The sequence below is a fragment of the Acomys minous genome (genome assembly GCF_964271855.1).
Source record: "Acomys minous genome assembly, chromosome: 16".
In the NCBI taxonomy this organism is placed as follows: domain Eukaryota; kingdom Metazoa; phylum Chordata; class Mammalia; order Rodentia; family Muridae; genus Acomys; species Acomys minous.
This window is the reverse complement of record NC_140498.1, coordinates 51061938-51350295: the sequence shown is the minus strand read 5'-3', so window position 1 is coordinate 51350295 and position 288358 is coordinate 51061938. Positions and strand designations below refer to the sequence as shown.

Here is a 288358-nt window from a genome sequence, read left to right as displayed (position 1 = left end):
GATCTCTGAGTTCCAGGCCAGCCAGGGCTACACAATGAGACTCTACCTCAAACAAACAAACAAACAAACAAGCAAACAACAAACAACCCTCAACAGCAGACACAAAGCCCAAGCCACAGTCAAATGCCCCAATCATGACACCTACCCTCTGGCTTTCTCCTGGAGAGCAGAGCAGTAGGCAGGAGCCTCGCTGGGATGAGAGAGTTTGGTTTGTGGGGCACCAGCCCTGGGTGTGGTTAAGAATGGACAGCCATGAAGGTCTTTCCCTCAGAGCTCAGTCCACATCTTGTCTTGGGGGTTGGGGTCTGACAACCCTTTCCCTTGCTTAGCCAGAGCCTGTCCCCAAAGGCTGCTGTGGCCAGGCGAGGGACTTAGCCTGCTTCCTGAGCTGTGGAGACATTCGGTTCTGGGTTGACCAGAGGATCTGTGAGGAATGGGGCAGCTACCGCCTGCCAACTGACAAGACTTTTCTGTACTAAGTGACCCTAGACATGGGAAGCCAGGGAGAGAGGCGAGCTAGAGAGAGAGGAGGGAGGTGTGTTTGTTAACCTACACAGACCTTGCAATTTCAAAATGAAATCCAATCCAGAGCACTCCACAGGCTCAGAGCCGAGGTAGAAATGGGGCCCGCTCCCTTTGCCAGCTCCAGGGAAGGGCCTTCCAGCTCTTTCCAGAGGGGCTCACTCATCTTGGCCTTCCTTAGCCTATAGCTGCTTCCCTCCAGTCTTGGCCTCTGAGTGTCTGTGCTCCATCCCACATTTCCCTCCTTCCCTCCTTCTTCCTCTCCCTCTCTTCCTTGTTTTTAGACAGAATCTCATTAACCCTGCCTGGCCTAGAACTTGGCCCTGAACTCACAGAGATCCACCTGCATCTGTCTCCCAAGTACTTGGTTTAAAAGTGTGAGCCACCACTCCTGGCCCCTCCCTCTTATAAGGTCTATACTCACTGGAGTTAGAACCTACCATAGTCCAGGGTGAGCTTGCTTGATTACATCTGCAGAGATGCTATTTCTGGCGACTGGAGGGATGGCCCAGTGGTTACTCACTGACTGCTCTCCCAGAGGATCCAGATTCGATTCCCAGCATCCACATGGTGACTCCTAAGAAGCTGCAGCTATGGTTCCAGTGGATCTGATGCCCTCTTCTGGCCCCCGAGAGTCCCAGGCATGGAGTACATCCAGGCAAAACACCTATGCACAGTAAATACAATATTTTCAAATGTTTTTTAAAAGATGCTATTTCTAATGAAGCCAGAGGCTGAAGTTTTGATTGGACATGACACTTAAAGAACACAATTGAAACCAGCATGGAAGACAAAGCAGAAACAGATGAGGATGGGAGAAAATCATGGCAAAAAAGGCAAAGCTTTGGCACCATCCAGCAGGAATTTCTATTTTTTTCTTTTCTTTTTTCTTTCTTTTTTTGTTGTTTGTTTTGTTTTCAGGACAGGGTTTCTCTGTTTTACCTTGGCCATCCTAGTCTCACTTTGTAGACCAGGCTGGCCTCGAACTCACAGGGATCCGCCTGCCTCTGCCTCCCAAGTGCTGGGATTAAAGGTGTGTGCCACCATGCCCGGTTCGAATTTTTATTTTTCCAAACACCTTCCACAAGTGTTTACAGGCAGTACAGTGCATGAGTTCTGGCGGGAAAGTCTCAGAGAAAATTCCGATTGGTCCACTGGGCCACGTGACTATCTCAGAGCCAGGTCTGGGTCACATGACTTCCTTCTTTCTGACCTAAGGAAGCTAAAGTCCACAGACATACCTCATGGTCTCCAAATGTCTGGAGCAGTTTCTTCTGAGTGGGAAGAGACAAAGTTCCTGGTGAAGCTAGGCCTCCGGCCGTTATACTTGCTGAGGTAAATGCTTTTCCATCCACATGTTTTATAGTCCTCTCTAGCTCTCGGTGGCAATGCAAATAAGGCCCTCATTCCTAGCTCAGTATCACCAAGCTCAGTGTCACTCAGTTTCCTCAACCTCCTCCTGTTATCACTGACCAAGCTGGGAGGTGGACATGGCAGTTTAGTCCTGAGGGTCTCTTGAGATGTCTCTCCTGCCTCAGGGTGGGAGGTCACATTGTCCATCCATGGTCCCTCATCTTCCTGGAGGGAACATTCCAGAACCTGTGTCCCTTCTCAGTCTGTTCAAGAGTATGGCAAATCCTGCAGCTAGATGAAGACCTTTGCATGACATCAATTGCTAGAAAACTCCCAACTCCTAGGGTGAACGCCTTTCTCTGCAGCTTCTTTCTGATTGGAGCAGCCCAACGAGTCTCCACCAATGAGCAGCAAAACTGAAAGACCTGGAACTTTATAGCTTAGCAACGAGGAATCTGGAAGAACTCAGGAATCCATGTGAGGAAAGGGGAAGAAAAACAACGAGAAGGGAATTAGCTGGCAGGCAAGCAATGAGGCTATGAGTTTTATTATTACCTTAGCGGGTGAGGCAAGGAGCAAACACTTTCAGCATTAATTACTGGGAAAGCCAGAGAGCTACCTTGACTTCAACTCCAATGCTCATGGGTCTCCGGCAACATCAAGTGAATGCTGGGGTAGGATATGAACAAGTAAGAGGGGCAGACAAAATAGGTACAATCATTGAAGAAAACTAGGCATCACGTTTTCTCCCAAGTGTTAGACTATGCCTTTTCTCAGGGGTCATCTTCCATCCTGTGACAGCAGGGTGACCTGTCAGGCAGAAATGAGGGCAGGTGACCCTGGTAGGTACGGAGGATGTCTTTGACCTCAGATAGAGCAATGATGGGGGTATTTGATGACTGTAAAATGACCACCCAAAAGCTGGAATGTAGAAGTTGGCATCAGAGACTTGTGTCGGCCCCTCGGATGGAAAGGCTAGCCGTGGTTGGGGGAGACTAGATTTTTCAATTTATGTGCGTGTGCACATGTAGGTAAGAGGCCAGGCACGAGTGTCACGTCCCAGAAGCTACCCACCTTACTTTGGAGACAGGCTCTCTCACTTGGCTTGCTGGTTAGCCTATGTTGGCTGGCCAGGAAGCTCCACTCATCGGTCTCTGCCTCCCTAGTACTGGGATGCAAGTATGCTACCATGCCAGCTAGGGGCTGGTAAGTAGGTGATGAGACCAACAAATCTTTGACTAGATACTAGAAGGAACGGGTAGGCTGCTAGGAATCAAAGACATGAGGAAGGAAGGCTATAGCTACAAGATGATCCCAGCCCTGTTCGGAGTCTCAAGGGACCCTGGTCCTTTGAGCCTTGGACCTGAAAAGTCTCTAGTTTGTCCTAGAGTGGTGGGAAAATGAGAACTCGCTGTGGTTTGTGACTGAGTCAGGGTGCTATTATTTCTAGACTAGAGAGAACACTTTTAACTATTGGGTAGTAGCAGATGGAATGGCCATAAGCAAGGATGCCATGGAGCAACTGGAGAGGCCATGGAGGTGGCACATGGGCGCCATATGCATGGAGTCCCCAGACTTGAGGGGTCTTATAAACTGATCTCAATTGGCTTCACCCCCAGAGTTTGTCTCTTAGGGAACACCCCTTTAGCCATGTCCCACATGTCTGTGGGATTGAATGTGACCAGAGTGGCTGATAGCTAAAACAGGCTTTTTGTTTGTTTGTTTGTTTAGCACCTGAATTTCCCAGGACCAAAGTGCCTTGCTGTCCAAGAGAAGCAAGCACATCCTCCTCTTGCTCTGGGACGGGATGCAACAGAGCTAGCGTGTAGACAGCTGTGGGCTCGTGCTGATAATCCCAGCACTTGGGAGGCAGAGGAAGGATCTGGAGTTCAAGGCCAGCCTTGGCTACAAAGCAGTGTCAAAGCTGGACTGGGCTACACGAACGCCTTGCAACACAAAACAAAAACAAACCGCCTAAAGTAAAACAAACAAAAATAGAAGAGTCCATTTCAGGGGCTATAGTGGTTAGTACGCACTTGACTAACATGTATGAAGCCTCGGTTCCATCTGCAGCACCACATAAATTAGCGCCACATAAATGTGTGGTGGCACACATCTGTAACGCTAGCCCGGCACTCTGAAATAGAATCCGGGGGATCAGAAGTTCAAGGTCATCCTCAACTACAGACCAAGTCTGAGGCTAACCTAGGGTACATGAGACCATGTCTTTAAAAAAAAAAAAAGTCAACTTTCCTTGTTACAAGGAACAATTTCTCCCCAAGGAAACTGGACTGGGTGCTGCTGCTGAGCTGCTTCGACTCTATGGACACCATCACCAAATCTGTGCCAGTCACTGTGTGATAGCAATCGTGGCGATGGTTTGTGATGGTCACTGTGAGCACTGAGTGATGGCCATGTTGTGATAGCCTCTGTATGATGCCTGATCAGAACACAGGCAATCAGGCACAGCAGGGAGGAACCGCAGCTATTGGGGTGGCCCTGGGCAGGCGCGTCTCCCCGGGGAGGAACCACGGCTACCGGGGTGACCCTGGGCAGGCGCATCTCCCCGGGGAGGAACCACGGCTACCGGGGTGGCCCTGGGCAGGCGCATCTCCCCGGGGAGGAACCACAGCTACCGGGGTGACCCTGGGCAGGCGCGTCTCCCCAGGGAGGAACCACGGCTACCGGGGTGACCCTGGGCTGGCGCGTCTCCCCGGGGAGGAACCACGGCTACCGGGGTGGCCCTGGGCAGGCGCGTCTCCCCGGGGAGGAACCACGGCTACCGGGGTGACCCTGGGCAGGCGCGTCTCCCCAGGGAGGAACCACGGCTACCGGGGTGACCCTGGGCAGGCGCGTCTCCCCATGCCTGTGTCTTTCTTCACAGATGGGATCGAGGAAAGATGTTGGGTGAGCTGGTACAGCATGGAGAGCAGCGCTAATGGGATTGAAGTTGGCCGTTCTGCTTGCTCCAAAGGAACCAGGCTTGTTTGTTTACGTGGGTGAGAGGGGGCAACCTGGCCTCACACGGAAGCACGAGGGGTTTGAAGTCCATCATGACCACCTTCGCTCCTGAATCCAGCTCCACCAGGTAGAGATGAGGTCCTTGTGGACATTGTTGTGTGTGTGTGTGTGTGTGTGTGTGTGTGTGTGTGTGTGTGTGTGTGTGTGTGTATACAGATGCCATGTGGTATAAATGGAGAGAAAAGGACAACCCTGGGTGTCAGTCTTTGCCTTTCACCTTGTTTGAGACAGGTGCTCTTTTCTTTTCTTCCCAGCTACACCAGGCTAGCCAGCCCTCCGCCTCCCATTTCCTCTAGAGGAAGGCTGGGATAACAGATACGCGTGCTACTGTATCCAGCTTTATGGAAGCCCCGGGATTCAAACTCAGGCCCTCATGCTTGTAGGGAAAAGTGCGGGAGGGGAGTAGGGGGGAAGAGGGAGGAAGGGAGGAATGGGAGGATACATGGGATGGGCTAACAACTGAGATGTAATATGAATAAATTAATTATTAAAAAAAAAGAAAAGAAAAGTGCTTTACCCACTCAGCCAACCCCCCCAGCAGCTGTGAGCTGGCCCCTTTATAGTCACTTTACCGAAAAGGCTCAGAGAGGTGAAAGCTCTGCCATAAAGTGGTGGGGTCAGAGCTGACGAGAATATCCACGTAGGGGAGGCTCCAGAGGGAACAATATTATGTCCTGACACGATGCTGGCAGCCTGGCATGACCCTAGTGTGGTAGGAAGGAGGCTTCTGAATGCTAGGGTTTACTCGTTGCCATGGAGATGGGGCAGGATACTTGAAGATGTAGCCTCAGCCTGCTCCAGGCTCATCCTGGCCATGCCGTAGTGTGGAGTGGGGGCTGTGATGGCTGGTCTTCTTTGTCAACTTGACTACACCTGGGATGAACTAAAACTCAAAAGGCTGAGTTGAGCACACCTGTGAGGGATTTTCTTCCTTAATTAAATCCTTTGGTGTGGGAAGACCCACTTCTAATCTGGATCTTTCGTGAGGTGGGGAAGACCCACCTTTAATCAGGGCCTCGCCTTCTGCTGGCAGCCTATATAAGGGCATGGTAGACGGACGCCTTTGCTCTCTGCCTACTTGCTCTCACGGGCAAGCCCATTCCTTCACTGGCATAGAGCACGCATCTCCAGGATTCCAGCGTCTACTGAAGTCCAGCTGAGACATCCAGCCTCTGACTGAACAACTATTGGACCTTCTCGGCAGGCAGCCATGGTTGGACTAGCTGGACCACAGCCTGTAAGCCATTTCTTATATATGGAATATATACATCCATTCGCTAAGTTCCGCCCCTCTAAACCCTGACTAGCACAAAAACCAATCTGATGCCCTTGATAGGTCAGGAAAGAACAGTTTCATTTTCATGTGTGTGGCTGTGTGCAGATGTGAGCAGCTGTGGAGAACAGCGGTGTCTTCCTTAATCACCAGCTTAGTTTTGAGGCAGGGCATCCAGGTGAGCCTGAGCTTACTGATTCAGCTGGACTGGATGGCCTGGGAGCCCCAGAGACCCCCTGCCTCCTCAGCCTGTGCATTGATGTCCCGGGCACATGCTACAGTGCCTGGCGCTTTACCAACTGGGCCGTCTCACTGTTGTAAAAGCTTCGAGCAAGCACATGGGAGTGGGGTAATAGGATGGATTATTTGATGGTCTTGTTCCATCCTGACTATCTTGAAGCAGATTACAAACACCAGTATAAACAAACACCAATAGAAAGAGAAATGCTTTGCCAGCATCACCCTTTACAATGAACAGTGATGCGTTAATGATACTGAATGCATTCCTGGGGCCTCGTGGGTGCTTTCCTCACAGTTTGATGGAATCGGGATCGAAGGAGGCTTAAACGTTATAGCAGGGCGCGCTGTTTCTTCCCCCACAACTCCCCATTTGTTTGTTGAATACCTGAGCCATCTTATGGTTAATTGGAGCTTATTTTTGACCCCACAGAGGTGTGGGACATGTTCCATTCCCTCCTGTATTTCTTATACACTCAGATATGGAAATGCCTTTTGATTTGTGTTTTTGTTTTCTTTTGTTTTTTGAGACAGGGTTTCTCTGTGTAGCCTTGGCTGTCCTGGACTCACTTTGTAGAACTCACAGCGATCCACCTGCCTCTGCCTCCCAAGTGCTGGGATTAAAGGCATGTGCCACCACCGCCCGGCCTTGATTTGTAATTTTATTTATTCTAGTTTTTTTTCCCAGGGTTGGTTTCATATTCCACTCGAAGGTAACATCTGGCTTCCCTTCTCGACTCCTAATAGCTGCTGGTCATTTGCTAGAGATCACGAAATAGTGCACACTTAGCTTAGCACACTTTGCCAAGGGGAACATGTCCTTAAATGCTGTCAGTGTAGGGCTGGGGGGCGTGCTTCCGTTAGTGGAGGGCCTCGCATGCCGGAAGCCTGGATCTGATCCCCAGTGCTTCATAGCACAAGCATGAAGGGTGCACGCCTAGGATACCACTTAGGGGATGGAAGCTCAAAAATTCAAGGTTGGGACTGGTGAGAAGGCTTGGTTGTGTAACGTGTTTGCTGCAAAGCACAAAGCTGTAAGTGTTGACTCTCAGAATCTATGGAAAGGCCAGCAGGTCACCTGTATTGGGGGGCAGTCAGGGGTTCCTCAGGGTAAGTTGGCCAGCCAGACCAGAGGAGAGAGAGAGACCCCTCTCTGTATATAAGGCATGCAGCAGACACCACCTTAGGCCTCTGCATGTGCACACCAGTGGTCAGCATACCAGTTTACATACATGCATTCCTATATGAATGAAGACACATGGGAACATGTATGCACACACATGGAAGTTCAAAGTCATCCTTGGCGACAGAGTCAGTTTGAGGCCAGTCTGATCTACGTGAGACCCTGTGCTGTGGCCCCAGAGTAGAGAAGGCAGCTCCACCATCTGTCCCATTTGCTGGCTTCAGCTCTGGCCCTGCTCGCTACCAGCTGTGAAATCTCTGGACCTGCACTAACCTCCAGAACTTTCTCTGCCCATCACAAAGATCAACAGTTGTGAGCCCCATTGGGAGCCAGCCACCAGCTCACTAAAGGGTTCTAAGCATTTGGATTGATGCTAGGAGACCGTAGGGGCCATTATTTTTTTAAAAATATCTGGCCGGGCAGTGGTGGCTCACGCCTTTAATCTCAGCACTTGGGAGGCAGAGGCAGGCGGGTCTCTGAGTTTGAGGCCAGCCTGGTCTACAAAGCAAGTCCAGGACAGTCAAGGCTACATAGAGAAACCCTGTCTCAAAAAACCAAAAAAAAAAAAAAAAAAAATCTGTATCACTCTGTAGCCTAGGCTGGCCTGGACCTCATTATGTAGCCCAGGCTGTCTTTAACTTCTCAGTGGTCTTGCATCAGCTTCCTGAATGTTTGGATGCGGCTAAAACGTATTTAATTGTACCTAGTTTAAACATAAGTCACCATAAGTGGCTAGCCACTACCATTTTTGGGCAGCCCCTTTCTAGAAAATCCCTCCTTTATTATGCTTGCCTTCACATCTGTAGCACAGGGACCGATAAGGAATTACTTTGGTAGGAAATAGGGTAGATTAGATCATGTATATAAAAGGCTGGGGGCACACAAGCCCCCCCAATAAAATGCTTATGTCTATTATCAACATCGGCTTGACACACTTAAAAAAAAAACCAGCTTAAAATTCCAGGCCATTCCAGAGAAACTTGTGGAAAATTGTCTTCATTCCGGAGGCGTGAAGGCAGTGAAAGTAGCGAGCAAGCTACAAGGACTCTGCTCCACTACAGGTCTAATGGTGGCTCAGTCAATTAGGCACTTACTTCAAATGACATGTTGCTTTAACCCTCTGCTTGGAACAGTCTGGGGCTGTTTGACTGTTCTGTGAATGAGGCCCTGAAAGGCAGAAGCTGACTGGAGCCCCCGTTTCCTTCAGCCCCTCTCTGGAAGCATCTTGGCCACCTCCTGACTGCCGGCAGGGAGGGTATCAAGCCGAGAGGAACTCCTTTGAGCAAAACCAAGCCTTTTCCACCCTAGGCTTTGATATATCAGTCTTGTGTACTGAGATTCCGGACAACTTTACCTGCAGCCAAAGCTGAGAGGCAGCGCTGGGCAGCGCAGTGCCGGGTGGGCGCTCCCACACTCAGTGGCTCTCTGCTGCTCTACTGTTTTGCAGTAGAATTTAGTTTCCCCTAGAAACTTGGCATCAGACGTGTCAGCCTGGGAACATATTTGTTTGTGTAAAATTAAAAAGAAGAATATGTTTTGACCATATTTAAGTCCTAACCATGGTAGAGAAATAAATACTGGCTGGCACAGTGCTGCTCACTCACGTCTTCTGGTTCATCTCCTCAAACTCTGGCTTGTTTACATAACCTAGACTCCCGAGATCGCTGAATGGCTGCTCCCAGAAAGCTACACGGATCGGATCGCCTTAGCAGCCATGGCCATGCGGCCACCCGCGCCCACTCTCAAAGTCTACTGACCTCACTGAGAATGCTGAGTCTCTGCTGGAGGGACAAGCTGCCAGAAACGGGGAGACCCTTATATGTGTCCACCGTTGAGGGCACACGAGTCACCTTGCCGAAGGGCACCAGAGAATCAGTGCAGAACTTAAAATGCACGGATCCTCTGATGGAGAAATTCCACTTCTTGGGTTTACACTGCAAGTGCTTGTGCCAAGGAATGTGCCTGCTCTCACAGCCAAGTCCTGGAGCTGACACAAATGTTGGCCAGTAGGAGACTTTAACTATGGTGGGGTGCTAGATGTTACTGAAAGAAAACGGCCTGGCTCTGAGGTGCTGTCTCTTCTGGCCACATGGGGGCCTTCACTTCACGACAACACAAAACAAAGCAAAGGATAACTTGACCTTGCCCATCAGACTGCTGTCGATTGTGTAAGCCACAAATGGTGGATCTTCCTTTGTGTGTGCAAGTGTGGAGGTCAGAGGAGGACTCTGGGGGCCCTCATACTTGGAAGGGTCCCCAGCTTGCTCTTTTGAGACAGGCTCTCTCACTGACTTGGAACTCTCCTATTAGACTACACTGGCTGGCCAGGGAGCCTGTGCTCCAATGCTGGGATTGAGGGCTTACGCCACACCCAGATTGGTTTTTTGTTTTTGTTTTTGAGACAGGGTTTCTCTGTGTAGCCCTGGCTGTCCTGGACTCACTTTGTAGACCAGGTTGGCCTCGAACTCACAGCAATCCACCTGCCTCTGCCTCCTGAGTGCTGAGATTGAAGGCATGCGCCACCACCGCCCGGCTGCACACCCAGATTTTTACAAGGGCTCTAGGAACTGAACTTGGGCCCTCATACTTGGAAGGGTCCCCAGCTTGGTGGTTTCTTCTTAGAAGGTGACATTAAATTTCCTTTACTTTGTATGTGAGTGTGTACATACATGTGCTGTGCCCACATACCACTGCACACATATGGAGGTGAGAAGGCAGCCTGTGGGAGTCGGCCCTCTCCTTCCACCATCTGTCCCAGGGATCGAACTCGGATCATCAGAGCTATCATCAGAGCTAACGGCAAGCACCTTCCACACTGAGCCCTCTTACCAGCCCTTCATTCTCTCTCTCTCGTTTTTTGTTTGTTTGCTTTTTTGTGACAGGGTTTCTCTGTGTAGCCTTGGCTGTCCTGGACTAGCTTTGTGGACCAGGCTGGCCTCGAACTCACAGCGATCCACCTGCCTTTGCCTTCCGAGTGCTGGGGTTAAAGGTGTGCGCCACCACCGCCCGGCCTTCCTTCATTCTCTTTTGCACTATCTTTTTTTTTTTAATCGTCTATCCATAAACATTACATTTTTTTTAACATTTGAGATAATTTTTTAAAACCAGTAAACGGTGTATTAAAAGTCACCTTTGGGGGGCTGGAGAGATGGCTCAGAGGTTAAGAGCGCCGTCTGCTCTTCCAAAGGTCCTGAGTTCAATTCCCAGCAACCACATGGTGGCTCACAGCCATCTATAATGTGATCTGGTGCGGTGCCCTCTTCTGGCCTGCAGGTGTACATGCAGAACACTGTATACGTAATAAATAAATAAATATTTAAAAAATAAATAAGATAAATAAAAAATAAATAAAAGTCACCTTTGGCCCATAATCCCAGTGCTTAGGTGGCAGAGGGCAGCCTGTGGCAACAGCAAGATCCTGCTTCAGAGAGGGAATGGTGAGAAGGCAAGGAGGATTTGAGGGGAGGAAAGGGGGAAGGAATGGGGAAAACTCATTTCTGGTTAAACAGTATGATCTACCAGCTCTCTTTCAACACAGGCCTGCCAGGCTGCAGCGGCATCAGGCAGGGGCTACAGCTGTTGTGTGGATGCCACACAGTGTGCGCCCACTTACATATCACATTTAACAACTGAATGCCCCTGGGCCACCTGCTGTCTCTGAGTCCCTGCCTGACCCCTCCCCTGCCACCCCCAGTCTGAATATCCCTTCAAGACAAGGGGCCTGACATGTCACCCCAGTTTGGAGGCTCTGGATCCCGGACACTGGAGGTGGCAACAAGTCCTGGGGCTGAGCGTCTCGAGGGCTGTGGGCTGGGCCCTGTCCTGAGCTGGGAGGCACTGGTGTCCACCGTGGCCACCTGCTTCTGTTGGGCACGCTGGACTGCCGCAGGCCTGGCTGGCCGCCCCCTTGTGTGCCTCCGTCCCTAAGACTGCAGCCCTGTCACCCACTGGAGTATCTGAACCCACTCGGAAGCTAGAACTAAATACTGTGGCCAAATAAAACAACTGTGGCTCCTCGGAGGAAAAGCCTCAGACAAACGATTGTTTTTAAATGCTTATAGCCCGCAGGTTGCATGGGGTCATCTTATTTTGGGAGATTCAAATGATATGAATTTGGATCTTGACCAGGGACACCCAGCTGTCCTTGGAACTACACCAAATATGGGGTGAGGCTCCCTGGGTACCCAAGGTTTTAAACCCTTGCATTCGCGGCATCTTTTTGTTCTGCGGACACGCTGTGCTGACACATAGAGACCTCACTGGATCTGCTATTGCAATCCATGTGCCACCACTGTCTCTTTCTCCCAAGACAGGGTCTCACTCTGTAGACCCTGCTGGCTTCAAATTCAGAGATTCGCCAGCTTCTGCCTCTCGTGAGTGCTGGGATTACAGGTGTGTGCCACCACCGCCTGGCTGAAAGAGGAATTCCTAAGTACTGGTTCCATCCGGAGTCCTTTGAGTTACACATCTGGTCTAGCCTCACCCAGGGCTTCCCCCTCGCCGTGCTACACTGCCCTACCCCAGATTCCGTCCAGCTCCTCAAAATTCCACCCACTGAAAGTCTGAGACAAAAGAGAATGTTAGAACCTTAGGTCTGCAGAGATGGCTGTCAGAAAAGATTATGCCTTGCAAACATGACATCTTGAGTTCAGATCCTTGGGACCCATGTGAAAACTTGAGCATGGTGGTGTGCACCTGTAATCTCTGGAAGCTCTCAGACCAGTTAGCCTGGCTCAGTGTGATGAAGTTCCAGGCCCATGAGAGTCTCCCAAGGAAGAGGTGAAGGTTGCATCAAGCCCTCACGTGATGCTGTCTTCTGACTGCACACGTTCACTATGCACAGGTATACCCACAGCCACATGTGCGCATGCACACACACACACACACACAGAGAGAGAGAGAGAGAGAGAGAGAGAGAGAGAGAGAGAGAGAGAGGGAGAGAGAGGGAGAGAGAGAGAGAGAGAGAGAGAGAGAGAGAGAGAGAGAGAGAGAGAAAGAGAGAGAACATTGTCCAAGAGGCAACATACTCAGAGGAAGAAAGAAAAAGGGAGTGAGGGAGAACACAGGAAACAAGTTAAGATTGCTGCGGGTGCACCTGAACAGTGAACACCCGCCCACCATCTCCTCTAACTGAATACAGAGTCAGGAAAGGCACCGTAGGACCTACCTCTGGAAGTTCCTCAAGATGTAACCCGTGGCATTATCATAGGACCCAGCAGCTCCACTCTAGCAATGTACCTAAGAGAGAGAAAGACGCACATCCACGCAAACGCATGCACGGACACTTACAGCTGAATTGCTCATGACAGCCACGGATGCAAACGACCCACACGTCTATCAGCCGACAAATGGACAAGCAACATGCAGACATCCCTACAATGCTCAGGCCTGGAGGGGAATGAAGTCGTAAGCTTATAACACTGGCCACCCAGCGGAGGCAGGAGGACCAGGCTCTCAAAGCTAGTCTGGGCTATAGGAGACCCTATCTTGGGAAAAGACATCAACAACAACCAAAAAAAAAAAAAAAATATATATATATATTAAAAAACAGAAGGAAAAGGTTGGAAGAGGCGGAGGAGAAGGAAGACAGGGGAATGCAGGGCGGGAGGAAGTCCATCCTGATACTGTAACATGTCTGCACTTTGAGACTATTGTGCCACATAAAAGGATGATCCCGCGTGCTGGCGTGCCCAGAAAGTAGATTAGTGACGGATAAGGATTGGTGGGGCGCAATAGCAGGTGATGGGAGGCTGCATGACATGACACTGAATATGCCCAAGGCCAACTGCCACGTTTTCAGTGGGGACGTTATCGTGTTAACACTCAACACAACTGTTAAAGTCCCATTCTATCACTCTCTTGGGTGCTGGGGTTACAGGCACACACCACCATGATGGGGTCCTTACGTAGCCAAGGCTAGCCCCGATCTCATGATCTTCCTCTGGGGAGCTGGGTCGCACTACTGACTTAATTCTCCACACTGTTGTTTTTAACAGCCCAGAAACCCTAACCTGTGGCCTCCTGCTGGGTCTCAGAGCCACTGAGAAGGGACACCTGAGCGTCTTTAAGCCATATTTAGCTTACTCCCCAGAACAGGCTTCACAGACCCAGACCTATAGACCTTTAAATCTGTGTTGCCTTTGAACCCCACAGAGCCTGTCAAACAGCAACCCACTGAACAGTGTTGGTGTTGGGGCAGGTTTGGGGTACAGGGGGGAGGGTCTCAGGAGACCTCAGTCTCCACCCTCACAGAGGTTTCCAGGAGCCGAGCAGGATGGCAGAAACTGAGACTGTGTCTAAGGCTGCTTCCCTGGAAGGGTCAGTTGCTTAGGTAGGCCCAGGTCGGGAGAAAGAAAAGCTTACGATTCACTGAGCTCCTAACCCACGCTAGGGTCGGAAGCTTCGTGGAGAAAGGGCCTGTTCGCACAGCCACCATGTATGTGACAGCGAGGCAGGCAGGTGCATGTGTGAGCAATCAATCCTGAAGTGAATGCAATTCTCTCCTGGTGGTTTCGACCTTGTTACAAAACATGACATATAAAAACACTGGGGCTATAGCGAGTTGGTAGCATACGGAGATTCTCTGGTTCAAGGTCCAGCAAGGCATAAAACTGAGTGTGGCCTATAACCTCAGTACCCGGAGAGGGGATCCAGGTAAAAGGACCAGAAGTTCAAGTCCAGCCTTGGCTACATAATGAGTTCTAGGCCAGCCTGGACTAAAGACACTCTTTCAAAAAGCAAACCAGGGGCTGAAGAGATGGCTCAGCAGTTAAGGGCACTGACTGCTCTTCCTGAGGTCCAGAGTTCAATTCCCAGCAACCTCATGGTGGCTCACAGCCATCTATAATGTGATCTGATGCCCTCTTCTGCCCTGTGGGTATATATGCAGGCTGAGCACTGTATATGTAATAATAAATACATTTTTACAAAAAAAAAAAAAAAAGTAAACCAACAAAATCCACCAAATACTGGATTGATGAATTGAAAATTTACCCTGGGCCAAGATGTACAAACAGCCTGGTGGGTAGCTAGAGGTTTACTTGCAATGCTGATTTGTGCACGCTGCTACAACGTCATCGCCTAGGCTCCCACAGCACCTCACCGCCTGGCACTGTTCTCCCTGTTGACATCTGTTTCTCTCATTCCCACTGCTGCCCGGGGTTTGTTTTTCTAGTGCTTCCAGATGGGGAAACTGAGGAACAACGAGCGCTATCGCATGCTAGAGATTGTAAAACCTGCCCCTGGAAGAGTCCAAACTCAAATATAGAACAGTCAGATATTTGTTTGTTGTTACAGGGTTTGTTTGGTTTGAGGCAGGCTCACTCTGTCCCAGCTGGCCTGGAACTTGCTACCTAGACAGGTCTGGCCTTGAACTCAAAGGCAGTCTTCCGCTTCTGTTTTCTAAGTGCTGGGGTTCCAGGAGTGCCAACCACACCTGATGCTGCCTGTGTTTCCACCTTACTGAGATGGGCACACACGTGGCCCTGTCTGTGGCACTGAAACACTGAGCACTCCGTACAACGTTTGCTTTCAACTGGTTATCTATCCCTTCGCTCTTTCCTCCATCTTGTCCCCTTCAAGTGGGAAACCTGGCAATGTAGGGGCTATGTCTCATATAGCATTTGGCACTGTGCCTGGCATACTGGGCCCTCAGCAGACATCTGTCCAAGGAAAGAGAGAGGCTCAGGGGGTGGGGGTGGGGGTGAGGGGTGGGGGGGGGGGAGATATCCAGCTTGATCCAGAACCTATCGTCACAACCTCTAAAGTTCAAAGCCATGTGGCTTAAAGTTGCATCTTAGGGCTGGGGAGATGGCCCAGTTGGCAAAGAGCTTGCCTTGCAGATCTTCAGAACCCACAAGAAGCTGCCTGGTGTGGGGGCACATTTTGGTGACCCCTGTACTGGGAAGGTGAAGACGGGAGAATGCCTGGAGCTGGCTAGCCAGACAGCTTTGCTCCATCAGTAATCTCCGTGTTCAGTGAAAGACTCTGCCTTAAAAAACAACAACAATTGTAGAAGGTAGAAGGTGTCCAAGGAAGGGGGTGGTGGTGCAAAGAGAGACACACAGACACACAGAGAGAGACAGACGCACACAAAGGGACAAAGACAGAGAGACACACACAAAATAGTTTTAGTAGTAAGGCATGGTGCTGTAAGCCACTAACCCAGAGTCTAAAACAGGAGGATTTCTGCAAGTTCAAGGCCTATCTAGGCTACACTGTAAAAGCCTGTGTTAAAAAAAAAAAAAGTCCTAAAAATTCTCTCCCCAGTGTGTGGGTGGAAAGATATGCAAGGGATGCCCCTAGGGCCCAGCCCTATCCTGGCAGGCTTGTAGAGTGGGGGCGGGGTGTGCTTTGGCAGCTGGGCTGGCAGCTGTCTGCTGGCCTCCGTACCTGCCCCAGCTACCCAGCCAGCCCCCTCTGGCACCCCCACCCCATGACACAGCATAAAGTGTAACCAGAGCTGGCCCCTCACTGGAACCTGCTGTTTCCCTCCCCACCACCCTGGGGGGTTGGCTGGGAGCTGGCACTTGAGCCTGGTCCAGCATACTGTGGCCCTTTGAACTGGCACCCTTCAAGGCCAAGAACCATGTGGTGTCCTGCCTACCCTGTCCATGAAACCTTTGTGTGGTGGCTTCTTAACCAGTCGGTCTTTACCGTGGCCTGCCTAGGGTATTTTGTTTTTGTTTTTGTTTGTTTGTTTGCGACAGGGGTTTCTCTGTGTAGCCTTGGCTGTCCTGGACTCGCATTGTAGACCAGGCTGGCCTTGAACTCACAGCGATCCACCTGCCTCTGCCTCCCAAGTGCTGGGATAAAAGGGGTGCACCACCACCGCCTGACCTGTCCCAGGGGTTTTTAATCTCCCCACTTCCAATAGAAAACTGAGGTTCAGGAAGGAGACCCCAGGTTCTATCATCCTGGAGTGAGACAAACCAGAGCCAAAGATGGGGACAGTGAGGAGTGGCCTGTGGGGATGGTGAGCCTGGAAGGTGGCTCTGCCTCACTGTGTGGGTCACGGTTGGAGTCTTGGTGAGTCTGACTGTCAGCTGATCTCTTCCCCACGCCAACCTTCCCAGGCGGAAGGCCTGAGGTGCAGGAATTTTAACAGCTGAACTTGGACACCTTATGAACTATCCTGTCGGTTTCTGCCTCTCTGCCTCGGCACAGGGCTTCACCGTTTTCTTTCAGGAAACCCAGTCTTCGGCCAGGCATGTGGTGGGTTAATGGCAGCGCTGTGGAGCAGAGGTAGGCATGATCTCTTTGAGCCCAATCTAGTCTGTAGAGTGAGCTTCAGACCAGGCAAAGCTACATAGTGAGATCCCATCTCAGGGAAAAAAAAGGGGGGGGGGGTGATGAGAAAAAGAAATTCTCTGATTAAAAATAATAATAATAATCAATTCATGCGAAATATCCCCACCCTAACGGAAACCAACCAGCTGTCATTACTAAAAAATTTACTGTGTAAAGAAATGCCTATTAGCATAATACATAACTGTAGCCATAACCCACTTAAGGTCACCTGGTGGAAGTGTATTCAGAGACTTGAGAAACATCTACTCTTAAGGCATGGGTTGCAGGCATGAGGTCACTTCCCTGTAGTGACACAGTCAGGATGTGGCTAAGCACACAGGGCGCTTCCAGAACCCCATGCTTGCGGCTGAGCTGCGGCTGACACACCCTCTTGTCCCGGCCATTTGCATGATTTGTAGCCATTAGTGTTAATACTAATTAATGCTGAGGCACTGACCTCCCCATTCCCTCAAGTGCCTTCAGAGCTCCTAACACTCTCTTGCCTAAGTCCCTGGAAACTCTGACGCCTGTTCAGGGAGTCCAGGCCCTCCCTTGGCAAGATGAGAAACTGAGGCAGAGAGTGAGGGAAAGCATCCCGTTTCTGGGAGTTGGCAGGCAAGGACTGTCCAGGGCCCCCTGCCAAAGTGATGATCCTAGAGGCCCTGGAAGGACCAGGCCTGTTAAACTGGTAACTCTTGTTCCCTCCCCTCCCGCCCCCACCTCCCCCCACCCCTGCCCACCTCCCTACATCCCCAGGAGCAAAGGTAGGGCGGCAGCCTTTCTCCCAGGCCTGAGTGCCATCATTGTACCTCTGCAGGGCAAAGAGCACGTTTGGCAAGAGGCCTCACTTGGCATCTTTTTGTTTTTCATGGGTTTTCAGTGCACAAGGGAGATCTACCTGGCACCTGAGCAGCAGGGGAGGGGGGTGGGCGGTGGGGGGGGGCCTCAGGGAACACTCTCCTGTGAGTTGCTGGCAGCCCCTGGCCCAGGGACCCCGAGGAATACTGCAAGAGCAATAAGGATTTTTAGGGGCATTATGGTAGCGGAATGGAAACACATCTGCCCCCAAAAGTCCCTCATTTTCCCTGCGGTAACCAACCAGCTGGCAGGACGTGGAGGCTGCTAGAAGCACCAAGAGCCAAAACTAAAAAGAAAAAAAAAGAAATGCATAAAGTTAAAGCAAACTTCAGACAAGTGAACCTTTGGAGGCTGTGGCACGAGGCACCGTCTCCCAGGAACCTCGGCATCTTTGCAGCAACTGGCTACATGTGTCTTCAGGCAGAAGCTCCCCCAACAGACAGGCCTCAGTGTGAGTGAGTGCAGGGAGCCTGGCACCTGAGACCCCAGAGCAGGTTCCAGACAACGCCCTAAGCCAGGCTCTCACAGGGGGGCCTGCCCCCCCTGTTTTCCCCAAACACTAAACATTCATTCCTGGCCCTCACTGATGAGGAAAGAGAAAAAGTGGCCCATCAGGGCCCCTTCCTGCATTATGGGAGAGTGAGCAGCTGGCTTTCCAGACACAGACACCGCCACAGGAATACCTGGGTGAGTGGCTGACTCCGTGGCTGACTCATGGAAGGATCACTGGGTGTTTGCAGCTCGTGGGCAGTCACTGCGAAGGTCCACATACCCACTTGGGGTCTGGCCATTAAGATCTGGGTAAGAAGGAATCCAAGGCGGAGTCATTCCATAGACATAAGACCTTGGAGGTTTCTACTTGGGGTACCCACCAGGCCGGCTCGCACCGGAGGGCTTTATAGGGCTGAGCTATCCACAGAGGTTGCTCCCTCAGGAATCTGACACATCACACTGGGCTGCCTCCGTCCCTGGGTTGAAGGGAAATACCATAAGCACCACGAAGTAGGGGCAGAAGCCTTCCCAACACACTCCCCATAGGCACACAAGTAGCTCCTTGGCACTGACTGGGCGGGGCCCCAAAGCTCTGGCGCAGCCTCCAGGCATCTGGGCCAGGCCTGTGAGGGTGCCATTCCACCTCTACCACCATGTGAGAGCTTGCAACTCTGCCCACAGCTCTCCTTCCAGACAGCACCTAAAATATTCTCCGGGTGAACCTGAGGCTAAATGTGGCTGGCCCCCAAGTCCCTGGCTGGATCATTTGACGCCATGAGGCCTCCAGGAGGCCATGTGGAGGCCTGGAGTTCAATTACTAGGGCCAGTGAAGAGTCCCTAGGGTTAGGCTGACTCAGGGCTGAGCCCCACTTCCCAGAGCAGTGTCTCTGGGAAGGCTCAGGCAGGCCGTAGATCCCGCTTCCCTTTAGGCCAGCATGCCCACCCAGGCCTCACACTCAGCCAGTTGTCTCAGATGTCCCCCTCCCCCTTTTCTCTGCCCACCTGGCCCTCCCTCCAGGTCCTCAAATACCTTCTCCCTACTTCTGCCCGCAGCTCCGCCCCTTCAGGCCTACACAGAGAAGGCTCAGCTCCCAGGAGTCCACCAGGCTGGGGGAAGACACTGACAAAGAATTTCACGGTAGCTGACATGGGTCATAGGGTACCCCAACGCCCCCCTCAGCCACCCCAAAATGAAGTGTTACAGCCCTACCTAGATAGCAGAGAAGGCTTTACAACAGCACACTCTGCAGTGGAGCTTTCTAGAACCCGTGTGTCCACACAGGGTGTTGCTCCAAGCTCGGTGCTTTACATGTTTCCTTCTGAGGGTCTGGATGGAAGCTCTTTCTTCAGAGCCCACGGGGGTCACTAAGCTACTGAGGCTCATGGGATCTCTGTGAAGGCCACCCTGGGGAGCCAAACATCTACTTTCTCACTCAACTGCTTCTACTCAAACCCCAGGCGAAAAGACCTCCAAGCCACTACTATCTGGAGCTTGTTTGGACTTTAGTCATAGCAATAAGGCCACGTCTGGGCCTCAGTTGGCAGCGGTCCAGGCTGTCTTGGGCACTGATGCCAACAGGCCCCGGGCACAACTCTCATGGATGATTCTAGCAAAAGAGCCCCATTTGCTGATGTCTCAAAACCCAGACACCACGTTGAAACTCAGCAGCCCTGCTCAGTCCCGCACCAGTGTGCCTTTCTCTCCCTGCTGGGCTAGATCCTCTGATGGGACCTGCGGTGTGTCTACACCCTCCAAACCACCTTGCAGAAGCTCTCCCTGGACACCACGACCGACCGTGTGTTCTCTGGGGTGTCCCTTTCTTGCCACAGTGCATGAAACACTGGGGGGAAACGTGTACTTTGTGGGTCTGTACAATTTGAGTGTCCTTTGTGAGGAAAATGATGAAAGACCAGAAACTTTGTCACTATCTGCCCGTGTCCCCACAACTATGGATTCTGCAGAGGCCACAGTGGAACACGGGCAACTTTCGAAAGGATTGAGGAGGTGCCAAGACTTGGACTGGATGGAGTGAATAGAGACCCCCCCAGTCTACTGCTCCTGTCCCCCCAACCTCTTGCCCTGAAAAGTCTACAGTTGTTTATAACAAGCTTGAGCAGAGCAGGGCCAACTGTGGTTTATTTTCACGTGGTTCCAAATCTAAGAAGCAAGAGGGACTTTAGGTTGGAATGGCAGGTCAGGACGGACATTCCCACAGCAGCTGGTCTAAGGAACAGTCTTCTCTGGGTGTGTTTCTGCCATGTGGTCTAAAGTGGGGACCCCTGCACCTAGTTTTTTTTCCATGGGGGCAGTTTACCTACCTGAATCTTTGTTTATTTATTTACAGTGCTAGGGTGGAAGCAGGGCCTCACAGTCTTCCACTGAATTACACCCCAGCCCTTCTCTCAGTTAGAAGACAGGGCCCAGGGGCGCAGGGGCTTTTCCAGCTCCCAGGAGTCATGCAAGCACACTTTGAGGGGCACAGCCCTTCTATCTCACCCCTACCCATATGTTTTTTTTTTGTTTGGTTTGGTTTGGTTTTTCTTTTTTAAAAAAAAAATATTTTATTTAATTTTAATTTGTGTATGTTGGTGTGAGGGCGTAAGATCTTGGAGTTGCAGACAGTTGTGAGTGGCCATGTGGTTGCTGGGAATTGAACCCTGGTCCTTTGGAAGAGCAGGTGGTGCTCTTAACCACTAAGCCATCTCTCCAGCCCTAGTTTGGTTTTTCAACACAGGGTTTCTCTGGGTAATAGCCCTGGCTGTCCTGGAACTCACAGAGATCCACCTGCCTCTGTCTCCAGAGTGCTGCGATTAAAGGTGTGCTGACATTTTTATTTTAACTCTCTGTACCACTTGCATATTGCAAAGGACTAACTTCCAAGTTGCTTCCTGCCTCCTTTTAAATCCACACTCCTCGCATAGGCAGGGGATGGAGTGGTGGGGAACAGCAAAGGCTTAATGAAGTTTCACACAGACAGGCCAAGGGAGAAACACCTGAACGGATTTAGGGTACCCATCACTTCCTTGTCAGGTTTTTTTTTTTTGGCAGGGGATTGAAGCTCGGTAGCTGCTGAGAATGTAAGACAATCTATGCTGCTTTGCTGATTTTGGGACGGCCACCTCTCACTGCAAAGTTATGATTTATAATCTCCTTGCCACGACTCTTTACCTGTTTTTGAACTCTGCCTTGAAGATGGTGGTGAGGGGGTGGGGGGAGCAGTTTGCTAAATATATTCATAATTACATGTGTGGACCCAGAGAGCTGAATGTAAACACTGCCCCGTGCTTTGGGCATGCTCACCTTAAAAGCAGGGATTGGTTCACATTTAACGCTGAGTTTCTGCTTGGCTTTCTGCACTGTTTACAATCCCATAATTTTCACCCTCAGCTTCCTCCTCACCTCCGTGATAGCTCATGGTCTGTCTAAGCAACATCATCTGGTACTCCGGGGTCATTAAGTCACAGGAAGCACTCTATTTGTACAAGCATCACTAAAGGCTAATTTGGCGAGATTATTTAGCAGGGTACAAGGATCTGGCAGCCAGTTCAAGGTGTCAAGTCAGCACAGCACAAGCACAGCTCACCATGTGGCTGTCACCCACCCGAGGTGAGCCTCGGAGCCACTGTGTGTGGACTCCTGGAAAGAGCGCGGGCTCACTGTGCCTTGTACAGAGAAAAGGAACTGTGGAAGGAAAGGGCTTTTCTTGTCTGCCGAAGAAGGGACAAGTGACATCTCCATGTCCATGTGCCACCCAGAACAAATCACTCAATCAGCTATCAGGTATTGGGGCGTTGTATTCCCTGCTGTGAACGCTTAATTTAAATTCAGGTTTGCAAACTGCTTAAGTGTGTGGACGCATTTATGGTGTGCTGTGCTTACCCAACAGAGAGCAGAGGGGTGTGTGTGTGTGTGTGTGTGTGTGTGTGTGTGTGTGTGTGTGTACACTAAGGAGAATTCCTAAGAGGGGTATCTGCTCTGCTCTGAACATGCTGCCCAGACTTTCTTACACAATGCTTTGTTCAACATGGAGGTAGCAAAGAATTCTTGAGTCCAGGTGGAAGCCAACAGCCAGCAGCTTGCTCCTTTGACAGAAATAAACTGTAGAGTTCCATACATTGTAGCTTATGATCTCAGTGATGTTTAAGGGCTGGAAAACACAGCCCAGGGAGACCGTTTCCTACTGGTATTGTCCACTACAACGACTTACTAAGCTGCTCCGGGAGTGTACACACACACACACACACACACACACACACCACGGTTTGCTATCTGTTTGCCTGTCAGGGAGAGGGGCCAGGGCAGGCTTGTACTGAGAATTCAGCACGGAGCTAGATAATACCCTCCCGCTCCAAAACAGCCTTTCCCTTTGACCAAAGAAGCCAGCCTTCCTCCTCTGCGGATTTTAGTTTCAGACCGGTAGCCTGAGGGTGTTGGGTCACGGCCCTCCCTCCAGCTGCTGCCAAGGCCTGAATCCTCTGCAGTTAGGATGACCCCAAAAGCGGGACTTTGTGGGCCAGTTGGATAAAACACAAACTCATCTCGCCCTCAAAACCCCGATTCTGGGCCCACAGCCTCAGAAGCCTCTTCTGTGAAGTGAACCCCTTCTGGGTTGGCAGTTCCCAGTTCCAAGCAGCCCTGTCTTAGAGACAGACAGGGTAACTAAAAACTCCTGCCTCTTCTTGCTGGAAGGAAGGTCTATCTCCCCCCAAGCCATGGGGTCGCTGTGGAGGGAGACACTGGGCTAACCTTGGCCACCCGTCCCACATAATCAAGCTTGAAAACATTACAGCAAATACCAGTACTCCCGCAAAGTCTTTTTACCAAGCATAAATCTCAAACACCCATCCCACCTCCAGCATTATAAAGTTCCGTTTATGCCCTTAATTGTCGCTCATTAAAGTCAAATTTGCTGTTCAGCCCAGATTGGGAGAAATTATTTCCATCTTTAATAGCTCAATTAGCTTTCGGGTTCCCGAGAGGACGCCATTCCAAGCACACCTTTCCTCTCACTTTAACCCTCCCTCCTTTTTCACAACTTCTCCTAAAAATAAATTATAAATATGGATGTGTCCTCAGAAGGCGTGAGCGTCACATTCCTCCGCTCCCCTTGGTGGGACTGGAAGCAAGAGAAAACAGAACCGCCACTCCCCGCCTCACACACTGGAATCAAATGTCTTTTTTTCCCTAACCACCCCCAACTTGGTGTTGTCTCAGTCCCAGACATCCCGAGCCTCACACCGAAACCTACTTTTAATCTATTTATTTCATTCCAGCCTGGCTATAGACTACAGCCAAAGCGCCAAGGCCAACTGCTCCTAGGGGGAGGGGCCCCCTAACTTTATCTAGGAGGATATGGTAAGCTGCTGCAGACTCTCGGGGACCGGGCCCCCAGCGCGCCCTGCTAGCACGCCCCAGGACGCACGTGGAGTGTCCGGCGCGGCATTGATATCGGGGTCTCGCAGCGAGTCAGTGTCTCCAATGGGTTTTCCGGGGTGGGGGCGGGGTAGTTGATTTTCCACCACCCAGTTCATCTCCAAGCCCCAGTATTAGGGAAGTAGGAGCTGCCTCGCCCCTGTCCCACCTCCTGGCCTCACACACGCCCCTCTTGGGGAAGGGGTTCGGGCGGGGATCGCGTCTCCAGCCGCCAGGATGGCAGCAGCCCAGACAAGCGTCTAGAGCTGGGTCCCGGGAAGAGTCGAGCGCCGGCCCCTGCAGACACCTCCCCGCTCCGGCCCCCACCCACCCACCCTGGCAAACAGCTGCCCCGCACCCCACTCCCCAGGGCCTAAAGCACCCACCTGCCGCACTCTCCGCCCCACCCCGAGGCAGAGAGCTGTGCAGGAAGAGCTGGGACACTCACCGCGCCTCCTCCTGGGTGCAGGGAGCCCCCCGGGGCTTCGCCTTCTAGCGCCCCAGCGGGCGTGCGCGGGGTGGGGTGCGCCCTGGGGCCCTGCAGCCTTTCTACGCGATCCTCTCAGCGGTACGAAGGGGTTAACGAGGGTGAAGGGGGACTTCCAGAAACAAAAAGCAAACCCAGCCCCCTCCTCAGCAACGCTCAGTGAGACAAGCTTTCCTACGGCAAGAACAGCGCGCCGAGCCCACGGGGCTGCACCCGGCCTCCGCGCCCGCCACAAAGCCGCGCCCCCGCCCGGGCGGCCCCCGCCCCCCACGGCCTGGCCCCTGCCCTCCCCCTCCCCCCCAGCCCTGTGGCCGGCCTGGGGCGGGGGCAGGGCCGGCCGAGGGTTGGCCGGGCTGGGGAGGCGGCTCCTCCTCAGCCGGGCCTGGGAGAGGGCTGGATGGAGCTTTGCAGTCGAGCTCGCCCGCCCCAGTGGCTGGGTGGGTAGGAGGGAGATACCTTCCTAGAAACCCTCTACTGACACAGTCTATCGTCACTCGCATTCCTAGAAATGTGGCCCGGGCCATGTCAGTTGCGACCCTTGCGGGAGATGCGGAAAGGGACAGAACAGATCCTAGGGCTTTCCATACTAGGGGAGGGAGAAGACTCCCCACTTCTAATGTGCTAAGAGAGGAAGCTGCCACTGTGCCTTCCCTCTGGGAGGTTGGGGGTGGTGAAGTGAGGGGGCAGGCAAGATTCCAGGGATCCCTGAACTGGAGGTGGGAGCAGCTGGGGTCCAAATGGGGAAGCATCCACTTAAGATTCAGACCCGCCCTCGAGTCCCTTTTGGGAACTCCCGGTGCCTGCCGCAAGGAGCACCTCCCCCAACTTTCAGCACCACCACCCCCCCCCCCGTTCGAGAGAGAGAGAGAGAGAGAGAGAGAGAGAGAGAGAGAGAGAGAGAGAGAGAGAGAGAGAGAGGCGCAGGCGAGGCAGCAAGACGCGCCCCCACCTCTTGTCTATTTCAAACCTCCTCATGAGTACTGCGGTCCTTTGAAGACCCCCGGTCTAAATTTCAGGGACACGCTCCATTCAGTTCCCAAGAGTTACTCCCAAACCAACCCACCGTCGGACCCAAACATAAAGTTGAGCTGTCTCCTTCCGAATCCACGGGCACTCTTGCAACCCCAGCTCTGGAAATGGGGGTAGGGCACAAAGGGGACGCTTTCCTTCTGGCTAAATACTGGAGCTCTGGAGCTGTCACTCTGACCCCCAAAAGGTTTCGATATTAGGAAGTTTTCCCTAGCTCAGCCGTCCTGAAATCGCCCTCCTACACCCCTACCCAAGGAGCCCCAGAATCATTACAGAAGCCACCACCCATCTTGGCCAAAGAGGATCCGAGTAACTGAGACACGCCTGTCCCTGCCTGTCCCTCTCCGGAGCCCTGCCTCTCTGCGCGAAAACGTGACTGGACTGAGCTTTCCGGGATCATAAAAAATGTATTTGCTGTCCTCTGTTGGCCAATGTTGTCACACTCAGAAAAAAAGCACATCAACCAATGTAGACTCTTGGTTCTGTGGGGAGGGGAGAGTGCACGTGCTTGACTCTGTGTGTGTGTGTGTGTGTGTGTGTGTGTGTGTGTGTGTGTGTGTGTGTGTGTTGCAGAGAACACCTCCTGCCCCCCAGAATGAGCCAGGCAGCGCCCTATCTCCCTTTGCTTTAGTGGTACCACTCTGACAATCCAGTGGCCTTGAGAAAAGCCAGGCCTTCCCTGCCTGTGCTGCCGCCCACTTGGCTCTGGAGAGTCTGTTTTGCCCTCCTGTATTCTGCCACTAACCTCTTTGGATTCAGGCAGGACCTTCTGAATTGGTCCTCCATACACAGGTAGGGAGCACGATCATCCTGAAGGACCCAGAGCTGTCCCAGCCGCTGTCCCAAGAGAGGTCATCTCAAGTGCAGAGCATGGCTCCCCAGGCCTCACACACACACTGCCCTGCTCCTCTTTCCTGTGGGCCTGGTATTTTCTCTCTTCTTGATTTCAGCTCTGTCCTCTCCAAGTAACGAGTAATGGTTTTGCTAAGTACTCCTAACGGAAAGGCTCTTTTAAATCCGCCCCTTCCTCCAAAGAGCTACAAAGTGGCTTCTTTCTTCTATACAAGGGCCATTACCACTAGTTTACCCCTTTTTTTTTCTTTTCAAGACAGGGTTTCTCTGTGTAGCCTTGGCCATCCTGGAACTCACTATGTAGACCAGGCTGGCCAAGAACTCACAGAGATCCACCTGTCTCTGCCTCTGCCTCTGCCTCTGCCTCCTGAGTGCTGGGATTACAGGCATGTGCCACCACTCCTGGCTGGTTTAGACCTTCTTAACTCTCACTTTACAGATGGGGGAACTGAGGCCCAGAGAAGCTCTGTGGTGTCCAACCTGTGGCCCACAGGCTGTGTGTAGCCAAAGATACCTATGCATGCGAGCAGAAGATGTGTGTGGCTTTTGGGGGATGGGCACAAGCTTTAACAGGAGCTCTACTCAGACTCCTCCAGGTTAAGGATGCTCAGTCCACTGGACCACCTCCCCTGGCTTCTGACCTGGTACCTACTCTTTGCTTCCAATGTCAGCCTTCTCCTTTGCTTCAGCCTTGAGCTCCTGTTCCTCTCTCATTACATTGTATCCTGGTCTCAGCATCCTCGCCCCCACCCCATGCCTGCCACTCATCTGTGAGCCTCTAGTGGTTCCCAGGCCTTCTTCTCTGGAGCTCTGGAGCCCTGGCACCATGCCCCACCTGACACACAGTGGAGCTCCAGCAATATTTGTTTAGGAAAATAAGCACAAGGAAGGAAGGCACTGGAAGAGAAGGACTGGATGGGTGAGGTAAAGACTGTCACCTGTTAGGGGGTGATGCCACAGGCATGGCTTTACGACAAAAAGAAACCAGAGATCTAGCCACAGCTGAGTCTGTACTGGCTCTGGCCCTCTTGAGTTTCAGTTCCCATGGTGGCACTGTCTGGGATGAGAAGGGATCAAATTGCATGATCCCCACGGAGCCTTGCAGAGATCAAGCGCAAAGTAAGTGCTCAATAAATTATAGCACTTATCGTGTGCAACCTCATGTGATGTGGAGCAGGTGTGTCTGTGTGTGCTGTAGAGTTACAAGTGTAAAGGCGAGGTGTGGTTAGCTGTCCCTGTCACCAGCATTACTCCACTTCCAAACCCACTGGTGTCAAAGCGGAGGAGGCATCTATCTGTACCTGGATAGGTGAGCAAGCGGACTGGCCTGTCCCTGGATCCCTGGCGAAAGAGTGTTGAATGCTCAGAGTTTCAGTATGCCAACCCACTGGAGGAAGCCAGGCTTGTGAGTGTACGCTGTAATCCCAACCCTTGGGAAGCAGAGGCGGAAGTGTGAAGAGTTGAAGACTAGCCTTGGCTACAGTGAGGGTCCCTCACAAAGGATGTTGTGTCTCGTAAAAACCACGCAAGCACTGAGGAGGTGGTTCAGATGGTAAAGTGTTTGCTCCGCAAGTACGGAGCCCTCAATCTGACTCAGCACCCACATGGAAAGGAGCGTGTGGCAGTGCACACCTGGGGAGCAGGGACAGGAGAGTCCGTGGGGTTTGCTGCTCGGTCAGTCTAACTGAGTGGGCAGGCTCCAGCTACAGTGAGACACTCTAACTCAAAATACAAGGCGACACTGGCAGTGATCTCCAGCCTACACACACACACACACACACACACACACACACACACACACACACACGTGCACACATGACCCACAAAGAACACAGCACACACACCACCAAACACAAACAAGAAAGGGAAGAATGAACTAAAACGCAAGAAAGGAAGAAAGAAGAGTGAGCAAGCTGTGTGTGGTGGTGGCAGCTCCAGCCTTTTATCGCAGCAGCACGGCAGACCTCTATGAGACTGAGGTAGGCCTGTTTTACATGGCCAGCTCCATGCTGGCTAGGGTTATATAGTGAGACCTGTTCTGACAAGGGGAGGAGGGGGAGGAGAAGCAAGCAAGCAATTAAAGAAAGATACAAGAAATTCCGGCCTAAACGGACACAGAAGGCTGTTCTGCTTCCCTACGGGGACAGAGCTCTTCTTTGAAGTCCTCACAAGCATTGCTGTGACCCTGACTCTTACACCAACAGCAACTGAAAAATAAATGCCTGCTGAAGTTGAAAGTGTTCATTTTGTTGTTGTTGTTGTTGTTTATTGCCTAGAGGTTGTCCACAGGCCCAGATAATCTGGATGTGTTTCATTTGGCCCACATAGCATCTAAAATAATAGCAATACATTTTAAAGCCAGGGAATTTCATATTCTTAAAAAAAAATCCAGATTAAAAAAATATATAGCTGGCTAATGGGTTTGGCAACCAAAGGGCCACAGCCCTATTGGGCAACAGCCATTGGGAGCAGAACAGGGCTATAGGCTGGCTTTGTCGGCAGAGTGCTTGCCTAGCATGCGTGAAGCTTGAGTGCTTCCCCAGTACCACACAAACTGAGCATGCCGATGCACGATTATAAACACGTCAACGTGAGAGATGGAGGCAGAAGTTCATGGCTCCTCTTCTACATGGAGAGTACTAGGTCAGCCTGAGCTACTTGAGACTTTGTCTTGAACTAAAAGAAAGAGGAGGAAGAGGGAAAACAAAGGAGAGAGAGAGTGGGGGGAGAGAGGGGGGGCAGGGGAGGAGGGAGAGGAGAAAGAAGGCAGATGTTGCATGAAGGGAGGCTTCCTGGTTTGTTGGTTCAGTTTTGCCCACAGGAAGTCATCCATGTACACTCACCTGAGTGAGGGGGCCCCTTGGCAGGAAACTTGTGGTCTGCGCAGCAGAGCTCCCCCTAGCGTGCCCTGATTGCACCACATCGTGCTTGGCCATACTTCTTTCTAGTGTTGCTGGTTTGACCCGTGGTTCTCAGGGCAGGAATGTACACCGATTGCTCACTCCCCTATGAAAGGGCCCGATTTTTATTCTTTAATGGAGCTTTCTAAGCCCGGGTGGGTGGTGAGGAAGGACCTGCCAGGCCTGCTCCTGTGTCAGAGGCTGGGACACAGTCAGCGTTTTCATTGGTATCTCATTCCTGTGAGTGCAGGCCCAGTGTGGCCCACCTTGCCCTCCAGAGCCCTTGCCTCTGTGAGCTCTTTATGGCTTTTCTTTTATACATTTGTGTGAAGAAACCGTGACTCCGATGGACAGTCTTTCATTGTTGGCACTGTGGTTTCCTCCTCGTCTCTCACCCTCACCTGAAAGTCTCTCCTTATCCACAGCCGGATGTGTAATCATCTTGTGTGGAGAAAGAAACCAGCGCAGGTTGTGGCGATGCATGCACCTTTGTAATCCCAGCACTTAGGGAGTTGAGGAGGATCATGAGTTCGAGACAACTTCAGCTCCATAGTGGTGCTCTCTCTCCGAAACAAAGATAAACACAGCTCTGTCTACAAAAATCAGTGCACATGTGTGCACCAGCATTCACACTGATAGTCATTTTCACAAAAACAGAACATCGAGAAAAGTTCTGTGCAGTTGCAATCCCTCAAGAGCAGCAGATGCCAGAGGTGGGTCCCAACACGATGCCTGGTGGTCAGTTCCAGCTGTTAGAGATTCCAGGGATAAGTACTTGCCAGACCCAAACCAATATGGAGATGTCAGAGACACAAGGGAACTTTTGGAGCCAACATGTCTGCATATTTCTTGGTATCAAGGGTGTACTGATTCCCATGTTATCAAACTGTTGAAGTTAAACTTGCGCAGTCGTTTGTATGAATGTGCTCGGTGCTGGGAATGGAGTCCCGGGCCTTACACTAAATGGCACTCTACCACCCAGCCACACCCCAGCGATTACACATCTGTTTGTGTGAGCGTGTGCAGGTGTTGTATAGGACTATCCCCAAGCCCAGCTGAGCTAGGCGTGCTGACCTCTGGCATTAGCTGCGCCTGAATAACTGTAACTTCACAGACCTTTGGTTGATGCTCTGTTTTAGTGACAATAATAACAGTAGGTATGAGTGCTGGTGTGCAGTCATCTGGGCTTGTGGGCTGTTTACAGCCCCGCATAGAGGACAGGGGAGGGTCACAGGACCTCACCTGAGTGTCCAGCCGCTTCCTAGCACACGCTGGGACAAGAGTGACCTAAATGGGAGGGTTCTTCATCTGTGTGGTTATGGAAAGCCATTATCCCTGCTGGGCAAAGACTTTATAGTGCAGCCTTTTGAGAGAGGAGTACCCTCCCCTCACCTGTGCTCTGTAAGGGAGGACAACCCACACCTCACCTGTGCTCCCTCATCTGTGCTCTGTGAGGGAGGAGCACCCACCCCACACCTGTGCTCTGTGAGGGAGGAGCACCCACCCCACACCTGTGCTCTGTGAGGGAGGAGCACCCACCCCTCACCTGTGCTCTGTGAGGGAGGAGCACCCACCCCACACCTGTGCTCTGTGAGGGAGGAGCACCCACCCCACACCTGTGCTCTGTGAGGGAGGAGCACCCACCCCACACCTGTGCTCTGTGAGGGAGGAGCACCCACCCCACACCTGTGCTCTGTGAGGGAGGAGCACCCACCCCACACCTGTGCTCTGTGAGGGAGGAGCACCCACCCCATACCTGTGCTCTGTGAGGGAGGAACACCCACTCCTCACCTGTGCTCTGTGAGGGAGGAGCACCCACCCCTCACCTGTGCTCTGTAAGGGAGGAGCACCCACCCCTCACCTGTGCTCTGTGAGGGAGGAGCACCCACCCCACACCTGTGCTCTGTGAGGGAGGAGCACCCACCCCACACCTGTGCTCTGTGAGGGAGGAACACCCACCCCTCACCTGTGCTCTGTGAGGGAGGAGCACCCACCCCTCACCTGTGCTCTGTGAGGGAGGAGCACCCACCCCACACCTGTGCTCTGTGAGGGAGGAGCACCCACCCCACACCTGTGCTCTGTGAGGGAGGAGCACCCACCCCACACCTGTGCTCTGTGAGGGAGGAACACTCACCCCTCACCTGTGCTCTGTGAGGGAGGAGCACCCACCCCTCACCTGTGCTCTGTGAGGGAGGAGCACCCACCCCACACCTGTGCTCTGTGAGGGAGGAGCACCCACCCCACACCTGTGCTCTGTGAGGGAGGAGCACCCACCCCTCACCCCTATGCTCTGTGAGGACAACTCACACCTCACCTGTGCTCCCTCACCTATGCTCTGTGAGGACAACTCACACCTCACCTGTGCTCCCTCAATAAACTCGTTGGTTCCCCAGAATAGCCTTTGATAGATTTCTGTCTCCACTGTATCTGAGAAGGACCTGGGAAGGAGTTTTGGCAAAAACAAGTGCACATGCACAGCTCCCAGACCCTATAGTATAGGTATTAGAATATGTCTTAAAACAGTACAGAACACAGACTTCCCGGACTCCACTGCGGTCACTGGTACCCCTTCAGATAATAAACAGTTTCTTCAGTGATGTCATGACGTATCTCTTGTAGAACCATCCTGGCTGGTCCTCAGTCCGTGACGGAGCCAAGTGCGATGGAGTAAACATGTAATCTCTCAGGCAGGAGAATCAAGAATTTGAGGCCAGCCTGGGTAACTTAGTGAGACCCTGTCTCAAAGTTAAATTTAACAGGGGCCTGTAATTTAGTGGTAGTCTGTTTACCTAGCACACTGGAGGCCCTGGGATCACCCCCCACCTCAGTAATGGAGGGAAGTCCACAACAGAAGAAGTAAAGGACCGTGTGTCACTCTGACTTTACAGTGAAGGACACCACACAGGGCATAGTGTGAGTTAAATGGCCAGGCCCAGGCTGTTTCCAATGGGGTAGAGTTGAACGCATGAGTGCGTTTGCTTCAGGCTGCCACCAGGTGGCACTGTTGCAGCTTGCACCTGTGCAGTCTGCGGACAAATAATTCTTCCTTGGAGATTGCTGGTCTCTGCATGGAAACACAAGGCACGTTCTTCGGCTTGAGGAAACCTGTTCCACTCTTTGCTGCCACTGTTTATTCAAAAACAGAGAGGTGTAAAGCCATGGGCTTGCCATGCAAGCGACCCTTTCCCTGGTGGTCTGTTCCCTTGTTGATAAGCTCTAGTTCAGCCCCTTCCTCTCAGCGTTAGCGACCTTCTTCCCTTCCGGGATCCTGGATTGAGTGATTCCTCACAAAGGCAGCGGCCTTCAAGGAGACCTGCAGACACGGAATCCATGCAAAAGCTCTGGAAATCCAAACACGGCTTTATATATTCATGAGCACAAGTGGTTTAAATCAACATCTGGCTCATTCACACACAGGGCCAGCTTCACTGACAAAAGTGTAAACAACTTAAATTCAGCATTTCAGTCACTGGTTTCTGATTCTATAGAACACAGCTCTCTAGTTTCACAGCTCCACCACACTCCGCAAACACACACACACACACACACACACACACACACACACACACACACACACCACACCCTTCAACTTCTCAACTTGAGGTGGTGACACCTTGGGATTCCTGTTTAATCTTCCAAGCTTCAAAACAGAAACAAAGGAAGCAGCAAACAGAGCTGGGAGACGACGTCCTTGGTGACGTACTTGTCCTGCAAGGGCCCGAGTTCAGGTCCCCAGCACCAGGTAAGAAGCTGGGTCGGGAGGCGCACTTATGGCTGCAACCCTAGCATGGGTGGGTGGGGTGGACAGCTGACTCTGTGGAGCCTGCTGACAAGAGTGAGCGCCATGAGAGCTGTGTCTTGAAAAACAAGGCAGAGGATAGCAACAGAGGAACACATGGGACATTGACCCTTCACACACACGAAGACGTATAAACAGAGGCACAATAGATTTTAAAAACAGAAAACATCTCATACTTGAAATTGTCCTCTCTCTCTCTCTCTCTCTCCCCCACCCCCCCCCCTCTCTCTCTCTCTCTCTCTCTCTCTGTGTGTGTGTGTGTGTGTGTGTGTGTGTGTGTGGTCTTGGGGATGAAACCTCAGAGCTTTGTGAATGCAAGTGCTCTGCCCACACCGGCTTTGTTGTTGTCTGTTGTGTTGCTTTTTGCTATAGGGTCTTATACATAGCCCAGGCTGACTTTGAACTTGCCATCCTCCTACCTCAGCCTCTCCAAAGTGCTATTACAGGTGAGAACCAGCACACCTGGCTTGGAAACATTTTTACTGTGGGAAAGGACATAAAATATACAAAGGAGGGGCTGGAGAGATGGCTCAGTGGATAAGAGCATTGTCTATTCTTCCAGAGGTCCTGAGTTCAATTCCCAGCAACCACATGGTAGCTCACAGCCATCTATACTGGGATCTGATGCCCCCTTCTGGCCTGCATGTGCACATGCAGATAGAGCGCTCATAAATAAAACAAATAAAACCTTTAAATTTTTTAAAAAATTCACAAAGGAAGGGCACACTGGAGAAGCGCATGCTCTGAGGATTGACTTGTTGCTTCGACTTGCTTTGTTCTAAGAGGCCATCTTTGTGTGATTCTGTGGCAATAAAACTTCACACGAAGCACCATCGTCCTGTAGAAAGTGTAGTGTCCAGCACCAGAGTGGAAATGGTCCTCTGACAGCTTCTTCCTTCTGTTTCTGTTTCCAAAAGCCACCATGGGCATCCCTGGATCTCCTGCTGTCCCACCTGCATTGTAACATAAAACCCCAGCTTGACATGTCACAAGCATGGATGTTCATGTGTATGTTTGTGTTTGTGTATGTGTGCACGTGAGCATGCAAATGTACATAGAAAGGCTAGAGTCTCCTTTTTTCTCTCTCTCTCTCTCAAGACAGGGTTTCTCTGTGTGGCCCCAGCTGTTCTGGAACTCCCTCTATAGACCAGGCTGGCCTCGAACTCAGAGACCCCTTTGCCTCTGCCTTCCCCATCTTTGAGATTACAGACCTGTACTATCGTGCCTTTTTCTTATGGGTAGGTGCTGGGAGTGCGATCTCAGGGGTTCCTGCGTGCCCAGCAAGAGCTTTCCGGCTGCACTCAGCTCCAGCTGCTACTTTGGCGAGGGTTATGTTCCATGTCTTTCCTGGGTTGGCAGTGTGGCTTTGTGACATGACTCTGCAGGGCGGCAGTTCTCAGAATGTGGCCGGAAGCTTGTTAGAAACACAGTGACAAGACCTTGTCCCAGAGGATCGAGGGGACGGTAGCTGTGTCTTAACCACTGCATAGTCACACTTGTGAGACTCACTGCTGTCCAGTGAGGAGTCTGACACATCACCCTTTCCAGTTAGGAGAGCCTGCTCTGGTTTGATTGGTCCCCGCCTGAGTCTAGCTCTCTCAGGAGCACACTTAGCAGCTTCATAGGTGCCTGGTTCAGCCTCGGACAGGTTTCCACAAACTGGGTCAAGGTGTTAGTCACGTTCTACAAGATGCTGGTCCTAGAGTTGGAGTCAGACAGTCTCTTCAAAGGCACTTCGAGCACCCTCTGGTACATCCTTTGAGAATGCAAACCAAACCTCTTCGACGTATGCCGCTCCATGTACAGAGGCCACTCTGCAGGAAGTGTCTGGTTGCTTCCTAACCAACGCCGCCTCTGGGCCACGCGACCCATTTTAGCTAGGGGGCGAAAGGAGGCTCCGGCCCAGGGGCTTACATTTTCAGATCAGAACCGTTCCAAGTGCAGGCGGGGCTTCCTCTCTAATCGAAGGGGATGTCCTCGTGCGCGGATTTCCTTTCAAACACTGCAAGCGAGATAAACTCCAGCTGGCTCGGTGTGGGCCAACAGCGGTTCTCTCTTTAGGGCGGGTAACGTCGGATTTTAATGAAGTGCCCTGAAGCCAGGCAGGTGCCAATCAGCTAGGAAGCTTTTACCGCAAGGTGTACAGGTGATTTCCAGATTGCGATCTCTGTCCATTAGGTGCACTGGGAGAACTTCGCCAAGAAATTAAAGCACCTCGTGACATATAAGGGGCGCTGTTTTCCAGGAGATCCTGCGGAGATCGCGGTCCATAAGGGCGGAGGCTGGACCACCCACTGTCACCTCGAGCGAGGGAGGAGGGGGAAGGGAGGAGTTAAATTGAAAACAATCCGAAAGAAAACAGCCAAAGCAGCCAGTTGTTCCAGGAAAGAAATGAAATTGAAAGCTCAAGCTTGACAGTTGGGATCTTTAACGGTCTCATCTAAAAAGTCTCCCTTGCCCGAATAGGAAAGGAACCGGAGCAGGCACGGACGGGGTTCGAACCCGTGATCTTCGGTTTACGAGACCGACGCCTTACCACTTGGCCACCGCGCCTGCGTTAAGGAAGCGGCCGCGCGAGCCTCTATGCTGGTGCCACTCGGGTGAGCTCGCCTGACGAGCGCGGGTGAGGGCGCGAGCAGAGCGCGGTCGCCCCGCCCCTCGCGGCCCGGTAGGCGGGGCTCCGCACGGGGGCGCGCGCCCGCGGCTCAGGCCGACTCCAGGTCCGCAGACCCCGAGCGGGGCTCGCCCGGCGTGCCGGCGTCCTCCGTTCGAATCCCAGGTCTTTCAGTGAGCTGGCTCACTTGCGCCGCGGTTCTTCCAGCCCCACTTTCCCCTTTGGAGGAGTGTTTTTCTCCACAGGAAATAGAGGTATAATGGTCACTTGACATTATTAACGCCACCTCGGCTGCCCTGCTCAGGGTTGTGAAGCGGCGCATCGATTTTGCAAAATAAAAAAGAGCTGGCTTTTTCTCAGACTGCTGCTGTCTGGCGTAGGGAATACCTCTGGTATCAGTCTCAATATCTGGATTTTTTGCTAGAAATGGGATTTCCCTTGGGGTTGTGGTCCCTCCGTTTGGGTTTACATAGGGCGTTCATGTGCCAGGTCTGAGCTGCCGATGTCTTGTATACGGGTAGTGTGTATGTTCCTGCTCATGAATTCAAAGGTCTTTATTTTTCGTGCCATTCCCTGCTCTTTGTTGGATGGCTTGCAATAGATAAGAGTATAAGTGCCACAATTATCGCTAACCTATGATTTGGAAAATACAAATGTCTACTGCTCGTTAGCATACTGAGTGGATTATGTATGCTAAAACAAATGCTGTAACATTGTTATGCACGGATGGGCTTTCTCACATGCCTCAGTAAAAGCCACCTCTCCCCACTGCGTGCGACTGGATCTGTGACTGGGAGCTAATCACTGCAGAGCCTGCATCTTTTTTGCTCCCAGTGGGATCTGCCACACGTGTCTCTGCTGCTGGAGACAATGTTGGGCAGTCAGACAGGGCTGCGTACTCAGAGAACCCACAGCCTAGCGCCTGAGGTGCAGAGGTAAGCACCAGAACCTTATTACAAGCCAGGGTGCTTTATGAGAGGTTGAGGCAGGAGGACAGCCTGAGTTGGAAGCCAGCCTGGGCTACAGGGTGAGTTCAGGTCACAGGCAAACAGAAAACAAACGAACACCAGGACCAAGTTGATCAAGTTGTTTAGAGGAAAGCATTTGGGCAAAGGCATGGGAAATAGTCTTACTTTTAAAAATTAAAATCAAATCTTTACAATATCCATGAGCCTGTAATGCCAGCCGCAGAGAAGTGGACTTCTATGGACTTCCCCACACTTTAGAGAGCTGCCTACAGAGCAAGGTCCTACCCACCTGTGGGCTTTCCTTTCAAGAGGCTCTGGAAGTGTCCTTTACCTGCTCTTTTTGAGTTCCGGGCAAGGTTCACTGGAGCCGAGATGCCAGAGCAAGCACCTCCCCAGGGACCAGCGTGTCTGATGCTCACCTCTACTGAAAGAACTCAAAGGCATCCTAAGTTTTCTTGGTCTCTCCAGGCCTCCCGCTTAGGAGAGTCCTGGGGGCACAAGGTAAGAAGCCTCCAAATGCGCTGGGAGGACCTCTGGTGGCTTGTGTTCCCTGTGGTTTTGAGGTTAGGTCTTTCTCTGTAGCCCAGGCTGGCCCGGAACTTATGGCAGCCTGCTTTCCCCTTCCGACAGGCCTGTGCTGCCACTTGGGGGAGAGGGGAGCCAGCCTGTGCTTCCACAGTGAGGAACTTCTGGCTGGGTCTGATGGGGAGCCAGGTGGGGAGCCAGGTGGGGAGGAAGGTGGGGAGGCAGGTGGGGAGGTAGGTGGGGAGCCAGGTGGGGAGGAAGGTGGGGAGGCAGGTAGGGAGGCAGGTGGGGAGGCAGGTAGGGAGGCAGGTGGGGAGGTAGGTGGGGAGCCAGGTGGGGAGCCAGGTGGGGAGCCAGGTGGCACAGCGGGATGTCTGGTTTCATCTGTATGACTCAGTTGCTCAAGTTCGAGCAATTTATAAGTGTCTACATTCCCTTTGTGTTAAAGAGGCATTTTTTCTGTTTTCTTCTAGTACCTCTGTCCTGGTGCCTATCTCCAAAGTAAGGTTTTGTTGTGTTTTTCAACCATGACTGATGGGGCTGGAGAGCTGGCCCAGCGGTTACAGTGCCGCGCAGCCATGGTCCCATGTCGGACACCTCTAACTTCCTGTAACTCCAGCTCTATCTAAGGAGCCCAGAGCTTCTTTTTGCCTCTGTGGTCACCTACATACAGATGTGTGTGTGGGATGGTATGTGTGCAAGAGTGACGCACACACACACACAATTCTTGAAACTTGTTAACTTATTTTGCTGTGCTGGGAGTGGTTAGCCTGGCTGTGGCTATTCTAGACAAAAGCTCTGGCATGGAGCTGCACCCCAGCAAAGCACCCCCTGACGGTGTCGGAAGTTCTCGGGCTCTTCCTCTTCTTCTCTTGGCGGTGTGTGGTTGCTGAACCCGGTGCTGTGTGTGGGTGGTAGCGGCGATAACCTGCTTACCGTGGGAGCTGCTGGCTAGGTTGTTTATGGCCAGTGTGATGATGACTCCTCTGAGGAGGACGCATTCGTCAGTCGCTCTTTCAGCTGGGCTCCCTGGACCATCTGTAGGCCCCACTGAGCTACGAGGGTGCTCGCCTGTGCTCTTTCCACAGTGGCTGGGCTAAGCCTTACTTGATGGAGCTCGGATCCTCGCTCAGACTTTGCTAAACGTCTACAAGGCCCTGGGCTGTGCACTGATAAATCCCCAGACCTTGCTTGCAGAGCTGTCGGCTTCCCCTTTTCCAAATCCACTTTATTTGGGGTTCTTTAATGTGTGTGCCTCCCTTCCAACCCACCTACCCTAGATGGGAGAGAAAAGAGGTTTATGGGAACAGGAGAAGTAGACCTTGTTGAATTCAGTTCCTGGGAGCAATTCCCGTGGTATAGTGGGCAGGATTTCAGCAGACCAGCAATCCCACCAAAGTTGCTGATGGAACCTGGTGAACAGCAGCCGGAACCCAGAGCAGCAGCCAGAGCCTGGGGCCTCGAAGCCTTCACTGGAGCAGTTCTCTTTAGAAGCATCTCGAAGTGGAGTGATGAACAGCCAAACAATGCCAAGACCCAAAAAGTCCCAGCTTCCTGTTTTGGGCTCATATATGTATCTCCTCTCAGAGTCTATCCTAGGATGTGTTTTTAGCTGGCAAAAACCAAGTCCCCACATGAGGTGGTTTGATTTCTAAGTGGATAAACATCACCTGCTCTCTCACAAGTCTGTTCCCCATCCCACACTTGGGATCAAAACAAAAACATGTTTACATCTACCACACAGAGCCCCTCCAAGCGGCTTGCAGCATTCTTGCAGAATTTTATGTTCTATTTTCTTTCATGAAATTTTGACTCAAAACATTTGCCTATGATTATGACTTGTCATCTTATTGAATTATATGTGTTCTTTGTATATTATGGATGCAGTTTTTTGTCAGATATATGTATTATGAATACTTTTCCAGATCTTGTATTTTCATGCGTGTGTGTATGTGTGCATGTGCACGCGCGTGTGTGTGTGTGTGTGTGTGTGTGTGTGTGTGTGTTAGGATCCAAACTCATGTCCTTAGGCTTGCCTAGCAAGCACTTTATCCACAGAGCCATCTCCCTGCCCACTATATTTTCACTAGCTTAGTGGTTACTTTTGAAGACTGGAAGTTTAAATTTTTGAGGAAGTCTAATTGACAATTGCTTCTCCTTTATTCTTCATTCTGCTTGTGTGTCTTTAAGCAGAAGCCCCCAGGCTGGGGTGTGTAGCTCAGTGGGAGGGTGTTACCACAACATGCATGAGCTCTTGAGTTCAGCCAGAACCCTAAGCCCACCAAATAAGAAAAGAGAAAAATAATGTACATCAAGGTTGTAAAGAATTACTCCTGCACTTTCCTGTATATTTGTTACCATGTTAGCCTCACCTTTAGGTCTATGATCTGTATGTGTGTTTGTGTGTTATATGTGTGGGGGGCATTTGTGTGAGCTGCACTTACTCATGAGTGTTGGCTCTGGTTCCTTAACAATTAGACTTTATTATGAGTTTATTAAACAAAGGTATCTTCCTTACAACTCCGACTGTCCTAAACAGGAGGGAAAGGAGGTTAAGAACAAGATTAAACCTTCCGGGTATCAGTTCCGCGGGGCAAATCCCTTAGTGTCTGGGCCTGCACACAGTCCCTGTCTCATGCTCTCACCCTGCAGCTTTGTCCAGTTGGCCTGGAACCCTCCTCCCATAGTTGGTCAATTTGCAATACAGCAGTCTGGCTGGTGTCCCCTGTCCCGTCCTTAATCCCTGGGCCCAAATGGCTCCTTTCCAGCTATCCCAGATGCTGCTCTCAGTCGGTGTCAGAGGTGTCTCATTGGAGCAAAGCCCCCCAAAACTACATTCACCTGGGGTCCAGTCACATGTGTGAAAGTGAGGGATAAATATTAGATGTCTTCTCTAGTCACCTTTCCACCTTATAATTAAAATGTAATTTTACTTATTAGTGTGTATGTATGATGTGTGCACCACATGTGCACCACAGCTCTTGTGTAGAGATCAGAGGACAGCTTTGTGGAGTTGGTTTTCTCCTTCCAGCCTTGTGTGGGTTGGAGGGACTGTACTCATGTCACCAGGCTTATGCGGCAAGCCCCTTCATACAGTGTGACATCTCAGTGGCCCATATACCCTCTTTTTCTTTCTTTTATTATTTCAAATAAGGTTTCCCTGAGTCTGGAACTCAGGACTCTGGCTGGTGGGTGAGTCCCTAAGGTTTGCCTTTCTCTGCTCCCAGTGCTGGAGTGCAGGTGTGCACAGCCATGCCTGACTTCTGAAGATGTATTTTCGTGCATGTGTCCGTGTGTCAGTGTGTGCTGCGTGTGCAGGAGCCTGTGAAGGCCGGAGCTACAGTTCCGGGTGGTTGTGAACCGGGTACCAAACTCCTGCCCTCTGCAAGAGCAACACGCTTTTCTCACTGCTGAGACGTCTCTGCAGCCTCCCCTCCCCCCCACTGCCTGACTTTTACATGGATGCTGGAACCCTGAAGTCAAGTTTTCATGCCTGTACAGCAAGCAACTCAGCTCCTCTGAGATAGTCTGGGTTAATTTTGTTTTGTTTTGTTTCGAGACAGGGTTTCTCTATGTAATAGCCCTGGCTGTCCTGGAACTCTCTTTGTAGACCAGGCTGCCCTCCAACTCACAGAGATCCACCTGCCTCTACCTCCCAAGTGCTGGGATTAAAGGGATGCATCACCACCTGGGTAGTTTGGGTTAATTTTGAGTTGCTTTTAGCCTTTGACTGAACTTAAGTGTTGTTCATTTTTGTGTGGTGTGAGGTCCGGCTTGATCTTATTGGTCCTCACATGCAAATTTAGTTGTTTCACCGGTTGTCAGAATGACCGTGCTCGCCACGTCAAAGAGCCTTGCTATGGGTGTATTAGCGGCTGCAGTGTCTTGTACACCGGCTTTGGTGTTCGCTGTGTCCCGACCCCTGGTGGTGCTTTGGAGACTGGTGGGATCAGGGCTTTGACCTGATTATCGGATTAGTCTATTGACAGATTCAGAATTGGGCAGCCTTCCTGGGAGGCCATAGAAACTTAAGTTGGCCTGAGTGGAAAAGAAGGTCAGCAGAGGCATGCCTTTGAAGGTCCAGCCTTTCTCCCCCATCAGCCCTCAGCTCTGCCTCACACCCCCTCATGGCTAGGGCCATGGACAGAAGCTCCTGACTCTGGGAGTCCTCAGTCAGTTGCCTCAGGTTCCTGTGTTTTGTCACAGGAAAAGGGACCGACTCACCTAACTAAAGTCCCGTTGGCTATATCTGTTTTGGACATTCTGTGTGATGTCTTGAGGCTGCTGCAATAAGAGACCAGGATTTGCTGGGTACCCTCTGACTTTGCTCGGTTTAGCTGCTGTTTGTTCTTGCCTTTCCATATAGCTTTCAGGTTCAGCTCACTCGGGTCTACACAATGGCTGTTGGGGTTCTGCCTGAGCCCAGCCGTGTCGGGTGGGGGAGGGAGCAGTGGCTGAGCGACCCTCTTCCGGGACAGTGTTTCTTGCTGCAGTGGTTTTGGCTTCAGCCTCATCCAGCCTCCAGGGGGTGGACCTGATTGGCGGATTGAGGAAAAGGCAAATATGGACAGATACATGGAAAAGTTGGAGGTGGGTGGGCTGGACCCTGGAATGGAGGGAGCCCCAGCACCCTGGAAGCTCAGCATGTTTATGCTATAGTGTATAATGGAGAGACAGGGTTAATGCAAACAGTGGGAGGGAGGCAAGGCTTGTAGTGGAGCTAGGCCTTATGTGGTTGGATGTGACCATGTGGGGAGCAGTCTCCATGGGTTGAACTCTACCGGTGGATGCTAACTGCACGCACGTGATCCACACCGCACGTGGACCACAGGAAGCCTTTGCCACCCTCTGAGCCTGAGCACCCCGAGGGGAGGGGCTCGGGTGTGAGGCTAGGGACCCTCACATGCTGGCTCATGTTAAGCATCATGGGTTCACTCAGGACTCACACTCAGGCCTTACATAGCGCAGGGTGGTCTCAAGCTTGCTGTACACTCTTAATTCCCCTGCCTCAGTTCCACAGCAAGGGTTATTGTCCTTATCTACAAAGCATGCAAGGCCAGCCTGGCCTCTTGAGACCTTGTCTCAGAAAACAAACAAACCCTTCAAAACAACATGTAAACCAGAAGTGGGCTAGATACGCTGGCTCACACTTTTGATGCTCACACTTTTGATGCTCACACTCAGGAGGCAGAGGCAATTGGATCTCTGCGTTTCAGGCCAACCTAGATCACACAGAGGGTTCCAGGACAGCCAGGGCTACATAGTGAGACACTGTCTACAACAACAACAACAACAACAATAGCATCATCAACAGGAGGGGACTACACCTGGGATATAAAGTGAACAAATAGATAAATTAATAATTAAAAAAAACAAAAACAAAAAACAAAAATGAGAAGCAGGTATCACCTTCAAGACCCACCCTGAGCAATCTACCTTTGCTACCTAGGCTACTGGCACAGAGGGCTCCACATCCTCCCGAAACAGTGTACCAGCTGGAGACAATGTGAGGGCCGTTTTGTATCCCAGCTCTGACAGCAGCCCAGGCATCTTACCTTTGGTCCTAGTTTACTCCTTGCTGTAAGTTTTCAGGAAGCTCCCCCGCCTTGCTGGCCACCTAGCATGCTTCCATGTTCCCCCATTGCAGGGCTGCTGCACACACCCTGCAGCATGTATGCTGGGTTCTCAAGCACCAACCCTGGCTCATGGCTTTCCCGAGGTGCTTTCCCCCTGGATTTTCACTAGCTGTAAGCTGCAGTTCCCATAAGTGATACAAGTGATGAGACCAGCTGCTGCCCCCCCCCCCAGCTGCATCTTCACACCTCAGGAGCAAGACGGACATTGCACTGGCTTGAGTCTCTTAGTTTTGGCTGGTGTGGGGTTCGGGGACAGGCAGACACAACCAGCTCCACACTCTATATGACAGTGTAGCCAAGGCTGACATGTATGCTAAGGGCAAAGCAAACAAATGCCTTGAGATCTTTTTAGAATAACGAGCCTCATAAGCAACTGTATGTGAGTGTTCAGAATTCATTCCTTGACATGTGTTGTCACTTCTTGCAAATTGCCCTGAACAGTGTGCTTCCACATAAAGGAATGACCCATTTACTTTCACTTAGATTCGTCAATATATAAGATTTTTGAAGTCTCAGAATTTTACCCATATTATTGAGGAAGTTTTCTGTGCTTTCTTGTGTGTCTATGTGGTGTGTGTGTGTGTGTGTGTGTGTGTGTGTGTGTGTGTGTGTGTGTGTAGGGGGGCAGAGGTGGGTATGAAGAGCCATGGCTGATGCAATTCTTTCTTATTCACTGAGTCAGGGTGCCTCATCATACCCACTGCTTGCCAGACTGGCCAGCTGGCTTCTCTTCAGATAGCCCTGTGTCTCGTAATGCTGAAGGCTTGGGAGGGCAGACACAGCAAGCATCTCACTGCTGAGCATCGCCCAGCCTGGGGATGTTACTTTGATGATTATACAGACCATTTTCTAGGTTTTGTATTTTGAGATTCCCACAGTATAAACAACTCTCCCTCCATCTTCTGTACCGCAACCTCCAATATACAGAGCTTTTGTGAATTTGCACTTCCTGTTGGGCCATCTTCCATGCAAATACTACCGCTCCGGATTAAAACCTAGAGTTTACAAGCTGGGAATGCTGCACTATTGGTAAAAGCTAGGAGGCCTCATGTCTGGATTCCCCAACACCTCATGGACAGAATGTAGTGATGCTGGCCTGTGATGCCAGCTCTCAGTAGCAGGGGAGGTGCAGGTAGGAGGACCAGACGTTCAAGGTCATGCTTGGCTACACAGTGAATTTGAGGCCAGCCTGGGCTGTATGACACCACCTAAAAAAACATCTAGCGTGGAAGAGATACATACATGACTAAAGATGAAATGGGTGGCGAAGTGTAAGGTGATTGTTTAAATTGTCACCTCCTGTCATCAGACAGCAATTACCACATCCTCCCCAGGGCGTGCTGTGGGATGTGATTATCCCCAGGTTGTTCTTAGCAACTTGGAAAGACAAAAGGATGGAAGGAAATAGAAGCAAAATGGCCTAGTGGGTTTGTTCAGAACCAAATGCTAGCTTTTGCACCCCTCCCCCACCCGCCCCAGCTTTGAACTCAGTGCAGGGAAGCCATGAGTGTGTGGGTAAAACTCAGATGTGCGAATGCCAAATCCTGGCTTCGTGAGATGGCTCAGCAGGTACAGGCATGTGCTTGCTGTCTGTTGGGGATGGGCTACATGGCCAATGTTCAACCATCTTGTCAGAACCTAGGTTCCTATTTCTCCAGAAGTCTGCCATTCACCAGAAACTAGCTGACCTTGTCATAGGTCAGCAGTTAGACACCTGTTGTGCTTTATTGTGGGGGCTGGTCTGTTCGGAGCCGGCCCAGGGTCACTCAAGGCTAAAAGAATCTACTGGCTATGGAAAAATACTGATGCCCCATTCCAAAGCTAACTTCCTCCTTTCAGCCTCTGCATAACTTCCTCCTTTCACCTCTGCAGATGTTGTTCAGCAGGATAGCTCGGGACTTTCCGAGAGATAGTGTTCCGAAGTAAACCACAGGATGTTCCCCTGATGGCATCATCTGGAGGCATTCTCGGGCCCCACCCCTGCTGCTTAGCCCCTGCCTCCACCCCATATAAGCTTTTGTTTTTAATTCAATAAACAGACCTTGATAGGAGCGCTACTTGGTCTCGGCTCTCTCTTTTTCGTCCCATCTTTTCAGGTATGGCTCCCCTCGCAACCCCGTAATTACTGGTCCTGCTGGACGGGACAGCTGCCAAGTCTGATGACCTGAGTTTAGTTTCCAGACCCAGGGTGGAAGGAGAGAATCAGCTCCCAAAGCTGATCTCTGAACTCTATATGTGTGCCGGTGTGTGTGCGCACACACACACACCCACACACACACACGTGCTGGTGTGTGTGCACACACTAAATCTAAAAGGAAGATGCCAAGTACTAAGTGCCCTGTTTCCTTTCTCCTCATGTTATGGATATATTAGACTTTTTTCCTATGGATGTCAAGATAAGATTTTAAGAGAAGCCACATATTTTGTGGCTCTTAAATGGCTGCCCTCATGTCTTCGTAGGGTCCTGGCTTACTGCTCTGAATTTTGAAGGATTTTACTGGTGCTCACCTATGTGGCTTGGCAATCATCACGGCATGCTAGCCAGTGCTGCCTTGCCATTGGCTAGCTTTAAACAGAACCTAAGTAGGGCCAGCAAGATGGTTCAGTGTGTGCTGCACAAGTCTTGGGACCAGGGTTTGATTTTTGGTACCAACAGAGATGGAAGGCCACAGCATTGCTCTCTGATTTCCCCGTGCATACAGTGGATGTGCACATGTGCGTGGGCCTGCACATGCACACACGTGTGCACAAACACACACACACACACACACACACACACACACACACACACACACACACGCATGCACACTTGCGCGCGCGCGCGCGCGCACACACACACAGCACACATTCAGTCTAATAAAAATGTTAACAGCCATGCAGGCAGGGGCTGAGATGACAGCTCAGTGGGTAAAGTGCTTGCCTTGTAAGTATGGAAACCAGAGTTCAATCACCAGACAGACCATGTAAACGTGAGGGGTGCAATGTCCTGTGCTTGTAATCCCAGACATAGTGAGGGGAGAGAACAGGACCCCCGGGGCTTCACAGACAAACATTCAGATAAAACCACAGAACGTAAATCCAAAATCAAGACAAAGTACCTAAAAAAAAAATTATTTCCTTCATTTCTCTGGATGTTGAAAATCATTTCATGTATTTATTAGACATTTACATGCTCTTTGACAACTTCCTATCCAACTTATTTGCCCACTTACTGGATGATCTTTGAAAGTTCTCTCTGTATTCGGGACACTCACCTGCAGTCAGATAAACAGCTGGAAAGACTCTCTGTCTTCACACTGTTTGCTTTGCTATGCAGGGCATTTCATGTGGCAAGCCGTCTCACTTGCCAGTCCTTGCTGTTGTTTCCTGTGCTGCTGGAACACTCCTAAGAAAGCTCTTGCCTATGCCTGTATCTTGAACATTTTCTCCTATGAGTTCTATAGTAGCTGCAGAGTTTTGGGTTTTATTCTGATTTGATTTGATGCTCGGTGAGAGAAAGCCCTCCCTGGGTACCCAGGCTTCTCAGGAAGCTGGCCTCTGCCTCCCAAGCGCTGAGATTACAGGAGTGAGCCACCACGCCCGGCTTAAAGACATTTCTTTACTTGTTGGCTCTGGTTTTTAACAATTAAACTTTATTATACAACCCAACTAGCTTACACAAGAAGGACAAAAGGTTAAAGGGACAAAAGAGTGAACCTTCCGGTATCTGTTCCATGGGACGGGTCCTAAGGTGTCTCTGGCCCGCATTATGGTCCGGCCTGGTCTCTGTTCCACACGTGCTTAAGCCCCGGGCTGAATCTGTTGTTTTCTCCTCCCTACCTGCCTGAGTCACGTGGGAAGGGCGGTCTCCTTCTCCTGTTGAGGGTCAATTAGGAAAACAATAGCCCAGGTGGGGTTCCCAGGTCTGCTTCCTGAATTCCAGGCCCAAGATGGCTCTACTCAGTCTGTCACAAGGTATTCATGGGGTGCCCCAAGGGTAAAGCCCGCCAAGACTGCTTCCACCTGTGACAAAGCTTAATCTTTCCCACACATCCCCCTTCTCTTTTAAAAAAAATTAAGAACTATATACGCACATATACATATACACATAATCATCAGGTATCAAGTACATAACAAAGTCCTTTTATACTTGTTAACCTGAGAGAAAGTATTTCACTATCTTACCAAAGAGAGTCTTTTTTTTTCATGAGAAATTGTAATTATCAATCTATAAATGTGTTTTTAAATTTTAAACTAAAGATTTAGTAACACTGTGGCTATCTAGTCTTCAATCCCATCAGAGACTCAAGAAGGAAAATCTATCTAATAAAGGAAGTGTTGGCAGGCAACTTCCAAGTTGCATAGGACAGAGAGAGCAGACTGCTTGGATAGTCACCGGATTCTCTCTTTCATTGGGGCAATCAGTCTTTAGCCTTATCGGCCCAAAACATCTAACAAACTGCCTTTTGAAGCAGGAAATCCGACGGTCTGGTCCATCTAGTCTCTTTAAAGCTGGACAGTCAATTTTCCAGCATCATTGTTGATCATTGCAGACAGTCAGCCTGTCATCAGCAGTAGAGATAAGAGCAGTTTTTCAGTTCAGTGACCATTTTGTCACCTGCGTCTCTTGAAGCCCCCATCTTCAATGATGCAAAGGGAGATGTGGCCAGGAGCGGATGTCTCTGTCAGGAAAGCCCTCATCGTTAAATGCCATATTTTGTGGACCTCTGAAGAGTTTGAAGACCAACTCTATCTATTCTTACAGTTATCAATCTATTTTTTGAAGACATATACAAGGAATTAAACAAACCTGTTCTATGACAAAGTAAGTTAGTATCTAGTAGGATTTCTACGTAACTAAATACCAACTCTTATCCCTGATCTTCCTGAACAGTTTTTTATAAGACATTAGTGGTACATGAATAATACATTAAATAAACATTGAACAAAATGAACTTAAGTTTTTAACATACAATATATAATATTTTGTCAAAAATGAATAGCAATATACAATTTAAGTTCTTATCAATGTGAAGCAATAGTTGAAGTCTTAAATTTTCATCAATTAAAAGTCTTAAATTTTTATCAATCTATAATACCAATGTAGGATTTTTGAAGTTAGTAGATTTAATAATCTACCTTTTATTTTACAAACCTGTATCCTCCCTTCCCCCCCCTTTTTAATATTAAAAGAGATAGAAATTAAGAGAGAAAGAAAGATAGAAGAAAGAAATCTTTAAATGAATTTTTATTAATTGCAACAACCCCGTTAGGCAAAGATGAACATTGGTAAACCACTAAAAACACATATCTTATCTATTGGGAATGGGGGCGTTGTGTTTTTAAAATTACTTTATGTTGTTTAGGAGAAAAAATTTTTTTGGGTATCTTAGAAAAATAATATATTGGCTAAGTGTTGGAAAAGTTAGTTGTTTTTGTCCAGTCCTTTTGGGATCGATCTTTTCGGCTAGTCGATTTATTGTTAATATGTATGTAATTTTTGGAAGAAGTAGTAGTGTTAGAGGCAGAAGTTTGATTTTTATAATTGTTTTGTTTTTTGTTTTGAAAGTAAGTAGACTTTTGAAATCATTAGTATAGGTATGTTAGTACATATATAATTTTTAAAGGAAGCATCAGTTGAGGCATTTTGTTTGAGGTGTCAGAGGCATGTTTTTGGGGTTAAATTACCCATGTTGTCTGTTGTCTTTAGTATTGTTTTGTTTTTTGTAAATATAGGGCTCTACCTGTATATATACCAACAGGACAGAAGAGGGCATTAGTTTTTTAAGTTGTAAGAAACAATGTCAAGTTGTTAAGAATCAGGTAGCTTTTAAGATTTATTTGTTATATGGTCAGATCTAATCTTTATAAGTTTAGTTGGTAGTCATATTTTTTTTTGTGGAAACATATGTATACTCACGACCCCATTTTAAAACTATTGTAGGTTTTTTATTTTATACTTGACAAGTTCTTGTAGAATATTGGTTGTCTCAACTCTTTAGTTTCTTTTGTCACTCAATGTTTTTTTGTAGTTGACGTCTCTTTATCATTTATATTAAGAAAATTTAGAGTCAACAAAGTATTATTTAATCGGTCCCTGGGTGTCTTTACCCTTCCCTTTTGTTTAATAAGCATTTTTTAAAAGGTACGATTAGTTTTTTTTTTTTTACAACTGTTTGTTTTGTGGGGTTGTGAGGTATATCAGTAACACGTTTTATATTATAATACATAAAGAAATTTTTTATTTTAAGGGACACATATGTAGGAGTATTGTCAGTCTTAATTTGTGTAGGTATTTTTATAAATGTCATAATTTTTAGTAAATGAGTAATCACACAGTCAGTCCTTTGAGAACTTAAGGCAGTTGTCCATTGAAAACCTGAATATGTATCAATGGTATGATGTACATATCTCATTTTTTTAAATTTTGTAAAATGAAACACATCTATCTGTCAAATTTTATTTTATTTTTTGTTACCTCTAGGGTTAATTTTAGCAGGTAATGGTAGTTGACTATATAAAGAACATGTAGGACACTTATTAATTATTTTTTTGGCCTGTCAAGTGATAGAAAATCTTTTTTTAACCCTTTATTATTGACATGATGTTTTTTATGAAATTTTGAGGCTTTGAATATATTATTTATCAATAATTTGTCAATTTTTTTATTTTTCTGTGTCAATGGACCTGGTAAACCTGTATGGGATCGAATGTGAGTAATATACAAGGGATACTTTTTGTTTTTGATGACCTGTTGTAGTTTTATAAATAAGGTAGTCAATTTTGTGTTATCAGGAGTAAATTTAGCAGTTTTTATATGTAAAGCAACTTTTTTAGCATATTGAGAGTCAGTAATTATATTAAGAGATTTAGGAAAATCTAACAATACCATAAGGATTGTATATAACTTTGATTTTTGAACTGATGTAAATGGGCTTTTAATCACCTTAGTCATTTTTTTAGACTTATAACCAGCTGATTTATTTGTATCAGTGAAAAAGGTGGGTGCCCCTGAGATTGGTGACCTCTTTACAATACTTGGAAGGATCTAATTAGTTTTTTAAAATAAACTGTATACGTTTGTTTTTTGGGTATCTATTGTTAATGTTTTTAAAATAGTTATTATAAGCTTTTTGTCAATCTTTATTAATTATCTATAATGACATAATCTCAGAATCAATAAGAGGCACTACAATTTCTGCTGGGTCTATGTTTGACAGTTGGCGCAGCCTTTTTTTTTTTGTAATCAATTTAGAAATTTTTTCTATGTATGTTTTTAATTTTTTGTTTTGTTTATTTGTCAGGAATATCTATTTTATGATTCTGTCTTTTCTTTGTATGAGAAGCCCAGTAGGAGAATGTTTTGAAGGCAAAATAACCAGAATGTAACCAAGTTTAGGATCAATTTTATCCACATATGTCTTTTGAAGTTTTTGTTCTACCAGAATTAACTTTTTTTTTTTTGTCTCAGCAGTTAAACACCTAGGACTGTTTAAATCTGAATTTCTTTGTAATGTTTGAAACAAGTTACTTAACTTATAGGTAGTTAACCCGATTGTAGGCCTTAACCCGTTAATATCTCTCAATAATCTTTGAAAGTCATTAAGAGTTTGTAATTGATCTTTATGGATCTGTACCTTTTGTGGTAGAATTTTTTGTTTAGTTATTTTATAGTCTAAATAAGTAATTGAATTTTTTTTTGCATTTTTTTTTACAGTAATCTGTAATCTCCAGCATGGCAGAATTTTTTGTGTTTTTTAAAACATTTTTTTTTTTTACAACACTAGGATTAGAATCAGCTAGCAGAATATCATCCATGTAATGGTATATGATAGATTGAGGAAATTGTCTATGAATTATTTTTAAAGGTTATTGTACAAAATACTGGCATAAAGTTGGGCTATTCAACATTCCCTGTGGAAGTACCTTTTAATGATATCTCTTCATTGGAGAAATACTGTTCAGAGTAGGTACTGAGAAAACAAACCTTTCTTTGTCTTTTTTATGTAGAGGTATGGTGAAAAAACAATCTTTTAAATCAATTGTAATTATATGTTAAGACCTAGGTAACAAGGAAGGCAAAGGAATTCCAGGTTGAAGTGAACCCATGGGTTGAATCACCTTGTTTATGGCCCTTAAGTCTGTTATCATTTTTTATCCACTTGATTTTTTTTTTTTTAACTACAAACACAGGAGAATTCCAGGGACTGGAAGATTTTTTGATGTGTTGAGCCTCTAGCTGTTTTTTTTACTAAACTGTGAAGCGCCTGTAACTTTTTTTTTGTTAAGGGCCACTGCTCCTGTCATATAGGTCTGTTTGAAATCCATTTTAGGGGCAAGGCGGTTGGTATCTCAGTAGTGGCCCCTCTTATAAATTTTGACACTCTAAACCTGAAGAGTTTTGAGGTTGGACAATGGGCATAGCTTGTGGTCGCCCCTGATCACTTATATTAATCTCTTCCCCAGAAGCACATACCAAGTCACCCATAGTTTTAACCTTGTTTATCTTGGTATTTGTAGGAATAGTAATCTGAGTATCCCATTGTTGTAAGAGGTCTTTTCTCCATAGATTTATGGGAATGTCAGCCATATAAGGTTTCAGTCTATCTGCCCGTCTGGTCCCACACACTCAAGCCACTGTACACTTTGTTTTATTTGAGATAACTTACCAATTTTTACAATTTTTGTATAAACCTTTTTAAGTGGCCAATTTTGGTTCTAAGACTTTTGGTAAATGATGAAGACATCGGCTCCGCTGTCTACCAAGCCTTTTAACACAATTTAATTGTATAATTAACGTAGGTCTCTGATCATTAATTATTGTTTGTCAGAACACACGTGTCTCTGTGTTTTTGAACACACCAGTCTTTTTCACTGGAGCGGCTTTGCCCTTAATGTAAGGAAACAGTAGGAGTTGAGCAATTTTATTCTCGGCATCAATTTTTATCTTTTTTTTTTTTTAACACATGTCATGATTTTTATTTTTTCTTTAGAATCTCTATCTATAATACCAGGATGTACAATAAAACCATGAGAAGGCAGCCCACTTTTTTTTAGAACCATTTCTACTGTGCCTGAAGGCAAAGGTCCGAAAACACCAGTATTTAATTTGTAACATTTAACCTGGGGAGATAGGGTAAGAGACACATTTGAAGCCAGATCTAAGGCTGCACTGTCTTCAGTAGCATGCATTAGATCACTAACACTCAGTTTTCATTTTTTTTTTTTTTTTGTGGGTTTATCACTTTTTGACTGGCCAAAAGAATTTGGCTGGCATTGTTTACGGGGGCCCAAGCTGATGGTCCCCTCTTGCCGTTTTCTGTTGGCAAGATATTGTCTTGTACATCTCTTTTAGACTGACAATCCCAAGACTAATGTTTCCCTTTTTTATAGCGATTACAGTACCCTGGGAGTTTTGGTACCTCATTACCATTATAACTAGAACCTCTTTTTTTTTTTTTTTTACGAGTTATGTTTTTTCTTGGGTTATTGTGCCTTTTATCTCTACAGTTTTTTTGTACATGACCAATTTTACCACAATTGAAGCACCGAATATTATGATATCTGGGCTCTCTGGCTAAAGCTTGTCCCACAATATTATTTTGATACTCCTGAGAGTTGATATTAACTGTCTCCTTTACCCGTCATCTAGTGGAACGCCTCTTTCCTTTAACGGTCTAAGCACCCTCTTACATTCAGTATTTGTATTCTCATAAGCCATGATAAGTTTTAATGTCTGTTTGTTGTCGGAATCTGGCAACACCTTATCCATAGCAGATTCTAATCTCTTCAAAAATTCTGTAAAGGGCTCCAGAGGTCCTTGGAACACCTTAGTAAAGGGAATAGTTGTTTTCCCAGGTTCCTCTACCAGCTCCCAAGCTCTCAAGGCTGTCTTACGACATTGTTCAATCACTCTATCTTTAGCTTGAATTTGTTTTCTATGTTAGTATATTGTTCTTCACCAAGTAATTGATTTCTATTAATATTTATTCCCTGTGCCGTATTTTCTTGTTCTATTTTTATAGCCTCTGTTTGCCACCATGATAACCACTGTAACTGTTGTGCTGCTTCCAATACCGCTGAAACTAAATTTTTTCAATCTTGGGGAACAAGTATATTCTGATAGGCCCAGCTGTTTAACATTTGTTTAACGAAGGTAGAGTGCATACCATATTTGACGACGGATTTCTTAAAATGTTTTAAATCCATCATGTCTACAGGACGCCAGGCCATTTTGTTATAACCCTCAGCACCATTTTGTTCGGGCACATGTCTTACAGTGACTGGAAAAGCTGAAGGTGCCTGGGTGACTGTGGAGGTGTCCTCTACTGGGACATTTACTTCTAAAGACCTTTTGGTTGGTCTGGCTTCTTTTGCCTCTGGTTTTTGACCTTCTCCACCCTTTTTAACCAAAGGTGCCTTTTGCTTTTTTAGCCCTTCCATTTTTTTCTGCATTTTGTCCATTTGTTCAGTCAAGTCAGTAATTTTTTCCAAAAGGATAGAGCTTATTGACTCTTTCGGGTTTTTCTGGTTTTCTGGTCTCTCTATCTTTTGTCCTTCATTGCTACCAATTACCAAAAATTTTATACGCTTTTTCATCCCTTCATTTTCTTTCTTTAGCCTTTTCATCTGTCCAGTCAAATCTGCAATCTTTTCCAAAAGGATAGAACTTATTGACCCTTTCGGCTTTTTTATGTCATTAGCCTGTCTTCTAATCCTGTAAGCATGAAATATTGTAATAAAAGGACAATGAGAAAACACAGAATTCCCTCTAAGTATAACACAGGAAAGAGTTTTGCAACAGCAGTTGCGACTTTGCTGATACCCTGAAACAGCATTTCTATACCTTGGAATACTGAATCTTCCCTCATACCATTAGGGACTGTGGAACTCATCCGGCCCCACGTTGGGCGCCAGATGTTGGCTCTGTTTTTTAACAATTAAACTTTATTATACAACCCAACTATAACTTACACAAGAAGGACAAAAGGTTAAAGGGACAAAGGAATGAACCTTCCGGTATCCGTTCCACGGTACAGGTCCTAAGGTGTCTCTGGCCTGAGTTATGGTCCGGCCTGGTTGCTGCTCCCCAGGCTCTCTCGCCTGGGCTGAACTTGTTGTTCTCTCCTCCCCACCTCCCTCAGTCACATGGAAAGGGCGGTCTCCTTCTCCTGTTGAGGGTCAATTAGGAAAACAATAGCCCAGGTGGGGTTCCCAGGTCTGCTTCCTGAATTCCAGGCCCAGGGTGGCTCCACTCAGTCTGTCACAATGTATTTATGGGGTGCCCCAAGGGTAAAGCCTGCCAAGACTGCTTCCACCTGTGACAAAGCTTAATCTTTCCCACATTTACTCAGTACTTTCTTATTGTAGAGGTCTTGCAGGTCCTTGGCTAGATTTATTCCTAGGTGTTTTATTTTGCTGAGGAGTGCTATTGTGAATGAACTATTTTTTTTTTATTTCCCATATATCGGTTGTTTGCATTTTTTAGTCTTTGAAGTATGGTATAGCATTAGATCATATTTGCAAATAGGGCTAATAGTATCTCTTCTTTTGCTGTCTGTATTGCTCCGGCTAACATTGTAAGCTTGTCACTAAGCATAGTGAGAGTGGACACCGTGTCTCATTCCCAGTGTCGGAGGAAATGCTTTCAGCTTTTCCCACTCAGTCTGGTTTGGCTATGATTTGGTCACATAAACCTTCATTCTTCTTCCTAATTCCTTCAGGGCTTTTATTATGAAACGACATTGCACTTTGTTAAAGGCCTTTTCTGCATCTGTTGAAATGCTTACGTGGCTTCTATAGATGCTATACATGTGCCAGACTCCGCATACTGGCTTGTGTGTGTTAAACCATCCCTGCATCTCTGAAATGAAAACAGCTTGAGGAAGTGCACGGCTTCTTCAAGTGTTGTTGGATCTGGTGTGGCAAGTACTTTACAGAGAACTTTTCTATCTGCGTGCCCCCCCCCCCCCCCCCCGTCTCTTCTTCCAATCCCTTGCTCCATGAGTAGGCTCCTATGATGAGCTCTTCAGTGGCCCTCCTAACGGTTCCGAGGCATCCAGCAAGTGGTGCTCTCCGCTTCTGGGTGGTGTTCTTAAGAGCTGTGTCCATGTGCATTCGCACAGTGCACTAGTGGAGGCCAAAGGACAAGTCTCTCCTTCACCATGTAAGTCCTGGGGATGAACTTCACATCATGGCAGGCACCCTCACTGCTGGGCCTTCCCACTGGCTGGCAGTGAGCTTCCCCTCCGCAGACACAAGCATGGCACTTCTGATGTTTCCTAACTCTCCTTGCTTGGTGTAGTGTCCTTGCCAATGAGACATGGCTCTGGCCGAGAACAAAGTTAAATCTTGTGGTTTTTTTTTTTTTTTTTTTAGTATTTAAAATTGTGTTTGTATGGGTATCTGTGCCATCACACGTTTGGAGGTCAGAGGGCAGCCTGTGGGAGTTGGTTCTGTTCTTCTACTATATGAGTCCTGGAGATCGAACTCAGGTTGCCAGGCCAGTGAGTCATCTTACTGCTTTTTTTTTTGTTGTTGTTGTTTTGTTTCATTTTGTTTTCCAAGACAGGGTTTCTCTGTGTAGCCTTGGCTGACCTAGATTCACTTTGTAGACCAGGTTGGTCTTGAACTCAGAGATCTGCCTGCCTCTGCCTCCTGAGTGTTGAGATTAAAGGTGTGCACCACCTCACCTGGCTAGTGAACCATCTTACTGGTTGCCAGATTTTTAAAATTACACTCGTTTGTTTGTTTGCTCATTCATCATTCAATGTATGTATGTGAAACCAAGGAGGCATAAAAGAGGCGGAAGGCAGATTAAGGTTGAGATGAACCTCATTATTGACATGGATTACTGAGCTAAGTCCTTTGTATTTGCAAAGTATGAACTTTTAAATTTACTTTTACTTTGTGAATGTCTGTGCACATGTACTGCCACAGCACACATGCAGAAGCCAGAGGACAACTTGTGGCAGTTGGTCTCTCTTCCACCAAGAGGGTCCTGGGAAATAGAACTTAAACAGTCAACACTGGCAGCACTGGGCAGTCTTGCCTGCTGCAACCTGTTAAGTCTCAGCCTGTTAATCACCCTAGATTAAAAGCCCCTCCTCTCTGGTCACAGAGATGCGCACATGATGCCAGCACTCCGGTGGCAGAGGCGCATGGATCTCCATGAGTCTGAGACCAGCTTGACAGCAGTAAGAGCTACTGTCCACTGCTTCCTATGGGAGGATGGTGACACACACACCCATCAAAAGGACCTTCAGCAGTTGGTGAACTCAGCAAGATGCTTTTCTCGTTTTTGCACTGCATAATGAGCAGAGAAGCCAGATGTCATGACTAGGTTTCTGAGTCATGAATATTAAGACTGGCATCCAGCGGAACCCCTGGGGCCCGATGGCACTCCAGCTACTCAGGAGGTTGAGACAAGCCTGCAAGTTCAAGGCCAGCCTTGGACACAGAACGAGTTCAAGACCAGTCAGGCCAACTTAATGAGACCCTGTCTCAAAACCACAAGAAAGGCTGGGATGCAGCTCAGCTGATGCTTGCCCAGCATCCCTGGTATTACATCCATCCATACAATGACTCACTGTAGTCCTGGGACTTAGGAGGTAAGCTAGGAGAGCTGGGTTACAGGGGACTGCTTGAGGGAGGAAGTGAGGAGAGGGAGAGGAAAGGAATGGGAGGGAAAGAGAGGGGGGGCGCCAAGGGAAAAGCAGAGGTAAGCAGCAGAGAGACACACTGGAAGACACACACACACACACACACACACACACACACACACACACACACACACACACAGTGGCAGACAGAATCGCAGGAACAGAGAACTGGGGGTAAGGGTGGTCAGGGGAGGAGGCAGCAGCAACTGCTGCTGTAGGAGGGGTGACAGAATGGGACACCTCAGGATTGTGGGACCAGATGATACTGTTAATGACATCTTGTGTCCAACCATCTTGATGAGCCTTCTCTAGCCCATGCTGCTGGGTTACGACGTGGACTAGCCATTCCTGAGTGCAGTGCTTTGGTGCCGAGGACTCCTAACACACTCAGTGGACTTTGCCGACATCTCAGAGATGCTGTAAAGGGCAGAGCAGAGCTGGTCTCCAGGGCCTCTGGCCTCATCTCAGTCTTCTCCTCCCTAGTGTGCCAGCTCTGCCCCACGTGCAGTGTCATCCTGCAGACAGGCAGAGCTGTCTGTAACAAGGGGGACACTGCAGACAGTTTAATTACTGCTCTCATGGCTACTCTCTCGCACCCACAATACACAGACAACTAGCAATTTAAGCAACTGCTTTCTGTACTTGGGGACTAGCCGCCTCTGCCACACACGTGTTATCAGTTATGCCTGTCAGTTAAGCTTACTCACCAGTGTTTGGTTTCTTCTAAGCCAAGAGGGAATAAAACATTAACTCCTGTTTAACCATGGGCTTCTGGCTGGAATGTCTCTCCCTCAGCTTCCTACCTACTCAAGAGCATCTTATACGGGCCATGAAGTACTTTGTATGTAAGTGGTTGCTTTCTGAAGGAACTCAGTTCTGGGTGTTTGGAAGTTCTGTTGGTGGTGCGCTTGTTGCCCTCTCACAGTGGACACTGTGTGTCCCCACGGTAGCAAGGACCACACACTTCAATGCTTTTCACTTAGTGGCCCGTTTCTGTCGAGGACAGAACATGTCTTGATGGTCAGGGTGAGGTCAGCGGGTGCCTGTGAGCTTCTGCTGTGTGCTGTGTGAGGACACGGGGTGGTGGCTACTTCCTGTGGAGTCTGCATGCCATACCCTGCTGACCCGCTTGCTGCATGTTTGGAAGATGCTGCCTGAGGCTGTCCCATCTCACAGGTCTACAGTGATCCCAGTGCCCCACAGTGTGCTACTCTGTACACACAAAGTCATGGTACGTCAAAAGGTTTTTTTATTTGAGACACAAAAATGCAAAATCGCTGAGATATCAAACATTTCCCGATCAGCTACAATACTGCCACTATGTACAAAAGATCTGATGATAAATGTGCACACATATAAAAATACAGTCTGCATCGCATATGTACAGTACATGTGCAAACGTATGGCATTCAGACACAGTACAGAATTGAGTCAGGGTGCAAACAGCAGGTACAAAGGCATCATGGTTTTTCTTTTTAAACAACATAAAGGCAACACACGAATGGACCCCCGATTGCCATGATTTCCTGTTCATTAAACAAGTGTTTCAACAAGCATGGCGCTGCCCACTGGTGCTTTTCTCCTGTCTTTCAGGAGGTGAGATGCTAAGACGTTATGTGAAATGAGAAGAGAAACACCTGCATGTCCATTGCAAGCAACAGAGAAGTAACCGTGACATGGAAGAAAACAACTTTGCATTATTACCAAGTATGTCACTCTTAAACCAACAAAACAGATCCATACTATTTTACAGGAAAACAAGAAAGAAATATCTACATCTCCGTGAAAATTAAAACCTTAAATGGATACCTTTTTGGGACTGACTTGAGATCACATTAGTCTCAAATTTTAAATAAAAAGTGGCTGCTTTTGGCAAATACCTGGTGAAGCCTTTGGTTCCTTTAAGCGTTTTGGATTACTATTGGTTTCTTGAGGTCAAGTATTTTTGATGGACGCTGAACCCTTCTAACCCGTCCTCTCCTGTCGGGGGCTGCGCTCCTCACAGCAGAATGTAGAGGTAATATAACTGGGCTGCTTTCCAGCGCGTCTATCCACTCACTACAGCATTGTCTTGGGGGTTGGCATAAAGCTTCGTTTAGTTGCCGGTGTCTCTCGTGACATGTCATACTGGATTCCAGACAGCACCTAGTAAATCTGAGATTGCCAAGCTGCTGCCACAAGCCTGTGACACCTTCACTCCCCACAGTGGTGGCCGGAGTGGAGGGTAAAGGCCGCTTGTAAACATGTGCAGGCTCCCGGGGACCTCAGGTACTGCAAGAGGGTGAGCGGCAGAAAACACAACGGCTCACTGCCAGCCAGCCAGTCACTGGACAAATAAAAACAGAGTCCACAGACTGCTAAATGAAGAAGAGACTGAAGGTTTGAACCAGGAAACAAAGATGACTATATCTGAGCTGCTACTTTCCAGTTTTGACAGAAATCTCTTTTCAACCAACTGAAGGTTGAGGACGACGCTTTCCAAATGCACCTTCTGTGAGCATAAGCAGTGTACTTAGACGAGCCTAGCCTTCCAGTTAGTGTGCTGGGATAGCCTGGGCTAACTGTCCTCTGGGGCAGTGGGTCTCTGTGTAGTTGACATCCTCAGTGTTGTGTGGTGTGATGGGCAGAGGCGAGTAAAGGGGTTTGTGTTTGCTGGCCCTGACCAGGCTGGGCTGTGGGCAGAATCCAGAAGTCACTCTCAGCTCTTTCTGCAAGTCTTGGTGACATCCAAGTTCTAGCTTCCTAGTATCAAGAGCTCCTGAGACTTGCCACTGTGGCAGCAGCTGAGGGTGTGGATGAGGCGGGGCCTCTTCTTACCCTTCCCTGACACCTACCAAGTAGGCACTACTTTAGCTGGACACTTAACATTGGAGAGAGGACTAAAGCTCCCCAGGACCAAAGCTTAGAGCTGAAATCCCCAAGGGGAAATCACCTTCCCAGGTCCACAGCTGTGTCACAGAACCAACTCGGTTACACCATGTCCTGTGCCGAGTGCTCTCGGGAGACTTGGTCGGGCCTGGTGCCCAGCTGCCAGAGCGCTGATGTCTCCCAACACTGACTCAGCAGTTTCTAAAAGAGGAGCATCTGAGCCTGTGGCCCCTGCCTGGCAGCATGCCAAGCTTCAGGCAAGGGGGTGCTGGTCACAGAGCGCTAACACCAGGAAAAGGGGCCTTTCTGACCCCCCTGCGGGTACAACCTCCTCAGAAATGATTCAGGTTTTCTCTAGATGGGTCAGGCTACTTCCTGGATGTGGTGTGGAACAGGCGTGTGTACTGATGTAGGAAACCCACCTGGCTCAGGTTAAAGGGGTTGGGGAGGGGGATAGAACAAGGCTGCCATTTAATAAAAATTCTATACTCTGGTATTTATAATTTGCCAATAACTAAATGACCAGATCAAGAGTTGAGGAAATCCTGCAGCAGTTGGCATTTTAGAAATATTCTTAAAATTACTTGACAAATGTTAAGTTTCCCATTATACATCAGAAAAATAAAAAGGAACAAAACCTCCAGTTTTTAGCTTAGGCCTGATGACACACTGGGCAGGCAGGCCATCCAGTTACAAGCCTGTGCAATGCAAACCAGGGGTGTAAGGACAGGGGACGGCTAACCTGTGCCCAAGGTGGGCTGTACGAGAGTCCGACAGACACCCCACACCTCCCATTCTTCTAACTCATGAGCTTGAAAGGGATTTCATGCTGAAGCCTTTTTCGGTTCTTTGAGATGGGCATGGTCACCTGAGAGAGTCTGTCGGCAAGTTTTCAAAGATGGAGACACTGTGGCTCAGGTACTCTAGAGATCTCTTAGTTAATACAGCAAGCAGGACCAGCGGATGGCCATGTTTTCACTCTATCAGGGCTGTAGAGGTCACAAGGTCAAAGCACATTCCAACAGTTAACATGGCAGGAGAACCAGCCTCATTCCCCCAAGGCCACCCTCGAAGCTGGGCACCATCAGCAGACCTGGAGCTGTACACTGGGCTCTTGTCGACATCTGCTTATGGTGAGAGGTTGCCTGTTTAGATTCCTAAACTCACAAAACAACCTATGACATCACACAGCCACACTGATTTCAAAGTGGAACTCAAGAGCCTCTGGCTGGAAGCTGTTGCTGCTGGCTGCCCGACATGCACGGGTGCCTCTGACCTATAGACCCAGCTCAGGCCACTCTAAGGAGCACACGTGCGGTGGCTTCTCCCCTCCATGTGGTGGCCTGTTGTTTCAAGTGGAGCTGCTTGCCTCTTATTAGGGCCGTGAGGTGACTAGAGAGGGGAAAGGTAGCTGATGATCCGAGCCCTACTGCCACCTCCTGTGGATGGTACCTGACCTTTGGCTTTATCTAAGGCATTCATTCACAAGGCCTCTTGCATGCGACAGGCCTGCCTCTGTAAATTGTGGAGTCACTGCTAGACGCAGGATGTGCTCTCACATTGGCTTCTAGGCTATGACCTTCCTTTGTATCTGTGACAACATAGTTTAATTCCACCAGTGCAGCTATGGCTCTAGCTCTAAGCACTGACCTTTCAGGGTTGTTTTCATGTTTTGAAACCTCACGAGCTCAGAGACAAATGACCCGTGACCTTAGTCCCATGGGAGTGGCAGGTCCTGAGGGTCCAGAAAATCAGCAGAGAACATGCTGGGTGCAGTGGTGCTCAGAGGCGTGAGCCCAGAAGATGTGGTGGGCATGGTGATGTCCAGCCACTCCATGTTGTCCAGATTGGAGTCTGACAGGTCGAGAGACAGACAGGGCGTCCCTGCCACCAACTGGGCCTCAGACGTTTCCATGGGGGAGTGAGAGTGGTAGAGCATGCTGGAGTGGCTCAGCAGGTCATTCTGCAGATCCTCTATCAGGGAGAAAGGCTCTCTGTCCTCACTGCCGCTCGGCACTGGGGCAATGTCATTGGCCGGGGGTAAAGTCCCATCCAAGAAGGCTTCCAACTGGTTCTCCAGGCTGGCAGACAGACTGTTCACAGGCTCTAAGGATACAGGCGGTGCTACCTGGACCTGGGGCGGTGGCCGAGACACCACTGTGTTGACTGGCATTGTGGTGATGCTGGCTGTCACTGGTTTCATCGTGGAAATTGGGGAAGGTTCTTCTTTGATGGGGAAGGAGATCTCTGTGAGGTAGAACAGTGGGGGGAGGGGTTAGTATGGCTCTGTGGCCATCGAGCTCTATGTCACTGTCACCTTCCTCACATCTTAAGAGTCAGAAACAGCAATGGAGAAATAGTCATCACTACTTGAAACTCTGTATAAGACTTCTTTCATCAGAGGACTTTAACGTGCTATCATCCTGACTTTTTAAGTGTGCGTGTGCGTGTGTGTGTGTGTGTGTGTGTGTGTGTGTGTGAGTGTATGCGTGTACATGGTGCCAGGGATGAAATACGGCGCTCCACACTTGTATTGCAGTGCTCTGCCACTGGGCTGCAACCCACACAGGATGCTTCTGAAAAATGGTCTCCATGCTTACTGTTAAAGCACATGAGCAGAGGCAGCCCCTTTGTGTGGTTAATGTCTGGCTGAAAGACAACATACTGTAAGCTGATGGCTGAATTTCCAACTACAGCTGTCTAGCTATGCATGTGCCTGCTACCGCAGCATGTGTGTGAAGGCCAGGGGACAGCTGTGGGGATCAGTGCTCTTCTTCCAGCACATGGTCCCTGGGGGTCAAACTCAGGTCATGTGCTCGCTTCGGCAGCACATATACTAAAACTGGAACAATGCAGAGAAGATTAGCATGGCCCCTGCACAAGGATGCCCTGCAAATTTGTGAAGCGTTCCATACTTAAAACAACAACAAAGGCCTCAAGTCATGAAGCTCGGCAGCAAGCACCTTCACCTACCGAGTTACCTTGCTATCCCTGACGACTACTTATTATATGTAGACGTACTATGAATTTTATAGAACAACTGGATGGAGACCACGCCAAGTGCCTGGAGTTACTGGTGCCCAGGACGTGCTTTGCAGGTTTCAGCAGGCTAGAGCTGGTCAGCTCTCCTTGTTTCATGGCGACACCTGTGGACCTAGCACATGCCTCTGCTCAGTGCAGAACTAGAGGCTTTTTCCCTTTCTGTGCTTTAGTGGCCTGACTTGAACAGGTTGGTTAGAACTGCCCATTGGTAAAGCTGGATGTTTCTCAGTTTCCAAAACGACTCCAGCTTTAGAGAAAGGCTGTCCTGGGCCCGTGGCGTGAGGCTGCGTCTGTGGGCTTGGGTCCAGCTTGTGACCTACCTCCGCTCTTTATGAGGATGTCGAAGAGGTCATCCATCTGCTGACTGTGCACACTGGAAACCTGCAGCCAAGCAGAGCAGCGTTAGCCACGCTCAGCAGGGGCAGCCTCTGCAGCTGCAGCCCGAGGGTTCCTTGAGCTTTGGCTTTCACCTACCATTTGATAAACTAGAAAATGGCTTAGTCGCCTGAGAAATGAAGACATTTACCCAAGACATCACAGCATGATTGGCCACCTAGGAGGCAACCAAGAAGTCAGCCGTAATTTCCGTATGCCCCTTACTTTCATTGAATGGCACTTTGGGAGATTTCTAATACTTTATTTTAACAACCAAGTGTTCAGCTCCAGAAGGGAGCTTCGGAGAGGCAGAGGGTGGATGAGCTTAGGTCAGGAGAGGCTCGGTGCTTCTGATAACTGAGGCTCTCTTTCTGCTCCTTGGGGCACAGCAGGCTCCGAGCAGACATAAATACCTGGCCCAAGGCCACACTGCCCCTGCAGACTCCAACAGTTACTGTAGGCAAGTGGCTTGGGAGTCTACATGGTAATTAAAAGCAGCCAGCTTGGCAAGGCGTGGTGGTGCACGCCTTTAGTCCTAGCCCTCTGAAGGCAGAGGCAGGCAGCTCTCTGTGAGCTCGAGGCCAGCCTGGTCTATGAAGTGGGTCTAGGACAGCTAGGCCTGTTATAAAGAAAAACTCTGTCTCAAATACACAAACTAAAACCAAAAAACCAAAAAAGCCAGCTAAAAAATATAAAACTTCTAGCTGTAATCTTGGCAAGTTCCCTAGAGGACTGGGCATGCTCTGAGGGTGGCCGACATCACTCACCTCCGGAAGGGCTGCTTGGGTGCTGCGTGTCTGCTTGATGGCTTCCTCATAGCGAGGTGGGTCTTTAGTCTTGGTGACTGGGGTCCCAAACAAAGAGTGTTGGACAACAAACTGCTGGGGCGGGGGTGGTGAGTGAGGCTGCGTCAAACAAGGGAGAAGGACTTGTGAGTGCTAGGAACCATTTCTCCCATAGTGACTCAGCTGTGCTGTTCTACCCACAGTGGCTCAGTGCCCCAGGCACTGGTGGCTGTCTCATACAAAGGCTCCTCCTCACTGAGCAGAAACAAGATACTGTCAGATCGTCTCTTGGTACCAGCACTAAGTCACCACACTCCGGGTGCCAGCATGACTGTACAGCAGCAAGCACTGCGGCTGCTGCCATCACTAGAGCTTACCTTGCTGGCTGGGCTAGGTCCGTTTTGCAGGGGTGCAAGTGGGGTACTTCTAGATTGAAGAACAGGGCTGGAGCTCTTACTGACAAAGGGCTGCTGGGTCGCTGGGCCAGGCTGCCTCTGATACTGAAGAACTGTGCTTGGTGCCGAGTTTGTGAAGACCTGTGATGGACAAGGAGAGAAAACCGTATTTTAGAGCAGAGGCCAACAAATCACCTTCAAGGTTGTGGGTTACGGGGTCTCCCCTGCCAGAAGCACGAGGGCAGTGCTGGACAGGGGGAGACAACAGGCGGCTGCCAACACCGGGGTGTGGGTTCCGTTGCTGAGCACCTTCTTTTTGTGCCCCATAGAAGCATCTTATGGCAAAGGGCTCAGGCAACCTTTCTTGCTCCCTGGGGTGACCTCGTGGGACACAGGGTAAATTAAGAGCAGCCACCTTGCCTCTTCTGTCCTCCCATGCAAGTACATCATGTCTCTAGGCATCTCAGTGTGCTCAACTATTGCTTTCTCCCTCCCTGTCACTGCTCCTGTTCAGAGGGTGGCAGTGAGGTCTTCTGGTCTATTCTTGGGCCCACGGAGTCACCTGCAGACCTCTTCCCTCTGCACTTCCTCCTTCATTAGTCCTAATGCTCGCCCCCCCTTTGCTGCCTGTGTGGCTGCTGCTCAAGCCCTCCCACTGACGTGCCTGTCACATAGGCAGTGCTGCAGCCCTTCTAAAGAACGGCTGTCTGTGTCAGCAGGCCACAGCAAAGCTGGCTCCCACGAAACTCTGAAACGTTTCTGTGGCTCTGTGAGGAGTCACATTGTGGATGGTTTTATAAACTAAAAGCCATATTGCTTGCACAGTACTGTGTCTTACAGGGCCTGGCTTCATCACCAAAATGAGGACTGCACTTTATACCACCAATGTCCCTAAGGAAGGTGGCTTCTCCCTTGTGTCACTATGAACAGATAAACGCCTTCCTGTTTGTTAGTTTATTTATCTTTTATTTCATGTGTATGGGTAATTTGGCTTGCGTGCGTATCTGTGTACTGTGCACATATCTGGTGCCATGAAGATCAGTAGTGGGTGTTAGAGCCCCTTGAACTAGAGTTACACAGTTACACACAACAGTGACTTGCCATGTGCATGCTGGGAACTGAATCTGGAAGTTCAGTGCTCTTAATCACTGAACCATCTCTCCAGCCCCAACATAAATATTTTCTACCATGATAGTCCATGAGTGCACATTTCTCTCTAAGTGCACTTACTGCTTGTAAGTCTCCTTCCATGTGTCAAACATCACTTCAAGGAGGTTCTGAGATGGATGAGAAACCCTAATTTATACTATCACAGTAGTCTCTCTTTCCTAGGCCAAAGGGAGCGGAACATCCTTTAAGCTTACACAACTACATTAAAATGGTACCTTGTGACTTTTTGGCTTGGTTATATATGACTGTCCTTTTTCACTCATGTCACTGTTGCTGTTTATGTCCTGGGCACTGTCTCACCCTCACCACGGTTCAGGGTACCTGAGTTTACACACTGGGATGCCTACTTACTCGCTCAGGATCAAAGCTCTGAGCCCAGGTAAGATCCAGGATAAGGACACACGTTTTTGAGGCCTTAAGGTTAGAGCCTTTTTCCCTTCTTTTTCTGAGAAGGGTTTGGCTATGTAGGCCAGGATGCTCTCACACTTGGAACTTCCTAACTCAGTCTTCCCAGTGATGGGATCACAGGTGTGTGCCACCACATCTGACCTCCCAGCTCTTCCTCCAGGATATGGCAGGAACTTTTAAAGAAAACCCAGAAGCACCTTTCTTATCTTCAACTACCATTCCCCATGATACAGCACATTTAACTAGAAAAGAAATAGATTTAAAACTCTATAAATCTAGTATCCAGCACTGGCAGGACCCTGCTGTTTGGGATGGCCGTCTTCCCATTCTGGATAGCCGTTCTGAGCTCGGTGTTAGACGGAGGATGTCCTCTCCCCAGCACCTCATCTGGAGAGTGTCTTTGGACACAGATGCCCCTAACCATATTTGACCTTTGACACAGGTCCCTGCTAGGTCTCCCCTTCCTGCACCTGTAGGATACTGAGGTACTGTGTCCCTGTAGGAGCGTGCTGCCACATGCAAATCAAGCACATTAAAGTACCTAATTTCAAACAATTATGTACACCTATCCTGGGGGCAATCCCGGCCCCCACCTCCCCAAGGACTATATGGCCTTTGTTCTCCCCAGGTAAAGTTGAACTAGCTCCCTCAATGGTTCCCAGGATGGTCATTCTCTGTCGTCCTCATGGCCATTGAGCTTTGTGCCTTGCCTTCTGCTCCTCCTGCCTTCCTGGGCTGCTGCCCGGCAGTCCCCAAGGGAAGAGGAGAACCACCTACCAGAATCAGAAAAACGTGCGCTGGAAACTTACTTGGAGAAGGGTTGGACTAGTCAACTTTTTATTTTATTTTTATTACTTTATTTTATTTTTTTTGAGACAGGGTTTCTCTGTGTAGCCCTGGCTGTCCTGGAACTCATTTTAGAGGCCAGGCTGGCCTCGAACTCACAGTTATCTACCTGCCTCTGCCTCCCTAGTGATGGGATTAAAGGCATGCACTACCATGCCTGGGGCTAGTCAACCATCTTTTACGCTAAGGGTTTTCCCCAATCCTAGAAGGAGTATCTGTGTCCAAAATCACTTTGGACTTAGGGTTTGTTCTGTAGCTGAGGATCACAGGGGCTTCCCAAAGAACCACCTCTTGGAATGATGCTCCCTGATGGGGGAGAGGTGACAGAAAAGGATAGCAGCAGTCTGTCTTTGAAAGCATCCCACCTTTCCAACTGGTTGAGGCTGGCCCAGCACGTGCTGCGGGAAGGCCTCCTGCTTCTGAGGCAATGCTGGGGCCAAGGCTGAGGGCAAGGCTGCAGCTGGAATCTGTGTAGTGGCCGCTACCTGAGGCTGAACCTGGGCTCCTCCTTGTGCTGGGGTCTAGAAAGCAAACACAAATTAATCTTATTGTCAAGAATTGTATTTGGAATTGAGTTTCTAATGCAGCTCAACTCTTTGCTTGGGAATCTTGGCTAAGAGGAAATGGCACACAATGATTACGGTCACATACTTTGGTTCATTTGTATACATTGATCACTAGCAATTATTTTCACATTTGTTTTTTTTTTTTACTAATAGAAACAAAAGAAACTACCACTAACCGTGTGCCACATGACACAGTGCAGCACATAGACGTGTCCTGAGACATCCTTCCTGTCACTCCCCTCCCTTCTCTGGAAATGGGGACTGAGTGTTCAAAACTGTCTAGGTTCATGAAAACTACAGTGCTTCATTACCTGCAGCTACCTGCCTCAACAGCACGCTGGGAACTCTACCAACCTTCCCTGAGTGAGCTCCACAACCCTAACCCAGTGACAATCCAGACAGCTGCCTTCACGACCTCACTGTTCCTTAATGTGGCTAAGATTTTACTTGAACAGTTTGGAAGAGTTAGGCTCAGTGTTGCATGCCTGTAATCCCAGCCGAGGCAGGAGGATCTCTGAGTTGGAGTCCAGTCTGGTCTACAAATCGAGCACAGGACTGCCAAGGCTACACAGAGAAACCCTGTTGCTAAAAACCAAAAACCAAACCAAACCAAACAAAAAACAAACAAACAAAAACCAAAAAAAAAAAAAAAAAATCCATAACACATGTAACCGTGATACCCAACTACCCACAATCCTGCTCTTAAGCTTGTGGCATACACAGTCTGGGAAAAGCCAGAGATGCTGGGCACACAGCTGTACACAGCCCCGGCAGAAACAGGTTCTGTTCTTGTATCAACTTGAAAGAAAGATTTGGCTCCATTTTCCCCTAAGGTATGTTATAGAATAGAATTCCAACTCATGGGCAGGTACTCTGCAAACAAAGCAGGGGAGTTTGCTTGTTTTCACTTGCTGACGCTGCCTCCTGAAATCAGCTGTGAGCTTAGTTCTGCCGGCTGCCACAGGGACTGTGCAAATTAAAGTGGAAGCACTGTTCAGACACTCCTTGTTTTCCTACAGCCACATATGGGTAAGGTCCGCCAGAAGTGCACTACAGGACAAGAAAGCCAGCCCAGCAATGACAACAGCCCCAGCACATTTTTCCTTAGCTGAAGCATTTTTTAATGTAAATGGGACCAGGTAAGAACAGGTGTATGGCAGGCGCGCGCGACACACACACACACACACACACACACACACACACACACACACACACACACACACACACGTCAGAAGATATGGGTTTACATGTCATCAGGCTCCTAAAAGTGGGCTGTCACTTAGAACCAGGGCAAGGGATGAAACAGGCAAGGCACACAGTCTATGCTTTTTATATAAACAGAGTGCCAGCCACACCCCACACCCATACCACACTGCCTACAACTGTAGCCCATAGGAGCTGCACATCAGCTCAGGGCTGCCTGCAGTGTTTGCTGAAAGGCAACAAAGTGGACATTTCTTACCTGGAGTTGGAGGCTGCCCACTGGAAGTTGCACTGAAGTGACACTTGAGCCCTGGATGGACACTGGCAACAGCAGCTGAGTGGTCTGGGTGGTCAGCAAGGCCTGAGGCTGAGCAACCAGGGCAGGTGGCTGTCCCTGGGAGCTCACGTAGAACTGCGAGACGACACTCTGCTGCTCTGCGTGGCCCATGGGGACTTCCTGCTTGATGACCACAGCCTTTTTGGCAACAAGGGGCTGGCTACCTGTGGAAATGGGCTGGCCTACAGAGTGGCCAGGCACTGGGATGGGCTGCTGGGGGCTGGAGCAGTCGGGGAGTGAGGCCTCATCCTTGACAGAGGACCCAACACTGCCATGTTTCTGATCTGATGCGCTGAAGGGATGTGCGGGGCCACTGGGCTGAGGGTCTGGTGGCCGCTGCTGCCCACGTTTCTCCACCTCAAGCTGCATCTTGAGGACCTCCACAAGCTTCTGTTCTTGCTCCAGTTTCCTCTTCAGCTCTTCAATCTGCTTTTCCTTCTCTTGAAGCTTGCGGTCCTTCTCAGCAGCATCTAGTTCTAGGGTTGATAGGGTGCTACTGGTGGGACTCAGGCTGTCCTCATGGCTTGCCACCCTCAGGGGAGATGAACACAGGAACTGGGAAGGGGACATCATGGTCATGATCTCTGTGAAGGTATCTGTCATGTTTGTGTCATCGGTACTGAGACTGGACTGCTCGGAGGGTGATGGCGAGATGGGCAGAGGGGACTGGGCATTTTCAATATGGGGCACGTTGCTGGGTCCAGAAGGCGGCAAGTCTGCCTTGAAAGTGGACACAGAGCTAGTCACGGCATTATGTAGTGTTGTGACTGGCAATGCTACTGTGACCTCTGGGTTACTGGTGACAATAGCTGCAGATGACACTGCCACAATACTGCCAGTGGCAAGGCCACTACTGGTTACTTCCTGGTAGGGTTTCAGGCGTTCAATGAGGTCCGGCTTAGTGCCTGACACTGGCAGACCCCTCAGTTTGAGTTCTGTCTTCAGCTCGGACACCTGAAGGCAAAAGCAGACCAGGTTTTACAAGCCTCCCTTGCACAAAGAGCAGAACTTTCCCCCTTGCTCACAGAGGGATGGGCTGACATGCCCAGGAGGTGTCTGAACCCGACATATAAACAGCTTTTCTCCATGTGCACACACTATGAGCAACTTAAGTGTACAGAGCAGGCACAGAAGCCTATGAGCGTAACTAAAAAGCAGCTGCTGTTGTAGTAACTACCACAGAGAAGTGGTCTCTTGTCGTGGTGCTCAAGTAAGCCAGCGGCCAGTAAGTAAGAATTGTTATCAGAAACTGAAAGAGAAACTTTACAGAAATAAACAGAAAACACTCACATAAAGGGCACTACTGTGCTGCTACAGCTATAGATATATGGAAAACTGACATGACAGGCAAACCTGACCATCCGCTCATGTGCAAGGAGGGTGCTTAGGGGTGAATAGCTTGAGGTGGAATTGTCACCTTTAAGTCATCCAAACTAGAAGGCAGAGGTCCTGGCTTCCTGGCAGGTGCAGTCGTGCTAGTACTGTTGTTCTTGTCATTTCTTCAAGAAAAAAAAAAAAAAAAAAGAATTAAGAGTTTACAACAAGCTGGTTCCAGGTTTGGCTCTATTAACAACCTATCAGCCTACGAGGAGAATCAATTGTGGACACCCACGGGAGACTCAGCATTGTGGAAATGTCCAATGCATCCTATCCCATCCCATCCCATAGAGGCCCCGGCTGTTTGTGTGGCAGAGATACGCAAGGCCACTCTATGCTTGATGCAGAAAAGGCAAAGGCCTGGGATTGGCGAAGGCGCCCTTGAAAGGAAGGCTGTAAGGCCAGCGCTGGCTGTGCTCGTGCTGCATGTTAGCAGCCTCATTTGGGGGAGGGATGAGTGTGTTAAGTACCATCAGTCTCCTCTCAGAGCTGTAAGGACTGTCAGTGCTTTTGGCTGTATTCTTGGCTATTTGGAATCAACCTCACCATGAAGTTTGAATAACACCTCTACTGTGCTTTCTTACCTGATCTTTCCACCCTGGCCACCTTTTATTTCCTGGTTAGTGTTATCGTCCTCTGGAGAACATACATCTAAACATTACTCATGGGGCTGCGTAGATTGCACAGTTGGTAAGGTGCCATGAAAACTTGAGGACCTGTGTTCAGATCCCCAGAGCTATGTACAAAGCCAGGCACAGGGGTATGTATGGCCCAGCACCGGGGAGGTGGAGACGCAGGCCAGGGCTTACAGGCTGAGCAAATGGGCCAGATCAGTGAGCTCTAGGTTCGAGCATCTCAGATAGGAAGGCGGAGAGTGATGAAGATCCACCTGGCCTTGACCCTGACATCTACACGTGTGCACACACAAACACAAGTGAAATCCTTCAGCTGTCTTTTGGCTGAGATTCTATGTGTATGGCCACCCCGGGCTTTTTTGAAGCCCACACAGAGCTTTAGGCTTTTAAGTCTTGTTGTGATGTGGCCTAAGCTAGACTTGAACTTGGAACCTCCAGCCTTACCTCTTCCCTGTTGGGATTGTAGTGATGTCTGACTAGATCTGGCTGCAGGTCTGTTTTGTTTTGTGATTGATCTTTAGTAAAGATTTACAGTATGTGGAAAACAAAATCCTTGTTTTTCAGATTTGGGAACTGTCTTCCCATGGTTAAATGACTCAAGACACTAGATGGCTCTTTCCTCTTCCTGGGGCAGGGGGTTTAGTTGGGGGAGGGGTGGGATGCTTGTGGAGGAGAGGGAAACCGAAGTCTCAAGGAACTCCAGGGCTTATGAAGTCTGGAGTCCTATGCCTTCTATGTCCTCTTCCCAGGTCAAGAGGTAAGCTGGTTCAACTTGTACTTAGGGCTGAAGAGTGGGCTCAGCAGGTAAGAGCACTGGCTGTTCTTGCAGAGGACATGGATTCCAGTCCCAGCCCAACCTGGCAGGTCATAACTGTCTGTCACTCCAGCCCCAGGGGATCTGATGTCCTGTGTGACATCCTTGGGCACCAGGCCTGCACATGGCACCCAGCCCCACATCCCCACACCCTCACACACATACGCACATGCACACACACATGCAGGCAAACACTCCTACACATAAAATAATAATCTTAGTGCTGTTTAAAGTCTTAGTTCATTTTATGTGCATGGATGTCGGCCTGCATGTGTACCAGTTTTGCTTTTAAAAGGATAATTCACAGGGAGATTATCACAGAAAAACAATCTTTTTGTGGAATTTTCAGTTTCAGTTTCCTCACTGGGAACGGAGTAAAGAGGCCAATCTTACTAGACATGCCAGCGGGGCTGATGGTGATGTGAACTGTGCACAGCCAGGAGCCACGGTCACCACTGTTGTCTGAAGAGATGGTCGTGCGAGGTGCCTGCCCAGGTCTCAGACAAAGCTAAAAAGCAGTGACCGTTGTTTGGGTCCTGTCCCAACTCTGTAGCCTTCCCTAGATCCCTTGCAACAAAACAGCTCACTTGGGCTTGCTTGCTCTTAAATCATATGTTAGAAAATGACCTCTCCACCTCCACACGCTAACGCTCAGGCATGTGCCTTACAATATGGTCGGAATTACCAACAGATCTAATCTTCATCATGAGATTTGTATCTCACGAGAAGCAAATTGATAATCACGCCCCTGTGGGAGGTATTGTTTTGTGACAGAAGAGTGGCCTTGGCTGACAGGGCCAGAGTGTGAACAGTTTACTGAATAGCTCTCTCAGGGTATTTTCCTACTGAGCGTTTCTCTTTTCTCAGTCTCCTCTCCAGAGCTGGATAAGTGGGACGTGAAAGATGGGGTTTTTGCAGGTTGGGGTTTTAGAAAAAGCATATTGAGACGAATATTGAAAACATTCTTTCTTCAGTCAATGAGTTGAGGGCACAGAATCCCCTCTGCCGGGCCTAATGGTAGGGTTCAGGCTGTGGGATGTCCCCCTTCTGTGATGCTGGGTATGCAGACCTCCCCTGTGAGTCAGCAGCCGTCTCTTCCTTTCATGACCTCACCACTGCCCCTTCGCCCTGGCCATCCCAGAGTCTCCTTCACTATCAGCACCGCACTGCCCTTACTAATGGCTGTCTCACCAGGCTCCCACCGTCTAAGTAGCTGCACTGTGTGCCCCGTGGAGTAGTCCCTGCAGGCTCAGAACCTATGTGCCTCCTTTTGCCTTTCTTAGGAGTTGGTCATGTCCCTGTCAGGGAGCTCTGCTCACCACCACTGCATAGCCTTCCTCTCTCCTGTTTGAGAGAGCCTTCCATGTGGAACTTTCCACACAGCTCTCCCTGACCACTCCTGTCTTTATGACCATGCTCCTTCACTGTAGGAGGGTGCGTGTCCTGTGGTTTTTCTCACAGCGTTTGATACTGACAGGTCCAACGGGCACATCTTTCCCTAAATAGTTGTGAAAAGCTCGGATTCTAACGGAGGACAGATGTTGGAGTAGAAGGCAGGCCACATTCACTGTGGGACTGCAGCCCCTCTGTGGTGAGCTTGGACCACAGGCAAGTGAGGGCAGTCCCTGAGCAGAGTACTTGGGATCCTCCCACAGCCACGGCACAAGGCATGCCGGAACAAAGCGCAGAGGGCAGGCTTACTTGACGGGCGCAGGCAGGATGGTCTGGTAGTTGTAGTGCTGCTGCTGCTGCTGCTGCTGCTGCTGGCTCAGAATCTGCAGCTGTAGGAAGAGCTGCTGCTGCTGGAGCAGGCGGGCGTAGTTGGAGTCCATGTGCGGCTCGCTCTTCTCCCCCTTCTGGTTGGGCGGGATGTACTGGTGGTATTTCAGCTTCTTCACTCTCGGTTTCGGATCTTTGCACTTTTTGCTACGGTGTTTGTCGTTGGGATTCTTGGGATGGCTTTGCTATATTTTGAAGAAATAAAAATGAAAGGAGAACACTTTAAGGGACGTCAGCCCATGAAAGTGATTCTACCATGTGTCTTGGTAAGTCAGAATTTTGAAAGCAGTGTGCCTTAGACAGACTTGCGCAGCGCTGGGAGGTGGTGGTGGGAGACTGCATGAACTACATTTCAAGAAGCACTGACCTAGGTCTGTAATCCCAGCCTTCAGTGGGTGGGAACAAGAGCATCAGGAGCTCAAGGTTGGCCTTGGCCACACCAGACCCTGTCTCCTATCAAAGAACCACAAATATATTTGCAGACTTAGTTTGATTTAAAAATTCTCATTCTGCATTGCTCCCTTGGCACAGCCAAGACACTTGGTCTGGCACTGCCTCTGCAAACACATCAGACGTCTACTCTAGGCCTCCCGTATAGAGACACGAAGTGCTTACATACACTATCTCCTAGTGAAAAGCAGGCTGTGCACTTGATTATGTCACTATTACAACGTGACATTTAAAATATGGCTATGAGCTGGGTGGTGGTGGCACACCTCTTTAATCCCAGCACTGAGAGGCAGAGGCAGTTGGATCTTGCTGAGTTCGCGGCCAGACTGGTCTACAGATTGAGTTCTAGGACAACCAGGGCTACACAGAGAAATCCTGTCTTGAAAAAACAAAACAGAACAAAAAAATATGAAAATAAACGAATACCTACTCTAATGAAAATGAGACTATATAAGTTGCTTTAAGAAAAATAAAGTACTCAAACTTGTTGGAGGTTGGCCTGATGTATTTTGATGCTAATTACTGGCTCCCAATGTGTGTTTGCTACCTTGACCTTGAGTGACCAATAAAAAGCCTATACTTGGGCAAGGCCAGGAGTAGGCAAGGCAAAGGTTCAAGGGCTTGAAAAGTGAAGGATCTTGGGAAAAAGAGAAAGAAGAGGAAGAGGAGAAGGAAGGAGGCTGACGTACGGGTAAGATGGAGAAGGAGCACATGGCTAACTAGATGAAGGAGTTGGCCCAGATGGAGAGCATTGTTGAGTATTTGGATTATGGATGGAAGGCAGCTTGATAGAAATGATCAGAAGCAGGTGGCATGGGGCATAGGCATGGGGCATGGGCATGGGTAGGGAGCAGGGGCATGGGCATGGGGCATAGGCATGGGGCATGGGCATGGGTAGGGAGCAGGGGCATGGGCATGGGGCATAGGCATGGGGCATGGGCATGGGTAGGGAGCAGGGGCATGGGCATGGGGCATAGGCATGGGGCATGGGCATGGGTAGGGAGCAGGGGCATGGGCATGGGGCATAGGCATGGGGCAGGGGCATGGGTAGGGGGCAGGGGCATGGGCATGGGGCATAGGCATGGGGCAGGGGCATGGGTAGGGGGCAGGGGCATGGGCATGGGGCATAGGCATGGGGCATGGGTAGGGAGCAGGGGCATGGGCATGGGGCATAGGCATGGGGCATGGGTAGGGAGCAGGGGCACAGGCATAGGCATAAGGCATGGGCATGGGTAGGGAGCAGGGGCATGGGCATAGGCATGGGGCATGGGTAGGGAGCAGGGGCATGGGCATGGGGCATAGGCATGGGGCAGGGGCATGGGTAGGGAGCAGGGGGCAGGGGCAGAGGCAGGCAAATATGGAAAGCAGTTTAGGAGATTATTATCTGCCCTACCCCTAGGTGAAGCAAGGCTATTTTAAAATGTAACAGGTAAAATGATTGATAGCAGGTTAGAAAATATCACTGGAATAATTATAAGGCTAACAACAAACATTTATTAGACCCTACCTTTAAATGAACAGAAACATAAGATATTAATATACATTTAAAAACTGACAATATTTCTTTTTTAAATGGAGTGAGGCCATTCATCTGTCCTGTGTTACAACTGCTAGGCAACTTTTTCCTGAGTTGCTTTTTTTCAGTTTCAAAATCATCTGACTATTTTCTGCTTTTTGGTGTTCATACTACAACTTTACCTAAAAAGAAAAAACAGAGCAAGTTTTTTTTTTCTATTCTGGTTTGTTTGCTTTTGTTTCATCTTATTTTATTACTACTCTATAGATGATGACTGTTTTCTAATGAGACAGAGTGCAGGGAGGTAAGGTGGGGGAAATCTTGGAAGAGTTGAGGGAGAGAAACCGTCAGCAGAATATAGTGTATGAAAAATACCTATTTTCAAAAGAAGAAAGAAAAGATTTAACAAAAGAAAAAGCACAATGAAACAAAACAGCGAGCACTGGCTGCAGAGGCCCTGAGTTTGGGCCACTCACATGGTGTACACACACACACACACACACACACACACACACACACACACACACACACACGGAAAAACTCATATAAAAAAAGTACATTTAAAAAGAAAAAACCCCAGAGAAAACGGCATCATCCTAAGCCGCTTTAGTGGCAGACGCTGACTTCTGCACAAGCTGCACAGACATGCTCAGAAGCAAAGAACGGGCACATTACAAGTCCTCCCACACCACCAAGAACCTAGAGCACACGCTCAGCCGTGAACACTGTTGGGCTCGTTCTTCTATGTGGATGTTGGTGTAAAGTGGAACAGAAGTGGTCATGTTTGCTCACCGGGAATGTGCCTTCCTCTCCCTGCATGGACTCTTGTCACCAAAGAATGGCTCTGCAGCAGCCTGACTTTTATAGTGGATTCACCAACAGCTAATGGAGACAGGCTGCTGACTCAGAGGAGCTCAGTGTGCATCATCTTTTCCAACTCTCACTTGTGATGTCACCCTGATACTTGAAGCTGGTGGCTCTGGTGGGAGCAGGTACCCCATGGCAAGTGGCAAGGCTGTAACTTGCCTTTTAGCCTGCTGAGTTGTTTGTTACATGCCCTCCAGCACACCACTCAGGTGACAGTCAGTTAGTTTCAGCATGTGCTCAGAAGAATCTGCAAACTGTGAATGTTACTGAGCCCTCACCAGGAGCCGTTGATGTACCACCCCCTCTGCCTCTCCCTAAAAGAAGATACTAAGGAAGCAGAGGAGGAGGAGAGCGGTGACAAGGGCAGGCTAGCATCCCGGGACTTTTTGTGCCGTTGTGGGGTATAAGGTGGTGGAGGATAGGGCAAGATGTGTGGATATTTCTGGTTCCAGTTCTAAACTGTGGAAAGGAGTCCCAGAGCTCAAATCCTCCTGTCTCAAGACAGACTTGTGGGAAGATGGCAGAGAAGACTATGGCCATCTGACGAGCACATCTTCATCTTATCACTGAGTGCTGTCATGACCTGCAGGGCAGAAAACGCTGGAGTAGAACCCGGGAGAATGGGCCTTTCTGGCCAGGCACTTTTTAACTTATTTGAGGGCCAGTCTCTTCTGCATGATGACAAGAGGTTAGCTAACACTAATGTCCTATTTAGTTCGAGAGGTTTGAGACTCTGCCAGTCTTAGGAAATGCTACCTATGAAATGATTAGATTATTCCTTGTTATTCTCACAACATTTTATTTAGAAATTGTAAATAGGATTATAAGAACTGTAAAAACGTACTGCATACTTAAGGCTTTTCCTCCTTTCTTGGGATTTACTCTACCTGAATTATTTCAACCATGTGCACTTTGGGGAACAGTGCCAAGAACTGGGCTTATCTGAGACCACAGCAAGCTGCTTCCGGCGTCAATGGCTGGATGGAAAGCCCCTGCAGAGCTTCTGAGCAGCACAGACTCTCATGAGGACACCCCAGAGCATAAAGGATGTCCAAAGCTGGCTTTCACAAAGACCCCTGTTGAGGCCACCCCTCCAGTGCTGCAGTGAGGCAAGTGCACTTGGCTGCGTAGGGACCCCTGATTGGAGAATTCCTGAAGTGTGTCACACAGCTCAGCACTTCATACAGCCAGGCTCTGTCCTTTTTCTGTTACTGTGAGCACAGGACATGTGTGGACCCAGCCCAGCAAGCATTACCATTTAGTTTTCAAGGTTTGGGCTAAAAGGCTGCTGGGAAGTCAGGATACCTGCCTCTGTCTTATGTCTAGAGGACACCTGCCTCTGTCTTGTGTCTAGAGGACACCTGCCTCTGTCTTGTGTCTAGAGGACACCTGCCTCTGTCTCGTGTCTAGAGGACACCTGCCTCTGTCTCGTGTCTAGAGGACACCTGCCTCTGTCTCGTGTCTAGAGGACACCTGCCTCTGTCTTGTGTCTAGAGGACACCTGCCTCTGTCTTGTGTCTAGTGGACACCTGCCTCTGTCTTGTGTCTAGAGGACACCTGCCTCTGTCTTGTGTCTAGAGGACACCTGCCTCTGTCTCGTGTCTAGAGGACACCTGCCTCTGTCTTGTGTCTAGTGGACACCTGTCTCTGTCTCGTGTCTAGAGGAAACCTGCCTCTGTCTCGTGTCTAGAGGACACCTGCCTCTGTCTCGTGTCTAGTGGACACCTGCCTCTGTCTTGTGTCTAGTGGACACCTGCCTCTGTCTTGTGTCTAGTGGACACCTGTCTCTGTCTTGTGTCTAGAGGACACCTGCCTCTGTCTCGTGTCTAGAGGACACCTGCCTCTGTCTCGTGTCTAGTGGACACCTGCCTCTGTCTTGTGTCTAGAGGCTTGGCACAGAGCTACCAAGTGGAGGCCTGCAGTGCAGTGTCCTGGGTACCCACCTTCACCAGCGTTGGGCCAGGCTTCGTTGAGGACACAGTGTTGGAGGGGAGGACAGGAGCTGTAGACCTCGTGGGAGGCTGGTCCGCAGGTAGAGGGGTTTTCAAGAATTCAGGAACTGCTGGGGTCACTGAGGTAAACTGGTGGGAAAGGAAAAGACCAAAAAATGAAAACTTTAAAAAAACCCCAACACAGGCCATGATGTCAGTGACAATAAGAGGACTGAAACTGCAATGAAAGGACCTCATTTGACAAAACAGCCCTGCACTGATTATCCAATACAAAGTGGTCAGCCCCAAACTATATTCACATAAACAACAGAAATAGACTCAGAAGGTTGTATTTGTATATTTGTGCATACATACATATACATATGTAATAACGACGAAGAACAAGAGGCTGACAATTCGAGAGTGAAGGTGCATGGAAGGGTGTGGAGGGAGGAGGCCTGGGAGGGCCTCAAGGGAGGAAAGGGATGGGGTAAGTGATGTAATTCTATTATAATTAAAAATGTATACAACTTACAAATATAAAATGAAGTCTACAAAAATGAAACAAAGAACAATAAACTGCTACGCTGGGGATCCAGACAGAATTACAGACTTAACCCTGAAGAAGCAAGTTATTTACTCTTTACCTCTGTCGAAACAGGCAGCTGAAACTAAGTAAGGTTAGACTGATATATGGTAGTATTTTAATTTTCCTCTCTCAGAAATAAGGTCAGAACCATCCTTATTTTTGGAAAAATATATCAAGACTCATAAAAAACAGTTAAAATAATACACGGCATCCCTAAAGCTTTCTTGGTAGGCCATGCTAACCCTAGCACATTCACATGTAAGGTTTGGCCTCACAGTCCTGCACCTTGACCCCCTCCTGCTGCCGGCAGCACTTCAGTGGAGGCTCATGTCATACCCAGGGCCTTCAAGTATTGCCCCAAAGAACATGATGACCCAAAACAGCAGGAAGTGGACAAAGAGACATACGTCCCTTCTCCCCACTAACCTTTCTCTCCTACCTGGTGTGGGGTGGTGAAAGGGACTAGGGGGAAGGGAGAAAGATATACAAGAAACCAAAATGAAAATAGATTTAAAAAAGTACACCTTTACAGTTCTCTTGTGAAGTATTTAAAATAGCAAATTTAAAACAGCAAACTTGCTGGGTGGTGGTGGCGCACATCTTTAATCCCAGCACAATCCCAGCACACAGGAGGCAGAGACACGCGGCTCACTGTGAGTTCGAGGCCAGCCTGGTCTACAAAGCAAGTCCAGGACAGCCAAGGCTACACAGAGAGACCCTGTCTTGAAGAAAAAAAAAAAAAACCAAAACCAAAACAAACCAACCAACCAACCAACCAACCAACAGTTTGCCCCTTCTTTAAGATGAGCAACCTGAAAACCTGGAGGGCTGTTAGCAACAAGAAATATGAAGCCTGGCATGCATACTCAATAAATACTTGTTAGTTGGTCAATGGCATTCTCGTGGCTTTCCTCAGCAAAGTAACATTCTCGCACCCAGCTGTACTCGTGTGAGTGAGTGTGACTGTAGAAGGCCAGGACTCCGTCCTTAAGCTCCAGTGAGTTTTAACATAAGACAGTGTAGGAGACTTTGTAAAGACAGCTGTCATCAATTTCATCTAGAAATGAAGCTAAGGACTCACTCTGTGTTCCTGACTCTGCTCTCCAACACTGTGGAGATGTCTGGTACCCGGACAAAACTGTGGCCAGCCAAGTTTCATGCATCAGGGAAAAAGCGGTATGTTCTTATGGTGCATGTTCTTATGTTTTTAGGGCTCCTTTCACCTGGCACAGTTTGGGGAGAGACACTTACTTCTGTGTAGTCTCACAGCGACACAATCTTTGGCGCTTGTAATCCAGCATATGAAACAGAACTCAATGCTTACATTCTGAATTATACATTCACCTCCTTACAAAAGCATCCTACCTGACCACCACAGGCAGCCATATGTATCTGAGTGAGTAAAACACCAACAAGGTGAAAGGTCATCAGAAACATGGGAGTGTCTTCTGGCCTGCACTTCTAGGCTGTGCCCTTGTCAGCCTGACCGGATGCTGTTTTCTCGCTATCTCTACTGCAATGTAACTGCTACCCAGGAATACCAAATACTAACTGCACTGAAATACAGTGCTGGTCCACTGTACCTAGAGAGAAAGATAAACATGCAAGGAGCTATCTGGAGCTCTCCAGGCACTCTGACAGGCCGCTCAGTACGCCTTCAGAAGGACCCAAACCAGAATGCCCTCCCCAAACAGCACCTGATCATGTCTGGGTGCTAAGCTTCTACTGGGTAAACTCTCCAAAAGAACCCGGGTACCAGGGCTCTGAAATGACCATGTTCTTCTAAAAGGGTTGAAAATATCCAGGTCACAAAGGACACTTTCCCTGCTCTACAGCTAATTGAGCAATATGTCATCACTTTAGAAGGAATACTACGCGAATGTCAAAACTGACACCAAACATCTGCACTCACTTTGTGATATCTAACTTTAACGATTCAGAACTATTTTCCTAAAGAAGAGCCAGAAGTCACAGGGCTGACTTCTCATCCTGCAGGGTGGCTGCTCCCTCCACAGGATCTGGGTTGTTAGTGGCTTCACCTCCACCCTAAAACCATCAAACACCAGGGCTGGGGACTGGCTCGCTGGGGAGTGGACCAGCTCCCCCAGGGCCCCCATGGTGCAAGCTCTGGCTGCCTCCCCTGTAGACTACTGTCTGCACATGAAGGCCTGGGTGTTGCTCTTTGGAAAGCTCTTACTTTCTTAAATTGTAGCTTTTTACTCTCTAATAAGCACGCTTTTCATTGAGGATACAGAAGTTCTTGCTGAAAACGGTACCATGCAAATAAATTCAAACTTGACTGTCCTTTGGATACTGTTTATTTATTTCAGTTCCCATACAGATAAAATAAACAATGAATGAGCTGAATATAAACCCAAACATGTTCTGTATGTTGACTACAGGCATGTAAAATTCTCATTTGCTGAACATACTACCTGTTTCTATAGTATACAATTATAGGTTTAAACACTTGATTTTTTTTTGAGAGAAGGAAATAATGGTTATTATCCTATTTACATTTATATTTACATGCAATCTTTACATTATTTTGGTTTACCCTCAAGAACCTTATATAACATACATTTCACTTTTAGAACAAGTAGCAGAACATTAGAAATGCACAAAGACACCAGCACAAGCTTTGCCGGGTCCTGGGCCAGGGCTTTTTATATGTGTACCTATGGCAAGTACAGCTCTAAACACAGTGCTGCCTTAAGTGCACGTGAGCCGTGTGTGTGTGTGTGTGTGTGTGTGTGTGTGTGTGTGTGTGTGTGTGTGTGCCCGCGTGCGCACATGGTAAAATATATACAAAAAGTGAGGCTGGAGATACAGTCCTGTGGTTAAGAGCCCACACAGCTCTTGCAGAAGATCTGAATTTGGTCCCCAGCATCACATTGAGTGGCTCACAACTGCCTATAACTTCAGCTCTAGATAGGCCTGTACCCCTAAACAGATACACACACACACACACACACACACAGGCCATTAAAACTGAGCATGTTTTAGAGCCACGCTTGATGTCTCCCTCAAGCCTTCTATGAGCCCCATTCTCTTCCACAGCAACTACTGTTCTATTTGCTGTCTATGAATTTAGGGACGTGACGTAGTTGGCTCGGGTCCCTTTGTGAGGGACTCGCTCACTCAGTTAGTATAGTGTTTATCCCCGTCCTTTCTGAGGGCAGCTTTTGTTTCTACATTCAGACGCTGTGCACACTGGGGCTGTTTTTCTGTTTGTATGAGATGTTGCTCTCAGGGGCAGGCATGAATGCTTGGTATGTATTTTATAGAGAATACATATATTCTAACTCTTTGTTTCAACTTTTTGTTTGTTTGTTTTTAAGACAGGGTCTTACTCTATGGCCAAGGCTGGCCTTGAGCTCAGAGCAATCCCCTGGCTGCTTGCATACCACAAGACACCACTTCCTGCTTTCCACTCGTTTATCAGAAACAGAACTGCTGGCTCACTGGTTAAGTTCTATCTTACACATTATTTACTTAGCTTCTCTACAGAGACTAAACTTAAAGTTATCGAACTTGGTGGCAATATGCCTTTACTCATTTGAGCCATCTCACTGGCCCAGTAAAATTGTGTATTTTTTTATTTTTTGAGACAGGGTTTCCCTGTGTAGTCTTGGCTGTTCTGGATGCACTTTGTAGACCAGGCTGGCCTCAAACTCACATTGATCCACCTGCTTCTGCCTCCTGAGTGCTGGGATTAAAGGGTGTGTGCCACCATGCCCAGCTAAAATTGTATTTTTAAGATACCATTTCCTACAGTAGTAACTACACATTACCACAGTAACAATGCACAAGAATTCTAATTTCTTCACGTACTTGCCAGAACTTGTTTCCTGGTTATGTGATAGCACCCTTGGTTTCAATTTATGTTTCCTTCGTGGTTATTTTACCCTGTGTACGCTGTGATGACCTTCATGTCCATTGTTTATCTAACACAGTAGTCACACACCAGAGGCCACCACATCTTACTGGCCACTTGTGTACTGTCTTACCTAGGGTTCCACTGTTGCAATAAAATACCATGACAAAAGCAACTTAGGGAGGGAAGGGTTTATTTGGCTTGTAATTACATATTGCTGAAAGAAGGTCAGGATAGGAGCTCAAGCAAGGCAGGAAGCTGGAAGCAGGCATACGGTTGCCTTAGTAACACTGTATTGTTGTTATTGTTTCAAGACAGGGTTTCTCTGTGTAGCCTTGGCTGTCCTGGACTTGCTATATAGACCAGACTGGCCTTGAACTCAGCTATCTGCCTGTCTCTGCCTTCCTGAGTGCTGAGATTAAGTGTGCGCCACCACTGTGGGTTAGCACATGTGATGTGTTAACAAAAGCCTTCTGTGAACACAAGGTGTTTTTCTATGTCCACTGACTTTTTTTGTAATGATAACCTGACTCCCTTCTCTTTGTATAATTATTGAATTAATTAGCTTGCTATCATTATGACAAATTGCTGGAGATAATCAACCTAGTTAAGGGAAAAAGTTTACTTAGCTCATGGTTTCACAGGTCCTGTTACTTTGGCACAAGCCCGTCTGTGTATGGAGGGACAGCTTGTTCCCTTGTGGTAGCTTGGAAGCAGGGGAGAGTGGAAGGGGCAAAAGACATGGAAAAACAGCTCCCACAGCTGATGGTCAATAGAGTTCTTTCTTGAAGTTCTTTGAGAACTCACAGAAGTGCTACCAGTCCATGCTTATGGTGCTTAAAATAAGAGATGATTAATTAAAGGGCTCAAGACATTCCCAAGAACAGTGTCTGCAGATGTAAGAGACCAAGTGAACCCCTTGACCCACAAGTGGAAACTGATTTTCTACAGTTTCCCATTGCTCATCAGCTGCCTAAGCATAAAACAAGTGCACTCCATTTGCAATGTGTGAACTTTGGGGATAAAATGAGTTCTCAAGCTGAGAAAAATACCTCACCTGATCTTTGTGTTAATTTTGGCTTCAGCACCCATGCTGCGCTTAGGCCAGTGGCAAGGCAGAGGCAGGCTGATGAAAGGAGGAAATAGAGCCTGGGATGACACACACTCCAATTCCTCTAACAGCCTACTTGGTTATTAACTTTTGAATGCTTGATCCACTGATGGACTCAAGTGTCCTCAACTGGCAGCCTTGACCACACAGGCCTTTGGGGGATCCATACCAATCTCCTAAGGTGTCTCATTCATTAAGTTGGTGAATATGTGCTGTGTGTTTGCTTATCTATTCTGTAGTTCTATAATAAAATGAGTGACTATCTAGCTGTCTGCTTGATGTCTAGTGAGGAGCAATATGTTAAGGTCCTTTCGCTTGAGAGAAATGTAAGAGTAGTTATAGTAAGGTAGGTAAACATTAATGGATTTTTAAAAAAAGATTTATTTATTTATTATTATGTATGCAGTGTTCTGTTTGCATGTACACCTGCCCACCAGATCACATCATAGATGGTTGAGAGCCACCATGTGGTTGCTGGGAATTGAGCTGAGGACATCTGGAAGAACAGTCAGTGCTCTTAACCTCTGAGCCATCTCTCCAGCCTCAGTAATGGATTTTATGTATGTATCAAGTACTGTCACTTGAATGTAAAATGCCCTCTACAGGCTTCCAATGCTTAGTACCAAGTGTGTGTAGGGGTGTTTTGGATGTTAATGTAACTTTTAAGAGGTAGAGACTTACTGCAGGAATTGGGTCACTGGGGTGAGCCCACTTTCTAGTCACTGTTTTGCAGACTGCAGATGCAATGTGAAGAGCCACTCTGCCTGTTGCCACGCCTCTCCTGCCATGATGGGCTGTATCCTCACAAACTATAAGGAAGAACAAGCCCCTTTTCCTTAAGTTGCTTCTGTTCAGGTATTTGGTCACAGCCATGAGAAAGGTAACCAATAAAAGAAATTAAGAAACCTAGACAAATACAGTAAAGTTCAAAAATTGTCAAAATAAAAGTTATCAATTCTAGATGATATAAAAATCCTAGAATTCACTGACATAAGGCTTGCCTCTGTACTCAATTTTAAAAACGAGAACAGGACAGAGCGCTGGCAGTGTTACTCCCAGTGCCATGTAAGGGCTCCTGCTCTCAGGTGTCAGGGGCACAGCCGCCACAGCCATGCAGATACCTGAGCACAAGTGTAAGACTACCAGACCCTTACTTACAAATACATAAACAGCGAACACGGAATTTATGACAGATACACACAGGCTAGAAACCGCCCGAGAGGTAACGTGCAGTGGAGCCATGCTTGCCAGGCCACGGGTTGTTTGCATTCCCCAAAGCAGGTTTTCTGCCACCGGCCCAGCGGCTGGTGCAGGGGACGGGCACTGTCTTGGTGGAGTAGGTACACACAGTGCTGCAGCCACACTGAAGGCATTTGGATGCCAATGCCTGAGGTCAGGAGCAAGCTGAGGCTTGGTGTGCACTGCTCTGCAACATGTAATCTATACCAACTCTCTGCGAAGCATTACCATTTACACTTTCCTTCAAAGGGTTTGTAACGTCAGCCTCTGGTTAAGTTTCTCACATCTGTGGCCAGCACCTCCCTAGGAGCCCATGGGACGATGGGTTATTCTGGCTCACAGCCCTGAGACACCGTCCCTCATGGTGGGGATGGCATGGCAGCAGGAGGCTCCTTGAACATATCTGGTGGCAGAAGAGACAAACGCTGAGCTTGCCTGGCTTCCTCTTGATTTATTTGGGGGACCCATCCCATTGGCAGCATAGCCCTGGGTGTCCCTTCCTCAGCTAAGTCTGTCTGGAATACTCCTGTGTTGTGGATGGGTTGGTGGATATGTAAACAGGTTTTTGTTTATATCCCAGGTGTGGCATATGGGGCTGTTCCAGTTTGTCCACAGCTGATAGTTGCTTCTCGAAAGGGCACATGACCCTTGTCAGCTGTGAAGTGCCTCGTGTGGGGGTGTGGTCTTTGTCAGAGGGGGATAAAAGCCAGATCCAGAGGGAGACTGGGGGGCTCCAAGAAAGAAGAAGGCTGCTAGTGTTTCCCCTGCTGGTGCTGGTGCTGCTGGTGCCGTTGGAGTCCGGAGAAGTTGGAGATCTCCTGAGACGAAGAGTGGACGTGCCCCAAGGAACCCACAGCCTGCACAGCAGGAAGCAGCTGAGGAGAACTAGGCCCCTCTCCCCATTAACCTTCTTTCTCCCTTACCTGGTGTTGGAAGGGATTTGGGTGGAGACGGAAGAAAGAAATTTAAGGAACCCAAAATAAAAACAGTGTTTTACAATTCCACCAGAACTCTTGCTTCAGCGTCCTACCTGGGTCCAGATCTGGGCAGGCTGGTAATGAGGACCAACCGCGCAGCCAAGAAGCTGTTTCCAGAGACAGCTGAGGAGACAATTCTGTTACTAAGGCTACAGCCATGTGAACAGCTGCCTCCTCACAGCTTGACTTACAGAAGCAGAGAAGTAACCCAAATGGCTGAGTAAAACCTTTTCCTAAAGTTTATTTACTAACATACTTGACATTCTTCTTAGGCCTATTTTTAAAGCTCAAGCCAGGGCAAAACATGTACATGAGGACACAGTAGGGGCAGGCTTCTCTCCTCTCCATCTTCTCAGAGCTCAGTGTGTGCTGCTCCTTAACCCGCAGTTGCCCTTCGGGCCACATTCCAGCAGTGTTAGGGGCCACAGGCACTGCTGTTCTGTGGACCTGGACAGCAGATCTGGACTGTCACCACCCATACCATCTTTGATCGGACCATACAGTGTGAACATCTATAGATTTTCCAGTCAGTCATTCAGAGAGCTTCATTAAGTCAGCCTTTTTTGAGAAACGGGTGCATACATGCATGTGCGCATGCACACACACAGACTTAAGCTATCTACCCTCCACACATGCACACATCAGGCTGTCTGTCCTTCATACACACACTAAATTTTCTACTACCTCCACAGAGCTGCCGGCCCCCCACTCTAGGTGGTCTGCCCTTGATAGTCAAAAATTCTTGATTCTCATTAAAGACAACAAACAAGCAGAATATATATCTTGGAATACAGTGATGAGTGTAATGAAGAAATAATGCTTCAAGACATATTCCTAAAAGGAATGTGTTCACAAGACATTGTGATCGAGAACATGCATTTTCATTCTCTGAAGTTCTCACATTCCTGTCAACTCAGACTACCCTTGCACCAAGGCCCACTTCAATAACTAGCCATTAAGCCAAAGAAATAATTAGGTAAATGTCAAAAAATATAATCAGAAGACACGCGTGAAGACAACGGCACCTTATGTAAATACAGAAGTGAAAACGAGGAAATGGCTCAGTAACCAATGGCATGGACTGCTTAGCTGAGATGAGCTCTATCAGGTCAGTTCTACTACACAATGTTTTCTGTTTTCAAGACATGGTTTCTCTGCACGGCCCAGCCACAACATAGCTGCAACCCTGGATGTTGTACTAAGTGCAGTACATCAGCCACAAAAAGACACACATTGTCTGATCCCATTTTTAATGAGCTACCTAAAGAGTAGGAATGGAGGATGCGTCAAAGGGTATGGCACCTCAGTGTCTCTAGGTGAAGAGGCCGTGGATACCTGGTGCAAGACTGTGTGAATATATTTGACCACAGGTATGGTTATGTTATGTTATGTTATGTTATGTTATGTTATGTTATGTTATGTTATGTTATGTTGTTTCTAAGAAGATGTGGTGGCTTGAATAAAAATGGCCCCTATAGGCTCATAGAAAGTGGCAGTATTAGGAGGTGTGGCCTTGTTGGAAGAGGTGTGTCCCTAGGGGGTGGGCTCTGAGGTGTCAGGTGCTCCAGCCATGCCTAGTGTAGCAGACGTTCCCTGTTGCCTGAAAATCAAGATGTAGAACTCTCAGCTCCCTCTCCAGCACCATGTCTGCCTGCATGCCGCCATGCCTCCCACCATGACAGTGGACTAAAGCTCTGACACTGTAAGCCAGCCCCAGTAAAATGTTTTCCTTTATAAGAGTTGCTGTGGTCATGGCGTCTCTTCACAGCAATAACATCCTGACTAAGGTGGAAGACTTTTAAAAAAATACACTACCTTAGGGGAGAGAGAGAGAGAGAGAGAAAGAGAGAGAGAGAGAGAGAGAGAGAGAGAGAGAGAGAGAGAGAGAGAGAGAGAGAGAACACTACTGAGTGAGAACCAGCTGTGAAATTTTACAATGTTTGGCTCGCAGGCAGGAAGTATCAATACTTCGAAATTTTTCTCCTGGTAAAAATATTGTCTAGGCACATCTGTAAGAATGTTAGGAAGGGCTTACCTGGGCCGGAGTGTTTGTAGTCACAGGAGGTGGCGAGGCACTGACTTTTGGCTCACTGGGGGATGCAGCTGAGCCCTGAGACTCCTGGCTCGCTGGCTGGTCTGGAGACAAAGCATCACTGCTATCTTCATCAAATGAGAACTCGCCATGAGTTTGGGGATAGTCCTCTTTCACCACGCCTGCAGAGAGAACCATGGGTAACTTGGCTTTGGAACCCCAAAAGCTAACCAAAAAAGGAGAGTTCAAGGAGCCGGTTTAAAGCTGGGCTCTTCCCAGGGGAGCCACACTGCTGTCTGCCATGTACTCTTTGGGGTTTGATGCTCTTCATCAGATCAAACCTTTGGATTCAGCACCAGCTGTAGGAAGACCAGAAGGCTGGAGTGCTCTGCTGTTGGTTTCGTTCTTTGTGGTGCTGGGAGTGGAGCCCAGGGCTCTGTACATGCTAGCCAAGAGGCCAGAACAGCAGCCCTGCTCTGCAGCCCTGGGTGCATGGAGGGAGGTAGTTCTTAATGACACTGGAGAATATCACAGCAAGGGGGCAATTAAAGGTGCAGGATACACACCCTCCTCTTCAAAATTTAAGCATCTGGGCAAAAACAAAGAGAGAGGCTCCTCTGAACAGAGTAGTATTTAAGAGCTTCATGTGGAACCCAGATGTTAAATGCAGGAAGCAGAGTGGGAGTGTTCCTGGGGATCTGCATGTCGGTCTCCACTTCAGAGAACAGCACACTCAATTGCACTCACACCTCACCTCTGGGGGCCATCTTCCCAGATGTTTGGGATAAGAGTTGACCATTTAAAAATTTTGTGACTACAAACTGCCTATGCTTTAAATTCACACTGATTTGGGGTAGGAAGTCCTCAGGAGTATGAGAGCTATACTAACTGGTTTCTCAGTTTAAAAACTAAAACAGAACAAACAAACAAAAAACTGTACTGAATGAATCTCATCACTCATTTAAACCGAAATCCTGAAACTATGTTACATATAAAAGATGCAACAGTGACATGGCGGTCCTCGGTGCTTCCGAGTGTGCTGCACACGCGCAGGCTTAGGCTCGGGTACCAAGAACAGGATGAGCAGCAGAAGCCACGTTTAAGAGCAGCGTGAGGCAGCCAGATCCGCTTCCCTTCAAGTGCCACGGGCCATTCTCCTTGTCTGTGCAGCTAATTATCTTTTCTAGACAGACATAACAAAGCGTCTAACAATATGAAAGAATAGAAACAAAATGGTCCAATATAGTAACTTATCTTAGAAAATACGATAATGACACGAGAAGTCACTCTGACATAGAACGGAGTCTACGCTGGCCGCCAGCAGAGGCCATCTTCTAATCCGTAACTGAACAATCTCAGCACGAACCACTAGATGACCATCAGCTTCTAACTAGCTCAGAAAACAGCATCTTAAATCAACTGTTTCATCAGAATCTCGTGGAAGACAGAAAGTGGCGCTCTTGCCTATGATCGCTTCCTTGACACTCGAGTCCACAGGAAGGATGTTCTTCTCCACCAGCTCCATGGGACCAGGCCTTTGAGCAATCTTCTCGTTTAGGTCATCGGCCAGCCGAGCTCTCTTCAGCTTCATCTGTGTGGCCTGAAGAGATGGCTCTGCAAATGTTTCTGAAAGAGGAAGCGTAGCCTTAACCATGGTGTCTATCATGCTAAGTAACTCAACTAAACTACATGAAGTGGGCTAACTTCTGGAGGGAATGACTGCTGGGAGTGCTCAGCAGGCTCTGCCTCCCAGAGTGGGGCAGCTCCCTGTCTATGCAACGCAGGGCCCTGGGTGAACTGCCAGACCTGAAGCTGGAACCGGGACCTGCTGCCATGTGCCTACAGCAGGAGGGTAGATTGCTTTAGAATACGTTTAGTATAAGCTGTCAGGGAGACACAGAATAAAGGCCCATGTGGCCCAGGGCTCTGAAAGTGTATGGCTCTCACTTAGCTTCACTGGAAAGACAGTTTCTAGAAAGGGAGGAGGCACTAAGTCTTAGAACAGAAGTTTATTTTCTTCAGTGGGAGGAGCTGATTCATATTCTTGGATTGATTCAGGTATATCTCAGGATCAGTTATTAAAATTAATAACTTGAGCTTATTGGAACAAAACCCCCACTTTACAGAGATAACAGAGCGTAGAGGCAACAGCTCATGAGCTGCTACAACAGACATGAAGCCGCTGCAGCTCTCCCAACTCTCTCGCTCCATCCTGTGAGTTCTGGAGCTGGTGGTCACTCACTAACACGCCCTCCCATTCTCCTGAGCTAAGTTAATGTTGGTTTAAACATAAATGGGCGCTATGGGCTCAAATCCTGAGCTGATTCTGAGCTCTCAAGAGACAAAGCACACAGAACTGCATTGGAACACCACACACAGGAGACCAGGCTCCTCCAGTCACATTCAGTTTTCAGTGCTTCTGTGAAGCTCAAATCAGGACAGCCCTCTTCCTTCTCCCTTAAGAGATGTCACCATCCAAGTGGCAGTAGCAATACATTTGCAAAGAGAACTGTGCCAGGGTAGTAAGCAGAGCCTGGCAGGCCGCTGCACTTCTTCTGTCTGTCTCACTTCCTCCTTGACACCATGAAGCCGGGGCTCAATTTTTGCTATTGAACTTCAGATAATAATTTAGATTCTCACTTGCCAACTACCCAATTCAATCAAATTAGGTTAATGTCAAAATGTGGCTGGGAGTAGTGTTAAGGTAATTCAAAAATTAGAGATGAGATAGTCTTTTTCATTCTTCAGATCTCAATTTGAGAATTCACGTTTCAATATACACTCATATTTAGAAGAAAATATGTGTATGAGTGTTTGCCTGCATGTGTGCATGGTGTCCGGAGGCTAGGAGAGGGCATGGGATCCCTGGATCTGGAATTACAGGAGGCTGTGAGCTGCTTGGCAGGAGGACTGCAACCACACAGTGTCCTCTGCCACATGCTCTTAATTGCTGAGCCATCTCTCCAGCCCCTTGGCCTTTCTTTCTTTTTTATAAAATAAAATTTTCAGTGGATGTATTTCTTTTTACTTTACTTCTGTTAAGGACATTTTCTAGAATCAGAAGGCACATATAGACAGCACTGTGTACACACACACGCGCACACATGCACTGCTGTTCTTTGCTGTGTTCCTTGGTGGAGAGCTTGCTGAAGTCACTGATCCCTGACAGCTGCAGTGCTCCACCTTAACACTGCATCTCTGCTAAGTTTTCAGTTTAGAGGACAGCTGAGGCCACAGGTCCACAAGTCAGGACCAAGGAGGACACACAGAGGAGCACACAGCTTTAGGTTTGTGGAATGCAGTATGTATGGTGCTCAGCAGGTCTTTAGAGCCTGTGTTCTTTCTCAGTCAGAGCTGCCTGGTTGCTCTGTTTGTCTCTGCTCCTGAAGCACCCGCTGCAGGAAGGCAGCCAGTGGATGACAGCTCTAACACAGCCATCTATTGCTGGCCTCCTGAAGAACTGCGCCTCTGGGGATGTCCCCAGCTCAGGCAGCAGCTGGTAGAAGCAGCAGGTTTCAAGTGACTGCCTTCAGGTTAAATGCTCTCCACGTGGCCAACGCAGAGCTTCAGTTCATTGTGCTATCTAAGGTGGAGGATGCTAGCTTGTCGGGTAAGAAGTTGTTGAAAGGGGAATGAACAAAAAGCATGGACATCTCAGTTTTCTTCTTAAGGAAATGTCGCCAAGCCGGCAGGAACAGCCGCTTACCTTCCAATATGTGCATCCTGACCAGCTCAGAGCGGTCTGGGCGGCTCCGGATCTTGTGCTTCAGAAAGTTTTCGGTCTTTAAAAGAAAGTATTGTAGTTTTAGATTTTTGTTTTTGTTTTTGAGACAGGGTTTCTCTGTGTAGTCTTGGCTGTCCTGGACTCACTTTGTAGTCCAGGCTGGCCTCGAACTCCCAGGGATCTGCCTGCCTCTGCCTCCTGAGTGCTGGGATTAAAGGTGTGGGGCACCAAGCCCGGCTTTGTAGTTTTAGATTTTTTAAAGAAATTAATTGTATACTCTTTTTGTTGTGTCTTTGAGAGAATGACTAGAAAATTAGTACTTGGGAGAACTCTCAGCTATACATGATATAGCTTTAAAACCATACAGGGGTTTGAAGCATATTAGTATAAATAACTACTTTACGACTTTTATAGTAAACTGAGAAAAGCTCAAAAATTGAAGATGAATTTAAAGTAAACATAAGATTTAATCTCTTAAGCATGGGAGAATAGCAAAGTAGAAGGATCCAGAGGGTCCTAGAAACCTACAAGTAGAACATTATGATAGGCAGATTTGGGCCCAGGGGTCCCACTCAAACTAAGGCACCAGCCAAGGACAATACAGGCGGTAAACCTTAAACCCCTACCCAGATCTAGCCAATGGACAGAACACTCTCCACAGTAGAGTGGAGAGTGGGATATGACTTTCTCACGTACTCTGGTGCCTCACCTTTGACCACGTCCCCTGGAGGAGGAGACCTGGTGGCACTCAGAGGAAGGACAGCAGGTTACCAAGAAGAGATTTGATACCCTATGAGCATATACAGGGGGAGGTAATCCCTCTCAGGAACAGTCATAGGGGAGGGGAATAAAGGGAAAATGGGAGGGAGGGAAGAATGGGAGGATACAAGGGATGGGGTAGCCATTGAGATGTAACAAGAATAAATTAATAAAAAAAAAAGGAAAAAAAAGATTTAATCTCTTTATATAAAGCCAATACTTTAAAAAAGTAGAAATTATTTAGATATTAGAATTCCTTTTTGTTTTGTTTTGTTTTGTTTTTCAAGACAGGGTTTCTCTGTGTAGCCTTGGCTATCCTGGTCTCACTTTGTAGACCAGGCTGGCCTCAAACTCACAGTGATCCTCCTGCCTTTGCCTCCTGAGTGCTGGAATTAAAGGTGTGCGGCACCACACCCGCTGATATTAGAATTCTTAAGAATATTAATGCTATATTTTATCTGAGTCCATATTCCCAGGTGCATTCTCTAGAAGTAGACTCAGCTCTCGAGCTCAGCTCTAGAAGTAGACTCAGCTCTCGAGCTCAGCTCTAGAAGTAGACTCAGCTCTTGAGCACAGCTCTAGAAGTAGACTCAGCTCTCGAGCACAGCTCTAGAAGTAGACTCAGCTCTCGAGCACAGCTCTCAGCTCTCAAGCTCAGCTCTAGGAGCTCATTATTGCACTCTGAGGACAGTCTTAAGCAACTTTTATAATGTTCTTATTTTCTTACTGCACATGAGAACCCATCACCCCAGGCAAAACAGAAAGAATGACTGTGCATGTGGCACCCATGTGGTGTGTGACCACAAAGGAACCAGATTCAAGAACACAGTTGTATGTACCATCTTCTTTATTTAGCTGTGAATTCAACCCTTAGGCAAGTGAACACTGACACAGACCCACAGGGAAATCAGAAGCATATGACATCCTTGCCCTCTCCAGGGCTCAGTCTGTCTGTTAAAGACTCTGGTCTTGCCCTAGACTACTTTCTTATAAAATCCAGGCCCATCAGCTCAGGAGTGGCCCTGCCCACAATGAGCTGGCCTCTCCTATATCAGTCATCAGCTAAGAAAATGCCTATAGGCTTGCAGTTTGACAGGGGCATTTTCTCAACTGATCTCTTTTCAGGTAGTCCTAGCGTGAGTCAAGGTGATAAAAAGCTAGTCAGCACAGTCCTGAAAACAAAAAAAAACTAGTTACTGTTCTGTTTTTTACGTGTGTGTGTGAGTGTGTGTGTGTGTGTGTGTGTGTGTGTGTGTGTGTGTGTGTGTGTATGTGTGTGTGTGTGTGTATGTGAGAAAGAGAGAGAATGCATGTACATGTGTGAGTGTGTACATGTAGTGGGCAATGCTGGTGCTGTGTGTGTGAGTAATGCATGTACATGTGTGAGCGTGTGCACGTACACACACACACACGGGTTTCTTTCTGATACTGGAGCTCACCAAGTTGGCTAGCCAGCAGGCACCAGATACCTTCTTACCTGCCAGGCCTAGCCTTGCTTTATATGGGTGCTGGGGATTAAACTCAGCCCTGTGTCAAACACTTTACTGACTGCGCCATCTCTTCTGGAGGAGCTTCTGATTTCAAAAGAACAAAACTGAATTGTTGTTCAGGATAGGCATTTTCTGTAAGCCTACAAACCAAGCTATGTCAGAACACATGCTATCTAGATCATGCATTTTGGAGATAGCATGTATATCCTGTGATGATATAGTTAGGAGCACTAGTGCTTAAGATACAGCAGAGAAGTAAAGATTTTTAAAGTGAAATTGCTTACTCTGGCTCGCTCCAGGCTTTTTATCTGCTCATGGAATGCTGCTGGACTCTTCAAAGCTGTCAGGAAGAAAACAAATGGTTTCCACACTTCCACAAGGAGCTCACACTTGACACTCTGCTAACCCTATCAGGTCATATTTGTGCTGGTATTTATTTACCAGTTCCTGTAAGAGACCCCTCCAGACGTGAAGCCTTCAGTGTTACCCAACTGAAATAAATCAAGTAACCATCTCAAAAGAGTTGCTATATGACTGTAAATGCCAGGTCAGACCATGCCATGGCCCAGGGGCTGTCCCAGGTCTCTGTTCTCAGTGCCCATACATGCTGCTAGACAAAGCCCATGGGGCCTTGGAACTTGAGCATGGGGAGATGCAACACTCATGTCTCCTAGATCTGAGGTGCCACTTACTCAGAGCTCCCAACTGGCTGGGCTCTGCGGTGGAGCACAGTTAGGAGCACTGCTGGTCTCCCTAATAAACCAACCTGAAAAGCATGCATGGACTCCAGTATAGCTGCTCAGAGTGTGAGAGCCCCTGAGGTCATACAGCTAAATGGTGGTCAAAGTGGCATTGAAATCTAGTACTCTGAACTTAAAGGGTTCTTTCTACCACACCACAGTACAGCACACAAAAGACGGTCCTTTGATCAGTCATCATATTCCATTTTAGAATGAGGGAAATGGTGTCTCCATCTCAGCCTGTCATCTTTGGAAACTCTTGATTTGTGTATTTCCACCTCTGCCTTGTACCAACAGGCGTGCAAGAACCATGGACCTCGGTCAGGAGATGGGAGGCAGGCAGCTCCCACAGCCACCAGGGCGGACCTAGCTGTGCTGCCTCAGCACCATTATCTGATGCTCTTGACTAATCGTTTGGGGGGAAGACTGTGGCAGTGGAGAAACCTGGCAGATAACCAAAGTGGCTCTGGACGACCACAGCCGGATTTAAGGTATTTAGATGACTGATAGGTAAGAAGTCTATAAAAGTTTCACTAAGGAGGGGAGGAAAATCTGAGAAAGAGTTTTCTGTATCTTCATTAACTGAAAAATGATTTCTGGGCCAACAATGAGTTAGAGAACTGGGAAGCCGTGCTTGTTCTATAACTTCCAGGGTTTTAAGGTAGAATAAATTAACGCTTTGAAAAGCCAGTTTCTAAACAATAGCTAATAGATAAATAATAATAACTAACCCTATGGTCTATAGAAAACAACCATTCTCCCCTCTAAAGCTTCCAAAGCTGGTGGTTAAAGATAAAGAAAAACAGTTTAAATAAATATTCTAAAATCACTGTTATGAATCTCTTGAAGGAAACAACTGTACTCAGGCCAGACATATTGCACTAATTGTAAACAGCATCCTGTCAGTTTCAAACCTTAGACATGTGTAGACCATAGCCTGGTACCAAGGAAAATGACCTTGAGTTAAGTTTAAGTAGAATAAGGTCCTGAGTTAATTGTATCACATTACTCTTACAGGTTTAATCTAAGATGTGCCAGCAGAGTTATCAATTCAACCATTTTAAAGCTCAAACAGACATTAAAGTTCACAATAAATCTTCACAGTATTTTATAGGCATTCTTCATTAGTGTAAAATTGAAACCCATTTTTAAAGCTGCATTTGTTTCTAAAATGAATTCTAAGGGTTCTCCTGAGTAGGCCGTGCTAATAAACCTGCACGGAGACTGCAGTAACTGAACAGAGTAGGTAGGATAAGCCCTCCTCAGAATGCCCACCCTGCCCCAGTCACGAGTGACAACAGGGACGTGGCCTTACGTGGCATGATGCCCTGGTCCACTAGCTGTTCTCTTGTCCTCCTTTGCTGCAGTCTCAGCTGGAGCACTGTAGGGAGGAAAGAATTAGAGTTTATTAGCGGCAGCTCTAGAATCCAGTGCCCACAGTTCAGCAAGGACACTGTTAGCCTTACTAAACACCCACTTCACAATCCAATAAGAAGGAAATCAGAAGTGAAGTTGAGTGTGGTGGCCATGTCTGTAATTCCAAGGGGCTGAGGCAAGAGGGTCAGCAGGCTTGGGGCCAGGCAGGTTGCACAGGAGTTCTAGGACACCCTGAACTACAGGGTGGGACCAGGGTGAGATCTTAAGGAGGGAGGTGAGAAAAGACATTACTTGGCACTAAGCTGTAGTGATTCTGCTTGTCGGTGAATTCTGAATTTATGATTTTTTTCTTGAGACAGGGTTTCTCTGTGTCCTGGACTGGATTTGTAGACCAGGTTGGCTTCAAACTCACAGGCTTCAAAATCCACCTGCTTAAAGGCGTGCACCACGACACCCAGCTAGCAATTATTTTGTTTAGTTAATAAACCTAACTTATGATGAATGCTAGGCCATTTCCTATTTAAAAACCTCACACAGAGAAATGAGAGTACACAGGGGCAGGGTATCACTCGAGCTAACAAAGATATATTATGCCTTGTTCAAAGGAAATCTCACTCAGAGCAATGATAGGAGATTCCTTGACATTTTTTTTTATGTTACTAGTAACAATTTACTTTAAGAAAAGACTGGCGTGTTTGGAAGGACTTGATTTAAGGAACTAATTTAAAAGAAGTAGCTTTAGTGATGCCTGAATACATACAAGTTAAGCCAGAGAGAAACTTCTAAGTTACAAATTGAACAGTCTTTCCATAAACACACACAGAATCTCACCCTACAAGTTCCGAGAAAGCTGTAATGAACTGGTATCACTGTTTAATACACAGTAAATTGTGGGAATTCATAGAAACAAGACATACATTAGGAAGTGTAGAATCTAGCTTGTCAAATAAAAATTTATCTACACCGCTCCCCCCACCCCGGGTTTTTCAAGGCAATTCTTTTTACAGTATCCCTAGCTATTCAATTTAGAAAAAAAGTCTATCTTAAAAGGAACATATCAAATAAAACTGAAAACTTTTTCCTAGTTATTTTAAGCTGTTCTGCTTTTATTTTCAAATTATGGTTAGGATGACTAAGCATCTGTATAAAAGTCACAGCATGCGAAAACAGCGTTACCTAGGCGTGTTTCCTAGTGGAGGGAGAGGAGACGATTTTGCAGAGTGGAGATGGTGGAAGAAGAGGCTTGCAGTGCAGCAGTTGGCTGTCCCCCACTTTCAGGAGGCCTCTGTGTGCCTCAGGGAGCAGTCCTGACAGCTGTAGGCCCGGAGAAGACTGCAGAGCAGAGCCCTGCCTTACGCTGCACAAAGCCCTGCACTGTCTTGCCTCTTCCCTCTTATCAATGCTAGATATGAGTGCTGAACACAGAAATATGACTTGGGATTTTGTTTTTGGGCCACAGAGTTTCACTGATACTGCATTTAGAATCAAAACAGTTGATATAAAACTGTTACAGAGAGCAAAAGCCAAGTAAAAACAGCTTAAACAGCAAGCACGCATACTTCTGACACCAGCAAATTGTGAGGAATGCAGAGGCTAATGCTGGGAGGTACTTAAGGTGGTCACAGCAAGGAGAATCCCAAGGGAAGAAATGAGAGTGTGGAGGGGCAGGGTATCACTCCAATTCCAAGGCCCATGTTGGGGAGAAGCTCCAGCAGGAGTGTCTTTCCCTTCTCCACAGAGATCCTCAGGGAAAGGTCACAGAAACAACAGCCTCCTTAAAAAAAAAAAAAAAACAGACCCCGGGGAGGCAGAGGCAGGCAGATCTCTGAGCTGGAGGCCAGCCTGGTCTACAGAGTGAGTTCCAGGGCATCCAAGGCTACAGAGAAATCCTGTCTCAAAAAGCCAACAAAACAAAACACCCCAAAACAACAAAAAAAACCAAACCACCACCACCACCACCACCACCACCAAACCCCAAACCAAGTCCCACAATATGACATGTAGGTATGAGACATGCTTTGAACACAGCGCACTTTCTGCGTAACGACATCTGTGAGTGATGAGGACATCAGGAGTTACTCCATCTGCAAGCTAACACATGACAGCAGCTTGTACGTCTCAGCATCTCTCCTGATCAGACATTGGTTGCTTCAGGAGCCCACAAGCACAGCAGTGCAATCCCGAGTCATTCAACACTGAAACTCACTGATGTTGACATGCACAACGCACCTGTTGTGAGGTCAGACATAGAATGGATGAGTGCTACTTCTGGGTTTCTCGTGCCAACACCCCGGCCTCAAATGCACATGCTTTCCCTGAATCGTCAAGTCCTCCAATCTGAGGATAGTAACTGGGTGTCCAACATTTCCAATTAAATCTGACCCTATATACTCAGAGCGAAGGTAAATCTCCCTCGACCCCCTTAATTTCAAAAGCTAGTCACTAACCTAGGCTATTCATACTACAATACCCTCCTCATACTTGAGTGTTTGTCTGACTGTTCCACAAACTACAGAAAGGCCCTTTATGTATGATCGTTGCTTTACTCTGAAGGACACAACTCAGAAACAGAGCAATGGAAGAGATGCATGGGGGACGTGTCCCTCACTGGGCTTCCATTCTTTCTCTGACTTTATCTGTGCCTTCCTGGAACTAAAGGTGCTCAGAAGCCATCTGGGGCCCTCAGCTACCTTTTATGTAGCATATCCCAAATCTTATCACTGGCAACACCTGAGCAGCCTGTGCAGGAACTGAGGACAATGATAAAGGCTCCTAGAGGATGCTTGCTCAGCCCTCCCCCTCGGCCCCCATCACCCAGGAAGAAACCACTCAGGAGCTGTGTGCCGGGAACCAGAGGCAGAGAGCGGAGGCAGGAGCACCAACCACCAAGTGTTAGACAGAACCACACACAGATCATGTGGGGTTTTCACCCATTTTCCTATAAGACTAAAGAATAAGCAACCTTCCCTGCAACCTACGCCATTCTGCCCCAAGGGCTAGTACTAGTGTTAAGGTTTAACTGATACTCTCCTGCCCCTGTCTAACTTTCCCCCAGAGCACGGACTTGAGCAGTGCTCCTCTAAGGCGTCTGCAACAGTAGCTGATAATGGGACAACTATTTTGAAGTAGACATTAGAAAAGACATGCTCGGGAGAAAAGGCAGACTTGTGATGGGTTATGCTATGGCTGTTGTCTGCCTAGCTCTTCCATCCTGTCTGCACCGAAAGCTGAACAGGATGGGACACATAGTGTCTAATACACAAACTCAGGCAGCCCTGAGGTATAGGTAAGTGCTTGGTAAACACCGGTGGTGGCAGGTGAACAGATGCCGCAGTACACTGCAAAGCTCAGTAAATCTTAAAATATAACTACGGTACTTGTTCATATTAAACAAAACCAGTGACAAACAACTTGATAAAAGTTATTCTTAGAACTAGTTATAAAGTACCATTAGTACAGACAAGTAATTTTAGAAAATAGCAAATTTCCTTTTTGTACTCCACTCACCAACTTAGTAGGAGGCAAAATAAATGACAGTGGACAGTTGCAGCACACCGGGAGGGAGGCAGAGGTTGGGCAGGATCTATGTACAGGTATGTCTCAGGGATTGTGAAAGGAACCAGGGACCTTGAAAACAGAGGATGTGACCTGCTGATCACAGACGTTACCATGCTGTGGCCAAGATGTTCCATCAGGAAAGGCCCCTTCCTCTCTCTGGAATCTCACATTAACTAAGGCTGGCTACCCACGTAGAGAAGAAAACTCCCAGAGCACCGGCTGCTACTCATGCCCTGGCACAGCTGTACCCCAGCGGCCCACCCTAGACTGTACACAGCCAACCTCCCGCCCTAGGATGGCATGCGTGTCTGAAAAGCCTGTTTTCCTGGGAAGGACTTCATGTTCTAATCGTGTGCCTGAAAGCTGTATACTGTGCCTCTCTGAGATGTCGAACTGCACTAATGGGCTCATGCCATCACAGCCTACATGCTATTAGTAAGCTGCCCAATCTTAGTCTCTTTCATGTCAATCTTGCAAATGACTGAAGGAAAAAAAAAAAAAGAATACACGAGACGTGGAATTCTGGTGGGAAAGTAGTTCACACACACACACACACACACACACACACACACACACACACACACACTAGGTAAGAAAGTAAAATGGAACTCACATTTGAATACTTGCAGAAGTTGTCTTCATTTCTGGAAACTTAAGGAACTAAAGCAATTCATGGCAGTCCCTTGAGAAGTCCTTGAATGCAGAACAGGGCTTAACCCCATTTGTTTCGTAAAGGAAAAGGGAAGTGGACTGCATACAAGCAGCACTGTCTCTATCCTCTGTGAAAGCCTCAATCTCAGAGTGTCAATGCCAAACACTGTGCACTTGCACATGTATAGCACTCACGAGTGTGCAAAGGCCCTGTCCATGGTAGCAGAGGAGGGTGTGGCCCATTTGCTCACGTATGGGCCACGTCTTTCTCTAACTAGTCTGAGCCCTGAGTCACATTAAACAAGAAAATATGGAAAAGAGAGAGAAGTAAAGGTAAAAACAACTGATGCCAGCACCTAGAGGCACAGCTGCTACCCACCGACCCCGCCTTTGGTTCTCCACTTTGCACGTGGTTGTCCTGTTATGGTCTACACAGCAATATGCTCTGCTTTAGCAGCTGCAGGCTGTGTCTGTTAGGGTGCCCCATGGCTCCCAACAGCCACTTAGCACTTTCCTGTTTCCAATAACGGCATTTCTGGTGATTTTTTTTTTTTTGTGCATAGACTTTATTCCTCATTTCTTAAATTTAAATTTCTAGACAGGGGGGTACCTTGCTGGGTTCTGCAGCCAGCACTGACTGCTAGGTAATAGACTAGTCTGTGTACGCACCATCATGTTTTGAAGCTACAGCAGGTAAATGAAACCACAAACGACTTTCTATTCCTTTCATCAAGGTGAACAATTTACTTACTGACTCGAAGGTGACAAGTCTTATATCTCCCAGGGCTAGCATTCATGGTCTCTCCTAATCATTTCTCCAAGGAGGACAATTTTGAAATTTTAATTTAAAACTTCTTGTTAAAAAAACGCAAAAAACCAAATTGTGTTTTGAACTTGCTCTATTTTCATCAAATAAAAAAAGCATTTTATTTGCTACTATGTAAAGGGTAGCTCACCTAATGATTAACCTTGTGTCTTGTAAACATGACAAATGTTTTGGTATTAAAAGTATCTTCTTAGCCGGGTGCAGTAGCACATGCTTATAATACTCAGGGGAGGCCGGTGCAGGTGGATCTCTGTGAGTTCGAGGCCAGCTTAGTCTACAAAGTGAGTCTAAAGACAGCCAAGGCTACATAGAGAAACCCTGTGTCAAAAAACCCCAAAACCAAGAAACAAAACAAAAAACACCCCCCCAAAACAACAACAAAAAACAACCAACCCCCCCAAACAAAACAAAGAAACAAGCAAAGTGTCTTCCTTGGTTACCTTCTCTTGTTTCCTAATAGTTTAAGGTAATACAATTAAGAATGGATAAAGAAACTGGGGTACATTTACACTACTGAGGGACACTTAGGCTGTTTCCATGTTCTGGCTATTATGAATAAGGCTGCTATGAACATGGTTGAGCATATATATGTCCCTGTTGTGTAGTGGAGCATTTTCTGGGTATATTCCAAGGAGTGGAACAGCTAGGTCTTGAGGAAGCCCTATTCCCATTTTTCTGAGAGAGCGCCAGATAGATTCCCAAAGTAGTTGTACCAGTTTGCATTTCCACCAGCAATGAAGGAGTGTTCCTCTTTCTCCACATCCTTGCCAGCATGTGGTGTCACTTGAATTTTTGATCTTAGCCATTCTGATGGGTGTAAGATGGAATCTCAGAGTCGTTTTGATTTGCATTTTTCTGATGACTAACGACATTGAGCATTTCTTTAAGTGTTTCTCAGCCATTTGATATTCCTCTGTTGAGAATTCTCTGTTTAGTTCTGAGCCCCATTTCTTAATTGGGTTATTTGGTTTGGTGGTGTATAATTTCTTGAGTTCTTTATATATTTTGGAAATTAGACCTTTGTCAGATGTAGGGTTGGTGAAGATCTTTTCCCGGTCTGTAGGCTGTCGCTTTGTTCTGTTGACAGTGTCTCCTGCCTTACAGAAGCTTCTCAGACTCATGAGGTCCCATTTGTTAATTGTTGACCTGACTTCACCTACCAGGAAAGTGGGATAGATGTGAGGATATCCTATTGGGACTTTAGGTGAGAGAAGTGTGGGAGAATGGGGAAATAGAAGGATCCAGAGGGTCCTAGAAACCTACAAGAAGAACATTATGATGGGTGGATCTGGGTACAGGGGTCCTGCTCAAACTATGGCACCAGCCAAGGACAATACGTGCAGTAAACTTCGAACCCCTACCCAGATCTAGCCAATGGACAGGACATTCTCCACAGTTGAGTGGAGAGTGGGGATTGACTTTCACATGAACTCTGGTGCCCCATATTTAACCATGTCCCCTGGAAAGGAAGGCCTGGTGGCACTCAGAGGAAGGATAACAGGCTACCAAGAAGAGACTTGATACCCTATGAGCAAATACAGGGGGAGGAGGTCCCCCTTAGTCACAGTCATAGGGGAGGGGAGTAGGGGGAAAGCGAGAGGGAGGGAGGAATGGGAGGATACAAGGGATGGGATAACAACTAAGATGTAATATGAGTAAATTAATAAAATATTTTAAAAAAAGAATTCAAGGCCGGTGTAAATGACAGGTGGAACAGGGGAAGGGTGAGGAGCTATTGGCTGCAAGTTAGAGAGAGGAGCCAATATGTTATTTAACTATGGGACAAGGGTAAGGCAAACTGCAGATCCATGAGAAGTGAAAAAGACCTTGAAAACCAACACTCAGATCTGAGCAGTTTAGTAAAGGCTGGGTAAGCTGGATAAAGGCAGATGGAAATGAAATCAACACCCTGGAACTGATGATACACTGGTGGAAGAAGCTCAGGGCAGTGAACAGATCTTAGGTTCTGCTTTTTTCCAAACAGATGTTGGAGTAATTAAGACAGTGAAGTAGCTGGACTCTGGCAAAAAGTATCGCGTGTTGTTTAAGAAGGATGGAGGGTGGGAGGGCTGATTTTACCAACCAGACGGTCCACAGATGCATGAACTTCTGGAGCTGGGCATGGAGTGTCAGGTTGGCCTAAGTCTAATCTTTTTCTATCAAGCAGTTTAGTGGTCAAATGGGATTTGCTACAGGCAAATCAGAGCATGAAAAATTTATTTTAAAAAGGCAAAGTGATGAATTATTCTTTCCTTCAAAACAGTGATGTTAATAATTTTACTTCCACTATTACTTCAATCGTGAAACTGTAAAACTAGAAAACAAATTCCTTACTGACTTCCACATTTATATTTAATTTTTAATTTTAGATTATGTGTCTCTGTGTGGGTAGGTACAAATGTGTGCAGGTGCCTGGGAGGCCAGAGGGGTCCCATCTCTGGAGCTAGAGTTACAGGCAGCAGTGAGCCGACCAATCTGGGTGCTGGGAACTGAACTCAGGTCCTCTGATGTGCAGTATGGGATGCTAACCCTGAGCATCTTCCCAGATTTCTTTGCTGAGAAGATTTATTGTGCAGTTATAGGAGAAGAAGTTACTTCTGAGCCCAAGCCCCAAGAGAAAGACCCCTGCCTGTGATGCTGGTACCTTGGTGCAAGTATCATATATAAAAGTTTCCTATTTATAGCCGGGTGTGGTGGCGCACACCTTTAGTCCCAGCACTTGGGCAGGCAGATCTCTGTGAGTTTGATGCCAGCCTGGTCTACAAAGTGAGTCCAGGACAGCCAAGGCTACACAGAGAGACCCTGTCTCGAAAAACCAAAAAAAAGAAAAAAAAAGTTTCCTATTTATTTGCTGAAAGAAAAGTGAACATGCACATATGGGGTGGTAAGAGCAGTGTGGGGGCCATTGCAGTGTACCCAGACTTCCTACCGTGCCACCACTGTGAGAGCCCCATGGCTTCACAAAGTGTCCTGTGAACAGCCTATTAATAGCACATATAAAATATGCAAAGGAAACACACAGGGCAGGGCTGTATTAGTCATGTAGTTTGTGAGTTGGCTTAAAAAAATGAAATCTAGCACTTTTTCTTCTTAAAAGCTTAGTACCTGTATAGCAAGACCTCTTGTTACTATAAACAGGTACAGCTAAGAGCCTTACTCAGTTTGGGAGCATCTCTGATGATACAGCTGTAGATTAAATTTCTCACAATGGATGTAACACCCTGACAGAATCACCTGCCACCCAGAGAGGGTACCAATCCATACTATCAGGAAGCATGAGGTCTGCTTCTACCTGTTCCATGTGTATCACTATGTTTTCATATATTCAGAAACAAAAGTTGCCTTCATCTGGTGACCTCATACCAAACAGTATAAACTTTCACTGAGCGATGAGGCGTAAGGGCTGCAGACAGCAGGAATCGTGGGACAGCAAGGCTGGGCTGAGATGTGTTGGAGAAGCTCAGGGATCTTGGGGAGCCATTCCAATGTTCCAGGGCAGAAACTATGACAGGACTAATTTTCCTTAATGCATTAAGAGTTGTTTTCAGATGATTTCACACCTAGGTTTTAGGCCTGAGTATTTGGTAGACAGTTACAAATGTGAGTTGCTCAGGCGGGGCCTTAGGAAGCTCCTAAGTGATATGGAGGCAGAAATGTCAGAGGGCCATTGGCTTTGTGTGTATGTTCAGGTTTCAGAGACGGGGAACAATGTGGTGTGTGAAGACACAGGCATTTGCTGAGGCAGAGACATAAACAGAAGGCAAAGGAGTTCAGGGCTCAGCAGTCAAGAAAACCAACATTAAAGGGAACCTGTGGGTCAAACTCAGACAGAAGAGAGCGCAGCCGTCAGGGGAAGGATGAAGTGGGAGTGTCGGGTGCTGCCGCTTCCTCACACAGGAGCTGCTTGTGGAAGTCAGGCTGGAGGAGGCAAAGCAGTGAGGAGTAGGTAGGGGTGTGTCCTGGAGGCTGTGGGCAGGACCGACGCCGAGGACAGCCTTTGGATGGAACTCTATCATAGGAAGGCCCATCAGCAGGAGGCTCATAGCTTTGGTTTGCGCCAGGGAGTTTTGAAGTGATGGCTTATATTTTCTCAGAGAACTAGGAAGAAAGGTCCACGGCTGAAAGTGAGGATGGTAGGAAGGTTAGCTGGGAGGGCAGTGAAGGAAGCAGGAAGTACTTAGTCATGCACACGTGGAAAACTTGAAAGGGAGACACAGCCACGTATTAGTCCAGATAATAAGGCAGCAGCTACGGTTAGCAAGTCACGCACTGGCTCTGAACTATGCCACTTCTATTAGCAAAAAACCCCACATGACACAAAAGCAGAACATTTAGAGTTACTTGAAAGTTCATACATGGTATCTATGTTAAAAAAACAGTAACAGCTTTGCAATTCTAGTCTTAAGTGAAAGCAAAGAGCTCAGGTATGCAGACACAATGTGTGCACACATGTCACAGCAACTACCCCCACAACAGCTTAAGTGTTACAGGTGACTGGAAAGTCTATCCTGAGAATGGAGTAGTATGCAGCCACAGAAAGGAGTGTGGGTTGGCGAGGGGCTAGAAAGAGAGTTCAGCAGTTAGGCGCAGCTGCTGCTCTTGCAGAAGGCCCCACCAGGTCCTCACATGCACGCTGTGCAGTTCATAGTCACCTGTAACCCCAGCTCCCGGGAATCTGACACTCTCTTCCGGACTCTGTGGGTACCTGCCTGAGCTCCCTCCTACCTCTCTTAAGAATCTCTAAGTGTATAAAACATGTTATGTGAGGAAGCCAGACTCGATGCGACATATCATTTCACTTTTGAGAAACATTCAGAATAGGGGAATCTGGAGACAGTGTGCAGACTGCTGGCTGCCAGGAACTGTGGGGACCGGACATGGGCAGCTGCTGCTGGTGATGATGCTTGTTTTTGAGGTAATGAAATTTGAGACTCCACTGTGCTAACCATTGTATAACATGGTCAATGTACAAAACATTACTGAATTGCTTCATTTAAAATGGTTACTTTAATGTTAAATGAATTTTACCTTAAAACTTTTTTAAAAATAGAGAATAACATAGGATACACTAAAAAACTAATTTCTCAGGATTCAAATCTCTAATTTCCTAGGCCTTCCTGGTTTGTCCCTCCCCACCAACACAATTCACTAACTATTAATGGGGTGATTTGTAACTAAAGTAGTTACATTTTACATTTTCTGCTACACTGGCTTCTGTCCATTTCCTCAGAAGTACAGCTTTTCTTTGTGTTTCTAGCATCTTCTACAATGTTCACTTCACATGGGTTAGTTAGAATAACCAACTAACTTCAGTTTCCACAGAAAAGAATACTATGCCACGTTTCTATGGCTCACTGATTATTCTGGGACAAACTGTTGCATCTGGGAGTACAGGTGCGAATCTGGGAGTTTGTGTTTTTTCAAAAAATTAATCATTTGTTTTTCCATTTTATTAATTAACTGTGTGTCTGGCATAGTGTGAGTGTGGAGGTCAGAAGATTCAGCTGGCCTGCCTTCAGTGTCCTAGCAATTACTTACATCATCACCTGTAGCAGGGGCCGCCAGCTGTGTCAGGTGTGTGCAGGATAGAAGGCCCTCCTCCCCAAACCCAGCACTCTCTTTCTTTCTCTGTTCCTGCTGTTTCTCTTTTTCTCCCTCTCTGGACTCCTTTAGACCAGAGCTGTTGTACAGCATAATTCCTCACGAGGCATGGGCACACCATGGTGCCACCCTGTCATCAGCTGCCTCGTCATTATAGATCATAACACTAGTGGAAATCAAGTCCCTCCTACAATACGGGTCCTTTGCTCAGGGAGCCATCTTGTCAACCCCCCTCGTGCTTATTTTTGAATTGATCCTGGTGGCAGGAATAGAAACAAAATGTAATTACACTGTTGTGAAGGATAAAGGAAACTAAAAAGGGCAGGCTGTGAGCGAAGGCGTGAAGCCCACAGAAGCATGGCGGATCTAGCTAGCTCATTCCTACTCACACTGAATGTGAAATCCACGGTGAACCCACTCAGTCGCTAAAGGGGCCACCAAAGGTCACATAGTTTTAGCTGTGTTTTCAGGGTCTAATTTACTCATAGGAAAATAAAGTTCTTCAAATAATTTTTTAAAAATGTAAGGCAAAGAGATGAGAACAGAACAAAAATAGAGCCAAACAACAACAAAAACAAAACAAAGCCCAGTGATGGGTAGCATGCCCTATTTGTACTGATAGAGCACACTTCCATCTCAACTTCCGGTCTGGAACAAAGGCAATTGCACAGGGTGCCCACTGAGCCAGGGCTTGGCCATGACCAGGAACAAACAGCACCAGCACCAGAATGTTTATGACTCTGTTCTCATTAAAACAGGAACAGCAGCAGCAGCTTAACTAAAACGCTGTGTGGATTAGCTTCCAAAGAAAGCTGCCTGTGGGTGGAGCTGAGGCAGGGCCTCCTCTCCTCACTGCAGTGCAGCCCTCTGCTGCATCCTTACAAGCGCACTGCTGCTGAGGGCGGTAAGCACAGCATTCACTTAAAAAGCCAACGGCAGCCAGCCTTGTTGCCTCCCTGACTTCATCTCCAGCACCAGGGCAGGAAGACAATGTTTTCACTACTCAGCCCTGGAAATTTACAGGAGTTTCGAGAACTCTCCATTTGGCTGCTGCTTCTGTTGCCATGGAAACAGACTGCTAAAAATGGGGCATGTTTCTTTAAACTGAGCATACCTTCACAGAGTCCTCATCCCTTTTTGCAGAAGTTGGAAGGAATATCTGCTGCTCTGGTATGACAAGGTGACTGCTATTCAGCGAGGGGTGGGAGGGCAGAGGTCACACTAGCCAGGACAGAGTGCCAGACACACACTGTCTCACTCCGGGAAGGAGCAGGGGAGTGAAGCCCACAGCGGCACCTAACAGGCACTGAAGGAGCAATATCCACACACTTGCCTGATGCCAGAGAACAGAAAGTTAGAACAAGGTTTGATTTCCCCCCTAATTTTTAACTTGAAGATTCATAAGGCTCTTCATGTGAAGATTTCTTATCTATATGGTCCCAAGGGAGCGAAATGCCTATTTTTCTTGCTATTAGAAGCAGTGGAGGTCCCTTGTGGTGGCTCCAGTTAAGCCTTCAGTCACTTCTAGTTAATACTTCTGCAATGCCAAAGTGTGTAGCTATCCAGAAGATTCTGTACATTTCAGCATAAACACCTAGGGTGGGTGCTCTGAACAACAACCAAGTAGAAATGAAACAGGAAAGGAGGCACATTGTTTCTATTCACTTCCCAGAACAGCCAGTGCAAGCTGCTCCAGGGACCTAACCCGACCCAGGCCCCGACCTGGCCTTTTCTCATTTGGTGGGGTCAGGAATGTGGTGAGGACTTCATCTAGTAGGATTAGTCCTTATAAAAAAGATACCACAGAGCTGGCAGAGCTCGCTGCTTCCTATTATGTAAATATGTAAAAACTTACATATATGTAGACTCATGTACCTATCCATGTTCATGAGTGCAATGTGCACTGCTATGATTTGTATTATCCTAACATCACTGGAACTACTCCTGATGACCCAGGTGACACATGGAGTACTATGTTCAACACATCCAGCTGGATGTGGCCTGAAGGGTCACCTAGCTATCTCTTATATAGCAGTTCATCACATTTCTGGTATTACAATGGCATGTCGTGCACAAGGACAAAGACTGCTGATTGGTGTTTAGATTATGAGATGGGCTATTGACTGGCACACTCTTTCCATTAAAATAAATAAGAAAAAGTGCTATCTGAGCTAATGTACAGGAATGTTGGAGCTTACCATGTCCATAAGTCCCTGGATACAAAATGAATTTATATCAACTAACAGGAGGGTTCACCACTCAAAAATGGTACAAGCTAGGAAACTGCTGCCCCTGGGTTCTCTTGATTCAGCAGCCTAGAAACCAGCCTGGCTCTATCCTAAGCTGAAAGAGAAGCAGAGGAGGGTCCCCAGCTCTTTACTGCTGCTATGGAGGACGTCTTACACGGCAGGCTCCACCGGCCTCTTTTCCCAGCAGTACCATGAGGAGGGTTCCAAAATTTAGTTTTTCAGAGAAATTAAGTACTTACCCATTATCATATATAAACTAGTAGCAAACAGAAGCAAATTAAGGCCAAAATTAAGCCATTTCCACAGGTAATTTTTCTTTAAACATTAGCTCATAAAAGAAATGTTTACCAAAATACTATAGTATTCAGCTTTTGCTACAGCACTAACCTCCCTCAACAATGCTGCTTATGGATGGAAAATCTTGTGTAATTAGAATGTTCTATATGCCGATAAGAATTCGCTGTTCCAGGTAGTGCCTCTCTAGAGACAGGGTCTTCAGACAGGAATGTTAAATGGGGCCAGGAGGGTCAGTGTTGTAAGAAAGGATGCAGAGGGCTGGCCTGCTGCTCCTCTCCCTGTGGATTCAGGGGAGATGCTGCAGGACAGGACAAGAGCCCTCAGCAGAAGCCCAGCCTCAACCTCAGACGTTAGCCTGCAGAGGTGTGGGCAAAGGGTTGCTGCTGAAGCCATTCAGTGTGAATTTGAAAGACACGATCTCTAAGCTGATCATCTGTCGCCACTCAGCTTCTGCTCAAAACCAGTGTCCTTGGAAAACCACCATCAGGAGATAACTGAAAACCCAAAGCTTTGAACATATCTCTCTTTTTCTTAAAGCTTTCAAAGAGACTGGTGTTACACTAACCTGCCATGTTAACACGGTGAGATGACATGTACAATATAGCTCTACCCTCCCATCTCCAGTTCCACACGTGTACTTTCATGTGATCCACACAATCAACCACAAAGGGGTGATTGGGGTGGGCTTTCCTGTTTTCAGGTGAGGGGATCAGGGCAACCCCAGAAGTCCACGCACACGTGCCTGCTCATTCACCTCAGGAGATGGCACCTGCTCTGGAACAGCCTTATCGAGGGAGAAGCTCAGGCCCTGGGGTTTGAAATACAAAGTAAACACAGCTCCTTCCCTCTGAGGCCTTGGAGTCTAGAAGGGGTAGGTTTTTCTAAGAAAATATTTTGTTAATTTATTCATATTACATCTCGAAGGGATAGTTTTTATAGGAACACTGCTGAACACAGGGCAACAGCAATCCAAGTCAGTGTGAGGAGGACGGGGCACAGCCAGGTCCTTGTAGCAGTGTCTGGCATCTGGAATGACCCTGGGGGCTAGGGGAGGGAAGCTGCACGGTGATGGCGTAGACCAGGGGCCACCACAGGCGAGAGCAGTGAAGAGGGAGAGGAACTCCCTGAAGGTAGGGCAGGGCCTCAGTACTAGGGGTTGGGCTTTACCCCCCAATATAGCAGTGTGCACAGCCGAGCAAGGCTGCGGAGGCTGCAGGGAGGTGAGGGAGGTCAGCTTAGCCATCTGCCTGCACCTTTGCAGATTCCTTGGAAGGCTAGGCCGCAGGGCTGCAGTGCTTATGTTTGGACTTTTATATTGTCATCTTAGTTTCCCAATTTTTAGGCTACATAAGCTTTTAGAATGCAGTGGCTTATGGAGGTTTACAACGTCTATCAAAGTCGTACGTGGAATGCGCTCTCCTTTTTGTTAACTAACATGTTTTCAATAAAAATTAAACTGTGTGATTTCATCTTAAAAGTAGCATATACCCATTTAAAAATAGTGAGGCATGTCTGGGAAAGGGATTTTTCTTCATTTATGTACTGTCTCTTGAATATGAAACATATCTTTTCATATGTACCTTATTGAACACTGATTTAGTGGTAACTCACATATATGGTCCTTTCAATTAAAGACTGTGGGCAGGAAAAAGGTTCTTGTCTCCTAGAACCACAATGGCCGGCTGTGATGGCAGCGCAGGGGCTTAACACGGTGGTGGCTGGTGAGACGCCAAGGACTCTATTCAGCTACTGGGACCATGCAGGAGATAATCAATGTCTTCAGCCACTAAAATGAGGCCTCACTAAGTCCAGGCTGTGGATGCCCCTGCGTGAGCTGCCCGAGGGCTGGGACTTAGGTACAGGCAGTGTGCTTGCTGTGAATGACTTTCTCTAGGGAAGGGTATAGGAACTACACGTTAAGAGACTTTGGCAAACAGGAGACCAAGGCATGCTGTCTAGGCAACCGTCACTGTGACCATGGAACTATGCTCAATGACAGTGTTTTTGAAAATTTTTTTATTTAATTAAAATTTTTTTTCTTCTTGAGAAGGGAGTGGTGCCATGTGGTCCAGGTTGGCACTGAAACCCTGGGCTCATCTGATCCTTCTGCTTCAGCCGTCGAACTACAAGTATGAGCCACCGAGTTGGGTGACAGATGAGCACAGGCGTAATTTCATGTGAGTTCATCTCTGCCACTTTAAGCTATGCTTTGTCAAACATAGACAAATGCTCTTTCTTTCCTTAAACAGATCTATGACAGACATGTTCTAGTATGGCGTCTCCTGTTTCCTCAGTAGACTATAACTGACTTACACTTCACCTAGCTGTTCCCTCAGGTCTGAAACTTCTCCTCACCCCAGTATCAAAGTTGAGCCCAGTGAAAGGGCCCAGATGTGTGGTCATTACAGAGGACAGCTCTTGGCTATGTCTCGAGTGTGAGATGCTGAGGTTGTGAGGGCACTTTCAGCTAAAGCACACAAACCAGCCAAACACACAGACAGTATTCTCTATCTTATAATTTATTTCCAACAGCAGAGAGTTCATCTTAAATTTCATTTTTTTTCTTTTTACTATAAGTGCTATTACTTTGCAAAATACAGTCTATAACTAGCTAGTAGCACTGGTGCTATGATTTGTTCATTTCAATGACAGCTCATTAAAAGACTTATCTGAATTAAAAAATCCCAACTTATTCTTTCTAAAAATTCATATGGACATGCTGTAGACCTGAAAATTAAATTTAAGCTCATGGTGTTAAGTGTAGCTAGAAAATCTCGAAAGCCCTTGTAGCCAAGGCAGGAGGAGCTGGCATGAAGTGTGCTGGCCTAAGGCGTGCTCACTCCGACTTTCTTCAGGGACTCGTGCTGCTGCTGCTGCTGCTCACCGAGAGCAGAAAGAAGTCACGTTCCGCAGCCGCACTGACTAGGCATTGCCAAGTGTGTGCACAACCTAAGCATCAGCAGAGTGTGGGGACAGCTCCTGCTGCTCAGTCCATCCCCTGCTATGTACAGCAGCCACTAATGGGGAGCTTTCCCCTCAGGCTGAGGGCCCGACTCACTGGTGGAACAGTTACTAAGACCCTGGACGAGAAGGAGGGACAGCTTTACCTCTTTTACATATTTCTAAATTTTCTTGATATACTGCAAAAATTATATAAACTTTTGTGTGTGCACGTATGCATACAATTGTGTTTTGTCTGTGTGTGGTGGCCTGAGTACAGGGGTCAGAAAACAGCTCCTACCACGTGGGTCCCAGGGATTGAACTCCTGTGGTCAGGCTTGGTGGCTAGCACTTTTACTCACTGGCCATCTTGTTTTCTCCATATAAACAAACAAATCTGAACCCCATCTCCAGTAGCCCAATATTAATTTCAGCCAATCAGTATTGACAATAATTATTGGTATTTGAAAAGACTTCAGTATAAGCAAGCAAAAGAGTTGTCACTCAAGGCAGAGAAACTCCAGCCCTTAAAGCAGACACAGGGCAGTAACAGCAGAGGGAGCAGGCTGGCGTCTATGTGACTAGAATCAGATGAACTGTTCACTGCCTAGAAACATGATTTTGATTCAGATGTTTAAAACTCTATACTGTTGTCTTCAAAGAAACAAACCCAACTTTATTAACAATGAGTAGAAAAAAATCCAACAGAATTGATGTAAAATATGATGGATATCTTTAGAAAGTGCCTCTTAACACACAAGGGTAAACTATTAGGCATTACTAATGATCATTTATATATTTACGTCTTTTGCCAAAACAGCATAGGATTTACTTAGACTTGAAGACATTTTCAGTATGACTCACCTAAGCCATTTAGTAACTGCTGTCTCTCTCATGAAGCAATGCAACCGATGTACAAGAGGGCACTGCTCAGCAGGCGCGGGTCCCCAGTTAGAGTCGCCCAATATACTTCTCTCATCTATTTTTTGGTTTTTGTTTTTTTTTTTAAAGACAGGGTTTCTCTGTGTAGCCTTGGCTACCCTGGACTCACTTTGTAGACCAGGCTGGCCTCGCACTCACAGCGATCCGCCTGCCTCTGCCTCCCGAGTGCTGGGGTTACAGGTGTGAACCACCAGGCCCTGCTCACTTCCTTCATCTTATGCACCTGCAGTTCACACTGCAGCACACTGAATTTCAGGGTTCAGTTCTTCATAGGAACAATTTATTTTTACATGACTCAAGTAAGGGAGTTTTCCTTAAAAAAAAATTTTTTTTTTCTGTTCTGATTAAATCCAGATCTGAGGCACTAGGCACTCCTGACTTGATATCTGGCTATATAATTTTATTCTCATTACTGAAAATGAGTAGACAGACACGATATGGTAAGTATGTTAAATAAACATGTCAAACCCAGTTCCATGCAAATCTGATGAGATGTGAATTTTACTATTGGTCATTTCTGTACAGTGTCTTGAAACATGAGGCACTCTCCCCTACCTCTTTATGACATTTATGAATATACGGGCCACTTTATGAGAAAAATGTATGTTGGCTCTTAATCTTTTTACAAGTGGGTAAGAGGGTGAATGTGAAACTGACACTACACCTAGCCTCCCAGGTAGCTAGGATGTGGACACTGTACAGGTGAGGAAATCAGAGTGCAGAGCAGTGAACAAACGCATGCAGGGTCACAAGCATACTGCTGCACCTGGGCCTGGCGCTCCACAGTTCTTTCAACACTGCACTGCTTACTGCATTGCATAACCCTCAGGGTTGCCAGGGAGTCTAATTATGTATGTAACCACTCAGCTCACGCCCCTTCTACCATGTATACGTGTGTGCAGGGCTACGGGGCTAGGAATGCAACCCAGGACTCTCATGTGCTAGGCACAGGCTCCACTCCCAGTCCTTTTCTTCACATATTTGATCCTTGCCTCCTGGGTTCTTTAAGTCACATTCTGATGTTCTCATACTGTTCCCCCCCCCCCCCCACTTCATGTAACTTGCATGTTTTACAAACACACAAAGCTGTTTAAATATATGGCACCTACAGGAACTGACACTTGAATGTTTTGACTTACGATGCAAAGGGAATTCTTAAACTGTTTATCAATGAGAGATTTAAAAACTTGAAGCTCCTGTAACCCCCTCTGAGTCTCCATGTGTCTTAAAAACTCACTGGGCACTGATTTTTCTAACAATCTACCGTAGCGCACACTGTGCGTCGGCAGAACACACCCACTGTTCAGCTCTCAGCTGCAGTTACTCACACCCCACCGTGTGCTATCTGTTGCCACCTAGGTGCTTTTCCTACCCAGTCCCAAAAGCAGTTCAACTCCGGGAAGTCCGGGAAGTCCGAGACCTGTTTCTTATCATCTTTTGCAATCTATAGCACTCCATCGTCACATTTCCACACTGTAAATATCTGAGAGGAAAGGGGGGAAGAAGCTCACAGCTACCTCGGGCAATGGGGCCCTCAGCGGCCGCCTGTGTGTAGGAGGGCAGGACGGGAGGGGAGCTGAGGGATGGAGAAGGACAAGCCTCCCAGAGAGGGCGGAGTGGGCACTGGGACCCGTGACGCTCAGGTCTCAGATGGAGGAAAATCTCGTTCTCTTCAGACCCTGGCTTCCTCACCCACAGCCCTTGCTCTCAGCTGCAACAGAGAAGCATGCTACACAAGCAGGGGCAGTGATCCCAGCTCTCTGGCCGTTTTCTTAGTCAGTGCAGTGCTCACTGACAATTATAACGGGCAGTATGCATTCTCAAGCTTATGTGCTTGCTTAAAAAACAAACAAACCATGAAACACGCTTCTAAAAACAAAAATGCTTATGATGCACACACAGTTGATGACCATTTCAGGACGCAAGCAAGAAGGAGCCTACTACCTTCCTGCTGCTACACAACGTAAGTTCAACATATTAATTGGAAGAAATTAATTTTCAAGGAAAAGTATGTAACTGTAAATATAAATGAAGCAGTGTTCTGATTAATAGTACAAAGGAAATGACCTCTCTGAAACCCACAGGGCATAGGGAGACCCCACATAAACATATCTGGACAAACTGAACTGAAACCAGGACTGGCTTCCTAAGTGTCCCGATTAGTTAGCAATTATTGCACAGCGCTTGCACCTGGTCAGCCCTGCCTCTCCTCTTCTGTATTGGCTGTACAGACCTCGGACATAGTCGGGGTGACAGAGAGCAAAGAGGCACACAGACAGATGGGAAGCAGATGGGTATGCCGGCCAGCAAAGTGACAGGAGCAGGGGAGCGGCCATCCTGCTCCAGTCCAGAGACAAACTGACCTTCCTTGAGACTTTTCTGGTTGCTCCCCTCGAAGCATTCCTTTTCTTTGAAAGGTTCGACATCCTCAGCAGTTAGGATCTCTGGGAAGCCCTGCTGCTGCTTCTTGGAGCTATCGATCATGGTGAGAGGCTTCTGGAGCCAGGCGGCACCCAGCGGGACAGCAGACAGCACAGACCGCTCTGGTCGCGCTCCCTCCTCACAGCACACTAATCACGGGGCAATTCAGTTTCTAAGTGGCACGAGGCGGCCATTCTCTAGTTCCCAGCTTGACCTGCAGACACACTCCAGCGGGCGGGAGCCCTTAACTCTTCCACGTTGGGAGGGAGGCAGAGCCTGTGAGGCACGACGCTTAAGATCCCACCCCCTTCCCCAGCCATCCCCCTTCCCTTCACCACCCCAACCTCCCCCGCGCTGGCTGCTTCGATCTGTAGCTAGATGGTCCCAATCATCTGACGAGCACTGAGTCAAGCAGTTAAAAATAAAACCTCTAGCTGCTAGAGAGAAGCTCTGCTGATAACAGGAGGAAGGGCTGCTGCCTGCAGTCTCTTCTGTGCTCCCGTGCACAGCCTCAGGCTGGGAATACCTCACACTGGCCACACAGGCACATGTATTACTCATCAACTTCTCCAGCAAGCGAGGACATCCAAAGGAAGCACTTTATCTCCCCAGAGGCACCAAACTGAATAACCCTGCTACCAGCACATCTGGGTGGAAAGCATCCCCCCCGTTCCCACGTTCCTTTGTGGGAGCCTTTTGCTGGACCGGGTTATCCCTGGCAGAGCCCAGGCTTTGTAGCCCGGAATGTGCTGCACTGCTCAGCTGGTTTCCTGGCCATTCAGAATCCACAGAGCTGCAGTTTGCCTTTGTGCCACTAGTCGGCTGAGGGAGCTAATATCACCATGATTTTTTTTTTTTAAAGGAGAATTGTCCTCCCAGGTACAAAGCAAAGCCACCGAGAGCATATGCTTCCTAACAGATTCAATCAGTGATGGCTGGAGTTTCATTTCACAACAGGAACGCCGTTCCTTAAGGCACAAGCTGCTGCTCACATATGCAAGAAGCACTCTGGCAGAAAATGTCTATGGATGGAAATTCCAGGCAATGTGGAAACACGTTTGTTTCCATATTCACTGAAAACATATACAGACACATTACTCTTATTTTGTGAGTTTAAACTATGCACACTTGCATAGAGCTCCTGTAAGCCTATCAAGTGAAGGGCAGTGGCCCAAGAGCTGTGCTCCACGAGGAGCCTGCTGCATGTGTTTTAACTTGTACACAATCAAGGGAAGAGAATAAGCTAGAAGAAATTATGAGAAAATGTATGACAAGGGGCTGGAAAGATGGCTCAGAGGTTAAGAGCACTGGCTGCCCATCCAGCGGTCCCGAGTTCAATTCCCAGCAACCACATGGTGGCTCCCAACCATCTGTAATGAGATCTGGTGCCCTCTTCTGAGGCAGAGCACTGTATACATAATAAATAAATAAATCTAAAACAAAACAAAACAACTGACAACACTGTTCCTAGCCACTGACTAGGCACCGCTGATGGAAGATGAGTAAATAAGCCTCTTTAAGAGAAAATGCAGTTATATTTTAGTCACATACACAGCATGGCCCTTTGTGGATTGAAGCACTAGTTCCCCTCCTTACACAGATGGATCTGGATGAAGCATCCTGTCCTTTGCCTCTGGTTAAGGCTAGTGGGCACTCAATCCACACTGTCCTCCAAATACTGCTATCTATCCTTCTCCCACATCCCTGGACAATGGGATCACACAACATATGACATGCTTCTTGTCAGCTGAGGCTCCTTTTGAAGCAACAGAAGTTGCCCAGGGCAGTCTATGCCTCAGAACCCACGGAGGCGCCGATCACACTGCTCAGACGCCCTCAAGCAAACCTCTGCCTCCGTCCTGTTCCTGGACTTACTCTCCAGACATAACATTCCTATCTTTCCAAGGAGTAACATGGAGCAACTGCTGCTTAGCTGGGGTTGCACATGATTTCATGTTACCCCAGCACTTCTGTTCACCTCCATGGTGGACTGAGTATCACACACATCGACAAATCACGAGCAGAGTCACAAAGGCCTGGAACTGAACCAAAGCCAAAGCTCTTCTTACTGCACTGTACTTCCTCTTCTAGAATAGGACCTAGTTCTAGGCTTTAGCTAGAGACAGCTTTGATAGCAGAAGTCATGAGTTTATGACTTTAAGTGATCTATTATCAGTTATCCTGTTGATAGACTTGTGAATTCAGTATTATCAACCCAATTTAGAGATGGAAAAACTGAGGCCTAGGAAAACTAAATACTTCGTTGGAGATAGCGTTTCTTGTACGTGAAGGCCAGGATTCCCATATAATAAGCTTGGCTCTACCACTTACATCTTAACAGTACTTTGCAAAAGGAACAGTGAAAACCACAGCTGGGCATGTACTTTTCCTAGGGTACTGCTCAAAAGTTTTTCAATCTAAAGGTTCAAAACCATGAATATTCTTCAAGCTATAGCCATCACTTTACACTGTGTAAAAGGCTCTTTGAGGGACCCTTTGCAGGCATGGTTTCTCTACATACAAGTATCTACATCTCAACAGCGAAGCACTGGCCACTGCAGGGTTTAGTGAAGTCTCGGCTTTGCAGAAAGGAAATAGTTTCTCTAGGAATGGATGTATCTAAAAAAAATGCTTTTGCTATTTCTGAAAACAATTTGATATAGCTTCAAATTCACAGAGCATTTTCCCTCAAACTCTCCATGAGAGTTTCTGACACAGTATCTCTTTAAGAACATTGGTGTGGGAGGCTGGAGAGATGGCTGCTCTTCCAAAGGTCCTTAGTTCAATTCCCAGCAACCACATAGTGGCTTACACTTATCTATAATGAGATCTGGTGCCCTCTTCTGGTGTGCAAAAACACTGTATACATAATAAATGAATCTTTAAACAACTATAGAAAAACCACTGGTGTGCAAGTTTGTAGACACAAGGGTACCTTTTTATAGAACCATAGCATAAGGAGCAATCAGCACTAAGAGACTGAGGCTGACAAGCTACTGCCATCAATCTGCAAACTCCATCTAAGTTCCCAATTGTCCAAACAGCAACAAGGATCAAAAGCAGGCTCCCATGTGACTCTGGGCTGTTAAATCTCATCAGGTGCCTTCACTCTGGGACGGTCTCTTGGTCTTTCTTGATTTTTCTTTCACTAAATTTTAAAGCCTACAGACTACTTACACAATGATCTATGGTTTGAGTTTGGGGACTGTGTCCTTGCTGTGAGACTGGGTGTTGCACTTTGGCAGAAAGACTATCATTCTGCTTACAGTTACAGATGCTCCCCAGTTTATGAGCCATAGAGTTCAAAGAGCATGAAGCAATATCCCAGCATACAGGGCACCACAGTAGCACAGCACTATGGCTCCCAGTCATCCTGGGGCTGACTGGGAGTGGTGGGCTTTTGGCCTCTGCCTAACTCTGCACAAGAGACCTGGACTGTGTTTCACCAGCTCAGGACAAAATTCAAAGCACTGATTCCACTCTACATGTACTGCTTTTACACGCCTGTAAGCTGGAAACTCATAAGCAGGATCATAAATTATGGACTATCTATCCTAGGGGTATGCACAACTGTAAGAAATGAATAGCAGGCACACATTACCGATTTAGAGCATGGTCTCAAGGCTTCCTGCTTTGCTCAAGGGGCTGCATCTATGGCTGTCATTCATTTGGCTGTCTCTATTAGGCCAGGACTCCTGGTTTGGCATTATCCTCTGACAAGAAGTTTCAAGTCCACCTTGTACTCTTGCCCCTTTTAGGAGCCAGGGTCTGAATGTGAGGTGTGGTCACTCTTCCAGGCCTCCTGAGCACAGAGTTAGGATGTGCTGTATGAGCTTATATTTAACACATACATACGTTTGCATCTCTATGTATTAAGACATATCAAATACATTGTCTTCAGATGTATATATCAAATATATTTGTATTTTTTATTCACAGTGAACAGCACAGACTGACCCCAACGCCTCCAGCTTCCAGCCCAACACCTAAGGCTGGTGCTCATCTTCTCATGTCTGCTCTCACGACTCTCTTTCCCCCCAGGGTAAGATGTGCCCTCCAGAGTCTCTACAGCCCACTGCTGTCCACAGTCGGCTGGTGCTCATCTTCTCATGTCTGCTCTCACGACTCTCTTCCCCCCAGGGTAAGATGTGCCCTCCAGAGTCTCTACAGCCCACTGCTGTCCACAGTCGGCTGTGCAGCTTTGCCCCCACACAGAGGACATCTCATTCTGACCCACCACATCTGGAGTCCTAGGGCGGCTGCCTTGCTGGGAGCTCAGTCTTTGGGTTGAACAGAGAGGAGAGAGTCTTGCATTTCTTTAGCAGAAGCCCACAGTGTCACAGGAACTGTGTGCAGGCGTCTGTTCTTCTTTCTGCCATACGCACTGCACACCTTTATTATCATTTGGGTCTACTATCATGACATTTGGGTCTACTATCATGACATTTGGGTCTACTATCATGAGTAACATTTAGCTTCAAATGATATGCTATGTGATTAAAGTCACTTCTATTTAAGACAAATTTGCTTTGCTAGTGTTTGTGTGTACACACTCAAAAGAGCTCTTTAACTCTGACCGGGGCTGCCATAAATCAAGCCAATTTCCCCCAGCATGAAGCGAAGACATTTAATAAGCGTGAGAAAAACCGTGTGGCTTAGCATAGCAGCATTTCAAGAAAGGCTTCTGGGATCAAATATAAACAAACATGGCTCAAGGGACCCCCCACAAAAACCTGGCAGAGCCAATGGACGCTCACAAAACTACTGATGAAGCGATTCCTGCTGGGACTCAAAAAGAACAGGGAAAACTCTTAACAGCTTGTTCCACTGATGCAAATCCTTCAGAAGTAACAAGAGGCTCCTGGGATCACGGATGCTCTACTGGCATTCTGACTTGGAAATGGAGAGTGCGGCCTTCCTTGTCACCTCCAGCGTGCTGATTTGCCACAGATCCTCAGCTGCTGCTCCCGGGTGGGAAAGGCAGACTCAGCGGCTCCCTGTAAAGCAGCCGGGCATATTCACAGAGGAAACATTCAGTAGAAGATATACTGTAAGTTTTCCTCTAAGGGGACCATGTTTCTGTAAGTCTATTTGGGTTCTTATTTCTTTTCTTATAAAAACTATAAATGCTGCTCTGAAATATGAAACCATTATTAATTAGGGTAACTTTCAATGGTGAGTTTGAATTTTTTAAGAAAGGGATTAAAGGAATTAAAATTGAAATTATGATTTTAAAAGGTCTTCATCCGTGTCATTTAAACAATACATTTTTGTTAGGGATGAAGGTGCATTCCTGTAATCCCAGCACTTGGAAAACTGAAGCAGGAAGATGGCAGTGAATTTTAGTCCAGCCTGGGCCATAGAGCGAGACCTATTTTTAAAACAACAAACAAACAAACAAACAAACCCCCTCCACTCAGACTGGTGGAGCATGGTGAAGAAGAGCACATGGCCAAGGACCCAACACGTTACACTTAGCCTCAGTACTCTCATCACAGAGGCTTTGCTCCATGTGAACAGCTCATGGCTTGCTTAAAGTCATGGCATGGGTAATCAAGAGCTGATAGAACATTCTTATGAATTAGCTCAGAAAAGTCACTTGAATCCTTTCTGTTTCTAAGCTTTACAGTTACACAGACAGAAAACTGACTGAAAGATTGATAATGAAGAGCTCTCTTTGGGTTCTCTCCCAGCGAGTCCTCTCAGTTCTCAGAAGACATCCACAGCCATAAACAGAGGGAGAATGAAATGACACAGCTCTGAAACCTCAACAAAGATGTAAAGGATGACAGGAAAGTGAAGTGGACCAAATGCTAGCAAAGACGTCAGTGATGCTCGAGTGCCCATTGGGATAACAAGAAAGCCTGCCAGTGTAACCGCCCTGCTCATCCCAATGACCCATCACAGCTTTTTTTCTAATCCTGTGTCATGAAGATAGACATACGCCATAAGGTTATGTAGCATGAAAATAAGCATGCATCTTGGATGTACTTGTGAAGTGAGCTATTTTATACTCAGATCTCATGTACTTATTTTCACCCATGCAGTGAAGTCTTTTCTTAAAATATCTATTTTTAATTATGTGTGTGTGTGTGTGTGTGTGTGTGTGTGTGTGTGTGTGTGTCTGTTATGCAGGTACCCACAGAGGTCACAAGAGGATACTGGGTCCCCTGCATCTGGTTACAGGTAATTGTGAGCTGTCTGACTATGAGACCTGGGAACCAAACTTGGGTCCTCTGCAAGAGCAGCAATACCCTAACCACTGAGCTATCTCTCCATAAAAAATTCAATAAGAGGGAAGCCAATGCCTCTTATCATGAGAGTAAACTGTATGTGTGAAGCCCAATGAGAAAACATCAAATGTTCACCATCCATAACAATGGTTTTGAGATGACAAGAAACTAGGATCTTTTGATCTTCAGCATCTAAGACGTTGAGTCACATGTATTAATGTATGGTAACACTATTAAGTAATAATCAATAAGTATTAATTAATACTAATAAATAGCCATATATGGGAATATTACACAGCAATTAAAAATTATATCCAGCAACATGGGTGAAAATAAAAAAAAAATATAATCGATGAAAGAAACCAGACAAGCCCAGTGCATGATATATATATGATTTGGTTACTTAAAAAAAAAAAAGTAAAAAAAGTTAGATATGAAATGATGTAATTTCAAGTCAGTAATAGTGAGCGCAGATCTTTAATCCACTACTGTGACTCCTCTGACATGCCTTTCACCAAAAGCAAACACTAGTTCACTTTTTTCTTTTGTATTAACTTGGTGTGATTTGCAAAGGTGACTTGTTTGAAGGGGCAATGGCATCATTAGTAGACTGTTAAAAGTTTAGGGGCCAGATGGTTTCAAGGAAGGGGCAGTACTTCAGAGCTAGTGATCCTGGACAAATGGACATCTGTGTGTGTCACTAGAGAATTCAGCAACAGGAATTAAGACATCTGTGTGTCTTAATCCTAACATGCTGTGAGGATTTCCTTCTGTCTTCCCACAAGTCTGTGTTGGCAGCTCCCCGGCAGGACTCCACATGCATGCAGGTCTGTACCAGCTAGGCTACACAAACCCTGCTGTTTTCCAATCCCATCCCCTAAGGCTAAGGCAGCTTGATGTTGTCCTTTGGTACTTAGCACTCTTTTTTTTTTTAAGATTTATTTTTTATTTATGTATATGTGTCTGCTCAGTGCATAACAAGGCCAGAAGCGGGTGTAGTTTCCAGGAGCTGGAGTAACAGGGAGTTCGAGACCTTGAGTCTTCTGGAAGAGCAGTACAAGTTCTTAATTGTGGAGTCATCTACCTAGCTTCAAGAAATTAATGGAGTTAATTAATGAGTAAATAAAATATTAATTTTTAAATGATGTTATTATTTTGTGTGTATGAGGGTGGTTTTTTGCCTGTATGATTGTATACCATTTGCATACAAAAGTAGTGCCCTCAGAGGCCAGAAGAGGGCATTGGATCCCCCAAGACTAGCGGTACAGAGTGTTGGATACTGAACCTGGGTAGGTCCTCTGTAAGAGCAGCCGGTGCTCTTAACCACTGGAGCCATCGCTCCGTAACAACAACAACAACAACAACAACAACAACAACAACAACAACAACAACATTTTTTTCATTTCTTAAACTCAGGGGGGAAATCTCTGTAGTGCCCTGGTCAGTTATTTTATAACCAAGCACTGCTAGACAGTGAAGAAAATGTAAGACAGTCACATGTATAGAAAGCAAAGGGACACTTTGATCTGAGCTGGTCCAGCAGGAAGTTTCAAGGCAGGGGAGTTGGGAAGGGCTTGTCCTCACTCATGCTGTGGGTTTTAGAGTCAGCATGCAGGAGCTTCTGATTTGTCTGCACATAAGTGCCATTAAATACGTTTACCTGTCACTCAGGGTTACACATAACTCAGCAACACTACAGCAGTAAGAATGAAATCATGCACCACGTGTCTCTAAAGACCTATGCCTTCCTTCTTTACCCTGCCCTCATGTAGCATCTTAGGAGTCATGACAGAGGTAGAAATGACAGATGGACTAAGAGCTGGAGGGGCCAAGATGCCATTCCAGACGCAGATCCAGCCAAGCTGGCCCTCACAGCGGAGCCTTCTCTTACCCAAGCAACCCTGCTTCTTAGCACTTCACTGCTCTCAAGATCACACTGGACTAGCACCCCTCATCTTTCTAGCGAGAAGCTGATGGCCCCACTTTTAGCCAGGCTTTCTACTCCTCCTTGATACTCCCAGCTTCTCTCCCAGGAGGAATCTTGCCAGGAAAACTCAGGTCCTTCGCTTAGGACTACAGCCCCTCCAGCATCCTTACAGACCTGACGGATACTTCTTCACACTTCTAGCTGAGGCTCGTCTGTGCCTCCTGGAACTCTTGACTTGCTAAGCCCCACCCCCATAGATAAACATTTGGTTGTAATCTTTGTTCTTTTGCATAAGGTATGGTTATACAAATATATACAATTAGCACATTAAAGCAAGATTTATTTTTAATCACCTGTATATGTGTGCACCTGCTTATGCACACTGGCGTGCAGTGCTTGGGGTAGCCTGCAGGAGTCATCAAGGCCACTCTGGAGCTGCAGTTGTAGGATGCTGTGAGCTGTTTGACATGGGTGCTGGGAACTCAAATAGTGTCCTCTACAGGAGCAGTGCAATGTGCTTGTAATCACTGAGCTACCTCGCCAGCCCCTACACTTAGCTTTTGAGGAAAAGTTTCTTAATAGAACTTTATTGGCTGTTTTAGCTATAAGACCAAAAACGTGAGAAATCCTGTCTCAAAACTCCCCCCAAAAGAACCAAAACTGTAAACAATCATCTGTCCCTAAGTGTATAAATAAAATTTAAAATGTCCATACAAGCAAATTTTACTCAGTAATTGAAATGAATGATATCTAGAAACAGACAAAAATCAAAATAATCATACTCAATGAAAAAAAACCTGACAAACCCAGTACTTGGGGCATGTATACAGACATACACACACACATATATGTATATGTACACACACACACACACACACACACACACACACACACATGATTCAGTTTCTGTAAGATTCTAGAAAATGTAAAATAATTAACAGGGACAACAACCAGAGCCTGGAGCCTGCTATGGAAAGAAGAATGAATTGGTTGCGTAGGTCATGAGGAAAACTCTACAGTCTGATAGTGTTAGTTATTGTATCTTGACTGTGCTGACGGTGCTACAGATGTGCAGACATGGCCACATTCCTCAACTTGAAACTTTAAGTACAAGGAATTTCATTGACTATCAGTTGCATTTTAATAAATCTTTGTTTCTTTCTTTTTGTGGTTCTCTGGCTGTCCTGGATTCACTTTACAGACCAGGCTGGACTCCAGAGATCCACCTGCCTCTGTCTCCCAAGTGCTGGGATTAAAGGTGTGCACCACCGTGTCAAGCTAAATCTGCTCTACCAAAAACCCATCATGGTATTTATAGGAGAAAAAAGAAAAACCTATAATAACCCTGAAATAGTTTCTATTATTTAGAAAACTGAGCAAACCCAAACCAGGTACACTTACTCATCTGCTATAAGGACCTCAATAGTGACTGGCTTTCTCAGGGACTACGACTAACAGCCCTGTGGCACTGGGGTCGGCAGGAAGGCACTAGGCTGCAGGGGTAGTGATCGTAAGAGCAGAACACAGATTCAGGTAAGCACGGTCACGTGTGGGTGAAGGCGCTTGCTGAGCAAACTTCACAGCCCGAGGTCCACACGTGGCCCACAGAGTGGGAGGAGGGAGCTGACTCTCAAGAACAGTCCTGACGCGTCTTTGCACTTATACATACAAACAAATGGGGAAGTTACTTTATAGGCAACTGGAGTCACAAAAGGAGGGCAGAGATAATGGATGAGAAAAGCCTTTGCAAAAAGAATCCCTGAAAATTTCCCTAACTAGATGGAAAACATAAACTTAGAGACTTAAGAGAACGGCACATGTTCGGAGGGGCAGACTCAACTGCAGAGGAGGAAGCGTCTCCAGAAGCATAAAGGAGCAGCCAGAGAGCACACACCGACACGCTCCTGAGCTCCAGGCCCGCCTAGTGGATACAGCACAACTGTGCCTCCAAAAAGCCAACGAAAACAAATGGCAACAACAAAAACAAACTAGGTATCAACAACAGGGAAAACCAAAACAAAACAAAATGGGGGGTCCTCCTACTAACAAACTAAGAAATGTGTGAAGTTCTTGACTGGCATGAATAGAACTACCAGACAACAGAGGATCATAAAGATCTCTAACTCAACCTACAATTTAGTGCAAGCCCAATAAAAACACCATATAGACTGACAACCTGACAGTTAAGTTTATATGGAAAAACCCCCCAGCACTCTAAGAGAAGCAGGAAAACATACAAAAACAAATGCCATGTAGTGGAGAGGGGCGACACTAGCTCTGGTTTTGGAGTGGGCTTGACAGTCAAACTGTGCACTGCCCTTGAGAGGACCTGATTCCCAGCACCCACACTGGTGGCTCCAGCTCCAGGGGATCCAATGCCTCTAACTCTCATGTTCTCAAGTGTGCACACAGAAATACAGTAATAAAAATAAACCTTAAAACTAAACAAAAATGTCTGAGAGGGCCATGGATTTAAATGAAAACATTTTTTCCTATCATATGAGTACAGTGAGTAAGGATCAGGGTTTTCCTAGGTCCTGGACATTAGAAAAGGCTTTAAAAGTTTGACTAAGATACAAATGCAACAGACGACTGACAGATTTTGGCTACATTAAAACAAAGCCCCAAAGCATGCAAAAAAAAAAAAAAAAAAAAAAAAAAAAAAAAAAAAAAGAATACTCAAAAATTGAAAAGTTTAAAGACCTGCCAGAGAAGCGAACAGATCATTTACCTCCAACATAGGAAAAGATGTTCAACCTTACTCATTAGTTTACTCATACAATTAGAGAAATTTAATCAAAGTCACAGCAAAGGATCATGTGGTACAGATGTTCAGCACACTTGGCTGCATGGCCTATGGAAACTCATCTTCTCTTGCTGCTGGCCAGCCACAGGTGAAAATTAAAATAATAAACGTAAAGAACCCCATACACTGAAGAGAAAGAGAGAGAGAGAGAGAGAGAGAGAGAGAGAGAGAGAGAGAGAGAGAGAGAGAGAGCCAGCCACAGCCACCTCTCAATGCAAGACTGTGACGCTAAGTACCTTTGGGTAAAAATAAAAAAGATATAAACAAACACTCAGCCTACGTAGCAGCTATTTCAAACAGCTTTACTGGAACAGGGTTTATAATGCACACACTTTATCTGTATAAAGTGCGACTTACTTTCATAGTGCTATGGACTAGCAATATGGAACTTACTTTATGTGTATTCTAAAATTAATAGAAGAAGAACTATTGACTGGTTGTGCTGGTTAGTTTTTGTTAACTTGACTCAATCTAGAGTAAGCTGTGATGAATAATCTCAACTGAGGAAAGGCTTCCATCAGATTGGCCTGTGGGCAGCGCAGCCGTGGGGAGGTGAGCCTGGAGTGTGCAGGCGCTGACTGAGCCACCGTGCAGAGCCGCCAGGGAGCAGCGTCTTCATGGTCTCGCTCTGGCTCCTGCTTCACACTCCCGTTTCCCATTCTCACCTTGCTTTCCCCTGATAATGCACTGTAACCTGTAAACCAAACAACCCTGTCCTCCCCACGCTGGTTTGGCTTAGTGTTTTTATCACAGCAACAAAAAACAAGCTAAGAGGAGAAGGCTCAGTAGTCCTTACAAGTTAAGAAAATGCTAATTCAGACAACTTAGGCTTTACCAGAGGACCTGAGCTCGGTTCGCAGCACTTACACTGGCAGCTCACGACCACCTGTAACTGCAGCGCCAGGGAATTAGACAGCCTCTCCTGGCCTTAGCAGGCATTGCCCTCACACACAGAGACATCTGCATCCATACAGTTAAAAAAACTAACAATGAAGGCCAACAGCTGATGAACTGGATCTTATACAACTAAAAGCTTCTGTAGAGCTAATGAAATGGTCAGTAAGTAGAGTGAGAGGCTTTGCAGGTACACATCCAATAGAGCTTTAACACTCAGAAGATACCGTGACCTAGTTACAGTCTGAACGGAGAGTGCTCAAAAGAAGAAATAAAAACAGGTGATAAATCTCTTAAAAGGAGGCTGGGTGGCTGTGGCACATACCTTTAATTTCAGCACTCAGGAGGCAGAGGCAGGCAGTCGATGTGAGTTCGAGGCCAACCTGGTCTAAAAAGTGAGTCTAGGACAGCCAGGGCTACACACAAAAACCCTGTCTTGAAAAAGCCATATTAAAAAAAAAAAAAAGGAACATCAAGTAGAAAGTGGGAATAAACAAAAAGTTACAGCAAGTCCGGTGTGGGGGTGGTGGCACATGCCTTTAATACCAGCACTTGGGAGGCAGGTGGATCTTTGTGTGTCTAACCTGGTCTACAAAGTGAGTCTAGGATAGCCAGGACTACACAGAGAAACTCTGTCTTGAAAATCCAAAGGGAAAAAAGAAAAAAGAAAAGAAAAGAAACCTCAAAGCCCATCTCCAGGGACATACCTTGTTCAACAGGGCCATACCTAGTGCAGCAACCCCTTAATATGGCTGCTTATGTTGTGGTGACCCCCAACCATAAAATTATTTCATTGTTATGTCATAACTTTAATTTTGACACTGTTATGAAACACAGAAAACTATGTTTTCTGATGGTCTTAAGGCATCCTTTGTAAGGGTTTGTAACTCGAAGGTTGAGAACTGCTGCCTAGCTAGAGACATGGCTCAGCAGTTAAAAGTGTTGGTTGTTCATCCAAAGGTCCTGAGTTCAATTCCCAGCAACTACATGGTGGCTCACAACCATCTGTAATGATGTCTGGTGCGGTCTTTTGGCCTGCTGGCATACATGCAGGCAGGATATTGTATAAGTAATAAACAAATAAATCTTTAAAAAAAGAAAGACCCTATGAACATATACAGGGGGAGGAGGTCCCCCTCAGTCACAGTCATAGGGGAGGGGAGTAGGAGGAAAATGGGAGGGAAGGAGGAATGGGAGGATACAAGGGATGGGGTAACAATTGAGATGTAATATGAATAAGTTAATAAAATAAAATAAAATTTAAAAAAGAAAGAAAGAAAGAAAGAAAGAAAAAACAGAACTGCTGACTAAACCTTCCCAAACAGTTCAAAAGATCAGAGACAAAGTCGTCAAACATAAGCCTATGGGACCATTCCTATTTGAACCTACTGCATGTACTAATTGTCCAGGCTCCTGTCCATAGATCAGACTGGCTTGTATGGATTTTTGTACACACCTATCAGTCCTATTTGAAAAAATTTCTGCCCATTCCAAGGTCATGGAAAAGTCACCCCCAAAGCTTTGGTCTACCACAGCTGGATGTTTGTGTAAGGGGTGAGTAGACGGTCAATGTCTTTGCACTGGACAGTTAACACATCCAGAACTTTCATCTTAGAAGACCACTGTCTCCCCACGGCACATTCCAGAATGGGCCAGGTGGCTCTCCTGCAGTGTCACAGTAGGTCTCAGCCAGAGTCAATCCTCTGGCACAGTTCCTGCATGGCAGTTCCTGGCCTGAAGACACAGCTCTAACAAGATGTCGAGTTGACCTCCTTACAGCGGAATTGATGGCTTGCGGCTGACCACCGCCATGCTTAGCTCTCTGCAGTTTCTAAGTATTTTTCTCACTAAAGGAACCAGGGAGTCCCAGAACAGCTTATCCTAAAATTAGGTCAATGAATGCTTAAAAGGTGATGAATAGGAAAACATCAAAAGTACACAAAGGAAGAATACAGCCACAGAAGGGATCTTATTATTATTATTCAAATTAAAAGAATTTGTGCATCAAAAATGATGAAGAGATGGCTCAGCCAGTAAAGGCACTGAAACAAAGTCTGACAACCTGACACCGACCCCTGAACTGACAGGGCGGAGAGAACTAATTTCAAAAAGTTGTCTTCTGACCTCCACACATGTTGTGGCTTATGCATACCCCCCCCCCACAATGAGTACGTGTAAAACCATCTATGACAGTTATGGAGAAAGAACCTATGAATCCACAGTGCTCGTTCCTTTGGAGAGAGTGAACCTTTCAGAATTCCAGAAGGAATGTCAGAATTGGAAATGACTTTGCCAGTAAGTCTAAAATGACGAGGTGAAAACTGTCATTCAAATAATGGGTAAAAGATGGGGGGGGGCACAGACCAGTCATGTCTTAGGGTCACAGCCCACACACCACTTATTAAGTACAGAGAATAAGGGGTACTTTTGCATAGGAGAGAGAAAACACCACCTGGACCCACCCACTAATGGGCCAGCCTGTCACTCACCTCTTGATGTGACTTACTGAGGAGGACACACAGGTCATTCTTCTCTAACCTTCCCACGGCAGCCCAATCAGACAAATAAAAACTGGTGCCATTCTGCAAGTATCCGGCTTAGAGACTCCAAAAAATGCCATGTTGCAGAAGGCAGGGAGAGCTGCGTGCATTAGGAGAAATGAAAAGTCTGTCGGCTAAACGTATGGAGCCCTTCTTGGTATGGTCTTAGCTGAAGAATACAAAATTAAAAGGGACATTTCTGAGGAGCATGAGGAGTGACTGTGGGAGTGACTCAAGCACTGCTGTAACACGCATTTCAACGTTCAATAACAAGAGCGAGTAGACTAGAGGGCATATCTATTCTTACCCAATGTGTGCTGGCGTATGTGGGCATGCCTGCAAGTCAGGCTGATAAACTACCCAACTCCAAGAGTTGAGAACATGTTAAAAGGTTGCTACTCTATTATAGATAATTACAAGTGAAAAATGCTCACATATACTTTATCCATAGTTGAGTTGTAAAACTAGTAAAAGAAGATTTTTATTTTAGTTGTTAAATGTCAAGTACTTTATTATAAAATAAATTACCACAAGAGGGTGATCTATTTTGGGCTCTTCACTTTCCTGGAAAAAAATATATTTGTTTAAAAGATTAGTAAGAGGGTCAGTGACTGGTAAAGATCCTTCCCACCAAGTCTGATGACCCGGTTCAATCCCCAGGACCCATGGTGGAAAAGAAAAGGGAACTCTTGCCCGTTGTCCTCTGACCTCCTCATGAGTGCAATGGTACTTGAGCAACACACACACACACACACACACACACACACACACACACACACACACACTTCATTAGAGATTAAAAAGAATCAAATGATTGTTGAAACATTTTTTTACTAAAGGAATTCTTAAATTTTGCTCGTTCATTTCACAGAAAATCTTCAAAAGTACTGGGTTAGAGTGAAAAGAATTCCAAACTGCAGGTGGCCCTACGCTGGGAGCTGCCACTGTGCGTAGCTCTGAAGCTATTCTTCCTCCAGCTTTAGCAGCAGCGAGGCCTGGGAGCAAGGATGGAACGCTCAGAGGATGAGAGGCAGGGAGCCTTTGTTCTCAAGAATGTTCAGATGAGTAGCTTGGCCCTGTATAGTCTGAATAAGAAACACCCTAACAGCTCAGACTGTGGCACCAGCCAAGGACAAAACGGGCAGTAAACATTGAACCCCTATCCAGATCTAGCCGAAGGACAAAACATTCTCCACAGTTGAGTGGAGAGAGGGGTCTGACTTTCACATGAACTCTGGTGCCCCATATTTGACCACGTCCCCTGGATGGGGAGACCTGGTGGCACTCAGAGGAAGGACAGCAGGCTACCAAGAAGAGACTTGATACCCTATGAGCATATACAGGGGGAGGAGGTCCCCCTCAGTCACAGTCATAGGGGAGGGGAGTAAGGGGAAAATGGGAGAGAGGGAAGAATGGGAGGATACAAGGGATGGGATAACAGTTGAGATGTAATATGAATGAATTAATAAAATATTTAAAAAAAAAAAGAAATACCCAACAGTCTCAGGCATTTAAGTGCTTGGTCCTAGCTGTCGGCCTCCTTGTTTGTAGTGCGGCCTTGCTGGAGAACGTATGCCCCTGGGGGCGGCCTTGAGAGCTTAGGGCCCCACTCTGCCTGAGGTCTGCTTTCTCTGCTTCACGCTTGGCTGCGGTATGAGCTCTCAGCTTTCTATCCCGCCAACGTGCCTGCTACCTGTCATGCCTCTGCTCAGCCATCATGGGATTTTATCCTTCTAGAACCATAAGCCCAAATAAACTCTTTCTTGTCTAAGTTCCCTGGGCCATGGTGCTTTATAAAAGGTGAGAAGACAGTGTCTGCAGTACCTGTTGGTTAAACTGAAACAGAAGGTAAAGCCACGGCGGCTGGTGGCTGACAGGACAACGTTTCCATCTTTACCTCTTTTTTTAGCTTTAGGTACAGTCTGACTGCACACCTGAGAAAGGAGCGAAGGGAACAGTGGCTTCTGAGAGGGCACAGTATGGACATAAAACCTCTTTTTGAAAATATCCTGCATTAGTATATGACACCAACAAACCCTTTATCAAATGATCAGCTTTGTGTGGCAGCCATGCCTACAGTGCCAGCACTTGGGAGGGCAGGAGGGGGATGCCAGTTCCAGGCCAGCCTAGACGACATAGCGAGATCTTGTCTCAAAAAAGTTACAACCAAAACCAAACCCACATACAGAGCATATGGGCTAATAAATTTAAATTCTATACTATGAAACTCCTTTGATAAAATCTCAGCCTGACAACCGATAGTTCCAAGCGTCAATCAAGAGGTGAGTGTGATTTCACTGTGCTGTCACTTGGCTTCCCGCATTAGCGGGTTTCCAGGACTCACCAGCGCCCTGACGGCACTGCTCGCCTGCTCTAGGTGGGTCTTCTTTAGCTCTAGTCTCTGATACAGATGCCTAGTGCACTCAGCCTGCTATCAGATACTCTCTGCAGTATTCTCCCTTAGAGCTTTTGCATGCAAGGAAAGAATGATAATCTATGATGAGTTGTGAAAAGTTGACTTTATCAGCTTGAAGTAGAATTCCCCCATAGCATAACATAGTAATAGCCTAGCAGGTCACTGATATCCCACAATGTGTGTTTTCAAGGTTTTTCTTTATTAATGTAACAGCATTATGTGTACATGATGAGGAATATGTACTATAGCAAAGACAGGAGCAGGGCACGATGGAGCAGCTCTGCCATCTCACAACTTGGGAAGTCGAGGCTCGAGGACCAAGACTAACAGACTGACAGAGAATGAAATCATGTGATGCCAGGAAAGTGGACGTGACTGGAGACACCATGGTAAGCAAACTAAGCCTGTCTCAGAATGACAAATATTGCTTACTTTCTGTCATTGACTGGTTCTAGACTTTACAGATGCATATGATCCTGTATGAGGAATTGTCCAGGGAACAAAGGCGACTAAAGGTAAGCAAGACGGGCATGCAAAGGGACAGTAGATGGCACCAAGGTATGTGCTTAATATATACTTGTATAAGTATCTAAATTAAATTAAAAGGACTAGTCAGATTCTATCTCAAAACCACAAAGACAAAAAGAAGAAGAGAACGAAGAGTGAGAGGGAGGGGAGAAGGAGAAGGGAGAAGTGCATATATTTCCACCTGACAAGCACAGCTTGTTACTCCACCCCTGGCTTCTCCTGGGTGCAGGCTTTCCAGGTGGGGGATAGTGGGAGAGTGTGCATTCATAATAAATGTATAATTTTATTCCTTTTCTCTTAGTGTTCCCATTTATTTATACACCTGTGAGAAGAGAAGCATGCCCACTGGTGATCTTTAAAGGCTGACTCTTTTGTCAAGTTGAATCTAATTCAAATATTGAGGAAAAGTGCTATTTAATTTTTTTCAGTATTTTTTTTAAAGGAGGAAACAGTATGCAATTAGTTCTTTATTTATGAAGAACTGACTCTGCCAACTTGAGAAGCCTTTCCTTGGAGAAGTGAGCAACTCTGCCGCTGGCTCCAGGAGATGCGGGTGTGTCTGGCATGGCAGTCCTGCTGGCTGCTCTTGCCAACTGAGATGTGGAAGGCTGCTCCCCTTACTCCTGGCTTTATTTACTCATTTCCCCAAAGCACCAACAACCAGCACCGAGATGACACTGCTGTTTGTAGTCTGATCAGAAAGCTCAGCCCCACAGAGCCCAAAGGACAGGCTCAGGCTCAGGCTCAGGCTCAGGCTCAGGCTAAAGCGCCAATTCCAGACCTCACAGATTTGGCCATGATAAAGTGACAAGCACTGGACTTCACTTCCTGTCATTGAGAAACTAAGAAATCTGACATGCACATGAGGCATTTGCTCACACACAATGGGAAATAGGGGTTGCGTGTCAGGGCTCAGAGCTCAGGAGGGTGATGCAGTTTGGACCTGCCTGACAACGCTCTAATGTCTCTGCTAAGTCCCTACTCTGTGTGAGGGACTAAAATCTGACAAGACTAGGGAAGAGCTGACCAGCTGAAGTATCCCCAGAGCACACATGCTCCAAGCAACCTTAGTGGAAAGCTCTCCCAAGGGCAGATGGCAGGGCAACAGCAGAAACACCAAAAGAGATCAAAGTGAGAGAAGTCCTGGTTCTTAAAGCACTGTCAGAGAGAGACCTAGCCATGGGGTCCTGCGAGCAGAGCTATCCCTGTCCCTTGATGGCTGCAGCACCCAGGAGAGCAGGCCCTGTACCTCGCCTGTGCAGCACAGAACATAGGTGAGCAGGCCCCAAGGGCAAGAATAAGCAGAAGCTCGCCCTGCCACTCATCGGCATGAGGTGGCAGGGGTGCAGAGGTGATGCCATCCTCATCTCACCCTCACCACCTGTGGTAGTCAGGAGAGCTGGTCCTGGCCTTCACTGGTGAGAGAGCAGGTCCTGAACCTTGCCTGTGCAACACAGTGGAGCTGGCCTTGTTGGCAAAGGAATTGGGTGAGCTGGCCTTGAGGGTGTGAGAGTTGGAGATCTGGACCAGCTCCTTGAAGGCTGCAGCACTTAGGAAGAGTGGGCCCCACCTTGACTGGGCAGCAAAGTGGAGCAGGCTCTGGAGCATGAGTGTGGGTGAGCCAGTCCCCAAGGGCAGGATAGCAGGAGAACTGACACTGGCTCCTGCTGATGGTGGCTTTGGGTGGCCTAGCCAGAGCATCACTGGAGAGCTCACCCTGGTGGTGCGGATAAGGGAGAGCCAGTGGGCTGAGGAGCTCAGCTACCATTCAGGCCCAGACCTAGGGCTTTGAGTTGGCCCGCCCCAAATCTGTATAATTTGTGAACTGTTGGGGCATATAAAAGCCTGGTCCTGCTGATCCAAACTGCAGAATCTCCATGACACAAGGCAACAACAGGCTAACTAAGACGAGGCCCCAGAGGATCCAATATTGATGGTGTCACAGAAGCCAGAAACCTTGAACCAGACCAATGACTCGTTGCAATGAGCATTTGCAAGAAGATGCGTAAACAGAAGGGTATATTGTGAGACACACTGTGATACACTACAGCTTCCATGATGAGCTGTTTTCTATGCTTTATTTATTTGTGTGTTTTTTTTCCTGGGGGGGGGGTGCTGCAAGGGCAGAAGGCAGATAAAAGGAAATGGGGAGATGAGCAGGACTGAGGCACATGACGTAAACCTCAAAAGGAATCAATAAAAAGATTTTTAAAAACGTACCCTTAAGTCTTCACAGGCAAAATTTAAGAAAGGCTTTGAGGTGACCTAAAAGTTACTCAATGCCTACCAAGCCAAAACTCAGTGCTTTTAAAAGGAACACAACAAAATCCAGGCCCAGACACTCAGCCTGGTGACAGCCACATTACAACCAATACAATTCACCAACCACTTCCAGGAAGCAGGGAAATGCAACCCTTTCAATGAGGTTTTTTGTTATTGTTGTTGGTTTTTGTTTGTTTGGTTTTTGAGATACAGTCTATTTAGTCCTGCCTGTCCTGAAACTTGCTGTCGGACCAGGCTAGCTTTAAACTCGGATCCTTCTGCGTGCCTCCCGAGTGCTGGGATTGAAGGTATGCATCACCACCACCCAGCTCAGCTCCTTCAAGGAACTACAATTCAGTCAGCAGGAGACGAATTAGGGCAGAAGACACAGAATGTCAGAAAAGAAAACTTTTAATGACTGTTATGACTGATAAAAGTACTCAACAGGGAAAGATGGCTGTATTGAGGGAAATGGAGTGTAGAAGAAAAAATGTAAGCTGTTGGGAATAAAGCTGTAATGATGGAAACATACCCTTTACTGGGTCTCGCCATGAGAGAGAACAATTTAATGGGCGGTCCTAGGTCACTTTCTACCTAAATTACCACACAGAGTAAATGAACACTCAGGGGTAGGGTAGTTAGTGCTAATAAGGCAGTGTAAAAATAAAAGTGAAAGTATCTTAAAAATCACCATAAAAAAGGCAGGAGAAGAACCAAGAGAGAGAAGAAAGGTAAAACAAAGCAAGAGGGTGGATCCAAACAGCATGGCTGACTCATGTCATCTGCTTCTTGCCACTAGAACACGGCAAGGTTGAGGCATTTGCTCTGTCTTCCTTTTCCTCTACTGGCTTGGGAGAAGCCCAGGTGGCAGGTGTGAGGCTGGCTTCCAGGCAGCAGGCAGCGTGGAAGTCAAGGAATGGGATTCTGCTGGGAACTGCAGGTGAGCTCAAGAAGAGGGCCTTCCTCAGCTGGCCTACTGACGAGCTCAGTCCCACTGACACTGCTGCAGGCTCCTGAGAGACCCTGAGCAGAGGCGACAGGTTACACCAGGCCTGACTGAATTCCCCACCTACAGAAACCCGTGAGATGACAACTGGGCACTGGTTTAGCTGTTCCTGAGTAACCACCATAAACTTCAGTGACCTAAACACTGCAACTCAAAGACATTATCAAGTAAGAGTAAGGAAGAGTCAGTTCTCTGTAGTCCTAAAATTACAGATGGTTAGGAACTCAAGGGATGCTAAGTGTAAGAAAAACACTTTAGAAGAAGGCCCATTGCCCAGGGTAAGGATGTTTCACGATGTGAAAAATCAATTTATGAAGATGCATGAAACTTTCAACAAGGAGGTGCTGAAAATGGGGCTCAAGGGCCTGGAGAAATGGCTCAGTGGCTAAGCACGCGTGTAGCAGACTGGAGTTCTCTTCCCAGCGCACACCCTAGTGGCTCATAACTGGTTGCAATTCCAACTCCAGGGGATTCAGATGTCCTCCTCTGGCCTCCGTGGATACCCAGCCCTCTCCCCGACACACATGTGCATACACACACACACACACACACACACACACACAAACACATAACTTAAATAAAAAATAAGTCTTAAAGAAATGGAGACCCAATTATAAGCAAGTAAACTGCTGTCCTAGTTTGCTTTCTATTGCTGTCTTAGGCACCATAACCAAAAGCAACTCGGGGCAGAAAGAGGTCATTTCAGCTTACTGCCCATCATGAAAGGAAGTCAGCAGGAACTCAAGGCAGCAACCTTGTGGGAAGAACTGAAGCAGAGACAATGGAGCGTCACTGCTTGCTGGCTTGCTTCCCTTGGTTTTCTCAGACTGCTTTCTTATATAACCCAGGACCACCTGCCCATGGGTAGTACTGCTCAACACTGCATGGGGCCCTGACATCAGTCATAAATCAAGAAAGTGCCTCCAAAGACTTGCCCACAGACTAATCTGATAGAGCCAATTCCTAACTGAGGTCCCTTCTTTCCACTTTGTGTAAGCTGATAAAAATTAATGAGCATATTATCTTTTGAGAAACCTCAAAAAAATGAGACCAAGTTTATCCTGAAGGATCCAGTCACGGCAGCACAGTACCCACCCAGCATTTGGACGCAGATGCACTGAGAACTGCTTCAAGCTTGAACTACAGACTAAGTTCCAGGCCAGCCAGGGTTCCACAGTGAGACCTTGTATCAAAACAAAGGGACCCGGGCAGACTGGGGACAGCTCAGTTATGGGTAAAGTGCTTGCTCTGCAAGCATGAAGACCTGAGGTCAGATACCCAGAAACACATAAGGGCCAGACATGACAGCAAATATCCAGAACCCCATTGCTGGGAAGTGTTGAAAACAGGTGGGTGGATCTTTGGAGCTCACCAGCCAGTCAGTCTAGGTGAATTAACAAACTTCAGGTTCAGTGAGAGACTCTACTTCAAAAGCAAAGCAAAACAACACAACACAACAAAACAAGGTTCAGAGTAATCGAGGAAGACATGGACACCAGCCTTTGTCCTTTACACACATACATGTTCACACATGCATACATACTCTTACATATACCACACCCACAGAATTATACTGAAAGAAAAATAAATTCACAAAGGTAACTGGCAGATTTAAGTTTCTGAATACATCGCAGAACAAGTGAATAGAAGATCATTAGTGGCTGCAGACAACACTTCATAAATGGAATCTGACACAAATACGACATTATATCTTCAGGAATCTATGAGATAATAAATAACAGTTGCTTATAAAACACATACATTTCCATAAGAAAGCATACCTTAGAGAATGTTAGTGCCATAATTGAAGAAAATAAAAACCAAAACACTTTCTAAAACCACTTGGCTTTGAGTCACAATTCCCAAATTATTTAAGTGTCAATATTTGAGTCTGAACTTGATTTCATTGGTATAAGGTCAAATTCTTTGTTTTGAAAACCCTCAAAATATGACATCTGTACACCCATGCAAAATTTCTGTACTCTGAAGGTGTTAGCATAGGTGGTTTAAGTGAGAAATGTCCCCTAGGCTCACACATTTGAACACTTGGTCCCTGGTTGGTGGTGCTATACTTAGTGGGTATATGGGGAGGCATGGCCTTGCTGGAGAAAGTATGTCACTAGGGTTGGGGTTGGACTTTTAGAGTTCACAGCCTCACTCCACTTACAGTGTGTTCTTTACCCTGCATATTTGTGGTTTAATGTCATCTCTTAGCCTGCTAGAACAACCTGCTGCCAAGCCTCTCCCAGACATTATGGACTCTCCCTCTAGAACTATAAGCCCAAAGAACTGCTTTTGGTAGTAGCATTTTGTCACAGCAGCAGACAGGTAACTAATACAGTCCATGCTGTGCAGTTGTGGAAAGCATTTGGCCACCAAGCGGTACTCTATGTCTACGACAACAAGCAAGCACACAGTCACACAAGCAGAGCGGCCACAGCTTCATCACCACACTCTAGTGCTTGAAACACAAGGGAGACTGACACACACACAGCAGGGGTTAGGGACACAGAGGCATGAGGGATGGAGGTGTTAAAATTATATTTAGTTAAACATCACTGCTATTCCTGGCTTTTTCAGCATTTATATTTTACACACTAATAAGGAGCCACACAATTTGATAAAATCCAGGACATTCAATAATTACTTGTGAGCAATTTTTTACTTTGCTTTAGTTTCCTTCCTGTCCCTCCCACCCCAAACTAGAAATTTCTAAAATATCCTGGGTTCCCAACAGAATGTGATAAATGTATTTTATTTCCACTGCCAATCTGAAGGGGCTTGGTTGAGAACACACATCTATTTGTTTGTGTCCTTTAAAAAATTATTCAAAACAGACTATAGTCATACAACAGAAATGGAAATGGAACCATAAGAAATTTCCTGTTGTGGCTGGGCATGGTGGTGCACACCTTTAATCCCAGCACTCGGGAGGCAGAGACCAGCCATTCTGTGGATTTGCTGAAGAGCTAAAGGACCAGCACCTCCCACCCCAACTTCCCAGTGTAGAGCCCGGTCCCACCTCTGGAATTCTAGACGTGTCACTCAGGCATCCAGTGGACAGCCCAGGACATTCAGCACTTAAAGACAACTATAAACCCAATCAATTCAAATTACGTATTTCCTAAGTAATCCAGCCTCAGAATCCCTTGGGTTCTGCCCTTCACATTTATTTTTACTGTGTGTATGTGTGTGTGTGTGTGTGTGTGTGTGTGTGTGTGTGTGTATATAAAAGTTATTTTATATAGAAATATATACATATAAAACTTTTTTAAAAAGGAAAGTATAAAGTATTTAAAAAATAAAAGTCTTGAAATAAAATATTTCTTAAAAAGGTAAGTATAAATAAAGTATTGAAAAGGATCCAAATAAAAACAAATTACAGCCCTATCCCCTGAACTTAAAGCATCAGGCACAATAGTTGCTATCCCTGAAAGGTCTCTCAGAACAACACTCTAAGTCACTGCAAACATGTTTACTTTTGTGCATTTTGAAGATCAGTGGGAAACAAATAACAGCAACATAAACACGCTCTTAATATCCATGTTACTGTTTAACAACTCATTTCTGGACCCAGTCTAATTTCTTTGTTAAAAAATCAAGCTATAATAAAAAAAATTAATGCCAGAGAGTTACTGTAATTAAAGTGAAAACAGTTTAGAAGATGACCTAGAAGAAGAAACTTCCTTAAACATTACAAACAGCTATTTTATTACTTTAAAATACTGAATGTCTTCTTCCCAGCTCTTATTGTCCACATCACAGGCCTTCAGCATCTCAGGAGCCACATCTATTGACTTAATTGCCTCAGAATCAGAACACAGGAGGGAGAGCAGCTGTGCGCCAGCCCTGGGTGATGGAGTAGTCTGTTGAGGAGCCTGCTGACTGGATCCACCCTACTGGAATTCTTGCAAGTAGCCTGTGAAAATGTCAGCTTGGAGTCTGTTCTGGAGGACAGGGTCCCTTGAGAGCCTGAGTGCTGGCCTGTTTGTATTTTCACATGCTTCACAATCTGAAAGTCCTTCCTTGTAGACACTGACTGATGCCCAGGGAATGCGAGGATTGTGGGAACTGGCAGGACCACAAGAGACAACTTCATGGGAAACACGTGCCCACTGCTTTTACCCACTCAGGGCTCAACAGACAAGCTGCGTGTTAGTGTTGCGTGAAAGTGCATGAGCGGCAGGAAGACGCTGTGAGCCATTTTATTTTCTTTAAAAAGAAGTAATTGTGGAAACAGGAAGCAAAAACTACTGGAATTACTAAAAGCAAAGACAAACCAATCAACTTATAAAACATCACTGGGGGAACCTATAAAATGGATCCGTTTTTCATGAACAGAGGAGATACCAGATTCTCTATGTATCTACTCCAATTCTGCACTGTTCTAAACACACAGAGATTAACCTACGCTCCTGTCAAAGTGATCTACAAGGCAAGGAGTAGGTATGGCCCCCGATGTGTGGGAGGGAAGCAGGCAGAGGGAGGAAAACGCACAGCTAATAAAGGTCCGGCTAGGAGCTAAGCCCTGACTGACTGTGAGTTGGTGCTCTGCTGTGTGCTGCTTCTTGGAGGTTCCTGCTCATCAGGCATGCAATGTGGAGAGTTTCCATGTGCCCATGTGTTCCGTGAGACTCATCTCTACACTGCTTATCTGCATATGGTTAGGGAAGTACTTTAGAGACCGATGTGCCCAACAGTTTCATACACTGCACTCTGGACTGCTGACTGGAAATCTAACGCTTATTTTAGGGCAAGGCACACATGGTCATTTCAATAGAGTTGGCTAATATTTTTTTTTTAAACAGCTTTTAGTGGCCAGCAAGATGGCTGGAGAACTTGCAGCCAAGCCTGATGATCTGCGTTCAATCCTCAGAACCCATACAGTGGAGTGAAAGAACCATTCTGCCTTTACAGGACACAAGCACATGTGTGTACACATTCATACACATAAATATAGATAAATGTAAAAATAAAAGTATCTTTATATCTATCCTCGAAGTACCAATTTTCAACACTATGGGAGATATTGGCTGACTTTTTTTTAAAGTGCAGTACTCCATGAGAGGTTGGTCAAGGAGGCCAATAAGCATCTCAATTGCTCTGTCAGGAAGATGGCTTGTATTCCAGGTAGCATTCTAATTTTGTTGCTATCACCTTCTAATCTGCAGCACGTCACCCATCCAAACACCTGGCATGTCCTAAATGCTGCCTGCGAGAACCAACACTAATGGAAAACGAGACTTCCTGCCTTTGTAGGAGTCCTTATAAGCACCAGGGTCATGCACCAACACTTTAAGATGGTGAGTACGGTGGCACCATCAACACATTAACACATACCTGCTGACCTCTGAGAACTATAGGAAATCTGAGTATTCTAGAGTAGACATGTTATCTTAAGAAGAACATCCATCAAGTCAATTTCTCTTTCCTTTTGACAACAAGTAGCGTTTGACTAACAGCTCATGTGTATGTTTAATAACACAACACATCTACATCTATGGAAAACTCATCTGTTGGCTGAGATGAAGAACACAAGACGGAAGTGACAATGCAATAGAGGAGGACACAATGTAATGAGAAGGGGCAGCCGGAGGGAACCCGCGGCTGACGCTCAGACAGACACTGTGATGGGTGCACTGGGACAGAGTGCTTCTCAGACTTACCTGTGCTCACACACTGAGCCGGCAGCGGAAGCTGGAGTCCTGACTCCCCAAAGACTACACTTCCTGTTAATAACAGTGAGGGCAGCAGTGAGGCAGGAGAGCCAAGAGGACGATTAAAGGAGTTAGAAAACACTGGGTATGGCTGCTTCTTAGTTTATGTGATCATTAACTACAAACCAAAGAAAATTCCCAACCCACCTGGTTGCTTTCTGTCACAGTAGTACAACATTATTGGTATCATCAAGTATAAGCGAAATGACATTGAATAAAAGCACCATGGGCCACGTTTCCCAGTGCCCTCCCTCTTTTTAACAGGCTTCACAGGTATGGCCATAGAGTGCAGTTGTCTCTTCCTTGATGCTTTCTGAGGGAAGCAACTCTTCCTTCACAAATTAGTTCATTATTTACCAGTCCAATGTCTGATAAAACATATAGTAGATGCTAAGTTTAAGAAATCATCGTAATTTATGTAAAAAACATATTTCTTGAATCTGGTACCTAAAAAGCTTTTTTAAGTGTTTAAGTAGGCATTTCTGTATGTTATGATAGTATGATTTCAATGGTAGCTTAAACTAAATTGCTAATTACTACTATTTTCTAAGTTACCCTTTTAACACATACAGTAATCACTGATGGTCCAAAGGCATTTCTTTAAGAGACACTATTTAAAAGCCCAAATGAGGTGTCAGGGGTGCTGTAAGTGGGGTTTGTAGTCCTGTAGATGCACTTTTGAAACCAAGGGCCCCAGCAACCCCTAAAGCACGTATGTGTGAGTATTACGAGCATTCTGGTCGTCTACCTGTTGCACCAGATCACACTCACGTCCAGCTCTGAGGGGTGAAGAGGGCCCCTGCCCCTCCCTGTCACCAGGCATATTCTGCAAAGGTGTGTTCAGCAACACAGTGAAGCAAACTAAGTCTTTACTAACACCAACTATCAGAATGAGAAACCCAGGGCAGAAAAAAAGAGGGCAGACAGGTTACAGGAGCTTATGGGCACTGTGAAACCAAGCATGCTGCTCAACAGGAAGCCTCACTGGGGGTTAGAAGGCTGCTTTTTCACTCTGAAGGAGTCTGGAGATAACACTGTTCACACCAGGGAAATTCCAGTTGCAGGTGTCACTCTAGAATTTGTTTTTGAACTTTGTAATTGTGTTTAGTCTAAGTCCTAAAAGACTGAAAAAGTTAAGAACTTGAACATGGAATATTATAAATATATAGTTTATTTTCTTAGTCTGAAGAAAAACAAATGGTCAGAATTCATCATAGTTTAGCAATGCCCTGAAGAGTCACAGTAAGCGCTTTGGAGCCAAATGCCAACAGGAAAGTGACTGAGGGGAGTTTCACAGACCCAGATGCACTGCTGTTAGCTCCAGGACAGAAGGGGAGAAGAGCCTAGGCTTGCCTTTGCTACTTAGCACCCATGCATAGCCCTTGGGACACTTGCTGAACCCATCTTCTTGCACTGACACTGCACTGTGCCAGGTCAGGGGCAGTCTGCGGCGGAGACTTTGCTCAAGAACAATGTTTATTACCTTTGTACATTTCCAGACACTTGGGCCAACAGGTTAGTGAGGGGCGGAGAAATGTTCTCAGAAAATGCAAAGAACAAAGCAGCAGTGAACAGAAGCCATTTTGCACCAAGGTGGCTGCACTTGGCTCAATGCCACAGTCTGGAAACTGTGTGTGGCTACATGAAATCCTGTGCTGAGTTCAAAGCCAAGCGCTCTCTGTGTTTCTTTGTGTGCAACCAACTTTTGAATATGTTATTTCCTCTCTAGTAAGGGGAACAAAGCAAAAGAGGGTCTAAGTTGTTCACTGTATAAATTTAACACAAGGGGAAAAGATTCTCAGAAAAACACTTCAGACGAGGTTGTAAGTCAAGACCCTAACTATGGTAAGCAGTGATCTGAACACTCAGAAAAGAGACCTCTCCTTACTGGGCCCATACATACAGTATTTCAGTCAGAGTTTCAGATGCGATCAGGTGAATTAGACAGATGTGAGAGGCCAGAGTCAAAAGCAGGACAGGCAGGTGGCAGGCACGCTGCACTACTACTGGACAGTCTGGAAGGCGAGCCTGAGGCTGTGTGAAGGGGTGAGTCTCACTCACACAGAAACACCCACGCTGCTCTGTGGCGTGTGAGACACCAAGCAGCTCTTCATTGCAGCAGCTACACTAGCTTCCCTGCAGGAGCGCTGGCCATGCGATCCGCTCCACAGCTGTGCCGCTATCAGTGACCTAACACCACAGTCCACCAGAGCAGAGTTCCCCTTGAGTGTGGGTGCAGGAAAGGGCTGCACCGCCTCTGAGCATGTGGCATGCACTTTCACTCTCCTCCACCTGAGCTTTTCCTATTGAACACTAAAGGTCAACATAAATATGGGAATAAGATGCAGCCCACTAGCGTGCACTATGCCAGAATGAAGCTCAGTGTTCCTACAGATGAACTGTTTTCATAAAGAAACACTGCATATTCTATGTTTATATATCTACTTTCCTTTAGAGGGTCCACCTGGAAAAGCTAACTGCCTAAATGATTGATTGTCTTATTGAGATGTTACTAGCTGTAAATTTAGCAACATTCAGACACAAAGGAAAAAAATCTAGTTTATGTGTGTTGAACATCTTCCATATTTGCCCCAGATTGGGAACATTCTGCCACTCAACTATTGCAATAACAAAAATACTTGTAAAAATAAATAAATAAAACCACATGAGGGGAGATACTGGAGTCGTTACTTAAACGTGAAGCCATCTGTTGAATCACAGAGCTGCATTATCAGCTATGATGATGCAATCCTTCTGATCACTAATCACAGACTTAAATACCTAGTTTCTCTAGCAGAAAAGAATGTAGCATTGGCGAGAAAAAATTCAAATGCTTAGGAATAACAACAAAATGTCCAAGCAGGGGCACGTGAGTGCGATGCTGTTACAAGAGTTACACAATACTTTGTAAGTGATTTTGAGACCAAGACCTACACATTGATGTGATTTAAACATTTAAGAAGACCTAAAAAAAAAAAAAAAAGAACAACATACATGAAAACATCAAAGAAAGCAAGTTAGGGTCTCTCATCTATCTTTATTACTTGAGGTATATATGTTCTACTCAAATGCAGATTTCTTTTTATTTAGCATTTTAATTGGACAAATGACAGATATTTGTATCTGTGTAATGTGTTTGAAATACACACACTCTGTGGGGTGGTTAAGTGAAGCCTATAATCACAGCCTTTGCGGTGAGGACACAGATTCGACTCTGAGCTGTCCAGGAATGCCAGTGCGTCATTAACCACCGGCAGCAGGCCGCTCCAACTCACTCCTCCTGACTCAGGCTCTTGTCTTGTGCACAAAGATCACTTTCACACCATGGCATGTGCGTGTAACACAGGCAATGTTTCACACTTTCTGCAGTCATCTCAGAATCCTTAGATGGCACCTCACTGTGAGATGGTATTCTACAGCTTAACACTGAGCAGAAATTACTACTGGGGAAAACACATTGGCTAAAAAGCCAACTTCATTCAAAGTTAAATTTATGCTTATAGAATCACTATAGTGATTAAAAAAAAAGGTCAATACATTACTTATTTCCAAGCTATAATCTTAAAGTACTACATTGTTGTTACAAAAAAAAAGTGTTTCAAAACTATTTTGAAAAACAGTAAAATGTTTTCCTCTTAGAAAGGACACTACAAAATGAAATTGATTCTAGGGAACAACCCAGCAGGCAAAGAACAGGCTGGAGGCCAACGTACTCGCCCTGTGTACTCAGGGCAGCTAAACAATGTGCATCTGGCTTGAAAAAAATGAACACAAAGTGAGTTTATTCTAGAACAAAAGTTCACATCTACACAAGCCTACAAACAGCAACAAATCAAACACAAGCCATTATGTCACAAAGATCACAGAATTAGACACCTGGAGAAAACCAGTCCTACTATCTCACGAGTGATGCTTAAGATTTAGCATGAAATTTCAGTGTTGGATCACACATGGATCTTAAAAGCTGTTGGAATACAGAGTGACAAAAACCCAAAGATGTATCTTGGAAATTACAGCACAACAGATGAGTGTGGGTTGATGAAGCAGCGACCACAAGGGGTCACACAGAGTTTGGACAGACAGTTTTAGTAACTATTAGAGTAGGAAGAACATTACTTCTATAAATGATTGCACTATTTTGTAAAATATAGCTACCTTAGTAAATTAAACATTTTACCCTTTTATCTACTCTCTAATGACATACACAGGAAAGGGATGTAGAGTGCTTGCCCAGGCTAGGTAAGGTCCTGGGCTCAGTTTCTAGCACCACACTAACCGCTGACTGTCAAAGGGAGCCTGCTCTATGTATGCATCCCCCTTACGCTCAGTCATCCTGGTGAGCATCTGAGAAGGAGCATGGCTGGCTAGCGGGCTATGTGACCACGGAATAGCCGCTTCCTGTGCCTTCCCTCCTCTGCTACACACTGCCAGCTTGTGAGCAGCTTGGCCTTCTGAATTTATAACAAAACCAGCTCAGATCCCTGGGACATAAAACTGGTCCACGGGTGCAATGCAACTTGATTGTAGTTAGTCATTGCTGAGTAATTAAGTTTGTCTCAGCTACTGTCCACAGGAAAGCCAGGCTCTTGGTGACAGAACCAAGCCTATGTGTTGTTTAAGCTAAGATGGTCAAGGGCAGAACCCAACTGTAAAATTCAGGACACAAAACTAATGACTCCTAAAAGAAGGTAAGCAAGTTCCTATCAAACCCTGTGATGACGGATATACAGTGTCCACTGTTCTCAGCAGGAGTGACTGGGACACACTCAGGCCCTAGAAACCTAACAGGGTGATAGGAAACGTTCTACAGGAAATTAGTTCTTCTTACCTTTAAAACTTCAATTTTAAAAAACTGTGTGTATAAAGGCAAGCACACGAGGACTCTCCCTGAGTACGGTCAGTGTGCTCTCTGAACAGCACTGTGTCTGTGTGGAAGTGTACTGTACTCTATCAGCACTAAGTGTACCTAGCCTACCTTTATTCATTAGTATTGTTTTCTGGAGACTCTGGGATGCCTCTATCATCAATGAGAATCTGCCACACTGATAAGGAATAAAGACTGGTTAGAAAATACTCACTCGGCAAGCAAGAATGAAGTAGCTCTAAAAAGAACCTAGCTCGCCTTGTGCCCGTTAGTACAAGGTCACTCAACAAGCCCTCGTTCTCACCAAAGCGGGTTGGCTCTTACCACCCTGAAACTACCGTTCAACACACTGGAGACGGCAAAAGGAAGGAGGAGGTGCCCATGGCCAGCACCCGCTTCTCTGCGGTCAGGAACCCCACAATGCCGTTCCAGCTAGAGGTCTTGCCACTCCAAGATGAGCTAATCTAAGGCTGACTTCCAAAGGCAGCAATGCTCCCAAAGGCAGTTGCTGGTGACACAAGCAAGAGGTGGATGAGAAGTAAAATCCTGCCCCTTCTCAGGAGCCATTTCCTACCTCTGAGTGTCCCGTGAGGGGACTGCCAAGTGTAACTTATAAACAGTCATTCACAAATTGGAATTAACTGGACCCCCACGAGGATGACCCTCTAGATCAAAGCCGCACATGCGGCTCAAACACTCACCATTCTTCCGTTCGTTCAGAGAGGGTAAGTGCTGGCTGGACTGCAGAGAGAGCTCCTGGAGTTCGTGAGCCACAGCCTCACTTTGAGGACTTGGTGCAAGGTGGGCTAGAGGCCCCAGCTCTTCTTCTGCGTCTATGGCCCCTGTACGATCCATTGTGTTCCAGCCACTGGCAACAGGAGTATGACACACCTCTTATATGCAGCCTGTTGAAGAGACTGAAAAACATTTTTTTAAAAAAGTAGAAATTAAATGGTATCTTAAGTTTTTTCTGTTTACACAAAAGTATTAAGACAGCTCCCAGGTTCCCTAACAGCTCAGTTCTACCCATCTTTCCTGCTTCTGAGGCTCCTTCTCCAACTCCCAGGAATATGCTCCTATCTAAAATGCATTTTACAGTAAGTAAAAACAGTAAGACACTTTACATATATTTTTATATAAAAGATTAAAGAGAATTATAGCTATTGATGTCATTTAAATATTTCAACACATGCTAAATGAGAATTAGTCAACAACCACTAATAAAAATAAAGACATCAGCTGGCTTGAAAATCCATCTCAATGCCTGTATTTTGGGTAACTTTAAATTCATAAACAGTCACAGCAAATAGCAATATTTCAGACATTCTCCTTCAGCAACCTGGGTCTCAGAACAAACAAATACAGAATAAAGAAAATGCAGTTCATAGAAAGAAATGTGTATCTTAGGTCACAGAGACCTGGCGTTGTTTATTACCACAGTGTAATTTGGCCTGTGCTGACTACTGAATCAAAGACACAACAAGAGCCCTAAACATGTGATACTAGCAAGGCAAAAGACTGGAAGCTAGGGGGTGGCAGTCAGTCCACGCTGTGCCTACCAGCTACCCCGTGGCTGGGTGGTTTGCAGTTTTTACTATTACAACACAGGAATTCTCCTGTACAGGAACCTGGATACATGCTTCCATTTCTCTGCCTACATACCAGGAGTGGGTTGACCAGATCACAGCAGTATATTTACGTTTTAAAGAAATCAGCAAAGTGTCTTCTACCCCTAATGTGGGGTACCAGACCCAGCTGGTCCAATATCCTTGTCAATCCTTTTCATTTTAGACATTTAGTGGGCATGAGGTATGTCATGGTAGTTTTACATTGTTTCCCTGGTGACTAATGATTCTGGGCATCTTTTTATATATTATTTTCCATCCCTTTATCTTCTTGGATTAAGTATCTGTTGAAATCTGCTCATTTTTAATAGTATGTAGATGGTTTTTTTTACAACTGAATCTTGGATCTTTGTCATATTCTGGACACAAGTCAGTATGCTTCTAGCAATTATTTTCTTCCATTTTTGTGTTTGTTAGTGGTTTGTAAAAATTAGACATTTTTGATTTGGTAAGGCCCAGTTTATAAATACTTTTAAAAAATGTGTCACACTTTTGTTGTTGTAGCTAATAAATCTTGGACTACCTCAAGGTCACAAAGCTTAACTCCTATGTCTCCTTTGAGACATAGAACTATTTAAGCCTTAGATACAAAGTTGTATATATGCCATGAGATATGAGTCAACAGTGGCTTATGGATATCTGGCTGCTATGGCACCGCTTGTGGAAAAGATCACCTTCTCTACTACACTGTTTCTGCACCTGTGTTAAGTCAGTTCACCTGTGTAGGATGGGAGGATCCTGTGGCTTTCTATTTCGTTCCTCAAAAAGGGTGAACTACACCCCAGATCTTTGGGAGATTGCTAAGGACTACACGTGCAGGAAATACTCTGCAGGGCATGCTACGGCAGTAAGAACTCCCCTGAGATGTGCCGGACTGCCCAACATGTGGGAAGCAGAGCTGCACAGACAAGTGAGCAAGGCTAATCTCCCCTAGGACAGTCTGAAGAAGAAAACACCAAAATCTAGCGTCTCTGCAGCTACCAACCAGAATGCCACCGTCACTAAAAATACCTTATAATAACAAGGGCAGTATGCCACCAGCAGATGGGCACTAGAGGACTCATGGGGGACAAAGAAAAGGGGTAGCAGACAGAACACCTTAGGAGTGAAATGCACTGAAGTGCGAAATATGTGAGCGAGGAACCAAAACTAGTTTTTCTTCAATATTAAATTCAATGTAAAAGTTGTGACTTTGGTATAGGTTTTGCAGGTGAAACCCATGACAATTTCAGCATAGAGGATGAAAGGAGCAAATGCAAGCAGCATTTTTATACCTGAGTAAAAGCTTTAAGAAGACTGAGACATTAAGGTATAATACAGTAATTCCTAAAATAACTATACAATAATACAAATAATCCTAGCTAAAATACTGACAGGGGAATTTGATGATATTCTAAATAATACCCAATTAACTCCCAAAAGAAAGGGAGGATAGTGAGAAGAAAGATGAGACAAACAAAAACAATTAATAAAATCATAAGCCTTAATATAACCTTCTGATAATTATATTACATTTTAAGGGGCTAAATACTCTAATTGAAAGAGGAGTTGACAACGTTTGCTTCTTTTTAAAGTCTAAAAATGTATGCTCACAACTAACATACTTTTAAAAAAAGACATGGCTCTGGTAGAAGTAAATGAATACTAACAGAAACCCAAGAAGACGATGAGGACCAAACATTGCTATCAAATAATGTTGACTTCAAAAGGTTCTATGAAGTAGATGAATTTGCAAGCAAAATTACTTATTTTACTAAGAGGGATTAAAATATATCTCATCGATTTTTCAACACTGAATTTTAATGTTGAATTATTTATTCCTACAAAATAAAATCTGCTCATGCCAAAATATTTCAAGATAAAAGTACCCTGATGCCCTAACAATGGCAAAATGTACAAACTCTGAACATCAATGGTAATGATCTGGAGGGTCCTTTAGGCAGATATTTTAAAATATTTTCAAGGCAGTATTACCTGATTTTAATACTGAAAAATCTTTTTCAGCTTATGCCTTGACATTGTACTCACCTTAAACTCCTACACACTTCCAAATTGAGGAAATTATAAGCTAAGTAAATCTTAACAAAATATAGCAAAGGGAAAAGAATAAGTTTTCAAAAAAATTTTTAACTTAATATTCATGAACATTTTTCATAGAGCATAGAACATTTTCTGAAATTTGCAAAATGTCATCTTAAAGTCTACTTAAGTGCTTGAAGATGTCTTTTGAAAATTAAATCCAACATCATTATAAACAGCACTCTGTCTAGAAGTCTCTAATTGCGATGTGACATGTAGCCACTGTGAAATGTGAAAAGAAACAGTATTAGAAAGGATTGCCTCACTGGGTCACTCAGCTTGAAGCGGACAAAGAGAATGACAAGGGAGCTTATTCCTTACAGTATTCAGTAACAGAACCACTCCAAAACAAAACATCTGGCACCCATTTGACAGGAAGTAAACACAAAGGAGAATACAGAGCATCAGCCTAGGGCTCAACTTCTGTCAGACATCATTCTCCAGGTCTACCTGGTTAAGAGACCATTATAGAAAACTGCAACTAAAATGCACCGTTGTAGAGCCCACTTCCAACTGATACATCTACAACACAGCTACTGCCTCTAAGGCTCAAGGAACACTGCAAAGAGCAAACTGAAAGATTCTAAGAGCCAGAGGCTCAGAGTTTGCATAAAGATTATATGGCTGCCTAAACGTGAGCTGAGTCAACAGACAAACAGACAGTGCTACTGTGGACGGTTTTAACCCTAGACAACTACCTTAAGGAAACAAAGGAATGCTCGAGAATGGGAGAAATAGTTTTTCTCAGGAAATACACACTAATTGGTTATTCAGTAACAAGTGGTCAGACCTTAAAACATATAGACAAGTAACAGTATACAGAATTATATTTATGTATTTAAGCATACACAAACATCTATAACAACTAAAGAAAAAATGGTCATGAATTTGAGAGAGAACAAAAGGTAGCATGGAAGGGTTTGGAGGGAGAAAAAGGAAGAAGGGGATGATATAATTAAAAAAATCTATCAGCCAGGTAGTGGTAGCACACACCTTTAATCTAAGCACTCAGGAAGCAGAGGCAGGAGGATCTCTTGAGTTGGATACCAGCCTGGTCTACAGAGTTCCAGGAGGGCTAGGGATACACAGAGAATCACTGTATTGAAAAACCAAATAAAATAAAAATTATCAATAAAGCCAAATTGCTTTATTATTTAATACTGCTGTGGTGATAGAAAAATACGGAAAAACAAAATATTTTTTATGTCTTCGCTCAATCTTTTTTAAAAATGGAATCAAGATAATACCACAAATAGTGGTTTCATATTTTTAAAAACTAGGTTATTGGTTTAAGGTAGTCCTTAAATCAATGTTAATATTTGTTTCTAACTGAGTGTAAATTCAAAGCCAAGTTTCTTTCCATAATACCTCTTTGCTTAAAATAGCTAATGTCTGTGACACATAGCAGTTAACACATAGTCCCTGCTCTGTAGGGAAGATGCTAAGAAGGAGCTCAAGCCATGTTTATGTGGAGCTTTGCAAGTTCAGAAGTTTGATACATAACTAGTCAAATGCAGACAGAAGGCTTTCCCACTGCACACAGCAACACACTTTAGCCATAGCAAAGCTGTGCCTCTATAACCTTCAAGTTCTCCTGAATCACAAACAAGACAAAAGCAAGCTTCTAAGCAAACAAAACAGCAGACTTAAACAAACACCTTTAAAGACGAAGTTAACCATACACGATCAAGGACCCATGATCAGATCTGTTTATATGTTGTGAGTACAAGTTACTTCACAGTTGCATAAATGGATCAGATCATCACAGAGCATCTCATGTCAGTGGGAAGGTGTCTTCGGAGCAGTGCCTAGTCAAAGTGCCTCTCTCTCCAATGTAACCATCTGCCTCTGAGGAAGAAGAGTCAAGGGATGCACAGTCTCCTACAATGAGTCTGGAACAGAGTGATTCTACTGCTGGCCAGGGAAACACTCTCTCCTGAGACTCCTTTCATAGAGAAGAACTTGTCTGTGCAAAGTGTGGTAAAGGAGCACAGAGCACACCACTGGAACACGGGTGGAGATGGCAGAGCTGTGGGACCTTACAGAAGCCAGTGCTTGTGCATGGGCACATCAGGGAAGCAAGCCATTTGTCAGGAGTTTTCTTCCTCAGTAAGACAGCAGCACAGGGAGAACAAGCACCCTAGCAACAGGAGGAGTGATGGGAGGGAGTGGCTGATGTGAACTGTACAAGAGAAAGGCTGGGGTGGCGAGTAGCTCAGGTGAAGGATGGGGATCAGCCCAGGTTTGGAGTTTAACAAGGTAATTGTGGCAGAGGGAAACGCCACGAACTAGGCAGTGTCTGTGCCAATGGACTAAATTTTAAATAGCATTTAAGAGACACCACTCCAAAGTGCCAGGGCTGGACCAAGCAGAAAGTCAAAAACTGAGGGTGGATAGATGCTTCTAGGTGGACGGTTAGAAGCTAGGTGCTGCACAATGAGGGCAAAGCAGTGAAAGGCAGAGGAGGAATGTCCACCGTGAAAAAAACTGCAGACCCCTAGGAAAGAATAAGAAGGAAAGGTGTGGCTGGGGACAGAGACAGTGGTCTGACGTTGGGCAAGGACACAGAATTACACTCCAGATGCCAAGAAACGGAAGCTGCAGACTTGATAAACTGGTATAAACAGGGCGTCTTTCAACACTAATTTACAGTTTATTTAAATAAACACTTAAGCAGGGCTGTTATTTGTGTAGCAGCTGGACTTTACATGTAGTATTAAATGCAGGACAAAACAACTATAAATATACCAAATACTGACAATACTCTGAATAGAAAAAGTTATGTAACAACCCTTTTCTGTAGACAAGGTTACAGTTCCGAGAATGCCAAGTAATGGTTTGTTCTCAACCTGACGTGGAGCAGCGTACAGGCTGTTCTACCAAGAATGACATCCTAATGAACACAATGATGACATACAAGCAAATAGTCAACGTGATTTATAAGCAGAATTAGTATAGACTATATATGGCTTTTCAACTTATATATTAAAAAGACAATTAATGCCAATCATTTCTAAGTAAAATAGGTAAAATACCCCTTTTAGCTTGAACATCTATTTTCCAAGTTTTATTCATAGTGAATGATTCTTAAAGAGTAAGAACTGATTAGAGGATTAATTTTAAACTAGAATGATTTTCACATTTAGTAAACAATGCATTTAAAGCAACTGCTGAGTTTTGAACTAAAAGTGATTTGATTTAGATGTTAAGAAATAAATGCTTTAAAAAAACATTAAATACTGCATTGACTTATTTTTGTGGACTTTATGACAGGGTCTGCCTCTGCTGTACCACTGAGCCACACCTTCTAAGTGTCTTATTTAACTGGTTTGAAAACAAAACAAAACATCTTCTCATTTGCAAGCACTTCTCCATCATGAAGAAAAGAATAAGAAAGAAATATAAGTAGATGAGAAACTAAACAGAAGAAAGTGTCTTTTTATCCCCTAGCTGTTTGCTCTTCTTGGTACTAGCACTCAACAGAATTTAAGTTTAAATTTATAATACATATGGTGGAGGCCAAGAGTGTGAACATCCCTCTCCTGCTGTGTGGGGATGTGGGAGAGACACCCACACACCCCTGCACCTCCCTCTGCCACCTGCAGCAGGTGAGTAAGTTGACCCCAAGGATGGGAGAGTGGGAGAGCTGGCCTCGCTCCTCACTGGCTACACAGCTAGAGCAGCCCCTGCACCTCAGCTGGGCAACACAGTGCGTACGGCAGGCAGGTGAGCTGGCCTGGTGGTGCAGGTGCAAGAGAGCTGGTGGGCTGGCCAAGTCAGCTTCTACCCAGGCCCAGATCCAGAGCTCTAAGTTGGACAACCCTAACATCTATCCCATTTGTGAACTGTGGGCTCCCTATGACACAGGCAGCAGCAGCATACCTGAGAGGAATGTAAGGATCCAGTGTTGATAGTGTAGCAGAAGCCAGAGGCCTGGAACCAGCCAATGGCTCATTGTAACAAACATTTTCAAGAAAAGCTGTTTGGGCAAAAGGGTACAGACTGTGTGCCACACTGTGACATACCACAGCTTCCATGGGGAGATGTTGTTTATTTTTATTTTTTGTTTTCCTGTTGGGGGAGGTTGCAAGAGGTGAGGGTGGCTATGGTGGGATGGGGAAATGAGTGGGATTGGGGTACATGATGTGAAATTCACAAAGAATCAATAAAAACCATTTTAAAAAATCTACAATACATGAAAAAAGCCTGTCTGATTCCCTACCACAGATACAGTGACTGAGTAAGTAAGCAGTGGTACAATCCGCAGGGCTCCTAATTTGTAATTCAGTTCTGCAGTACTTAACCAGAGAAACATTCTTGTCTGATATGCCACACCTACTAATTAGCAAACTGAAACAGCTAAAAGAGAAAACAATAGAATGGACACACCTTAAAAAACGTTCTTTTCATTAAGTGTGCAAATGGCCATTTATTGCCAGCATTCTGCCAGACAGCCATATCTTGTCTTGTCATAATGTTTATGGACCTCCAGTTTTTGCTTTGAGAAAGTAGAACACTCAACTTTGAGTACAAAATGTGCTTATAATACTTTCAAAATTTCAACCCACTTTCCCCTCAGCTTCTCACTTAGTTCAGAGGTGACAGCACGCCTTTGTGGGTCTTCACATCAAATATTCTGTACTCTGACTACATCTGTTTACATGACATTTCAGTTACTGCAACAGCCTGAGCAGATCAGAAGTGAGCACAGCTGACTTAGCAGACCATCAGTAAGAAAGAAACGCACTACCAAACTCCAGCATGCCCTCTTGCTCACAGCTTTGTCTGGGACAGTGGGAGGAAAGGGGGTGGGAGCCGTAAACTGGTTAAGGGGAGGATGGAGAGATCTGACCACCAAGCACTCAGAGAGTCTACACTAGTACCAAAGTCATCTCTACTCAGAAACCTAGATTCTGTTAACATGAATTACAACCTGAATATTATTTAATACACTGATTCCTTGCAAATGTATTAGTATTGTCCTGGTAGACAATACCTCAGAGCTCATCTTTAGAGTTGTAAAAGAACACTTTCAGTAAGCATCTGATATCATCAGCAAAGTAGGAGATAATTTACTCTGCTCTTATCAGCCTTACAAAACACTCATGAGCTATTTGCCCCAATGTCATTCTCATGTATAAAATAAGTTGAAAGAGAGATAAACATGTTTTTTGTTTAGATCACAAGTGGGGGATGAGAAAAAGACTTGGGAGAGAGCAGGTGATATTTATCCCCTTAGAAGTCGAACCACCATGTGGGGGAGATTGGTTGTTAACTAGCTGAAAAACATCCGTGAACAAATTCAGGGAGGAGGTATAAATGTGAGCCAAAAACAAGAGGCAGGGCCTTTGGAGACTTGGAATAGTTCTGGCTGTTCATCGCTCAACTTCAAAATGCTCCTGGAGAGAACCGCTTGAGGGAAGGCTTCAGGGCTCCAGGCTCCCTGAGGTTCTGGATTCCGGTTGCTCCAGGTTCCAGCAGAAGAAATCCTGCTGATTATGCCAGGAAAATCATTCCTCGGAACTGATATCCTTATGGTTTCATTATTGTATTCTTTAATCTCCTTTTCCTATTGTTTAGGTTAGTCGGGTTATAAGTGAGGTACTCTCAGTTATAATAAAATATAATTGTTAAGAAAATTGAGCCTATTTCGAGGCCAGGCTGGTCTACAGAGCAAATCCACGACAGCCAATATTACACAGAGAAACCCTGTCTCAAAAACAAAAAACAACAACAAAAAAACAACAACAACAAAGCAAACCCCTGCCCCTCCCAAAAAAAGAAAATTGAGCCTACAATAAGTTTTAATCATCTGTGAACATTTTATCACTTGTTCTATAGTTGTGGATAAGAAATAACCTATTTTCAAATCCTTGCCTTTCTAATGCTGATTATAGATAAGTTATTATCTTCTTGTTTATGGAAAACTCATGCCTATTTGCTTCCACATCTCTTCTCTCAGTGCCTGTCAATCATTAATTGGCTTTTGTGTCTCTGAATTTGCCTGCTCTACACACTTTGTTAGCAACAAAATCACAGACTGTGGCTTTTTTTGTGTAGCTTCTTTTACTTAACAAATTTTCAAGACCACTCATATTGTCACAAGCATCAGTATTTTATAGATTTTTATGGTTACACACTTTTCACTGTGTGGATTTACCATGCTTTGTGTCCCCATTCCTGGCATGATGGACTTTGGCTATTACGAATTATGCTGTGGCGAACACTACTGTACAAGTCTTGTGTGAACATATATATGCCTTTGGTGCACTGGTGGTACACATGGGCATGGAACTGCAGGGTCACAGAGTAACTCTATTCTTAGCTGTTTGGGAAATACCTAACTGGTGTCTATAAGGCAGTACTGTTCAATGTTCACCCCAGCAAAATATTACTTCTCCAATTTCCACACATCTTTTAAATTTTATTTTTAGACAGAGTCTCTTTTAGCCCAGGTTGGGCTTAAATGTTCTATGTAGCAAATGATGACCTTGAACTTTTGATCCTCCTGCTTCTATCACCCGAGTGCTAGTTTAGTTTATGTGGTACTAGGGACTGGACGCAGGGCTTCCTGCATGCTAGGCAAGCACTACACTACACTGAGCCACATACCCAGCACCCATAAATCTTCTTTAAAAATGACAGTTACCTTACTAGATGTAAACTGATATCTAATTGTGGTTTTAGTTTGCATGCCATTAACACCTAATGATAATAAAAAAAATTGTATTAGATTTTATATGTCCATCTCAAAATATTTGTCTTTTTATTACTGAATTGGAAACGTCATTTCTATTTAAACCTGTACTACTTTAAACATAATTAATACAACATCTTAATAGATTTGCCAACCACAGGCCACACCTGTCAGAAAACCAGAGCCACTGTCAGCCAATACAGAGTGAGAATTAACACTGAAATTCCAAGGATTTGGAATGACCCCTTCCAGAGTTCTGACATGAAATATGCATTATTCATAATGCTCAAACTCCTAAAAACTCAAGAAGGATGATTTAATTTCAGACTAGCAGATTACTGTCAGTATGACAGGTCTGACATTGTTATTCATTTCCATAATACAAGAATCACAATTGCACAGTTATTGCCAAGAAAGTCCACTAAGCACCACAGTTTAAGGTGTCCAAACGCCTGTGTAGACCTCTGTGATGGGCTATTAAAGCTTCCTCTTTTTGTTGTGTTCCAATGGCATTGAATTGTGCAGCTGTTTCCTGTTTTAAAATAAATGTATTCATGTCTAGAAAACAGATTTGCTACTACTGTCTCCCATTCTACTGACTGGCTTCCCTTTTTTTTTAATAGTGCACTTTACTAGGAGAGCCTTCAATTCTGAAGAAGTCTGATTCACCCATTCTTTGCGTTGTTTGTGTTGTTGTATTGCCTAAGAAACTATAGCCAATTCCAAATACATAAAATTTGTACCCATGTTTCCTTTTAAGTGTTGTAGTTTTCTTCTACCCATTTTGAGTTAATATTGTATGTAGCATGGAGAAGGGGCATAACTTCATTATTCATGGTATACTCTTGTCTGTTTTTGTTTTTTGAAAAAAAATTTTTTTCCCTCAACTGATTGGGTCCCACTTTGTCCTGGAACTTGCATCCCTCCTGCTGTGGTCTCCACTTAAATGGTCTTGCTGCTCCTGTTTAAATTTAACTCAACATGCATGCACTGGGTCATGTTTAGACGTTCAGTTCTCTCACTGATCTATCTATATGCTTATCCTTAAGTCAGGACCACAATGTCTTACTACAGCTTTGTAGTAAGTTTTATCTTTGAGATCATTTCAGTGCCGTCCTGGCTGGCCTGAAGCCCACAGCAACCTGCCTGCCTCTGTCTCCCAATACTGGGGAGTAAAGGTGTGCATCACCATGCCCAGCCCCTGTAGTAAGTTTTAAAATTAAAAAAAAAATGGATCTGGGCATGGTGGTGCACACCTTTAATCCCAGCATTCATGGAGGGAAAGGAAGATGGACCTCTTCAAGGTCAGCCTTATTTATAAAGTGAGTCCAGGACAGCCAAGGCTACATAGAGAAACCCTGTCTCAGGAAAAAGAAAGAAAGAAAAATGAATAATGTGCTTCTTCCAACTCTGTTTTTTTTTTTTTCCAAGATACTTTGGTTATTCTGTGTCTGTTAAATCATCATGGGAACTTTAGCTTGCCATGTTTCAAACAAAGATCTTTAAGGAAGCCCAAAGGTACTGTGTTGAATCTGCAGAAATACTGCCGATATAGTCATCATAATATTAATTCTTCCAACCACAGGATGCCTTTCCACTTTCTTATGATTGTGTTTAATTTCTTTCAATAGTGCTTTATGGCTTTCAGCTACACTTTGGTTAATTTCTTCTGGGTATTTTATCTTTCAGATGATTTCGTCTTGAAGTCACCATTATGAGCACAAAGACACATACTTTGTTTTGCTCATGAATTGTTTTCCCTGCAACCTGAACTATTTTATTAGCCGTAATGGGTTTTCTTTCTCTAAGTCTTTGGGGGTTTTCTTTCTTTCTTTCTTTCTTTCTTTCTTTCTTTCTTTCTTTCTTTCTTTTTCTTCTATCTATCTATCTATCTATCTATCTATCTATCTATCTATCTACCTACCTACCTACCTAAAATGTCAGCCAGGCATGGTGGCGCACGCCTTTAATCCCAGCACATGGGAGGGAGAGGCAGGGGGAACTCTGAGTTTAAGGCTAGCCTGGTCTACAAAGTGAGGCCAGGACAGCCAAGGCTACACAGAGAAACCCTGTCTCAAAAACCAACCAAACAAACAAACAAACAAAGTCACCTACAAATTGTGATGGTTTCCCTTTGTCCCTTCCTACCTAGACGTCTCTATCTCATTTTCTTGTTTAACTGCCTGGCTAAACACTCCATACAATGCTGAGCAGGCCAGAATCTCTAGTTCTACACTCATTCCTGATTTTGGTAACTTGAGTTCTCTTTTTCTTTGTCAGAACAGATAAGTTGCCAAAACACAAATTTTTATTATTTTCCATTTCCTGAATTATTTTTGCACTAATCTCCATTTCCTTCCATCCACTTGACTTTGCTTTGTTTGATTTGCCCTTTTCCCAGTGTGTGAAGATGGGAGGCTGGATTATACATTTGAGATTGCTGGATGAGACTGATTTAAAGTTCTAAATGGTTCACAAAGTCCAACTCTTCCTCCTTGCTAGTCAGTATCTGTACTATTTCATATGTTGGATTCGTAAACTGTAGAGCCCACTTTTCATGTCTGAACTAGTCAAGCCAAATGCTTCTTCAACTGTATCAGTAAGCTGGAATGTAAAGGATCCAAATAATTTCAGAATCAGAACTAACCTCTCCTTTGGACAGTCAACCTATGGAGACAAATGAGGAAATGTCTAATTCTTTCAACTAGAAGACTCGTTTCATTACTGAAGCTCTGGTAGCAGACTGTTTTCTCCAATGAGTATAATACTACCTCATTTCATATATTCAAACATTGCAAATGTGGCTATTCCCATCAAAAGATAAGAGCATAAAGCCTTCTGCTTGAGTCTTGGATAGAAATATTATTACATGTGACTATTAAGGCTAGATTATGAGAAAATGTCACCATAAGATCGGGCTGCAAGCAGACAAGTCTCTAGGAGACTTTCTTAACTAGTGACTGATGGAAGAGGCCTCGGCCCGTTGTGGCTGTACCTGAGTTGCTTGTACTGGGCTCTATATGAAAACTGGCTGTGTGAGCCATGAGGAGCAAGCCAGTAAGCAGCACCCTTCCATGGCCTCTGCATTAGCTCCTGCCTCAGCTTCACTCAGTGGTCTGAAATTCAGGATATCTAAGCCAAATAAACCCTCTATTCCCCAAATTGTTTTGGTTATGGTGTTTCACCACCACAACAGAAACCTTCGCTAAGACAGTAGGCCTGCCAAGGTCTCTTTGGACATTGGTGTTTCACCACCACAACAGAAACCTTCACTAAGACAAAGGCCTGCCAAGGTCTCTTTGGACACTGACTCTGGAGTAGATAAGATACCCTGAAAGCCAGCTGACTGTCCTGAGCTGCCACACCATGAGGAAGCCACCAAGACACCACACAGAGCAGTTCTGAGATGACATGGAGTGACCAAGAGAGATACCCAGTCAGCCCAACTATCTCAGCTAACTCTCTCTTGCTACTGTAGGTCCAGCTTCTGTCTGACCACAGCCATATCAGAGGCCAAGCCAGAACTTTGCTAAGGAGCCTTTTTCAACCTGCAGAAATCACATGGCAGCAGGGACTGGGGCACTTTCTCTTCTGTCCTTAAGATTGTAAGAGACCAATTAAACTGAGCTGTGACACAAGCCTGCAGTCCTGGTTACTCAAGAGGTGAGGCAAGAGGGTAGCCAGTTCAAGGCCTGCCTACTCAACAAAACCCTAGCTTAAAAAAAAAAAAAAGCTTTTCAGAGGAAGGGACATCGCTCAGGGGTCGATTACTTGCCTAGCTTTTGTAAAACCCTGGCTTCAATCCCAGCATCAGTAATATGTAAGAAAATAAATAAAATATTACTACTATGAGATTTTTGTTTTAAATTATATATGCATGAGCCAAATGCCAAGAGTAGGTAACACATGCCACTGGCAAGCCTGAGCCACTCTTGTACAACCTGAGTATAAACTGTCACAGTTTTTCTGAAAAATAATTGCTAATACCTATGAAAATTATAATGTGTCAATCCTTTGACCTGTCACTTTATGCTCTAGGAATCTGTTTAAAATGCAATGGAAAGGGGACTTTCAGAGCAGCATTGGCCTTCTCCTGAAAGAGGCATAAAAGTATTGAAAATGATGATTTCAAAACCCTAGAAATTGACAAACAGCAGACAACAAACAGAAATGTTTATTCCAAAGAAAACTATTAAATCTTAGGGGGAAACAGGTATTCCACAGTACTGTGAAAGTCATAGATCTGCGTAGAGACTGCAGCAGAGTACAGAGAGCTCCTGCAGTTCAACAGGACGCTGCACGAAGATTGGAGAAACACTTCTCTGAGGAAGACACGCATACCTCTGGCAAGCACCAGTCGTTAGGGGAAATGCAGCCAAACCCACAGTAGGGCACACTTCTTACTGGCAGAACTACTAATAGAATAGTGACTAATAGAAGACTAATACTAATACTAATACTAATACTAATAGAATAGTAAGCTCACAGACGCAAATGCTGGGAACGAGGAGAGAAACAGGAAGCCCACCCAGAGCTAGCAATGTGCAAACTGCTATAGTTACTTTGTCCTTGAAATACTAAGCATGATTTTGGCCATGAGACACTGCAATTCTACTCCTAGGTTATCTGCACAAGAGAACTGTCCACAACAAAGGAAGCAACCTTGACACATGGAAAGGACAAAACTGAGTAACGCTGTGCAAGCGAAAGAAGCCATGGCCAAACAATGCACCCTGCGTGGTTCCGTTCATATGTAGCCTCCCAAGTCAGTCTGCAGAGGCAAATTAAGGTGGTGGCTTTTAGAGCTAGGGTCCAGAAAGAGGCTGATTGTACACATGCACAATTTGGGGCTTCTGTTTTATTGAAAATGATATGAAGCCGGGTATGGTGGCACACGCCTTTAATCCCAGCATGCAGGAGGCAGAAGCAGGTGGATGACTGTGAGTTCGAGGCCAGCCTGGTCTACAAAGGAAGTCCAGGACAGCCAAGGCTACAGAGAAAAACTCTTGTGTTGAAAAAGAAAAAAAGAAAAGAAAAGAAAAGAAATGATGTGAATTATACCACAGTAGTGGCCATAAAATTCCAAAAAACAATCTAATTTTACATTTTAAATGAGTGACTATTATGGCATATAAATGATATGGCAGCATTTTCCACAACAATAATGACAACAAAAAATAAATGTTACACAAATGGACTGGTGCTAGGCTGTAAGAGAGTGCTGAGAGAAGACGAAGCACAACTGAGTCTATCTATATTACAGTCAGCCAAGGGGGCCACACTCAAAGGCCTTCCACTGAGACAGGGAGAGTGGTGAAAGTCTGCACAAGGCAGGCCAGGATGCATCTCACTCCAGCCCTGAGCCCTTCCAAACGGACTGGTACCTGCAGAGCCACAGGAGGTAGTTAAAAGTGAGGTCCACAGGGTGCTGACTTTGACAGCATGAAGAAACAGTAACAGATTTGTGGTGTACAGCAGAGAGCTGAATAAATCAATTCACATCAGTAATGTGAGCAATTAGTGTTATTATTTTGTCTGCCACATTCCTGGTTTTTTGGCATCTATTATGTGAAATAACACTAAAAGTACAGTAATTATTTTTTAAAGTTTCAAACTACATGTCAAACTTCATTTCTAGCTTGTCTTAAATTGTACTTCGAACTTCCAAATTGGGGGGGTGGCATTATTCCTACCAACTATTCTGACACATAGACACAAAAAAATCTGATGAATAATGACAATAGGGTTTTAAAATTTTCATAAAATAAGCACACTACAGGCTGGTTCTAATATGAACACACTAGGCTAGCTCAATTTTCACATAATATTTTTATTAATTCTTTGAGGCTGCCATACAATGTACTTTGGTCATATTTATCCCCAACTCCAGATCTACCAAGTCTCCATTTCCTCCCAACATTGTATCTTTTTTTTTTTTTTTTTTTTAAATAACACACCAGGTCCAAGGCCTACATACCGCCATGTGTGGGCCCACCAGAGCAGCTGATCTACCAAGAGCCTACTGATTCTTCCTCTCCGGTTAGGGGTGGAGTCTTCTGAGCCCCTCCCCGCTCCATGCTGGAGTGCTCCCTGGGTTACTCCTGTGTGGGTCCTGTGCAGGCACAGCTGCTGGGTTCCTGAGTATAACGGTCACGTCCAGAACAGACTTCAATCCAGTGCTTCCTGGCCTCTGCAGCCTTCCCACTCCGTCTTCTGAGACGGCCCCTGAGCCTGGGGTAGGTGGGTAAGACAGATGTCCCATCTGGGGCCGAGTACACTACAGACACTAATTTTCTGCACTCTGATTGGCCGTGAGTCTCTGTGTTAAGCACCTTCTCTGGAGCTGTGGTAATCTATGGGCACAGAGATATAGAGGGCAGTATGATTCTATGTCTGCTCAACAGAATAGTAATACTATGTTCATCCCTGGAGTACAGGCTAGTTCTAAAACTAACAGAAGCTGGAATTATAGTTACCTTTTTGCACAAAATTTCCAACCTTTAGGGTATAACAAGCATTTAGGTTTCAAGCTATTTGGCAACATAATATGGCTAAACTAAGTTTTTTTTTAAAAAAATAAAAGTATAGTTTTTACAATGCATTATCCCTGAGGCTACTTTTTAAAACTAGTCATTCATCTCCATGGCCTCGCTTTTCACCATATTTTTATCTTTATTTCAACCAGTATAATAACTTCTTTCCATGTACTTACTCCTCATCACACTGTTAGCTCTGTACTATTGTAAGGTGCCAGGGAAGCTTGGGACTCAGAATTTAGTCTCTGAAAACAGTTATTTAGAGTTTCCATTTCTGCACTGGAGAAGGAAAGACAGCTTGCTTGGGTTTCTGTGTTAGCAAACCCTTTGTTTTTCAAGCAACATTATTTTAATTATTTCCTATAAACACATTGGAATCTTTAAGAAAAGTATTTTTTCACTTAACAATTTAAAACCTTTAATCACAATTTATGCATGGTAGTCACACTTTTAATTCCAGCACTTGGGAGGCAGAGGCAGGTAGATCGCTGTGAGTTTGAGGCCAACCTGGTCTACAAAGGGAGTTCCAGGACAGCCAAGGCAGACAGAGAAACCAACCAAACCAAACCAACACAAAACACAAGTAACCCTCCCCCCACCCCCCAAAAACCCAAAAATCGTAGGGAAAAAAAACCCAACACCCTAAACCAAAAAACAACCAATCAACCAACCAAACAAAAAAACCTTTAAGCATGACTTGGAAATGACCCCAGAATACTCAGCCTCCGACCATGAGCTGCTATGAAGAAGTCATTCTCTGAGGATGAAGGCCTGCTATAGCAGCCAGATACACTGAACAATTTGTTATTTTATGATTAAAACAAAACAAAACAAACAAAAACATCTTTATCAGAAGAGTGGCAACAGGATATTTTTGGAAAAATTACATAGGATAGTGTAAAAATTACTAACTGGATAAAACTGGGGTGTCTCCAAGCTATGCCTACACTCAGGGTACGTCCTAATTGCACCCTTGCCTAGTACGACTGTTCTCTTAGCCAGGCTACATGGCCATTAAACCACAAGATAGAATTTCACTTCCTTTTAAATCCAGATGGGCCGGGCATGGTGGTGCACACCTTTGATCCCAGCACCCGCGAGGCAGAGGCAGGCAGATCGCTGTGAGTTTGAGGCCAGCCTGGTCTACCTACAAAGCAAGTCCAGGACAGCCAAGGCTACACAGAGAGACCCTGTCTCGAAAAACCAAAAAAAAAAAAAAAAAATCCAGATGGAACCTGCATGTGACAGATTCAGTTCCAGTGGAACTAAGGATGACACAGGCTCCTCCCAGAGGAGAAGCAGAACTGAGCCTGGCTCTTCCTTCCTACCCACCTTGCCACAGAGGCCCTGCCTGGGGCCACCAGCAAGCATGTACAGCAGGTGTAATCCTTGAGCACCTCTTTTGGACACTGGACGAAGTCAGAGTGCTAGGGACATTGGTCAACAGCAACACAGTTCTCAAATACAGGCAAACATTCTGAGGATTTTCATTTGTAACTACACATAAATCCTAACAGCTATCAAAATGCAACCTGCAAGACACTCAAACATAGGCAAAACACGAAGCAGGAGAACACACTACTTAAAGTCATTAATAAAGAAAAGCAGAAACTACCAGATGGTTAGAAACAAAGACTGAAGCACTCATCCCACTTAAATCACACCATAATGATCAAAAGGAAATAGACTGGGCCTTATGTACTTTAAAAAGTGGCCTCAATGTATAACTATGAAAAACAATGGTGTATGAACAGAGTGGACTATGAAACTGCAAGCCAAAGAAAGAGAGAAGGTGCAGGAAGGGAAGTTAGGGGCAGAAGCAGCTGTACCCTGAGGCAGGCTTGGGAGTGAGAGCTGAGCTGTCCTGGGATATCTTAGTTGATGCTCATCCTTTGTATCATCATCATCATCATCATCATCATCATCATCATCATCATCATCATCGATAGGGTATTCCTATTTAGTCCTGGCTATCCTGGAACTACATAGAGCAGGCTAGCCTTGAACTCACAGAGATCCTTCTACCTCAGCTTCCAGAGTGCTCGGGTTAGTTTAGAGGTGTGCACTGCCATACTTGGCTTTAACTATAAGTTAATTACAGTGAAGTAAGACAAAGGAGCTCTGCAGCTGCGCTGTCACATTCGAAGTGCTCCAGACGCACATGGCTGACAGTCAGCACAGCAGACACCATGAGGCAGAGACCCTGCACAGGCTGGGCTGCTCTGCAGCTTCAAGTGTTGCTGGGCCTTCAGTGACTAAGCACTGTGTCTAGAGCCTGCAAAGCATAGGAAGACATTCTCAATTTGAAAAGAAAACTTTTCAAAAAATACTTTAGTTTTTTTTTTCTCCTCACTTGGTATCTCATTTAATACTCTTCCAACCACTACAAAAGCAGCAAGGGGCTCATAAGGCCTTACTAACCTCTACAGCAGCCAGTTTTCTCCAAGTTGTTTCTCATCAACTTGGTCGCACTTATTCAGAGTCCAGACCAGACAGCTCTGTGTGGAATATATCAAGGAACTCACTTTGCTTTAGCCATCTAAAGAGGTTGTGTTCCATGCTCACAGAAACCCCTGCAGCTTAAATAAACAGTATGAACTAAAGCTTTTCTTCAATAGAACAATGAAACTTAAATATAGCATTATTTTTCTGATTCAATTTAGTACAAAGTAATGAGGAAAAATACACTTAAGTTAAAAAGTTTAAAAACAGAGGAAGAAGAAGAAAAAAAAATAGGAAGAAAGAAAGAAAGGCCCTATGAACTGAGAAGAAAACGGCAAGAACACAGGCAGCCTTCATGAAGACATACCCCGCCGTGCTTAGGATGGTGCTCCAGGCTTTCTGGTGGAGCACACGCTAGAGCTCTGCAAGTGGCTTTTTAGGAGGGTCAGAGTTTAAAAGGGGACCAGTTGAGAGAGATAGTAGGTACAAACTGGTAACAGGGACAGGGAGGGGCGAAGTGTAGCATCTCAAGACTCTCAGACCCCAAGACTGCGTCTAAAAGGTCAGAGCCTCAGTCCTGACTGTGACATCCACCAGCAGCCAGTGAGCCCCTGGGTGACACGGACAGGTCTACCCTGTGCATCATCTTTCCCAGTGCCAATCCCATCACAGCAGGGCCTCCCATAATATATACACATGAATATATACACATGACAATGGCAGGTGTAGACAGTACCAAGACTGACACAGAGGCCATGCATGTTAAGCAATTCAAAAATGACAAAGTGGTACTAGCAATCCATGGGGGAAAGATGGGCTATGCAACAGTGATGTTCACTCATGTCACTAGTATGTGTTCATGGAAATTTACTCCCTATCTTATGCTCCCACACAAAAATAAAGTATAGGTAGATCAGACTTACACTGAAAAACAGGTTAAACTTTTGGGGGAAAAAGCATTAGGGTTCTCTAGAGCCACATAAATACACACACACACACACACACACACACACACACACACACACACACCTCCAAACTATAAAACCTACACACTTTTTGCAATTCATATGTGGGCCCACACTTACCGGAACCACGTGGCAGTAGAATTAGAACCTGCCTGCCTTCAGTCTATATGGACCCTGCTTACTGCTCAGCGTTGCTATGGGCTCTGCTCCAGACTTAGTGGGGAGTACAGTAACTCCTTACAACTTAAAACAGTAGCGAGGGAGTTGTTCACATTTGTAATTCCGGCATCTAAGAGGCTGATGCCAGAGGGTAAAATGTTCAAGACCACCCCAGACTACATGGTAGTGCCTATTTAAAAAAATAATAATAATAGTAATAATAATAATAATAGCAATTATCATTTAAAAATTCAAACTGTGTAAGACTAACTCAGATAAATACTGCATGTTTTCTCTCTCACACAGAATCGAGAGTTTTAAGAAAAGACATGAAAGTAGAAGGGAAAGTATGTGGAAAAGGAGGAACAAATAAGCTGAAATCTTTTATGTGCATGTAGGAAAAATCATAACAAGATTCCTTGCTGCTTCATACAGATAATAAAAGCATGCCAATGAAAGGCAGGAGACAGTCTGTATTCTGACCTGCACTGGGTGCAGGCTTTAGTAAAGGAGATCGTAGAGGTATACAAGGATGAATGTCTTCTAATTAACTGAATTGAATACGGGAGGCGGGATGGCGTGTGTGCTCACTGCTGTTGGCACGAACAGGGAAGCCCCTCAGCACATGTGGATGCCACATGACTAACTATGGAACTGTTCCCTAAAGGCCCGGCAATTTGGCAATAGGATCCCAGTGGCTCGTGGGATTCAGATGATTTGTGGAAAGAACTAAAATGAAACATCAATAAAAACCCTTTGCACAGAAGTTTCCTTCTTTCCTTCTCAATTCCTTTTCGGCCAACTGCTCAGAGGACAGAGAAAGTAAATCAGTAACCAGAGGCTGCTCAGTGGGCTAAGTCTGGATGCAGCTGCTGCCAGGAAGATGAAAGAGATGTGACATCACTCTCCAAGCCACTATTTACACATCACTCACCTGACTCAGTTGTCAGCAGGGAGAGCAGATGCTTTCTGTACTTGTGTCAAGTGTGCGGCAGAGTCAGTGGTTATGGCCATGGCTTCGGAGGAAGGACACAGGCCTCTCCCATGGCCCTGTCTGGGAAGGGCTTTTGGGGAGGTGGACAACTACTTTTTTTTAATCTTAGCTGCTGAAAACACAGTAACTAGTAAGACAACCAAGCTGGTCTCCTGGAGGCTGCTGTGATAGAGACACATGAGTGTGGGGTCTATGATAAGAGGTGTAGTAAGCTGCGGTGAGGAAGCCTGGGTAACAGGCCACGGGGAGACTATGTAGTAAGCTGCAGTGAGGAAGCCTGGGTAACAGGCCACGGGGAGACTTCACAGAACCCTCCTGAGAAGGTGAACCTGAGAGCTAAAAATGTAACTAGCAGTTTTCAGCCCAAGGGAACACAAAAGAGAGAAAGAAACTGGACCCAAGCAAAGCAGCAGAGTGAAAAGTAACTGCAGAAAGCTGAGGATGGGAGGGTGCAGAAGCCACGGAGGACACAAGTGCGGGCAGGAGAGGGCTGCCACCCAGAGGATATCCTGTTTGAAACTGGTTTCTCCTGAGGTTCTGGAAGATGGTTCACCCCTAAAAACACAATACAAATAGGAACTTGAACATGAAAGGCTAAAATCTTATTCTGCTGTGGGGAGAGTGCTCCTGTACCCCCAAAGCATGCCTAATGTGTACATCAAGGGGGTAGGAGGAACAGCTGTGGCCTGTGTATCTAGAGCTCTAGAGCCTGAGCTGCAAGTGAGGTCATCACAATGTGCTGCCATGCTGTAGCACAGGATGGTCTGGCAGGATATTTTGCGACCACAAATTTGCCAGAAGTATAATTTGAGCTATTGAGATGTCAATGGGAAGGTTCTGGCAGTGTTCAAGTTTCCAACCACAGCTCTGGAAGCATAAATCATACTCTGGATTTTGAACCTGTGACAGTTTGAAAAACAAATGCTGGTACTCTGCCCCAAAGCCCCAAAGGAACCAGCAAGCCATACCAACTACTGTACTGACAGATCCTTGGCACTCCCTGTCAGAGAAAGACTGAAAACTAGCTTTAACACACTTTAGTTCTATGCTGCAGTCATTCTTATTCTTCAAAACAAACAAGAGACTTACTAAGTCAAAGGAGCTCACAGGGAACTAAACACATACACTGGGGTGCTCGGGGGTAGGGTGTCTGTGTGCTAAGAGTGACACCCACAAGCACTCTTCTATGAAGCCATCACCTCCCTCCACTGATGACCTGACTCGTGTTCCTGGGCCTGACTTCCAGCTCTGCTCTTTGGAGTCTTCTGCCATCATGCCACTAAGGGGGAATTCCTTATCATCCAACTCCAGCAGATGGACTTCCTCAACTACAGGAATCTTCCTACCCTCTGCACTTCAGTCTCCATCAAGAAAAATCCGTCCCATGCCTGCTCCATCCTCAGGTCCACAGGGCTCGGGTGAGCGCATCCTTTCCACGGCTGTTCGCTAACCCACTCATCTGGTTATGCTCACTCTGCACTCAGTTTACGGACATCTGGGACCCGCCAAGTTCTGTAACAGGTGCAGGGAAAATACACCATTAAAAATGAAGAGAGGAATCTCTGCCCTCCTTTACTATAGGAACTGGCAATTCAGTAAAGTGTATGCTCTCAAACAGTGATGAGGTCTTCAGGGAAAAACAAAACAAGACAAGCAAAGCAGAGCCCTCACTGGGGGCTGAGTGCCTGGTAAATGACAAGCTCCGCTCTGCCCAAAGAAGCCCTTGCACAGAGATCTGAGTGTGGAGAAGAGCAAACTACAGGGCTCCATGCAAACCCCGGAGGCAGGGACACTGCTGCAGTCCAGGCAAAGCAGCAGCCTGGAGCAGTAGCGGTGAGGGACCAACCCTACCAACCTGTGAGAGATGAGAACACAGACACTGGACTCCTTCTGCAAAGCAACTACACTGCTGTAAGAGGCTGCAGTGCAGTGAGAGCAGGCCAGGAGTCCTTGAAGACACTGCAGCCCTTGCAGCCCCTCCAAGTAATAGCCATTTCCTTTTGACAAGCCTCAGCACAGTTCACTAACGCAGCTTACAATCATTTCCAAAACACTACCCCTCATCTTTGAGCCTTCCATCCTCACATCATCACCTCCACTGTCCTGCTCCCCACACCCCCCATGCAGCCTGTTCCCCTCCCTCAATTACTCACTGAAGGATAAGCCCTCAACAAAAGGATTCTTTTTACCACCCCAAATTCACAAACCAACCCCGGCCATGGCCTGGCCCAACTGTAGTCCTTTTCTCTGGGCCTGAGTCTGAGTTCCGAATCCTTTTGGGACCCCCACACCTCAGATCCCATTACTTCTTTGACCCCCTGTCCCTTATATGGTCTGTCCTTTTGGTTAATGGTCACCCAAATGTCATAGCTTCTTTGGACCTGCCCAGCAGAACCTCAGCATAGATTAAACCACATTCTACCCAAGTCCAACCCTGAGCAGGAAAAAATCAACAGTGCAGAAGGACACAAGTCAGTGAAACTGTACTCTTGAAGGGTAAGCAGGGAAGGCAGCCATGTACAAGGAGTGCCCTGGATAGCTAAGGAGACGCTGTCTGTCACCGCATGGGTATTCCCATCTGCGGCTCCCCTCTAGAAGGGATGCGTCTACTTGCCTTTCCTCCTCTCCAGTAACCCCATTACTCCCTCTACCGGACCCAATATGCAGTGCGTGTGAAGAACAGAATCCAGATGCAGGCCCTGACACGCATGTGGTAGGGTAGCTAGAGTGTGGGCGCAGCCACGCAGTGACTATGAGTCAAGGAAAGAGATATGGGAGGACGCGGGTCAGAATGAAAGGAGAGAGAAAACTTTTCTGAAGACTTAGCAACTCCTTTCTCTTAGTTAACCAGCTCTCCACTTCCACTCTCATCCTTACCCCGTCTAGAACCTGCTGTGGTAAGAAAGAGGATGCAGCCACTTCAGCAGCATCAAAGCCCGATTCTGGCTTCTCCTATCAGATCCACCAAGGCAAACACTGAACTGAAAACTTTAATGACTCCACCGCAGATCCATGCCAATGAAGTGCAGCTTTGATTCTCTATGCCTTCTAAGAAATGCTCACATACACTTGTAGGTGAGGCTCCCATAGGAAATGGGGATTTTCCACTTTTTTCATGCCCCTAGTGCCATACCTCACCCTTCTGAGCTGATGAATTTGGTTTCTACCCTACTGAAAGCACACACATCTGGAGTGATCCAGAATCTTACAACTTCCTCTCTATGACTCAAATCCCACGTGGCTAACATCTACCTGCCCTTACCTCTCAGCTCCCAGTGCTCTTTGCTTCTTTCTACGGTACCTCCTCCATCATCTTTGGTCCTTCTTCAGGGCTATCCTATACCACTCTTGAATCTTCGTTAATTTGAAGGTTTCATGAAGAGTTATTTTACAAAAAGAAAGAAAGAGGAGGAAAAAAAAGTATTTGAGAGATGTTTCAGTAGTTGAAGTGCTTGTTATAAAGGCATAAGGACTTGAATTCAGATTCCCCAGCACCCACACAAAAGCTGGGCATGCTGACACACATCTCTAACTGTGGTGCTGAGGACAGGCCCCAGGAGTGCACTGGCCAGCCAGCCAATTTACTGGAACTGGAAGGCCCATTTTCAGTTTCAAAACTATCCTGGAGAATGGCCGATTAAAGACCCCTGAAGTCAACTTCTGGCCTGTACACACACACACACACACACACACACACACACACACACACGAGCAAGCATATCACATCATGCTATACACATATAAAAATGAAAACATTAAAAAGAAGGGAAAACACAAGATGCTTATGGTAACTGTGGTGACAAGGCAAAGTACATGTGGGGACAGTAAACGAAGCAGGATGGACAGGCAGGCCGAGCTCATAGAAGACCTTAGAAAGCCGGAGCACAGTGATGAGTTTTGAGTGAGGAAATGTTCATGATGACATCAGCCTAAGACCAAGAGGCTGGAACTGAATGGGATAGAAAAGCCGAGGATAGAAAGGGCTGGAATCAGGCAGGAAGGGCCAGGAGATGCACAACGGTGCTGTGCTGTGCTAGGGGACAGGTGGTGCATAATGTGTGCACCCTGAAAACCACAACAGCTGCTGAGATGCAGCACAGTGAGAAGGGAGGGAGCGCGCAACAGCAGCAAACCAAGTGACTAGCAGCTCTGATGGAGGCAGCAAGCCTACATGCCAATTGCACCCAGAGCAGGCACAAAGCCACATGTGACCCCAAGTCACAGGACTTGTAAGGGTGAAGTTGCAGGTTTCAGCTCCCCTGAGTATAAACAGAAGCATAGGCCCCAGAGTGATTTGTCACCTGTCATAAAACTAGCTGTGACAGAGACTGAACAAGATGCCTTCTAAACTCTTATTATTGTCTCTTCTAGAACCCAGCCATCTCACACAAGGACATGTGTGAGGGACCAGAGGCCCCAGCAGGCAGGCCACACTAGAACAGATGCTGAGAGTGACAGGTCTAGATTAGATCCTTGGACTTACGAGCAGCTCACTGAGTCACATCACAGTGCTCAATACCTTTACAGCACAATTGTGCAGAATGGTTTGCTGTTTTCTTGCTAATCCAAAGAACCATAATAAAAACATTTAAAGAAAAAGAACTAGAAAACATATGAATCCCTCTGAGCAACTTGGCAACTCTGTTTCCATGAACAGTTTTTCAAAGTGCCAACCCCACAGTGATGGCAACTGAACGGACCCAGTTGAGACACCAGACTTGACGGTGGGTTTCTCCCCATCTTACCTTACTCCCTCATACAACTCATGTTGACATTTGATGTTCCGACCACATATGCCCGGAGCCTCCAACCCCTAAGCTGAGTGCATGTTTGCTCAGCAGTGTCAAGATGGCCTCTCTGTGGCTAAATGGCAGGGCTGTTCAGCTTGTTTTCACTCCCATAATCTGTGTTCTTGAACTTACAGGAACGGAAAAGCGTTCAGTTGGGCAGGAAGGAACCATTCACCAGTTTCCTCTAGAACAAGCTGCCTTTTCACCTTCCTGGATAAAAGACTTTCTGTGTTTTAAAACAGAATACTAAGAAACAATGATGACAGACACATAAGCCATTAGCTGCTTCACATACTTTTAAAGAGTGATTTCTTCTAATGACTTTGATATTTAAATCAAGCTAGGAATAGAAAGAGAAACTAATAAAGCAAATGTAGTACGAAACTTTAAATGGACTATACAATTTTTAGATTGCTATCTAGAGGGGCTCACATCTTCTTCCTGGAAATAAAACATTAATATGTTTGGGCTTATTTGTTTGTTTGTTTGTTTGGAGGGGTTGGTGTTTTTTTGAGACAGGGTTTCTCTGTGTAGCCCGGGCTATCTTAGATCTTGCTTTATAGACCAAGCTGGCCTTTTCCCCAGCCTCTGCCTCCCAAGGGCTAGGGTTAAAGGCGTGCACCACCACTCCTAGCTATACTTTTGGTTTTAAATGTCCCCAAATACTGAGTTGCTATTCTTGGTAGGGCAGGTAACAGCAAGGGTTTTTGTTTGTTTGTTGGTTTGTTTGGTATTGTTGCTATTGTTATGAAACTGCTTTGATCAACACACATAGACCAAATTCCCTGGCGAACACAGCTTTTTTGTTGTTGTTGTTGAATACAGCTTTTTATACTTTAGCTTCAGTAACATTCAATTGATTCTTTAAAAATACAGATAAAATGCAGCCAGGGTCCTGAATGCGAGTAGAGATAGGCAGCACCCTTGAGGTACAGGATTTAAATGTCTTCCCCCAGCAGTGAGCAGGTTCCAGAGCAGCTAGCTCTCTGGCCTCACTCCAGGTAACAAGTGCAGGGCCAGGGAGACAATTGGTCTGTCCACTGGTGCTAATATCCTTGATTGCTTCAGGATGTCACTACCACATACTTAGAAATCCTGTCAAGGGTTGTTAACTAACTTAACCTTACGATGAAATCCAACCTTGAGTTCTCACTATAGTCTTTTCTAAACATAAGTTCATCTCTAAACATGAAATACTTATGTATGACAGAGAACTCCTAGAACTAAGCCTGTTTAGGAAAAATCAATATGCATGCAAAACTGTCAATCATGCAGTCTCCTGGACGCTGCTCAAGCCACGCCAATCCTATTCTGCCACTGTCTCTAGCACCAGGCAAGCAGTTCAACTGGCTGAATGCTCCAGACCTGGGAGAACCAGAGCCCATCACTGTTACCTAGGCAGAAAAGGCCCCAGAAGAGGCGATGGTAGGTAAAGAAGGTGATGGTAGCCAGTATCTGGAGAAGACAGGAGGCTTATTCAGGGAGAAGTCAAGCAGGTCATCTAGTGTCTCCTGCAGCTCTCAGAGTGCCCTCTCCTCAGGACCCTGGCTCTCCCTGTACTCTGCTCTGTAGCACCTGCCTGGTGTGTCCTACAATCTTGTCTCCGCCCTTCTTCCTGCCACCGAGGTAAGGACGCTGTGCCTTCTCACCTGTGCTTCTAGCCTCTGACACGTGCTTCTGGTACACGTGTTAGAGAGCAATATGACGCCTGCCATTGGTAGACTATCATCATCACTGTACTGAGCTCTTATTCAGCATCTCAACTCTGATGAAACCCACTATCAGAAAAGGCTGTGATGAACCCTTTCTGTCGGGTATGTAGCTGCCCTCTGCAGTGGTGGACTTTGGATGACCAACCCTTCAACATGCCATGAGTTTAACTGTCCACCCAAGCTGGCAGGCTCACCATACAGGAAGAGTTCCCCTGTCCCCTCATACTACCATTTTTGTGAATGGCCCTCTCTGGCAACCATGCCAAGGCTTCCTCCAAAATTGTACACAAGCCACATGTGTGTGTTTCCTCAAGCAGCACACTGCACACTTGCATGCATGGCCATACCACACTCTGATATCCAAAACTGTCTCATGTCTGTTCATGTTCATTTTCAACTTGGCTGAAAGCTGAACAAGGATAGAAGCTGTGCATATCTGCCCTCACTGAATCCCAGTCCAACACTTAGCACAAGGCAGGAATCCAACAGCTAGCTGTAAACAATCTCTAACACTGGTTGTAGTACTACGGCGAGCTAATTCATTAGAAAAACACCCTCCAGGACAGATGGAGCGCAGCGACAGAACCATGGCCGCTAACGGGCAGTCCACATGGTGCTTGGGAAATGCGTCTCTTAACCACACAGCAGCCCTAGGAGGCTTAGACGTCAAACAATTGAAGTGCATGCTTAAGTGGCCATCGGCAGCTGAGCCAGTCCATGAAGTCAGATACTTAAGATCCCACCAATATCTTTTAGCTGTGTGGTTAAGGCTGTCAAATATGTATTTAGATGAACCTTCCTTCTCTCAGCCCATTCGAGCAGCTTCCTTGGTGGGAATACCATCTTCACTCCACCCGCCAGTGTGGCATTTCTGACTTTCTGACAGCAGTCCCCCAGTGGCCAGCACACTGCCTCTGTACCTGTTGTCCTGCCCGCCTACCTGCTTGCCACCCCAGAAGAATCTGAACTCTTGAGGCCAGAGACCTTCCTTGTACTGTGATGGCACGGCACATGCAGCCAACGCCTGTCACTGAAGTAGCTGTTGGAGTAGCATTTAGAGCCGTGGTATGCAGTGTCTATCCTTCTCAGATCAGTATCAAAATCTACATCATAACTTTCAATAAATTAAATTTGTTTCCATAGCAACTTGGCAAAGTATTCCTTATAATAGCGGGGAAGGCAAGCACTACCTTAAGATTCAACTCACTAAAATACTTCACAATCATTTGCTTTTGTTCCTAAGTGTGAAGAGGCAGAATGCAGCATTTGTCTTCCTCTAGCAACCTTCTAAGAACTAACTTTATTAATAACAATAAAATTTCCATCCTCAAACAAGCTAACTAGGACACCCATTAAACAAAGGGGAGTGTCTCACTACTCAAGTCTCTCTGAGGACAGTGTATCTAACTGCTTACTACTGTATTTCAGATCCCAACATGCAAAAAAACACAAACAACAACAACAACAAAAACCAAAACCATACATCATGGCATTTAATTTTAAGTGAGCATCATTTCTCTCTGAGAATGTGTAGAAGACAACCCCAGAAGTTCCCTCAGGGAGGGACAAGGAAGAGAGCTCTCGGGACTGATTGAAAGCATGCATGTGCAGGCAAAGGAGACCTCTCTGCTAACTCAACAACTGTAACACGAAGAAAGAAAGGAGCTCATGTTTTTATTCTTTTGGTATTTGATTTCTTGAGATGGAATCTCACTATGTGGTCCAGGCTGGCTTGGAATTCACAATCCTCTTGCCTCAGCCACCTAAGAGCTGTGACTGCAGAAGTTGGCAATCTCCTGTGACTAATTTTTCATTCTGAAACTGGTTGGGAGTGCTTACTGACTCTTATGATATTATATTTTTAATTTCTGGACATTAGTTCTCATTTTAAAAAGCCATCTACTCCTTTCACTCCTGACTCTCAGCCAACACTGTGGCACCTGAAGCTCCAGCCAGAGGGGCAAACGCACCTGAGTCCCTGCCGAGCTCCTGCATAGCTCCTGTAGTGTGAAGGGCCATCAGAGCCAAGAGAGAGCGCCACAGACAGGAGGATTACAAGTGGGGGGCTCATGACGAGCTAAATCCTACAAGAAGTGGTCTCAACTAAAACTTACACCAAGCTCTCAAAGCTCATGTTTTATAAACCTTTCTTAAATCTTACCATTGTAAGAAATTAAATATTAGTCTTTTATATTAAACACAATAAAACTTGTGTTTTTGACAAGGAATTCAAATATTTTTATCTCTTCGCCCTGTATGGCTTTTATGCTAGTGTTCTAATCCTCTCTCTCAGGTAAAATTTTTGTTTACACAAAGGCCTTGCTGCATTCTTAGGGCTTAAATGACCTAGGTAGCCACCCTTCCCACTTTCCTCCATGCCCTTCGCTCAAGTCTTTCTCTCCTACTTTGGAAAATAGTTTTATTATAATTTTTAATTTTTTGAAATTAAAATTGTTGGGATTCAGACCCAGGACAAGTGGCTGAGTTGCCTATCTAACCAAAGCGGACCTGGCTTCCAGGTTCTCCCAGGGTCCCTTAATCCCTGCCTATTGCAGGGCATGGCTGGCATACTCCATGCAGTTCCGGGAGGTTATTGTCTCTAAACCACTATGCTCTTCATTTCTCTTTCAATGACAATGTTTATTGATTGCAGACTTGCTTGACTGGCTTTATGGGATACTAAAAGTGGCCTGTGTCTGCACCCATTTGGTCAGCGTGTGTAATACAAAAGAGGAAAAAACAAAAAACAGATGTCAGAAATGGGCATGTACAGATGTGTTGCACAGCTCCACTGAAGCGCTGAAAAGAAGCAGCGCAGAACAATGCCACAAAGAAACTCAACACCATGTGGGAACCCTCAAAGCCACACAGTGAAAAGGAAGAGGGTGAGACACAGTCTGAACTCAATTCATTGAGCTTAACTCTTCCTGCCCAGCACCGTTTGCCTGAGAACCTTTCACTAGAGGTCTGCTGGGTGGTGCTGCAGGGTATTTGATCACTCTGTGGATCCTGAGATTGCGTACTAGAAAAACATTCTTGTTGTGGTGTGGCTCAGCCCTAGCATATACCTTTAATCCAAGAGCTTTCTGTAAACGGCATCAAATAAAATCAACCGTAGGTCAAGAAGTGGAGCAAGCAACCAGCTGACAGGAAGTGAACATGGGCAAAAAACTATAGTGCGAGGAAGTCTGGAGGACAGGGAGAGAGGGATGCACAGGAAGCAGAGGGAGGGACATTCAGTTGGAAGGGTTTTAGGGCAGTGTGGAGAAGAAGGAACTCTTTTCCTTCTGGGATGTTGGCTGAGGAGGACGGTCAACTGGATACTTTCTCTACCTCTCTGAGCTAGTAGGTGTTCACCTCAGCATCTGGCTCCGGAGTCTTTATTGGTAAAATCAAATGATTAGGATTTTGTTTAAAAAACAAAAGGGTGGTGGGTATGAACTGAATGAGACTCATTCTTACCCTGTAATTTATTAGGAAGACTGACAAGAAGACGGACAACTACAGTACAGTGCATACGATGTGTAAGAGAGCATACGTTCTGAGAGCAGGCAGGTGCAAGGAAGGGGCTTAGGCCTGAGGAACAGGATGCTTAAAGGACAAAGAAGAGTAGGAGAGAGGACACTATGAGAGAAGAGCTGACACTCAGCATTCACTACCTCCTGTCCTCAAAGCTAAAGTAATAGGAAGCTCCCACAAGAGGAAATGCTGCATTCTAAAATACCTGTCAAGACATGGGGAAGTGAGCCACACAGCAAACACACAGACTCCAATCATTGGATAGGAAAGAGTAGCATTTATTCTAGTACATACTATTCAATCAGATACATCATAAGAAAGTTCAAGACCAAACAAATGAGATGCGACTGTTAATACTGAAGACCTTCCTGTTTGAAAGGTAATTATAAATACATGAAAATTTGGTTGCATTTGTTTAATTTTAAAAAATGCACTTGTAGGGCTGGAGAGATGGCTTAGTGGTTAGGAGCACTTGCTGCTCCTCCAAAGGTCCTGAGTTCAATTCCCAGCAACCACATGGTGGCTCACAACCATCTATCATGAGATATGGTGCCCTCTTTTGGTGTGCAGGTACATGTGCAGAACATTGTATATGTAATAAATAAATAAATCTTTTTTTAAAATGCACTTGTAATTCTAAATGCAGACAGAATGGGTGACCTGGATTCACTTTTGAGACACAAAAATTCTAAGAAATGTCTTATCTGCATATGAACCTTGACTACTTCCTTAAGTCTTTGATAGAGAAAATGATTCTGCCCCCAAACAGAATTACCATCCACTGAGTGGCAACCACACAGAATAGGAGCAGAGTGAAGCCATCTCCACTTACATAAAGAAGGGCTGAGCTGAGCTCAGAATCAGGGCTTCTGACTCCGGAGGCTGGGGTCCTGGGCCTGCCACTGCTGCCTCCACTGCTGCCTCCACTGCTGCCAGCCACCCACTTACCACATTCCCATTGCTGCTTGACAGTTTAAAAAACTAAGAGCTTGAGAGCTGGAGGTGTGACTTAGAGGAAGAGTATTTGCCCAGCACACAATGGGCCCTTGTCAGACTCGGCAGGCACCACAGCACCAGGTGTGTCTCACAGCTGTAATCCCAGGCACTAGGGACACCATGACTATGGCAACTCTTATAAAGGAAGTATTTAACTGGGGCTGGCTTACAGTTTCAGAGGTTTAGTCCATTATTATCATGGCAGGAAACATGGCAGAGTAACGAGAGAGAGAGAGAGAGAGAGAGAGAGAGAGAGAGAGAGAGAGAGAAGGGGGGGCACTATCAAACACTTCTACTCCCTGAAGTCTCAGCCTATGTAAGCCTATGGGGGCCATTCTTACTCAAACGTACCATGCCATGACCACTACAAACAGTCTCAATTGAAATAAAACCTAGTTTTGCCTTTCAGACCCCAGAAAACATTCATTAGCTATCTGTAGAAGTACTCTTGGCATATTCTAACTAATTTTCATTATGCAGTATCTAAGAGAAAGGTCTGTACCCAGAGTAAAATTAATTCAAAGAACTAACACTTTGGGTTTGGCAATAGGTTAATCCCCAGACCAACAAGGCCAGGCACCTTGGACCTTCTCCAAAGGCTGTATCATATGCTCCTCACTAGATAAATACTATGGACTCCTCCACCACAGCAATCAAAGGACAGTAGCCATAAGACAGCACAACACACCTCAGCTGTCTGTCTTGACTTCTCTGAACCTCAAAACCTTTTTATGTATTAGGGAGGGAACAGTTTAAATTTAAAAAAATCTTTTCTTTTTCAAAGATTTATTTATTATGTGTAGAGTGTTCCACCTGCACAAACCCCTGTATGCCAGAAGAGGGCACCATATCTCATTATAGATGGTTGTGAGCCACCATGTGGCTGCTGGGAATTGAACTCAAGACCTTTGGAAGAGCAGGCAGTGCTCTTACCTTTCAGCCATCTCTCCAGCCCAAGAACCTTACAATGAGAAAAATTTAGTAAAAGAGAAGTTATTAAAATTACATAGACATCCAGTAAACAGAGGTAGAAGTCCGGGAGAAATGAGGAGAGAGCAGCTGGAGCAGAGAAAGCCATAAAAATGTAAGTATCGGGGCCTGCAAAAATGGCTCAGTGGCGAAAAATGCAAGTATCTCAGAGATTTACATTGGAAGGAAGCCAGACTAGCTTAGAGGATCAAAATACATTAATACTGCTCAGTTGTGCCATAAAGCTTGCAGAAAATGAAAACAGTCCAGTCTCAATTATTTGGGTGCAAGTTGGGTCAGCAACATGCCTACTTGGGCTGGACACACCCTTAGCACACGCCTTTCATCCCCAACAATGAAGGTCAAGTTAGTTTGTAGAAAGAAGCACTCATGTTTTAAAGTGATGTCTAGTTGAGAGGTGGACAAAGTTATAAACCGGAGAACGATTTGACAGAACGAGCCAGAATATGATATGCCCAACCCGAGAAGGGGGAGAAGGAGGAGGAAGGAAAGGAGACTGAAAACACAGGGAGGAAGGGAGGAGGCAGGTTTACCAGGACAGCTACCGAGAGACAGGTTGTAGAGAAAGAGAGGGGTAAAAGGTAGAGACACAGGTGAAGACAGAACGCACCAGAGAATGAGAAGGAGCCAGAAGATTAGAACAGATTGCCAAAGTTAGTATGAGGCCAAGCAAAGCAATTCAGTCAGAGCTGAGAGAAGCCAGATGGAATCAGTCAGCTTGGAGAGCAGCTTGAGCCAGCCAGCCAGAGTTCAGAAAAAGCTAGAAAGCTTATTCAGAAATAAAGTCTCGAAGGCTGAGAACATTCTAGGCCTAGATTAGATTGTATGGAGGCTGGAAACTTCCATGACTAGGCCTAGGTTAGCAGACAGATGTAGTAAGCCTCTAAAATGACAATTGAATCAGGCAAGTAAAAGTTACTTTAATAAGCAAGACCTGAATATATTCCAATGCAGCTGAAGCACAAGAAAATGACATTAAAGCCAACTTTATGAAGAAGATAGCGGTCCTTGGAGAATAAATGAAAGCCAGGCAGTGGTAACACAAGTCCATAGTCCCAGCACAAGAGAGACAGAGGTAGGTGGATCTCAGGTGAGTTTGATGCCAGCCTGGTATACAGCCTGAGTTCCAGGAGAGTCAAAACTACACACAAAAATCCTGTGTCAAATAAAAATACAACAAAACAAGAATAAATTTTTTTTAATCCCTTAAAGAAATTGAGGAAAAGGCAAACAAAAAGTTGGAGGAAATCAATAAAGCCTGTAAAGAATGGCAAGAAAGCCAAGAAAAACAACCAACTCTCAAAACTCAATAAGTAACTCAATAAGTAAACATGTAAAGTATTTGACACTTGTCAAAGAATGACAAGCACAAGAAAATATGTTCAATCTTTAGCCACTGAGAAAATTCAAATTAAAACCACAATGCAAGATTATTGTATTAGAATGACCAAAAGAAAAAAAAAAAAAGTCTGGCCTTAGCAAGCACTGGCTGCGACCTGCAGCAACCTAGTTCTTATGCAATGGCTGGTCAGAACGTAAGAGTAAGCAACTGCCTGGCATACACAAGACCCTGTCACATACCAATTACCATTAAAAATGAAGATGCATCAGGACAGCCTGGTCTACATAGTAAGCTCCAGGCCAGCCAAAGCAACACATTAACACGCACGCGCACACACACACACACACACACACACACACACACACACACACATACACACACACACACACGGAAGAGAGTGAGATGCCTGAATTCTGCAGCTCTTTCCAACAGCACACTGAAACGTTTGCTGTAGCAAAGGGCTGATGTTACTGTCTTCAATACAGTTTCCCTTTGACCTTTACTCTACATAAACACAACTGTAAAAGTAAATGACTATTGGGTGGGAAAGCGAACTAACTGGTCTCCCTGGATCGTGCAGTCTGCTGACTGGCTTTGAAGGAAGCCTGAACGTTTAGCTCAACCATGACTGATTTCTCTGTCACTAGATACTGAAGTCATTACTACTGCAACCTGCCCTAAAGTGCTTCATTAATTCAGGTAAATATCCAGAGAGCATGGCCTCAGCCACAGGCACTGTTCAAGGGCTGGACTTCATGTGGCAGGGCCAGGATCTCATTACTAAGCTGTTGTGTCTTCTCTTGGATGGACTTAGTGTTGTACTAGCACACAGTGAAGGAAGGCGTAGGAAATGCACTGCAGCCTCCCAGGAGACCTGCTCCTCTAACGCAGCTGGCTGGCTCCAAAGACGTCCTTCCTGCTTGGAACAGGAAAGGAAAGGGTGTGGAAAGCTAACAAGGACTGGAGCCAAAGGTTTGAAACTAGTAATAACAACTGAAAATTTCAAGTAAATTCTTAGAGGCTATATCAAAGGTAATATTCCATACCGTAGATTTTCATTTCTGTTTTCCAGGGATATGTTTGTTGTGTTCTTGTTTCAGACAGGCTCTTGCTCTGTATCCCTGGCTGAGGTGCATTACAGATGTGCACTACCACACTGGGCTTAAGAACATTCCTTGCTCCTGGTTTTAGAGAATTCTATACTATGGACCAAGTATGAGAATTGTATCATACAGAAGACAGATGCGCTTTATTTACTCAGCAGGAAAACCCTGAAGACACACATCTTCCTGCTGACCAAAAGCATCCATTTGGAACCTACTCTTCTGTTCCTTGAAGTGATACTGTTTCGGGCCTTTTCTCTATACGAATCGACCAGCGATGGACTCAGGGTCACTAAGAATCTCTTCCTGGAGATAGGTAGGCGCTACTGGCAGAGCTTCGGCTTCCCTTGGGAAAGGGTCTCCTCTCTAGATAGTCTCATTTGAGTCTGGAATACCATGTTCTATGTTTTCAAAGGAACAACTTTATGAACAGTAAGCTCTTAGTGGCTTTTGCCTACAGAAGGCTTCTCTGCACCGCACCCTAGGCTGTAACCTGTACCTAGGGCAGTCTGCAGCACAGGCTCTGTGGGCACAGTCTGTAAACACCCCGCTCAGACAGCAGAGGCACCCATCAAACAAAAGACGACAAGGAAACCACAGTACCCAGAACTTCAGTTTCTGTTTCATTTTAAAAATAAAAATGAGGACCAGGAGTGGTGGCGCTCACCTTTAATCCCAGCACTCGGGAGGCAGAAGCAAGCAGATCGCTGTGAGCTTGAAGCAAACCTGGTCTACAAAGTGACCCCAGAACAGTCAACGCCTGTCTGGAAAAACCAAAAAGGAAAAAAAAAAAAAAGAAAGAAAGAAAAAGAAGAAAATTATTTTATATTAAGTAAAACAGTAAAAAAGCAAAAACAACAATAAACATTATAAAAAAAAAAAAGGAACTGCACACAACATCTGACAGATCTAGACTGTTATTTGTTATGTTGCCCTGACTTCTGTCACAGTGGTGTGAGTGCCCAGAGTGCACTGTGCTTCCTCACGCCATCACCGCTGTCAAATACAGTCCTAATACCATGTTTTACTTCGAAAGGAGACAGTGTTCCACGGCATGGCCCAACATCTGCTTCCAGTTACTCATCACTTGCACTTCATACACAGTCGTCCCATCGTCCTCACTATGCTAGGAAACATTCAGACAGTGACCACGTCACAACACAGAGCTACTTCTAATTACTAACAACTCAGAGGACATCTTGTGCTGTGTAACAGGGAATCTCCCAGGCCAGGTGACTCCCAGGTGACTACACCTGCTGAGAATGTAGACTCACCTCACCATGTGCACCTACAGTGGGGTCAATATTCTTTAATTTGCCTTAATCTGAGGTCTGTCTTAGCATGGAAGAGAAGTGATATGACAACAGGGTTAGCTGCACCCCATTCCGTGTGTCCTGACCCTCTGTAGTATATAGCCTAAGCTACTATTCATTTACAAAGCAAAGCCAGGTGTTTGCTATAGAACCATGAGGCCCTGACTTTGATCCCCAGCACCCCAAACACCCCCTGTACCACTGGCCCCCAACAAAAACCCAGCTGAACATGGAGCTGGAGAGATGACCCAGTGGTTAAAAGCTCATCCCTTTTGTAGAGATCTAGGTCACAAGCCACTGTAGCTCCACTTCCAGGAGATCTGACGCCCTCTTCTGGTCTCCACAGGGTCCTACACTCACATAGTGCACAAACACACAATCAGGCAGAAACAGATATGCATAAAATAATTTTTTAAAGCTGGGCATAGCATCACACTCTACAGCCAGCCAATCTAGCCCACATCAGCAAACCCTAGTATCGGTGAAAGGCCCTGTCTCAAAATATAAGGTGGAAAGCAACACAGAAAGACATCTGACACCATCCTCTGGCCTCCACCCCCACCATATTTATTTTACATAATTGAAATGGCTTTATCAGCAGTACTGTTACTCTTTATCATGTTTAAAGTGGCTTTAAATTATGACAATTCTGATTTGTCAGTGCTTATAAATACATAATTTGAGGAAATTACAGCAGGATGCATTTTTTTCTCGGTCACCCTTGCACTATGTAGCACAGCACAGCGGCTTTGCAGTGGTGCTCCTGGAGCCCAGGAACGACGGCCCTGCTTTACCTGCTGCAGACTGAGATCTCTGTGGATAACACACCCAGAAAAGGAACTAGCAGGCCACACAATTCCCACTCTTTTAGGACTTCTGCTGTCTCTGAGATGAAGACTGAAATGGAAATGCAGGAGCAAGAAGAACCTGAGAGCATCTGTAGCCCCTTGCTCATGAGGAAAGTCCAGACCATGCGAACATGGCCTGTTATGAATAAAGCTCTAACACCTACAGGTGATGTGTTTGAGAGATGCTGTTAAATGCTGTGTGTGCACCCTCCTTCCCTCCCTCATATGGGTGCTGCAGCCTGTCTTAGTGAGGGTTTCTATTGCTGCAATGAAACACCATGACTAAAAAGCAGCTTGGGGAGGAAAGGGTTTATTTGGCTTGTATTTCCACATTGCTGTTCATCACCAAAGGAAGTCAGGAGGACAGGAGCTCAAACAGGGCAAGATCCCAGAAGCAGGAGCTGTTGCAGAGGCCGTGGCGCTGCTCACTGGCTTGCTCAGCATGGCTTGCCCAGCTTGCTTTCTTACAGAGAGCCCAGGACCACCAGCCCAGGCATGGCCCCACCCACAACGGGCTGGGCTCTCCCCATACTCATCATTAAACTGGATTTCATGGAGGTATTTTCTCAATTGAGTTTCCCTCAGATAACTCTAGTTTGTGTGTCAAGTTGATGAAAGATTAGCCAGCACATAGCCTAACGTTCCTCTCTGTCTTTTCTCTTTCGTATTTTTGTATCTTATGTAAACCCAGGTACGAGTCCTGCCTTCCCTTCCTCAACCTCCCAAGTGCAGGGACTGTATCACGGCCCATGCAGCCGCTCAGCTTAACATCTACATGCACGTTAACAAAGAGCACTGCAATGGCTTTTCACTCAAGTCTTTCTGACTGCATCTTAGTAGGGACAGATTATTTGGACTTGCTACCTTCCCATTATTTATGCTCTGTCCTAGGAAAGAAAATCAGGGTATGAGACTGTGGTTAGTTTTAATGTCAACTTGCCACAAATTAGAGTCACCTGAGTAGGGAGCCTCACCTAAAGAAATGCCCTGATTACTTTAATTGATGTGGGCGACCCACCCCAGCTGTTGTTGGCACATTCTAGCAGCAGCCCTGATGACAAGATTATGACAGAGGAGAAATGGCTGGCCCTTTCTCCTGTGGTCTCCTCTTGCTACCAAAGTGAGGGCTTTGTTGCTGCTACTGCTTCCTTCAACAATATCAGAACCTGAGTTCTCAGACTTCCATTGTGGGCTGAGGAGCAGGAGCAATCCTGGGCACCAAACTGGGCTCTAGGGAGCATCCAGCCCTATGAACTGACCAGCTAGCTACTGGGTGGTCAGCGTCTCCAGGGAGAGACAGCTACTGTGTGAGCTGTGTGTACAGACTGTGTGAGGTGCCCCACTGCAAGGACCAAGAAATGTCCAGGTTCTCAGTCTCTCAGCTGTGTGACAAATGCTACTATCTTAGCAGAAGCTGGCTTGATTATTCTTATATATAATAAACATAACATAACAGGTAATTATCCATGCTCTGCTCTGGGCCACGGGTGAAGAACCCTGACTAATGCACATGACCTGGGTGAATTCCCAGAGTGCAGGTAAAGACGCAAGGAGAGAACAGACTCCACTAAGTTGTCCTCTGATCTCCACATGTACAACATGGTATATGAATGCGCACACACACACACACACACACACACACACACACACACACACACACCTCTTAATATCACCTACATGACAATGACATATACAGGTAAAGTGAAATTGAGTGCATTCTGAAGTTTAGGCCTGTCAAGCATGTGTGGAGCGTGGCCTCGCTGTAACAGACACACTCAGCAGAGGAGCTGCCCTGACAAGCCGAACAAGGCTCTTCTCGGCAAAGCCTGTGCCTGGCGTGTTTGGATGAGAGCTGTTTATTCATCTATAGCACTGGGGCTGTAAATGTTCTCTTGTAAATGGCACCACTTTTGAAGAGTTAGTTAGTAAAGACCAACAGTAATTATTTCTTAGAAAATAGTTATCATGGGGCTGCAGAGGCACCTCAGGAATTAAGAGCACTGTCTGCTCTTCCAAAGGTCCTGAGTTCAACCCCCAGCAAGCACATGGTGGCTCACAACCACCTATAGTGAGATCTGGTGCCCTCTTCTGACATGCAGACATACATGAAGAAAAAATACTGTATATATAATAAATAAATCTTTTAAAAAATAGTTATTACTTTAGAAAACACAAGTTGTACTGTGTCAGGTGTACTTTTGTTACTTTTTGCAGGAGCTGATAAATGTGTCTCCTCAAATCAATAGTCTTCCACTGCAGTGCAACAGCTAATTTAAAGTGTGATGTTATATGTAAAGGTTTGAGACCCTGACACAGGAATTTCCTGTGTGATTACTTAACCTATATGAGAAACTTTATGCTTTAATTTTTTTTGCCTGTGTATGTAGTGCATGCATGTGTGTATGCACATTTGTATGTATATGCATGCATGCAAGTATAACAGATGTGTACATGTGTGCAGGCCCAAAGTTAACATCTGCTGTTGTGCTCATTTACTTTACTGAAGCAATTTATTTATTCTCTCAATGAAAACCCAGAGCTCCCTGATCAGCTAGTCTCACTCGACCATTTGCCAGCTAGTGCCCCCAGGGTACACAGATACGAGAGGCCAACAAGTCTGCCCAGCCTTACATAGGTCCTGGGGACCTGACTCCTGGACTTACGCCTATGCAGCAGACACTTTATCTGATGAGCAATCCCCCCAGCTCATGGTTTTGCTCTTTTGAGATAGGGTCTCCCTCTGTAGCTGTACTGACTCTCTTAGTCACCTAGGGTAGCCTAGAACTCAGAGAGCCCTGGCCCGGGTTCTTCTGGAATGGACTCTTTTCCCAAAGTCTCTGAGTAGCTTTGTAAAAATGCAGCCCACACAAGGCCTTCATCCATCCAATGCGAACTCTACCAGAACAAGCATTTATCTACAGTTCAAGTGAAAACAATCAGTTATTTTCAAATAATTATAGCAACACATCTTACAGTACTTTGTAAGGCTGTAAGGACTTCTTGCAGAGCACTGTCTATTAAATTACAACTTGATAAGAGTTCCTGCATTTACAGCCAAATTTAATCAATGGTCTATGGTAAAAACAAACAAAAAACCATGGAGGAGTAGGTCTGGGGGAGCGGGTAAGTTGTAGGGGGAGATGGAAACTGCTGTTGAGATGTACTGAAAATAAATAAATTTCAAAAATTGTAAAGAGTCAAACAAAAAAATAAATAAAAATAAAATAATTAACTAAAAATAGCTCCTATCTTTACTGTACAACTGGTGTTCTTTTTCAGTTCTGCAGCTATGGAGTCAACCAACTCTTCATATACAAGATAGCCTTAAAAACACTGCACACGTCCTCCTTTCCCTAAACTAGACCATAAAACAAGTCACACAACATTTATACTATATTGGGCACAGTAAGTAAGCTAGAGATGATTTAAGTAGACAGGAGGGCTGGAGAGATGTTCAGCAGGTCACCAGGCAGCTTACACTTGCCGGCAACTCTAGCTCTGGGAGAGCACCGAGGACTCCACAGGAATGCCCCCTCATGCACATATCCTACCACACACATAATTAAAAATAAACCTTTAAAGTAGACAGAAGGACGTGCAAAGGTTAGATGTAAACTTTATATTGAAGGCCTTGCACATCCTTGGATTCTGGTACCCACAGGGTGTTTGCAAACAACAGTCATGAACTTAGGGATGTCTGAACATGCAGCTACCAATAACAGCATGCCATTGGCAGAGAGATGGTGGAACAAGAGTGGTTAGCCTACAAAAGGAACACAATTGTATTTCTGCCTTAAAAACACTCTGTCCAAGTCAGAACATAATATTGTTAATATATATAAACACAAGTATGCTTTTGTAAGATGTAAATAATCGAAACAATAGCACACCCAAGCTACCAATGGTTTGGTTTTCTTGGGTATGGAGAGCGATGGAGTTGGAAGCACAGTCACTTCAACAGTCAACCCCCCTCTGGCCTGGTGTCCAGCATCTATTACGAGATAGACAGGAGTCTGATTTCAAGATGATGCCAAGGTTTGAAACATGCAAGTCATTTTGTTTTTACATAAAAGATGGAACTGAGCTAACCTCTGCTATTTGGAATACAAAATTCTCAAGTCTGAAACATTGCTGTCAACTGAATCCTTACTCTTTAGGGGACTTCCAGGCCCTGCCACTCAAAGGGTTGGCGTTACTAAGCTTCCTACTTCTATCTCCATGGCTGACCAGAGCACATTTTAGTACAATCAGATCATCCCAAGTGTTTAAGTATCTTGAGTTTACAGAGCTTGAATCAGCCAGGGTGCCATCCTCTGACTCAGTTATTCCTAAAGGCAAAGTCTCTCTATCTTTTATCTCCTTTATTCCCTAAGTCAAATTTTAGAAAAAAAATTAATTTATTGGCAGGACTGTCAACAGGTAATTAATGATACTAAATGTCAAGTGGAACAAAAAGGAAAGAAAAAGAGAAGAAAGAAGCACACAATACTACTACTTTGACATGGAAATCACAGGCCACAGAGTATCAGAACTGGAAATATCCCTTAGCTTCCAACCCCTGGCCTGATGCAGTAACCATCAAGTCTGTTTGCTGTCCTCACCTAAGCGAGGGTCCACTCAAGCGCCTGCTTCAAACACCCACCTAGTTGCAAGTGCAGGCTGGAGGCTCAGCAGAGGCACAGCACAGCAGTGCCTCATCAAAATGCTAGCCCCAGCAGTGCCATCCTTAGATGCTCTAAAACTGTTCAGCTGACTTCCTGCCTTCTGCTTTGCCCACCCATGAACCTCCTCACTCCTGGGCAGAAATGGCTCCCAAAGCCACAAACCTTTGAGGTATCCTTGACCTCTCGCTTGCTGTCAGAAGCAGGACCAGCCCTCATTCCCAGAGTGATGTGCACAGCTAGACCTGCTGGACACCCTCTCCTCTTCTGAGAATGCAGTGATGGTGGAGGAGGCTCCAGCAAAGAGAACACAAAGCTCAAGGCTGGAGTGTTGCTAAGATTCTCTAAATGACAGCTGGCCGGAGAGGCTCCCTCCCTCCCTGGCTTTAGTGTGAGGCCAGGCCTGGTCTGTGATCTGGCGCACACGGCTCAGTCCCTGGGTACCTGTAGTCCTCAGGGTTTCTGCAGCACTACGTTGTTTGTGCCATCTTCTCCAGGGATCTTCCAAACAACTCTCTTACTTGCCACAATGTGAGCGAGCTTCCTGTCCCCTAGAGGCTAGGTACCCTGACTAGCTCCCCCACCCCATGCTTTCCCAGCCTCTGCTTCCCACTACACCTCCAGCACCGAGATCAGGTCCTCACCTGCTCACTCTCAGATGTAACAGATAAAAACCCAGGGGTTACCCTCACACTCAGGCCCTAGAGTACAGTAACTACAATAACCGTCTCATCCCCCTTTCTCTGCTAGATACCTCAATGCCCCCACCTACTGCTAAGGACAGAATGTGCATTCCCTAACTGAACACACGCCGCTCCCCACAATCAATATTCCTCTCCAGCCAAACAACTGGTAGTCTTTGCAGAGACTGTTATGCCCAGAATGCACCGGGGTTGAGCTCAGACCACCCACCAAAGACGCTGAGCCACTACTAGAAGGATGCTTTCTTTCCTGCAAACGAGAGAAGCTCAAGCCAAGCGGCCTTCCTTGGGCTTATTCTTGGATATCAAGGCTGTCACGTCGAAGTCTACGTTTTACTATGACTACACTGAAAGGCTATTTTAACATAATATTTTTATTTATTCTTTGGTATTGTTATACAGTGTGTTTTGATCATATTCACAAGTCTTCCGCTTACCTCCAGCCAGATCCACCCTCAGCTCCCCATCCCCTCCAACTCCACGTCCTCTTTTTTATTTTTATAAGCCAAAGAGTCCAATGTGTGGTGCCCATATACACCTGGTACGCAGCCACAGGTGGTTCAATTCTAGGATACATACCCTTAAAAAACCTGACTCTCTTGCCCAGAAGCCATCAACTTTCCACAGGCTTGTGTAAGTAACCCAAGTGCTGTGAGCTTGTGAGTGCATCCTGTCACAACCAGAAGACAGGTTTGCTCTGGTTCTCCCTAACCTCTGGCTCTTACAATTTTTCTGCCTATTCTTCTGGGATGTTCTTTGCCCCTGTGGGTAGGGGAGTGATACAGATGCTCCATTTGTGGATGGGCACTTCACGAACCTGCTACCACTATTCTGCTAAATGGACACAGCATCAAACTTCTCTAAATTCATGTCTCTTTCCCCATGGACTAGTGCAGCTCTCAAGAGTCATCAAAGACGTTTCTTTGTATAGTGGATGGTGGTTAACGCAGAAACTTATAACTGGTCAAGGAGCAGACTGTCAGTCGATGCCTAATGCACATGGCTTAAACGTGGTGGCCAAGGATGGCAGGTGCCCTGTGCACAGCGTACCCAGCGGCAACGGCCAAAGGAGTCAATCTCTGAAGGTAATGAGAAGTTCTTGTCTCGCCTAACTCTAGGATCTGAGCCCCCACTCTGTGCACCTCCACTCCCCATCCCAACACACAAATAAAAAGCCAAGAAATGGGAAGCACCCAAACGTCCACCAACTCATAAACAAGATAACACATAGCCACACATCAGAATATTATACCGATGTAAAACTGAGGCCTTGATATCTGCTACACTGTAAACGAACCTTAATAACATGCGGTGCTGGACAGTTTTATGTCAACTTAACATAAGCCAGAATCATCTGTAAAGGGAGAACTTCCATTGAGAAAACATCCCCACCAGACTGGCCTGTGGGCAAGCCTATGGTGCATTTTCTTGATTAATGATTGACATAGGAGGACTCAGCTCACCGTGGGCAGTGCTACCGGATGGGATGGTAATCCTGGGCTCTATAAGAAAGCATGGTGAGCAAGCCATGGGAAGCAAGCCAGTAAGCAGCTCCCTCCATGGCCTCGGCATCAGCTCCTGCCTCCAGGCTCCTGCCCTGTTTGAGTTCCTGTCCTGACTTCCCCGAGTAATGGTGTGTGACCAAAGAGTTGTAAGCTGAAAGCAACCCTTTCCTTCCCAAGTTGTTTATGGTCACGGTGTTTTATCACAGCAGCAGGAGCCCTAAATAAGGGCGATTACTGAATGACTACATGTATGTGATACATCCAGAATAGGTAAATCTATGATGTCAAAGATTAGTGCTGCCAGGAACAGGACGGTGAGTGGGAAGTGAGTGTGGAGGGGCTGGGCACTTCTTCATGGAGTGTTCACAGCAGCGACCGTGGAGAACTCGGTGAGTGCACCAAAACCACTTTTATGAGCCTTGCAGTATGTGAACTAAATACGAGTAAAGCTAGTATGGTAAGAAACAATGGAACAGAGGCAAACCATAGTGCCTCTGCTCAGGGACTGCTTGAAGCTGCTTGTAATAGGGTATTTTCTCTGCCTTCAGAACACACAGTCTGCTCAAATGAGGAAAGAATGTATTTTCCTACCAATAAATCCCTATAGTGACCAACCATAAAATTGAATCCAAGGTAAACAGAGCCAAGAACAAAAGAGTATACACTTTGCAATCAGCCAGCAGGTACAGGATGGAACCAACTCAATAATACTGTGTAAGGAAAAGTGGTCTCCAACATAGCTCACCTCCTGCTCACCACAGTGACTTCAACAGATCCGAGCCCACCTGTCTCCTGAGGAGAAAATCACAGCCTCCTGACTGGCACAGAGTGAGGGAGACAAGCTGTCTCTCTTCTGACTACAGCAACACCCTGTACAATGCCTGTTTGTACTTGGCCATCAGGTGCCTTCCGTCTCAGAGCATTACTAAATTAAACAAGTCGATGTTGTCCTGAACACGGCCACACACCCTGGCAGGCTGGGAGACTTCATCAGGTGATGGCTAAGGGCGTAGGAAATCAAGAAAAAACAGCACTGGGAGGGTGGCATGGCTTGACTGTCCCGTTCAAGACTGAGGATTCCACAATACCAGAGACACTCTAACCACGCCTAACACAATATATCTTCTGTGGGCATTCACAAACATACAGATCTGGGATCCAAAGAGAGGATTTGAGCCATGCTTTTCAAAACCTACTAGCTGTGTCCACAGACAAATTTCAATTTCACTGTGCCTTTCTATCAGATGCTGAGTGAACAAAATGAGGCCATGAAAACACAGCACATGCTCAAGAATGCCTCACCATACAGCTTCTACTCAGAATGCCACATGATTCCCCATGCAGGGCCTGTCCTCGGTCCCAGCCACTGGCACCAGCCATGCTCCCTTCTGATCTGTCTTCATGAAGACTTCATATTAAATAATCTCCCTCCTCCACCCAGCCCCCGCCACAGAACTGATGACAAGAAGCCATCAATACAGCCTCTCAAACGTATGAAATCAGGGCGTGACACAAAGCCTTCATTCACCCAACAGGCATTTAAAAGCACTGAACCGAGACACTTGAAGTGCATATTGTGCAGAACAGTAATTGGTAACCTTTCCATACGACTGATGCAATCTGATTATAATTCCCAAGTGTCAGCAGTCAGTTTTTCAGGTAAAAGAGAAAGGAAGTGGGATGGCTTCAAGCACTCGGGGAGCAGTGTGGGCGGGTGTCCTCTCCCCTGACAGCAATTCTCATTTGACTGAAGGCTGCTAGAACAAGCTCAGACTGAAACATTCTGTCACATTAGAATCCATTGAAATGCAATCAAGATGAAACTTCCTGGTTTAACATACACGCTTAACTTTCCCCTGTCTGGAGACATGGTAGGAAGCTGAGCGTGTGTGGAGCTGTGGCTGCACCGAGGGGGAAGGGCCAGCCGCTCCGCTCCTCTGCCTTGCTGCAGGTGAATTTCCATCACGCTACACACAAGGCCCAGCTTCCAGGGCTGAGTGAATTTTTCAGGGAGAATGGGACCCAGAGCTGAGAGATAACTTGTGGCCTCAGGCTACTGCCTCCCTCCCCCCCACCCCCCAACTCCATCCACAACTCTACCTTAAGCCTAGAAGTCTAAGGAGATAATCAATCAGGCCGACTCTGGGGACCTGCCCTTCCCACCACACAGCAGCACTTAGGCTCTTCCCCCCAGCAGAGCTCAGTCTTATCCTCCTCAGTGCAAAGCAGTTTTGTCTGGACAGTCAACAGCCACACTCCCTGAATGCTGAGGCTCAACCTCCCACCTCTACCCAACTTTCTATCCACCGAGCACTGAGTCTGCCAGTTTAAAGGCTAAACTGCGTGCAGTGGGAAGAGGCCACCACTACACCACCCACTGTCTAAGAAAGCCTTTCACCAAAGCAACTGAATTTGAATTGACTTCCAGCTACTACTCACCTCCCCAAGTAACTCAGAACTGGTCTCAAGGCATTCTCACCAGTAACAAAAGGGCACATGTAAATTAAATAACATCTATACTAAGGCAGAAAAGGGATTCCAGAACCAAGAATGGAGAACTGTAAGGGAAAGGGAGGACTATACTACACTATTACTCCCAGTAAGACGCCAGAGGCAGTGTCAGAGGCGGCCCAGGAGAGCCTCCTACTGCTATCAGGTCCACCTGAGCTCAGAGATGAACTATTTATTATAAAGAGCTGTTTGCGTTGGCAGGATGGCTCAGCTGGGGAAGAACTTCCCCCAGAACTTCCCCCCCCCCCCAAGTTCAATCCCGACTTCCTGATGAAAGAAGGAAAAGAACCTCTCCCTCCTCCCTCTCCCTCTGTCTCCCACTCCCTATGTGTGTGTGTGTGTATGTGTGTGTGTGTGTGTGTGTGTCCCCGAGATGGTAAAAACTGAAACTAGGTCCCCTGTAACCCTCACAACCCCTACCTTGCATAACGTCAAACACTCCTAAGACAACCATTCATTACACCAGTGAAAAGATTATAAAGAATTTTTAATGTTTTCAAATGAAACTGTTTTAAATTCATAAAAATGACTTACCTTAGTAAAAATATTTATTTTCCTGTTTTACATTCTCTTTCTTAGCACCTTTATTGTGAACCTGAAAAAAAAAAAGGTAGAAATTATCTTTTCTTGACCACCTACCACATGCCAGCGGGTGATTACAGACAAGTCAGAGGACTGAGGTCACAGAAAGGGACTTCCAGGAAAGAAAACCCTGCTATGAAGGGAAAGCTTCTACTCCTCCAGGGACCCACAGATGGCAGGAAGTCTGCAGCAGGCTGGGAGCTGGGTATGGAGCTCAGACCACATGCGCCAACCAGGACATCCTTAGCGAGCCTTCTAGGCCCATTTTCTGTGTGTCTACCAATAGCATCCAACTAAGGACATGACCCAGCCAGGGACTCCTCGGTGGCTCTTGACCACGTTGAACAAACACTCGTTCTTTTGTTTTTATAGCATCTTATGAAGAGCCCGCCTCTCACCACTGTCCCTAGTGTCTGCTATGGTTCAAGGGGATAAGAGGATAACAGGTGGGCTGGAGAGATGGCTCAGTGGTTAAGAGCACTGACTGCTCTTCCAGAGGTCCAGAGTTCAATTCCCAGCACCCACATGGTGGCTCACAACCATCTAGAATGTGATCTGATGTCCCCTTCTGGCCTATGAGTGTATATGCAGCAGAGCACTGTATACATAATAATAAATAAATCTTTAAAAAAAAAAATAGTATAACAGGTAAGAAGAGAATGAGATGAGCTTCCTGACTCACAAGGCAAAAGGGCAGATGGGTCAAGTCTTCCCTCGGCTGTTTAACATCTGACGTGCCTCTTCTGGGTATCTGCTGGGTACTAGGAATTCTTCCCAGGGTGGACATGGTCTCTCTCCAGAGTTTCCAACTTAACTGAGGCACATACAAATCACCAGCCTAACAAGCTACTTGGATGTGACATTGCTTTTACCAACACTATACTAACTGGCATCATGAGGCAACAGAACCTTCTGGATAGTATCCTAGAAACACACGGCCTTTGGGAAATGCCTAGCAGCATCACGGTCAGGACGTATTCAAGAGAGGATGAGTAACGAAAGGCCAGAAGGCAAGAAGGAAGCCTTGGATGCCAGACCAAGCCTCACTCAGTGTTCTCAAATGTACTGATTAGCGAGTGTGCGAGGGCAAGGCTGTCATCTCAGCTGGCTGGAGGCTGAGGCAGAAGGATGCCAAGCTCAAGGCTTGACTGAATTACACAGTGAATTCAAGACCAGCCTGAGAAACTCAGTGAGACTCTATCCCAAAGTTTAACAGTAAAAGGAGAGAGAAACTGGAGCTGTAAGAGCAATGGTAGTGTTTGCCTAGCATATAGGAGACCCAGGGCTACAGCACCACAACAGTAAAATAAAATAAAATGGTGATGACCCCGCTCAGACTAAGATCTTAGTTTTAACTTTAGCTCTAACATTCCTGTGGCTTTTCTCTTTCAAAAATGTCAAGGAGAGCACAGGAGACAGAAGGGCAAGAAGGTGGAGGTTAGACCAAGTGCAGGTTTCCCCTTCCACCTCAGCATGTCACTGCGTGTCCTCCATATTCCTCCTTCTATAGATGGGTCAACTCAGGCTCGGGAAAAGCTAAACAGACTGGAATTACTCCTTTAGTGTGATTTCACTTTTCTTTTAGTTTCCCCTAGAAAAGTAGGGCACACAGTGCAGAGACGTGCCTAATGCACACAGTGGCACAGCACCGAAGTCCCCGACTCCAAGTACAGAGGATACGTGTAGAGGTGAAGCTGAGTCTGTGCCCTGCCCTGGCTTCCCCAGTACCAGGCTAAATCCTAAACGGACCAAAGGCTGAAGGGTAGAAGCAAACCCACGGGCATTCCAACAAAAACAGGAATGAGGATCCCTTTCAGTAAGTCACTGGAATTCAGCTCCATGAAGACTGACAGAAACCATGGAAACCTTGAAGGAAAAGGCGAGGAGCTATAGCAACGGTTTAGTGCTTAAGGTCAGGACCCACTCAGTGGCTGACAACTATTCCTAACTCCAGTCCTAGGGATGCCATGCCATCTTCTGGCCTCTACAGACACTGTGCTCAGATACACATTTGGGCAAAACACCTATAGACATAACTAACTGGTTATTTTAAGAATATCTTTTTTTTAAATGAGGCTGGAGAGATTGCTAAATGGTTAAGAACACTTGTTGCTCTTGCAGAGGACCTGGGTCAGCTCCCATATGCTCTTCTGACCTCTGCAGGTAGACACACACACACACACATACACACACACACACACATACACACACATACACACACACACAGACACACACACATACACACACACATAGACATACACACACATACACACACACATACACACACATAGACACACACACACACATACACACACACATAGACATACACACACATACACACACACACATACATACACACACACATAGACACACACACACATACATACACAAACACACACATACACATATACATACACACATACACACACAGACACATACACATACATACACACACACATACACACACACATACATACACACATAGACACACACACATAGACACACACACATACACACACACACACATACATACACACACACGTAGACACACACATACATACACAGACACACACACATACACATATACATACACACATACACACACAGACACATACACATACATACATACACACACACATACACACACATACATACACACATACACATACACACACATACATACACAAACACACACATACACATATACATACACACATACACACACAGACACATACACATACATACACACACACATACACACACACATACATACACAGACACACACACATACACACACACACACATACATACACAGACACACACACGTAGACACACACATACATACACAGACACACACACATACACATACACACATACACACACAGACACATACACATACATACACACACACATACACACACATACATACACACATACACATACACACACACACACATAAAATAAAATTTTAAAATCTTAAAAAAGAAAAAAACTTTTTTTCTTCTAAGTCTTCTGCTTGCCACAGTACACCAAGGGGAATGAATACCATGTGATGTGAGGATTGAGACTGCAGGGACCCAGGGCCAACCTCAATTATCTACAAAGGCCTAGAAATTAGAAAAAGAAAAGTGCAGAGGGCATGGACAGATGGCGGACAAAGAAATGCAGGGTTGACATGGTGGCACAGAGGGTAAAGTGCTTGCTTGGCAGCATGAGGACACAGGTTCAGATCCAGCATCCGCATAAAGTCAAGCTACATGTCTTGAATCTACAGTGAGATGGGAGACGGAGACAGAAGAATGCCTGGGAAGCTTGCTGGAAGCTAGCCTGGTCTACACAGAAGCAAAACAGAGACTGTCCCAGGTGAAAGGCGAAGAATGACGCCCAAGGTTGTCCTCTGACCTCTATGTGCACAGTCCCCAAACAAGAGTGACATGGTACACACATTGATTTGGGTTGTGCATGTTTCTTAGTTACGGTTACTATCACTGTGATGAAACACCATGATCAAAAGCAAGTTGGGGAGGAAAGGGTTTATGTGGCTCACACTTCCACAGCACTGTCCATCACTGAAGAAAGTCAGGACAGGAACTCAATCAGGGCAGGAACCTGGAGACAGGAGCTGATGCAGAGGCCATGGAGGGGGCCTGCTTACCGGCTTGCTTCACGTGGCTTGTGGAGCCTGCTTACTTATAGAACCCAGGACCACCAGCCCAGAGATAGCACCACCCACCCAGAAGGCTGGGCCCTCCCACATCAATCTCTAATTAAGATAATGCCCTCTAGGTTTGCCTGCAACCAATCTTCTGGAGACCTTTTCTCATTTGAGGCTCGCTCCTCTCAGATGACTTTAGCCAGCACAGCATGTAATCCACAGATGATTTCAGTCTGTGGAGTATGCTTATGGGTTACATGGAAGCACTATCTCATTGTGTAAGACTCAAGCAAATCTGAATTTCATCATCTACACAGCCTCTTCACAGAAGCAGGGGGACAGCCATGGCTGTGTGAGTTCAAACTGGTGCAACTCTTACGACAATTAAAACACACAGGCCACTGACCCAGCAACCCCACTTCTGGGAATACATCACAGACATGCTTGTCTGTACATAAAATCACAAGCACCCAAGTGTTTACCACACCATGGTCTGTAAGGCTGAAGACAACCATGAATGTCTCCAAGTGGGGCTGGCTAAGCAGACCAAGGACAGAGCAGATGCCTAGAGCTGTTTAAAAATGTTTTCTGGGTAGCCAGAGGCAGGCGGATCTCAATGAGGTCAAGGCCAGACTGGTTCTCAAATCAAGTTTCAGAACAACCAGGGCTGTTATAAAAAAGAAATCCCATTTAAAAAAAAAAGAAAATGTTTTCTGGGGCTGGAGACACCAGTGGCTCAGAGGTAAAGAACACTGGCTGCTCTTGCAGAGGCCCAGGTTTAATTCTCAGCACTCATGTGGTGGCTTACACCCAACAGTAACTCCAGTTGCAGGAAATACAATGCCCTCTTCTGCCTTCTGAGGCCACGGCATGCATGTGGTACACATGCACGTGTATTCATACATATAAAATAAAAATGAATACAATTTTTATAACAAAAAAGTCCTTTTTCTAAATGAGCATGTAAAGTGCATGCATACCAATGGGAAGCCAGTGAAGACAGGCTGCAGTGCACTGCCCCTCTACAAAGATGGAAAGCCAGTGAGGACAGGCTGCAGCGCACTGCCTGTATATAGAGATGGGAAGCCAGTGAGGACAGGTTGCAGCGCACTGCCTGTATACAGAGATGGGAAGCCAGTGAGGACAGGCTGCAGTGCACTGCCTGTATACAAAGATAGGAAACCAGTGAGGACAAGCTGCAGCGCACTGCCTGTATACAAAGATGGGAAACCAGTGAGGACAAGCTGCAGCGCACTGCCTGTATACAGAGATGGGAAGCCAGTGAGGACAGGCTGCAGCGCACTGCCTGTATACAAAGATGGGAAACCAGTGAGGACAGGCTGCAGCGCACTGCCTGTATACAGAGATGGGAAGCCAGTGAGGACAGGCTGCAGTGTACTGCCTGTATACAAAGATGGGAAGTCAGTGAGGACAGGCCGCAGCGCACTGCCCCTATACAGAGATGAGAAGCCAGTGAGGACAGGTTGCAGCACACTGCCTGTATACAGAGATGGGAAGCCAGTGAGGACAGGCTGCAGCGCACTGCCTGTATATAAAGATGGGAAGTCAGTGAGGACAGGCTGCAGTGCACTGCCTGTATACAGAAATGGGAAGCCAGTGAGGACAGGCTGCAGTGTACTGCCTGTATACAAAGATGGGAAGTCAGTGAGGACAGGCCGCAGCGCACTGCCCCTATACAGAGATGAGAAGCCAGTGAGGACAGGTTGCAGCGCACTGCCTGTATACAAAGATGGGAAACCAGTGAGGACAGGCTGCAGCGCACTGCCTGTATACAAAGATGGGAAACCAGTGAGGACAGGCTGCAGCACACTGCCTGTATACAGAGATGGGAAGCCAGTGAGGACAGGCTGCAGCGCACTGCCTGTATATAAAGATGGGAAGTCAGTGAGGACAGGCTGCAGTGCACTGCCTGTATACAGAGATGGGAAGCCAGTGAGGACAGGCTGCAGTGCACTGCCTGTATACAAAGATGGGAAGTCAGTGAGGACAGGCCGCAGCACACTGCCCCTATACAGAGATGAGAAGCCAGTGAGGACAGGTTGCAGCACACTATCTGTATACAAGGAGCTATTACAGCCCATGTTTGGGCTTTAATATTTGCTTTTATCTACAAAGAGAAACCATGAACATATTTATAGAAAACAGATAATGCTCTACCGAGGTAGGGGGGACCTGACCAGAGAGAATTGGAAATTTGGCTTTCTAAATATGCCCATATTATTTAAGTGTTTAAATCTGATGAACATTTTGTCCATAGAAACAAAATTCTTAAATGCTGAAAGTATACCCACACAAAGAACTGAGTCCAGAGTTAGAGTCCAAATTTAATGATTAAGAGGGAATATTTCTCTTATATTCTATACTAAAAGACAATTTTAGTGTGGCCATGACAAAAAGTTAGTATGTGCCCCGAGTCAGGCAAAGCATGTGATGATGTTAAAAGTGCAACCTCTGGAGCAGCAGCTGCAGCAATGACTTGGTAAAATGCAAAGTGCCCCTCATCTGCCCAGACTCCAGTGGTGGCCAACAGTCCTAGGGAGACATGCACATGTGTATGTCATGTGCATTTCATGTACACACGTCTCTGTGTATGGGTACATATGTGTGGCTACATGTGCATGTGTGCGCAGAAGCATATGGAGACCTGAGGTACGTAATCAGGAATCATCCGTGAGTGCTTTTCTTTCCCCTTATTCATGGAAGCAGGTTCTCTCAAGCAAACCCAGGGCTCATCGATATGGTTAGTCTCATGAGGCAGCTGGCTCTGCCTTCCAAGGCTGAAATTACAGGTGGGCTGCCACACCCATCCGGCATTTACCTGGGGCCCTCCAGTGCCCAGGCCTGTGTCATAAGCACTTAACTATGGAGCCATCTCCACAACCCTCATCTGGCACTTCTCACAGGCTCAGCTCAGCACTGGTCTGCATGACAAGCAAACCTCAGGGCCTGATGAAGAGCTGCTAGCTGGGGGCTGAGGGGGGAAGCAAGGATATCACCAAACACAAAAGCAAAGCAAAAAAAAAAAAAAAAAAAAAAAAAAGAAACAACAACAACAACAAAAAAACAAAAAACCCTAGTCCACCTGGGCACAGGGTGCTCAGGCAGTTGTTGTGCAGTTGGGTTTCCTGTGAGCCCGCCCTCGGTGTCAAATGGCTGAGACACCTGGGGACAGCCCTCCACAGACTGCTTCCTACCATCAGTGTTTTCAAACACATTTCATACTAAGCAGCAGCAATTGTGAATCGCTGAAATTAACCTAAGGATGACCCATTAGAGAGAAAGTTATGACAACGACAAGCTTTACACAATGGGAAAGCCAATAAAGCAGCAGCCCAAGATGCCTCCCGTTCACCCCATGTTTGCAGAGACTGCCCCTCACTCTGCTCCACACACGGGAAATGCCTCTGTTCACCCCATGTTTGCAGAGACCACCAGTCACTCTGCTCCACACACTGGAAATGCCTCTGCTCACCCCATGTTTGCAGAGACTGCCCCTCACTCTCCTCCACACACTGGAAAAAGGTTCTGAGAGTGCCAGTAAGTGCTAAATCTCCAGAGTAAAGAATTCCAATTAAATCCCAACACTCGGGAGGCAGAGGCAGGCAGATCTCTGTGAGTTTGAGGCCAGCTTGGACTACAGAGCGAGTCCAGGACAGCCAGGGCTACACAGAGGAACCCTACCTCGAAAAACAAACAAACAAACAAACAACAAAGAAAAAACTCCAGTTAAGATGGAAGGATCTAAAAAGGTGGGTAGCTTCACTTTGCAAGTTGTCCTCTGGATTCAGTTTTTGATGTTAGAATCAAGCAATGTGTGAACATGTTTTATAGTCCCTGTTTCTCGGACATGGCATCATCATCAAGACATGCTCTTAGTTCATACGTGACTCATTTAAGAACAGGTACATTGTGCTGGCTGGTCCCATGTCAACTTGACACAAGCTAAAGCACTTTGGGAGGAGGGAACCGCAGTTTAGTTTAGCCTGTGAACAGCCTGTGCTGTGCATTTTCTTGACTAGTGACTGCTGTAGGAGGGTCCAGCCCACCTTTGGCAGTGCCACCCCTAGGCGGGTGGTCCTGGGTGTTATAAGAAGGCAGGCTGAACAGGTCAGTGGGCAGTGTTCCTCACGGCCTCGGCACCAGCTCTCCCTCCAGGCTCCTGCCCTGAGTACCTGCACTGTGGTGTGGAAGTGTAAGCAAAGTAAGCCGCTTTCTTTAACTATGGAGCCATCATCTCCACAGCCCTCATCTGGCACTTTTACAGGCTCAGCTCAGCAGTGGTCTGCATGACAAGCAAGCCTCAGGGCCTGATGAAGAGCTGCTGCAAGCTGGGAAAATCACCAAACATGAAAGGAAGAAAAAAAAAAGTCTACCTGAGGACAGGGTGCTTTGGGTCATGGTGTTTACCAAGGCAAAGAAACCCTAACTAAAACAGAAGCGTTTTTTAAAGTAGTGATTAATGAAAACAAAACAACCAAAAGAATTAGCCTTTTTTTTTTTTACCCTGGAACTGGGTAGCAATAAAAGTTACTTCCACTTAGATGAATTTCAACTCACAAGGGTTCACTGTATCTATGGCTGGACAACTTTTAAATGTGTCTTATTTCCTTTTTCTTTTTGGCTTTTCGACACAGGGTTTCTCTGTGCAGCCTTTGGCTGTGCTGGACTCACTTTGTAGACCAGGCTCGCCTCGAACTCACAATGATCCACCTGCCTCTGCCTCCCGAGTACTGGGATTAAAGGCATGTGCCACCACCGCCTGGCCATATGTCTTATTTTCACAAGACTTTACTTAGATATTAATTTCCATAGTACCTTTCTCATGTAACAAGCAAAAGAGAATAAATATTCTATAGCAAGAAGCAACTTATGTTTAAAGAAAAAAATGTCAAAATAAGCTTCCTTTTCAGATTTAAGCAAGTTGGAGAAACAACTTACTTCACTGCAGCTACAAAATGGATGGGTGATTTTCTCCTCCAGCACCGAGAACCTTCAGTGAAGACAGTTGTTGTTTTTGTGAGACATTCCCCCAGAAGCGCTAAGATAGGTCATTTCTGTTCTCACTCTTGAGCACATCTTCACTGTCCAAATTCACTCATAAGAATGTCACCAAGTAGCCAAGGCCCCTGGGCCACACTGACTGGTACTCCATGCCACTCAGCCAACACCATCCACAAGGCCTCAGAGGCTCCCAGCTCCATGCTCACCTCAAGCTGCACAGAAGTTCAAGTGTGAGTCCCACACCAAGGAGAAACAGCTGTACTATGCCTGACTCCTGAGCCCTGAAGATAACCAGCAAGTGTCCCTAACCAAAGAGACTGTCTTATTTTATATAGCAGACACATCCGAGAGAGTTTTATTTTTACTTCCCAGTGAAAAGTGTGTATTAGATTCTGCTGTTATAATTAGCTAGATCATGGAGCATGTGCTTTATATAGTGGTTCTCAAAGGGGCAGAACTGTCCCCAAGGACCACTGTTAGTTACTGAAGAGACTCCTGGAGGCGAACAGAAGGCATGTGCAGTGTTTGGGGCCCAGGATCTAGACCCAATTAGCACGTGGGTGCTGAAGGTGATAATCAGGGCTATTCTGGCCCACGGGCTCATCATAGATTATCATTACTTTAGGATTCAATATCAAAATTCAGCAAGATACTCTGGGAAACACCCACCGTCCTGCCCCAATTAGGTAGGACAAAGTGGGGAGGCAAACAGGAACCCTGTGAACTTCAAGATAGCACATTTCACTGCACCTCAGCACGATGCACACACGGAAGCTGTTTCTGCCAATGCCAACTATTTCAATCTTCTATTTCCTTATTACCAAGGATAAACACTAAAGATTTGGTGTGGTCCCTTAACTTGATAACTCAGGAGTTTGTACCGGTTACAGTGGTAGCCAGGAATACACATATTTGGAGGGCTGTTTATCTGAGTGTTGACTGAGACAGGCTGGGATTTACCTTGTACACCGTCATTCAGCCTATGTTGTTTTCCCCATTAGCATCAACTATCCCAAGTAAGATGGTTTTTATCTCTGGTCTCAATCTTTGTTCCTAACTTCTGAGACACACAGTCACACAGATACATGCACACATGCATGAGTGTGTATGTGTCAACACTCACTGGCCGCAGGGTCCGAGGCATTGTGTCCTAGCAGCGCGCCTGAGCTGTACAAACGCTACAGCACACGTCTTCCCTTTTTTTTTTTTTTCTTCTTCTTTATATCTAAAGGGGAGCACTCCACTGACCTTGGCTCATGTGTCTTAAGATATATTACTTATGAACTTCGTGTCCGGGTGCCACAGAAACAAGAGGCCCTGATTAAGAGCTTCACAACTACTCATCTGAAGAGTGAGACCTTGTGCTTCAGACAAGAATCAAACTTTTCAAAGTTTCCTTTGCCTGAGGCAAACCTTGGGCTACCCGCCGGCCTGAGACCCCACGCCCAGCGCACCCACCCGTCATCACTCGCAGACCATGTCTGCTCTCACACAGGGCCAAAGGATGGTTTGTGAGCACTCAGAACTAGGAAACCTTCTGGGACTGAACAAAAGCGATGGCAAACTTTCTCCCTAGAAACATGGGACGCTGCGTGCAATTTCAGGAGGACTTGCAAACACACGCCCTGCAGCTCCACTGGGACCCCAGGGGAAGAGCCGCGAGCAGGGCGGGGGTTGGATGGTGGAAGGTGAGTCCGGGACGTGGGCCGTCCCCATCCCACCACGTCCCCCGTAGAGTGGCTTCGGCCAGGGCGCTGCACCTCTCTGCAGTTCCAGCGTGGGAGCGCGCAAGTAACGCGCCTGGTACCAAGCCAGGGCTGCCCGGGAAAATCGGGCCGCGGCCGCGCACGCGGACCCCCTACGAGGGACGCCCGGACCCGGTGGCCCCGGTGGCCCCGATGGCCCCGAGACCGCGGCCGCCCGCCCCGCCCCGCGCGAAGTCCCGGGACAGCTCGCACCAGGCGGCGCCGCAGCAGCCTCGCCGGGCCCCCGAGGACGCGGGCCTTCCGTCCGCCCCTCTCCCGGAGCCCGGTCTTGCCCTCCGCAGCTCTCCCCTTCCTCAGCCCCAACAGCCGCCTCTCGCCCGTCCGCAGCTCACCTCCCCGGCCGCCGCCGCCGCCGCCGCCACCGCCGCTGCAGCTACCACCAGATCTCGCGAGACTTCGCTCCGCCCCGCGCCTACCCTCCTCCCGCCCGAACGCGGCCGGTACCGACCCCGGCCTGGGACCTACGGGAAGCGCCGTGCCCGCCTCGGGGGATTCACAACTTGCTTGTCTTCTCCTGCCCGGCATCCGCCCGCGCCCGTGACCGGAGAAGTTAAAGCCCAGGTGCGAGGCCGCTACCGCCGCGCTCTCACCTGGCTGGACCGGAGCGCATGCGCAACCGGATCCGCAGTTGAGCTTCTTGGTTGCTGTCTAAGCTCTGGTTGCGCCCACAGTCAGATGGTCAGTTAGCGCTTGCTACTCCAGCAAGCTCACAGTTCATTCTACCTCAATAAGTGCATTCTTACTGCCTCCCCATTCCAGAGTGGGGTGCAGCCAGGATGTTGCACCACCCTCACCTCCGTGTTGACCCCTTGGGTCCCCTCCCTGAGCCGCGCTTCACTCCCCCCACCCCTCATAGTTCTCCAGAGTGGAAGAGGTGACCGACAGGTAGTCTGTTGTAACCCGCCTTTGTGCAGCTAGACAATATACTGTTTCTCACTCTTTGCACCAATTCCCTAGAGCCCTAAAAGCAATACATGCTGTTCTTAGAACATAGTGGGAGAAAGGATGGAATGGATCGTGGACATAGAACTAGAGCATACATGGCGTTAGGTCGGAGGTTCTAGACCACACGGTTCGCACATGAGATACTTAGATTAAGATTCATAACAGTAGCAAAACAATTAGTTGGAAGTAATAAGTAATGATATAATTTTATTGTTGAGAGGATCACCACAGCACAGGGAACTGTATTAAATGGTCTCAGTATTAGGGAGGTTGAGAACCATTGCACTAGGGAGAACTGTGTGACTTCTTCCCAGGAAAAAAACTTAGAATAATTGCTTCTAAGGAAGAAAGGCTAGCATATTGAGATTCATCAAAGTGAGTGCCCATGATCTCCCCAAGCCAGCAATGAAGAAAAATAGCCCACATAGTAAGGCTGTACTTGAATTTGCATTGAGTCTAGGGTCTGGTACTGTGTTGTGAGAAGGTCTTCGTCTTAGGGTTTTGTTGCTGTGAAGAGACGCCATAGCTGGTTCTGGCTCACAGTTCAGGGCTTTAGTCCAGTACCATCACGGCAGGAAGCATGGCAGCATGCAGGAAGATGTGCTGATGAGGTTCCGCATTTCCTGCACATAAGACGACTGGGCCTATAAGACGACCCCCTGCTTTTCCAGTTAAAAATATAGAGTTTGGAATATACTTGCCATATAAGACTACCCCTCTTCCAGCGCATACCCTGTGCAGCAGACTCAGGCATGTGTCTATTTGCAGACAGGGCACAGCCAGCCAGGTGCTTTATTAAATGCCGGCAGACAGTCAGTGCCAGCCTACACTGCCCCTTTAAGCTGTGCTCCACACTCAACCGGAAGACCTGCAGCCCTCGGGTTCTGTGGAACTCATGTTCTCCTCCTCGAGGTGCAGGAAGATGTGTGCAGCTTGCTCCTCCCTGCTTCATCCTCCCTGCACAGAGTGGGGAATTGGCTACAGCACCCCCACTATATGCGCTGAACATATGAAGCCAGGGGAAGCAAGCTGCAGGTAGGTACCAGTGTATAAGACAACCCCCAAGTTTGGCACAGATTTGGGGGAGTTGAAAAGATCGTCGTATAAGTTGGAAAATATGGTAGCTCAGAGTTCTCTATCTGGATCCTTAGGCAGCAGGGACATTGGGGGGGGGGAGTGTGGGCCTGGCTTGAGCTTCTGAAACCTCAAAGCCCATCCCCTGTGACACACTTCCTCCAACAAGGCCACACTTCCCATGGGCCTCTTGGGCCATTTTCATTCAAACCACCTTTGTTCCGCCCATTCCTATGAGCTGGATCCTATGTGACAACTTCTGCAGAATCAGGAGCCTGGAAGGTACTAGCTCAGCCCTGCAAGCCGCACTGAGGCCAGTCTGAGCTAACCCATCATAACAGTCACATCATATCAGCAAATGTGGGCCCAGACCAACCTTTACAACCTATTCTCCCTGGAAATCACTCCTCTTGTTTGCTGAATGTGACAACACAGCTCAACAAGATGTGGGTGTAGATGAAGAAAGGAGAGCCCATTCAACTGGTAGCTAACAGTCCAAGCACTGTTCATTTGTTGGTTTGGTCAGTCCTCCCAGAGATCCCTATCAGGCAGGTATTCCAGTGAAAGAACCAACAGAGCATAGATACATGAGGAGATTTATCATGGAGGAGATTTACCACAACATGCTGCCAGCAAGTCTAGCAGCCATGGAAGTCTGTGCCATAACTCAGTTCAAGTCCAACGGCCAGAGAACCAGAAGAGCCAATGCAGCAGCTCTCCGCTTTAAGCTGAAGGCCCAAGAAAATGCAAGGGGTTGGGAGGGAACTGGCCTAAACCTCAGAGTCTGGAGACGAGAGTATTTGAAAGGACTGCACACATTTGCCTTTAGCCACTAAGGTTTTCTCAGCTCACAGATTCAAGTTGCAGTCTTCTCTTGGCAACCCCAGTGGACAAACCCACACACAATGGGCTCTCTGAGAATCCTTTAACCTGGTCACATGGATGCCTATATTAACTGTCACTCACCTGTGTGGAAATGAGTGTTGCTGCTTCTTCACAGATGAATAAACAAAGGGTACAGGAAACAAGTGGACTTGCCTAAGGGCACACAGTCGGTAAGAGGCAATTAGGAAGCCCACTCCAGGTCACTGACTCCAAACCTGCAAAATTTGGATTGGTGACCTACAAACTCTTTCCTATCCCAATACCCTATTGCACATAAAGGCATGTACTGCCAACACTAGCCACTAAGTTCCATCCCCGGGACCCACATGATGGAAGGAGAGAATTGACCCTCACAAGTTGCCCTCCAACCTCCCACCCTACAGATTCCCTGAGATCAAGATGTTTCTCTGGATAGACAAGACTTTCAGTGATCTCATAGAAACTAAGGGCATAAATAGGTTTTGGAGGATGAGCTAAGTTAATATTCTTTTTTTAAAAAGATGTATTATTTATTATTATGTATACAGAGCTCTGCCTGCATGTACATTTGCAGGCCAGAGGAGGGTATCACATCACATTATAGATGGTTGTGAGCCACCATGTGGTTGCTGGGAATTGAACTCAGGACCTCTGGAAAAACAGTCAGTGCTCTTAACCACTGAGCCATCTCTCCAGCCCCTTAATGTATGTGTAAAAGTACATTACACAGACTGGGACACTCTTATCCTGGGAAAGAGCTCTGTGATAGCTGTCTTGTTCCTCTTTTTCCTATATAAACTTCAATCATGTTGGAGGATGGGGTCTGGGACTACAAGTACTTTCTAGCACAATGAGAAAAAAATTATTGGCCTCATGTAGCCCAGGCTGTCCTTGAATCCACAACATAGTAGAAGGTGAGCTCGAAGATCCTCTGCCTCTGCCTCCTTAGTGCTGGGATTATGGGTGTGCACCATCACACTTGATTTGTGCGGTGTTGGGGCTTGGACCCAGAGCCTCACACGTGATAAGAAAGAGCTCTGCCAGGTGAGCGGTATCCCCAACACAGTGTGTTTCTTCCTGGTCATGGAAAGAGACTGTGTCCTCCGCAGAGCTCTTTCTTCCCAACTTCCTTCTTATAAGAGGAGCAGCACGGTTTGTTTGTTTGTTTTTTTTTAAGTTCTCCCCACTTGTACTGGAAAATCTACTCAGACATTTTAAAATATCTGACTGTGGAAGTCACTGGGGTTGGGGGGGGGGAGGGGGCGGGCAGCCACAAAAAACAAAACCCAGACAATCAAGAGCAAAGGAAAGACTAATAAAGCTGAAACTTGTTAACAAAATTCTGGTGGGACTGAGGGTTACCGTCCAGAACATTGCGAACAGAGAGGAGTGTTTATAGGAACTGAGACTGCTATCACCTTAAAAACGTCACTCCCAAATTCTAGTATCTATCCTGACACAGGCCATGTCCTATGTTCCCACCAACAGCTTGTTGCAGGAGTGATTCTCAGAAGTAAGAGGTTGGAGCAACGTTCACAAGGGCATCATTTGACCACTAAGATGGGGAGAGACAACTAAAGGATGGAGGTATACTATAGAGTTTATAGTGAGAGAAAGGTAGGGGTCAGGAAGTACAGATGAACTCCCTAAGAGGGATTGGGGGAGGGGGGGAATAGATGGCTCAATGGCTAAAGCTCTTGCTGGTGTAAGCTGGTGCAAGCCTTCAGATCCTCAGGCCCCACGTGAAGTTTGGCGCTCTGCCCACATCTGTAATACTGGTGCTCTTATAGCCAGATAGGAGAAAGAGATAGATGAGTGGTTGGAAGTTCAAGGACCAGGCACACTCAGGCAAATAACAAAGAGACTGTCTCAAATGAACACCCAGGCCCCAGGCTGTCCTCTGGACTCTGTACCCATGCTATGTCCTCTCTCTCTCTCTCTCTCTCCTCCATATCTCCCTCTCACTTCTCTCCTCTCATCTCCCCTACCTCACTCTCTTACACACACACACACACACACACACACACCATACACACACACACACACACACATACACACACACACACACACACACATACACACACATACACACACACATACACACACACATACACACACACACACATACACACACATACACACACACACATACACACACACATACACACACACACACACACACACACATACCATACACATACACAAAGGGTTTTTTTTTTTTCTTTTAAGTAACACCTGGAAGGGTAGGTGGAAAAACATGATTGAAATGAGTTCTTTTTATACATCAGAGCCAATAAGTGTCTTAGTGTTCTACTTGTGTGAAGAGCCACGATGACCAAGGCAACTGTTATAAAAATAGAGCATTTAATTGGGGGACTTGCTTACGGTTTAGAGGGTTGGTCCATGATCATCGTGGGGGGAGGGGCATGGCAGCAGGGAAGCAGGCAGGGGAAGTGGCTGGGAGCTTTACATCATGACCGCAGGCAGGAGGCAAAGAGTAACATGGGCCTGGCATGGGCTTTTGGACCCTCACAGCTCACTCTCAGGGACATACCTCCTCCAACAAGGACACGCTTCCTTCCAAATGGTCTATCAACCGGGGACTGAGCTTGTAAACATTTGGGGGACAATCTCACTCAAACTCACATAGTAGGCAAGGTAGAAAGGGGACAGCATTCTAGAGATAGGGACAACATGGATCATCAGGGAATGGTGTGAGTGGCTGGGAAGACAGGGTCCATCGTAAGCCATGCTTGCAGCCAGGCGTGGTAGCACACACCTCCCGTCTCAGCGCTGGAGGGGCGGAGACAGGAAGATTAGTGAGTACCAAGGCAGCCCAAGCTACACAGCCAGTCCAGACCCTACTTCAGCTTCAACCAGAAAGGACCTATACACGCCACGAACATGTAGAGACACTGGAACGGAGGTGACTGAACTGAATCAGGAAGCTCTTCAGACTCATACTGGGTCAACCCAATCTCATCGTTGTGAAATCCTCCATCTCTGCCCAAGGGCTGCATCAAGGGTGGTTTGACCACTAGTTCTAGGCTGGAGTCCATCATTGCAAGGAAGTACGGGGCAGGAACCTAAGCATCCACACATGATAGCAGAGAGAAGTTAATGCACCCATGCTGCCTCCCTGCTCGTGTTCAGTCAACTTTCTCCTCTCCCAGATAGTTGAGAGTCCATCCCTGGAAACAGCACTGCCCCACTTCAGGGTGGGTCTTACCACCTCAATTTATAGCCAAGACAACCCCACACAGACATGCCTACGGGCCATCTGCATTAAGACTTTTCTTACATGACAGTTAAAAGTAATCAGCAAAGATAGACAGGCTGTACTTGGCAGCCACTGCATCTGTAGGCAAGGAAATGTCCCAGTATGAGTCCTGGCATCCCAGAGTCAATCTTGAGATGCAAATTTTCTACCTCCCTTGCTACTAGGACAAAGGATGGGATGTTCCCAGTTGGCCAGTAGTCTCCCAGGAGGCTGGACCCCAATATGAGCCTCCACTCTGTTGATGTCAGTGCTGGTAAAGCAGCAGCCCCGATGCTGACAGCATTGGAGTAGCAGCTGGGGTCAGCCCCTGATACCCAGCACTTTGAGGTGACAGAGGCTAACCCATCTTTCAGTGATGGTGAAGTCACAGGGTCAGGCCTACAGTATGGTTTGGGGCACTTCTACACCCCCAGTGCATCTGTGAGAACGTAACCGCTGCCTTGCCACCTTTCTGCTTAGAGCAGTTAGAATGTCCGCTCAAGAACTCTTACCCCACAGAGCCAAAGTGAGCTAGAGGCTAGGAGACTTGGGGGGAAAGCTTGTCGACTCAGGGACAAAGACAACTTTCTCTGCTGTGACCAAGCATCTCTTGGAAGCCAGCACACTCTGTGGTCACCAGTGCTTTTCCTGTAAGTGATGGGTGCCATCAAGACAGAGAACAGAAAAGCCAAAAAATCTTGGCTCCTTGGTGACATCAGCACACTGCTGGGAGTGCTCCAGACCCACAGGGCCCTGGACAGTCCCTTCACTGAGCTAATAACCAACTGCATGTGGTTTCTGTCCCCAGCAACCCAAGCATTCAAACTGGCACAAGAGGAAGGCAGCAGTTTCTGAGCAGAATGCATGCATGCCCATAGCTGCGCCTAGGCAGTGCAGACTTGGCATGCATTTTTTTTCTCCCCATCAGTCTCACTCAGGTAAGCCCTGTCCAGATGCAAATCTTTCATTCTGGAAAGCACATCTACTCCTTGCTCCTCCTGTCTCTGTGATGGTCTCTTCCCTCAGTTCACACAACTGATAAGTAACAAAGAAGAATAAGAAGGTCCAGATTCCAGGATTTCCACTGCTGCATTTGAAGACATGGGCCGAACCTTGTTACATGAGAAAATAAAAACAATAGCCTTGAACCAGCTTCCTCACTGTGCTGTAGAGCATAAATTCAGCTTTGTCGCTTACTCTTGGCTCCTGAACACGTTTTCTGTTTTCTATTTTGTTTTGTTTGTTCGAGGCAAGATCTCATGTAGCCAAGGCTGGTCTCTGACTCATGTAGCCAAGGCTGGTCTCTGACTCATGTAGCCAAGGCTAACCTCAGCGCACTCCTGGGCCTCCTGCCTTTACCTCCCGAGTACTATGATTAAAGCTGTGTTACAGATGGTCACCATCATGCTTAGCTTTGAACACTTGTTTCAGGCCCATTGGCCAATGAAGTTGACGAAACCACCTTCTGGGAGGCTGTGCTGCTCAACAAAGATGTCTGGCTCCCCACTGTCTGGGTACATACAAAATGGTACTTCCTGCTTCACTCCGGATGAGTTGCGGTCTTGTCAAAGAGTGAATGGAGGGAGGGCTGGAATAAGCCAGCAGGGGAGTGGTGGCTCTGCTGAGCCAAGTCATCAGCCCATCTTTCATGTCCACACAATATGAGCCAAGCATGAAGTTTCTGGTCCTAAGCCATCCAGAACTGGGCCTTGATGGTCCTAGTATGCACTGGCCTGTCATGACTGACCATTTTCCCTCCATAGCTATTAGTGTTGCATTTATGAACTCAGCTGAAGAAGCGATGTTTTGAACTGCATCAGTTAAACAAGCAGGGTGCCAACTCTTTATATCACCATTTACGCTGTGGTGCATTAAAACAATCCAGAGATGGTTTAGGCTACTGAAGGTTACAAATAGTACATGCAAATATTATGTCATCTTATTTTTAATACCCTATTTGTTGTGTGTATGTCATGTGCACATGTGTGTGGGTACACGTGTGGGCATGTGCATGTGGAGCCCTGAGGTTGATGTCAGGGCTCGTCTTCAACTGTTCTACTTTATTCAGTGAGGCAATGGCTCAGTCAAACCCAGCGCTGGCTGATATGTGTAGTCTTTCTGGCCAACTTGCTCTAGGGAGCCCTTGGGTCCACTTATATGTAGGTCCTAGGAATCTGAACCCTGATCCTTACTGCTGGCTGGTACACTGACCCATCACACTTGTACACACACCCACACTAATATATACACGGGACACACTAACACACTTTCAAAGCCTGACTACTGATGTGACAGACATTTCAAACAAGACTTCACAGTGAATGTTGACCAAAGGCCACCCAGGGTTTCCTTCCCATCCTTCCCACCTTGTAGCTTTGCAGCCACTGCACGGTTCGTCAGTTCTTGGAACCTCGGGTTCTCACATGTGAAATGGGATTGATGACAACACTTACCTCACACAGTGAGAATTCAGAAAGACAGAAACTCAAGAGCATTGCCCAGCTTGTAAAGAAAGCGGTTAAATCTCAGCCACCTTAGGTGGCGCACGCCTTTAATCCTAGCACTTGGAAGGCAGAGGCAGGCGGATCGTGTGAGTTCAAGGCCAGCCTGGTCTACAAAAGCAAGTGTAGGATAGCCAAGGCTACACAGAGAAACCCTGTCTCAGAAAAACAAAACAAAACAAAACAAAACAAATCTCAGCCACCTTAAGCATCATCACCACATCACTGCCCCGTTATCCCAACTCCTGCTGGAAGCACTGCTCACATATCCCTGACAATGTCACCCTCTATATTACTCACCACATCCTCTGTCCCTTCCTGCCAGCTCCAAGTAGCTTTGGTAAACATTCCTTTCAAAGATGAAGAGTATTCTTGGAACTCTACGAATGAGTTCTACATTGTCTTGTGAAGGCTCAGTGCATAGGCAGTGACTCAGACACCCAGTCCCTGCAGGAAGCTACCCGGGGCTCCTCGGGAATTCTATGCCTTGTGTGTGTGACCACTATTGTATGCCAGACTTCCTAGAGACAGCTAAGAAAACACAGGCTCACCTCAGGCTCTCCCTTGTGTGGCCTTGACATCTTCTGGTTGTGGAATGGCAGGAATTTGTAGTCTCTTTCTGGTAGAAATGGCAGCTACTTGTTGCCAGTGCGAGGAGCAGGGGTCCAGGACCATTGGTAACAAGAGAAAGAGAAGTACATGGGACAGGCTTCTTTTCTTTATTTCCAGAAAAGGCATAAGGAAGTGGGCCTCTTGGTCTGCAATCCTAAGGCCTGTAGGTCAATAGTTCTGAACCCGTGGGTCTCAACCCCTTTGGGGGGGGTCACATATCAGATATTTACATTGCTATTCATAACAGAAACAAAATTACAGTTATGAAGCAGCCACAAAAATAGTGTTAAGGTTGGGGGTCACCACAGCATGCGGAATTGTCCTAAGGGGTCACAGTGTCGGGAAGGTTGAGAACCGCTGATGGATTTTTGGAGGAAGCATTCTCTGAGGTTTCTTGCTGAACATGACTGTGGCCTAACGAAAGGATGGAAACCCGCATGTCCCCCCTACCCCCAATGTGGTCTAAAGCAAGGAACCTCAGAGGAGGGGAAAAGTCTTCAAACAACAGAATAAAATTTTTGATGGATTTTTTTTTGAGGCCCCAGCTGAGACACTGAGGTGGAAATTCTCAGGTATAAATAAGGATGAGAAGCAGATGGAAGGGAGACAGCAGCCCTTCTGGGAGGAGATGGGACCAGGCATCACACAGCGGGGTAGTGGCAAATGCCTCTAGGAGAGAAGCTGGAGCTCAGAGGCCCATAGCCCATAATAGCCCCACTGCTCTCTTCCCAGCACCAAGGAGACAGAGAACTGCCCAAAGGCGGTTCCGTTCCCATCGCTTCTGACTCATTTGCCTGGAATAATGAGCTCACATTCCAGAGGCCGGCCCTCCTGCACCCCTGCGCAACGCTTCCTACAGAAGACAAGGTCCAGCACTTGACGTGGCACTCCGGTGCTAAGACATGTGGAGAGAGAAAGAGGGAGACATGAGAAGGGGCGTTGGTACAATCCTGTCAAGATTTAAGTAGTAGTCCTTCAATTGGAGGTACGGTCTACAAATTACAAAAAGTGCGTTAAGGCCTAGTGTCAAAGAGTACCAGACTAACACTGAGGATGCTTTTCACCCAAATCTAGGTTTCTAAATGTCTTCCAGGGAAGGGAAACAGGATCCCAGGGGAGGCAGCACATTCAACAGATACGGGAAAGAGCACCCACAACCAAAGCTGGGAGAGTTTCGGCAACAGAACAGTGATGTGTTGGATTATAAGTCACAGAATGCAACAGACGCCATGGGACCATATGGATAGGAAGGGTGGAGCGGAGGAAACATTCTTTTCTTTAAGGAGGACTGCTAATTAACAAATGAGGAAGAAACAAAGTAGCCATAATTGCACCACAGCATTCATTTCTAGGAATTATGTCTGTGAATCAAACAGGCACCATGTAAACCATGTGATTCAGGTTAAAAGTCACCATTGAGAAGCCTTACCAGGGCTGCGTGCTTAGCACAGTTTACAGCACGTGCTGGCCACACGCATGACTGATAAAGACAATGTTCTAGTTTTCTAAAAGCATGAAAATTGTATCTCCTAAAACTGGACCTGAAAATTGTATATTCTAAAGCTGGTAATAGAATGCAGACCCTAGCTGGGCATGTGGGCAAGCCTGCAGTCCCAGGACTCTAGAGGCTGAGGCAAGAAGGCCGCAAGCTTGAGGCCAGCCTGGGCTACACAGTATGCCTGCTTCAAAAGAACGAAAACTCAAATCACAGCAAAATAAAACAAAAGCAAAGCACTTTAGAACAATCTCTGCCTTGAGGTGAAGCTTTCGAAGGGGGTCCTCACTCAGCACCACACGCTGAGCAGCAGGCTGATGTCTGCAGATGTGAGGCTGAACACATAGGCACTCTTCCTGAGAGCTCACTAAAGGAAGACCAAGGACTCAGGATCTGGCTTGGCAGTTAAGAGCAACTGCTGCTTGCTCAGAGGACCAGAGCTTGGTTCCCGGCACCTGTGGTGGGTGGCTCACGAGTGCTCGGGATCAAGGGGGGTAGGGTGCCTTCTTTTGGCCTTTGCACACACCGGCGTTCACATGTGTGCATATACACAGACATAAATATACACAGAAATACAAATAGAATCTCTTAAAAAGTAAAGTTAAGGGACTGGAGAGATGGCTCAGCAGTTAAGAGCACTGACTGTCATCCAGAGGACCTGGGTTCAATTCCCAGCATCCACACAGTGGCTCACAGCCATCTGTAACCTTACTTCCAGGGGGACATATAAAAATAAAGAATCTTTTTAAAATTAATAAGTAGAAAATATCCAGAATCACCGTGAGGTACGACAGATGCAGGAGACCAGCAGGAGGTCTGGGGAATGGTCCTGAAGTGGCAGAACTTAGCTGTGAGATGATGAACAACAAAGAGCTAACTCTACCGAGAGAGAAATAAGGAAAGTTCCAGAGGGAGGGGAGGGAGGGGAGTGAGGGGAGGGGGGTCGCCAACATGTATGAAGCCCTGAGTCCTGAAAGATTTGGGTGTGCATCTTGGTTCCATTTCTGTTGCTACAGAAGTAAATGCTGGAATCTAGGAGATGTATAAAGAAAAACATTTTGTTTAGCTTCACAGTTTTGAAGAGTGACAGCTCAGAATCTGGCAGCCATGTTTGTTCTGCTGCCTGTGAGAGCCCATCAGTAGGGAGCGAGAGGTCACATGTTGTGGCAGGAAGCTATGAAGGCACAGGGCCCAGCCTTGATCTGTGTGTGTGTGGAAGCCAGAGGTCAACATCAGGTCTTCCTCAGTTGGGAGATAGAGTCTTTCACTAGCCCCAAAGCTGGACTGACTGCCAGCAAGTTCCAGGGCTCCCGATTGCTGCAAATGCAGGTACCTGCCTGGACTTTACCTGGGTGCTGGGAATCCAGACTCGGATCCCCATGCTCATGTGGCAAGCACTTTACTGACTGAGCCATCTCCCAGCCCTGCCCTCAACCCTAAGCCTTGTTCTTTTTAATATATAACAACTTACTCTCTTAGGAGTGAACTACATATTCCTTCCTAGAGCCAATGTCTTTGTTACCTCCCACTGGGTCCCTCCTCTTACAGGTTCCTCCATCTGGGGACCAAGCTTCTGGTGTGTGAACTTTTGGGAGACAAACTCAGACTCTACCCAAACCACAGCAATGTTAAAGCCATCACCAAGGCTTTAAGCGGACTTACGTTGCAATCCTAAACTCATGCATTTGCCACCACCATGTTTCACACCATCCTTCCAACAAGCCTGCCAGGCAGAGGAGAAGGAAACAACTAACACAGACCCTTCAGTAAATGTACCAAGGTGCTGTGGGACTGTGGCCCTAAGTCTAAGAGCAAATGTCATGCCACATCAGTGGGAACTAAACCTCCCTGCTGCTCTTCTCCTCCTGCAGTGCCCAGGGTGACCAGAGTGAGGACAGACAGAGCTCGGGCATGAGGGCAGAGGCATACGAAGGGAAATCCATAGCAGAACTTGAAAGTAAGGAGAGGCAGAAAGAAAGAAATCATTTTGACTTTAAAAAAAATGGAGGACAATATTTTGGGATGCGGTGTAGAAGCCAAAGGAAAAAGGACATTCAAGGAGCTTTGAAAGGAAAATTCTTAATAGCCAACTCTGCCTTGACAGTTCTTTTATTTTTATTGTTTCTTTAGTGGCAGAGTCTCACAATGCAGCACAGACTGGCCTTGAACTCCTGAGTGCTGGGATGACAGTCGCATGTGGACCTGATGTGCCCAACGTCTCCAGACTACCTTGGTCACACACTCAGGTGTGTGTGTGTGTGTGTGTGTGTGTGTGTGTGTGTGTGTGTATGTGTGTGTCCATGTGTTTTGTATATTTGAGAGTATGTCTGCAGTTCTATATGTAGTTCCACATATGGGGTATGTGTTTACATTTGTATATGTGTTTTTGTGCATCAACATGCATGTGTATATTTGTGTCTAAATACACTCTCTGTATCTGTCCCATCCAAGTACCAACCAAGTCTGACTATTTAGTTTCTGTGATCAGACAATATCAGGGTTATTCAGGGTGGTGTAAATAATATTTTTTTTACTTGAGACAGGGTCTCACTTTATAGCCCAAGATGTCCTGGACCTCTGTTTGCAGCCCAGACTGGCCTAAAACTCATAGTGACCCACCTGCCTCAGCCTCTCATGATCCTGTGATTGCAGGCCTGAGCTGCCGTTCCCAGTGGGAAGGAATTTATTTATTAGCACTGGAGCTTGCACCTAGAGCTTTACAAGTTGTAAGCCCTGCCGAGCAACGTCCCCAGCTTTGTGTGCGTGTCTTCTGTGTACCTCTGTGTGTCACTGTTCTGCTCGTGTCCAGCTTTCCTCTCTGAGTCTAGATGTGTTGCTATGTCTGCACGCATGTGTGTGATCATGTGTGTGTATATGCATACACGTGTGTGTGCACATGCATGTGTGTGTGAGTGAGTGCATGTAGTGCATGTAGTACGTGTGTGTGTGTGTCCTGAATGTCTGTGAGCTTCTGCATTTGTGTGTGTGTGTTGGAAACTACTGCAAGGGAATTACTGTGAGAGAGGAGACAAGTAAGCTGCTGCTCGTGCCAGAGGGAGGGCAGGACGTCAACCTAGTAGGAGGGAACTGAGTTCTGGGTAGGAACGGAAATCTCTCAGAGTCTGCTGACCTCTTTGCATTGGATTATAATCTCTAGGTGAGAGAAGCATGGGAGAATGGGGAAATAGAAGGATGCAGAGGGTCCTAGAAACCTACAAGAAGACCCTCAAGGCTGGCAGATCTGGACCCAGGGAGGTCTGCTCAAACTGCTGTACCAACCAAGGACAATGCATGCAGTAAACCTAGGACCCCTACCCAGATCTAGCCAATGGACAGGACATTCTCCACAGTTGTGTGGAGAGCGGGGACTGACTTTGACATGAACTCTGGTACCCCATATTTGACCACCTCCCCTTCGTGGGGATGCCTGGTGGCACTCAGAGGAAGGGTAAGTAGGCTACCAGGATGAGACCTGATAGGCTGTGATCATATGGTGGTGGTGGAGGTCCCCTTCTGTCACAGACCTAGGGGAGGGGAATAGGGTGAAAGAGGGAGGGAGGGAAGGAGGGAGGAACAGGAAGATACAACTGAGGGGATAACAATTGAGATAATGTAATGTCCATTTTTTTTTTTAATGAGACATATCCTCTCACTGGTCTGGCATTTGCCAGGCAGGCTAGTGTTCCAGCAACGTGCAAGGAACTGTCAGCTTCTGTTTTCCCAGAATCAAGGTTTTAAATGCCTGCCTTTTTAAAAATGTGGGCCCTGGGGAATGAGCTATGTTCTCCAACTGTGCCAGCCCTCCTCTCAGCCTTTTATTTTGGATACACGTGAGGCCCAGGGGTGGGTGGTGAGTCGTGAGTGGAGTGCTTGCTTCACACGCATGAACCCTGACGTCCATTCTCAGTGTGCCTGTCATCCAAGCACTGGAGAGGTGGGGGGAAGGGGGGATGGCGGGGGGTGGGGGGAGGGCAGAAGGTTTACAAGTCTGAGGTTATATTCAGTTCTAATGTGTTCGAGCCAGACTGGTCTAATTGAGTCCAAAGAAGGGCCTTAAAAAGAAGTAAAGTTAAGCCAGGCATGGTGGCGCATGCCTATAATCCCAGCACTCGGGAGCCAAAGGAAGGTGAATCGCTGTGAGTTCAAGGCCAGCCTGGCCTACAAAGCGGGTCCAGGGCAGCCAAGGCTACACAGCGAAACCCTGTCTCGAAAAACAAAACAAAACAAAACAAAATAAAAAGAAGTAAAGTTACAAGAGCAATGCAACAGTTTCTCTTATGTACTAGATCTAACATTTATACTATTACTGTATTTTTGTTCTCTGTGTACCTCTCTGTCTGTGTCTGTTTACATGTGTTTACATACACATGTATGCAACTCTCAATTAAAAAAAAAAACCATTGGAGGGGCCAAGAGGATGGTACAGGAGGTAAACGCGCTTGACCGAACGCCTAGTAGCCTGAGTTTGATTCCGGGATCTCACAGTGAAAGGAGAGAACGCGTGTCTGCAGTTGTAACCTGACCTCCATGTTTGTACCACATGACATGCAAACACCTCCCACCCACCCCCGTCATACACACAGCGATAATGCCATACAGGAAAATAATTTTTAAAATGCATTGAGAATAACTCGCCCATATCATGATTGTTTACTCATTTTTATCTGTTTCATGTGTTTGCTAAGAACAAGGGCGCCTCTGAATAATACCACCCAGTAAATGTAACAGATATCTCCCAGCTATTTAATAATTTTTTATTCAAAATCAATCCCGAACCATACTACCTTTATGTCTTTTCGTTTCACCTTCTTTTAACCTAGTTCCTTGGGTCTTAATCATGTCAATCAAACTCTGTTTTTAAGAGAGAGAGAGAGAGCAAGCGTCAGGCTCAGACCTTGATGTGTTTGCAATATTCACCAATGGTGTAGCTGGTTTTTCTCTTGTGAGTATTTATCTTCATTTAATATTCAATTTATTAAAAGTCACACTAGCTTGTTAATTAGGGGAGATATACGTGGTCTTGTTTTTTAATTTAACTTTATGTTTTGTTTTCTTTATTTGTGCATTTTTGCAAGGCTAGGAATGGACCCAGGGATTCGCTCTTGCTCAGTAAGCACCCTACCATCCAGTCTTTCCTTCCTTCCTTCTTCCCTTTCCTTTGTTTTCTTTTCTTTTCTCTTTCTTTCTTTTGTCTTCATTTAAAAAGTGAACCCACTTGGGGAGATGTATTAAGGGAGGGGATAAGGGAGGGGAATCTAATCAAAGTATATTACACACGGGTATGAAAATGTCACAATGAAACCTATTATTTGACACAATTAACATGTGCTAATAAAAAAAGTGAATTAATTTAGAGGAAAATATTAGGGAAATAGTGGAGCAGACATTTAGAGCCGGTGCAGCTCTTCTCCACCTCAGAACTATTGGCATTTGAGGCCAGCTCATTCTGTGTTGTGGGTGACCCTGCACCCTTGCAAGGAAACAGCAGCACTGTGGTCACTTCTCTCTAGTTAGGGCATCAGCAGAACGTGTCTTCAGAGTCGCCAAGTGTCCCCAGGGAGGCAAAGTCACCCATCAGGAGCCACGGCAGCTCTCGCCAGAACCACAGGGAGCCAATGGCAACAGGTGGGGATCTTGGAGCAGGCACTTTGCTCCTGCCCAGCTCAGCTCAAGTGGCTCTTAACAAGTGTCTCCACCACATGCCTGGCCCTGCACGAGGTCCTGAGGAGAACAGGACACAGGCCAGCACTCTAGGCATCAAAGCGGAGTGGAGTGGGTGAGGATTTCCAAGAGGAAAGACAAAAAAAAAAAAAAAAAAAAAAAAAAAAAGAAGAAGAAGAAGAAGAAGAAGAAGAAGAAGAAGAAGAAGAAGAAGAAGAAGAAGAAGAAGGTGCTGAGGAGAATTGCACCTTCAGCTGCCATTACTTCTCAGAGAGCCTCACGCCTCCCAGCACTCTTCTGCCCCTCTGCTCCACAGCTGGATCCGGCCTAAATGTCCCTGTGCAGTCTAGTGTCCTGTTCCCCTCTGTGGCCCTGTTGCTGTATGTACAAAGCTCTGTTCCAGATCTTCTCAGAGAGCCTGGCTCCCAGTCACCAGGTCTCTGTTCCCAGCTACATCCCCTGTCCCCCCCTACACAGATACCTTGTAGTTCCCTGTCCTGTAGAACGTTTGCATGGTGCTTTTGGCTAGCTGACTTGACCTTCGCTTGAGTGACTATTTGGGCACAGTTGGCAGCTGGCCAATGATGTGCAGAGATTCTCTAACACTCCAGATAGGCATGGGGGCCTGTCCTCCCCTCCTCCCTTCCTCCCCTCCTCCCCTCCCTCCTCCTCCCTTCCTCCCCTCCTCCCCTCCCTCCCTTTTCTCCCCCCCCAATCCTTCTCCTTTCCCTGATGGCCTACAGGAGTGGCGCTGAGTTGTGTTCAGGTCTCCTAAGACCAAGCTCTTGTGCTTAGAACCAGTGCCAGCATCCTCTTTTTTGGGTCTCCTGAGGGAAAAGTGAGCCCCAAGAATCTGAGCTGCTGTCATCAGCCACAAGCAGCCTAAACGCAAATATTTTATTTGAAATTGCAGTGTGAACTTTGCTTTTCATGCATGTGCGTATTTGTTGATACAAAGCACTTTCATACATGTTTATGTGGTCCGGTGTGTCATTTTAAGAGGTCAATACAACATGTGTTTAGCTCAAGGTCACCAGCACATGTGTCCACTACTGCCAACCTTTGTCATGTCTTGTAACATTCAAACTCCTCTTTACTGGTTGTTTTGAGATATACAGCTAAATGTTGCCAGCCACATTTACTTAGATGTCATAAAACAAGAGTGACCCCCCCACCCACAAGTGCACCCCTGGGCCCCCAAGCATCCCCTCTCTATGACTTCATATCCAGTCCTCTAGGCTTGGAGCTGACTCATGATCACGCCCAGTGACCTCCAACCTGCCCGCTCTCTCTTTCCGTCTGCTATAAACTGGGAGTCATCCCTGGGCCTTGAGATAGTGCAAGGATGAAAGGAGTTGATGGACGTGTGACACCTCCCCTGGGGCGTACTCACTGCTCAGAAAGTTGTCATTGTTGATATCAGGATGGGATTCACTCATGGCTGGAAGGATCTGTTGTCTGCGTGCTTTTGCAGTAATATGCTTTGGCTTCTTTCTTTCTTTCTTTTTTTCTTTCTTTCTTTCTTTCTTTCTTTCTTTCTTTCTTTCCTTCTTTCTTTTGTTTTTTGCAATAGGGATTCTTTGTATAACAGCCTTGGCTGTACTGGACTCGCTTCATAGACCAGGCTGGCCTCGAACTCACAGTGAACCTACTGCCTCTGCCTCCCGAGTGCTGGGATTATAGGCGTGCGCCACCACGCCCGGCTGGCTACTTTCTTCTCTTCAGCTCTAAGATCTGTTTATTTTGTGCTAACAAGTCAGGCTATAGATTAAGAAAAATGACTATGGTAGTTAGGAAAGACTCACACTGTTTTCTGAGAGCTACTAGGTTAGCATTTGCCCAAAGCACGGCACATTTTATGTACAGGCCAGGAAATGCTGGACAGGAAATGCACCTTTGCTGTTGTGTACTGTGGGAAAGACAGAGCTTGACAATCATTGGAACTGCTGCCCTGAAAGCCACTCAGAGGTTCTGCTAGCTTGGTGTTGGGAAGCTACAGCTCTCCAGAGCCCAAGAGACATAGCTCTTTTTTACTTAAAAAAAAAAAAAATTAAGCACCTACTATGTACTCTGTAGAGATGTATCTTGCAGAACAGAAATGATTATAATCTGCCAGGCTAGGGTGGAGCTTAGCTGGTAGAGTGCTCACTCCATACACAGAACTCTGGGTTAGATACCAGGTGACACATAAGCCAAGGGTGGTGACAGATGCTTGTCATCTCAGCACTTGAGAAATGAAGGCAGGAGGAGGATTTCTTTGGGTAGGGGTGGTTTGAATGAAAATGGTCCCCACAGGCTTTAGGGAGTGACACTGTTAGTAGGCGTGGTCTTGTTGGAGGAAGTGTGTCATGGGGTGGGAGGCAGGACTTTGAGGTTTCAGAAACTCAAGCCCCTCCCCCTCTCTCCCTACTGCCGGAGAATGTGGATGTAGAGCGAGCTCTCAGCACCTTCTCCAGCACGGTGTCTGCCTGTGTGCTGTTGTGCTTCCTGCCAATAATGACAATGCATGAAACCTCTGAACTGTAAGCCAGCCCCAATGAAATGTTTTCCTTTATAGGAGTTGCCTTGGTCACGAGGTCTCTTCACAGCAATGAAACCCTAACTAAGACAGACACATAGCAGGTTTGAGGTCAGCCTGAGATACGTGAGAACTTGTCTTAAAGCAAACAAAACAAGAGCCATTCCGATTTGGTGATCCTGAGGACTTCGCAGCCCTGTCTGTAAGCTGGAACCGCATCAGCAGCAGTACAAGCTTTCAGGCCCCACACTGTGTTAATAACCTCAGTTCTCCAGAATGCACTCTGTCCTTGGCACAATGCCGATGTCACTTCACCAACCATGGTTAAGATCACGGGCTAGACACCCTCCCAGTAGCAGCCAGTTCTCTCTCCTGGCTTCTTTGTAAAAATTCACGTTTGCACCAGTAAGATGGTTCGCTATTAAAGTCATCTGCCAGCAAGCCTGATGACCCATATTTGGTCTTCAGATTCCATGATGAAAAGAGTTGCCGTCTGACCACCAAACACAAGCCGTCACACAGAAGCACGCATACGTACATATTGATAAATAAATGCAACAAAATTTCAAACTCAAACTCACTTTTATTTAGTGAAATGCCAAGAACCGTAACTCCCTAAATAAATCTGGCACTCAGAGTGGTTAGCACCAGTTATAGGTGTCAGTGCTTTAGTGGCCCGTCCGCGCGTACTTCTCACAGGCCTATGAGGGAGATTAGTGTCACCCCCAGTGTACAGCTGGTAAACTGAGATTCAGACAGTCTGAGTTGCCAAAGGTCCTATAGCTCCTAGCTGGTGAATGTGGAATGTGAACTCAGGAGACTTGGTTTCAGAACCATCCTCTGCTGACTCTTCTGGTCTTTTCCTATCCGCACATTCTCTCTCCACTCTCGACACTGAGGAATGCTAGGGTAGCAGCCGGGTTTTCAGATGCCGCCCACCACAGACACAGTTTTCTCTCATTAGCTGCCTTCTTTCCTGGGGTCACTTTCTTCTCTGACCGGGAACTCACTAAGTAGGCCAGGCTGGTGGCATGGAGCCTCAGGGGTCCCCCTGGCCCTGCATCCCTGGGCTTAGAAGCATGCACCACCACCGTTGGTTCTGGCAAGCACTTTACTGCCTAAGCATCTCCCCCGCTCCTCTCTTAAGGCTAGACCTTTCTGGCCCAGTGGAACTCTGCTTGTAGGAGAGGGGCGAGGAGAGGCAGGAAGCAGTCAGTGTTCAGATGTCTGCTTGGGCTGAACTTGCAGGAGTTTTAGGTGAACTACAAAAAATTCAACCGCTGAGAAGACTTTACAGAATTTCCCATGTGAGATTCCAGAAGGACTCAAATAAAACTGGCAAACAACATGTTTAGGCAGAAGGAGGTCTTAGAGCATGCATCTAGAAGGTTCTGGAAGGTCCTGTGGAGGGATGGAGACAGGAGCTGATGGTGGTAGGAAGCAAGACTAATGGGAGCCATTGCAGGAGGGGTGGGATAGCCCTGAGACCAAGAGCTGGCCAGAGGTGACCAGAGCATTGTTCCCAGAGGACAGTGTGGCACTGGCAGCAAGGCCGGTCAGCTGAGACTGATGGGTTACTGTCTAGGAGTCCAAAAGTTACAGGCTCAACAACTACAGTCTTCTAGGAAAGCGACCGTGGAGAAAGGAGGGCCAACCATGGCGCCCAAGAGAGCCATAGCACGTCATACAAGACTCCTTTCCATATTTGTCCATCCTTCCCATTGTTGCGAGACAGAGGAGAGGGGTAGAACTCTAAGATGATGGAGTCTTGGGGTGAAGCCTCTCCTGGCTAAGGGTCAGCGATGGGCAGAGCCTGAAAAGGGGGTCAGAGCAGGTTTGGGGTACCAGAGAGGAATCTTTGCTTAATACACCTTCCAGAGAGAGAGAGAGAGGTGGGGTGGGGGAGGGAGAATGTTCACCCTTTGACCATCTTCTGGTGGCTTCCTACTTCTTCTGCGTTTGCAGACAAGCACAGTGGAAGGCTCCATGAAGACACCATCTCTGTTGTGGCTGGAATATGACATGGCACCCCACGGGCTTGTGCAGTTCCTAGGTGCTGGTCCTAGTTTGCAAAGTTCTGGAAACATGAGAAGGTGGATGTCTAACTGGATAAGAAGCAGGCCAGTCACTAGGGGACACTTTTGGGGCTCTATCTTGCCCAAAGTTATATTTCTCCTTCTGTCTCTTGCGACAAGGTTAGCACTGTACCCCGACCCCAGTTTCCCTTCCTTGACATTCTGTAGAACCAGACACTAATGACTACAACTGTGGGTCAAATATATTTCTCAGGTATTTGTCATGGCGTTCCAATTCTGAATAGCACAGTCCCTGCATGTCTGTGTCCTTAGTTTAATATGAGAACAAAATCCATCTCCTGGCATTATGAGGACAGATGAGCATCAGAGTCAATTAGGACCACAACGAAGGCCATGTGCCAGGCGTAGAACCTCAGAACACCCTCCCTGTCCATCTCAGTCATCTTCCCATGGATGCCATCATGGGAAATACCTGAAACCATGTGACATGTAGGTTTATCTTGCCATCATAGGTGTTCACTGCCACTTTGCAGATTGATTGGATGAGGACCTGGCCAGGCACATCAGCACCCATGGATAACAAATGGAGCCTCTCAAGGCTCCGGACTGCTCTCGGTGGCATTGCCTGAATAGAAGAAGGAAACATTTTTCAGTCTTAGTTTAGATGCCACCTCTTCCAGGAAGCCTTCCCTGATGCTCAGAGCAGTTGGGTCTAGGTGTCTACATTTTTAATCAGTACACTATAGACAGTTTATTGTAGTTCACACTAGCAAGATTGTCTGCAGCAGGTCGAGCCAAGGCGGCGTTCAGGAAGTTAGAGGAACTTATATTGTTTTTGTTGTTGCTCTGGGATTGAACTCATGACCTTGTGGGTGCTAAGGACATGCCCACTGAGCTACACCCTCAGCCCTAGGAAGCGCTTCCTGAATGCTTCAGGCTTCCCGGTAGTGTACCGAATGCTGTCGCTATTAACGTTGCTGAGTGCTGCAGTAGAGTGAGGGACCCAGGTGGCCTTTCTCCAGGTGCAGTCAAGGGAAGACACCCGATCACCCTGCGCTATTGCCACACCTCTCTTTTCTAGACTGACTGGCCTGAATTCTTGAGGTTTGGGAAGAATGGGAAACGCTGGGGGTTGGGATGGTCTGGGTGGCGAGGTGGGTGGGGGAAACAGAACAATGAAGGAATACGTGTTAGCAGCTGGCATCTGCTCCCAAAGCCAGACACAATGCGATCTCCGTCAGGGGAGCGCAGTGCCAAGACCACCCGAGGAGAGACACCGCTCACAGCCCCGGCTGGAGTGGGGGCTCGCTCACCTTACACGCCACAGGCTCCATCTGCTCCATGATTTGGAACAAATGGTGCAGGAAAGCTTAGGCTACTTAGTGCAGGGCACTTCCGGAAGGGAGGCTTGGCACACCCAAGGGAAAGCCTCGGAATCCCACAGCACATATGGAAGTGTGTAGAGGTCTTAGTCCCGGAATGTGGACAGCGACACAAGAATATCACACCCACAGCTAAGAGGGCAAGAGAGACCAGCACCCGTGGCGCATCAAGTCGGAAAATAATGGAAAAGTGGCTTTTGCTTTGTCCATGGAGCTCTCATGGGATCTAACTCTTTTGTAGACCTTTCCTGCCTGTGCTCTGTGCTGCCCGTAAATTTGACCCTCTCCAAGGCAAGGGGCCTCAAGAGCTTGGAGGCTTACCGGAGCAAACAACTTAGCAAAAACAATCTGTCCTATAAACAAAGCCGGTGGAAGGCGTCCAGCCACACACAATGAAGCTATAATCTTCTGGGCACACATTTCCCGTCCGGGGTATTAGCTTGTACGCCACTTCCTTCTAGGTGAAGAAGGCCACTTGGCCTTCAAGTCCAAGAACAACAATGAGGTGCACATCCCCCACTTGTCTGCAGTGTGTGCAGCAGGAATTCAGAAGCAGGGCCCAGTCTCTCCTCCCTCCTTTCTCCTCCTAAGGAAGCACTGAAAGCCTAAAGGCAGGTCACCATGTTGGGAAGGGCACTGAAAGCCCAAAGGCAGGGTACCATGTTGGGTAGGGCACTGAAAGCCTAAAGGCAGGTCACCATGTTGGGAAGGGCACTGAAAGCCTAAAGGCAGGTCACCATGTTGGGAAGGGCACTGAAAGCCCAAAGGCAGAGTACCATGTTGGGAAGGGCACTGAAAGCCCAAAGGCAGGGTACCATGTTGGGTAGGGCACTGAAAGCCCAAAGGCAGGGTGCCATGTTGGGAAGGGCACTGAAAGCCCAAAGGCAGGGTGCCATGTTGGGAAGGGCACTGAAAGCCCAAAGGCAGGGTGCCATGTTGGGAAGGGCACTGAAAGCCTAAAGGCAGGGTACCACTTTGGGAAGGGTGCTGCTGTTCAGACCGCACACCCTGACTTCTGCTTTGGCTCTGCCACCGTCTAGCCCTGTGGTTTATGATGAAGGCTTTAACTTTGTAGAACTGCAGGTTTCCATCATTCAAGTGGACAAAGTATGCATGCCCAAATTCACTGGGCAGGGACTCAGGGAGGTACAAAATGCAGATGTTGGTTGACTATTGTCAAAACAATTATAGAAAAATAAAACATATTGCTAAGCATGTGAAACAAGCAAGCAAACAAACAAACAAAAAAGAAAACAACTGCAACTCTTTGAGACAGGGTTTCATGTATCCCTGGCTGGTCCTGAACTAACTACGTAGCCTAGGATGCCCTTGAACTTCTGATCCTCCTGCAGCCACCTCATGAGGGCAGGGATTACAGGTGTGTGCCACCACACTCAGTTCATTCAGTGCTGGGGATTGAACCTAGGGCCTCATGCACATTAGGCAGACACTCTAGAAACTAAGTTACAGCCTGGCCCAGAAACTCGAATTCTTGTCTCATTGTTGATGAGAACGTAAACAAATGCAGAGCTGTGGAAAACAGCATTGGGGTTGTCAGGAAGTTAAAAAAAAAATCGAGCTACTGCACAATCCAGCAATCTCCTTCTGGATATATATATATATATATACAAGATGCTTGACAGAAATCTGTGCACCTGTGTCCATGGAGCCATTGTTTACAATAGGCAACACATGGAGACAACCCAAATGCCCATCTGTAGAAACACGGATGCAGGAAATATGACAGGTGCCTCAAAGGAAGGAGATCCTGCCCCATGCTACAGTGTGGATGGAGTCTGAGGACACTGCGCTGAGAGAAGCCAGCCAGGTGCACGATGCTTGCACGCTAGCGTTTACATGAGGCTTCTAAAGTTGAACTCATGCGGCAGAAAGCATTGTGGCTAGGGGGGGCTTAGAGGAACTTATGTCATCATTCAAACAGTGCTAAAAATAATTAAGGGCTGGGTGTGTGATCTAGTCCGTAACTTGCTCGTGCACTGTCTCCCGCACTCTGTCTCCAGCATTGCACGTACGTGGTGTGGGGACATGAGCCTGTAATCTTAGCACTCACATGATGCTAAGAACCAGAAGTACAAGATCATCCCTGCTACCCTCTCCAAAAACCCACTGACATCCTATTTACCTATCAAATTGTAAGAAAAAAAAAAACCAAATGAGCCAGTTGTCAGGGTGCATATGTGTAATTGTACAATTCAGGAGGCCAAAGTAGAAAGAGTATGAATTTGAAACCAAGCTAGGCTATACAACAAGACCCTCTCCAAACAGTAAACAACACGAAACCCAAAAGACCCCAACGCAAACAGCAACCATAACACACACAAGGCATATGTGGTAATAAAATGTATAGCAACAGGAGGTAGTGACGATGTGGAGAAACGGAAACTATCTTATTGGAGAAAGAGAATGTAAAACACTATTTTAAAGGGCAACCAGGCCTGTGTCTCAAGAGAGAAATCCTATACGCTAAAACTCAGAGCTTTCTCTTTGTTACTTATCCTAGGATATGTACATATCCAACCGTTATTGTTATAAAAGCAAAGGTCAGAGATTTTTAAATGGCTACCAATGGGACACTAGATAAATAAAGTGACAAATCTTGTTAATTACGACGGTGTACCAGGTGTCAATCCAGAGAGTTCTTGGAAGCATGTTGTTGAGTGAAAACCAGATACATGACACACAACATTGCTGGTAAGTTAAAAGAGCAAGCAACGCTAATACATACCTGCTGTGTTTGCAGTTACAAAGGAGATGGCCAATAAGACAGTAAACCAGAAAACAGCACTGTGACTCCCTAGAGTGCCAGCCTCCGAGATGGTCCCCAGTGGGTCTCACCTCCTGCTGCTCAGTGTCGGTGCCCTCTGCAGTGAAAAGGGTTGATATGGGTCCTCCGTATTTCACAGCCTCTTGACAGAACATATGTGTGAGTGACAGCGTCTGACGTTCTTCCCGTCTGCTCCCTGGCTCTCTCGGTTGCTGGTTCTGGAGCCAGCCAGGCACCATGTTGTAAGGGTGCCCAAGCATCCTGGGAGATACCCAGATGATAGGAGCTGAGAGTGGCCACCAACGTCCAGCCAACTTAGAGGTGGATCTATTCATTCAATCAGGCCTTGAGGGTACCATGACCTCATGAGAGATCCATGAACCAGAGCCAGTCTTCTAGGATGCTCCTGAGTGTCTGACCTATGAACACTACTCTAAGACATGAGTAGTCTTCTGAAGCCACTTAATTTGAGGGTAATCTGTTACACAGCTGTAGGTGACTTATACGGCCGTGATTACGTGCTGGACCTCTGCCAGGGGCCTACTCTCCCTTTTCATTTAAATGTGTCAAAAGAATACTAAAGGCATAGCAGCAATAATTCCAGCACTCAGGAAGCGTGGGCAGAAGATTTGCAAGTTAGAGGCCAGCATAGGCTCTACACTGGGAGTATCCTGTCTCAAAACAAAACAAAACAAAACAAAACAAAACAAAACAAAACCCTCATCAAAATAAAACAAAACGCAATAGCAAAAATCAAAATACTTTAATGTTAAACTTAACACTCTTTTCTTCATGTACTCAGAACGCCTGATGGTTCTTCGAGGTCGGCCTCTGCATTTGACACAAAGGCACTGCCCCCACCCCCTGGAGCAGGTGCCCAAACACTTGAAGATTCTAGTCTGGTCTGTTATATGAACTGTGGCCTGAGATGTGACCTCTTTCCCCCTGTAGCTCCAAATGTGACTGTATTTGGAGTCAGGATCTCTAAGGAGGCACCTAAGGTGATGTCACAGGCTGAGTCATACTGAAATACAGACACAGACAATGGATGCACAAAGGAGAGAGAGCCAAGCAGGGAGGCCTCAGGAGAGCCCTGCTCACGCTCTGGGCTTGGTCCTCCAGCCTGCGACCTGAAGAAACACACTTTTGTCCCTCCAGCCACCCAGCCTGCAGTCCTTTGCCTTGGCAATGCTAGAGAGCAAATCCACAGACCAGCACAGCTGCCTTGCCAAATCATTAGCTTAGGTCCAAAGGTAGACGTAGCTCAGCCGAGGACACAGAACAGTAGGGACAACCCACGCACCTTTGCTAGAGGATGCTTCTTCCCATAAGCAAGACCAAGTCCTCACAGATGGAGAAGACTTGGGAAATGCTGGTGGATGTCAAGCGAGCACCTGAATCCATGATCATGATGGCAAGAAAACAGGTTGTGAAAGGCAAGGAGATGACCCAGAGAGTAAGAGCCCTGTTTGGTAGATATGCGGGCCTGGTTGATACACCAGCACCTCCAAGCAGGGCATCCCGGTGCACTGTGGGCAGAGACAGGAGGCTGACTGGCTGCCAGTGAGAGCATTGTCTCTAAAGTGGTAAGTTATAGAGCAGGTCACCGGATGCCCTCCTCTGTCCTCTGCATATGCAGAGGCACGCACACACACACGTACACACACACACACACACACACACACACACACACACACACACACACACATGCACACACACACTCAGAAGTACAAAATAAGTCTTCAAAAATGTTTTAAATCTTACTAAGGAGATGACTCAGTAACTGATGGGCTTGCCTTCTAAGCGCAAGGACCTCAGTGCATCCCTGGGACTCATGTACAAAGAGAAGCCAGACGTAATGGTGTGTGCTTAAAATCCCAGTGCTAGGGAGGCAGAGACAGGAGGATCTCTGGGGCTCTCTACCTGGTGAGTTCCAGGCCAATGAGAGACTCTGTCTTGTGAGGTTTTTTCTTTGTGTTGTTCTATGGGAAGGGCATAAGAGCATGCTTATCAGAGAGAGGAAAGTCCCACCCTTTCATCAGGAGTCTGCTTCCTTGGTCAGGCTGTCAGTGACCAAAGTATCTGGCAGAGACAATCTAAGAGAGGGATATTGATTTGGGCTTGCAGTTTTATAGCAGGAAGACAGTGGACTAGTACAGCCCGTGGCAGGAGTGCGTGGCAAGGGCTCCTTGCATCACAGTGCACCAGAGAATGGAGAGCCAGGCAGTACCAGAGAGCAGGTCAGAACCTTCAGAGGCCTGTACCTAGTGACCCTCTTCCTCCAGCTTTTCCCATCTCCTAAAAGTGCCATAACCTCCCAACACAGTGCCACCAGATGGGGAACAAGCTCTGGAAACAAGAGCAGCCGGGGAGGAACATTTCAGCTTTAAGCATGACGCTAACCAACACACTCCATGGTCAACACCGTGTGTCCCTGAGGACAGGGTCCTTTTTGACCCAGCCCATTCTAAAGGTCCCACCTGCCAGCACTGCTTCACTGAGGACTGAGTTTGGGCACACGAGGAAAGTAGCAGTAATAATGGCCAATACAAGCTCCCCAGGGATCAACTGGCATCTGGTAGAGGAGGGGGCCTTTCCCAGGTTGGACTCAGATGCAGTTGAAAAGGGATTGTGACAAATAGCACCGTTATCGTTCTGGGTCTGTTTCAGGATCTAGGGTTAAAAAACAACAACAAAATGCAGATGTAACATTTCATCGATATCACTTAAGATAGTACAAGGGTTTCAGGAGCTATAGTCAAATCAGGACAAAAAGACAAAGACAAAGATAGATAGATAGATAGATAGATAGATAGATAGATAGATAGATAGATAGATAGATGGGGCACTTTATATAGATACGGACAGATGAGATAGATGGATGACTGGCATATGATTGATAGGTAGTTGATAGATGACTGACTTATAGACTGTGATAGGTGGGTAGACAGATGGTAGGTGATTGATCAATAGACATATAGATAGATATTTTGCTGTTTGATTGATATAGGGAAAATTGATTGCTAGCTGGAAGATTGCTTGATAGATTATTGCTTATGAATGGATGGTTGATTGATAAATAGATAAACATGTTACATTACAGTATTACTCCAACTTATTGGTCCTATTACATAACACTGTCTACTTCCTAAAAGCAAGCAAGCAAATATAGCCGGCTTTCTGTATCCTTGCATTGTATACCTGTGATTTAATCATTACAAAATATTTTAGTTACATTTGTGCTATCGACACACAACCTTTGTTTGTCATTGTTCCCTAAACAATACACTGTGGTGAGTGTAAGTGTTTGCTCTGTGTTAGGTATACGCACTCTCAGACAGTTCAGAGTGTATGGGGGGGGATTATGTAGGCTACATGCCAACACTGCAGCACTTTACATCAGGGACTCAAGTCAGTTCATCTCGACACCTGTGAGGGTCCTTAGAACCAGGGCCTTACAGAGACACCAAGAACGACTTCACTTTCTTTGGTTTCATCTTAAATAGAGAGATAATTTTCATTCAATCATGAATCCGGTATAGGTTTTTTTTTTTTTTTTTTTTTTTTTTTGGTTTTTCGAGACAGGGTTTCTCTGTGTAGCCTGGGCTGTCCTGGACTCACTTTGTAGTCCAGGCAGGCCTCGAACTCACAGCGATCCGCCTGCCTCTGCCTCCCGAGTGCTGGGATTAAAGGCGTGTGCCACCACGCCTGGCCATGGTATAGTATTTTCATAGTGCACCTTAAGCTATGTTATTATTAAAATGATGAATATTTTCCTGTGCACCAAAGTTTGGAGAATACGGATCTGATGGAATCCTATTCTTATCTCACTTACTCATCAGACAACTGAAGAGAAGTGTATAGCTATATGAGCCTTACCTGAAGTTTACAAGTGCCAGAAGCTCTGTCCTTAAAAGACAAGTGTGTGTGTATGCACGCATGCGTGTGTGTGTGTGTGTGTGCGTGTGTGTGTGTGTGTGTGTGTGTGTGTAGTGTATGGGTATGTGTGTGTATGTGGTATGTGTGTGTATGTGTGGAGTGTGTGTGTGTGTGTGTGTGTGTGTGTGTGTGTGTGTGGTGTATGGATGTGCTCATGTATATATGTGTGTGGATAGCCTTGAGTGCTGCTCCCTAGGTGATGTTCACTTTCTTTTTGAGGCAGGGTCTCTCACTGGTCTGAAGTTCACCAAATAGTACAGGCTGGCTATAGCAAGCCTAGGGTATCTCCACTTCTCCAGCACTGGGATTATGGGTGCGTAATTCCACCCCCAGATGCCCTCTCCCATTGGTTCTGAGAGTCATGTCCAAGCACTTTATCAGCTGAGCCATCTGCCCAGCTCCTCCGTGGAAATTTCTTAAAGTATGGTGGGTGCTGGCCTTTGAGGACAGGATAATTCTCTGACCCCATATTCAAGTAACCAAGCTGAGGGCGGGAAGATGGCTCAGTGGGCCAAGTGCCTGCTGTGCAAACAGGAGAATATGGATCTGAACCCACAATGAAGCCGGACATGGCAGTGCACGTCTGTAATCCCAGTGACCCTACAGACAGATGAGACAGAGATGAGAGTCCCCAGAAGCTCATGGCCAGATAGCCACACATTGGTGGTGGGACACAAGAGACCCTTCTCACATAAGTGGAAGGAAAGGGCAGGCTCCATGCTGCACCTCTAGGGTGTCTCCTGGTAAAGGAATCCTGCTCCAGGCCCCGTGCACAGCCCCCTCCCTCTAACACTTATCTGAGGAGACCAGCCTGACTCCGTGGTGGTCTCCTCATGGGAAGAGTAAGGTACCAGGATCTAGGTGGCTGCATTGGAGTGAGTTTCTCAACTAGTCTATGGCGGCGTCTCCTTTGACCTCCAGAAGCTGGCGGGAAGGTAATGAGAGTGAGCAGCCCTATGGCCCGTGGTAGGCAAATAGCTTGACTGAATTCTCTGAGCCCCCTGTCGTTTGTGCTGCCTTCCACGTTCAGCCATGATCTCTGCATCGCCTCAATGCAGCCTACAAGCAGTCTAGGAGGTTTGTGTTATCCCATTTCACAGATGGTGACGTGTAGGTAGAGAGAGGTGGCCTCCGTGGCCGCACATAGCTCCCACAACCTGAAACTAGCAGAACCAGAGCTTGACCTGAATGTGTCTGATTGCTGGAGGTGGGAGGATGGGCAGAGGGCAGAGGGCAGAGGGCACCATCCTGGGGGTTGAAGGACTGTGCAGTGACGTGGCTAACTGCAATAGGTTTTAGTATCCTGATTGAAAAACAAGGGCTTTGGACCAATTGCCTTGTGTGGCTTCTGGTGGCTCCCGAGTCTTGACTATTCAGTGAGACTCAAAAAAAAAAATCTGGGCAGAGCAGAAGGCAGCAGCAAACCACCCTCTCAGACCAGGAACACTGAGTTCCTCTCCTCCTCTCTATGCCAGGTGAGGCCAATCCCAGGCATGCTCACTCCCCCCTCCCCGCCATGCCTGGGCGTCTACCCGACTCTTGGGGCATCTGAGGATACACAGGATGTTATCTTGACCTGACGAAGGCATTGGGTCTAGATCGCTAGGGCCTAGTTTCCAGGGAATGCATCTGGTGAGGCTGCAGGTAACCCAGATAGACAGTGTCTGTTCTCCCTAGAGGATACTTCCCATGGGACCTCAGGCAGGGACAACTGCTCAGCCTGACGTGAAAGTGATTCCCAGAGATGGCATAGTGGGTGGCAGAAGCAGTTCCTGAAGCTGGCAACATCTGCAAACTCTCCGTGCCCGTCTCTACATGTGCAGACCTCAAATTGATGTTGGGCTCTCCGCACAGTATTTATACTCATATTTAATGCTTGCATAGTCCTATGAGCTGGGGGGATTTTATGTGCCTTTTATTTTATGTAATTTTGTTTGTTTATTTTAGAGATCAGACTCAGAGACTCACGCATGCTTGGCCAAGTGCTGTACACCGAGCTTTTGGCCCAGCCTTTTTGTTATTCAATTTTGAGAGGTTCCACTGAGTTACTTGGGCTGGACTTGCACTCACTCTGTAGCCCAGTCAGGCCTTGATTGAACTCCTGATCCTTCTGCCTCAGCTTCCTGAGAAGTGGGTATTACAGGCTTGTGCCACCAGGCCTGACTCACCCCAAGACCTTAAGTAAGATGCCCATACAATCCCATAAAGAGCAGAGTTGGAACATGAATCCCAGCGGCCTGACTTGTTACCAATGGGCTGCGTCTCATCCTGGCCACTCCCCTGCCTCACTCGCTGCTCTTTTCAGATGTCTGCAGCCCACAGGCATCACGCTGGGCCCCAGTGTGGCTGGCAGGAAAAGCAAATCCCCCAAGAATGCTAGAGCCGGCTTTCATTGGCATCTGGTGTGCCAATGCATCACGTGCCCTGAACCAAACGAGCCTGGCCCTGAGCACTTGGCTTGAACAATACTGATCCACACGGGAGCCTGGGAATCCGAACTTGAACCTAAGGGCCTCTTGAGAGTTGAGAGGGCAATACAGTCAGAGCTCCAGGACGCTTGCTGCAGGGGCCTTATGCCCAGCCCAGGTCAGAGTGCAACCCTGGGAAGACCTTGTCTGCTGTCAAACCAGGGCCAGCCTGGGCCTGATACCTCACCACTTGCTTAGGACTTTTCTCGGAGTAGCCAGCCAGCCCTGCCACTCTCATCTCCCTGCCCAGGCAGGGGCCCAAGGTCACAAGTCTTAGAGAAGGGGCCACCAGCGCATGAAGACCCAGGTCTGCTCTGTCCTGTCTGTGCCCTACCACACAGGGTCGCCATGCCTCCGAAAGTCCTGCTTCCATTCTGTTCGCTGTACATGCGATACACGTACAGAGACATCAGTAAGCTAGGGCTGGGCCGCACAGACATTGTACCCATTTAATCACGATGTATTGCTCCATCACTGCCCCAGGCCTTTATAAACAAGCTGCCTTAAAGTTCTGCCAGCTCTGTATCTTGAAATAGCTTTAGACTTACTAGAAGCTGCTGAAATTAAGGAGTTCCTGTGCGCCTTCGTGCAGTTCGCCTGGGCTTAAACAGCCTACACAGCAGAGGAAGCAATGACAGTGTCACCAATGACACCTTATCCAGATGCTCCGGTGTTCACATGAGGTCACTGGTGCTCTCTCAGTGGGGCATACTGTGGGGTCCATCCTGCAGAGACATTGGCACTGGCAGGATCGAGATTAGGCCTCACTGTGTCACCACCAAGGATTCTGCCATTGGACTCGTGTGACCTCACTTCCCATTTGACCCCTCGACTGCCACACTGGTCACGCTGTCCCGAAACCTAAGCCCTGGATAGCAAGAACCTGTTGACAATCTCTATTATTTTGTCATTTTGAGATATTTTATAAAATGACATCATGAGGTATTTAACTTTTTTTTCCCTCTTGGCATAATGTCCTGGAGAGCGATCCAAGTGGCTGAACATATCGATGTTAATTCCTTCCTGTTCACTGTTGAAGCTCATTTGGGTTGGTTCTGGTTTGGAGCCATTACAAATAAAGCTGCTATGAGGGTTCATGAACAGGACTCAGAACGAACATGCACTTTCATGCTTAATAGAAATGTACAGGAAAGCAATGGCTGGGCCTCAAGGTACGTGTGCATTTTAACCTAAAAATCATATTCCTGTTACTATTGTGTGCATGTGTGTGTGTGTGTATGTGTGCGCACGCATGTGTGAGTGCATGTTTGAGTGTGCGCATGCGCACATGCCATGGTGTGCATGTGGAGGTCCTACCACTGCTTTGTGGAGCTGGTTCTTTCCTTCACCCTGACTTCCAGGGATGGAGCTTAGGTCGTCAGGCTTGCACGGCATCTCTGTGGCCCCTGCATTATCTGACATTGTAAGAAAGTGCCAGGGGCTGGAGGCCCAGTGGTTAAGAACACTTGCCGCTCGTCTGCTCGTGGAGAGGGCCCAAAACTGGCACCCACACGGCCGGCAGCTCACAGCCGTCTGTTACTCCATTTCCAGGGACTATAATGGCCTCTTTAACCTTCTGAAGGACCACGTACACATGCTGCACACACATACCCTTATTTTGTAATGGGATCTTTTTAAATTATGTTATTTGGAGCCCACGTGCACATGCATGAGTGTGTGTACGTCACAGTATCCATGTGGAGGTCAGAGGTCTCCTCCCTCCACCATGTGGGACCTGGGGCTCAAACCCAGGTCCCCAGACATGGCAGCAAGTGCCTTTACCCACAGAGCCATCCCCAGAGCCCTGGAATTTGGGGATTTACTTAAGTTTTGAAAGTTCTTTGCATGCTCCTGTTTTTTGTTTGTTTTTGTTTTTGTTTTTCCTCACAGGCTGTGACAGTATTTCCAGTTTCTTAACTGGTTCTCACAGAAAACTAAGGTTTTAAAGTTTGGTAAAGTCCAACCTCCCATGTTTTTCTCCTGGGGGTTGTGCTTTTCAAGATTTGTTCAGGGGCATGTCAGCTAACGAGGCCATTAATTTTTCTCTTACATTTTCTTAAAATTTTTTTATAGTTTTGTATCTTAAATTTATATCTATGATTCATTAGGAATCAAGTTTTGTGTAATGTAAAGTTTCATCTGGGCTTTGTATTTCTGGGTGTGGAAGGTGGGCTGTTTTGTTTCATGAGCACAGTATTAATCTCCACTTAGCTCTACCAGTATTTTATAATTTTCATTTTATTATCTGTATTAGCTTTATTATGCTTATTCCTTAAGTTTTGGGGTGGTTATAAATGACATTATACTTTTCCTTTTGGATCTAATCGCTCATTGATTGCAAAGTGGAATCACCTTCAAATGATTGATTTTCGTGTGTTACTCTCTTGTATCTTGCGGTTGCCGCTGCACCCGTTTGTCGGTTCCAGGAGTTGTTCCTTATTTTTAAGGTTTCTCATTGCTCTTCCAAGAATCCCCAGCCCCGATGCTCGGCCCTGCAGATCCCTGTGTCTCTGCTCTAGGACACTTGAGCTCCTTGCACCTGCCCAGCCAGTGTCCTGGGGTCACAGAGCCTGACACGGGGGGAGCAAGGAGCCTAAAACATTCCTTAGGGCTTTTCTCTATTTGTAGTCAGACTGGGGCAAGGATTACAGGAAGCCGTTAAGGCATCCTGTGAAGGTCCTTCATCTCTATGTGGCTACTGTCTGGGATTGCTTTGTGTTGTTGTGATGAAACACTGATTTAAACGAGCAGACAGATCTCAGGAGAAAAAGTTTAGTTGGCACACACTTCCAGGTCACAGCCCGTCACTGGGGGAATTCAGGATAGGACCCCAAGTGCTGAGGCAGAACTCACAGAGGAAGGCTGCTTACTAGATGGCTCCTTGTGGCTTGCTCAGAGAGCTTTCTCCTAGAGCGCAAGACCCCTGACCTAGTGGCACTGTCACAGTGGATGGCTCCTCCCATGCCAATCACCAATCACAGACATGTCACAGGCCAGCTTGGTTAGGGTAGTTCCCCAAATGAGACTCCCTTCCATCACCTGGGGCTGGGAGGCACGGACAGCTGAAGGAACAGAGCTGCACTCTCTTCTCAGCCTGCTCAAAACTTTTATGATCAAGTTCTCTGAATATTATTTTTATACATTAAGACACGAGCTCTTACATTGCTATCTCATGAACATTCCAGAAAAAAGAACAGCTGTGTAGCATAGTGGTTAACCCCACTTACATAACTCAGACTGCTTGGATTCAAATTCCAAAGTCAGCCAGGCGTGGTGGCACACGACGTTAATCACAACTCTCGGGAAGGAGAGGGGCAGGTGGATCACTGTGAGTTCGAGGCCAGCCTGGTCAAGAAATAGAATCTAGGATAGCCAGGACTGTTACACAGAAAAGCCCTGTCTCAAAAACAAACAAACAAACAAACAAACAAACACACGAAACCAACAAAACGAAACAAAAACCAAATTCTAAAGCCACTGGGTGACCCTGGAAAAGTTAGTCACCTTCTATGTGTGTCATTTTTCTTTATAAAAAGGCTAACAGCATCTACATCAGAATGCTGTTGTGAAAATTAAATGCAAAACACAGAACATTTGCCTTTTTTGGGGAGGGGTTTCCAGACAGGGTTTTGTGTGTGTGTGTGTGTGTGTGTGTGTGTGTGTGTGTGTGTGTGTGTGTGTGTGTGTGTGTAGCCTTGGCTGTCCTGGACTCACATTGTAGACCAGGCTGGCCTCAGACTCACAGAGATTCACCTGCCTCTGCCTCCTGAGTGCTGGGACTACAGGCGTGTGCCACTGCGCCTGGGCAAATTTGCTATTCTTATTAAAAATTGTAATGCTCAGGGGCTACAGGGATGACTTGATGGGGAAGAGCTTGGGTTTGGATCCTCTGCACCCGTGTAAAAAGCCAATGTGGTGATGTGCTTGCTGGGAGGCAGACGGGCCCCTGGGGCTCCCTGACTGACCAGCCAGTCCCAGCTAGGCAGCATGCTCCAGTCAATGAGAGCCCCTGCCTTAAAAAGCAAGGCAGAGAAGAGATCTGATGCAGACCTCTGATCTCCACGCCCTTCCACCTGTACAAGTAAATGTGCATGAGTGTGCTCACACACGCACAGATTTTTAACACCTTATAAAGCACAAATAAAATTATGAAAATTTAAAAGCGGGCCCAATCCTATGTTTGTGTCTTGCGCCGGATGTGAGGACTGCTGCATCTCTCTGGCTCGGTGGTGATTTAGGCCACTCAGTTTCTGTGATCATGGCCAACAGGAGCATGGCCGTCCCTCCTTCTCCCTGACTTCTTGGACAGCCGTGTCTAGAGTGTCTTCTGAGAAGTGAAACTGCTGGGTCAGGAGATGTGCTCGTTCTTGACTTTAATAGCTCCTGCGCACACTGCACTCGGTGGAGGCCCAGATCCATTTACAGGTCTGGGTATTCTCCACACACGCAGCAACACCTGATACCGCCAGGCCTCAGGCCTCCCCTCTGCGGAAGGAGCATGCAGGGAACATGGCACCCTAAGGAGACGCCCTTCGCCCTTGGTGGGCCCGTGTGCTTACGGAGTGAATGCTTCATGATTTAAGTAATGAACAGTGGGTTGTAAGCAACACCTTGCCAGCTAAGAGCCACAGTAGATTTCCCATCGGTCATGGAAGGAAGATACACCTGCTAACACAGAGGGAATCACCATCACTAATGTAAAGAGGTCTGTGAAGGACCAGCAGGAGGCAGGAATGCGGGCGTTGGTGCTGAGGTGGGCAGAGGTGACTGCGGTGGCCTCTAAGCACTTTCATCTGGAAGCTCACTTACTCCTTGTAACAGCTATGGGGTAGCTGTCACTCGCCGTCTTCTTCTTTTCAATGTATTGATTAATTTATCCACTCACTCACTCATTCATTCACAGACCACAAGCTTTCCTCAAATCTACTCTACAGCTGAGGGTGGGGGGTGGTGGATGACCTTGAACTTCCAAGTTCTGAGAGCATAGGTGTAGACCAGGACCTCACTTTGTGCTGTGCCAGTGCTAGTTACATGATGGACCAGCAGCCCACCAAGCTGTAGCTGTTTCCTTCCGCGAGAACACTCTCCAGGGTGGCAGAGTGGGACTGCAGCACACAGCACAGGAGTGCTCCAAGGCCCGCCGTGGCCCAGAGTGGCAGAGCTGGCATTTGTGTCTGTTGAACTGATGGCTTTCCTTGCTGCAACTAAGTGCATATAAGCTGGAACTGTGAGATCAGACGGTGACAAGGTTGTGAAGCCCTGGCTCCTGTTCCTCTTCAATCAAGATAGAAATTGGAACTCGGGCAATTAAGACCGTCACCCACGGTTACCGTGCAGAGCAGCAGTGCAAATCCATTCCATCATTTTGCCTCCTTGCTGGGAGTGGTAGGCAGGGGGGCAAGTACCCCAAATATGTACATACTTTAATTTCTAGAACCAAAGAAATTGTATTCCATGGCAAACCTTTGCAGTGTGGTTAAGGTCATAGATCTTGAGAAGATTGTCCCACTGGGTCCGCAGACTCACAGGAGCTCTACCAAGCAGGGAGCACAGGCCGGCGTCTAAAGAGGTTACTTAGTACATACGGGACCTGAGATCCATCCCCAGAGTCTCCCAGAAACTAAGATGAAGCCCAAAGAGAGAGAATGTTCTGAGACTGGTGCCAGTACAGTTAACAGAAGTGGTCCGAGGGTTTGGGGTGAGTGGAAGCCATTGAACTCTTGCCGCAGAGCCCACTGGGAAATCCTGGGAAGCCAGCGAGCAGCCTGCAGGAATGGAGGACACCAGGAGACCAGCCCCTGGCTAGGAACCGGACCTCAGTCCCACAGCCGTCTGAAGGGAATTCAGCCTACAACAATGACCTTAGAAGCAGCCCAGCTCTAGAGCTTCCCCATAGGAGTGCAGGCCGGTGAGACTCTGAGCAGGGGTCCCCACTGTCCCTGGATTTCTGACCTCCAGAAATATGACATCATAGATGTGCTTGGCCTTAAGCTGCTAAATATGTGGTAATGTGCTATGGCAGCAAATAGGAAATGAACCATCCTTTGTTGGTTTTCAGCGCATGGCAGGTGACTGGCAGGGCCTGGAGGCCACAGACGCTTAGCAGGGCTTGATCTAAAAATATCTCCTTCTCTGGCCTGCCAAAGCCACAGATATTTCCACTGCTAGAGCCACGTCTTGAAAGTGAAGCATTTTCTCTAAAGGTCTTGATGCTAAACTCAGACCCAATCCGAGGGGAGGGCCTGAGAAGAAGTGCGTAAAGATGGCGACCGCCAAGCCTGAAGACCCGAGTTTGATTCCTAGGACCTACGTGGCAGAAGGAGAGAAGTGATTCTGCACGTTGTTCTCTGACCTCTACATATGCACAACACACACACACACACACACACACACACACACACACACACACACACACAGTTTTAGTTACTTTTCTAATATCATGACTATTATGGCAGGAAACATGGCAGCAGACAGACAGGTGCAGTAGCTAGGAACTTACATGTTGTGACAACAATATGTGTGTGTGTGTGTGTGTATAATTATATATGTATATATGTATACATATACATTATCTGTTCGTCTCTCATATATATTATACATATATTATATGTCAGTCTTCCTGTACATATATATGTGCATATATACACACATATGTACATACACACATACATACATGCATATGTGTATATATATATGTATATACCAGTTCACACACTCTGACTGCTGTGTGAGCTGTCTCACCACAGGCCCAGAAGCAAGAGATCCAAGAACCACAGCACTGGGAACCCTTGAAACCATGAACTAAGTTGTGCAGGTCAGGGATTATGTCACAGCAGTAAGAATGTTAACAAAATTATCAATACATCTGCTTTTAAAAGGGATAATGTGTAGCCCACAAGGCTCATCTGTAAGTCAGATATGGAACCATGTTAGATCTAGAGTCAATGAGGTCGGAAAGAATAAACAATGAAGCTAAAATAACCAAGAAGGTGATGACGCTCCCGTGAGCCTGACGCTTTCACCACATGCTGCTCAGTCTCAGCCACATGCCAGGCCAGGCCCTGCAGAAGCCTACCATATTGGATGCCATTATTTGCAGGGGTCCTTGTAAACCCCGAGGCCAGCAGAGAAATTATTCAATGAGGCAAGAAGGAAGCACAGCTCAACACAGCTTAGTGGGAGTTGGTTCAGACTTCGAGAGGCTGCCACTGGGAGGGTTGTTTTAGACATATTTGGGGAAAGGCTTCTTGGAGACAATGTATTGAAACTCTTTCAAAGTACATGTGACCTCTTCCATAAGAATGAGCCTATAGCTTATGGGAGGATCTGGTGTGGTCTAGGTCATCCTAGAGGTCACCAAGCTACAACGTCTAAGTGACATCTCCCCTAGGGATGGGTTCTATTGACTGAGAAACAAAGCATCTCTTCCATTGAAGAGACAAGCCTGTGTGCTTGACATTCCTGGTTTCCCCAGGGCTGTCTGTGGGCATAAGGTCCTTGTGCCCTCTGTAGTTACTCTCTTTTTATACTTTGCCAAACTGAGGTACAGCACAGTCTAAGTTGCTGTGACTAGGAAAGGCGGAGCCATGATTTACAGTAAGCTGTTTGGTCCTCAGCCCTGTTCTTTATCAAAGCTGAAGACCTTTGAAGTCATAGGCAGTTAACAGTTGCTGGAGGGCGGCCATTTCCTTCAGGGGTGTAGTCCTTGGTCATCTGCCCCGTCCCAGTGAACACTTCTCACCCGTGCAAACGGAAGCAGCACTAATTAAATTCAGAAGACAAAACGAAACGAAAGGCCATGGAAGTTGGAGGAGGACTTATTGGGAGGAAGGGGATGATGGGGATTTCAGGGTTATGTGGAATGAAAAGAACCAAAGTCACCATGTACATGCATAAAATTGTCAACACATTAAAAATTAAACACAGAGACAAAAAAAATCTTCAGCCATCAGGTTTAGTTTGTTACACACACACACACACACACACACACACACACACACACACACACACGAAATTTACTTTATTTGCACTCTGTGACAAGAAACAAAGAAAAGGCATCAAGGGTGGGCGTGAGGGAATGGCTTACCGGGTGAAGCACTTGCGGCCCAAGCCTGAGTTCCAGAGTTCCATCCTCAGTGCCTGTGTAAAAAGCCAGCTGTGGTGCTGTGCTTGTAACCCCAGAGCTGAGGGAGTTCAGACAGGCACATCACTAAGCCAGCTGGATGGAAAGCCTAGCCTAAACTAATCCTTGGGTCCCAGGCCTCACTGCCTCACAAAACAATATGACAGGCTAGTGAAGAAAGCAGCGCTTGAGGTTGGCCACGGACACGATCCTGCACCCACATACGCTCGTGTCCCGCTGCTCGCTGCCACAGATCGCTGGGTTTCATACTCTGGGGAGGGACGGTTAACCTAGGACTGGGGGTGAGTTTCAGGAGCTGCATTCCTGAAATTATATGCAGCTATTTATATGGCCACAAGAGTATATTTTCTTTGGAAAGAAAACCCATCAGTTTAAGTTCTCAAAGGAGCAGATAACTTAAAGGGGCCTGAGTGGCTGATTTAGGGTCATGAGTGACTTTGGTCCGTGGAAGCCATGAACTAATGGGTAGAGGGCACTTGGCAAGATTATGGAAAACAACTGCGGGTGGTGGGTATGGGTCTTTTCTAGAACATCATTAATGGGGGAGAACAAGGGTGGGTAAGGGCAGATATCTTAAGATGAGGGAGACTTGGGTATGGTAGAAAAAGAGAGAGAGGGAAGGAGATACAGGGGGGAGGGGCAGATTGAGAATAAGCAAGGCAATGCTCCCCCAGAGCCAGCATGAAGGATCTAAGAGTGTACAGCAAGACTTAAAAATCAAGAGCAGTTTCCCTCCTGGGTTCTCTGCACCCCACCTCACCCCTCAAGTACAGCCAGGGAGCTTTCCCACCTGTCCACCCCTGCTCGCCCTCACTGTGGGTCAGGCTTCTGCCAGCAGCTCACTCTTGTCACAGAACAGGACCAATGCACCTTGGAGCAGCCTGGATAAACTTGTTGTCAGTTTGACTGGATCCAGAGTTTCCTAAAGAGCAAGTGCGGTACGCTCCCTGTGAGGGACTTTCTTGCACTGTGGTCTCCTGAGAGGGACATTGTGGATCAGATGATTTGGAGCATGAAGACACACTCTAAATGTGGGTTGTGCCTTCTGGGGCCGCCCAGATGAAAAACAAGATACGGAGTACGGCAATTTGGCTTTGTGCCTGCTTACCTTCACTCTTGCTGGCAAGTCCATCTATGCTGGGGCTGTGACGTTCCTTCACTGATGTTAGAACTGGCTTCTTCTGGCTCCAACACGGACTCAAGGCCAGTAGCTCTCCAGAAGTCCTTCAGGCTTTCAGGGACAGATTGGAACTGCCGAGACATCCAGCTTTATGAGCAGAGGAACCGGTAGGTTCTCTGCCTCTGGAAGTGTGAGACAGCCATTGTCAGATGTAGACTACCTGCGCCATACTGCGTAAGGTGATGTAATAACCCTCCTTTTTTTTTGTAATAAACCCCTTTTAACCATGCGTTCATTATCTTGCTTCGTTCTTCTAGAGAATCTTAACTCACACGGCACCTCTCACACATCCCTCGGCCTCTGCCTCCATGCAAGGGACAAATGCTAGCCGCCTCCTTGTGTTCCCTAAAGCAACAGTCCTCCTTAAGCTCCTGACATGGTTTCTTCCCACTGACAAAGTCATCACTTCATGCACCGGTTCCCAGCCATATGCAGGGGACGTTTCCAATAGCTAAAGAGTGGTGTGGCATTGCGTGCTGAGACAGGAATCCGAAGTCCTCCCTGACACGCAATCAGGACAGCTGGACCCACCCAGCTAATCGCATCATTTAGCATCTGTTATGGAGGAAGTGCTACTCTGAGTCTGGGACCATGGCATACAGTGATAACTCAGGTGTGTCTCCTTTCCTCACAGGGCGACAGGCTTTTAAATACATAAGCTGTGATGAGTAAGACGGTGTGGCTCAGTTGGCAGAGTGCCCGGTGAGCATGCAGGAAGCCCAGAGTGCTCTATCCTCAGTGCTGCACAGACCCGGTGTGGTGGTGCATGCTTGTAATTCCAGTGTGGGGAAGGTGGAGAGAGGAGGAGCAAGGGCAGCCTTAGCTACTATAGGGAGTTCTGGATCAGCCTGGGCTACATGAGACAAAGATAGTAGTGCATACTTTTAGCACGAGCTTTTAAATGGAAAAGGGCATACATTTTTATATTGCTTTACATTATACCTTTTGTTAATATCTGTAAGCACTAAGGCCTGGTGATCATCTGTTGGTCAGAATTAAACTCGGGGACTTTTACTCCATAAGGAAATATGAATCTGGTTTCATAACCAGCTTATGAGAGACTTTGTCTGGACTGAGAAAAACAGAATGGACTTGAAAGGCCTGAAAAAAAAGGCCAAGCTGACCCCTGCCCTAGTTCCAAGAAACCACCTGCAGCCTTAGGAAAAACACCCCATGTGGAAAGCCCCCCCAGCCTGCTCTCTGACCCCCAATTAACTCGGCCTGAGCCAATCATCTTGCTCACATACCTCAGATACAGCAACCCAACCAATCAGTTTAAAGGTCAGGTCCTCCCCCTGGCTTGCGGTTTTAGCCTTTATAAGCAGTCTGTAACACCTACTCGGGGGTCCTTTGCAAAGGTGAGTCGGTGGTCCCGGAATGACCCCCAAATCCCGGACGAGCCCCCAAATGTTGAACCCTAGCCCAAAATGTTGGACCCTGGGAGTCCAATTCAGTAAGGGGGTTGCCGCGAGAAACCACTCAAGTCACACCAGCTGAGAGGTATAAGTAAAATTTATTACTCACCTTGCTGAAGGCCCTTTTTGGCCCGGGCCACTGACAAACGACGGAGATGTGAGTTACTTTTGTTTTGTATTTGTCTGTGTTTCTGTCTCTCGGTAGCGCACAATCTGTATTGGGGCGAGAAGGGGGACAGACCTGTCCGGCACCTTCTCCCCTTCACCCTGGGGGACGCTCCAGGTGGTCTGGCTTCACCCTGGAGGACGCTCCGGTGGTAGTCTGGCTGTACTTTCGGTTTGGCGCCGATCCTTCGCTGCGCGGCTTGTGTCTTCCTGTCTGCTAATTCTGTTTGTGTGTGTTATCGACCTTTTTGTGTTGACTGAGACGACCAACAATGACATGGTACTGACTGTGACCACCCCCTTGACTCTAACCCTTGACCATTTCAAGGATGTCCAAGGCTGAGTGCACAAACCTCTCTGTGGGCGTCCGCAAAGGACACTGGCAGATTTTCTGCTCCTCAGAGTGGCCCACCTTCAATGTGAGATGGCTACACATTTAACCCTCTCATCATCTCCAAAGTTTTTAGCTCAGGCCCAGCAGGCCATCCTGACCAGGTGTCCTACGTTCTGACATGGGAGAACCTGGTCTCCGATCCTCCTCCTTGGGTCCGCCCTTCCCTGCCACCTAAGCCGCCGATGAGACCTGAATTTATGCTTCTCCCGGTGACCTCATCAACCGCCCAGGACCAGACTCCAACTACTGGAGACCCCGATTCCTGACAAAATCGGAAGCCTGTCCTGCCCTCGGATTCTGCCCAGGACCTTCTCCTCCTGGATCCTCCTCCTCCTCCTTACCCCCTCCTCCCTAAGGAGATCAATGCGGGATCCCCCCTCACATGCCCAGACTGGGATTATGAAACCCCTGCAGGTAAGGAGAGTCTCCCTGTCTATCGCCAGGCTCTGTTGGCAGGTCTCAAAGGGGCTGGACGGCGCCCCACCAATTTGGCCAAGGTAAAAACTATTAGCCAGGGAAAGGATGAGAGCCCCGCTGCCTTTATGGAAAGGCTTCTGGAGGGATTCTGTATGTATACTCCGTTTCACCCCGAGGCACCTGAACATAGGGCAACGGTGGCCATGTCCTTCATAGATCAGTCAGCACCAGACATTAAAAGAAAATTACAGAGACTAGATAGCATTCAGACATACTCCTTACAGGATTTAGTCAGGGAAGCAGAAAAGGTTTACAACAAAAGAGAGACTCAAGAAAAAAAAAAAAAGAAGAAGCTAGGCTAGCCAGAGAACAGGAGGAACGAGAGGACTGAAGAGACTGGAAAAGGGATAGAAACTTAAGCAAAATCTTGGCTGCAGTGGTAATAGATAACTCTAGACCAAGAGGACAGGACAGAGGGGGGGAGAACGGAGGCGGCCCAGAGTAGACAAGGACCAATGTGCCTACTGCAAGGAACGAGGACACTGGCTAAAAGACTGCCCCAAGTGCCCTAAGGACTGGAAAAAGCCAGTCCCGCTCCTAACCTTAGATGAGGAAAGCGACTGAGGGTGTCAGTGCTCCGAGCCCTTCCCCCCCCCCCCCCGAGCCCTGGCTAACTCTCACCATTGGGGGGCAACGTACCACCTTCTTGGTAGACATAGGTGCCCAGCACTCAGTCCTGACCCAGCTGGCTGGACCAATGTCATCAAAAACTTCCTGGGTCTAAGGAGCAACTGGGGGCAAATTACATCGATGGACTAATAAACAGACTGTAAACCTCGGTACAGGTATCGTGACCCACTCCTTCCTAGTAGTTCCTGAATGCCCTTACCCCCTGCTAGGAAGAGATTTATTAACCAAGTTGGGGGTCCAGATACACTTCTCAGAAGAAGGGCTACAAGTACGTAATGCCATGGGAACACCCGTGCAGATTCTCACTGTTAAACTGCAAGATGAGTACAGGTTATTTGAGCCCACCTCTCAAGAGCCCCTCTCAGAAAATAGCTCTTGGCTCCAGAAATTCCCTCAGGCATGGGCCGAGACCGGAGGGCTCGGACTAGCCCATATGCAGACACCTATTATTGTGACTCTTAAACCCTTGGCTGTACCAGTCTCAATTAGACCGGTATCCGATGAGCCAAGACGCCCAGCTGGGCATTAGAAAACACATCCACCAATTCCTACAGCTGGGAATCTTAAAGCCTTGTCAGTCCCCCTTGAATACTCCACTCTTGCCTGTTAAGAAACTGGGGATGCAGGACTATAGGCCCGTGCAGGACCTCAGAGAAGTCAATAAAAGAGTGATGGACATTCACCCGACAGTGCCCAACCCATACAATCTACTGAGCACTCTGAGGCCAGATTTCACTTGGTATACTGTTTTAGACCTAAAAGATGCTTTCTTTAGCCTACAGTTGGCACCTCAAAGCCAATCGTACTTTGCCTTAGAATGGAAGGACTCTGAGATAGGACTCTCAGGGCAGGTAACCTGGATGCGCCTCCCTCAAGGTTTCAAAAATTCTCCAACTTTGTTTGATGAGGCCCTACACCAGGACTTAACCAACTTCCGCACTCAGAACCCTGAGGTAATCCTCCCACAGTATGTGGATGACCTCCTCCTGGCTGCTCCCACCAGAGAAGCCTGCACCATTGCCACCCAACACTTACTCCAAGAACTGAGTAACAAGGGCTATCGTGCATCAGCCAAAAAGGCCCAGATCTACAAAAAGGAGGTAACATATTTGGGCTATGTCCTGGGTGAGGGAAAAAGATGGCTCACCAAGAGTCGAATCGATACAGTGGCCAAGATTCCCTCACCTCAGAGTCCCAGACAGTTAAGAGAGTTCTTGGGGACAGCAGGCTTCTGCAGATTATGGATACCAGGCTTTGCTGAACTGGCTGCCCCCTTATACCCTCTAACACAGGGCACTGACTCTTTCCAGTGGGGGGGTCCCCCAGCAACAGGCCTTTGAAGCCATAAAGAAGGCCCTCCTGTCTGCCCCAGCCCTGGGATTGCCAGACACCACAAAGACATTCACCCTCTTTGTAGATGAAAAACAAGGGATCGCTAAGGGGGTGTTGGCTCAAACTTTGGGGCCTTGGAAATGGCCAGTGGCCTACCGGTCTAAACAACTAGACACCGTAGCCGCCAGATGGCCTCCCTGCCTGCGCATCATGGCCACCACTGCGTTACTGGTCAAGGACGCCAATAAGCTGACCTTGGGGCAGCCCCTGACCATAGTCACACCTCATGCATTAGAGGCAGTGGTACATCAACCCACCGATAAATGGGTCACTAACGCCCGTCTCACTCACTACCAAGCTCTGCTCTTAGACTCCGACTGCATTACCTTTGGGCCCACAGCTACTCTCAACCCTGCCACACTACTGCCAGCCCCAGATCACGAACAGAAGACTCCATATAGCTGCCACCAGGTGCTGGCCGAGACACATGGAACTCGAGAGGACCTCCAAGATCACGAACTTCCAGAAGCTGACCACACTTGGTATATGGATGATAGCAGTTATTTGGACTCAGGTACCAGACGGGCCGGGGCAGTGGTGGTGGATGGGCAAAAGGTCATATGGGCCCAGGCCCTTCCCTCAGGGACCTCTGCCCAAAAGGCTGAGCTTATAGCCCTGACCAAGGCCTTGGGACTCTCTCGAGGCAAAAAGGCTAATATCTACACTGACAGCCGGTATGCCTTTGCCACCGCCCACATACATGGGAGCATCTATGAACAGAGGGGCTTATTAACATCAGAGGGAAAAGAGATCAAAAACAAGCCCGAAATCAAAGCCTTGCTAAAAGCCCTCTTCCTACCTGCTCGGGTGGCCATCATTCACTGTCCTGGGCATCAAAAAGGACAGGACCCCATTGCCCTGGGTAACCAGCAGGCGGACCGAGTGGCAAAACAAGTCACCCCCATGGAGGCCCTAACACTGGCCCTAGAGGCTGATAGAGCCAATCAGGCAACCAGACCAAGCCAAGGCTCAGGCCTTAGGGGCTTCATTAGACCCAAAACTCCAGCGGTGGATCAAAAAAGACAAGACCGTGCTACCAGCCAAAGAAGCAACTGCCATGATCCAACAGATGCACTCCTGGACCCACCTAGGATCAAAAAAAAAAAAAAAGCTTCGACAGATCCTAGACAAAACAGAGTTCATCATCCCTGAAGCCAATGCCCTGATTGACAAAACTGTAGCTAATTGCCAAGCCTGCCAGCAAGTCAACACTGGCAAAAACCAAGCCCCAGAAGGAACCAGGGTCCAGGGTCCGTGGGGACAGACCAGGAACCTACTGGGAAGTGGACTTCACTGAGGTAAAACCCCCAGCTGCGGGTTATCGATACTTTTTGGGTTTCATAGACACTTTTACAGGATAGGTAGAGGCTTTCCCAACCCGACCGGAAACAGCACAAACAGTAACCAAGGCCATCCTGGAAGAAATCTTTCCTCGGTTCGGACTCCCTAAGGTAATCGGATCAGACAATGGGCCGGCCTTCGTCTCCCAGGTAAGTCAGGGATTGGCTAAGATTCTGGGGACCGATTAAAAATTACATTGTGCTTATAGACCCCAAAGTTCAGGACAGGTAGAAAGGATGAATAGAACCCTAAAAGAGATCTTGACAAAATTGACCATAAAGACTGGCTTAAAAGACTGGAGACGCCTCCTACCTCTGGCCCTGTTTAGGACCAGAAACACCCCTTCTCGTTTTAACCTGACTCCATATGAGATTTTATATGGATGGCCACCCCGCTCTGCCCACCATGCTCAATTCTTATCAGCCCTCTGCTTCCAAAACCAATTTGCAGGCTCATCTAAAAGGGCTACAAGCAGTACAGGCTCGAGTTTGCCCCCCCCCCCCCCCACTGAGATCTACAAGCCTGGTCACAACCAGACGGGACACCCTTTCCACGTCGGGGACTCAGTCTACATCCGACGACACCGGTCCCAGGGACTTGAGTCCCGGTGGAAGGGACCCTACACTGTCCTCCTGACCACACCCACTGCTCTCAAAGTGGACGGAATAGCTTCCTGGATACACGCCGCCCATGTGAAAGCTGCTCCCACCACACAGGACCCAGCCACTGAGACTTCACGATGGCAGCTACACCGCTCCCAAGATCCAATCAAGATAAGACTGACCAAGTTTGGTTCTCCCTGATCCTCCTTATTTTCTGGGGGTGGCTCCTACCCAATTGCCTCGCTTCCAACCTCCACATGCCCCAGGTTCTGACCTGGGAAATAATCTCTCAAACTGGGGACATAGTCTGGACGACTTCCCAGGAAGCGCCTCCCTGGACTTGGTGGCCCACTCTCACCCCCGACCTTTGTCAGTTGGCTGCTGGTAACTGGGACATTTCTGAATATCACGCTAACGAGGGTGGGGATGGGAACTGCAGCCCTTGTACAGGGGACCCAACATTTCGGGCAACGCAGAGAAGCGATGGACAAAGATTGACGAGCCATAGAGCAATCTATCTCTAAGTTAGAAGAGTCCCTGACCTCCCTATTGGAAGTAGTGTTACAAAACCGAAGGGGGCTTGACCTAGTCTTCCTGAAAGAGGGGGGGGGTCATGTGCCGCTCTCAAAGAACAATGCTGTTTTTATGTAAATCATTCAGGGGTAGTCAAAGATTCTATGTCCAAACTTCGGGAACGCCTAGATAAAAGATAAGAAGAGCAGGACGCAGGTCAAGGGTGATTTGAAGGCTGGTACAACAAGCCTCCTTGGTTTACTACCCTGGTCTCCACACTCTTAGGGCCCCTCTTGATCCTCATACTAGTCCTTACCCTTGGCCCCTACGTTTTAAACAGACTCCTCGCTTTCATCAAAGATAGACTAAACATACCCAACAGTATCAAGCCCTTAAAACACAGGAGCCTCAGGATTGAGCCTCCATGCGATAAGAGGGGGGAATGAAAGGCCTGAAAAACAAGGCCAAGCTGACCCCTGCCCTAGTTCCAAGAAACCACCACCTGCAGCTGCAGCCTTAGGAAAAACACCTCTTGCGGAAAGCCCACACACGGCCTGCTCTCTGACCCCAGGTTAACCCGGCCTGAGCCAATCATCCTGCTCACATACATTAGATACAGCAGCTCAGCCAATCAGTTTAAAGGTCAGGTCCTCCCCCTGGCTTGCGGTTTTAGCCTTTATAAGCAGGCTGTAACACCTACTCGGGGGTCCTTTGCCTCCCGAGTGCTGAGAGACCCTGACACATCAACAATTGGGACTTCTGGTGTGTGAGTAATAAATTTTACCTATACCTCTCAGCTGGTGGGACTTGAGTGGTTTCTCGCGGCAACCCCCTTACTGAATTGGACTCCCAGGGTCCAACATTTTGGGCTAGGGTCCAACAGTTACCAGAGTTAAGTGATAAATAACAGTTTTCCCCAAAACAAACAAACAAAACCCTGGGCTATTAGTAGCAAACAATTTTTAGGGGAGGGAGGGGGAGAAGGATATGGAACCCCATTTACCCAGCCAGGATAAAGGAGCCACCTGGGAGGGCCAGGATTCCAAGAGAACCTAGAAATGACAGTGCTGCTTGGAATGCGGATGTGTCCCTTTGGCTCGGGCATTTGAACACTTGGTCTCCAGGTGATGGCACCTTCTGGGGAGGGAGGAAGGCCTTGCTGGATGAAAAGATTTGAAAGTGGATAGAGTTGCCCCACTTCCGGTCCCCTCTCCTTGCCTCCTACCCTATTACCTCATAGGGTCACCCCACTTCTGGTTCCCTCTCCCTGTTTCCTACCCTATTACCTCATAGGGTCGCCCCACTTCCGGTCCCCTCTCCTTGCCTCCTACCCTATTACCTCATAGGGTCACCCCACTTCTGGTTCCCTCTCCCTGTTTCCTACCCTATTACCTCATAGGGTTGCCCCACTTCCGGTCCCCTCTCCTTGCCTCCTACCCTATTACCTCATAGGGTCACCCCACTTCTGGTTCCCTCTCCCTGTTTCCTACCCTATTACCTCATAGGGTCGCCCCACTTCCGGTCCCCTCTCCTTTCCTCCTACCCTATTACCTCATAGGGTCACCCCACTTCTGGTTCCCTCTCCCTGTTTCCTACCCTATTACCTCATAGGGTCGCCCCACTTCCAGTCCCCTCTCCTTGCCTCCTACCCTATTACCTCACAGGATCACCCCACTCCCGTCACCCCTCCCTGCTTCCTACCCTATTACCTCACAGGATCACCCCACTTCCGGTCACCCCTCCCTGCTTCCTACCCTATTACCATGCTGCGGGTTGCCCTCAGGACTTACCTCCGCCATGAAGGGCTATTATCTCACTGGAACCATGACCCAAAACCAACTCTTTAGTCTGTAAAGCAGTCGTGTTCATGGTGTTTTCTTAGAGCGATGGGAGATATTATTTTTTTATTTTGTTTGTGGCTATGTGTGTATGGGCAGGTGTCCATGCTGGCCAGAAGAAGAGCCTGAACTTGGAATTCCTGGCAGGTGTGAGCTGCCCAACATGGCTGCGGGGATCCAAACTCAGGTCCTCGGTCTGCAAGAGCAGCAAGTGCCGTTAGCCGCCAAGCCATCTCTTATGCCTGACCTGACTCTTCGAAAGGGTCAGTCAGATTTTTAGAAGAGCTTTTGGTAGTTTCTTTGACAGGGTCTAACTGCGTTGCCTTGCCTGGTCTGGAACTCATCATGGCGACCAGGTTGGCCTTAAATTCACAGTGGTCAGCTTGCCTCTGCCTTGCAAGTGGTAGGATTAAAGGTGTGTGCCATCATACCGGGTAGTAATTTTGTCTTTGTCTGTGGCTTTTAGTACGATGTATAGAAATATATGAAGGTGATGATTTTTATAAGAATGTCCCCCATAGGCTCATATATTTGAATGTTTGGTCCCAACTGGTGGGCCTACCTTCCCTCCCTTCCTCCTTCTCCCTCCCTCCCTCCTTCCCTCCCTTCCTCCCCCTTCCTCATTTTCCCCTCCCTCCCTCCCTCCCTTCCTTCCCTCCCTCCCTCCCTTCCTTCCCTCCCTCCCTCCCTCTCTGCCTCATGCTTTTGGATCAGATGTAAACTCTTGGCTACTGCTCCAGCACCATGCCTGCTGACCTGTTACCATGCTCCCCACCATGACGGTCATGGAGCCCCAAATCATTTAATTTTCTTTGATAAGTTGCCTTGGTCACGACTTCTCGCCGGCAATAGAAAAGTAACTAAGGCCGTGAGTGAAGCTGTTGAGAATAAGGGCTGTTTTATTAAGGTCTGGCAACCAAGAGACTAGACAAATGTAAGAAGGATAGTTAAGGAAATGGATTTTTAAAAAATGTATTTATTTATTTCATGTATATGAGCACTCTATCTGCCCAAAAGAGGGCATCAGATCACATTGTAGATGGTTGTGAGCCACCATGTAATTGCTGGGAATTGAACTAAGGACCTCTGGAAGAGCGGCCAGTGCTCTTAATGACTGAGCCATCTCACCAGGCCAAGAAAATGGGCTTTTAAAAGGCAGTAAAGGAGGCAGGATGGGAGCTTGAGTGTGTTCACTAAAGTCTGAAAAGGAAATCTCTTTAGCTTGGGTATGAATGAACCTGCCTTAGAGGAGTTGTTGGACCAGGACTAAGGCTGAGCTATGTGAGGGCTCCCAGGGAGCTTGAAATATTACTTCATATAGAAGATCGGGCCATGGCAACACGTGGCTGAGACTGTAGCAAGGTGAGCACAGGATGGTAGGCTTATTCTCTGCATCTCCTCAGACCTCTAGTCATCGTCATGTATGAAAGGATGCAGTTTTGTGAACCAGAAGCCTGGTTGTTAATGGTGTGCCCTTGCATATGGAGTTCCTATCCTTCTCTGACCCTAGGTTTATTCATCTGTTTAGTGTGGGCAACACATGGTTCTGTTTGATGCACTACTTGTGATAAGTTTTCAGAAAATGTAAAGTGCTTCACAAATATGACACTTCCACCATCTCTGCAGTACCAAAACTGAAGGCAGGAAAATGACCACCACCACCACCACAACAACAAAAGAATATTTTCAAATAAGATTTATGTCAATGGAGGCTGAAGAGATGGCTCAATGAGTAAGAATGCTTGCTACTCAAACATGAGGATCTGAGTTCAAATCCCCAGAACCCATGTAAAAAGCTGGGTATGGCTACACAGGTGCCTGTAACTTCAGCACCATGGGGCTCGGCAGCCGGAGCTGGCTGCTAGTCTATTTCAGTGCTCAGTGAGAGACCCTGTCGCAAGGGGATGAGGTGGAGAGTGGTGGAGAAGCGTATCCTATAACTTCCTCTGCTCTTCCTAGTGCACATATACTGGTATGTGCACTCTTATACACATGTGCACATAGACCACACACACACACACACACACACACACACACACACACACACACACACACAGAGCACAAATTCTCTGTCTCTCTTTCTTACCACCAATCTCAAAGTCAGACAAATTAATGGATCAGTGGGTTCACATGGAACCTTCAGCTGTAGATTGGGAGGGAAAAAAGACAGTCAGAAAGAAAGAAAGAAAGACAGAAAAGAAGGAAGGAAAGGAAGAGAAACAATTATTAATAAAAAGTAAAATTATAGAGGAGGTAGAGACAGGCTTCTTAGGGTTACAAGTGACTCAGATCTCAGTATTAGCTTCCAAGGCAACACACAGGCAATTTAGTCTCAGGATCAGGAGCCACTGGATTTAAAGACTAAAGTGGTGAAAAACCCAGCTCTGTCCATCTCCTGCTTGTTTTGGCTGCTGGCCATTCTCAGACAGTCCTGCCTTCCCTCTGCTATGTGCTGCAGCAGCTCCTGCCTTCCCTCTGCCATGTGCTGCAGCAGCTCCTGCCTTCCCTCTGCCATGTGCTGCAGCAGCTCCTGCCTTCCCTCTGCCATGTGCTGCAGCAGCTCCTGCCTTCCCTCTGCCTCTGAGCTGCAGCAGCTCCTGCCTTCCCTCTGCCTCTGAGCTGCAGCAGCTCCTGCCTTCCCTCTGCCATGTGCTGCTGCAGCTCCTGCCTTCCCTCTGCCATGTGCTGCTGCAGCTCCTGCCTTCCCTCTGCCTCTGTGCTGCAGCAGCTCCTGCCTTCCCTCTGCCTCTGTGCTGCAGCAGCTCCTGCCTTCCCTCTGTCATGTGCTGCAGCAGCTCCTGCCTTCCCTCTGCCATGTGCTGCAGCAGCTCCTGCCTTCCCTCTGCCATGTGCTGCAGCAGCTCCTGCCTTCCCTATGCCTCTGAGCTGCAGCAGCTCCTGCCTTCCCTCTGCCATGTGCTGCAGCAGCTCCTGCCTTCCCTCTGCCTCTGTGCTGCAGCAGCTCCTGCCTTCCCTGTGCCTCTGTGCTGCAGCAGCTCCTGCCTTCCCTCTGCCATGTGCTGCAGCAGCTCCTGCCTTCCCTCTGCCTCTGAGCTGCAGCAGCTCCTGCCTTCCCTCTGCCACGTGCTGCAGCAGCTCCTGCCTTCCCTCTGCCTCTGTGCTGCAGCAGCTCCTGCCTTCCCTCTGCCTCTGTGCTGCAGCAGCTCCTGCCTTCCCTCTGCCATGTGCTGCAGCAGCTCCTGCCTTCCCACTGCCGCTGTGCTGCAGCAGCTCCTGCCTTCCCTCTGCCTCTGTGCTGCAGCAGCTCCTGCCTTCCCTCTGCCTCTGAGCTGCAGCAGCTCCTGCCTTCCCTCTGCCACGTGCTGCAGCAGCTCCTGCCTTCCCTCTGCCTCTGTGCTGCAGCAGCTCCTGCCTTCCCTCTGCCATGTGCTGCAGCAGCTCCTGCCTTCCCACTGCCACTGTGCTGCAGCAGCTCCTGCCTTCCCTCTGCCTCTGTGCTGCAGCAGCTCCTGCCTTCCCTCTGCCTCTGAGCTGCAGCAGCTCCTGCCTTCCCACTGCCGCTGTGCAGCAGCAGCAGCTCCAGCTCTTTTTCAAGCTTGGTTCTGAGTGTGTGATGGGCCCTCGCTGCACCTCAGAAATCCCTGTGAAAAGCCTCTTGGCTTAACCTAAACGGCATTCTACTTATCACTGAGGGAAAGTGATGACCTTAGTGGCCAGATCTGAGTCACACGTCTACATCCGGAGCCAATTGATGACCTCACCACATGGGTTGGGAGTAGTGTGGTCAAAGCAGGTTCAATTACCCATCAGTGGTTGCTAACACGTGACATCTATGATCCCTGTAAGAAGCAAAGTAGGACTCACCAGAGTGGGAAAAAAATCATTCCTCAAAGCCGGCAAGGGGACTCAGTGGGTAAAAGTGCTTGCCAGCCAAGCCTGATGACCTGAGTTCAAGTCCCAGAACCCAGTCCCACAAGCTGTCCTGAGCTCCAACTCTCACATGTAATCCCTCCCAATAAACAAATAAACAAAACTGTAAAAGCAGAAAGAGGTGGGGGGCTATAGTAAAAGCAGGAAGCTCCACCTCAGTTTTAGGGGCCTTCAGGAGCCACTGCTCCTTGGAAAGGCTCCACTGCTGCCACCATCTGGGTAGGCCTTTCACAGGCTACAACTTCCTGTATCACCACAGCTCTCCCACATCAGCTCTTTCCTTTGATCTAAATTTAATATTCTTATGAGTCAGAGAAGTTAAGTAACCTGCTTAAAGTCACACAGCCCAGTCGAGTTTCCAGATTTCTAGCTTCTGGATAAGAGGAATGGGTTCCCTTGCTGGGATTCCGGGTTTGCTGGTGGTATAGGAAGGTTAGGAGGAGTCCAGGCGTCTAAATAGGAGGATTCTGAAGACAGCCCCAACTCTGGCTGTCTTGCCTCTGTGTGCAAGTCTGCTAGGGGTCCATCGCTGCCCCCACACCAATGAGCACAGACGTCCTGGCAGATCCCACTGAGGCCGTGACTGTTCATCAAGTAGACGCGGGAACAAGGATCAGTCAACCTGCATTTTAGTTATTAACTTGCTGTGCTGCTCACTGACAGACCGTACAGCGGGAAACCAGGCCAAGCTTCTCCCTGCTGGAGCCTGGACTGCTGCTTCCAGACCCTTCTTGGGCATGCTTGCCTGCACCTAGGAACATGTACATATATCCACACATGTGTTTATGCACGCAAACAGGAAATGGGCTGAGGAAGAGACTATCAGGGAAAGAGTTTCTAGAAGCATCAACTCCCGTGACCAATCTTGACTTCATGAGAAGAACTGAGGTAGCTTCAGGATCCAAAACTTCCTCACCTGATGGCCAGTTTGCTCTTCCTTATCTGTGTGCCCTTCCCCCTCCCCCCAACTCCCCACACCCCTAGCTACGAGACATCATGACTTATTTAACAAGTATCTATGAAGTTGCCTGCCAAGTGTTCTTGGTCCTAGGGCAGTGATTCCCAACCTTCCTACTACTGCGACCCTGTAATAACTTTCTCATACTGTCACGATCCCAACCATAAAATTACTCTGTTGCTGCTTTTTTACTGTAATTTTGCCTCTGTTATGAGTTGTCACGTAAACACCTGATATCCAGGATATATCATATACAGCCCCCGTGGAAGAGTCATTTGACCCCCCAAAGGACTTGCAACCCACAAGTTGAGGAACAGCACCCTAGGTGAACAAGGGATGTGGTCTTGGTTTGGGTGTCATCTGGGTAGAGAGAAACAAGTAACTGGAAAAATAAGATCATGTTAAACGGTATTGAATAGTATTAAAAACAAAACACAGCAACAACAACAAAAACATGGGTCACACCTGCCCGAGGTGAGGTCAGAAGGGCCTTGAGAGGGACGGTTCCCACGGCCAGATGCCTCAGGACAGCAGTCACTATCTGAAGGACTGTGGGGACCTGCCCTCTGGCCCCCACCCCCACCCCCACTCAATCACAAAGCAAAGCAGATGTTGTCTTAACAGCTTTCCAGTCCAGTGGCCAAGAGCAAACAAGCGATGTCATCCATGTGGTGTGTTTAAAGACAGGGTTACGAGACACGCCCCCACAATGCTGATTGCTGTTGGAGCAAGAGGGATTCTACCCGTGATTTTGGCTAAGTTTGTCAACTTGACTGTAATTAAGGACTCTAAAGTTCAGCCAGATCTGTCACAGCGTTCTCGACGCTTTCCTCTTTCCTCTACAAGGGCCCAGCCTGCCAGCCTCGTTCAAAACATCAAAGTCCATTTGGCCATTGGTGACGCATGCGCCTAATCCCAGCAACTGTGGAGGCAGAGGCAGCCTGGTCTACACAGAGAGCTCCAGGATGGCCAGGGCTACACAGAGAATCCCCATTTCAAACAGACAGAAACAAAATCAGTTATAGGGATGGTCCATAAAGTGGTTTCCTGACCTGACCACTGAAGAAAGGTTTCCGTCACCTTAAGGGAGTCACTTTTTAAAATGAAACTGGCTCAGCCACTCAAGGCCCTTGCCACGTGCAAACCAGACGAGCTGCATGACATCTGTGGAACTCACAGAGGAGGGCAGCCGTGAGTGCAGAGGGTTAGACACCTGGCTGACTGAATCATCTGCCGGGCTCCGATACCAATGCTTTTTCATTGCCATTGATTACTATCTCGTGGATGGAGACTGAATTGATCTAACAAGACACACTGCACGTGAAAATCCACTCCTGCACATCACACTCACCCACCCGTGCCTGGGAGCCAGGGCCTCTACACTCTACCAGACCAGCCAGCCATCTCTGGCTTCACTTAGAAGTTCCAAGACGTGGGCAGAATCTTCTCAGATTTACTTCCTGACATCTCAGGCTGCAGACTGGCTCGCTCAGCTCTGGTGATTCCCAGTGGAGCGAGGGTGGGCGGCGGCAAGGATGGAAGGCTGGTTTTAGCTTCTGCTTCTTGAGTCATCTTTGCTGAGAAGCTGGGGAGACTGAGGAGAACAGATTAAGCCCGTCCATCTAAAAGAGAGATGGCTTAATAGGTAAAAGTATTTGCTTCACAAGCATGAAGACCTGAATTTGAACGCTCGTTACCTACATAAAAAGCTGGGCACATGCCAGCAAGATGGCGGCTCAGTGGGTAAAGATGTTTGCTAACAAGCCTTACAACCTAAGTTTGGTCCCCAGGAACCCACATAGTAGAGGAGGACCAATTCCTACAAGTTGTCTCCGGATTTCAAACCCCGCCCCCCGCATGCACATACACACATTCATGCATGCACGCATGCACACATGCAGCTGGACATGGCTGTGAACAAGCCTGTATTCTCGACACAGTACTGTGGGAGGCAGAAACAAGAGCATGGCTGGCTTTTCCTGGACATCAGCCTAGTTCCAAGTTCAGAGAGAGACCCTGTACACACACACACACACACACACACACACACACACACACACACACGGAATTCCCTCAGGTGGATAAGTGTGGGTGGTACATTTCTGTAGTCACAGCGCTGGGTAAGACAAAGACAGAAGGAGTGCTAGTTTGGGTCCAACCTGAGTTCAAGGTCAGCTTCCCTATATGATAAGACCTTGTTTGAGAAATAACAAGGATTTAGTGACAGACTGTGTCAGATTGCATGGGGGCATGGGGTCCTATACCCAGCACTGCCGATAAACAGGATACATATGTGGATACACACGTGCATAGAAGCGTGACTCCGTGTAAGAAGCAGTCTGAGGATGGCACTATTGGGCTGCCAAACCTCAGGCAGTGTCCTTCCCCGTTGGCCACAGGCTTACACCTCTGGGGTGATGATCTTGTGTGCTTGGAGGAAAGCGTTCAGGCACGCCCAGCCATCTGGGCATGAGCAGGTTCCAGGTCTTCCACTTGCTGGATGTTCAGATGTGTGTGGCTTTGGTTTCCTAACTCATGTAGTAGGTACATTACAAAGTTGTCCTGTGGAAGGAAGGCACAGCATCAGAAATGCAAGGGGATCTCCACACTGTCCTCTCCCTGGAGCCTCACAACACGCCTCCCCTTCTCTGGCTGGCAGCTGCCTGCCTGAGTTCTGGCCCATTCTTACAGTGCCGTCCGATCCCAATCTTTCAAGCTGTTCTCCAGGTCAGGCATTTTTCAGGGCCACACTGGATTGACAGATGAAAATCCAAGTTGCATCAAGAGAGCCCTTGGGTCTCAGGGTGTCCATATAATCATCGGTGTCAGTAGCTACTTCTTGAAAGACTTAAAAGCATTCTGTCCGGTGACTGAGAGATGGCTCAGTGTGTCAGAGCACTGGCGTGCAGTACCCGCATAAGAAAACAGGGAGAGTTGCATGTGCCTGTAGGCTTAGTGCGGTGGTAGGTAGACACGGTGGTAGGTAGACACAGGAAAAAGACCCTAGCACTACATAGCACTGCATTCAGTGAGAGACCCTATCTCAAGGGAGTAACAATGCTGTCATCAAAAAAAAAGTAAAAACCAGAAATCTCTCCTCATAGTAATTGAAGAAATAGATTTGTAGACTTTTCCATTTATTTGGTATGGTGACATCTCACAGTCATCCTTTTTTTTTTAAATGTATTTTTATCATAGAATCTTCTCAATTAATTTGCAAATGCCCTCCTTTATTTTCATGGATGTGGAAATGGGGTTCAGAGAGGTTAAGTAATTTGTTCACAATGGTTCAGCCGGGTAATACCAAGCAGTTCCTGTTCTGTGCCCCACTCCCAGGATCCCAGCTCCTTTCTTGTCTTTGGAAGTGGTTTTCTTTGCCCTTTTCTGGATACCGACTGTCAACTACAAAGTTGAGAGCAAGGGCTCTCAGAAATTATGTTGCTTAACAATTCCATCTTGTTGGTGGTGAGGAAAACCAAAGAGAGTGGTGATTTCTCCAAAAGTTACAGAATTAGGAGTGGCAGGGCCGAGCCAACGCCCCACCTCCTCATATGCAGCTTATGTTGTGCCCAGGCTCGCCTGTGGGGCTCAAGCCTCCCCGACAGGCTTTTTTCGTATTTTATCTTTGTATGTATTGGTGGTTTACCTCTGTGTGTGTGTGTGTGTGTGTGTGTGTGTGTGTGTGTGTGTGTGTGCACTGCGTGTGTGCACTGCGTGTATGCCTGCAGAAGTCAGAAGGAGGCATCACAACCCATGAACTGGAATTACAGATGGATGAGTGCTGGACACTGAACCCATGTCCTCTGGAAGAGCAGCTAGCTCGTCACTACTGAAACGGCATCCCTCCAGCCACATCATCCTTGGTTATAGTCTGTCTCTCCAGGATAGAGCAATGCTGTCCAACAATTCTCCCTTAGTCACTAATGGCCAGGAACCATGTTGATTACATGGCGACTGCATGCTCCATGGGGCTGCTGATCACTTGAAATGTACCTAGTGCAAAGCAGGATAGGACTCTAATGCTGCTTAATTAATTTTTAATATATTTCCCTTTTTTGAGATAGAATCTCATGTAGCCTGGGCTGGCCTTGAATTCACTATGTAGCCAAGGCTGGCTTTGAACTCTTGGTTTTCCTGCCTCCACCTTCCAAGTGCTAGGATTAAGGTGTACACCCCCACTCCTGGGCATTTACACTTCTGGAGCTACAGGTGGCTTATAGCTACTATATTGGACAGGAAAATGCCAAAGGTCAGAAGTTATTCTGAGTCTACAGTCACAATAACTGTGTGCATTGTACAAGTATACAACTTTTTAAAATTAGTTTATTTACTTTTATTTTATATGTATGAGCATTTTTCCTGGATGCACATAAGTGCACCAGGCACACAGAGGTCAAAAGAGAATATTGGATTCCTCCAAACAGTAGTTATAGATTGTAGCTAGTGGTCATGTGGGTCCTAAGCACTGATCCCAAGCCTTCAGCAAGAGCAGTGGGTGTTCCAAGTGTTTAGCTATCTCTTCAACTCTTTTTTATTTATTTTGTTTGTGTGTGCATGTTCTTTTGTGCATGCATGTGTGTGCACATGAGTGTTGGGGTCAGAGGTCAATTTGTGGTATAACTCCTCTGTAGTTATCCATCTGGGTTTTGTTTGTTGGTTGGCTTTTGTCTTTTTAGGCAGAGTCTCTCACTGGCCTAGAGCTCACCAAGTGGGTCAGGCTGGGCAGCCAGAGAATCCCGTTTCTTCCTTCTCAGTTCTGGGATTGCAAGCACGTGGGACTAAGGTCCAGGCCTGATGTTTGCACAGAAAGGACTTCACCATCTGAGCCACCCCCCAACGTGCATGCCTACCAAGTCCAGCCTAGCTGGCCCTGGGCAATGGCTCACTTCAGGTTGGTTTACTGGCAGGGAATAACCTGAGATGCCTTTGCAAAACTGACTGGACTGTCTCTTCCATCCTGAGTTCGAGTACAGCCTTTGTCAGGGCCAGGGGCAGCCCTGCCTTTCCACTAAGCAAAGGGAAAGGCTGTCCACAGAGCCCCCACATTCCACTACTTGACTCCAGCTGGACAAAAGGCAGAGGTTTCTAGTTTATTGAAAATCCTCCAGTGAGCAGGATGAGACAAGAAGAGAGCAAGGAGGCAGGGACAAGGTACATCCTTCATTGGCATGGACCCAAGTCCATTTCAGCAAAAATACCAACTAAATCCAAGCTGCAGAACTCACATGATGGAAGGAGAGAAGGAACTCCCAAAAGTTGTCCTCTGACCTCCACATGTGTGCTAATACGTATGCCTCGCCTGTGTGTTCCCAAAAGGAGAAGAAAATATGCTAAAAAGTTGCCCTTTGATTTGCACACCTACACAATAGCAATGTGCATGCCTGGACTCATCACCCCAGTAATACACACACACACATACACCACACACACACATACACACACACACACACATACACACACACACACACACACACCACATTTTTATTAGTAAAAAAAAGTGAAAATCTAAGAAAAAGAATGAGGTTGGAGAGCTCCTAGCTCCTGATTTCAAAGCTTGATGCAAATCGGATGGAGCAGGCATGAGGCTGTGTAGAAAAAGAGTTCGTAATAAATCCTCACGTTTCCGATGCTCACCCAGGTGTGCAAGAGCAATACCAGCTTAATTTTGGGTTACGATAAAAGGAAGACATGACTTGGGAGGGAGGTGTGTTAGCGGGCCCAAGGGGAGTTGAAGAGAAGCAGTCGGGGATAGGTGTGGTCAAGATACATTATAAACATACATGAAAATGCCCGGGAATAAATAAATATTTTTAAAGAGACGTGACTTATTTTAGCTCTTAGTTTCAGAGATTTCGATGGAAAGTCACCTTTGGACCTGAGGAGAGGCCAAATGCCAGCCAGGAAGCAGAGAAAGAAGAACAGGAAGGGACATAGGACAGGACTCTGCCGTAAACACGTCTCACGCTTAAGCCTGACAGCCCGTCAGTGCTGTATTACTCCATATACCATTTGCTTGAAGGTCTCTTTGCTCTCTTTGTTTTGTGGTGCAGGAGAGATGGATCCCACGACTCCCCGAGTGCTCGACACAGCCATGTCCCGCTGCCCCTGGTTGCTTGGGAGTCTTCGTGAAGAATTTTCATGGACGTTTCCCAGTGTTTCAGAAGCTGAAGATGTGTCTTTGATACAGCAAGGTGGAGACTGGCCTCCAGAAGTCCTGAGTTGGGTTGAATTGGTCCCTCTGGATTCTCCGCATTCAAACACATTGCTTGAATGGAATCCAGCAATCCGTGCCAGCAACATAGCTCGGCAGGTACCGGTACTCACCACCACGCCTGGCGACCTTCGTTTGATCCTTAGGAACCAATTTCTCTAAGTTGTCTTCTGACCTGGGCACACAGGTGAGCGTCCGTGAGCGTGTGCACACACTAAATAAGTGAAGTGTAGTATTTAAGAGAATCCAGTGGCATCCGAGATTATGTCTTGGGCATCCTTTTCCCGGGGCGCTGCTCTCTGCAGCTGGAGCTTGTGCTAGAAGGAATCTGGGGTCCCCCTTCTGCACCTGTCTTCTGCAAACCGCTTGAGCTCTCTGACCTCTACCTTCCTACTTACTAATTGGGGATGATGTCACTGACTCCTTAGACTGGAGATGACCAAATGCCAAATCCTTATAAAGTACCTGCTGTCGCACTCCTGCTCCCCACCCATTCCTTGTGTCACTCCACCACCTCCCTGCCACTGCTTGCTAGAAGAGCCAGGCTTAGCCATGCAGGTGTTTTTTGTTTGTTTGTTTGTTTGTTTTAACCAGCCTAGCCATCTGGCTAGACCTAGAACTGACTTTTATAGCCTAATTTCCCTCTTGTTTTCTACTACTTCCCTCTGCTCTCTTAACCCTTTTGAAAGCAACCCTTCGCTTTCAAAAATGACCTCCAAAGAGAGCGCCCTGTACTGCCCTTAAAACAAAACAAACAAAACAAAATGAAATACATAAATGAACTAGCAGCACCGTTCTTCACTGACAGCTTACTTTGTATTCCCAGCTGTTTCTTACTCATTAGTTGCTGCAGGCTCCTGGGGCAGGGCCAGCCACACCCTGACTCCCAGGCCCTGGGATATGAGGAGGGTGGGGCTGTCCCTATATGGTTCCTTCCTTTACTCAGCCATATGGCTCTTCAGTCCTTTGTAGAGACTAAAGGTTGGGCATTGTACAGCCTGGGCCTTCGGCAATAACATCTAGATACACATCTATAATTCCAGCCAGAGGCAACTCCATACCTCGGCAAGAACCAGACTTGAGAGCCATGGGCAGAGAGAGCAAGGTCCACCCTGCAGCCAGGCAGGGCAGGCAGATGCTCTGGGGGTAGGCGTGGCATGGGCAGTCGGCTGCACCATGGTGCCAGCTCCCTGGAGGTCACTCCCTCTGCATAGCAGAGCATGCCAGAAGTGTGTCCTCTGAGCTCTGGCCTCTGAAGCTTCCATCTCCACAAGCCAGAACTGGTACAGAACTCTGGGACTTGGATGGCTCTCTCCAAGGGCGGAGGTCTCTGAGCATCTTTGTGGTTGATGGGGAAAGGGGCCCAGAAAAGCCTGATCCGGTCAGAACACCTCTTGTTACTACATTCCTTTTTGCCCTGCACTGGGATGCATGTTTTAGCTACCCTTCTGGTCCTTGGAGATCCCTTGTGGCCACATCTGTCTAGCACTGACCCTCATGAACTTGCAGCCTTTCAAGTATCGGGCAGGACTGAGTGGTGGGGGCTTTGGAAAATATCCTGTTTGCCTGGCATCCAGCTTGGCTGCTCTCCTACCTGACCAAATGAGGATCCTGTAGAAATCAAGGCCCAGAGATGCCTCAAGCCTTCTTCCTTCTTTAAGGAAACTCTAGGAGTGACAGCTTGCGGCTCAGAGCAGGCCTTCCTCTCACTCATGCTGTGCCCTGATGCCAAAGCCATCTACCTAGCCCTTAGACAGGACCATTGTAAGCTGGCCTCACATAGCCTCCTTGATCTTGAGAGCTACAAACAGGTCTCTGCCTGGCCTGTTTCGTTTGTTTTGACGAACGTGTGCACATGTGTGTCCATGCGTGTGGGGGCCAGAGGACAACACTGGGTGTCTTCCTTAATCACATCTTCTCCGTCTTATTTCTTTATTTAAAGGCAGAGATGCTCTTTCATTGAGCCCGGAGCTCAGTGATTCTGGCTGGCCAGAAAGCCCCAGGAACCCACCCCCTCCCTCCACCCCTGGGCTGGGCTTCCAGCTGCATACCATCACACCTGGCTTTTCATGTGTCTTCGTGTTTGCCCAGCAAGCATTTCAGAGGCTGAGTCATCTTCCCAGCCCTGTGTATTGAGTCTTGAACACCACTGGCTATGTCTTTATAACAACAGCTGGCACAAGCTAGTCTGTCTTAGCCCCGGCCTCCTTCCCTTAATGACATCACCTGCCTGGAGCCTGCATGCATTCAAGTTTCTTCTCTAGCTTCCAAGGAGAGAGGAAGGGACAACGGAGATAAATGGGTGGATGGTGGGGTGTATGAATGGATGCGTGGATAGACAGATGGACAGGAAGGTGGATGGATGAGTGTGTGAATGGGAGAATGGCTGGGGTCAGACTTAGATCTCAGGTCTGGTGGGAGATTCAGAAGGTCTCCAACGCTTATGGAGCATGCTCTGAACAGGGTGGCACTGGGACATGCACCTCTGTGGGAGCACTGTCGTGAGAACACCCTCCATGGCAGCAAGCTGTGGTCTCCGGAGCAGGAAGCTTCCCTGCTCTCCACACTTAGGCAAGGAAAGAACACTGTGCCTGTGTGGGGGTGGAGGGTGGAGAGACGTGACGGCAGGAGCAGAGGGAAGTGGAAATGGGGCAGAGGCGTGCTGCTTAGCAACCACAGAAGAAAATTTAGAGAAGTGACAGGACCATTTCGCTTGGTGCCTCAATATGAGGGGGGGAAAAAACCACCCTTCCCATACACCTACACTCCATGATCCCACTGCAGCGACTGGAGGGGAGTTGTTGAGAACCCTTGGGGCTGTTCTGGTCATTGGTGAGGGGCCTGGACAGCCACACTTCAGGCACAGGAGCTGCGGTCTCAACAGCTTGGAGGGGTCCATTCCCCAGGTCCCTCTAGGGGAAGGACTGAAGTCTTGCAGGCTGGAAGGAAAGATAGCACGTGGCCTGAGCCATTTTTTCTCTGATGTCAAAAGCAGTCTTCCTGAGGAAGCAGCAGTCAGGAAGCCTGGGAGAACCTAAGGCCTTGGCTATTTTCTCATCTTTTCTCCCAGACCCCGCTCAAGGCCCCAGCTCTGTTCCTTCCTCCTTGGTGAGATTCCTCTCTTGCTTTTCTTTCTTAATTTGATTTTCTCTGGCTCGGAATCAAGATCAAAAGAGGACATTCTTTCCAGTCTTTTAGGGGTGATTCCCAGCGGCTCCCTCTGGAGAGGCATACATAATTACCGTAATTACTCTAGAAGATGTCTCTCCTGGCTCCCTTGCCCACTTCTCCATCTTTTCTACAGGCTTGAGGCAAGAGAGAAAGCTTGGGAAGTGGACCTGAGGTCGCAGCTGACCCAGCACACATCATGTTTTCAGAGTGGGGCAAACGCGTGCTCCCTCAAGGCTCATCAGAGAGCTGTGGGTGGCGTGGGCAGCACTGACTACTGGCGTGTGATCGAATGGAGCCATCTGAAGGGAAAGGTGCTCCCCTTATAATTTGTTTCTGCTCATTTTAACTTCAGAATGTCTCAAGTTGGACCAACAGGACCCTTTGCTGGGCATGCTGGGTGAAGAGCCAGCTCCTTGATCAGGGAGTGGCTATTGATCCGGGCCCTTCTCCTATCTTCCCTGTTCACTGTTCATCTTCTGTCTATGAAGAAGCATGCTTGTATGAGACAAGCCTCTTTCATACATTGCAAAGTACGCACACAGCAGGGCTGGGGTAATGTGCTTGCTATGCATGCATGAGGAGCTGAGTCCTAACCTCGAACACACAAAAGAGTGCAGTGTGGTTGTGAAGGCTTGAAGACTTAGTGCTGAAACACACACACACACACACACAGAGAGAGAGAGAGAGAGGGAGAGAGAGAGAGAGACAGACAGACAGACAGACAGACAGACAGACAGACACCACATACACACACACACACACACACACACACACACAGAGAGAGAGAGAGAGAGAGAGAGAGAGAGAGAGAGAGAGAGAGAGAGAGAGAGAAGGAAAGGTCAACGTCTATTAAAGTGTATCAAGTTTTTTGTGTGTTTTGTTTTATCACCTGTTGAATATTGCTGTTGTCATTAAAAGTAAAGTTAGCCATTTTGGGGGAGGTGTCAATGCCATATCTGTGGGGAGGGGCTCACAGATGACAGGTGGGTTTTGTTTTGTTTCTCAGGCCTGAGGACAGCTCTATCACTGAACAAGCATCCCCTGAGCCTTGGGTGACAGAGTTTGAAATTTCAAAAGTTGATTATGAGTATATACTTTGGGGAACAAGGCATGGAGGCCAATGGCTGCAAAACCCACCTTAGCAGCAGCCATAGCTGATTCTGGAGTAGACAGTGATATCCCTGTCTGGGCATTCAGTGCAAGGAACCCACCCATGGCTAAGGGGCCTGTCACTATTCAGTATTCAGGCCTTTCTCTCCCTGGACACCCTGGTCTGTCCACAGTAATGTGTGGGTCTGGGCAGTGAGAGAAGCGCAGAGCCTTCTGCTGGAAATGCTGGGCTTGAGGCTTTTGCAATGGCTTTGAACCTAGGAGACTGAGGCATTTGTTTCCCATGACCCCTCCTTTTAACACAGGAGAGTCAACAATAAGGGAATGGAAAAGGGAAGGGGTGGGGGACCCCAATCCTGATGGAATTATTTCCATCCCTGGATCTAGCTATGCCTGAAGCTAAGCTCTGTCCTCACTGCTTTCAGGACTGTGCAAAGCTGGCAAATTCTCCTTTCATGTAATCCTGTTAGGTTTGGTATTCCAGTCACTCGGAACCACAAGAGTCTTAACTGATGAAACGGCTCAGTGAAAATCCTTGGCAACGGTGGCAGAAAGAACCCTAGGCAGAGTGTGTTTGTGATCCTATGGTCTCAGGAGGTTGAGGAAGGAGGACCGAGAAGTTCAAGGGCACCCTCAGCTACTATCCAGTTGCGCAGTCTAGCCTGGGCTAAAGAGACCTTGTCTCAAAAAGCCAAAACAAAACAGAATCCAGAACATGAGTACCATTATCCAGACAACCTTTTGTACTGAAAGCAAGACCCTGACAAGGTCCGATGGAAAGGTGTGGCTGTCAGGTGATGCTCACACACTGTGGGACAGGATTGTCACGCCCAGGAACTGTATAGTACTCAGCCTGCAAAAACAGTTGACTCCCCTGAGTCAGGCTCTTGCTGACACTTTCAAATGCAGGACCCCAGGGTGAGATCATGGCACCCTGTTCATTAGCAGTGTGGTATTCGGTGTGTCTCTTGTCTGCTCTCCGGGAACGTGAAGACCCGCAGCCCCAGCTTCTTTCATCATCCCCCCCCCCCCCCCCGCCGCTCCCAGGCTATGACAGGATCAAACGGGACCGCCAGCTCACAAAGTAAAAAGAAGGGACCTCGGGTAGAGGCTGGAACCACTTGACTCCCAGTGGTGAACAGGCATGTGTGGGCAGATACAAACCACCTCCTCCGCTTCCTCCCCACTCAGGGCGGGAAAGAGGCGGACTGAATGGTGACCTGAAAGGAACCTTTCTGTCCCCAAAGAAAAGGGGAGTAGATAAGAATTGTGAAGGGGGAGAAGCAAGTGCTGCTACAGGCGCTTGAGGGTTTATTTTTACCCTGTTATCTCGATCCTGAAATGTCAGGCTTGGAGCCACCTCGCGTTCCCTGCAGTGTGGCAGCCAGCCTGGAGATGGGCCTCCTCCCCTCCTCTGCATCTCTGGGAGAGTCCCAGTGCCATGGTGATGGGAGGCATGGAGACACTGGAAGAGGGGAGGGGGAGGCAGAAGCTTTTATTTGTGTTTCGAAACAGGCTCACTTCCTCATGGGAACAGGGTGTGCAGAGCGGAGGCCCTTGGCAACGATGAGCATGTACCTAATGCAAGGTACATGTGAGTTCGATGTTACAAGGCACACATGCCCAACTGAAACCAGCTTATATAATGAAGGGCACTCGAGCAGCTGAGGCCACAGACACACCTTGCAGGGCAGGCTTCAGGTGAGGTGCATGCGGCACTCAGTGCAGTCACAGGACTAAGTGTTTTCTACTGCTTAGCTTGGCCTTCTGTGCCGTTGTCTTATGCTCAGAAGCCACTCTGTGCTTCCCCACCCCCCATCCTCCCAACCCCCACCCCCCGCGCCAGGTCCCACACAATCCTAAGACCTTCTCTCTGCAGTCACAAATAGCTCCGATGGCTCTAAGTGTTGCATCTTTGTTCCCAGGGAAAAAAGGAAACGGGGCCTCTTGGGTTGCCGTGGCATCGGCATCTGCGTGGGTCCATGCCCATCCCTCAAGTCAATCACTCCAACGTGCAGGCAGCAAGTGGGAGATACTTCTGACTCACAGTAGCCCGTCCCTGGAGGTGGGGATGCATGCCAGGTTGCAGGCGCGAACCTGTCTTTTGCTTGATTCACGTTCTCCTTTCATCTGTTCCTCCCCGGGAAGCCTCTGAGGTTGGGAGTGATTATTCTTATTCGAAATGTACAAGTGTTAACTTCTTATCTTTCCAGACTAAGTTCATCTGGGAACCTCTGCTCTAAGCATCCCAGGTCTGTGGCTAGAGAGGTGACAGACTTCGTAAGTGGCTGTCGTGCAAGCACGAGGACATGAGTTCGGATCCCCGGAGTCACGGTTAAGGAGTCAGGTGCGTCACTGTACATCTGCAACCTGGAGCTGAGAGGGCCTAAAGGAGCAGAGAGTGGAGGATCACGGGGGCTCACAGGCCAGCCAATCAATGAACGCTATGGTCAGTGAGAGACCTTGAATCAGAACATGAAGATGGAAAGAGATAAAAAAAAAAAAAAAGAAAAGAAAAGAAAAGAAAAAGAAACCCAATATTGACCTCTGGTTTCTGAATATACACATGTGCATGCACCCCCACACTCTCCTCACCCCTTAACCCCCCCCCAACCAGGAACACACAGATATAACACACACATTTTTTTAAAAAATGCAAGTTCCCAAATCTGTCTTCTCAAAAGTCTTTTCCAGTCTACTAAATAGCCCCTGGAGAGACAGGTTAAAATGTCACGTTCTTACGCTGTATGGCGATCAAACCACACCCTGGCCTGCCAGACACTTGGCCCCTCACACAGTTTTAGTCACATTACCTTCCCCATATTCTTCAAAGAAGACAACCAATCCCTGCCCCTCATGCCACAGGTCATTCCGTCTGTGGCTGCTCCCCATCCAGAAGGTTCTTCTCTCACGTCCCTGTATGGCTGACTCCACTTCAGAGTGAAAACTGTCCAAATGGCGTTATCACTGACTGTGATGGGCTGAGCATCTCTTTGGAGTAGTTTCAGGAAGCAAGATTAAATTTGACCTTGGTAACACATAGCTTCTGACCCCTGGTTCTGTGTCTGGCACATATTAAGTATCTGATGTTTATTTGTTGACTAATGAATGAAAAGTCTTATCTGAGGCATGAGCGTCCAAGGTAGCATAGTTTCCCTGTTTCTCATGGTTTTAAATTAGTGCTTACTGAAATGAGGAGCACAGAGGCTGAAGAGACTGCTCCTTTGTTGAGTGCCTGCTGCTTGCTTTTCCAGAGAGAGGACTACAGTTCAGTTCCCAGCATTTACCCATGAACTCACAATTGCCTGTAGCTCCAGCTCCAGGGCCTGTGGCGCCCTCTTCGTGCCTCCAAGGACACCCACACAATCATGCTCATGAACAGAGATACTCACTCATTTTTAAAGTTAAAAATTTTCAGACTTTAAAAAAAAGTCCAGGGGCTGGAGAGTTGGCTCGGTGGTTAAGAGCACAGCCTGCTCTTCCAAAGGACCCGGGTTCAATTCCCAGCACCCATATGGCAGCTCACAACTGTCTGTAACTCCAAGATCTGACACTCTCATACTAAGGCACATAAAATTAAATAAAATATTTTTTTAAAAAAGTCCAAAAGAGGCAGAATGAGGAAATGCCAACAGAATGAATGCTCCATCTTGCACATTGGAGACCCATAGGTAAAGGTTGACGTCTCAATGTGATAGACTCCCCGCCCCGCCCCGCCCCCCCCCCCCCAGCCAGGTGGAGGCCCTGTTGTCGCTGTGGCTACAAACTCACCTGGAGAAGTGGACTAGCCTGTGGCTGTCCTCAGGGCAACTGGGTAAGAGTAAACACACCCACTATGACAGCCGTCACTCTGTCCTCAAGAGATGACTCATCACCTGGGGCAACCCCAGGGGACATAGTTGTTGCTCCTTCTTTGGTCCCTTGACCAAGCCTCATCTCTCACTCACGCTTTCCCATATAAATTCTCCATCATTTGTAACATCTTTGTTTTTGTGTTATTATTGGATCAATACTCCCCTTCCTCACTGGGCTCCAGACTTCTCAAGAGCAAGGACTGATCTTTCAGCCTAATGCTCTATTAAATCATTTAGTGTCTTAGTCAGTGTCCTATTGCTGTGAAGAGAAACCATGGCCAAGGCAACTCTTACAAAAGGAAGCACTTAGTTGGTCTTGTTTACAGTTTCAGAGGTTAGTCCTTCATCATCATGGTGAGGAGCATGGCATCACACAGGCAAACATGGTGCTGGAGAAGTAACTGAGAGTTCCACATCTCCATCTTCAAACAGTAGGAAGAGAGAGCCACTGGGCCTGGCTTGGGCTTTTAAAACCTCAAAGCCCTAATGACACATTTCCTAAAATGCCCATGGCATACACTTCCTAATCCTCAAATAGTACCACTCCCTGATGGCTAAGCTTTCAAATCTAAGAAACTATGGGGGCCACTCCTATTCAAATCACCATATTCCACCCCCTGGTCCTCATATAGTGGGAGCCATATCATAGTCCAAAAATGCGTTCAGGCTAACTTCAAAAGTCCCCATAGTCTACTGCAGTCTCCACACTATAAAAGTTCAAAGTTCAAAGTCTCTTCTGAGACTCAAGGCAAGCTCTCGAACTGTAATCACACACTTCTATCATACAGTGGCGCGGACTGTACATCGTCATCCTAGAAGGGAGGGAAGGGAACACAGTGAGGGGCTACTGAACCAAAGCAAGACTGAAAACCAGTCAGGCTAAATGCCATGCTCCGCATCTACATGTTTGAGGTCAAAGCGCTCTTCCGATCTCCAAATCCTCTCAGCTTTGCTGCCTGCACCACGCTTCTTTCTCTTGGGCTGCCGCCATACCAAGCCTACAGTTCTTCTTGGCTGGTACCCACAATTCTGGCATCTCCAACTTCTTGGGGTCTCAAACACAATTGAGGCTTCACTTGCAAAGAGTCACACAGTGGCCTCTCTGGGCCTCCATGCCAGGACACCCCTGCCAGACACCTGGCCTCAGCAGTTTTTCTTAGCCTCAGAGGAACATTCCCCAACCCCTTGACTGCAACCCCAGAACCACGTGGCCTAAGCTGCCAAGCTCTGCTGCTCTCTGGGGCTGGAACATGGCCCCTCATCCAGCTGCGTCTGCACCAGCTTTCTTCCTGTGACCCATGGCTTCCTTCTCTGCATAAGCTTTTACGTCATTCCTTTTTACAAGTTTGAAGCTCAGCTGGGTGGGGTCCTGCCCTGAGGTCACCACTCTCCTTATTCTTGAAACTTCTTGTCTCCTTGAGCACTGGACTTAGCTCTCCCTTGCTTCCCGGTGCTCCGTTTCTCCTCACACTGTGCGTTTGGTTTTGTTTTCTTTTTTTCCTTGCTCTTTTTCATTATAGATCTGCATAAGAGTGACCACTAAAAAACCCACAATTGAGTCAATGCTAGGCTGTCTTGCCCTCTGCCAAAACACTAATCTGAAACTCTTCAATTTATCCTCTGGGAGACTTTTTTTTTGACAAGGACAAAAAGCATCCACATTTGTCACCAAAATAGCATATGCATGGCTTCTAGACAAGTTACTAATATTTTTATCCCCTTTGAAACCTCTTGAGTGAAGCTGTCATATCTACATTACCCTCAGAACCACTGTCTTTCAATGTTCCTACTAGTTTGACCCATTAAACCCTGCTTAAAGCACTCAACCACTTTCCTAGTCCCAAGTTCCAAGGCCACACCCTCTCCAACAAGGCCACACCTCCTAACCCTTCTCAAGTAACGCCACTTCCTGATGACCAAACATTCAAGTATATGAGCCTATGAGGATCATTCTTATTCAAACTATATCATACCCAGCCTCGTACCTAGCTGACTATGACTCATACGTATTCTGTGTATGAATAGAATAAGTGGGTGTACATGGATTTGTGGGTGCTTACAGAGGCTAGATGTAAGCTATCCTGGCCTCCAGTGAACCTCCTGACTCCACCTCCCTAGCACTGAGATTGCAGACACATGCCACCATACCCAGAAGTTTACATGGGTGCTGTGAACCTTGAACCCGGGTCCTCATGTTTGTGTGGCAAGCACTTTACAATCGGCCATCTCATGAACACCTTTTGAATGAAAGACTGGGTATGAATGGAGCCCGGGGGCAGCCAGCCTGGCTCATCTCCAAGAGATAACAGAGGCTGAAAGTTTTTCACTTTAAAAGCAGAGTCTGTCACGTCATCGCCTCTTGGTCCTAGAGTCGCCTCTGGCATAGAGGAGAGGGTCAGCAGATACAGGGAACAAACAAATGAGCTAGCACGGTTCCTTCCCAGACAGAAGGCGGGGGAGTCCACCGGAGAGGGAGGATGACACGCAGCTTCAGTGTGTGACCGAGCCCAATCAAGTCCAAAGGTTCCATTTCAGGCGGAGCAGGTCTGGGTCTAGGGTCACTAATCCACAAGCCAGAAAACGGGGAGGTGGGGGGGGGGGGGAGCTTCCAGCACACACTGAACTAGTTTGCAAGGGACAATGCTTCTTTGGATTTTGGTGCAGAAAGTTCTGGGTCACATACTTAAAGTTTAAGTGGGTCATGGCTCCTATGTCTATCAATAAGCTGACAAAACAAAACAAAGCACTCAGGAATGGGGTTGTGTCTGTGAGATACCTGGGAGGAAGTCTTTGTTCCCAGTTTGGGAGGATACTAAGAAGATTGGGATTTTTTTTTGCCATCCTTCCTAGGTGTCCTGGGAGAGTTTCTCTGCACCTTAAATGTTGCCAAGATACTTGTTGTTGTTTTTTTGTTTGTTTGTTTGTTTGTTTGTTTTTGTCAACCCTTGTAGATGACAAGGAGATCACAGCCAGTCTTTAAGCACCACTTGGAAACTAAATTCCCCCTAGTCCTCCTGAAATATACTGAGGGCTAACCATAAATCCAGGTGTGCAAACATGCCTGAGTCTCAAGCCTCCGCACAAGAGAAGGGGCTGACCTCTGACCTACAGAATCCCTTCCCAAACCAGAGGAAAGGGGGAGGGGCTTCCAGAGCCCTCAGCGCTGGCTGCTTCCTTGCATGAGCTCATCGCTTATTCTTAGAGCCAGGATCACATTAAACAAACAGCGCTATAAATAGAGCGGGGATTCACTTGGTGTCACCAAAAGGTCCTTTCCATGGGACACACACACTAAAAGGATGTTTTCAGGCTCCCCGACTCACACTGAGTGGTGAAGAATTGAGGTTTTTTTCAAGTGCTGTCCAGAAGGGGAAAAATAGCATGTGAGCCAAACACTGGGACTTAGCCTGGTTCTGTTGTGTGCACTCTCCTCCTCCCCCACATGCACACCGGCAGTCAGAAGGCATGGAGAGGGGAGAAGCGAGGTGTCACTTCTCCATCAACACCCCACAGGGCAGCTTCGGCAATTCCCTCTGGGAGTGGATCATGGTTTACACGGACAGTGTTCTGGCCTTTTAGATGAGACTGTGCATTCCTAACAGGAGCATTTCCTGCGGCTCCCTGCATGCTGCCACACCCAGGGAAGGCATGGATTCCCACGGCAGACCCTGGAGTGAAGGGACCCCCTTAAGCCTGGTGTTTATCAAATGGACTCCCTCTTTTAGCTTCCTGTGACTTTGGATCTAACCATGCTGAGGCCTTCCTGATTGAGAGTCACACCAAGTAGGGGCTGGAGACACTTGGACTAACTGGTCATGAGGTGACAATATCGAGCGTTAAAAAAACAAGAGCTATCTTTAACACAGCCCACAGACAAGGGATTTCATACTTTTTTAAGAGCTGTGTGAAAACCAGTTTTGATTTCCCCAGCCCCTACAAGGTAGGGCCTATTGCTATCTCTAGATACGATGAAGGCACCAGGAGGTGCTGTACTTTGCTCAGGGTAGCACAGCTGGGAATTTAGGGCTGGCAGCCACATCGCCTGTGGTCAAAATTAAGTAATTGATATAAGCTCCATTCCCACCCCTCTGCAGCTCTTCCTTCCTCCCCAGGGGACCATGTTTCAGAGGGAGCCACCCTTCTACCTCGTGGCTCAGGGGCTTCGTATGTCTTGTCGTTGAGGGGGCAGCCCTAAGTGTGCCCATCCCACCGGACTCAGGACACGGGACCATGGGACCAGATGTTGCTAACATCCTTTCTCTGGGGGACTTATAAACCACATCTCCTCCTCCAAAGGTCTCAACAGCAAACGGGGGAACTCTGGAGGAGCCAGTGAGCTTGCTGGGCTTCCGTACAGAGCTGCAGGGAAGACATTATGAGGCAGGAGTGTGGGTGTGCTTAGAGCAGCTGCACTGGAGTAGCCACACAGATGGGGACCCCTCCCCGGCCCTTCCCAGGCTCCATACTCAAGCACCGCCATGAGGTCTCCTACAATTAGGGCAGAATGGCGAACAGCTGGTTGGGAGGAGGGGCTGGCTACTTGAGTGACAGTCAATAAGCCAGTCAGTGAAGATCTTTTGCACAAGACTGAACAGTAACGATGGATTGTGGTGTGTTATCTGGGAAGACCAGCATGAAGACACACCGAGGGCCCCTCTCGCTCTGAACTGGAAGGATATGTCTCATAGATCTCCGCTCCCCCAGGTACAGACTGCCTGAAATGTCTCATAGACCCCGCCCCCCCAGGTAGAGCCTGCCTGAAATGTCTCATAGACCCCGCCCCCCCAGGTAGAGCCTGCCTGAAATGTCTCATAGACCCCGCCCCCCCAGGTAGAGCCTGCCTGAAATGTCTCATAGACCCCGCCCCCCCAGGTAGAGCCTGCCTGACTGAGAATGAAATCGGCATTGGTGTAGTGAGGAAGCCAAACTGAAGAACTGATCCTGATGGCCGCACGTGCTCTAGGCTGCTCTGCTTCCGTGGGAGGTAGGTGTGTGTGTGTGTGTGTGTGTGTGTGTGTGTGTGTGTGTGTGTGTGTGTGTGTGTGTGTGTGTTTAGGGCAAGGTGACAGCTTTATTAACTTAAGGGAATATTCCTTACTGCACTGGCCTTGGTCTATCACTAAAGACAGCATAGCCCAACAAACAACCCTTCCTTGCCTGCCCAGGGGCCTCAATATCCCTCCCTCCCAGCACAACTGGGCTCTTCCAGAACCTCTCACCTCTCACCTACACAGAAACCATGGCATTGGTTACTTTTCTTGTTTCTCTAACAAAATGTCTGACAAGAAGCAAGATAAGGGATGAGGGACTTATTGTGGCTTATAGTTCAGGAGATTACAGACCACAGGAAGGCAGGGGGCAGGAGGCAGGGAGCACATTGTATCAGCAGGCCAAAAGCAGAGAGGTAGAGGGCAGTGCAGCTGCGCCGGAGAGCCTCAAGCCCTGCCCATGTCATCACCCACCTCATCTGGCAAGCCTCCACTTCCTAAAAGGCTCCATAGCCTTCCCAAACACTGCCATCAACGGGAGATCAAGTGTTCAAACCTATGAGTCTGTGGCAGACACTTCACACACAAACACAACCACCACCTTCCAACCCGGACACCTGTCCATATGGCTTCTTTCGGTACAGGACTTGCACACAATGAAATGCATTCTCCAAGGCAGACTAATTCGTCATTGGATAAATTGTCAGCTTCCTATGTGTTGTGTCCTTTTTTGGGGACAGAGGAGCTGAGCTAATGTTGTCAACATGTACCCTGAGGCCTTGCTGGACTGGATTCTCTGCTTAAGGTGTTTTGTGCTCATCAACTGTATGGCTTCATCTCCTTAAAAACCCCACTAAGTAAACATGAACACTGCCTCAGCTTTACAACCAGAGAGAGTAAACTAGGAAGTCATGAGGCATGGAGATTTAAAGGCATACAAATTGCATAGGGACCTTCCAATTGTGATGGTTAGTACATTGTCCATTTGACAGGATCTGAGCCTTTGGAAACACCCGGTGTGGTGGGAAGAGCTGTCTACTGTGGGCGGCACCATTCCCTGGCTGTCATCCTGCACTGTACAGCCACAGAGAGGGAGCCGAGGGGCAGCAGGCATTTCTCTCTGTTTCCTGACTGGATGCTGTGAGAACAGCTGCTTCAAGCTCCTGCTCTCCGGACCTCCTGCCGTGATGGGGTATATTTTGAATTGTGACATAAACTAACCTTTCTTCTGTAAGTTGCTCTTTGTTGGGATGTTCTATCACAGCAATCAAGAAGTGGGGCATAGGATAAGGTGCAGGGGTTTGTGGGAATTTCCTTTTGAGCCTTTGGAAGGTGAGAGATGGTGGTAAGGAAGCTGCTATGATTCGGGTCTGGAATGTTCCACAAAATGTCGTGTGCTTATTATGGTGTTGTTGGGAGATAATGGAGCCTTTAAAAGGTGGATCCTATTGACAGGCCTCAGGCTTTGTGACAGTTTTAATTGTCAACTCGACACAGCCGAGAATCACCTGGTCAGAGAGTTGTCAATTGGGCCTGTGCAGATCAGGTTAGTCTGTAGTGGATTGTGTTGATTGAGTTAATGGGTGTGCAAAGTCCCAGCCCACTGTGGGTGGCACTATTCCCTGGGTCTGGCTCCTGGATGAGCCGAGTGCTGGCATGTGCGCATTCATTTCTTGCTTTGTTCTTGACTGAGGAGTTCCTGCCTTGGCTTCCCAGAAATGCTGGACTGTGGTCTGGCACTGGAAGCCAAGTGAACCTTTTCTCGCTTAAGTTGTTCTTTAGTTGGGGGTGGTTTTTTTGTTTTTCTTAAATCACAGCAACAGAATAGGAACAAGCACAGTGTTACTTGTGACTTTGACTATTGCATTGACTCGACATCTGACAAAAGTAGGTTAGTAAGACAGGGTTACATTGCTCACGGGTTGAGGTGCAGTCCGTCATAGCTGGGACATCATGGCATCAGGAGCGTAAAGCAGCTGGTCACACTGCATCTCCACAGCCAAGGAGAAGAGAGCAGCGAGGGCCGGAGCACGACTCACTGTTTCCCTTTTATTAAGTTCAGGACTGCGCAGTCCAGGGAATGGCGTCACCCGCATTTAGCACGAGTCTCCCCACCTCAGTTAACCCAGTCTAGAAGCTTCCTCACTTGCGTGTCCAGAGGCTTGTCTCCCAAGTGATTCTAAACCCTGTCAAGTTGACCATCACTATTATCATGGAATAGATCACTGAGGATCTGTCCTCAAAGGGTGTCATGAGACCTGTCATTTTCTGCTTCTCTCTTTCACTCAAGTCACTGAAAGTAATGACATTCTTCCAGCATGAGTTTAGACATTAGGATAAGACTCAGTAGCATAGGATAGAGAGTGGAATAATTTCTTAAAAATTGTCAACTAAAAATGGACTGGTCCTTGTACATGTAACTTACTGGATAATTCTTATCAATTATTTTGTTGTATATAGCTTATTTTATTTAATAGAAAAGGGGAGATGAAGGAGAGATAAACATGTTTTCTGTTTAGATCCCAAGTGTGGGCTTGTGAGAGAGCAGGTGATGTTTATCCCCTTAGAAATCGAACCACTTTGTGGGGGAGCTTGGCTGTTATCAGCTGAAAAACATCCTTGAACAAATTCTGAGAGGAGATATAAATGTGAGCCAAAAACAGGAGGAAGAGGGTGGTCTTTGGAGACTTGGGATTGAGTGGCTGTTCATCGCTGGCTTTCAAGACACACCTTGAGAGAACTGCTCCAGTGATGGTTTCGGGGGCTCTGGCTGCTGCTCCGGCTGCTGCTCCAGGCTCCTGTTGAGGCTTAGGTTCCAGTTGCTCCAGGTTTCAGCAGAAGAAATCCTGCTGACGGTGCCAGGAGAGTCATTCCTGGGAACTGATAGCCAGAAGGTTTCATTTTTATGTTCTTTAATATTCTTTTACTTAGGTTTATGCTAAATGGTTTATAAGGGAGGTATGTTTGTTTGATAAGTTCATAATAAAATATAATTGTTAACAATATTGAGCCTAGACATGAGCTCCTGCCATGACATTTTGTCTTGCTCATGGGCCACAAAGCTATGAGCCCATGAATGGAAAACTTTTAAATGTAATCCAAGATAAGCCTTTCTTCTTAATAAATTGATCATTTCCGGGATTTGTTACAGTAAAGGGAAGCTGAGCAGCCCGGGAGCGGACAGGGGTCTACATGCCCAAGCCAAGGCCAGGCACTTCTTCCTGCCCATCTTGAGCAAGGCATCAACTCAGGCCCCACAAGGTGCTTTGAAAGGGCCCTGAGCCCTCAGCAGACAGACTGAGGGGTCTCTGCAGTGCTGGCCATGGGAGGAACCCTGAAGCTGGCCTGAGCCTCACCGGTCCCACTGGTGGCACCTCTGTAAGTGGCCAGTCTACCTCACACCCCAGGAGGCAGCGATGTCCTTGGGCTTATTCACTTAGGCAAGGCCTTCCTGCTCACCCTTCCCCCCTCCCATCCTCTTGAGTGTGTGTGTGTGTGGGGGGGAACAGGAGGTGGTGCTCACCTCCTTCTTTACAGAAGGCCAGCAGCATGAAGGAAGAGGAAGAAGATCCTTTCGGTTAAAGTTTGGCATATTTATTAACATGTTAGTAGGATATTGATTTTTACAGTGGGACTAAATCTGTGACTTGAGACTCAAGTGACAAGAACTGATCTCACTATATAGATGAATGATATGGCCATGGGGGGGGTCATGCACATGAGTCTATGGGAGTCAGGGGATGGAATGTGGTGGTCTGAATGAACATGGCGCACATAGGCTCATGTGTGTGTGTGTGTGTGTGTGTGTGTGTGTGTGTGTGTGTGGTTTATATACATGTATATATGTATATATATAGTTTAATACTTAGTCCCCAGTTGGTTCCCTCTTTGGAAAGGATTAGGAGGTGTGGCCTTATTGGAGGGTGATTCAAATACCTACCCCACTCCCAGTTAGTTCTTTCTGCCACGTGTTTGTGAATAAGATGTGAGCTCTCAGCTATTGCTTCGGTCCAGTGCCTGCCTGCTGCCATGCTCCCCACCGTGATGGTCCTGAACTCACCTTCTGAAACTGTAAGCCTCTTGTTTCTCTAAGTTGCTTTGGCCTTGGTGCCTCTCCCTAGCAAGATAAAAGTAATTAAGATGCTGAGATTGGTTTCAAACTTTCTATGGAACCCAGACCAGTGTCAAAATCACAAACCTCCCAGTGCTATGATTTTAAGCATGTGCTGCCATAGATAGCCAAGAGTTTTTTGTTTGTTTGTTTTACTGAGAGCAAAAGGGAGGCTGAGATGGCTCATGCACGTGAAGACCTGAGTTCAGATCACCAGCATTTGCATGGAGAGTAGAGTATGGCTGCGCACAGGCCTACGACCCAGTGATATGTGGTGGCAGAGGCAGGAGGATCCCGGGGGTGGCTCCCAAGCATCTGCCCAGCTCCAGGATCAGGGAGGGACCTTGTCTCAAGGGTATATATAGTGTAGAATGGTAAAGCAGGACACACAATGGCCTTCTCTAGCCTCCACATGTGTGCATGAACATACACACACAAGAGGAGTGAAAAGGAATGCTCTGGTGTTGACCTGAACCTTTTATCCAGTGCTTGGATGATGGTTAATCCCACTGGAAGTGTAAGGAAACAGCACAGAAAAAGTTTTTTCACTTATATTCTCCTGTGGAAGGACTGCAAAGGAAGGCTTTGTCTCAGGTGAAAGCAGTCTTGGCGGGCTTTGCCCCTTGGAAACACCATGGATATATTGTGATAGACTGGACAGAGCCATCCTGGGTCTGAAATTCAGGAAACAGACTGGGGGACTCCAGCTGGACTATTGTGTTTCTAATCGAATATCAATGGGGGGGGTGGGTGTTGGGGGGTTGGGGGGAGGGGATCCTGATCAAGACTGGCTATTGTCTTCCCAAGAGAGATGTAGGCGGAGAGGAGAAGGCTACAGTTTTTGGAACAGAAAGACACGTGGATTGGGGAGATGACCACCATACAGGCCAGAGACACTTGGGGATCCGTCCCATGGAACAGATTCCAGAAGGTTTACTGTTGTTTCCCTTTAACCCTTTTCCCCTCTTGTATAGGATATTTGAATTGTATAATAAAGTCTAATTGTTAAGAAACAGAGCCAACAAGTGGCGCCCAACGTGGCGCCCGATGAATTCCATAATTTCTAATGGTATGAGAAAAGATTCAAAATTCGAAGGTACAGAAATGCTGTTTCAGGGTATCAACAAAATCACAACTGCTGTTGTAAAACTCTTTCCTGCTTTATACTTAGAGGAAATGTTCTGTTTTCTTATTGTTCTTTTATTGTATTTCACTCTTAAAAGGATTTAAAAAAAGACTAATAAGATAAAAAAAAAAGCTGAAAGGGTCAGTAAATTGTATCCTTTTAAAAAAGATTACAGATTTAACTAGACAGATAAAAAGAATGAGAAAAATAAAGAGATGAAAAAATAAATAGCATTTTTGGTAAATGAGAGTGATGAAGGACAAAAAAATACAGAGACCCGAAAGCCAAAAAAAAAAAAAAAAAAAAAAAAAAAAAAAAACCCAGAAAGTCAATAAGCTCTATCCTTTTGGAAAAAATTACTAACGACTCAACAAATGGGGAAAAAAAGACACCTTTGGTTAAAAAGAGAGGAGAAAGCTACAGTTTTTAGAACAAAAAGACACATGGATTGGAGAGACAACCAACTTACGGGCCAGAGACACCTAGAGACCCGTCCTGTGGAACAGACACCAGATTATTCTTGTTTCCCTTTAACCCTTTTCCCTCTTATGTAAAATAGACTGTACAATAAAGTCTAATTGCTTAAAAAACAGAGCCAACATTCTCCTGAACAGAGGAGCAGACAGGGAAAGTGGCCTGCTCAGGGCCAAGGGGCAGAACTGGATTCCTCACAACTGTGCAGCTCTGAACCATCTCTAAGAAAATGAGTGCTCATCCTTTTCCTGGCTGGTCGCTGGTCGCCATCTTGAGTTCTCTTCCTTTTGCTCAGGGTATCACAGATGCCTCTGGCCTGGTGCTGACAAAAGCAGACTTTACAAGGTAGAGGCAGCTAGCTATCCAAGAACGCCTTCAGTTAAGAGTTGATTCAAACTGTGGTGTGGTGGTACACGCCTGGGGACTCTGTCAGGACTGGGGAGGTTGAAAGCGGGAGGATTGCAAGTGCAGTGACGGCCTATGTTACCTGGGAGACAAAGAAAAAATACGGTTCAAGGACAAACAAATTCCCAACTCTAAAGACTTGCCCATTTCTAGCTACCTGGTGACTACAGTGCTGTTCACATATCAACCCAAGCACTGAGTACTCACTGAGGGCCAAATGCTTCACGTTTTTTTTTTCTGGTTCATCTCCTCTGGTGGGCCCTCTTGATTGTCCTTTACAAAGGTGGATACTAAGGCCTTATACAAGGTCACGAAGCTGCCCAACAGAGCCTGTCTCACTACATTTTAGGAAACAAGACACAGATTTCCCTATATGTGATGCTTTCTCACCCAGTGAAGATGTCTCTACAATAACAAGTGTCTTGAGGAAAACTTAGTGCTAGTGAGAAATGCAGGCTTGTGAATCACACAGCCTGGGCTCAGCGTATTAGTGAAATATTGCCAGGTTAGGATCTGAAATTCAGTTTCTTAAACTGCTCAAAGACAAGAGTGAGCCAGGCATGCTGATGCCCACAGTCCTAGCTGAGACAGGGAGCACCTGGGTTCAAGGCCAGCCAGGGCTACAAAGTGAGAGGCTATCTTCAATATAAACACCCCAAAGCCTGGAGTAGTGGTACTTGTAATCCCAGCATTGTAGAGGCAAAGACAGCAGACCCCAGGAGTACACTGGCCAGCCAGCCTATTCTACTCAGCAAGTTCCAGACTAGTAAGAGATCCTGTCTCAAAAAAAAAAAAAAAAAAAAAAAAAAAAACTTTTTAGGAGGGATTCAAATTGGCAGTGGCCACCAGCACCGGCAGGATCGCGGAGCAGCTCCGAGGAGAGACACTGTGGCTGAGGAGAGTTCTGCAGGGCCTGCAGTATCTCCAGAACAACTTAGAAAAGGCAGGTCTGGGGGTAATATGCTTTTAAAAAGTGGCCTCATGAAATTGGAAAGAAAGATGGCAGAACAGAGCCTTGGCGGAGAGGGGCGAAACTAGAGAAGAGGTGGCAAAGGGTATGGGGGCACAGCTGCACCGGACAAAGGAACACGGCATGACTGAGTACAGAAGGTCCTTGGCCCACCGGGAATTGTAGGCCAATGCGTCCCGTCTGCAGATGGCGCTGCCACTGCTGCAGCCTACGATGTCTGCTGTGCTGGAGGGAGGATAGCTCCAGCCGCAACGCTGCCCACATGGCGGCAAGCGTGATGGTGAACCAGCTGCACAGAGAGCAGAGAGGTACGCAGGGGCCTGGAACTCCCCAGGATCCTGCTCCCGGAAGCCCTACTCAACGGCCAGATCACCCTGACTCGGCAACAACAAGCTGTCCGAACCGAGTTTCAGCTATAGTCACGTATTTATGTTGTCTCGGGATCCAGACACCTTGGACCGGATCAATGGCTCATTGCAAGAAGTGGGGCGCTGGTGTAGGAATCCAGCTGTGGTGGTGGGGGTGACGCTTGTCATTGCTGAGTAGGGCCAGCAGAGGGGTGTGCCGCAGCCTGGAGCTCAGGCAGGTTCTACCCCTGAACTCACTGCCTAGCCACACGATTGTTGATTGTTGTGACTCAGATGGAGAACAGTTCATTTTCTGGATTAGGTCTCCTCGGGAAGCCTCTGTGGTCCATGCTGCAGTCAGAGGCCATGTTGTGCCCGAGATCCATGCTGCCGATGGAGGCTGTTTTGATATCCTTGGTATGCATTGCCACAGGAGGCCATACTGATTTGTGGTCTCTGCCGCAGCCTGAGCCCATGGTGATGTTGGTAGTCGGCTTTGCAGACGGAGGACATGCTGATGTGTGTGGCCGGTGCTGCTGCCTGAGAATTCATGTTAGTGTCTGTGATTCATGCTGTCTCTAATTCAGGCTGCCACCCGGGACCGGGCTGCTAACAGAGGTCGTATGGATGCCTGTGGTCTGCGCTGCTACTGAAACCGTGTGGAAGTGCATGGCTTTTTTTGCTGCTGCTGGCTTCTACAGACAAGGAAGCTTCTTTTGCAGTGGTGACTATGACTGCAGAGTCATAACTGAGAATGAGGGACATGTGACAACCCCACCCCCAAAATAAAGAAATAATAGGGGAGAAAATAGAAACAGTCTAGACAGGAAGGCTGTGAAGGGAGTCCTTAAAAACCGATAGGCATGTTGAAGTGTAGATCTTCACAGCTGGTGGCTCCTGCAGAGATGGAGAAGGACTCAGTTCTCTTTAAGGGGCTGGCCACTGGGAGTTTGACCATGCTCCAGTGAGTACATAGGTAACAGAAATTGGACTTAGTATATTTTTTTCTTTTTTTGGCGGAAGGCACAAAGGCGGGAGGGTGGGCCTGGGAGGGATGAGAAGCAAATGTGATTGGGATACATTGTATAAAATTCCTAATAATCAATAAAAATATGTTGGAAAAAAAGAATTTTAAAGGTGAATAACACCTCAGGTCATCTGACACACACCCCAACGCACACACACTGACATCTCCCCCAAAGAGTAGTCCCTCAAACTTAGCATTTGTAAGCCATAACTATTCACACATATTCTAATTTGCCTTCCACACTTTGGTATCTGAATGATTATTATTCTATTTTCACCCATCTTAAGTTAACCTCGACCATACGTTGCCCCTAGTGGAATAAAAATGAAAACAATATCGTGTTACTAGGTAGAGGCTTATAAAAATAATCCGTATAGACTGTCTCAGTTGCTGCCCTGTGGCTACAACAGAAGACCACAGGCTGGAGGCGTAATGTCAGCATCCAGTCAGGGCTGAGCTCGTCCAATGTCAGGAGCACAAAAGCTTCACCCATCAGCCATGGCAATGCCCTTCTAACAGCTCTTAAATGTTCTCTACCTCCAACAATGGTAATGCTACCATGAGATTTCTGGAGGGACATTCAAACCATAGCAGTCTGCCTTTTGGTACATGAGGTCATCCTCTGACCACACACACAGACACACAAACACACATGAACATGCACACACACATGCACACACACACACACACACATGAACATGCACACACACATGCACACACATACACACACATGAACATGCACACACACATGCACACACACACACATGAACATGCACACACACATGCACACACACACACACACACACACACACACACACACACGCACGCACGCACCCCTCCCAGAGAGTAGTCCCTCCCTGAGTCACAGATGAGTGCCACCTCTCCTTCCAGTTCCCACTGTCACTAGACCCGTGGTAAGAGTGGGAGAGAAACCTTTGCACTTGAAGTCTTGAGGTTTGGGGCTGTTTGTTTACACAGTATAACATGGCCTATTCTGACTATAACAGTATTTGTGGAAGAAAAAGACACAAGAAACTATACCCAAATGTATACCGGACCTTTTCTACTCATATGATAGGCTCTAGTAAAAAATCCAGATAATATCACGAATCAGCAATGATGTAGAGAAGCCAGCATCCTTGTATACTGGTGCTGGGAATATAATATGGTATGGTCACTTTATAGAAGTTTGACAGGTCATTTAAAAGTTAAATGTAAGTTAATTATGCATAATTCATAATAGTGGCAGCATGGACTACAGACAGCATGAACCACAGGCATTAACATTATGCAATATTATTCATAAAAAGTTGAAGTTATCCAAATGTCCATCAAGTTGTCAATGGATACACAAATTTGGTACATCCATGCAATGGTATATTACTAAGTTAAAATACTGATACAATCTACGACAAGAATGAACCTTAAAAATGTTCTACCAAGTGAAAGAACCTACATGGACACAAAACACTATATATTGTGTAATTAAATTCTATGAAAACTTTCATAGTGACACATATGTAGAG

The 288358-nt window shown here is 46.9% G+C and overlaps 1 protein-coding gene and 2 long non-coding RNA genes across 14 annotated transcripts in view; 1 reads left to right on the top strand and 2 right to left on the bottom strand.

The window, feature by feature from the left end:
* Positions 1-4440, bottom strand: part of LOC311585810 — an 8276-nt gene extending 3836 nt beyond the window's left edge. The window contains exons 1-3 of one of the 3 annotated variants that reach the window (XR_014775357.1): positions 1764-4440; positions 963-1189; positions 1-226 (exon numbers count right to left, since the gene is read on the bottom strand). The exon at positions 1-226 is cut by the window's left edge and continues 243 nt beyond it. This is a non-coding gene — a long non-coding RNA (uncharacterized lncRNA). The remainder of the gene's footprint in view (positions 227-962; positions 1190-1763) is intronic. The other 2 variants (XR_014775358.1, XR_014775359.1) reach the window with 2 other exon arrangements.
* Positions 4441-57319: 52879 nt separating this feature from the next.
* Positions 57320-205147, bottom strand: MRTFB (myocardin related transcription factor B). Of its 9 annotated transcripts, none has more exons than XM_084763517.1 (20): positions 205026-205147; positions 194070-194130; positions 182664-182760; positions 170807-170898; positions 146749-146964; positions 141133-141195; positions 95308-95373; positions 93537-93592; positions 90986-91061; positions 88744-88905; positions 87283-87461; positions 77467-77604; positions 72613-72875; positions 69503-69584; positions 68008-69039; positions 66345-66500; positions 63538-63696; positions 63143-63280; positions 62321-62381; positions 57320-61205 (listed from the first exon to the last, which is right to left on the bottom strand). In XM_084763517.1, exons 5-20 carry the CDS (start codon positions 146900-146902, stop codon positions 60670-60672), a joined length of 3321 nt encoding a protein of 1106 aa, XP_084619643.1. In that variant the 5' UTR covers positions 146903-146964; positions 170807-170898; positions 182664-182760; positions 194070-194130; positions 205026-205147; the 3' UTR covers positions 57320-60669. The 9 variants fall into 9 exon arrangements, with proteins under 9 accessions (XP_084619643.1, XP_084619645.1, XP_084619646.1 ...); XM_084763519.1 differs by lacking the exon at positions 205026-205147 and adding an exon at positions 204893-205005; XM_084763520.1 differs by lacking the exon at positions 170807-170898.
* On the top strand, positions 205019-211793 carry LOC311587087. Of its 2 annotated transcripts, none has more exons than XR_014775775.1 (4): positions 205019-205121; positions 208932-209030; positions 211511-211640; positions 211729-211793. It is a non-coding gene; the product is annotated as an uncharacterized lncRNA (long non-coding RNA). The 2 variants fall into 2 exon arrangements; XR_014775776.1 differs by lacking the exon at positions 205019-205121 and adding an exon at positions 205131-205238.
* The last annotated feature ends 76565 nt before the right edge of the window (positions 211794-288358 follow it).

What these genes read in the sequence shown, in the direction of transcription:
- MRTFB (XM_084763517.1), bottom strand. Translation starts at nt 146,902, where the DNA reads ATGGATCGTACAGGGGCCATAGACGCAGAAGAAGAGCTGGGGCCTCTA. An exon ending in CTACAAACACTCCGGCCCAG is followed by an intron (nt 77,605 to 87,282) that starts GTAAGCCCTTCC and finishes CTTTCCCACCAG; the next exon opens with TTTACCTCAGTGACCCCAGC. An exon ending in TGGGCAGCCTCCAACTCCAG is followed by an intron (nt 66,501 to 68,007) that starts GTAAGAAATGTC and finishes TTTGCTTTCTAG; the next exon opens with ACCCCAGCACAAGGAGGAGC.